The 277830-nt window shown below is 36.7% G+C and overlaps 34 protein-coding genes, 4 long non-coding RNA genes and 1 other non-coding gene across 58 annotated transcripts in view; 14 read left to right on the top strand and 25 right to left on the bottom strand.

Annotated features, from left to right (window-relative positions):
- LOC113733915 (uncharacterized) overlaps nucleotides 1–3815 on the top strand; it is a 5056-nt gene extending 1241 nt beyond the window's left edge. For 2 of the 3 annotated variants that reach the window (XM_027260147.2, XM_027260150.2), the window contains exons 2-6: nucleotides 1044–1255; nucleotides 2292–2574; nucleotides 2662–2747; nucleotides 2849–2940; nucleotides 3070–3815. In XM_027260147.2, the coding sequence (XP_027115948.1) occupies nucleotides 1044–1255; nucleotides 2292–2574; nucleotides 2662–2747; nucleotides 2849–2940; nucleotides 3070–3335 (939 nt within the window). In that variant the 3' untranslated portion in view covers nucleotides 3336–3815. Of the gene's footprint in view, nucleotides 1–1043; nucleotides 1256–2291; nucleotides 2575–2661; nucleotides 2748–2848; nucleotides 2941–3041 lie in introns of all 3 variants that reach the window. The other variant, XM_027260149.2, reaches the window with a different exon arrangement.
- A 1170-nt stretch (nucleotides 3816–4985) lies between these two features.
- On the bottom strand, nucleotides 4986–8592 carry LOC113733913 (protein DEHYDRATION-INDUCED 19 homolog 7). Of its 2 annotated transcripts, none has more exons than XM_027260145.2 (5): nucleotides 8288–8592; nucleotides 7562–7710; nucleotides 6838–6915; nucleotides 6246–6508; nucleotides 4986–5270 (listed from the first exon to the last, which is right to left on the bottom strand). In XM_027260145.2, the coding sequence occupies exons 1-5, from the start codon at nucleotides 8346–8348 to the stop codon at nucleotides 5162–5164; spliced, it is 660 nt and encodes a 219-aa protein (XP_027115946.1). In that variant the 5' UTR covers nucleotides 8349–8592; the 3' UTR covers nucleotides 4986–5161. The 2 variants fall into 2 exon arrangements, with proteins under 2 accessions (XP_027115946.1, XP_027115947.1); XM_027260146.2 differs by having other exon boundaries at nucleotides 7562–7695; nucleotides 8288–8591.
- A 4570-nt stretch (nucleotides 8593–13162) lies between these two features.
- Nucleotides 13163–13236, top strand: TRNAT-AGU (transfer RNA threonine (anticodon AGU)). Its single transcript has one exon. It is a non-coding gene; the product is annotated as a tRNA-Thr (tRNA).
- A 13108-nt stretch (nucleotides 13237–26344) lies between these two features.
- LOC113733912 (two-component response regulator ARR2-like) lies at nucleotides 26345–30134 on the top strand. The gene is made up of 6 exons (XM_027260144.2): nucleotides 26345–26673; nucleotides 27156–27308; nucleotides 27385–27771; nucleotides 28180–28256; nucleotides 28371–29528; nucleotides 29637–30134. The coding sequence occupies exons 1-6, from the start codon at nucleotides 26493–26495 to the stop codon at nucleotides 29706–29708; spliced, it is 2028 nt and encodes a 675-aa protein (XP_027115945.1). The 5' UTR covers nucleotides 26345–26492; the 3' UTR covers nucleotides 29709–30134.
- Nucleotides 30135–31427: 1293 nt separating this feature from the next.
- LOC113733911 (COBRA-like protein 7) lies at nucleotides 31428–34660 on the bottom strand. Its single transcript, XM_027260143.2, has 2 exons — nucleotides 34004–34660; nucleotides 31428–32990 (listed from the first exon to the last, which is right to left on the bottom strand). The coding sequence occupies exons 1-2, from the start codon at nucleotides 34524–34526 to the stop codon at nucleotides 31576–31578; spliced, it is 1938 nt and encodes a 645-aa protein (XP_027115944.1). The 5' UTR covers nucleotides 34527–34660; the 3' UTR covers nucleotides 31428–31575.
- Nucleotides 34661–42319: 7659 nt separating this feature from the next.
- On the top strand, nucleotides 42320–43495 carry LOC113733910 (uncharacterized). Its single transcript, XM_027260142.2, has one exon. It carries the CDS (start codon nucleotides 42532–42534, stop codon nucleotides 43081–43083), a length of 552 nt encoding a protein of 183 aa, XP_027115943.1. The 5' UTR covers nucleotides 42320–42531; the 3' UTR covers nucleotides 43084–43495.
- An 8089-nt stretch (nucleotides 43496–51584) lies between these two features.
- LOC113733909 (GATA transcription factor 16-like) lies at nucleotides 51585–53197 on the bottom strand. Its single transcript, XM_027260141.2, has 3 exons — nucleotides 52670–53197; nucleotides 52325–52468; nucleotides 51585–52152 (listed from the first exon to the last, which is right to left on the bottom strand). The coding sequence occupies exons 1-3, from the start codon at nucleotides 52688–52690 to the stop codon at nucleotides 51814–51816; spliced, it is 504 nt and encodes a 167-aa protein (XP_027115942.1). The 5' UTR covers nucleotides 52691–53197; the 3' UTR covers nucleotides 51585–51813.
- Nucleotides 53198–57306: 4109 nt separating this feature from the next.
- Nucleotides 57307–60062, bottom strand: LOC113733908 (uncharacterized). Its single transcript, XM_027260140.2, has 3 exons — nucleotides 59413–60062; nucleotides 58830–59213; nucleotides 57307–58255 (listed from the first exon to the last, which is right to left on the bottom strand). The coding sequence occupies exons 1-3, from the start codon at nucleotides 59813–59815 to the stop codon at nucleotides 57888–57890; spliced, it is 1155 nt and encodes a 384-aa protein (XP_027115941.1). The 5' UTR covers nucleotides 59816–60062; the 3' UTR covers nucleotides 57307–57887.
- Nucleotides 60063–61223: 1161 nt separating this feature from the next.
- LOC113733906 (importin subunit alpha-1a-like) lies at nucleotides 61224–66460 on the bottom strand. 2 transcript variants are annotated; one of them, XM_072081664.1, is made up of 12 exons: nucleotides 66343–66460; nucleotides 65898–66149; nucleotides 65292–65388; nucleotides 65123–65214; nucleotides 64892–65023; nucleotides 63900–64085; nucleotides 63627–63790; nucleotides 63454–63532; nucleotides 62813–62941; nucleotides 62468–62595; nucleotides 62014–62388; nucleotides 61224–61783 (listed from the first exon to the last, which is right to left on the bottom strand). In XM_072081664.1, the coding sequence occupies exons 2-11, from the start codon at nucleotides 66108–66110 to the stop codon at nucleotides 62016–62018; spliced, it is 1593 nt and encodes a 530-aa protein (XP_071937765.1). In that variant the 5' UTR covers nucleotides 66111–66149; nucleotides 66343–66460; the 3' UTR covers nucleotides 61224–61783; nucleotides 62014–62015. The 2 variants fall into 2 exon arrangements, with proteins under 2 accessions (XP_071937765.1, XP_027115937.1); XM_027260136.2 differs by lacking the exon at nucleotides 66343–66460 and having other exon boundaries at nucleotides 65898–66245.
- Nucleotides 66461–67968: 1508 nt separating this feature from the next.
- On the bottom strand, nucleotides 67969–73461 carry LOC113733907 (importin subunit alpha-2-like). Its single transcript, XM_027260137.2, has 12 exons — nucleotides 73317–73461; nucleotides 72934–73169; nucleotides 72329–72425; nucleotides 72155–72246; nucleotides 71932–72063; nucleotides 70972–71157; nucleotides 70704–70867; nucleotides 70532–70610; nucleotides 69718–69846; nucleotides 69362–69489; nucleotides 68908–69282; nucleotides 67969–68626 (listed from the first exon to the last, which is right to left on the bottom strand). Exons 2-11 carry the CDS (start codon nucleotides 73138–73140, stop codon nucleotides 68910–68912), a joined length of 1587 nt encoding a protein of 528 aa, XP_027115938.1. The 5' UTR covers nucleotides 73141–73169; nucleotides 73317–73461; the 3' UTR covers nucleotides 67969–68626; nucleotides 68908–68909.
- Nucleotides 73462–74137: 676 nt separating this feature from the next.
- Nucleotides 74138–75871, bottom strand: LOC113736088 (uncharacterized). The gene is made up of 3 exons (XM_027263027.2): nucleotides 75666–75871; nucleotides 75263–75495; nucleotides 74138–75004 (listed from the first exon to the last, which is right to left on the bottom strand). Exons 1-3 carry the CDS (start codon nucleotides 75810–75812, stop codon nucleotides 74617–74619), a joined length of 768 nt encoding a protein of 255 aa, XP_027118828.1. The 5' UTR covers nucleotides 75813–75871; the 3' UTR covers nucleotides 74138–74616.
- A 9464-nt stretch (nucleotides 75872–85335) lies between these two features.
- Nucleotides 85336–90852, top strand: LOC113733903 (uncharacterized). 4 transcript variants are annotated; one of them, XM_027260132.2, is made up of 8 exons: nucleotides 85336–85576; nucleotides 86269–86386; nucleotides 86481–86535; nucleotides 86617–86777; nucleotides 86912–86970; nucleotides 87142–88935; nucleotides 89625–89781; nucleotides 89897–90852. In XM_027260132.2, the coding sequence occupies exons 4-8, from the start codon at nucleotides 86657–86659 to the stop codon at nucleotides 90556–90558; spliced, it is 2793 nt and encodes a 930-aa protein (XP_027115933.1). In that variant the 5' UTR covers nucleotides 85336–85576; nucleotides 86269–86386; nucleotides 86481–86535; nucleotides 86617–86656; the 3' UTR covers nucleotides 90559–90852. The 4 variants fall into 4 exon arrangements, with proteins under 4 accessions (XP_027115933.1, XP_027115932.1, XP_027115934.1 ...); XM_027260131.2 differs by having other exon boundaries at nucleotides 86456–86535; XM_027260133.2 differs by lacking the exon at nucleotides 86481–86535.
- A 259-nt stretch (nucleotides 90853–91111) lies between these two features.
- On the bottom strand, nucleotides 91112–94179 carry LOC113733904 (uncharacterized). Of its 2 annotated transcripts, none has more exons than XM_027260134.2 (3): nucleotides 93825–94179; nucleotides 93236–93365; nucleotides 91112–92318 (listed from the first exon to the last, which is right to left on the bottom strand). In XM_027260134.2, the coding sequence occupies exons 1-3, from the start codon at nucleotides 93955–93957 to the stop codon at nucleotides 91412–91414; spliced, it is 1170 nt and encodes a 389-aa protein (XP_027115935.1). In that variant the 5' UTR covers nucleotides 93958–94179; the 3' UTR covers nucleotides 91112–91411. The 2 variants fall into 2 exon arrangements, with proteins under 2 accessions (XP_027115935.1, XP_027115936.1); XM_027260135.2 differs by lacking the exon at nucleotides 93825–94179 and adding an exon at nucleotides 93469–93795.
- Nucleotides 94180–99557: 5378 nt separating this feature from the next.
- Nucleotides 99558–101676, top strand: LOC140037486 (uncharacterized). Of its 2 annotated transcripts, none has more exons than XR_011841365.1 (2): nucleotides 99558–100552; nucleotides 101226–101676. It is a non-coding gene; the product is annotated as an uncharacterized lncRNA (long non-coding RNA). The 2 variants fall into 2 exon arrangements; XR_011841364.1 differs by having other exon boundaries at nucleotides 99558–100974.
- Nucleotides 101677–102761: 1085 nt separating this feature from the next.
- On the bottom strand, nucleotides 102762–108725 carry LOC113733902 (AMSH-like ubiquitin thioesterase 3). Of its 2 annotated transcripts, none has more exons than XM_027260129.2 (14): nucleotides 108351–108725; nucleotides 108028–108092; nucleotides 107848–107923; nucleotides 107553–107750; nucleotides 106970–107058; nucleotides 106393–106498; nucleotides 106269–106315; nucleotides 105742–106063; nucleotides 105455–105544; nucleotides 105307–105369; nucleotides 104762–104836; nucleotides 104291–104353; nucleotides 103598–103650; nucleotides 102762–103177 (listed from the first exon to the last, which is right to left on the bottom strand). In XM_027260129.2, exons 1-14 carry the CDS (start codon nucleotides 108468–108470, stop codon nucleotides 103003–103005), a joined length of 1542 nt encoding a protein of 513 aa, XP_027115930.1. In that variant the 5' UTR covers nucleotides 108471–108725; the 3' UTR covers nucleotides 102762–103002. The 2 variants fall into 2 exon arrangements, with proteins under 2 accessions (XP_027115930.1, XP_027115929.1); XM_027260128.2 differs by having other exon boundaries at nucleotides 106970–107061; nucleotides 108351–108618.
- Nucleotides 108726–109606: 881 nt separating this feature from the next.
- LOC113733900 (protein trichome birefringence-like 4) lies at nucleotides 109607–113835 on the bottom strand. 2 transcript variants are annotated; one of them, XM_027260125.2, is made up of 8 exons: nucleotides 113523–113835; nucleotides 113282–113448; nucleotides 112898–113123; nucleotides 111268–112719; nucleotides 110945–111137; nucleotides 110637–110830; nucleotides 110326–110484; nucleotides 109607–110089 (listed from the first exon to the last, which is right to left on the bottom strand). In XM_027260125.2, exons 4-8 carry the CDS (start codon nucleotides 111786–111788, stop codon nucleotides 109765–109767), a joined length of 1392 nt encoding a protein of 463 aa, XP_027115926.1. In that variant the 5' UTR covers nucleotides 111789–112719; nucleotides 112898–113123; nucleotides 113282–113448; nucleotides 113523–113835; the 3' UTR covers nucleotides 109607–109764. The 2 variants fall into 2 exon arrangements, with proteins under 2 accessions (XP_027115926.1, XP_071937763.1); XM_072081662.1 differs by having other exon boundaries at nucleotides 113286–113448.
- Nucleotides 113836–115093: 1258 nt separating this feature from the next.
- On the bottom strand, nucleotides 115094–118454 carry LOC113733899 (uncharacterized). Of its 2 annotated transcripts, none has more exons than XM_027260123.2 (2): nucleotides 115986–118454; nucleotides 115094–115585 (listed from the first exon to the last, which is right to left on the bottom strand). In XM_027260123.2, the coding sequence occupies exon 1, from the start codon at nucleotides 118255–118257 to the stop codon at nucleotides 116131–116133; it is 2127 nt and encodes a 708-aa protein (XP_027115924.2). In that variant the 5' UTR covers nucleotides 118258–118454; the 3' UTR covers nucleotides 115094–115585; nucleotides 115986–116130. The 2 variants fall into 2 exon arrangements, with proteins under 2 accessions (XP_027115924.2, XP_027115923.2); XM_027260122.2 differs by having other exon boundaries at nucleotides 115094–115582.
- Nucleotides 118455–119906: 1452 nt separating this feature from the next.
- LOC113733896 (uncharacterized) lies at nucleotides 119907–123097 on the bottom strand. Its single transcript, XM_027260119.2, has 6 exons — nucleotides 122932–123097; nucleotides 122403–122486; nucleotides 120871–120933; nucleotides 120705–120752; nucleotides 120420–120485; nucleotides 119907–120248 (listed from the first exon to the last, which is right to left on the bottom strand). Exons 2-6 carry the CDS (start codon nucleotides 122469–122471, stop codon nucleotides 120177–120179), a joined length of 318 nt encoding a protein of 105 aa, XP_027115920.2. The 5' UTR covers nucleotides 122472–122486; nucleotides 122932–123097; the 3' UTR covers nucleotides 119907–120176.
- Nucleotides 123098–124277: 1180 nt separating this feature from the next.
- LOC113733895 (beta-D-xylosidase 1) lies at nucleotides 124278–130377 on the bottom strand. Its single transcript, XM_027260118.2, has 7 exons — nucleotides 129929–130377; nucleotides 127346–127624; nucleotides 126909–127078; nucleotides 126723–126820; nucleotides 126028–126372; nucleotides 125268–125681; nucleotides 124278–125154 (listed from the first exon to the last, which is right to left on the bottom strand). The coding sequence occupies exons 1-7, from the start codon at nucleotides 130334–130336 to the stop codon at nucleotides 124556–124558; spliced, it is 2313 nt and encodes a 770-aa protein (XP_027115919.1). The 5' UTR covers nucleotides 130337–130377; the 3' UTR covers nucleotides 124278–124555.
- A 4555-nt stretch (nucleotides 130378–134932) lies between these two features.
- Nucleotides 134933–136898, top strand: LOC140037485 (uncharacterized). Its single transcript, XR_011841363.1, has 2 exons — nucleotides 134933–135396; nucleotides 135582–136898. It is a non-coding gene; the product is annotated as an uncharacterized lncRNA (long non-coding RNA).
- Nucleotides 135633–140101, bottom strand: LOC113733894 (acetate--CoA ligase CCL3). Of its 2 annotated transcripts, none has more exons than XM_072081660.1 (3): nucleotides 139660–140101; nucleotides 137212–137805; nucleotides 135633–136733 (listed from the first exon to the last, which is right to left on the bottom strand). In XM_072081660.1, exons 1-3 carry the CDS (start codon nucleotides 139876–139878, stop codon nucleotides 135837–135839), a joined length of 1710 nt encoding a protein of 569 aa, XP_071937761.1. In that variant the 5' UTR covers nucleotides 139879–140101; the 3' UTR covers nucleotides 135633–135836. The 2 variants fall into 2 exon arrangements, with proteins under 2 accessions (XP_071937761.1, XP_027115918.1); XM_027260117.2 differs by having other exon boundaries at nucleotides 137212–137802; nucleotides 139660–140096.
- Nucleotides 140102–143275: 3174 nt separating this feature from the next.
- Nucleotides 143276–146225, bottom strand: LOC140037484 (uncharacterized). The gene is made up of 2 exons (XR_011841362.1): nucleotides 145992–146225; nucleotides 143276–144199 (listed from the first exon to the last, which is right to left on the bottom strand). It is a non-coding gene; the product is annotated as an uncharacterized lncRNA (long non-coding RNA).
- Nucleotides 146226–149693: 3468 nt separating this feature from the next.
- On the top strand, nucleotides 149694–158651 carry LOC113733893 (calmodulin-binding transcription activator 5-like). The gene is made up of 13 exons (XM_027260116.2): nucleotides 149694–149974; nucleotides 150625–150750; nucleotides 150881–150996; nucleotides 151347–151435; nucleotides 151598–151643; nucleotides 152690–152822; nucleotides 153247–153366; nucleotides 153449–153504; nucleotides 154542–154967; nucleotides 156115–156809; nucleotides 157127–157673; nucleotides 157997–158305; nucleotides 158397–158651. The coding sequence occupies exons 1-13, from the start codon at nucleotides 149926–149928 to the stop codon at nucleotides 158442–158444; spliced, it is 2760 nt and encodes a 919-aa protein (XP_027115917.1). The 5' UTR covers nucleotides 149694–149925; the 3' UTR covers nucleotides 158445–158651.
- Nucleotides 158652–161178: 2527 nt separating this feature from the next.
- LOC113733892 (large ribosomal subunit protein eL29z) lies at nucleotides 161179–161871 on the top strand. The gene is made up of 3 exons (XM_027260115.2): nucleotides 161179–161293; nucleotides 161412–161521; nucleotides 161646–161871. Exons 2-3 carry the CDS (start codon nucleotides 161420–161422, stop codon nucleotides 161727–161729), a joined length of 186 nt encoding a protein of 61 aa, XP_027115916.1. The 5' UTR covers nucleotides 161179–161293; nucleotides 161412–161419; the 3' UTR covers nucleotides 161730–161871.
- Nucleotides 161872–163232: 1361 nt separating this feature from the next.
- On the bottom strand, nucleotides 163233–171078 carry LOC113733891 (dihydrolipoyl dehydrogenase 2, chloroplastic-like). The gene is made up of 15 exons (XM_027260114.2): nucleotides 170461–171078; nucleotides 169610–169756; nucleotides 169029–169163; nucleotides 168788–168905; nucleotides 168160–168284; nucleotides 167100–167225; nucleotides 166923–167003; nucleotides 166528–166590; nucleotides 166373–166447; nucleotides 166219–166297; nucleotides 166035–166135; nucleotides 164990–165103; nucleotides 164366–164479; nucleotides 164043–164114; nucleotides 163233–163644 (listed from the first exon to the last, which is right to left on the bottom strand). Exons 1-15 carry the CDS (start codon nucleotides 171016–171018, stop codon nucleotides 163597–163599), a joined length of 1956 nt encoding a protein of 651 aa, XP_027115915.2. The 5' UTR covers nucleotides 171019–171078; the 3' UTR covers nucleotides 163233–163596.
- A 1313-nt stretch (nucleotides 171079–172391) lies between these two features.
- LOC113733890 (uncharacterized) lies at nucleotides 172392–188041 on the top strand. 3 transcript variants are annotated; one of them, XM_027260112.2, is made up of 24 exons: nucleotides 172392–172736; nucleotides 175871–175951; nucleotides 176049–176148; nucleotides 176238–176322; nucleotides 176442–176491; nucleotides 178408–178487; nucleotides 178668–178727; nucleotides 179999–180098; nucleotides 180187–180264; nucleotides 180450–180514; nucleotides 180726–180794; nucleotides 180878–180955; nucleotides 181042–181137; nucleotides 182328–182398; nucleotides 182521–182598; nucleotides 182688–182781; nucleotides 183538–183633; nucleotides 185368–185585; nucleotides 185668–185782; nucleotides 185959–186090; nucleotides 186434–186541; nucleotides 186618–186727; nucleotides 186821–186922; nucleotides 187006–188041. In XM_027260112.2, exons 1-24 carry the CDS (start codon nucleotides 172692–172694, stop codon nucleotides 187511–187513), a joined length of 2619 nt encoding a protein of 872 aa, XP_027115913.1. In that variant the 5' UTR covers nucleotides 172392–172691; the 3' UTR covers nucleotides 187514–188041. The 3 variants fall into 3 exon arrangements, 2 of the variants coding, with proteins under 2 accessions (XP_027115913.1, XP_071937760.1); XR_003459174.2 differs by lacking the exons at nucleotides 185668–185782; nucleotides 185959–186090; nucleotides 186434–186541; ... (1 more) ...; nucleotides 186821–186922; nucleotides 187006–188041 and having other exon boundaries at nucleotides 182693–182781; nucleotides 185368–185524; XM_072081659.1 differs by lacking the exons at nucleotides 182688–182781; nucleotides 183538–183633; nucleotides 185368–185585; ... (4 more) ...; nucleotides 186821–186922; nucleotides 187006–188041 and having other exon boundaries at nucleotides 182328–182449.
- A 2547-nt stretch (nucleotides 188042–190588) lies between these two features.
- LOC113734585 (outer envelope pore protein 16-2, chloroplastic-like) lies at nucleotides 190589–194646 on the bottom strand. Of its 3 annotated transcripts, none has more exons than XM_027261185.2 (7): nucleotides 194375–194644; nucleotides 194106–194157; nucleotides 193822–193896; nucleotides 192377–192408; nucleotides 192096–192129; nucleotides 191672–191739; nucleotides 190589–191088 (listed from the first exon to the last, which is right to left on the bottom strand). In XM_027261185.2, exons 1-7 carry the CDS (start codon nucleotides 194642–194644, stop codon nucleotides 190945–190947), a joined length of 675 nt encoding a protein of 224 aa, XP_027116986.2. In that variant the 3' UTR covers nucleotides 190589–190944. The 3 variants fall into 3 exon arrangements, with proteins under 3 accessions (XP_027116986.2, XP_027116987.2, XP_071937759.1); XM_027261186.2 differs by having other exon boundaries at nucleotides 190708–191088; nucleotides 193822–193890; nucleotides 194375–194646; XM_072081658.1 differs by lacking the exon at nucleotides 193822–193896 and having other exon boundaries at nucleotides 190708–191088; nucleotides 194375–194646.
- A 4540-nt stretch (nucleotides 194647–199186) lies between these two features.
- LOC140038013 (uncharacterized) lies at nucleotides 199187–200559 on the top strand. Of its 2 annotated transcripts, none has more exons than XR_011841818.1 (3): nucleotides 199187–199557; nucleotides 199662–199718; nucleotides 200108–200259. XR_011841818.1 is itself a non-coding variant. In XM_072083204.1 (3 exons), the coding sequence occupies exons 1-3, from the start codon at nucleotides 199303–199305 to the stop codon at nucleotides 200422–200424; spliced, it is 420 nt and encodes a 139-aa protein (XP_071939305.1). In that variant the 5' UTR covers nucleotides 199187–199302; the 3' UTR covers nucleotides 200425–200559. The 2 variants fall into 2 exon arrangements, 1 of the variants encoding a protein (XP_071939305.1); XM_072083204.1 differs by lacking the exon at nucleotides 200108–200259 and adding an exon at nucleotides 200317–200559.
- Nucleotides 200560–208149: 7590 nt separating this feature from the next.
- LOC113733888 (uncharacterized) lies at nucleotides 208150–209877 on the top strand. The gene is made up of 2 exons (XM_027260110.2): nucleotides 208150–208284; nucleotides 208750–209877. The coding sequence occupies exon 2, from the start codon at nucleotides 208795–208797 to the stop codon at nucleotides 209605–209607; it is 813 nt and encodes a 270-aa protein (XP_027115911.1). The 5' UTR covers nucleotides 208150–208284; nucleotides 208750–208794; the 3' UTR covers nucleotides 209608–209877.
- A 1380-nt stretch (nucleotides 209878–211257) lies between these two features.
- Nucleotides 211258–213818, top strand: LOC113734541 (DNA-directed RNA polymerases II, IV and V subunit 9B). The gene is made up of 4 exons (XM_027261127.2): nucleotides 211258–211421; nucleotides 211575–211650; nucleotides 212776–212934; nucleotides 213509–213818. The coding sequence occupies exons 1-4, from the start codon at nucleotides 211393–211395 to the stop codon at nucleotides 213587–213589; spliced, it is 345 nt and encodes a 114-aa protein (XP_027116928.1). The 5' UTR covers nucleotides 211258–211392; the 3' UTR covers nucleotides 213590–213818.
- Nucleotides 213819–214226: 408 nt separating this feature from the next.
- On the bottom strand, nucleotides 214227–231276 carry LOC113733887 (uncharacterized). Its single transcript, XM_027260109.2, has 25 exons — nucleotides 230749–231276; nucleotides 230505–230614; nucleotides 228695–229046; nucleotides 227926–228080; nucleotides 227317–227556; nucleotides 226408–226517; nucleotides 226238–226315; nucleotides 226042–226148; nucleotides 224870–224967; nucleotides 224671–224786; nucleotides 223578–223681; nucleotides 223422–223499; nucleotides 223213–223291; nucleotides 222825–222993; nucleotides 222412–222482; nucleotides 220701–220781; nucleotides 220546–220616; nucleotides 220084–220180; nucleotides 218682–218741; nucleotides 218353–218407; nucleotides 217773–218173; nucleotides 215773–217692; nucleotides 215105–215677; nucleotides 214963–215021; nucleotides 214227–214731 (listed from the first exon to the last, which is right to left on the bottom strand). Exons 3-25 carry the CDS (start codon nucleotides 229039–229041, stop codon nucleotides 214542–214544), a joined length of 5259 nt encoding a protein of 1752 aa, XP_027115910.1. The 5' UTR covers nucleotides 229042–229046; nucleotides 230505–230614; nucleotides 230749–231276; the 3' UTR covers nucleotides 214227–214541.
- A 1539-nt stretch (nucleotides 231277–232815) lies between these two features.
- LOC113733886 (probable bifunctional TENA-E protein) lies at nucleotides 232816–235939 on the bottom strand. Of its 2 annotated transcripts, XR_003459173.2 has the most exons (5): nucleotides 235697–235939; nucleotides 234720–234937; nucleotides 233629–233991; nucleotides 233237–233493; nucleotides 232816–233144 (listed from the first exon to the last, which is right to left on the bottom strand). XR_003459173.2 is itself a non-coding variant. In XM_027260108.2 (3 exons), exons 1-3 carry the CDS (start codon nucleotides 235856–235858, stop codon nucleotides 233676–233678), a joined length of 696 nt encoding a protein of 231 aa, XP_027115909.1. In that variant the 5' UTR covers nucleotides 235859–235939; the 3' UTR covers nucleotides 233508–233675. The 2 variants fall into 2 exon arrangements, 1 of the variants encoding a protein (XP_027115909.1); XM_027260108.2 differs by lacking the exons at nucleotides 232816–233144; nucleotides 233237–233493 and having other exon boundaries at nucleotides 233508–233991.
- Nucleotides 235940–237553: 1614 nt separating this feature from the next.
- Nucleotides 237554–239035, bottom strand: LOC113735314 (GRAS family protein RAM1-like). The gene has a single exon (XM_027262333.1). It carries the CDS (start codon nucleotides 239033–239035, stop codon nucleotides 237554–237556), a length of 1482 nt encoding a protein of 493 aa, XP_027118134.1.
- Nucleotides 239036–242000: 2965 nt separating this feature from the next.
- On the bottom strand, nucleotides 242001–243794 carry LOC113735313 (scarecrow-like protein 18). Its single transcript, XM_027262332.1, has one exon. It carries the CDS (start codon nucleotides 243792–243794, stop codon nucleotides 242001–242003), a length of 1794 nt encoding a protein of 597 aa, XP_027118133.1.
- Nucleotides 243795–247345: 3551 nt separating this feature from the next.
- On the bottom strand, nucleotides 247346–249133 carry LOC113735311 (scarecrow-like protein 18). The gene has a single exon (XM_027262331.1). It carries the CDS (start codon nucleotides 249131–249133, stop codon nucleotides 247346–247348), a length of 1788 nt encoding a protein of 595 aa, XP_027118132.1.
- A 3027-nt stretch (nucleotides 249134–252160) lies between these two features.
- On the top strand, nucleotides 252161–255626 carry LOC113733885 (ubiquitin-conjugating enzyme E2 32). The gene is made up of 5 exons (XM_027260106.2): nucleotides 252161–252425; nucleotides 253333–253464; nucleotides 253940–254024; nucleotides 254684–254847; nucleotides 254925–255626. The coding sequence occupies exons 1-5, from the start codon at nucleotides 252315–252317 to the stop codon at nucleotides 255336–255338; spliced, it is 906 nt and encodes a 301-aa protein (XP_027115907.1). The 5' UTR covers nucleotides 252161–252314; the 3' UTR covers nucleotides 255339–255626.
- Nucleotides 255627–256641: 1015 nt separating this feature from the next.
- LOC113733753 (putative pectinesterase/pectinesterase inhibitor 26) lies at nucleotides 256642–258138 on the bottom strand. The gene is made up of 2 exons (XM_027259937.2): nucleotides 257937–258138; nucleotides 256642–257738 (listed from the first exon to the last, which is right to left on the bottom strand). The coding sequence occupies exons 1-2, from the start codon at nucleotides 257947–257949 to the stop codon at nucleotides 256942–256944; spliced, it is 810 nt and encodes a 269-aa protein (XP_027115738.1). The 5' UTR covers nucleotides 257950–258138; the 3' UTR covers nucleotides 256642–256941.
- A 3559-nt stretch (nucleotides 258139–261697) lies between these two features.
- Nucleotides 261698–264136, bottom strand: LOC113733884 (universal stress protein PHOS32). Its single transcript, XM_027260105.2, has 4 exons — nucleotides 263708–264136; nucleotides 262784–262893; nucleotides 262564–262682; nucleotides 261698–262062 (listed from the first exon to the last, which is right to left on the bottom strand). The coding sequence occupies exons 1-4, from the start codon at nucleotides 263883–263885 to the stop codon at nucleotides 261978–261980; spliced, it is 492 nt and encodes a 163-aa protein (XP_027115906.1). The 5' UTR covers nucleotides 263886–264136; the 3' UTR covers nucleotides 261698–261977.
- A 4905-nt stretch (nucleotides 264137–269041) lies between these two features.
- LOC140037483 (uncharacterized) lies at nucleotides 269042–275751 on the bottom strand. The gene is made up of 4 exons (XR_011841361.1): nucleotides 275629–275751; nucleotides 272917–272985; nucleotides 270084–270134; nucleotides 269042–269267 (listed from the first exon to the last, which is right to left on the bottom strand). It is a non-coding gene; the product is annotated as an uncharacterized lncRNA (long non-coding RNA).
- Between the last annotated feature and the right edge of the window lie 2079 nt (nucleotides 275752–277830).

The following is a 277830-nucleotide window of genomic DNA, read 5'->3' as shown; positions in this document are numbered from 1 at the left end:
TATACGGTTTTCTACTTTCTTTTTTTGGCTGTTTGGTTGTTTGAACATGGAAATGTCGTTCAATAGAGGTTATCAAGGAGAGTTGTATTTGTGTATACATCTTTGATACTGTTGGAATATCTTGGTTAAAATGCGGTACATGTCAGCAGCATGTGGACTGTTGAAGAAGAAGCCCCTAGGATTTTGTTTGATGAGAGAGTCATGCAATTTTGGGTTCGGAATGCTTTGTGTAAGATTAGTTGTTATTGGATGTCATCTAGGATAACATTATAAATGCAACAAGTTCTTGTTACTAATTATTGCGCAATGTGCGCCACGTGCCCACGTCAAGTGTTTCAATGAGTCATTTCATATGCCAGCTGAGTTTTTGTTTTAATTTTACTTATTATTGCAACGTGGGGCTGGGCACATCAAGTCTTTCCTTATGTGTGGACATGCAGCTCATGACCACATAGAGTTAAGAGCTTCCATTGTTAGATTGCCAATCACGGCTTCAAACCTAATGAAACTCTGGGCCACAGCAATCTCTTTGTGCTTAAACGGCCTCAAAGCTGACTGCATGGTCCAATTTTAGCATAAGCACTAAGAGTGTCACTGTTAGTTCATAGTGTTTCCTTTTGTGTCTAATTAGTTGGGAGTCTGCTGGGGCTAATGGCATGGTGTGCTCTGTAGAACATTGGTTTGCCATTAGTAATATGATTCATCATACTTTCTTTCTGGCCTCATATTTGGGTACTTAAATTGGGATTCTTTGACTGTATGTGTTATAACTATCAAAGAAAACTGAAACTACCACTCCTTCCCCCTCATTGGTTGGCATTCCTTTTCTATCTCTCATTGTCCATGGTTTATTGAAGCTCATTCCAGACTGTGTTCCTCTGGACTAATTTGTATGCCTCTTCTAGTCTTTTTGTGCAAGATAATAATAATTGCTTTCTTGGAATGAGCAAAACGAACATCAAATTTATTTGTCCATTTATTGCTATTCTTGAATGTGGCCTGTTTGCAACTGTAATTAACCTAATGGCTTTGGAGATTTGCAGACAACCATGAGGGAATGGAGAAACTATGATGACGAGTTCCATCCGTACTTTGTTCTGGGTGATCTGTGGGAATCTTTCAAGGAGTGGAGCGCGTATGGAGCCGGAGTTCCTTTAATCTTGAATGGGAGCGAGACTGTAGTCCAGTATTACGTCCCCTTCTTGTCTGGCATACAACTGTACATAGATCCGTCAAAGCCTGTCATGAGGCAAAGGTACACTTTATGACACATGCCTTCTGTGCTATGTGCTGTAAATTGAATTTGTCTGTTATTTATAAAGATGAAAGGAAGTTGAGTTCAGTTCGATTCTTGAATGATTTTTGTTGACAAGATGCTGGTGTGTTAGTTGTTTGCCCGGAAAACAGACTGCCACTATCTGTACAAGCATTATGATATCCTTTCTTATTGTTTTTGTAATTGTTATCCTTTTGTGTGAGCATATGTGTGTGTGTGGCAGGTTGGTAGAGTTTGAAATTGGTCATTCTCTGCTGAATTCCATGGTTCATTTCTTGCCATTTATGCAACCAAGACACTGTGCGTGTAATTAGGAGGCTCATCTTACAGCCACCTTACATATTCCTGGTTTTGGACCTTGTCAAATCTCTCTGTTCTTTTCTAGCTAGTGTGGTGCATGATTTACTTGTGAGTAAATGTATACTTTCTTTTTTGGCTGAGAATGCTCGTCACTGCATAGGTTGGTTTAAAAGTTCTTTATGTAGCCAAATGCTTTTATATGAAGCCAACTCAAATAGTTCATTAATAAGTTGAAGAATTAGGAGTACACATTACTAGATTCATTCTTTCATCATGTTTCATTTTTTGCCCTTGATCCTTTACTTCGTGGAGCTTTTAGAAAAAGAGTTCTCAACTAGAGGCATTCATAAATATGACCATGATAGTGAAATGAGTGCACTGATTTGAAAGAAAGCCAAGCCTGAGCTGTGAGTACCTGAGATTTTTGGAGATTAGTGAATTTACTAAAATTTATGTTAGAAAAAGTAGTCTTTAATATATCAGGTTTCCAAGTAGTTACCAGGTATTTCACACGAAAGAATTGATGTTGGGTAGTACAATGTAGTTCGAGTTCAGTTGAAAGATGTAGTTGCCAAGGCTATTAGTTAATTGGGCTGTGTATGCCTTTAGTTGCATGAGTTTTTGGTCATGAAATAGGTTAACGCCTTTGCATGTTGAATCCAGTGGACTAATTGTTTTCTTTTCAATTTCTGTTCTGGGGCTAATACTATGACAGGAGGCCAGGTGAGGAAAGTGATGCTGATTCTTCCAGGGAGACCAGTAGTGATAGTAGTGGGGAAATTGGAGCTGATGGAGGAAGCAGTAGTGCTCAACGAACTGAGAGGCAGCAGCACCATACTAGTACACTTGCTCAAGGATTGAGCAGAATCTCACTAGCACATAATCCATTCTCGGGACTGTCTGGTGATGAAGATGAGATCAGGAACCCTTCTGGCCTTCTCGTATTTGAGTATTTTGCTAAGGATCAGCCTTATGGGCGTGAACCTCTGGTTGATAAGGCAAGTTCTCTAATTTAGACGGCAGTGCGTAAAACTGGTGTTTTTTCAAGTTTCATGACAGTTGTGTTTAATTATTGCATGTAACAGGTTTCACACCTTGCATCCCAGTTTCCTGAGCTCAAAACATATAAAAGTTGTGACTTGACTTCTGCAAGTTGGATTTCTGTGGCTTGGTAAGCTCTTGAATTTGAGCAAAGATGCTATAATAATGTGATAGTTCAACATCAGTCCTTGAACTAAGAGGAATTGTGTGTGTTTGTCATCATTCATCAAGGTACCCCATTTATAGGATACCTATGGGTCCGACTTTGCAGAGTCTTGATGCCTGCTTTCTGACGTACCATTCCCTGTCAACACCTTTGAGAAGTAAGTACATTTTCCCATTCCCTCCCCCCCCCCCCCTCTTTTTTCTTTTCTCCTTTACTAGCCATCTCTTTCTTTTCTGTCTTTTCTTGAATGTTTTGTAGATGAACGGGGATTGTCCTATTTTTGCAGTAGCTAAAGACGGAGACTGGCCACATCTTCATGGTTCAGCCATTAGTGGCAAAACAGAGGATGTGGGCATGCCTTTGAGATTGCAACTACCCACTTTTGGACTCGCTTCTTACAAGTTCAGGATTTCGTTTTGGAATCACAATGGAGGTTATGAATCTCAGAAGGCTGACTCTCTTAAGCAAGCTGCTGACAATTGGCTCCGGTGCTTGCAAGTCAATCATCCAGACTATAGGTGGTTTGAATCTCACTATGCATTTTGGTGGTGAAAGGGGAAATGCAAGCAGTCCCTTGCCCTTGTCCCCTTAGGACGATGTGGGCTGGGCGAATTCCAGTTTGCTTCAGCAATTTCCTCTCTTTATGTGCTAGTGTTATGCTGGAGCTCATATCTCAGCAATATATGGTGGCCAAACAAATGTATCCGTTGTATTTGGTGTTCCTTGTAGCCAACTTGCATTATGAAGCTTTTACAGGGTATATGTCAGGACCTGGATGCAATAACCGAGTTCACAGTGGGGTTTAGGATGTGATGCGTTCTAATCCATTTTGCCTGTGTAATTGAAAGAACTCTTGCCAATTAGGTTTTCTGACGATGACGAATAGCTTGTAGGACTTGTATAGACCTAGCTTGTAACATTCGATGGTTCTAATGTTGCCAGTTAGTAGTTACTACCAACTTTAGGAATTGGTGCGTGCTGATTTTCTTGATTACAATGTTAATGAACTGATCCATCGTCGTTCTTCTTGTCGCCTCAATGTTTTGTACGTCACGGGGAATGTGCGAACCTGATGGATTTTTTAATTTTTTGGCATCCATGGTTCGGAAGTGATAGATAAAAGATTGTTGGTGCTTGAATCAAGCCTGGATTTTAAGTTTCCAAGGCTTTTTCCAAAGAAAAGATGATGGTTTTGAAGAACTCAATTGTCTTCTGATCTTCTCCCACGTCCCACCCACCAGTAGCATGTGTTACTACTGTAAGTAAGGCCAAACGATCGAAAAGCTATGTTTTCAGAACCGGACCGGATAGCGACTCGGCCAAGATCAGGGGTCAGGGGTCAATAGGGGTCGAATCGGATGACGTCATAAATAAAAATTATTTAAAAATTAAAATATTATATATATCATATCTAATAATATATTGATATTAATAAAGGTATATTCATATATATTTGATGTTTCAAATATATTTAACAAGAAAATACAAAGAAATTAGAACAATCAAGTAGCAATTTATATTATTTAATAAATATTAACAAGTTTAGAATTAAAATTATGAATTTAATTGAAAAATAACTTCAAATTGTAGGACAATATTTATAAAGTATCAAATATTTGAGGTATACGAAGAAATTTTAACAATTTAGGGGACCAAAACATAATATTATAAAGTTTGAATTTTTTTTTTTAAAATTACTGTTGAACCGAAAAAATCGATTTTTTCCCGGTCAAATCCGAATTTTGACCGGCTTTGACCGAGTTTTAAAATTTCCAGTTTTCTAAGTTGACTCGGACCGGCTACCTGGCCAGTTTCCGGTTCGACCGGTTCGACGGCCGGTCCGGTCCGAATTTGAAAACAGAGTCTAAAAGCTGACAAAAAGGAACCCAACTTGGCCCTTTCAGCCTTGATGCAGGCTTCACTAAACCAGCAATGCAATAATTTGTTAACTTCTTTTTTCTCCTGTTTTTCGAGGGTCAAATGCAAGCAATGTTCCTAGTTTCGCAGAAAAATTATCAGTGCATTCTAATTGGTGACTATTTGGGAGCCGAGGATGAAGGATCTGCTCCTCATCCTCAAAGCTGTTAGCTTGAGGTCCAGGTCTACCTCGTTGCAACCGTGTATTTGGGGCACATCATCTTTTTACACACACCGAAGAAAAAGATCAAAAGGCCCTGTAGAGGACAGACCGCACAGCACATATCAACTAAAAACCACTTCTTCACCGTTTCCTCTATATTATGTACAATACATAATAACCTCTACAACAATGAACCACAGACCCTTTTAACCATTACACAATGTGGCATGTTCTCTTGGCCACACTCTCCACCTAGAACTCCAATTCCTAGCACATAATGAGCACAGCTGCTGCATACTTATAAATCATCATCGACAAAAGTTGATAGAAGAAGGCCCTGAACAAATTCACATTTCCGGCCCCTCTCTTCCTGGTCCTTCTCTGATAGCCGAGATGGCTGTGCACTCCTGCCACCATAAAATTTGATTTTTAGTAACACTATCGTAAAATGCATTAACAAGTATTACGGAATTAAATAAAAAACTTTGCATATGGCAATTCTTCTACTGCCTGGTACTGAAATATGAAACTGGAAAAGCAATACAATCTTGGTTATGATATCAAAGAAACTAGAACTGTTGTGTTACAAACAAGTACCCAAGAAAGCCAAAGCCCAATCAAGTGTCACATTGAAGTACAGAATACATCCATCACCATACAAATAAATTTCAAGATTTTCCAACCTTGGTCCTTCTGCCGCCCCAAGTCCATGATTTCAAGTGTTTTTTCTTAAATCTCAATTCTTTTCACATTCCAATTTCTAACTATGACAAACTGATTGGGCACTGAATGCAGCACTTCACAGTAAAATGACATTACTTGTTTCGTATGTAAGAAGAAATATTTTCTTTCAGACAAGTACCAGGACTTGATCAACATCCACCATTCTGTACCATGTTGAATTGTAGATTGTAACTTCATTGCTTCAATCATAAACATTCAAATAAGTGTCACAATCTTTTTCCACCATTTTTAGAAGAACAAATTACAGGTTGGTTAGATTTTGTAGAAATCAAGTATTGTATATTTGGCGTCAAGATCATTCTCCCTCCAAATTGTAACTATAGTTTGGATGTAATTACGGCACATAGTGAATGATCAGTAATTGACTTCACGCAGAATCATAGAATTCAACTGTAAAAGATTCTAAAAGTAAAACTAAATGAAGAACAATAAAGCCACAAATGATTAGGCTACTGCTGAAGTAACAAAAGAAGGCTCAAGTAATCATCCGATTGACATGACACTTTCATGTTATACTTGAGTACTTGAGTTCTTAATCCATCATTGCCAATCATTTGCTCTCACCATTAGAAAAACATTGAACCGTAAGTCCAAGAAAATGGTAACTAATGATTATGTTTTGATACATGAGCTCATACCTCTCAGACAAGTCCTCAGCAGAGCCATTCCAATGGGTGCGAACTTCACTTGAGGAGTGGGGTTGAACTGTCAGTGGTTCATCAGCTGCTGGTGGATTACATATAAATGAAGATAGCAGTGAATCAGGTTGAGAAGTAGAGGAAGGGATAAAGCTTGAGGAACCGCCAAGGAGGGATTGAAAGTTTCCTTCCCTCAACTCCCTTTTTAAAATTGATAATGGTGTACCAGATCCACCTCTGCGGTATCTCCTCTTGCGTTGCACGTAATGACCAGTCAAGAAGAAGCAAAGGGCCAAGAATCCCAAATACATACCCAATACACTAGTCCTATTCTTCACATTCCTTCTAAACTATCAAGCCTCCCCAACACAGAAATTCATTTGAATATGTCTCTAGACATAGGGTAGACAAAGACACAGAAAGACACATGCAGCACAAATTCACACACACATGTACAGACAAACACACACAGACAGAGTGCGAGTGCGAGCGAGATCAAGAGAGAGAGAGAGAGAGAGAGTGTGTGTGTGTGTGTGTGTGCGCTAAAAGACTGCAAGTAATATTAGATTAAATAGCAGAATGAAAAGGATATTTTTAGAAGATTTCCATGTTGCATGGTAACATGATCGATTAGATCAATCCCCACTCTTTTTGCACAGACAGGGCAAACCTGCATTTGAAATATTATTCCAATATAAGTAGATCAACACACAACTAAGATAAATTAACAGATGCAAGCAACACACAAGACCTTCAATCAAGTGAATTTGCTACTGAATTAGTAAGACACACCACATCCTAGCACTTCTTTTTAAGTATAAATAATGAAAGCAATCAAGCAAGGCCATTACTTCAGTCCACTGCACTGTCACCTAGATCATCATATTATACTCATTTTGAAATATTCAATGACAAAAATTTTGCAAAGCCTCACCACTAATTAACATCATTCAGACATTTGAGATCATGATTTACTTTTCCATGGAAAGATAATTATTTGTTTAAAGGAAGGACTCTTCATGCTCTTAATGCCCCATTTGAATGCTCAATACAACAAGTATCCCCTAAACTGAATGATAACTTCTTAAGCAGCATTGTTATTTACCACCAAAGAAAGGAGAAAAAAAAGTAATAACTTGATACACAAATCGTCAGAGGCCAATTGCGCACTGAACCATGAAATTACAGCTAGTGAACTTACCCTCGGCCAACACCAAAAAACCTTTCATTTTGCAAATTTTATAAAGGTAATACGTCATAACTGAATTAAACTGTAAACCTGGGCCAAAACAATAAAATGAAGAAATAGAACTTACCCCATTCTTGGCTTCAACGGCATGCTCTTCATCAATGTGACAACAGAGGCCAACAATGTCAAAATCCTCAGCGCAGAAAGGGCACAAAAATTCTGGTCGCAACTCCTCTTCCCCACCCTCATAATACTCTTCTCCTACATTGTATACATCTACATAATCATTACAAGTCACAACCATTTCCAGTCCCAACAAAAACATAACAGTAGAAACATGTGCAACAAGCAACTGAAAAAAAAATGAAAACTAAACTTATTTCTCCAATAAACCACCAATAAATAAAGACCCAAGACCCAAGTTATGATTTCCACTGAAATTTAATCCTTTACTTAAAAAAGGAAAAAGACCCAGAATAACAAGCCGGTCTGCATATATCATGATATAAAAAGATTAATGGAAACCCAAGTACCAATTCTCGAATGCCAAAACCGGTCAAGTACACAATAAGAGTATAAAGAGCACAAGAAAAGAAAAAAGAACAATAATTTCAGAACAAAGTAAAAAAGCTTGAAACTTTACTTTCAACTTGCTTCATGTCCGAACCAAAAAACATCATAAGGTCACATTTTCTACTTCTCAACCTTTTAAACATTTTTCCTTACACCCAAAAAAAAAAAAGGATTTACGAATCAATTAACAAAGTCAGCAAGTCTTAATTTCCATGCAATTTCCAGGTAAAAAAGAACACAGGAAATGAGTAGAAAATGGAGTAATTTAATTAAGACAAACCTGATCGTGATTGGAATCGTCGAGAAGAAGGGGCAATTCGAATCCATGAATCAGAGTCCATCCTCTTTTTTCTTCTTTTCTTTCTTTAAGAAAAAAAGGAAAGTTTTTCTTGGAAAAAATAAAAAGTTCTTACGGTTCTGAATCCTTAAACTAGATATTCTCACCAATGTTCCAACCTTCGCACAGAATATATATATATGTCTATACAAATTTGCGCACGCGAATAGATACAAAAGGAGAAGAAGGGAAATGAAGGTTCCAAGAAATGGAGAAGAGAGCAGAGAGAAACACCCCACCAAACTTCTGGGTAGGAAAATTGTCCAAATGTTTATATACGGGTTCGGTGGTAAAACTGGGTTTGGGTTTGGCGACATTTCCTTACGTGCCACTTGCGACATGTTTTTTTTTTCCCTTAATTTCCACTAAATCCAGATCTTCCACGAACTGATGACTCGTACAAGAGTGACTAGCCTTGTAAAATTTGTGGGCATGGGATAAAAAAAAAAAAAAAAAACACGTAGGGATGGTACAACTCTACACTTGTTTTTCTAACACTAGGAGTTAGTTCAAGCAGAACCAGCTTATTTTGTTAATGTTATACTACCGTGTATTGTGTATTTTAGAGTTTGTTTAATAACATACAAAAGTGATGAAACTGAATCTTTTCAGACATTCTGATTTTTGAGTGTTTGATAAATGAAAATTTATTTGTTGAATTTGGTAAGCAGTATTAAACTTGTGCGTATTTTTTTTTTTGCACAAAAATCCTAACTGAATGCTTAATTCTGATAAGAATCAATAGAATTACTTCAACTACTTTATCTTATCTACCAAATCTACCTTTGTTTGTTAATTATGTTCAAAATTCTTATCTAATTAAACAATCTGATATTCTCTATCTAACGGTTTTTAGTTTCAATTTTCTTCCTTTTTAATGACTTTCACATCTTTTTCATACTCCTCGTATAATATATTTCATCTTTTATATTAATTTGATTTAAAAATAAATATTGTCATTTTCATACCTAATAATTTTAAGTTAATTAAATCATAGGTTCTATTTCTTTTTTGAATAAAAAGATATAAGGGTTAAATTGTCAAATTAAACTTATTAAGCATTCAGTTATAAATATTTATCAAATAGTATAACTAAGTTTAGCATTAAAATTCAGACATTCATATATTTATTTTCAGTACTTGAAATTCATCAAATTAATTGTTTCAATATTCAGATTTCAGAATTCAGATTCAGTTTTATCAAACGGAACCTTAATCCAATGAATAGTAATCAACTTGAGACCTCTCTTGAATTTTTCTTTAAAATATAATTTACATCTACCCGTTTAAATTGCTATTTTTAAGAATTTTGTTAAAAAATATACTATAACATTTCGATATATATAAGATAAAAAATGAGTAAAAGCATGTTCGTGAAAAATATAAAAAATTTTCTGCAGACAACTACAATCCAAATTGACCAAATAACTCCAATAATTTGCGCATGCATAGTTCTACGTGACTTGTAACTTTATTGTGCAGTGAAATAGGTGGGTCAGGTTTATGTAGAATTTAATATTTCTTACCTATTAACAAAAATTTTAAAAAAAAAAAGACTAACATATTAGTAATTGTTAACGTTGAAATCCTAGAAATTAAAAGTTTTAGATTTAAACTTTCCTTATTTTCCTTCCATTTTTTAAATCATAATTTCCTCCCTTGCTAAAATAAAGTTGATGTAGGATTGTTTTCCCTGTTGTTGCTCCGACAAGACAAGAGAACAATGGTCATCGTCGGGGGTTTGGTTCCAAAATACGTGTCTGACCATTACTCCTTTGCCTTCGAATTTTCAGTGAGATCAACAGTTCAGTCGATGCAGTTTGATCATCAAACGCTCTGCCTTTAACTACAAATTTGCCATTAGGGTAACACATCACTGCTCAAGTGTCGTACCATTTTGTCAAATGAAACATACTACTTACTATTAAACTCTCACGATAAGTCGATGGCAATTCCCTGGTCCGGTTCGCTAATTATTTCGTCTCCAAATCAGGGTGATCGCGTCAATTCATCTAGAAAAATGCTCATTCATTGACCGTTTTAATGAATTGATACTGACACTCACCGTAGCTATTTGTTTTCCATTTTTTATTTTGTGCCCTCTTAAAAGGAAAGAATTAACTTTGTAAGCCCTTCAATGATCTGACAGTTACGACGATGCTGCTAAAGAGCAAACCAAGGTCGAATATATATCAAATGATAGGGGAGGGTTGGATCGGGTGATAAGGAGAAAGAAATTACAAGTCAGAGGTTTTTGGTTCAAAACCTTTTACTTACAAAAAAAAAAATCAAAATATCAATCATTTGTTATAAAACTAATAAAATAAAATATTGCAATAGGAATTGAAGAAGTATTAGAGAAAGGAAGAATGATATGCTTATATTTCAACAAGATACAAAAGTACTCTCAAATGATGTCAATGTACCTCTATGTATAAGTACTACAAGATCAAAGGTACATAAATCCAATTAAACACCCACTACTACAATAATATGAAGAAACTTATGAAACGGTTTCTCCACTACATGAATAGATTTATAGATTGTAACTTCTATACATAATGTAGCCATAAAATCAAGAATTAATCCTCTTGGGAATACAAATGGACATCCATACTTTTAATTGTTTCGTAACATCATTTTAATAAAGCTTCCCTATTTTTATGTAGAAACGAATTTAATGCTTCTACTTTCCTTCCGCCCTAATAATCTAAGAGGCCACACTTGAGCATTTCTCATCAAAAGCTAAATTGTTTCATTAAGAAAAAGTGTCTAAATTGCAACATTTTGATCCAACGCTCACTGAATACTATGGCATTCTGCCAACATTACTGGCCAAATTCTAATTCTAAAACAAATTTAGCAGAGAGGTTTATATGTACGTAAAAATCTCTATACCAAAAACATATTCACATTATACACTGGCCAAAGATTCATGTACATGGTACATACGTGCGTACTTATTTGACAAAGAATATATACTTATGTAGTTATATATATTTGTTTAAACATTTTTTAAGAGAGAGAATGACGAAAAAATTGTCTGATATGCTGGAATAAGAGGAAGAAAAAGAGCATGAGCTACCAAGAAGGAAGCCAAGAATAGATTGCGTAATGGGCCGAATGTGAAAGGTTGAAGAGACGTTGGAAATGTACGGCGCACGTCACTGCCTCATTTGATTCCCTATCTCCCTTCTTTTGAATGCCTGCCGCTGTAGTTCACAGCTGGTCTGGGGACAGATAGAAAGAAAAACACAGATGCAGACACAACTTAACAGGTTACCGAAACCCCAATTTCAACCCCTCGAGATGTGGACTAGTTTCAATGGAAAGTAAGTAATTCCCTTTCGGTCTTGCTTCGCACATTTGGTCCCCTGGTGGCTAGCTTTTGAATGTTTGTTCTAATTCACTGATTTAGAGATTCTTGTTTGGACTATATTTTCTCGAGAGTTTTTGAATTAAAAAAAAAATGGTGAGAAGTGATTTTGCACTATTCAATTAACCTCCAGTACTCTTTTAGCAAGTGAGTGAATTGGAGTGCAAGAGACTAAATTGAGAGTCGAAATTTTAATTTTCAAAAAAGAATTATTATAATACTCATCTTTTGTGATATGACGTGTGTGACATCAGAAAGTAATTTTTTCCCTTTTTTTTGGGCAAAACGGCAACATTTTATATCATTCATAACCATATGATTTACATAAGTTGGGCAACCGCCCTAAGATCAGATTGAATTGCATCAAGCAGTGGCAAGGGAAAGGAATCGTTCCACCTAACATCATGACAAATTTTAATAGCAAATTTTGCTAGATAAGTTTATTTGAGATCTTATTTAGAATAATTATTGTAGCAACTTTGTGTGAAATAGAAAGATGATTGGAAAAATAAAAAAATGTGCGTTGAAAATTATGTTTATGATGCAAATAAATAATTTTTGTACAAATAATGACTATCAAAACACATATAATTTATTTCTGAATCTCTTAACATGAGTAAAAGAGATATTCTGGTAACTGCTCTTCAAAGCTATAACCAACTATGTAAAAGAAAAAATTACGAAAACAAAAATAATTCCTGAAAAAAAAAAACAATTAAAACAAGCTCTTAATTTATTGTTCATTCATTTTTTTTGGCTATAAGAAAGATTCTAGAAATTACAAGCGGAAAGGGGAAAAAAATTGAGAGTCAAACTAGTGATCACATAATGCCTAATTTCTCTACCAGCTTACTTGGGTCTCAGGGATTCTTCTTATTTAACTTGAATATTCACACAATACAATAAAAGTGAGAGCATCATTATGTGGTGTAAACACATAATGTCACTTTTTAAAATTTCTAATATATCCTTAATGACAAGGATAAATTTGTTTAGGTTTATTAAAAAAAAATTTCCCGTAATTAGTTGAGAACCATTTGAGTCAATGGTAGTTATTTACTGAGATTATCCACTTTTTTCGTATTAACTACCAATTCCGACATAATCTACTCAACTTATGTACTTCCATTATCTTTACATACGATTATCTAAAAGAATTTGACCAATTAAAATATATTATAAAGAGATAATTTTAAATGTATATAATTTTTATTAACTGCACACATTTTAGGGTGTACTTCAACCACTAGTAACATTTACGTCCCTAATTGTCCTCAAATAGGGCAATTAGAAAGATAACAGACAAGATATGCCAATAGCAAAGATTAGGAACAAAATTAGGATGAAACCGAAACTTGAGGGCGCGAAATATGTTTAAAGTGAAACATGAGTGGTTAAAATGAGGTGACAAAATGTGTTTGTTTTTTCGGACAACCAAACAGGCTCTCGTAGCTCAGTTGGTTAGAGCACCCGTTTAGTAAGCGGGAGGTCTTGAGTTCGACTCTCAACGAGAGCAAACTATGTGACTGTGTTCTCGCTTCTTTTTCCTTTTTCCTGAAACCAGACGGCTTGAGTTCGACTCTCAACGAGAGCAAACTATGTGACTGTGTTCTCGCTTCTTTTTCCTTTTTCCTGAAACCAGACGGCCTATGAAGCTTTACTCCACATGCTGTTGCCCTAGTGAGGCAATGGGAATGGTGCCTGGTATCTGCAGGAAGTCTTTCTGTTGATGTGTGTTTGGATGGGAGATTATTTGTTTAAATTTATTTATTTACATTATTATTATAATTTTTAATATATCTTTTTATCTTTCCAATTATCTTTTTATCTCACATATATCATATCACAAAAAATACTACAGTAAAAATATCTCAAATAATTTACAATCCAAACTATTGGAGCACTATTGGTGCGATAATTGAAAAACTACAACAACAGATGGAGGTGGACTGACTTAGATGGAGGTTCAGAAATCTGAAAGAAGTGCCTCAAATTCTTAGAAACTTTCACAAGTTGCATTAAATTATTCTGTGTAATTTTTTTTTATCAGTTTACCCCCTTAAACTATACCTCAACTATCAGTTTAATTCCTAACGTTTAGGGATGGCAATGGGGCGGGTGCCCGCGGGAGGCTCTCGAGGCGGGGGTTGGGGCGGGGGGGGGGAATTTTTTCCGCCTATGAAGCTTTACTCCACATGCTGTTGCCCTAGTGAGGCAATGGGAATGGTGCCTGGTATCTGCAGGAAGTCTTTCTGTTGATGTGTGTTTGGATGGGAAGATTATTTGTTTAAATTTATTTATTTACATTATTATTATAATTTTTAATACATCTTTTTATCTTTCCAATTATCTTTTTATCTCACATATATCATATCACAAAAAATACTACAGTAAAAATATCTCAAATAATTTACAATCCAAACTATTGGAGCACTATTGGTGCGATAATTGAAAAACTACAACAACAGATGGAGGTGGACTGACTTAGATGGAGGTTCAGAAATCTGAAAGAAGTGCCTCAAATTCTTAGAAACTTTCACAAGTTGCATTAAATTATTCTGTGTAATTTTTTTTTTATCAGTTTACCCCCTTAAACTATACCTCAACTATCAGTTTAATTCCTAACGTTTAGGGATGGCAATGGGGCGGGTGCCCGCGGGAGGCTCTCGAGGCGGGGGTTGGGGCGGGGGGGGAATTTTTTCCCCCCGTTTAGAAACGGGGCGGGGGTATACTCCCCCGCCCCGCCACCCGCAAAAAAAAAGTATATATATAAATAAATATATATAATATGTAATTTAATTAGTTATAAACTTATGATAATGATATTATTAGTTAGATGTATTATATAATGTATATTAATGTATGTAATATAATTGATATTATCAATTATATGAATAATTAGACATGTCTACTAATAAAATTTATTAATTAGTTATACTAAATTTACTAATACATTTATACTAAATTTCGAATTACACTTAATAGAATAACACTTTTTTCTTAAAAAAAAGTACAAATACAATAATGAATTAGTGATTGTATTTGTACCAAAAGTGAAAACTTGACTATTTTAGCTGTATTTATTTCATCATGTTGGATTGTATTCAAATAACTTTTGTTTGATTGTTTTTATGAGTTTCAATTGTAAAATTACAATGAATAATAACTTAATGATGTGTTGATATTTTAGTACTTGATTATTTATTAAAATTTAACTATAATAAAATTTTATTAACCGCACGAGGACAATTTTATTAACCCCGCGGGTTTATAAAACTCCGTTTTATAATTCACTTAAAAAGATATGTTTAGATCCAACTTAATTATAAATGGACAAATATACCCATAAATTACCCTGCTAACTAACTAAAGTTTGGTGAAAAATTTTATGACAAAAATACCCTCTCCTTGTGCTTTAAGTATAAAACAAGGATTAGAAAGCTTTTCTCTCCTCTATTTTCTTAAATTGTTTACGAAATTTTTTATTTTGCGCAATACCTTGTCAAGACATTGCAAATATGATGATATCGAAGTGTGGAATTTCATAACCTGTTTGCATGTCATCGAGCAAAAACAATCTTAGAAGGAAAATTTTATAGTTATTCCATTATAAGGTCTATTTTTTCTCAAGTGATATGTTAGTAAAAAAAATTTCCCTAGTGGTCCTTTTCTTTTCATAATTTGCCAAATTATAAGAACATGCGAGTTTTTCCAAATTGAAGCAATTCTCACATATTTGCAAGACAATTTATGGGTATATTTGTCCATTTATAATTAAATTGGATCTGAACAAGTCTTTTTACGTGAATTATAAAATGTCTTCTCATTTGACCGTTAGTCCAAAGACTTAAGTGACTAAAAATTAACGTTAGGGACTAAATTGATAGTTAGGATATAGTTTAAGGGGGTAAACTGATAAAAACCTTTTTTTTTTTTAATGTTAGATTGAGGGCGAAATAGACGGCGAAATATTCTATTGTTTGTTAACTTGAACTTGGATGCTACTACCAATTTTAGTGATACACTCATAGGAACTCCTTTATTATGGTGACTCTTCTAGTTTCCTAAGATGTTTAAAGCTGGGAATAAGTTGCACCTTCAGTTAAATTTTTTTTGTCATATGGGGGTACAACAAGCATTGTTTTAGTTGGGATATGAGAGCAAATTATGAGGAAGCGTAATTATGGTCAGAGATGATTAAACTGATATTTTAAGAAAGCTAATTGAAATTAGATTATCCTTTAATTTTTGTTTTGTTCTGTTTCATACTTATTCTTTTGAGTACTTACCCAATGAACGTACCCCATTCTCTTAAACATAACTACACAAAGGCAACTTCTCACAAAATATAAACAGTGTGATACGTACTAAGTAGTAGTAGCTACCAACCCAAGTTAGACAAAACCAAGATCAACGAAAATTTGTTCCCAAGAAAACTCATCCGCCTTTGCACTGACCAAGTGTATTGTCGTCGAGGAGGTTTTGGTCGAAAGCTGAGGTTTCAAGATTTCGAGGTCTTGGGTTTTAATTTCTATTTTTCTTCTTTTTTTTTTTGCTTTTTAAATCTCGCTCCTCCTTTGTTAAAAAGAAATTTTTTTTTTAAAAAAAAAAAGAAAAAAAAGAAAAAGCCAAGTGTGTCGTACCTGCGGGCTTCAACAAACAAAGCGTGAGGTTACAATATGCGAGGTCCAAATTTGGAGAGTTTTGGACCATAGATGAAAGTGTGTACGAGTCAAGCCTAATGACGGGGCCCAGCCAGAAGCAATGCCAGACTGGGCGTCGGTTCTCGTCTGTCCAAGCAAATTTCAGACTTGAAATGAATCATTTATTTGCATTTCCTTTTCTTTTCGAGGCTTTATGTGTGTGAATGTTCATCCTTGGCATATGATATGACTGTGTAATTCTAAGACGTGCTTCAACTTAAGTCGAAACAGTAAAAACTTTCATAATCTCAAAGCCGTGAAGGCACACAAACCAATCAATTTGAAGGAAAAAATTGCAATGTTGTGCTGGGGACAATAAATGTGTACAAAAATAAATAAATAAAATAAAATAGAGCATCATAAAAATAAATGAGTAAGTATTTCATACATTGTCAGTCAGTTAGTGTAATTTTTTTTTTTTACACTAACATGTTTAAATCATGTCGTATAACATAAATTTAAATTTGAAATTCAAATCATGTACATCTGACATACATTCATTATCATCGTTAGTGTAAAAAGATCACACTAATGTCACCATAAAAAGTTAATCCAAAAGGAATTAAAAAAGAAAGTAGAGGAGAAAGGACATGAATGAGCCGAACGAATGTCAGCGAGTGAGCCATCTCCTAACCCATTTTTCCCATCTACACAGACTAACACCAAGATGAAAAGGTCTCTGTCTTGCCTTCGTAGGATCCGAATTGATTGACAGGGATGCGTCCGATAGCCACACGTACGTGCAGACTGTGGGCCCAATTCTTAAGTTTGAGTAGGGGTCCAATCCAAGTACGCCTTTCCGTGTTTGGGCCACTTTCTCCCCAAACAACTTCGGGTCTTTTCTGGGCTACAGCCTCGTGGGGCCCGTTACAGTCGTAGTAAGACAGCACCACGTGTTCGTTTGATTTCAGCTCCCAAAATTTATAAATAAATAAAGTAAATCGCCCAACACGACACGTCTGACGTCTGTTTGAGAAATGAGAGCCCTTGGGTTGGTTGGTTGGTTGGTTGATGATGTGGATTGTATGGATGCGGGTATTTGTTGGCCGGCCCTCCTTTATTATTTATTTATTTATTTATTTATTTTACAACTCATTTATGAGTAAGCAAATAATTTTTTTTATACATATTTTTTCCGAAACAACAATTGATTGTGTTGCTTTCAAAAAATGTATAATTGCAAGCAAAGGTTCGACCTGACTTTACATTCAGTGTTCTTTCTTGACGCTGAGGAAACAAGGGTTCCTCGTCTAAAGTGATGCCCAAAGCATATTTGCTAATCTTAGAGGTTAATTGAATTTTTTCATTTTTAACTAGACAAAAAGAGCACGTATGAAAACAACCCTCTTGACTGACCGATATCTTCCACCAAAATAATTTCTTACATTTGCTTAGCCGAATTTTGATTCATGAGTTGACGGAGTTCAAGTCCAAATAAATTGATTTGTCGTAACTTCAACTGTAACAGTACGTAATTTCAAATACAGAACAGCACATCTGCGTGGATTAGGATTATCTGCATTTATTGGACAAATGTTACTTCGTTCTTCAACCTTAAATAAATATTCACGTGTGGACAGGCTTGCATATCCTTCAGTCTACATGAGAGAAACTGGTCATCTGATTTGGACCGTTTCATGACAATCCAGGAAATTTCTTTGCTGTTTGCTCTAGTGATTAACTTCAAAATTAGAAGTCCTCGGATCACCTTCAAACGCGTAGTAGATAACAGAAAAACTGAGGGAAAGAATTTGAAAAAAAAAAAAAAAAACTCTTATTTTTTGTAAAATATATTTTTTCTATGTCATTTTTATTTCACGTATATTACGTTAAAAAAGTGTTACGATGAATAATGCAAAAAAAAAAAAAATCTATAAAGTTTTCATCATTGTGCCGATTGACAGCCCCTAGATAGAGTTGGAATTAAGAAGTTTGGTCCATAACGGCCTAATGAGTGGAAACGCAAAAGCAGCAATATAATATATATATATATACTAGACCACTAGTACTAGCAGTAGTAATTATATGTCACTTGCAAACTGCAAATCTCGTTTTCATGCCCAGCTGGAGCCTGGAAGTCAAATGTCTCTCCTCAGTCCTGGCTCCTGTCCTCTCGCACCGGCACCACTCATCCACATTCACTGCAGCAAAGTCGTCTACTTTGACTTCCCGCGAGATAACAAACTATTATTGGCATTTGCTGTGCTATCATGTCACCTGAAATCGTGATCCATCTCAATTAATTTTTCTTTAGCCCAAAACATGGCTTAATTATTTTCTATCATATATAATTCCGTCTGCAATTAACCAAGCTGGCCAGTTTTGGTTTATGATCTTTTTTTTAAAAAAAAAAAAATTTTATCAATTAGTATCACCGACGCTTATTCTTACTTTTGCTCTAACATATTTTGAAGGATGATATCACAGGAAATTAACGGGACTGAACCATCATCGAATCTGAATGTTTTTGTTTATGATCCATTACGTGCAACGATGGGAATCCTGGTTGTTTTGTAGCGTTACGTTACCATCTTTAATTAGGTGCACGAAGACATGGAGGAGTCTGCGTTGAATATTACCAAACAATTTGAGGCCTACTCGAAGGAGTTTTTTTTTTTTTTAGTTAATAATATAATTTTCAAGTATGCAATGTGAGTACCATCTCTAACATGCATCCTCTAACATGAAGCAGGAATCCACTCACCCAAAAAAAAAAAAAAACAAACAAAGACCTCTCTCTCTCTTGCAAATTCAAGAAGTACTTCGGACAATGAATAGTAGTCAAGTCTCAACGAGCATGCTTAAGTTGAGAACGCAAGAACCCTTGACGGAAAAAAGAAAATTATTGTATAAAACCCGGGTTGATTTTTATTTTTAATACACTATCGAATTTGGATGGATATTAATTAAATTTAAATTTGAATTTAAAATATGAATTTTGTATATTTGACGTGCATCTAATCTTGCTAGTGTATATATCGTGTTGCCGTACAAAAGATTAATTTATAAAATATAAATGTCAGTTTTTTTTTTTTTTTTGGGTATTAACACAGGCATGGCATGCATTCAAAAAGTGACGGGTATATTCATCAGCAGCAAACTGAACGCTAAAGCCACGGAGCAGAAGAAAGGGCATTGAAATGAGATAATGGGATGGCACCAGTCCTTCCAGAGCCAGAGGCAAAAGAGCCGCAAGGGAACATTACATTTGTTGAAGAAAAAAGCAGCCTTGTAGACTTTTTTTTTCCCCCTTCAACTTCCGCTGGATGCCACGTGTCGTGATCTCGTGCCCTGAGACCCGCTCCCCATCAACGCTTTGTTTAATTCGCGCGTGAGACAGTGCTCGAACGATCATCCTTGCTAGTTGCATATGATAATATTCGTTTTTCCTTAAAAGCATCTCTCCCTCCACCAAAAGGCTAAAAAGCCTCTTAAAGCAACGACTAAAATACGGGACTAATCAATAATTAATGGATTCATTAAAAGATGAAAGCAAGTATTTAAGTAAGTAAAAAAAAGCCAGCGGTTGTGCTAAAACCAAGATTCTTGTGTACCCTTGCTGATAACGGTTTGTGGTTGGTCAAGTTTATTCATTCGGATGGTTAGAATATTTAGAGCAACTAATTAGTACCCCCAAGAAATGGATTTTTTTTTTTTTTTGGGAAGTGAGTATGGAACCAATTCCGCGATAGAGGTACTTCAACTGGGAAAGCGATGGCGTGCCTTTAGTTTATTATTCATTGGAAGGGAGGAAAGGTTCCTCGGAATATACTTTGGAAGTCCACAACTACTCTCTCTGTCTATCTATTAACTTTTAAAGTTTCAAACAAACCAACCAGCGGGGTCTCTTTAGGTCTTAGCAGCAGCTGCCCTCCTTATATGATTATTTCACATCGGGGTTGGGAGGGGATTTAGGTGGGTTTATAAGTCTCTTGAGAAATCTCAAGAGTTGCCGACTTTTGAGATTTACTCAGGGATTAGATTTGTAAAATCACAAAAGTCTTTCGACAAAAAAAAAAAAAAAAACAAACCAACCAAGAAGAAGAAGAATTACATACAAAAATGTACCATTTGTCTTAGTACAAGATTACATCACCTCGCCATTCTTATCCATTTCACCCATTGATTGTCATTACATCGAAAATACGTTAATTAAAAGACCATTCTAGTTCATATTACTGATACTGCTTAAACTACTTGTCAAAAAAAACTATAGATCAAATCATTTTTTTTTTTGGCTAGCTAGCATGAGAGAAAGACTTACTAGTATTTTTCTTTCCTATTGGTAAATTAATTAAATTGACATTAAATTCACACGCAGTTTCTTGACTCAATAGCAAGATGTGGCACAAGCCCCTCGGGGTTAGATCACCTGGTCTTGGGGTAGCCATTCAGATCCCAAGATCTAGGGTTCGAACCTCTCTTAATGCCTGGGTACTCTTGGGCGCGGGGTACTTCAAGTGCAAGGTGATTAGTCTAGCAAAACTAAGATACACTCTATATTGACAAAAAAATTATAATAATAATAGCAAGACGTGGCACTCCCCAACTACAGTTGACACGTACTGATTGGTGTACACTGCTCATGGCCTTGTTACTACAAGTGGAACATAACATGGATGAATGTTGGCTCATCTGTGAAAATTATTTTATTTCCTGAAAAGGGGTGCTGTAAAATCAGAGCGGATAAAATCTGTATCTATACGTATTGCAGAAAGGGATTTTTAGCAAAGACCCTCTCAATGGTTTCCAAAATTCTCATTCTTTTTTTAGATTGTTGTTTTTATTTTAATATATAAAAAGTAGTGGGTTATAACTAATCCTATCACCAATTAAATTTAAAATTTAAAACATTCCCATTATCTACTTCATAAACCATTTATAGTTTGTTATTTATACTTTAAATCTTTTTTACTTCTTAATTAAAAACAAATGCTCATTCGTATGCTATTTTAATACAATATTACATTTTTATAATTAAGAAATATTTGTCACCGCACTAACCCTATAACCACCCCTACAAATGAGTTTTGCAAATTACAATCACGTTTCAAAAAAATCACAAATGTGCAATTAAATGTAAAGTTGAGGGGATAAAGTGCAGCTGAATGTAAAGTTAAGGGATTTACTATATTTAACTCTAAGAAAAATCACAAGAACGAAACAAGTAGTGGGTAATAGATTTTTGTATTTATTTTAATACATAAAATGTAATGGGTTATAATCAATCATATCACCAGTCAAATTTAAAATTTAAAACTTTCCCATAATCTATTTCATAAATAGTTTATAGTTTGTTATTTGTACTTTAAATTCTTTTTACTCCTTCATTAAAGACACATGCTCGTCACATACTTTTTGAATACAATTTTAATTCGGAAGCATACAACATGATCAAGAAACAACAGAACCAATTAGGACCAGATTTTGACCCAAAAAAAAAAGATAGGCCTAGATGCCACTGGCACGTTGCCATAACTTGCGATGCCAATTAGAGCTATTTAGCGTTTTTTTTTTACAAGTAGTCAGGACACTGTAAAGTTTATTTAGGCAAATTTTGGCTCATCGGTGATTTGAGTATCAAGTTATTGAATAATCTACAAATCCTATAATATCAGTCTGCTATAAAAATTAATATTTTATTAGCATGTGATATTTGCGTACGAAATTTCAGAGATAAATCAAATACTTTTACTTATACTATACCTGTACAGTTGGTGAGTTCCATCAGTAACACTACATCAAACTTTTAATATTGTTTCAAACTCTTATCAACATGTATTTCGAAAAATTGTAAGTTTGAAAATGATACATATACTCGAAAGTTAGTTATGTGGTTGAGGTCAAACAATTTTACAACATCATAAGTAGTGTTGAAAGCAAATTCAAATAAAATATGAATATCCGAATATATAATTATGCATACAATAAACTTACTCTATTTAATTTAATTACTGCACAAATTTTTTAAATTTATAATTATAACCTATATCTTATTTTATTCTTATTAGATTAAATATCTTCGAATACTTGTTTACATTCAGAACATTAATTAATATAGAAAACATGTTCTATGAGCTATGCAAAAACTGTGGACAATTATGTGAAAGTCATTTTTCAAAAACAGTATATATGCATTATAATGACGTGGTCGACACTGTTGTTAGGTAATTAATTTCATGTACCTTTAATTTCAACAAATTTTTCTGTATTATATATAACATTTTATTTGTCAAACAGGTATTATGTTAACATACAAATCAAAGATTCCAGTGGTAACACACGTCTTAATCTACAGGACAGACATGTACGATTAGTATTTGGTTGTGATGCTTCTTATTTCAGAGAATTACAAATAAAGGTAAAATTTCTTGATATATGTTTATTTTTTATAATGCTATTTATAAACTATATAAAAATACACTAATTTTGAATTTCACACGTACTTAATTCTCAGGACAATGGTGATATGTTGTTCAACCAACGAATCAATTCATGCAAAGATCGTGCATTTTCATTTGTAGTACGCATTCCACAAAATTCAACAGAATTAATTAAATCACTAATTTTGGCTTTCATACTAAAAGTTGATTGGTGTGAAGAGTTTTCGCACTTTCATGCAAAATTATCAAATCGAATACATAATATTTGTAAGTATTTCATTTTAACAACATTTAATTACATTCATTTTTATTCATATATCATTCATTTTCTAATATAAATTTCTATTATTTTTTCAGGATCTATCTTCTGAAAAAGATAATTTTTAAATAATATACACATTCTATCATATTTCAAATTATTATTAAATAGATATTATATTTATTTTTATTTTTTTTTAATAATGTCACCACCGTGCTACGCACGGGTATTCACACTAGTTCACCTATTTAGGTACTATCATGCGCTATTATTAAGGGAAAAGGACGAATGTTTAAGAACAAGATGTTGATAGGCCTCCAAGATTGCATCAATCCAGACTTTTGAGGAACGAACAAGTGGCGACAGAGGGGAAGACCAAGTCTATATACAAAAGGGCTAAAGAAAAATGAGGTACCAAAACATGAAAAGAGTCATATGGGAGAGAGAAAGAGAGAGAAAATAGGGAGAAAAAAAAGAAAAGAAAAGAAAAGTAAAGTACTGCTCGTACATGCTACAAACAAAAACAAGGGAAGAAGAGTACCGAAGAATGGCCACCATCAGAAGACATGCTTGAAAAGAAGAGCTGAAGAAAAGAAACAAAAAGATTGTTCAATGATACTAATATCGAGTAACTATTTGGATTCAGAAATTGTAATTGTAATGTACTATTTGGATTCGCTTTTTTGTATAGGGTTTTCACGGGAATCAGCGAGTAGTACTAGTACTTTTCTTTAACCTTTATTAACCAGTAATAATAAAGAATGCCATATTGCAGAAAGCTTTTTCAGAACTCGAGTAAATTCAAGATTCAACTCGAAAGAAATATGCATATATTATGGTCTCCTCTCATCCCCTAGGTCTGACATTTTGCTAAAACACCTTCAGTCAAGAGGCTGTTAGGCGTTTAAAATCACCATTGCTATTTTGTTACTTTCCCTGTCCTGTGCATATATATATACATGTGTGTATTGCGTTTAATAAATTAATATGCTTTACTAGGTAGGAATTTTCTGGCATTTTAAAGATTATTCAGGTTTAGCAGTCATACTTCAGAGGGGGAACCGAATGAAACTCAAGAAAGTTGAAAGAAATTTCCAGTATGGTTCTAGGAGACTTCTAGCATTTGCTTTTGCGAGTCTACAAAATACTTCCCCTCATACTTTATGTAACTTCAATTGCACATGTTGGTTGGTAGCCTATGTAGTCTCTCAGATTTACTGTACTCATTGATTACTGATTTAGTTTTGACCATGCCTTCAATTTTCCTTTTCAATATAAGAAATTCAGTTATCCTCTTTCCATTTCTTATTCTAAATGCGTTGAAACACTTATCTGTCGTAAAATCTTATTATCCTTTGTAAAATTTAAAATATGGCCAGTAGAATATTGATCATACCACTTCACGCTTCAAAATTACAATTCAATCCCTAATTGAATACTTTTCTAGAATTTTTATTAATAAAACATCATAACTTTATTAAAATATGCACTAATGGCAGAAGTTACGTCATCAAATATTCAAAGATATCAACAAAAAAAATAAATCTAAAAAATGGATACAACGGATCTAAATAAGAGATAAAAATTGCATTTTAAAACTCCACAAATATTTTTAAAATTAAGATAAAATAATTGTAACCTCACAAATATCTGTGCATGCTTGTCAGCTCTGCTGACTAATTGTTTCAACTCACGATATTATGGTGAGATTTGCCAAATAGTTTGTTCCTTTTAGTCTTGATCCAGAGAGTATGGTGCTTGAACATTTACAATACAATGACATAGGTGTTAAGAACTATAAATTTGAATTGAAAAACTTACTTTTTGGGCTAACATTTATTTCATTTATTTCACATTTTTCCATATGTTTGCCTTAAAAGGAAATAAAAGACTATATTTTTACATTTGTTAAAACCTTATGAGTTTTTAACCTAAGAATGTTGATTTTTGTAATTTGTGACCTAATCTAAATTTTGAATTTCTGATTTTGAGAACCACGGTTTAAAATGTCTCGCTTAGAAAAAATTACAAGGATATTGTCATCGTCCGTTGATATCCATATTGATGTGGACAATTTGGTAAAGAATAATAATGTTAAATATTAATGTATCCAAAACTCACAAAAGTACTAAACTTTCATAGGGAAAAAAGAATATTGCTTATTTGATAACTAAATGCACTGAAAATAAGGGAAGAATTCAAATTAAAACACTAACTAACGGATGGGTCAATTGGGGAAGGTAAATATTTACCTATCAACATAGATTTACCAAACAAACAAATTATAAATGGCTTTATGATGAAAAGATTTATATGATCCTTGCATTTACGGTGAAAAGATTTCTATGATCCTCCCAAGTTTGCTGATTTTCCAAGATTTGATATGTTATGATCCTTAACAACCACATGTTAAATATAAGCAACAACATATAATTTGAATTTCGGTTATGTTCAAAGTTTGAACTCCGTGTCTCGCAATCTGAGTGCGGGAAAGAGCACGAGGGTTTAAAAAAAAAAAGGAATCTTGATTATTATTTTACCACATAAATCGATGAACCCTTAAAAAGTGGGAATATATGTGCTAGAACATAAATAATCATAGTTTGCAATACAAACTAAACATGTTTCCTAAAATAATTACTAACCCAATTTCACATAAATTAGTGAATAAGTTCCTTAAAAAATTGTAATAACAATATCCCCAAATTTTGCAAGAAAACATATTTTGATTGCATACTTTTTGTTTAGATACACAATTTTTTTCAAATATTATTTTGATTGCATCACAAGACACGTTTTTTAAGTATCTGTTTATTTCACATGCATCACATTATACAAAATATTATGATAATTATTTTGAATAATAATACCATATTCAATTAGTTTACTTAAAGTAACACAATCATCATTCGGTTGGAGGATGTAACACCTATGTACTATACAATGATTTGAGCTGGACGTGGGGTTTGTGAAGCTCATACGTGAGCTGTATCCAAACTCGCACTCAACTCGGGTTGACCCACCCCTCAAATAACAAACCAATACTAAAAAAATTTAAAAATCAAAATAAATTGGAGCACACAATATCCTAATAAATATATAGTATTCAACTCTTATGGCGTAGCCACGATATGTCTCCATTCTCAATCGCACACATATGCACATGCAACTAGCATCCAATATAAATACTCCTCCACATTTTTCCTCCCTCTCTTCCTTTTCTCTCCATTTCTCTCTCCGAGGAAAAAAAAAAATCTTTCCTTTAAAATTCTCACTCTCTCTTGTGTTTTATCACAGATTCTCTTGAACTTGGCTTTCACAAAATTCTGAATCCTCGTAAGCTTGAAATATGTGATTTTTTGTGTGGCTTAAGTGTTTATAATCACTGTATGTGAGGAATATAAGTATTGAAGGTTGGATTAGGAACATGAATCTTGGTGGTGGTCAAACTGCAAAAGCCATGTCTGCTCCCAGCTCTAGTGCTTCATTGAAGTCCGGTGATGTGGTTTCCGACCAGTTTCCGGCGGGTCTGCGGGTTCTGGTTGTTGATGATGATCCCACTTGTCTCAGGATCTTGGAAAAGATGCTCAGAAACTGCCTCTACGAAGGTATAGACCATAAATAAAGCTTGTTAATTTGATTTTGATTGGTTCTAGTTGTCTCAATTTTGGTTGCTTTCTATTCTATTATGTTTATATTTGGAGCCCAAGTCTTTAATTTGGGTAGTCCAGGTTTCAGTGAACTATCATAACACTAGTAAACCTGGTCATTTTTATTGTTTGCTTCCAAATCATACTTCGGTGGGAAAGATTCAACCTTGATGTGAAGCTTTAGTTTGTTTTCACTGAATAGGAATGCAGGGTAGCGTAAAGATTCAATTTTTAGCGTGACTTTTGGTTGTTTTTATGGTACAATATTGGTGGGGTGAATTAGTGTTGGATCTCTTATGGTGTGTGCAAAGTCCTCCATTGTTTTTTTTTAAAAAAAAAAAAATTGAAAATAAAGTTTCTTGATCTATTTATGTTATCTGGTTGGATGTATTGATTTGAAATTGCTTGAAAATTAAATTGAATGTTCTTGGGATTTGCAGTCACCAAGTGTAATAGAGCTGAGATTGCATTGAAGCTGCTAAGGGATAACAGAAATGGGTATGATATAGTAATAAGCGATGTTCACATGCCAGATATGGATGGTTTTAAGCTGCTCGAGCAAGTTGGTCTCGAGATGGACTTGCCTGTTATCAGTAAGTACCCATTTTCATTTGGATTGGATTGATTTCAACTCGATTGAAATTCTGACATCACGTTATGTGATTGCAGTGATGTCAGCGGACGACAGTAAAAATGTTGTGATGAAAGGTGTTACTCATGGTGCATGTGATTATCTGATCAAACCAGTCCGCATCGAGGCATTGAAGAACATATGGCAGCATGTGGTTCGCAAACGGAAGCATGAGTGGAAGGACAAGGATTTTGAACAATCAGGAAGTGCAGAAGAAGGAGAAAGACTAGTGAAACCACTTGAGGATGTTGATTACTCATCATCAGCAACGGAAGGAAACTGGAAAACCTCAAAGAGAAGAAAGGACGAGGAAGATGAACCTGAGGAAAAGGATGATACATCTTCATTGAAAAAACCACGTGTAGTTTGGTCAGTTGAGCTACACCAACAATTCGTAGCTGCTGTTAATCAACTTGGAATTGATAGTATGAACCAACTACCTTTCCTTCCCCCTATTATCTTTGAATTGTACACAAGTTTTATTTCTCAATTATTTTATTCTAGCAAATTCCATCAGTTTATAAGTTTGGTATTTGTATTATTCACCATTGAATTGATGTCGTCCTCCATTGCCGTTTAGAATTGAAAAATTGGATAAATTTTCAAATCTTATTTTGCACATTCATTTGAAATCTCTATAATGTGCTGATAGTGATAGTGATGGTTAGTATCGTTGTCACATATCTGCCTTGTGGTTAGACAGAACTTTTTAATATATTGCTTCCAAATGGTTGGGTAAAAGTTTGATAAGCTATCTAATAGGTTCAAGTTTCACGACTTATCTTTATAATCTTTACTGTGTTTATTCTTTTGATATTGCTGCATGAATGCAGAGGCCGTTCCAAAGAAAATCTTGGAATTGATGAATGTCCCTGGATTAACAAGAGAAAATGTTGCAAGCCACCTTCAAGTATGTTGACCTTTCGTTTCGTGTGCTTTCTACTCCAAAATTCTTTTGAGAATTATCACATGAATTAAATTTTGATCATAACACGTGTTCTTAAATTAATTATCTGATGTGCAGAAATATCGGCTCTATTTAAGAAGGTTGAGTGGTGTATCATCACACCAGAATGGACTCAATAGTTCTTTTATGGGAACTCCTGAAGCAACTTTCGCTTCCATGTCCTCACTTGGTGGGCTTGATCTTCAAGCTCTTGCTGCCACTGGTCATATTCCGGCACAGAGTCTTGCTTCGCTCCAAGCACTTGGTAGGCCTACCACAAAAAATTCCATATCAATGCCTATGGTTGACCAACGGAACCTCTTTAGCTTCGAAACACCAAAATTAAGATTTGGAGATGGGCAGCAGCAATTGAACAATAATAGCAAGCAAATAAATTTACTTCATGGAATCCCGACAAACATGGAGCCGAAACAACTAGCAAGTTTGAACCAATCTGCCCAAACATTTGGTGGCCTTAATATGCAAGTGAATCCCCAGGCAAGCCAAAGTAGCTCTTTACTAGTACAGATGTCTCACCCGATGTCCAGGACACAGATGTTGAATGAAAATAAAGGTAATCATGTTCCTAGGCTTCAATCATCAATAGGTCAACCTATTTTGTCAAATGGCATACATAGTGGAGTCCTATCACGAAATGGTATTGTTGACAATGTTCGTGGAGCAGTTTACAACCCAGTGTCCCAAGCATCATCATTGGTGGATTTTTCCATTAACAAAAGTGCAGAATTGCCCGGTAATAGTTTTGCTCAGGTGAGTAACTCTGGAATTTCCTCTCTAACATCAAAGGGAATCATTCAAGAAGAGGTCAGTTCAGAAGTAAAAGGATCGAGAGGCTTTATTCATAGTTATGATATATTCAATGAATTGCAACAACATAAAGCCCAGGATTGGGGTATGCAAAATGTTGGGTCAACCTTTGATGCCTCCCAACATTCAGCTTTACAAGGAAGCCTAGATGTCTCGCCATCAAGCTTAGTTCAACAAGGCTTCTCTTCTAGCCAGAAAGATAGAAATGTGTCTATTGGGGATGCAATCTTCTCAGGTGGGGAAGGTGCACATTGTAACAATTCAAAATTTGGGCAACAATTCAATTCATTTGTAGCTGACAATACTCTAAGGGTTAAGGCTGAAAGGCTTCCAGATTCTGGTTGCCAAAATAACCTCTTCCCTCAACAGTTTGGCCAGGAGGACCTCATGAGTGCTCTTCTTAAACAAGTGAGTTTGATGTTGCCTTTCCTTTTTGCAGCTTGTTTTTGAAAGTATTAAATATTATACACAAGCCATTGGCTTGATAGCTCACTTATTTTTTATGCTTTGTAACAGCAAGAAGGCATTGGATCAGTGGAAAGTGAATTTGGATTTGATGGTTATCCTTTGGATAAGTTCCCAGTATGATGCCTCATCTCTAGTGTAGATGGCTTAAAGATTGTGGTTAATGGTGTATATAGTTGTTAGAGCTAAGTGATCTCCATTCGGCTAGGAGATTCAGCTCCTAGTTCACTCAAAAGGAAAACATCTTGGTTTTGACTACTTGGTGTGAATAGGTTTTAAGGGGTTGTTTTTGAGGTTAAGCCGGAAGAATGTAGTCAGATGAATCAGCCGGGGTAAGGTGAAGAAATGTGTTGACACTGCTGCGTGATGTGCAAAGGCATGCATGCAAAATTTTGACTGGCTTTAGGTAGGTGATTGTAGCTAGAATTAGGCACTTGCTTTGGTATTTTTCATTTTGGTTGCAAGTCTTTTTGGTTTGGGGATAATTTCCTCGTATTTTTATCAAACTTGAGCCCTTTCATAATTCAAATAAGGAATTTTTTTTTCGCCTTTTCCTTTTGGAATCAATTATTATGTACAGATTTTGTTTGATGCTCTTCCCAATTGTTTTCGTGCTAGATTGTGTTTCTAAGCCTTTATAAGCCAACTCCTTCATCCTATCGAATTGTTTCTTATCACTCAATAATTATTTGATGGAAATGAATCTCTTCATTGGTTTGTGGGATTTTCATGTCGTTCTTAATTGATCATGGTCTTCAAGCCTTAATATCGTCACACTAGATCTAAGTATGTTGTTGGGAATGATGAGCTGAATATTTTAGATAGGAGATTATTTGGAATAATTTTTTTAAAAAAAAAATGCTGTAGTAATATATATATATATATATATATATATATATATATATATATAATATGTGAGATAAAAAAATGATTCGAAAATGTGTTAATGATGCAAGCAAGTCAGTGTGTGTGTATGAATAAGGTAAGGTGCAATCCAAACACACTCAAAAAGAATAATAAGATTGAATAATTAGCTAGTTTCCATATTGTTATTTTGAACTCGAACAAAAGAATACTAATAAGGTTGAATAATTCTACCAAAGGTTGGCATTCCAAACAATTAATGTTTAGTAGAGTGGAACAACCAATTCAGTCAGAAGTTCTCCACATTTGTGGGTATATTCCACAAGTAATTGATGCTAGAACCAAATCATTGGTAGAAATTCTACCTTCCAGCGTACGCTATTGGTATACTATATGTATCTAACGAATAACAAAATTCTTTTGTTTTCTGTTCAGAAATCCAATGGTGCACATTCACTCCGTTTTGCGGTACCAATTTTTGAGTCTTGCATATTTGTTTTTCAATAAACTTGAGCCTGATTTTGCCCCAACCCCAAGACTATAGTATAGTATAGAACTTTCTATGGTTTTCATCTTTCCTTGTATACGCTCACGGAATTGCAACGATGTGGCAAGAAATGGCAAAAACGTATCAGAGCGCAAGCCCAAAATCAATCTGTAGCTGTCCTTTCCTAAGCTAGTCCGTTAAACAGCCAAAAAATGACTCCTGCGGTGAAGTTCACAAGCCAACATTTTGCCTTTTACTTCCCAACCTTTTTCTCATTCAAGCTGCATTGGTAATTCAAGAAGCTAGAGAAAGAAATAATTAAAAAATCACTGTAATGCACTTTCAGGAGATAATGATATAAGCGAATAAACATGAATTGTACAAAACTATAAAGCATGGTATGGAAGCTAGATGTGGTGGCTGCGAGCCCAAGTATGGTTTTCTGCACAACATTCACCATTGAGAATCGACAACCAAATTTGTAGCAGCAATTTGTACGTCTACCGATGGTTGGATGCAGAAGTTCTCTCACCGAAACACTGAACACTGACCAATTGGTATGTCATCAGCTGATTCACCAATAAAAGAATAAACGAATGAGCAGCACAATTCTCAATGAATCACACACCTAATCCATTGTTATTGCTGCATAAACGAGAAAACTGCAAGGGCAAAAATCAGAGAGATGATAATGGATGAGCCCATCCTGTAGGAATTATTGGTTGGAAGTATTCTGGGGAGGGAGCATTCCTCTCCATTGAAGTAAACTTTAGTGGGGAATCCATCACCACCAGCAATGTCAACTCCTGGTATATTCTTTTTTGTGAATGAGATAACTGACTGTTGCTTCCCGGGCACTCTGAAATCCTTCTGCGGGTCAGCTCCATCCGATTCTGCCACCAGATAATTCAAGCCTTCCTTACCCTGCATAACAATAGTGTTGTTGACACCACTTAAGGTACTTCCGTTGAAAGAGTAAACCTTTTCAAAACCAGAAGCAGTTTTGTCCAATTCAACTGCTGCAAACCAGTCAGGAAAAGAGGAATCGTCCCAGTTGAAAATTGTAATACGAGCAGACCATCCACCTCTGTAATCTGTAGCCACGTGCCAATTGATGCTGACACCACAATTATCTGCGCAAGGCAGTGGATTTGGCACTGGAAAATGGTGAAGACCAGCCCAAGCCTTGGCCAGCTGAGTTCGATTTTCAACAGGAATGAGGAGAGCCTGTGATGGCAGGAGGAGAGCTGGAGCCTTGGCACTACATGTACTAGTACTAGTAGAAGGGCAACCACAAGCACATGTTTGGCATGGTATGATAGATTCATTGTAGTAAGCAGAAAATGATACGCAGCATCTTGGGCTTGCTCCCTTCGGTTGTGTGATATTGCAGACTACTTGCCAGCTAGCAACAGCAGCAGTATTTGAGAGCAACCCACTTGGGTCTGGAAATTCACTGGGACTTACCCGTACTGGAGGTCCACACTGGTAATCAGGATTCACTGTGCCAGTGATGTTCCAGTTCTGTGGAGGATTTAGCTGGGAACGATTATTATCCGGTGGCATTTTGAAAACATTAATCTGGAATGACGAAATTGACTTGCTTGGGTCCATAGATGGTGGCAAAATTGTCCCATTCCGGCAACAAAAAGGTATCATCCCCAGATTTGTGTCATTAGTCTTTGCCAGAGGCAGGTCAACTATGGTTGGCCTTCTCTCACAATTCAGGGCGGTGGAAAAGTCAAGGTCTTGATAAAACTGACCCTGTTTGCCAAAGATGCATTCAGAAGTATCAACCACTGCAGGATATGCACCCTTCATTGCAAAGATAAACTCATCTCTCATCCAGTCCCAGCTCAATTTCCAGTTATCAAGACGGCCAAGGGGATTATGGTTGGAGATCGTAACTTGTGCCCAGTAATTAGAGCCATACGTTCTGATTACGTCATACATGATTGTCAGATCACCATTTTGATGAGGAAGAAATTCTTCAGTTGTCACATTGGCCTTAAACTTTGAATCTTGGGTGCAACATACTTGCATTACATTCTTTCCTGAAAAAAATAAAAAGCTCAAGAAATTCCTCAAGACAATGGATGATGTCAGTAATAATGAATGCGTGACAGTTTTTGAAGCCAAGAAACTTGCCAACACAAATCTGCGAGTCAACTGTTTACTCACTCATAAGCCCTTAATCCCAGACATTGCATAATATCAGATGACTAGAGTTAATCTCTCCTTCCCTCTTCCTTCAATTCTAAATACATGACCATGACAAGTGGAGACATGCTGTTTCGCAGATGTACTCGGTGTGGTAATATGTTTTTTTCAAAATCAATGACAAAGTTTGCACGGCTCAACTACAAGCCTCAATTCAGATTATTGGTGGAAGTGTACTTACTACGATTTATGAATCAGAATGCTGAGTGGAATGATAATTTGATATACGTACGGTTTTCGTGGAGTAACTTTCTTCGAGTCCTACTATATGGCTTTGTGTCAATATATGTGGTAAAATAAGACAAACTACGAAAAGGGCATCAGCTAAAATCCCAACAAAGCCGTTCTAGAAACAGGGAAATGAAAATATGAAAGTCCGAACAAAGCTAGCATGTATAAATTTGCGCAGAAGTCCCCAAACCGTATAAAACAAACCACAATTAAATAGCTTATAAGGAAGCAGCCCCAAATACCAATAACAGCCAAAAATCACGGGAAAATTCCTAATAAATAGGATTTCATAATTCCTCATATTATGCTACAAAGACATAAAAATCCTACACAGAACACAAATCTATGATTCTCCCGCCTACCAACACCATCTCTTTTCCAAGGCAAAAGCACATAAAAATCAAATCTTTAATCAATCTTCAGCACTTCCCTCAGCAACCACCCACTAAAACCCAAATCACTCCAAAACAGAGGGAGACAACTAAAACCCAGTAACTTAATTAGATTAATTCCTACTAAAAATGATCATAATTTGTTTTTTTCTTTTAAAAAAAAAAAAAAGAAAGATTAAACCATAAATGTTCAAGGCCAAAAAATATATATATGTATATATTACCTTGCGTGCTGGGTTTCGAGCAAAGCCAACCATCATTGACTAAAGAGATGTTTTGGGGCATAGGGACATCAGGCGACCCAACACCGAACTGGGTCCCGACCAAATCGACCTGAACACCCATCTGAGTCTGATCTCCAGCTGTTTCAATGGCAGTCTTGAGATCCGAATTGGGGTAACCCGCGAAGACGGTCCCATTTCCCACACCAACAGGCAAAGAGCTTCCATCTGCTAACACAGCGTTAGAAGCAGACACCAAGAACTCGTCGTGCTGGAAACCAACAAAAACCCGCCACGACTTGAGTTCCTGAAGGCCATTGTTGAGAACAAGGAGGGTAGACTGGAAGCGGTATGGCTGTCCGGATCTGAGCGCGGGTGGGATTTTCCGAGACGACGTGAAAGTGTAGGAGAGAAAAACTCCGTTGCAGACATCCGCGGCGGGTGAGGGCGCCGTGGGTTGGGCCCGGACCTGAGACAAGATGAACAGAAACAGAAAACAGGTGCTGGTGGTGGTCGTGGCTGCCATGTTCTTCTTTTGCTTTTCTTTTAGAGATGGAAGAAAAAGTTTATGGGAGGGATATATTTGTTTGAAGTTTTGAACTAGTAAAAAGGATGATTGATAGGAACAGCGTTAGAGTTTGAGTTAGTCGAGTTTGAGTCACTGCTAGTACATTGTGCGTGTTTCTTAGCGTGTGGGAGTGTGCGTTTATCTCATCATGGAAATGGTAACGTAGGAAGGAAAAGCGAAGGAAGACGCGGAATGCAAATGGGAAAGGAAATAATAATAATAATAATAAATAATAATATGGGGACAGCCTAGGGGAAGCTGTAAGGTTGTGACTAGAGGTGTCAAAATGGGTGACTTGGGCGGGTTTGAGTTGGGTAAAATGGGTAATGGGTTTAAGTGAGTCAACTCATTTATACCCATTTAATTAGATGGGTATATATAGGTAAGTCAAAAAATGAATTGGGTAACCCAATTACCCATTTATAACTCATTTATTTTAACTTTTTGCAAACTCATTTAAATTCATTTTTGCAAACTAAGTTATCAATTTATACCACTCTTTGTATCCATCATTAGTTTTAAATATTTACTTATAATGTTCAATAAACTTAATTACCAATTTTTTTCATTTATACTCTATGTCACAAAATTACCTATTATTTAATAATTGAATAATACGAATAAAAAATTTTGAATTAAGTATATAAAAATTAATATAAAAACTTAATTCAAAAATTTTGAACCCCTAACATTTTTTTCATATATAAATTTAAAATTTCATTTTATAAAGATAAGAAAATAGGCTAAAATTTATCATAAATTGGTAATGCTAAAAAATGAGCAAGTTAACAAACTAAGAAAAAATAAAATAATAAGATAAAACCAACAAATAATAATAATAATAATAATAATAATAATAATAATAATAATAATGTTAACATCATGACAAAATGAAAATTTTGAAAAAAAAAAGGTAGGGAAAAAGAAGAGACTTGGGGGGAAGAGAATTTTAAATGGGTTAATTGGGTTTGATGGGTTACCCAATAATACCCATTTAATAAATGGGTATTATTGGGTAACCCATTTATACCCATATGCAAAAATTTAAGATACCCATACCCATCTATTCATGGGCGGGTATGGATAAATCTAGTTAAGTGGGTTGATTTGCCACCTCTAGTTGTGACTTGTGAGCCCGTAGTTCAAGGTTTGCAATATTAGCATAATTTGGATATTTTTTGGAATTTTTTAAAACACTTTCGAGTAATTAATTATACAGTACACTCCTGACATCGAAAAGTTGAATTGTGCAAGTTTTACCGAACACTGTACTGCTCTGTATATGTTGATGTTAGTATGCTAAATATACTTTAACTCAGTCTATATAATAGTTTCTATGCTTATGTTACTTCAGGCGATGTGCCATTTTTCTTTACTAATTGCAATTTAATCTAATTTACATTACATCACAAAACTGCCGGAATACAACAACATTTTTCCATTGTTACTGAAGCAGTAGTTGAGTCGAGTTCTATCAATAAGAACTTTCTTACGATGAGGGTGCAATAAATACTTGTTACGACATTTCAATCAATCGTACTCAAACTATCATGCGTCGCATTACACATGTCCTCACTCATGTATTATCACATTTTATTATTAAGTTCCGGGCAAGATTGGTTGAGCATAGTACCCACTTTGATTGAGCATGATTTGATCCTATTAGCAGCAAGTTTGAATTTCTATCTTGATTTTACCTAACTATACTTGGAATTCAACTTAACTCGTAAAATGTACATATGAATCGTAATTTTCTTGAAGACTTTTCCCATCAACCAAAAGTAACAATTAATAAAATATTTGTTAGATGTAGCAGGAGCGTAGCCACATCGCCCGTTTATACGTACCAGAGGACAAAGACGAAATTGTCGTTTAGATTAATGTTGTTTTTTTTTTTTTTTTTTAAGTGATAACGATGTATTAGGCGGCGTGGCGTCTCAAAGTGGGTCACTGGATTCTTTTTTGCCTTCTTGTTCTTAGGAAGATAATTTGTGTAACAAGTATCCATAAGAAACTCTTTAAAATATATTTCAACTGTTATATTTTTAAAAATATATAATTTATTAGAAAAATAAATAAATACAAGATATTATATGTAAGATTAAATAAATAAATATATATATATATATAAATATAAGGAAGAACAATAATTGTTAACGGATGTTCTTCGGAAAACCTTTTTTCTTTTTTCAGTTTTTCTCTTTGAGACCTAATAATAGGAGTAATACTTTTGAAATATATGGAGGAAGGATTTTGGTGGTGCTGGAAGTTGGAAGTATGTGTGAGGGAAGAAATGGTGACCGTTTGTCATGTAAACTTTTCCATTCTTGCGTGGGTTTCTTTTCTACACTTTCTGATTAGCTTTTGTTCCTGGTAGACCGTTGGTCTGTGGGTCTATAGAAAGAGGTTGAAACTTTTGAATTGGGGAAGGAAGTAATGAAATAAATACTATGAGGATTGTCTCCTCTCGAGGCAGAGAAGGAAAGGTGGTTTGTTTGTTTGAATAGAGTTTTGTGATTATATATATATATATATATATATATATATATATATATGAGATAAAATGATAATTAAAAATATAAAAAAATAGGTTAAAATGTGTTTAAGATACAAACGAAATATTATTTAAAAAATTTTGATATCCAAACAAAGCCGCCGTACTGTAGTCTAGTACTTGAGTATTTGTGAATTTGTTCAGAGAAGGGAGATAATTGAGGAAGGAGGTAAGCTTATTAGGCATTAATTTTGTTTGATTTGGTCGGACAAAGGGAATTGGTAGGTCATGAATCAGTCAGTATTCAAAATGGGGGTGGTTAAGAGAAGATTAATGTTTGAAATTGAGGAATTGGAGAACTCTTCTAAATAAATTGTCAGAGTGGAAGATTTTTCTTTGTTTGCACTTTGACTTCCTGCTTTATGTGTTGCGTGATTAACTCTTGACAACGTGCACACTGCTCGTGCATCTCTCTCTAATTTTAAGTTTTTTAAAATTTTGCTGAGAAATAGTTTTAATGGCGAATCAATGAAATAATCCTATCATATCATATAATTATTGTCTTTAAAAGCTAGCGTGTAAAAGCTTCGTTTTTTTTTTATTTTGCGTACGCAACCACCCTTGTGGGGAGACTCACCCATCATAATCAGGTATGCAATTCAGGTCGACCAACAGATTAGTCAGAGTAAAGTCTTGAATACCGTGACAGGCAACCAAAAAAAAAAGCTCCGTTTTATTGTAAGTACAGTGGTGGTGGTGGTGGTGGTGGTGGTCCTTGAATTAATTTGCACATATATCAAAATATTTGCTTCTGATTTTCATGCACACGATTATAATTATAATGAGAGCCAACTCAAATTAAGGTGCTTCTTTTGACGGGATGATGAAAAAAAATTTAAAAAAAAACCCAACATTTAATGTTGACTTTGGATGTTTCAACTGCGTCTAAGCTTCAATACCATCCACGAGTCATCAGCCATCATATGCACTTAAACAAAGAAGATTCCAATTGCAGCTTGCCCATAAATTTGTACAGTAGAAAATACCACTCCAAGTTATTCTTTTTCATCTTTTTTTTTTTTTTTGTTCTTCTTTCCGTTCTATACCATTAAGATTCACAGTGGGAAAAAGAAAAGATTTACAGTGGGAAAAAGAAAATACCTCTGCTGTTTCTCATTCCAAATGCTCCATTCGACACCAAAATACTGGACCAAATGAGCAAGTTGGTGGGCCAAATTTCTGGGCCACTAAGTTCATGTAAGAAAAGTACCGGCAGAAAATTAATAAGAGGTTTTGCTACGGACTTCCTGAATTAATATACAGGTTTCTGTGTTTAACTCAAAAAAATGTCCAAAGGAAGATCATGGGCCTCATTGACTTAAATATGTACAAAGGAGGCACACGGGCCTTAGTTCATTGTCTTCTGGATATCCAAACTTCTAACAGCATAGCCTGGTCCAAATTACGTGTGCGCAAGCAATGAGCTGGCACATAAGACTAAAAGATGAACCAAACTATCCTGTACTCAAACTGAATTCAATTTGGTAAGGAATCATTTGAGCTTGATTCACTAGCTAATTAAACCAAACTAGAACAGCATTTTGTGTTTGATAACTTTTAAACTCGATAAGAAAAAAAAACTCAATCAAACTCGGATCGGTAACTAAACAAGTTAAAGTTAAACAAAATTTCGAATTCGTTAAAATAATTGAACAAAATTGAATATTAGGGTGTTCGATTTGATTAATCTCGTTTACACCTCTACTAGCACATAAAGAGTTGCAGGTTCTCTACCTGGTACAAGGAAAATAGTCCAAAAGCGTAAAAGCGAAATTGACAGTGTAAAAGCGAATTGACAGCGCTGGTTGTGCTTGGATTGCATTTTCCATGATTTTTCATGGAAAAATTACTGTAGCGATTTGATGTATGTGAGGGAAAAAGGTAATAGGGAAATGTGATCACGAAAAATAACGTAATTTTCCGACAGAAAACTGCAATCCAAACAAAAAGGCGAAAAACAAAAGCGTGAAGAAATACAGGAACAAGCATGCTAAATAAAGTGGAAGATAGGAATTACTATTGAACTGAATGGTTAACGAATATGGTACATTTCTTCCGCTTTGGATGTGCAAATTTTGAAGCATCCTCTGCTATTACCAGCTTTTTCAATCCAAAATTTTCCTAGTTAGCATCTATTGGTTTCATTGCAGCGGTTACAAGTGTTTATTAACCAACACTTGGATTTTACATTTGCCAATGATCAACAGTTTCACGTTTTATGTGCCTAATATTTTCTTATTCCAAAATTAAAAAAAAAAAAAATTTGTTACCGCCACCCTTCTTTGTCTCAAAGAGAGCATGATTATGATAGAAAGGCCATCCAACTTGGCATGGAGTGCAATAGGAAAGCTCCTGCGATAGGAGACCCTAGTTACGAAGTTCAATTGTAATTTGTGTCCCGGTCACCATATGTCCTTTTGGATGTGGGACGAGCAAATAGTTCCATTAATATTGTGTCTATAAGACTTCAAATATCAAGTTGGAAATTTTTTCTTTCTTTTCTTTTTTGTGGTTGAATTCAATTGTGAAGAATCGACTGTGTTTATACCTTGTAACGTCAAGTGGAGGACCTCTACGCCTGTCTCTTGTGGTTAGACAAATATGGTATTATGTTATGGTTGAGAGGCATGCATCACTCATTCTCATAAACTGTCACATTTAGGCAACAAATAAGTGTGACATAGATTTTGTACTAGAGTGAAGTCCCTACCTTATATCAATGTCTACGAATAATTGTTTGATCCAAACTCATTTATTGATAAAAGTGTACGCACAAATAGCACTGTGTAGTTTTAGTATCCTATAATACCTCTACAATAATAAAGCACGAGCAAATGCGAGAGTGGTGATTTTGTGTAAACAATTCGTTGTCATCCAGCCGTTATACATCACTTCAATGAAAACACCACTTGCCGTTTGGTTTGGTCCATCGGTACAAGATTATAATGTGGGATGGAGCTAAAATGAAAAATCCCCAATTGGTAAATGGGTGAATTGTGATCCTCAAAAGAAAGAAAGGCCAAAAAAAAAGAAACCCCTTCCTGAGTCCTGACACTTGAGAAATTTGCCATAAGCGGTTGGGAGACAACAATAATATACTCCCTCCCTTTTTTTTATAACTGAGGTTTAAGAAATTTGCTCTAGTGTAGTTTTATCTGTCGTTTTATTATCCCCATACAGTATTAATTATTTTTTCACAATTTTACCCTTTTATCTCTCTTTTCCAATACAGGGTTATTAATTACTCCCTCCGTCCCACTTTGATAGTCCTGTTTCTTTTTTTCACACAGTTTAAAAACAAGTAGTTGGGAGACAATAATAATATAATCTTTTGTGATTTTTCACGGCTATAGGGCTCCAAAAAAGAGAAAGGAAAACAACACGAAATTAAAGAAATAAGGACCGGCAGCTCTAGCCACCCCTAGGAGGAATAGTTTTTTTTTTTCCCGAGTAGCAATGTGGAGAAGATAAAATATTGCAGCGATTCCTAATTAAACAGCCACTGCTGCCGCCCTTCCTTCCAGCCTGGAAAGTGCATTCATTGGCTCATAATAAATCTTTCTTCTGTTTCTGTCGCCTTATTATATACAGTATATAGTGTAGTGCTTATAATTCTTAACAGGGGAAATTTAAGGCCTTGCTTGGATAGCCATTTTTCATCGAAAAATGGTCTTATTTTTCGTGAACACATTTTCCAATCACATTTTTATCTCACATACATCAAATCACTACAGTAATTTTTCAACGAAAAATCCATGAAAAATGCAATCCAAACGCAAACTAAGGCAGGCAAGCAAAATAGCGACCATACCAAACAATTTTTTCTTACTAGAACAAGATTCATGGGGCAGGAATGATAATACTAACTATTAAAACTTTTGAATTCCAAAGCTTAAGAAATCGAACCCCAACACATGAACACAGAACAATAATTATGAATGTCAGATTATTAGTAGAGTATTTCTTAGTCAACTAACCCAAACTAACTTGTATGATCGATCATTCCATATCCCCAAAACTTGTCAATCTCGATGCTGAAGCCAACTTTTGGATCACACCAAAACTTGGAGAGTTTTAACCATCACGCTCCCGTTACAACCAACGTCATTACAACCGCGCGCTTAATCCCATCGGTCCATTTGTGAACTACGCCTTGATAGTCAAGCCTGACAATCATGAACTTCAGCAAATTTCGTAAAGTGCACTCCTCTTTTTCCTTGTGCCATCCAGGCCAACTCTTGTGTCCAAAACAAAAAAAATAAAAAAAAAGCCCTCTTTATTTAGTCCAGGTAAAAATTTCTAAACCCCTTTAGGACTGAACCTTTTCTGCTTGGGGTTCCGATCAGTAGACGTATGGGTGATGAGCTGTTCACGTTGAATGTTGCTCAAGAAATCAAACAAGAAAGCTCTCTTTTTTCTTTTTCCTGACAACGATAACAATTGTATAACGTATTCTATCATAATTTAGAGAAAAAAAAAAACATAAGAAGTTAGATTTATATGTTAGGGGCTACTAGACATGCAGATCTCACTAGATCAAGAGAATATTATGATGATATTATCTTTAAATTTGTTTTATTACAGGTGAAATTTGAACTCTCACATCCCCTGTTAGATGGCCGCCGAGCTAAGCTCAATGGTTATAGTAACACGTTTGTTTGTACAAGGGCATTTGCACGGTATCTGCAATCAAAATAATAGCCCAAAAGTAGTGGCATTAGTTTGACAAATTTGGCCAGCAAGTTTCTTTCTTTCCACAGCGCGTTGCTGTTGAAGTTGTTATTGCAAAGTGCAAAAGTGTAAAAGGTGTCGGTGTCCATCTTTTTAATCCTCCCTCCTTTCAATTATGACGAACTTTAACCATTCTTTAGGACCCCTTTGTTAATGCTTCACAAAAGGATAGAATTGCCCACCACACTGCCTTCACTTCACTCCTGGATCCCTTTTAAGTTTTGGACGCGGGTTGGAGCGATTGTCAGAACGATCGCTCCGAAAGGTGTAACATTATCTGTACAATATGTAATAATTGAATAACAGCGAATAAAATAAAATAATATTTTTGTGAATTTCACACGACGTGAAAATCGAATTACAAGACGTGATCTGAATAGTACAAATTTTTGAGGTTTCATCCAAGCCGTGAACTACCTTAGACAACCGTCCAAGCCCCTCGTCCTTAAGTTTTAACACACCCACACACACACTACACTACTCTGTCCTCCTTGTCCTCCACTCTTCACTTTCTCCACTTGCCACTGTTACTTGAGTACTTTCTCTCCGCTGCCTTCTTTTCTTTTCCATCTCTCACTCTCTTGAATCGTCCTCAAAATTCCATCTGCGGTGCAGCATTCAAACTCTTGATTCATCAGAAGTACTCAATTCTTTCGCCTAGCGAAGAGAATTCAAGAAATGGGGCGTACTCGAGAAATACTACTGAGATCCTCAATTTTCACTCTTTTCATGATAGCATTGACGTCAAAACAAGAATTTTTAGTCAGTGCAAATGCTACCACCACCGCTGCTACATGGGTTGGATCGAAGTATCAAATTGAATGCACAATGTGTTCAGCTTGTGACAACCCATGCAGCACCCCATCACCTCCACCGCCCTCGCCGCCGCCGCCATCATCATCATCTTCCAGCTCAAACTGCCCTCCACCACCTTCTCCTCCCAGCTCAGGCAGCAACTACTACTCTCCACCACCACCATCACCTTCTCAGTCTGGCTACCCATACTCGTCCCCACCTCCTCCCAGCGGCATAATTGGAAGCTACTATCCACCACCTTACAGAACATATCCCTCAGGGCCAACACCACCTCCTCCGAATCCTATTGTACCTTACTTTCCATTTTACTACTACAGCCCTCCGCCACCTTCCAAATCAGCAGCAGCACTGAACTTGAGAATTTCAGTGTCCTTCTTCGTCACCGTTTGCTTTTCTGTTCTCATAGCTGTCTGAGTGAAATAACTTTTTGTCAGATTCACAGATCTACTGGCTTGCAGAGCTGAGAGGAAGAGAGGAGGTTTCTGATCCTGATCAAGAGCTGATGGGTGAAAATTACGAATTCGAGAAATCGATAATTATGTTTTGGTCGTCAGTGGCTATGGAAGACAAAAGTGAGGAACTTCTCTATCAGGTGAAAATGAAATGGAAAGGGACCGTGAATATGAGGAATCAAATTAAAGAAACCTCAACTGCCTCTGATCTCAGCTGCTGTGGAGTAGTCTGTAAATTTCTTGACAGTAGTTTCTCTTCGCCGCATTTGATTTTATTGTTGTAGGATGTAACAAAAAATTTACTCAATTTTGTACTTCTTCTATCGAAACTGTCGATTAATAATTCTATCCTATACTTCCCATTCCTTCCCTAAGCAATTTTCTTTTTCTTGAATTCAGCTGATTGATTAAGTGTTACTCTTGTCTAACTAATTGACAGTTACTTTAGTTTCATAAGTTATATCAATGCATCATTTTGACTGAAAATGATTAACACTAAGAAAAAAAGTAGTCAACTGAAATTATGTGAATTTGCTTTTCAATTAATTTACCAGTACCGCTTAAAGTTTCTTTTTTTCTATATATATATATTAAAAAAAGAAGTAATCCCGGAACATTTTCACGGGCGAAGCATACAGCATCAACCTTTTTAAAAGTTTTTACGACATTTTTTTCCCATAATTACTTTTTATTTCTTAACATTAAGGCCTCACACCTTTTGTTCGCTGGCCGAGTACTTTACAAAATTACTAAGTACATTTGAACTACACGCGCCTTGCTATTTTAATACATATATATATACGTGCACATTTATTGTATCTCTCTTAGAGAGTCGTCAGCCACCCGCTAACCGAGACCCTATTAACAAATATTTACATTTTCTAGACGTTTGGATGTATATCCTCAGTATTTAACCCTATTGATTGTACTTTCTTTTAACCCCCTCACTTTTTTTGTTTGGTGAAAGCATAAGAAAGAAAGAATCATCTTTGGATCAAGAAATCTGTCCGGGTCATTCCCTTCGGCTGCAAGTAAGTGACAAGTTTCTCGGAAAATACAAGGGAAAATGGTGAATCAGTAAAATGTGTTTGTGATATAAGTAAATAATTTTTTTAAGCAAATAATTCCTATGTGAACACACGCATTGTGAGGTTGATGACGCCAGTCCGGATTTTTTTTTCTTTCAAAAATGGTATAATTTCACAATTATAACATTTCATATTCGTCATTTGATGCTGTTACAAAATATTGGAAGAAATACGAATTTCGATTTTAACTTGAGTTGAATTGGTATTCAAATTCGACGATCTGTTGTTGTAGTAGTACCTACAAAGTTAATTAAAATGCATCTTTCGGTCTAAACGGATGATTTATAACATCACCAAATTACGTTGAGTTTTGAAATTCTCATTAATCTAAAATTTCTTCAAATAAAGTTATCTGATTTAAAGGTCTGTCTAACGAAACAGGTGACTATGGGCGTTACTCGTTAAAATATATTTCAGAAGTCATATTTTTGAAAATGTTAGATTAATTAGAAAAAATAGATAAATATAAGGGCGGATGTGTAAGATTAAATAGAGAAAGTATATTAATACAAAGAAAAATAATAATTATGAAATATTAGTATGTGTAGATATATATGTATATATATATATATATATATATATGATAGATTAGATGAATGTTAGGTGTGTTACCGATAAAAAAAATCCCTTGGCTTAACGAGGGGAAAAAGGAAGAAAAGCAAAAGGGGAAGAATCTAGAAATGATTTTATCCTTTTTGACGTAGATGGATTTGATTGGTCCAACCTGGCTCATCAATATGCCTTTTTGTCGGATTTTTAGAAATACGATAACATTGCTGTAATAATTCATTCGTTCAACCCGAGGAGTTGGGGCCAGTGGTAAGCGGCTGGTAATGCGAGCAGGACGACCAAGGTTCGATCCTCGCTGCGCTCCTGCGATAACTCCAGGATCAGGCCTTCACCCTTGAGTAAGAGTCAAACTCTGCGGGCACTCCTCGGGCCGAATCCGGATTAGTCCGAAAGGGATATCGGGTGGTTAGACCCAAAAAAAAATACTGCGAGCGCTCCCCGGGCCGAATCCGGATTAGTCTGAAATAGATACCGGATGGTTAGACCCAAAAAATAATAATAATTCATTCGTTCATAAATCCAAATTGTGAGGCCGGCCAACTTTGTACTGGGTCTCCAGTCCAGGCTCGCTTTAATTACCCACGACTGGGCAGCCCAACATGCAATGATCTGCTGCCCCAAGACTTTCCGATTTGTTCTAGTTTTCCTCCGAACTTTTGCCTATATATGTTTGTATAGTTTCAGATTTTTGTCTTTTTCAAAAAACATATATATATATATATATATATATATATATATATATATATATATAATCTCTCAGAGATGGCCTTGTACATTTTGCATATTTTTACCAAATTCTAATTCGATTAGTTAAAGCATGTGTCGCAGAGTTCAATGAACTTTCTCTTGATGCTGGCAGCTACTTGGATGTAAAACAAACACCGAGAGTTACACGATATATACAGTCAAATTCAAATTTTTTTGCTTTCTCGGTGGCATGTGATCGAAAGGTTGTTGGGAAATACATAGGAAAACAGCAAAATGAGTGAACGGCAACAATCATCATATTTGAGTCTGTATCACGTTTTATGGACGTGTGAGATTGAGAAAACGTATAGCTTCCTTCTGTCCAGTTTTGTACCGTACAGAAAGACTCGTGAATGATAATAGAGGATAGTTTGATCATTTACGAAGATTCAAATGTCTTGCGACCCATTTTATTAGATAATAAAGGACATTAGTCAGGCGGTCATGAGTTGTTTGAATCAAACTCTCCAGTCAAAGTTGATTGAAATATAATTTTAGAAAACACTAGTCGATCAATAATTAAGATGATGGCATTAAATAATTTCAATTAATTAAAATTTATAATTGAATTTTTAAACATCTCTTGTTATATGAAAGATAAATTTTTGTATTGAATTTCTATCAAATTTCTATAGGCTTTGTTATCATCTTTATGATAGGGGTGTGAAATTTAGACCCATTCTCTATTATTTCCTTGTGTGACAGCAAGTTTTGCATATAGGCATATAGTCTGATTAGACCAAAGAAGTATTCCAACAATTTTTTTCATTATAAAGTAAAATTTAAACCCTTTAACCCAGGGATGTATGCGAGCCGAGCTATTCGCAAGTAGTTCGGTTAATGGCTTGGTTTGAACTCGATTTGACCGAGTTCGAACTATTTGATTGGACTTGAACCGAGTTCAAGCTGGGTCTCGAGCTACTCGATTGGTTTTCGAGTCGAGTTTTGAGCCAGTAATTTGAGACTTGAGACTTGTCGAGCCGGGGTGTATTTAAATAATATATATATTATAATTATAAAATGACCGTTATGGGTATAATTTATACTGAATTTACAATATACTCTTCTTTATAATAAAATTTCATAATGGCAAAAAAGTAATAACATAACTGTAAAAAGACCTAAAAAGAAAAAATGTCTAGCAAAAGGGAAGAAAATAAGGTTCAGTAGCTTTTTCGAGTCGAGTCAAAAAGCTTGATTAGACTCGACTTTATCGAATCAAGTTTCGAATTTAAAGGGAGTTTTTCCAGTCGAGTCTCGAGTTACGATTTTTTGGACTTGATCGAGCTCGAGTCTAGATACATAGAGTCGAGTCGAGCTCAAGTATAATGATACTCGAATTATACTCGAGCTCGAGTTCGACTTGGCTCCATTGCATCCCTACTTTAACCTATTGCAACTCAAAGAGTGACTTAATTTTTTTGATGGATACCGAGTTAAAAGTTCGGTGGTTAGGTTTTGCATACACACGTGAAGAAGGTGATATTGTGACGGCAAGTAGGTAAGCAGTGGGCGCGGGAAGGGGAGGGGAGTGGGGAGGAGGTGGGCGTGAGGGTGGGAGGGACCAGAGGGTTTTTGATTGTTTGTAGAGAATAGCTGGAGGGCATGTAATGCTGTCGTGCGGTGGGTCCAAAACTATAGGATAATGGGCAGTCCTAGAAATACAAACTGTACTTGGGGGGTTTGGGGTGTAGTATATTAGTTTCCTGTGAGACCTCAAGAGTTACCGGCTTTTGGGATTCTCACGGAATTCGGGTTAGTATTCTATACCAAAAAGTCGTTGGCTTTGGTTAAAAAGAAATACAAACTGTACTTGTATATATATATATATATATATATATATATAGGACAACATGGCGAACGTGAATGTGCAGCCGTAATGAATGGCACACTAGGAATTCTCAAAATTTTCACGTACAATTTCAAGTTTCGAAGTAATTTTTCATTCTTCCTGCAAGTCCAATGTTCATCAGTATTCAAGAGGAGCTGATATTTATCAAAATTTTTAATTTGACGATCAAATAAAAGAGTGACAAAAGGCACGCACGTCACCCTTTGACCTGAATAGCGTGTATTCTTTTGCGATCACATCACGCAGAAGTGATAAGAGGAAAACGTGCAATGGAAATGCATGCATTTGACGCAGGAGCAGCAGTATCGGAAATGCTTGCTGTCGTATGATAGCGCGCCAGAATTGCTGCTCTAAGAGATAGGCCGGCGGCCACGTCCAATTCGCTTTCGTTTGATTTCTTGTGGAATGGCTGCTTCACACGAGTGATTTGTTCAACTTCGGACGACTGAAAACTCGAAAAGTAGCAAATGGACAATATCCATGGCCCTGTAGTGAAACTGGGCCTAGAGAGTTGAATTTCAATGAAGTCCACAAGTTTGAAGTCCAAACTCAAACACGGCTCCTTTCTGTCTACACCGTTTATTCCACTATTTGGGCCTCTAAAATAATTAATCTGCACCATTCATTGAACAGGGCTGTAACAGTTCGTTTCCCACCCCCCTATTCTAAGACCATTATTCAACTTGTGGACTTACATTAAGAGTACAAAAAAATTTGCATGCCTGCCTCCTACAATAAGGTTTACATTATCACATCATTTCGTATGATGATAAGTTTTTTTTTTTTAAATAATATGAAAAAGGCATCAAGAGTACGAGAAATGATTGCATTTAAAAGCAGGGTGATGCGATAGCCGAGAGCACGATCCGAACTAAGTGGCAGCGAGCTGAGCGAATTGTGGACGAGCGAACTGGTACTAGCAAGGTGGCACAAGCTGACCTGCAAGAGAATGAACAACGGGACTAGTTCTCCGTTGTGACTCCGACGGTCAAGTTAGTTATGTCTATGAATGGATCAAAGGCAATGATTACTGTAGATGGCGTACCTTGTCTTGCCTTGTGGTGCTATATTCATAGGGTTCTGGGTAGTACTCCCTCCCTTTTTTTATAACTGACGTTTAAGGTTTTGCACACCAATTAAGAAAAGTTTTCCATTGCCTAAATCTGTACACTACTTTCCTTTTGCACCCTCATTAATTGTCCAATTACTAGGAGAGAAGCAATAATTACTAGGAGTAGTAATTAAGAACCATGTATTGGAAAAGAGAGATAAAAGGGTAAAATTGTGAAAAAATAATTAATACTGCATGGGGAAAATAAAACGACAGATAAAAATACACTGGAGCAAATTTCTTAAACGTCAGTTATAAAAAAAGGGAGGGAGTAGTTTTCTTATAGAATTATGAGCCCTACTAGAGATGGATTCCTCTTCCTGCTGGTTCCGGTTAGGAATCCTCGGCCTAGTCAGCCCATCCAGCTGGGAGGTGGCAATCTTGTCCGAGTTGGCCCTTGAGAGGGACCGAGCTGGATTGCGCGAATTGCCATTTTACATGTCCGAACTGACATGTGGCTTTGACGGATTGACCCCACTACACAGGGCATCCTGTATTTCAAAAAATAATAAAACAACGACGACAGGGAGGGTAAAATATAGAGGTGTCAAAATGGGTGACTTGGGCGGGTTTGAGTTGGGTAAAATGGGTAATGGGTTTAAGTGAGTCAACTCATTTATACCCATTTAATTAGATGGGTATATATAGGTAAGTCAAAAAATGAATTGGGTAACCCAATTACCCATTTATAACTCATTTATTTTAACTTTTTGCAAACTCATTTAAATTCATTTTTGCAAACTAAGTTATCAATTTATACCACTCTTTGTATCCATCATTAGTTTTAAATATTTACTTATAATGTTCAATAAACTTAATTACCAATTTTTTTCATTTATACTCTATGTCACAAAATTACCTATTATTTAATAATTGAATCATACGAATATAAAAATTTGAATTAAGTACTATAAAAATTAATATAAAAACTTAATCCAAAAATTTTGAACCCCTAACATTTTTTTCATATATAAATTTAAAATTTGATTTTATAAAGATAAGAAAATAGGCTAAAATTTATCATAAATTGGTAATGCTAAAAAATGAGCAAGTTAACAAACTAAGAAAAAATAAAATAATAAGATAAAACCAACAAATAATAATAATAATAATAATAATAATAATAATGTTAACATCATGACAAAATGAAAAATTTGAAAAAAAAAAGGTAGGGGAAAAGAAGAGACTTGGGGGGAAAAGAATTTTAAATGGGTTAATTGAGTTTGATGGGTTACCCAATAATACCCATTTATTAAATGGGTATTATTGGGTAACCCATTTATACCCATATACAAAAATTTAAGATACCCATACCCATCTATTCATGGACGGGTATGGGTAAATCTAGTTAAGTGGGTTGATTTGCCACCTCTAGTAAAATATAGTACTACTCCACTACTAATAAGGTGAATTAATAAGATGTTAGTCGTATTCTTTGGTAAGCGGACATTTTACTTCGGTTCAAATACTAGTTGTCGGGGACGACTATATTCAATATAATAATAAAAGTTCCAAAACTCGTTCGCTCTTCCTCTTGGAATTAGCCAGTTCTAGGATGCCTTGCTCAATTAAGGTATCTATATAGATGACGTACTACTAACATTTTCACCAACGTATAGCTTTAAAATTGGTGGTTGGCATTTGAGAATCGCCACGCAGTGAGTTATGAACATAGGGTGCTAATTGGAGTTTTAATCACGTCCCACCTTTTTTTTTTTTTTTTTTTGTTGTCACTGAAGGGAATTACCGAGTATAGATTACTCAATTTAAGGGGGACGTTCTGTCTTAGAACAAAATTATACAAGTATTATTTCTCAATTAATTCCAAAAAAAATAAAAGGACCTCTGCAACAAGACTCTCTGGCTTGCCAAGTGTGGAAGTTGGTCAAAATTGAAAGGGGTCAAGTCAGTTAGCAACCTAAAACTAGCAACTAAAAGGGTCAAAAGTAACATATCAAACTAATAATTGGAGGCCTTGGTAAAGTATATGATGGCAATCAACTTTCACCCCTTTGTTAAAAACAAAAAAAAAAAAAACACCTTTTTAACCCATTTGACAACTTTTACTTTTCGGAATAAGCCATATGAACGATTTTTAGATTATAGTAGTAGTAGTAGTAGTAGTACAAAATAAAAGTACAAAATTGAGAGCTGTCATGAAAGAATTTTGAGGGGAGCATCATCACTATACGAAGGGTTAATACCACTTTACTCTCCCAAACTTTGGATGAAGGATTATCCACTTCAGTCCCTAAACTTCAAAATAAAACACTTAAGTCCCTAAACTTATAAATATCTCCAACTTAAAAAAAATTGTTAATAAATCTTGAATGCCGTTGGTGATCAAAATGTCCCATTTTATAAGAATTTAGAGATTTAAACGTCATATTTAATAAGTTTAAAAACTTAAGTGAGACATTTATAGATTTAGGGACTTAAGTATCCCATTTTAAAATTTAAAAACTGAGGTGAATAATCGTTCAAAATTTAGGAGAAAAAAATGAAATTAACCCCGCTATGAATCGTCAAATCCTTTCCAAGCCACCCTCGAAAAATTTTGAGTCTGTTGCCTCTATAGAGTAGTAGTATCCAAATAGGCCGCCGCCGCAAACAGCATCCTATTGAAATTACAATAGAGTCGTAGCGAAAATGACGTTGAGGCCTGCACCAACCGTCCGTCAATCATGAGCAAGATTCTTCCTTCTCTCATTAGCTCGACTCGTCAATTACCATCATTTGATTTTACTAATAGTATACGCTGTACTGTACAGGATTTTCACTCCTTGGCCATCATATTCTATTCTACAAACTATTAACCAGTAGTGTACTTGGTTGGCAGCACTCCAAATCTAATCAAAATTATAAAACAAAAAAAAAAAATTCTGCTGCAATGGATCCAAATCAAGAATCAGCAAGGGAACCTCTACTGATACAAGCTCACGTTAGATCCCTTTAGTTAGTTAAATAGGGAACGAAATCTTGGACAAACCTACGATGGTAAGATCGATCGTCTGTTTTTGTCTCTCAGATCAATCAATCCTCCTCTGATTTTTTCACAGAACCAAGAAAAACCGGCAAGCAAGTTTAGCCCAAAGTGAGAGAACTGAACCGGATCAGGATTTTCATCATTACCCCCAAAAAAAAAGAAAAAAGAAAAAATCGACTCTGCCATTCTCGGAGATTACACATCACGACAAGTAGCTCTTTTAGCTCAATCTTGCTCATGCATCCCTCTACTAGAGTAGTAAGTAGTAGTAAAAAGATAACGAAGAAACCGTTACAGCTAAATTTTGAACTAGTAGTGCTACGGGGAAACTCTTGCTCTCAAGCATAAACCGAGCCACATGATAAAGCCATCAACAGAAAGGCTGCTTGCTCAACCTCTCCTAGCTTCCTCCTCTGACCATTTGTACTTGATCTTGGTCTCTGCAAGGGAACAACAACATCTCGGCCGAAAGACAATAGCTTCCTCTTCAACGAAAACCCACTTGAGCTATTACTATCACCACTCCCGCTCGAATAATTATTACTGGTACTACTGCTATTGTTGTTGTTGCTGCTGCTGCTGCTAGTGGACTTCTTTGGTTTCTTTTCCTCTTTGTTTAATCCCAGGAGTGCTCTCCTCTTTTTCCTGCTCCTGATCCCACATGCATTACACAGCGACTGCAATAATAGCAAACACAAATCACCTTCAGATCATCTTCATTTTATTTCTATCTAACTACTAATAGACAAAAAAATCATCATCTAAGCCCCAGATGCCTTAAAGGTTTATTTTTTATTAAAAAAAAGGATAAAAAATTGGCACACATGAGAGAGAGAGAGAGAGAGAGACCTTGGGGCCAGCTGGACCACCTCTCCAGAGGGGAGTTTTGGTAGTGCCACAATCAGTACAGGTCTTGATTTGAGTGCCATCGGATGAGGAGGAGACTCTCTCTGGGGTTGGGGTTTGGCTGTTCATATCTTCAGATTCTGAAACCTGAACGCACCAAAAGGAATTTTTTTTTTTTTTTTGGAAATCAGCTTTTAAATCAAAACCTTGGATCAATCATAAACAAACGCTGATTCTCGACGATCACAGACATCATGATGGTTTATACACAATGAAGTGCGTGAAAGGAGTACAATAAACATCAACAACTCAAGGGAAAGGCAAGCTGATGAGCAGGTGATCACTTACTTTATCACTCAGATCCACCATTTCAAGGGCCTAATCGTAAGATCTGAAACAAGCCCAGATCAAATGCTCAGATCAACTAACTATAAGAGCAAAAATTAGCCACCGTTACGGTCAGATCACAAACCGACCTTGATCGCTCAACTGAAGAAATCCAACCTCAGGAAACAAACTAATTCAACTTAAAAAACACACAAACTTAGTACTACCGCTCCAAAAAGCACAGCAAAACGCGATCAAAAAAAACAAACCTAGTAAAAAAACGAACCAGGACCGGGACCGGGAAAGAAGCAACTCTAGCTTGAAAGAGGCTGAAATGCAAGAACCTATTTAACTATCAACCCCTGACAAAAGCTCATTTAAACTAAGGAAGAGGGAAATTTTTGGGGAGGGAAAAGGGGGGTTTTAAGGAGGGAAGAGGAATTTTCGGCTTAAGCTTGAAAGAAAAAACCAACATGCAAAAGAGCAAAGGAGAGAGGGGGAAGAGAGACAGGGGGAGAGAGAGACCGACAGGGAAGGGCGCTCGTGGGCGATCTAGAAAATTTTAGTGGGGGTTGTTATATGGGACTTTACGAAAACCCTAGGCGCGCGGGAGAGTGAAAAGACGAAAAAGGGGCTGGCTGACGAAGCTTTTCCAAGCAACAGTACACCCGCCAAAACTGAAAAAAAGGGCGCCAGGAATTTGTTTAGAGATTGGATTGGGCTGTTGTGGCAATTTGCAATTTGTGATTTAGTCCGGCCACCCTGGAGAATTCTAGGGTTTATATTGGATTAATCCCAGCCGTCAGAGTCAACCACAGATGTGATCTGATTTTTTTTTTGGAACGATGTGTGATCTGATTTTAGGACTACCATCATATGTGCATGCGGCCTAGCTTGTGAGTAGTAGTATCTACTTCTCAATATGAAATGGCATTGCAGTCAAAAGGGAGCTAGCTAGCTATATAATAAAACATGCCAATAACAAAACATGTTTTAGTAGAAATTGAAAATTTTAGAACTCATTTGAACTTGTTTTCAAGAGTTTCTATTTTAATGTATTTGGGATAAAAAAATTAATTGAAAATATATATTCATAAAAAAATAAAAATTTTCATGCAAATATCAACAATAGTAAAAATGAGGCCAATGATGATGTTTGCAGTAACACTAGTGAGTGTGTTTGGACAGTGGGTTATTTCCCCAAATATATTTGCTTATATCATCATTATAATTTTCAATACAGTTTTTTATCTTTTCAATTACGTTTTTATCTCACATACATCACATCACAAAAAGTGCTACAGTAAAAATATCTCAAATAACCCACTATCCAAACACACTGCTACTACTACTAACTTCTTAAATGTGTACGAGTACCGTTTTAGGTCTATACTATACGTTGGAGAAATTTTATGCTGTACCCCCAAGTATAAATATTAATCACGTGACCTTGGAATTTTCGCAGCTCGACTCTTGAATCATTTCTCTTTCCCCTTTCATTATTATAAGATTTGGAGTTTCCATTCAACCCAACCTAAAAAAAAATGTTGGATGAAATATGTTGTTGGCCATATCATATGTTCAAATGAAATGTTTGTTGGTGTGTTGTGTACGAGGTAGGAGCACTTCTTACTACCTAAATTTTGAATAGTTATGTTTGGCGCGTAAAGCTGAAAGCTAAAAGATGTTTTGAAGGCCAATAGTTAATTCCGATGTGTGGCGGTGGGAGGAGTTCGTGTCAATAAATACACTAGATGTTTGAGGCTTTGTGTTATTGTGTGTGTGCGTCGTGGTGTTAAGTTTTTTTTTTTTTTTTTGGGGAATGAGTGCACGTCAACCATTATACCTTTTTTTTTAAAAAAAAAAAAGATAGAATTTAAGAAATAGAGAGGATAATGGGAAACTTTGAATCGGAAATTTCTAATTATGCCGCCCTCCGTTGCATATGTGTCGGAGGTTATACAAAGGTGGTTATCCTTGCTTAAAAAAAAAAAAAAATTTAGTTCATCCATCTTATTTTGATAAATTTGTTTTTCTCTTTCATATATCTCAACTTATAATCTACTTCCCAACTGAAAAATATTATGATTAACTTTTAATTTATCTAAAATGTCCTTATTTAATGTGGTCCTTATTTGTTATCAGTGAATATAACCTAGTACATTATTCATGAATTGCTCAACACAAAGGAGTTCTTCCCAACAATTTTGTACTACCACAGATTATTTTGGATTGTGTTTTATTTCCCCAATTTTATCTGCTTACATCATCATTACAATTTCCAATACACCTTTTTATCTTCCCAATTACCTTTTTATCTCACACACATCACATCACAAAAAGTGCTACAGTAAAAATATTCCAAATAAAACACAATCCAAACAAACCCATTAATAATATAGATCAGTATTCAATTGCAAATTGTTTTAACTTTCGGTACTCTGCAAATGCAATGATCAGCTTTCCCGCACTAGAGTAGAGTGTACTTCATAACCGTGACTGCAGAGGCCCTGTCCTGGACCTAGACACGTGGAAGCCCAGCAGGGGCAAAGCTGGACTTAGGCCCTAGGCCCCTGACAACCGTCCTGGGGCACATCGCCGCTAGGGCTCCAAGGAGCAATCCCGCTGAGGGCGGGGAGGATCCCCCTTAGTGCGGGATTGGGGCTATGCTAGGAAAGTCTCCAAGCGTACGGAGGTCGGATTCTCTAGTAGGTATAAATGGCAACGCACACCAACTGTACAATGTACGCTCACTATTGGCAAATTGCTCTCGACTGCTTTACTTCCCGTGAACTTCACTCATCGGAAAATTAACTTGACCGTCGGAGTGCTCTCGGGGACCACCTCGGAGCTCCCCGGTTAGTCTCCCAAGAGACTACTTTCTGTTTGTTTTGCAGGGTTGGACTAGTTCTCCTCATCAACACGCCGAGCTCGTCAGGTCAGCTCGGTCCGGAGAAGCTCATCGCTTCTTCATTGACATTTTTACCTTTGAACTTTTGCTTTTGCATTTGGTATATTCATTCATTCAGGGAGGACAGGGAATATGTTACTAAAAGTAGCATATGATGATAGTAGTATTTGCTACTGCCACCATGACTATCTGCTGCTGGTACCACCAAATTCATTAAAGAAAGAAAGATAATTAATGAAGTTCGACCTTGCATTTTGAGATTAATTAATTAACTAACTACTAGAATCTACTCGTTTGCTTCCAATTAGGCTGTGAAGTGATGGAGTCCATAAAAATGCTGTCATGCGGAGGAGTAGTAAGCTCTCGAACGTACGCAAGAGAACGAGATACAATTGGATAGAAATAATCATCGTAAATTTAAAAAAAAAAAAATTTGTTGTGGCGCATGTAAAATTTTTTTGGGGTGGGATGAAATCCGCTACCAATTCAATTCAATTGGTGGGATAGTGACTAAGAGGGATATGAATCAAAATCAAGGTCCTTGATTTTTTTTTTTCAGGTCAAAAAAGGAGAAGATGATGTACAATAGTAGTAGCACTTGGTAAATAGAGAAAACGGCTGCTCCCGTCTTCACATGCATGAGATGATCCGTGAGTGGCATTGGATTAAACAAGTAGCTCACTTTGAACCCACACTCCGTTGATGAGGTTTTGAGCTTGTCTTTGGGTATTATTATTACAGCTCAACTTCAAGATGATGATTACACATTAGAGGGCTCCCTTTGCAAAGTCATGACAAATTTTGCCTGCAAATGAGATGCAAGCCAAATCTTCTTCTAAGCTCCTCCAAATGTTTTGGTTATCTCTGTGATGTAATTCAATACTCATTATTACATTTGTCCTTTCCAGACTAATTTAGAGGATCAAACCCCACAAGCACTGCCTACAGCTAGCGCCATAAAGTGAATGAAGTTCTCCGGTGACTAACCTTATGGATCAATTAACAGCGCCCCCTCCCATTTTCCCAACAATTAGCTACATCCTCCAAAAGTTTTTTTTTTTTTTTTTTGCTGGCATATTTCAATTGTATATTTACGTAACTCGGACTTTTTTTTTTTATTTTTATTTTTCCCCTCTCCTGAACCGTAAATCATGTATAACAATCCTTACAGATTTGCTTCGTTAACACAGTTTTTATATCAAAAAATGACTCGACTTTATAAATTGAGCCGACTTGTAATCTCAAACTGATTGGTTTGTGAGTAACCTAATTTTTAATTAAACAACGCAAATAGGATTACGGGGGGCGTTTGCAACGACACATGAACTAATTATAAACGGGCAAAAAAAAAAAAAGGATCTTCTAAGACAAAGATATTACTAGTAGATTATTATTATTGTTATTAAGAGACAAATATTTGGCAGACAACGAATGAAAAGGATGGCACGTAAGACTCTTTTGTTCCGTAGCGAGAAACTGAGAGCGGCAGACAATGCGAGCGATAGGATCCCCATTTGATTGGACCACTGCCTGCCTCGAAATCACAATTTCACAACTCACCATGCATGCAACCTTTCTGTCTTCTACTTGCTTTATGGAGCAGTATTCATTTTCTAGATATATACCGGAGTATTAGTCCGGTAAATTTTTTTTTTTTAATTATTATTTACTGCCGTTGATCGAGAAGAAATAGTGGTCAAAAGTTGGAAAGAAAATTGAGTCCATCATACATACAGATGTGGCCAGCTTTGAACTAATCTCGAGACAGAGATTAAAGCAAATTTTATTTTATTTAAGGAAGAGATAAGATCTATGGTATGGAGGTTAAACTCCTTGTTTTGGACCAAACACGACCTCGTTCAAATGAAAGAGCAACGTACAAAAGTAGTAGTAAAAGATAAGAAACCATCATATGATGATCTTCTGGGGAAAAAAAAAACACACACACACACACACACAGAAACCATACAGCAGGCAAATGGCAACAACTTGAGAGAAACAGAATGACGCTCAAAGCGTCCCTACCACATTTAATGATTTATCTTCTTATCCTCCAGAAGAAAACCAAACAGAAACAGAACGACACTTGGCTCGGCCTTTCCAGAAGTAAATCCAACCCCGGGGTTATGATCGATCACCGCCAGTCAAGTCAATTTAGAGTGGAAGTGGACGGCCTCCGATTTCACGTTTTCGCTGTTTAAATTGACGCAGTAGCGAACTCACTCCGATCACCGACAACAAGTACTCGTGCAGACTAGCTCATCTTAGTTTCAGTTTTTAAGGGTATCTATCGACTCTCTAATCGAAATGAATAGCGTGCTTAGCAATTCAAGGGTGTTTCGGTGGTTTGTATTTGTGATCGAATTTGGAGAAAATATTTGCAAGAAAACGAAAGAAAGAAGCAATGCAACCCATAATCCATGACACCAGAAGCCATATCCAGTCCTTGAATCTCTTCTTGGGGAGATGACACCGGTCGCTGACCATCAGCGACCTGTAGACTGCTTCAGTTAACGCGAATGCGGTGACCGCGTCAGCTTCATCTGGTAGAATCCCCTGCTCTGTGAGGCAGGCTATGTCGTATGCACCACTAGTTTCAGATATACCCATATATTCGCATATTTTGAGCCTGCTGTTGATCCTGTCCTCAGTGCTGAGCATGTCACCATGTGTGAGTATCAAAATTGGACTTTCGTCTGCACACCAAAAATTATACAACGTTGAATCATACCCAGAACTTCGACATAACACAAAAGTAACTTACTTTATGTTTTCCTATAAAAAGCACAAGCAACTAACTCGTGAATTTTGCACAACAGAGGTAAAGGAAAAAACCAAAAGAATTTACTCATGAATTTCTTTTTTTTCTTGACTGATGAGTGTAAAAAGAATTTTTACACAACGATATGGATATGAATTACCAAGCATATCCAAAAGGGAGACTTGAGCTTGAGAGCCTGTATTCTTAGAACCCCACCTTAGTCTTTTCGCCAAAGAAACACCCCACATCCAAAAAAAAAAAAAAAAAAAAAAAGAGAATGATGACCCACATGTTTTGGAACCTTCTAATCGCCAAGGGACCTGTCCAGTTGAGTTCCATCCAATTCAATCCGACTGGTGTAATTTTTAACATTTGGTGTAAAGACATACAACGTTCGTTCATTCATGATTACACTACTGTAGTGATTTGATGATGATTGGAAAATGATGATTGGTAGAAAACTGCAATCCAAATTTGAGAAGCAAACATAGGAGGTGAAAAAACTCAACTGCATTTCTGAATACAGGGATATTGGAAGAGGGCCCTTATGGCTTCCACAGGCTTCAAATCACCAGACCTGAATGCCTTGTGAATCTCTGCTAAGTTAGCAACAACCATTGCACAGTTGACTCTTCTGTTCATGTACCTCGAACTGGTGTTGAAGGATGATCCGCGTACAGCGGTGGCAGTGCCAAGCATTTCATCTCCAGGTCTGCAACAAGGTTGATTTTGGCGAACACCGAGACTCATCCACGTTGAAACATCTTCTAAACCCGCGTTCATCTGATTGCAATCTAACCCTCTCGTATCAAACACACAAAATCCACTTCGGGCCGATCTCACAACGATATGTTCTTCCAAAAACACTGTTCTACTGCGATGAGAAGACCCACCTGCGTCCCGCCCCGTATGTAAGACGTAGGACACATTAATAAATCAAACCAGTAGTATAATCTATAAAAACATGCATCGTCAAATTAACGTTCCTCGAGTTCCTTCGCATTGAATGCATGGTCCAAAATCAAAGTAACCTCAAACGGTACAGAAATGCTAAATGCTTAACTAAGTTAAAAAGTTTTATCAAATGCTTACCTGACGTTTGAGCAAAAGGGATGAGGCCAGATCGACCCAAAACGCTGTACATCATATTCACAAGAGAGCTTTTGCCAGAACTCGTTAGGCCTGCTAGAAGAATTGTGATGACAGGTGGGATATCCAAATCTTCTTTCTTGATTCCTCCCACCGGCAACCAAAAGTCTCCGGACCCGTAAGTGATGAGCTTGTGGCGAAGATCATCGAGTCCCTCGGGTGCAACAAAAGCCAGCCTCTCCATTTCCCTAAGGAGTTTGAGTCTTGGTGTGAGCTTTGATAGGTCGCAAATTTCAACTCTGAAATGCCCATGTTCGTCGAACTCTTCTGCTGTTCTCCACCAGCAACTCACTGATTTACCCAACTCGCTTTGATCATCATCGCTATAGGAGAATCCACTTTTCATTTTTTCTGTATCAAGTCTCAAACTTGGAATGGAAAAAATTTTGTGCGCCAAGCACTGTTGTTAGATGGTAGTTAATTTTGATGACTTCCACTGTGGATCTTGATAGGTGCCATCATTATTGGCTTTCATTATGACAAATTGTTGGGGGTGGGTGCTGGGGATTTAAATGGATGCATTCTGCAAAGTGTCCAACCTATAACTGACTCACTTTTGTCTCACTGTCAACTGTTTACAAGTTATTTTATTTTATTTTCTTTCTTTTCAGAAACCAAGTTGCCTTTATTAAGCCTCATTTAATTGTAGCAAGATGTGATTAAATTAGCAAATTTGACAATTTGAGTACAATAATGTCCTTTAGCCTTCGGACTATTATGACTAATCGTACCTCTGGGCAGGATCACATAGAAGTTGCTGTACATATTTGGCGCAATTCCGGATGGGCTTTCACTCTTTTGGATCTGTTGCATATCCTGTACGAGACTACATTTCTTCGAAGTTTCGCCATACGCCGCCCTTTCATCGGAAGTAACTTCTACGAAGGTGTTGGGGGGAGGGGGGGTTTCCTGCTTCAAAATGTTTGAGTAACGTCTAGTCTAAAGTCACTCTCCGAAATCGTGGAGACCACAGTTTACCCCAGCATCCGGGGCATTCAATTTTATTCCACATCTTTTGGTGACATTATCCAAGCTGTCTCTCAACTCTCAACTCATTCAAATGCACTTGTTTCCCGATCAGATTACAGTCCCCACTCAAGTAAAGGTCGAAAAGCAGGAAAGACACTAGCATAAATTTTACCATTAAGCACTCTGTGACAATTTCCAATTTTCCATAACCATATTTCTTCTTGGATCAGAGAGCCTCACGAGTTGAATTATGTCCACTTCAAATGTGTTCATCTAATTCTTGCAAGTTATATTGTAAATTCGTACGATTTAAGTGCAAACCTACAACTCACGACGACACTAAAACCGTATAATGTCAAGCCAAATATTATAAAATTAGTTTGAACTGGACATAACCTATAAGGCCCATGTTCCGTTGTTGTTCTCACAGCTAGTAGGCACACAAGGTAAGGAGCAGTCAAGAGCCGCACAACCTCCCAGTTTTCATCCACTCAAGGAACCGGGCCTATGAAGTGCACAGCTCAAATTGGGCTACTGTTACAGCCCGACAAGCTCCATGACCATATCAACCTCTATGCAACGAGAACAACCTCAGTCGACAAAGCCCAGAACCTTAATTAACATTTCTTTCCATTTGAAGTTTCGTGTTTCGAATTACAAGGTTGGTCAGCTCACCGCTTCCCCAAACAAAAATTACCTATTCAATGATACTGAGGATATCGAGCAATGCAAAGCCCTTACAGAAAATGTTCAATCCCTAGGCAGAAGACGCCAGTAGTACAGTCTAGATCAAGAAGGCCAACCGTATCTCTATATCAATAGAAAAAGTTGTATGACAACACCTATAGACAAATGACAAATCAAGTGAACTCTCTTCTTTCTCTTCCCTTGAATACAATACGCAAATAAACAACACGAATCATGTAAATTAATAAATACATATTTTACTCGCAGCTACCGAACAGTATTGACGACTCTGTGCGACTAAGGACTTCAATAATAAGGTATGAAACGACAAAACACAAAACCCCGCGTTCCGAGAACCTCATTTGAAGAGTCTATAATCCCTTCATTTTCCCCCACAAACAATCCGTCACCAGGGGAAATACCAAGCCCAACATACCATCAACCAGTGAGCATGAACTCTTCCTTATTCGCCATCGTATTATAAAAGGACCTGCCTTGGCACCTCCTTATGGCAACCGACACTGAACCATATACGACCACCAGACTCGGTGAAGTGCTCTGACTGTACTGACCCTGACCCTGACCCTGACCCGACCTTGACTTGACGCCAACAAGCACCCTGTCCTCAACCTGAGGACGTATCCACCAACTTATGGCCCTGCAAATATAAGTTGGTTAGCAAGATGGTTGATAAAGAGTTGTGTAGTACTTGCACAACACTGAGAATCATGTTAGACTGATGCTTGAACTGGCAAGGTGCCCATAGTCAATAAAATTGACAAAAATTGTTTTGATTTATCAGCCAGAATTGAAACTTCATGTTTTAGCATATGTCATAAGCTGAAGCGAAGCAGGGAATAGTTGGAACCAGCACATCTACATCTTTACCTTCAGCCAAATTTAAATCCACCAGGTGGAAGTTGCATATCATTCCCTCCAAAGTTGAATCCAGGCTGACCTCCATCACCAGCTGGCAATGTTTCATCCTCCTCCTCCAACCAGTATGTCTCTAGTATTTTAACAGCTTTTTCATAAATTTCATTATTGTCATGGCTCTGCAAGTGCTCAATCTTTTCCAAGCCTTCAGCTTCATCAATCAATTGGGCATAGAAATTAACATCTCCACTATGGCCAAGGCTTTTTTCTACTTCCCCAACCTTCAATATATTCTCAAGACCTTCTAAACACACAGCAATGATTCTTGGATCCGGGCACACAAGGAGATCACACAATGGCTTTATACAGCCTTGAGAAACCAAGTACCTACACAAGACACAAAACATAAAATTCACGTCCACGCATTCTGCACTGAACACGGAAGGCGATGAGAAACAAAACATACTTGATTTGTTCGTGAGTTCCACCAGAGGTAGCATTTGAAATAGCCCAAGCAGCCTCTTTTTTTATGTCAAACTCAGCAGTTTGAAGCAAATTGACCAAAGGGCCAATTAACTGAGCTTCAATCACAGCCTGTCATTACATACAAATACACAGGCTGAGGTAAAGTGAAAAGGAAAACAGCATACAAAGTGTATAAACATCCTAATTGGAACCAAAACACCACACAGTAAATAATTCAAAAGACAATGATAGGTTTTCCTTTTTCCAGAGGGGGACGGGGTGGGGGATCACAGAGTAAATCAGCTGGACATCATACATAAGAAAATTTAAGAAGAAAACACTATACCTGAATCTGCTCCTTATTTCCAGCAGTAATATTGGAAATAGTCCAGCAAGCTTCTTTCTTGATGCTCTTTTTATGATTATGAGTCAATAAGCTCAGCAAACAAGGGAGTGCCCCGTGGTCAATTATACACTGAAACAAAGACTGAATGTCAAAATCTCAAATACATTATAATTCTTGTTTACTTCTCCTTCTTCAACTCTCTCTCTCTATTTTTGGGTGGGGGTGGGAGGAAGCTGAAATAAAGTACTTAACAATCAATCTCAATGAACTTCTTCCTACTGTCAAGATAGCAACTCAAAACAGTAATAATAGGAGATGAGAGACTTTCCATTCTATATACATTCCAAGATTTCATCATGCTGCGGATGATAGCAGTAATAGCCAAAGGGGGGAAAACACAGAACATACTAAATCTTCATCCAACCAGATGTCACAGGATATCGGTACCAGTAAGGGAAGCAAGATGGCAAGTGCTGTACTATGCAAACAACATTTCAATAAAGAACAGACAAGTAAAACACACTTAACTATTAAAGGGCCAAATGACAGGTACTAAGGTTCAGTATGCCTGCACAAAGTTATCATTTTCTTTCAAAAGATAAATAAAACATCAAAATAAAGAGCCCAGCTGAAGATAGTACCTGAGTCTGATAATCATCTCCTGTAACAATATTCCCAACTGTGCGAAGTGCAGGAATAAGCACAGAAGGAGATGGATGCCTGACAAGTAAAATTTGTTTTAACCATGAATTTCAGAAATTAATGAGAAACAACAAAGATAAGTGAGATGTAAATTGTGTAAAAGGACACTCACACAAGTAGCTCCACGAGTCTTGGACAGACACCTGCCTCAATCACAGCTTGAATTTTGTCATTTGTACCATCAGAGAGATAGGAGAGAGCCCAGCATGCATCAGTAAGGACTTCTTCATCATTTGAATGAACAAGACGCTGAAGTGCGGGGAGGGCTGGCCTCACCTGACAATTGAATCTTACAGCATGTTATTATATTCTCGGACTAAAATCAAAACTACTTAACAAGTCTAAAAAGAAGAGAACAAAAGCACAACATAATTACGCAGTGAACCTGCTCAAATGGAGGTTGTGGTTTGCCCCGGCAGAAGTTTGACAATGTCCAGGTAGCATTTCGCAGCATTGAAAGCTTGGCATGCTCATTCAATTGTGCCAGCAAAGGGATTAAAGCCCCATGCCCAAGGACAAGGTCACGACACCTTGGAGAATCACCTGCAACATTTCCCAGTGCCCATACAGCCTACAAATTCATGACAACTCTAGTAAGTCTCCCTACAATGCTAAAACTTTTTTCCTTGCATCCTATTTTGTTGGTAGTAACACAAAAGGACACTAATGAATGATTTATCAACCTCAATTCCTATTGTCTGTTTTTACCTATTAACCATTCCCTCATCAATACAGCATAACTACAAGAACTAAAAACAATTACTTAAGGACCATCAATTGCCTTTTCCCACTCTGACACAAACTAAACAACAATCTTAAGGACCATAAAATTATTCTTTTACCAGCAGCAAATCCTCCAAGTCTAATGTTATGTGCAACCAGCAAAGTCATTCGCCCACAATGAAAATGAATCATAACATGAACAGAATAGGAAAATAAACATCCATGATACAAAAGAAAGGCTGAGCCACCAAAAACAATACCAAATATGTTGAAACACAGATAGAAAGAAGTAGATTTTGTGGAAGTGTACAAGACATTGTCTAAATAGAAACAAGCAACAATTAAGAACCACAACGTAAACTTGAGATAGCAGTGCGCGCACTCTTAGAACTTCTCGAGTCACAAGAGAGGACAATGGACTCCTCCTTTATTCATTCACCTCCCTAATTTTTCTCACTGCTTTTGGAGTTCAATGAATAATCAATTTCCTTCGTTGCTTTATTTAAAATGCCAAACATTTTTCCATGATTCCCTAGAAGCAAATTGCCTCTCAAAATGACAAAATTAAGAGTCTAGGAAACACAACACTTTCCTAACCAAAATTTCTCGCAGCCAAATAATGCCTTAAAAGAACTGGTCAACATTACACATTACCTGCTCACGGACATCATCACTTGGAGAACCCAAAAGCTTGACAAAAATGGGTACAGCCCCGTGATCAATCACCACCTTGGTGTTCTCCGAAGTTCCAGATGCAATGTTCGTAAGTGCCCAAGCAGCCTCAAACTAACAAAATTAATAAATTAATTAAGCAAAACACAGCTCAAATTACAAAATTACAAAGTGAATAAACAGATATCCTGCAAAAAAGCTTCAGCTTCAAACCTGGAGCTGGTGGAAATCCTCCCTCATAAGGAACTCAACAAAGCGAGGAACAACTCCAGATTGTATAACTTCCTCAATGGGAGGGCTTCTTTCTGGAATTAAAATTTCAGAAATAAGATGAGCTACGATAATTAAAAAAATGCACGTTAAATAAGGAACACAATCATACCTATTGAAAGCAATTTACGAAATTGAGTGGTTGCCTCCAACTGCAAATTGTTATCATTCGAATAAACTCCATTCACCATCAAAGGGAGACTCTCCAACTGCAGCAAAATAAGTCAGCTCTAAGGACTGTCGTATAAAAACAATCAGAGCTCAAAAACAGACTATTCCCACTTAACTGCAGCAGGCTTATAAAAGACAGAATCGCACATAAAACAAACAGTGTTCATAAACAAACAGAGAGCATGAGCAAGTAAATACAGGAATCGCAATGTAAAAAACAACGAGAAAACAATCCAGATTATTATTAGTGACGAGCTTGGGACTTCACAGCCAAATCTCAAGTACTAACGCTTCTGCACAAGTAGTTGATCCATATACATGCCAAGATAAGAACAAATGGAAACCAATTTTTTCTTCGTAACTTATGATGCCACTATGAATTGATGATTGAAAAAAAGATGGTGAAAAATCAAAAGCAGAAAAGTTTACATAAATACAAAACACCTATTCACATTCTCGCCAACATCAGATCGCACAATTTCAAATGGATCAATTAATCAAATTACGTCTAAATAATTACTCAGATTACTTGGAAAACAATTAAGACCTTTTTCTCGATGTTATTGGAGGGGACGGGCGCAGGGAAGGGTTGAGACATCTGAAGGCCTTCACGACGCTTCTTAAGAAGATTCTCCTCCCGCTTACTCTTTCGGATCTCCACCATTTGATCCTCCCTCCTCCGCCGTCCTTCTTCAGCATCGACCGCAACCTTGTATCGGTTCCTGCGAACCTCCGTTCTCTCGGTCGGTCTCAACGACATCGTTCCCACTAAGCTGATTTCCTTCACTCTAATCAAAATCTAACAAAACAAATCCGAAATTGATATGATTATATCACTCCAATTAAGGGGAAAAATGAATTGCACAAATTAAAAGAAATATTAGAAAGCGGTGATTGAAATTGTTCAGTGTATGCGCGTATGCGCGTGACAGAGTGTGGGGGAGTGAGAGAGAGAGAGGGAGGGAGGGAGGGAGGGAATTGTAGTAGTCTACCAGGTGAAGAAAGAGAGAAGGGAAGGGTTTTGGATTATGGGAGGACTTATTTGGGCCTGGGTTCTGCAGTCTGGGCTGCACTGGGGCCTCTCTTGTCTTCTAAAGTATTGAATTTGTGATCTTATGTTCGTAATTGAATTTAGCTTTGGTGTCCATTATTTTAAGATTTTACAGAATCTGATCATAGAAATTGATAAAAGAGAATAATTCAGTGTTTACTATTTAAGTGATTATAGGTTTTAGCCTTTTGACCATTAAAAAAATCTATAATTAGAATACAAAAACAACAAAAAGTCACAAAAATTGGTTATCCAAAATTAGAATCTATAGTTAGTTAAAATAATCAATGAGAACAAACCCTTTGTGTTCATAATTTTTTCTTTTTTTGGATAAATAAAACTAGTAAAAGACTAAACATAAACAACATAACAAAACTCTATGGCTTGGAATTCTTGCAGTGGAGATTTGGGCCAATTCAAGAGAGACAATGAAGTTCAAAACTGATGGACAAGGTGAAATTTAATCTTTTTTAATTCAAGATGGGCAAGAACAATTTTTTATTACAATTATTCCTAAACATGTTCGTAACATTTTTCAGTAAATTGTAACTCATTATTTAATGACTTGTACAACCTCATGACAGGGACACAATTATTTTATATTCTCCCTTTCTCATTTTGATAGTGTTATTCTTCCTTTTCATTCGCCCTAATTTATAGTCTATTTTCCAATTAAAGAATATAGTAACTTTTAATTTCTCTAAAATACCCTTATTTAATATACTTTGTTATTAATGAGTATAATATACCTTATTCAATAATTGTTCTCATTTCATGTCTTGAATGGTGCAACTTTTCATTAGTATTGCTGTTGTAATTACTGTAAAGATATAATAATTAGTTATACTCCTGCTAATAATGTAAGTGTATTTAAAAAAAAAAAAGTAGACTAGATTTACTCTTTCAACGAAGTTAATTAATTTTTCTTAAACTGTATGGAAAAAAAATCAAGACAATCAAAATGGGATTGAGAGAATATATGAAATCCACATAAATAATTTCCAAATATTACACTTCTATGATGGAAAAATTGTACAAACAATTAATAAACAATTACAATTTGTTCACTTAAAGTTACACCATTCAAATACAGCCCTTACTGCTCCTTCTGATTCACCTTAGTTTCCTACGTTTAAAAGGTTAGCGGCTGGAATGCTGAATGGTTGACTCTTGAGGTTTTTTTGAGCAGTGGAAAATGAGTGTATGACCAAACCGTGGGCATAAATGATAACGTCTCTCCTGATTTCGTTTCAGTGGAATGCTGCACATTCCATTTCGTTTCAGTCAGCTCAGCACATCCCCGAAAAAAAGATGTGCATGTTCATGGATTCCAAAGATATCTAGTAACGCAACCACTCCTAATATAGTCGGTCCCCAAAAGAAGTTTAAAGCTGTACTTGAGTATAAATCAAGAGACCAAATCTCTCTGTCTATATTCTAAAAATCCAGCCTCAATCCTCTCCAAGTTCTCTTTCGATCTCTTTGGGTCCTCCGTTCCCCTAATATAAAGTAAATAAATGTAAGTCCATCGTATCCCAAAAAAAAAAAAAATGTAAAGCAAAGCCGATTCCGAAAACTTTGAACTTTCAGTGCCTGGGAGGAACAAAACTGTAGTACAATCTAGAAGACCAACCGTGTCTGCAAGAAACTGAAAAGCTGTATGACAACACCTACTTACAATTATCAAAAAAAAAAAAAAAAAAAAAACACCTACTTACAAACAAATGACTAGTAAACATACCATACTAGGATATCAAGTGAATTGTGAACTCTCGTCTCTCTCTTCCCTTGCTTACAATACACCAACAAAACAATCCCGAATCATGATCAATACATACAGAACTCGGTAACTACCCATCAATACTTGACGACTCTGTGGTACCATGTACTCAATTACAAGGCATGAAAAGACAAAATACAAAACCCCGTGTTCTGACAACTCATTTGAAGAGTCCACAAACCCTTCATTTTTCCCCATGCCATTCTCCATCAGGGGAATTAACCAAGCCCAACATACCATCAACCAGTGAGCACGCACCCTTTCTTATTCTCCACCGTAGTACCAAAAGACCTGCCTTGGCACCTCCTTAAGGCAACCGACACTGAACCATACAACAGCCAGACTCTGTGAGGTGCTCTAACTTGAACTGACCCGACCTGACCTTGACTTGACGCCAACAAACACGCTGTCCTCAATCTGAGGTTGTATCCACCAACTAATGACCCTGCAAATTTATGTCCGTTATTAAGAAGGTGCATAAGAAGCCATAGTACTTGCATAACAATTGAAATCTCCAGGATGAGGAAATAAATATATCTCATAGAAGGTTTCAGTTGAGCCTGAATTATCAAGGTTCCCATAGTCGAAGGTGGAAATTGACAAATTTGATTTGATTTAATCAGCCAGAAACAAAACTTCATGTTTAGCATGTCAGAAGCCGCATGCAGAACATGGAAGCTGCATGTGGAACAGGGAACAGTTGGATCTGCACATCTGAATCTTTACCTTCAGCCAAATTTAAATCCACCAGGTGGAAGTTGCATATCATTCCCTCCAAAGTTGAATCCAGGCTGGCCTCCATCACCAGCTGGCAACGTTTCATCCTCCTCCTCCAACCAATACGTCTCTAGTATTTTGACCGCTTTTTCATAAATTTCATTATTGTCATGGCTCTGCAAGTTCTCAATCTTTTCTAAGCCTTCAGCTTCATCAACCAATTGAGCATAGAAATTAACATCTCCACTGTTGCCAAGGCTTTTTTCTACTTCCCCAACCTTCAATATATTCTCAAGACCTTCTAAACAGACAGCGATGATTCTTGGATCTGGGCACACAAGGAGATCACACAATGGCTTTATACAGCCTTGAGAAACCAAGTACCTACACAAGACACAAAACATAAAATTCACGTCCACGCATTCTGCACTGAACACGGAAGGCGATGAGAAACAAAACATACTTGATTTGTTCATGAGTTCCACCAGAGGTAGCATTTGAAATAGCCCAAGCAGCCTCTTTTTTTATGTCAAACTCAGCAGTTTGAAGCAAATTGACCAAAGGGCCAATTAACTGAGCTTCAATCACAGCCTGTCATTACATACAAATACACAGGTTGAGGTAAAGTAAAAAAGGAAACAGCATACAAAGTGTATAAACATCCTAATTGGAACCAAAACACCACAAGAAAAGTAAATGATTCAAGTCACAATCATATGTTTTCCTTCTTCCAGTGGATGGGGTAGGGTGCATTGAGGGGTCAAAGAATAAATGAGGAGGACATCATGCATGACAAAATTTCAGAAGAAAAGACCATACCTGAATCTGTTCCTTATTTCCAGCAGTAATATTGGAAATTGTCCAGCAAGCTTCTTTCTTGATGCTCTTTTTATGATTATGAGTCAATAAGCTTAGCAAACAAGGAAGCGCCCCATGGTCAATTATACACTGGAACAAAGACTAAATGTCAAAACCCCAAATACCTTATAATTGTGGTATCCTTCACTGTCTTCTATTCCATCTCTTTTATGTAATATTTTTATTTTTGGAAGGTGGGAGAAAGCTGAAATGAAGTATTTGACAAATGACCATAATGAATTTGTTCCTACTATCACGAAAGCAACTGAAAACACTAATCATGGAAGGAGAGAAACTTCCATTCTATACAAATTCCAATAGTTCATGCAATAGAGGATAACACAGAGTGTGTTTGGATAGTGATTATTTGGGATAAGTTTTTGAAAAAAATACCGCAGCACTTTATTATGTGATGTATATGAGATAAAAAAGATGGTTGGAAAATGATATGATGATGTAAGCAAGTAAAATTGTGCAAATAACTCGCTACCATCCAAAATCCAAAAGGGATTTTTTTTTGGGGGGGGGGGGGTTTTGGGGGGGGGGGAAGGAAGATGAGAGCATAGTAATGCATTCATGCAACCAGATGTCACAGCAAATCAGTATAAGAGAAGCAAGATGGCAAGTGTATTGTAGACCACATTTCAGCAAAGAAAAGACGAGTAAAACACTTTATGATTAAAGGCATTACTAACAGATATTAAGGTTCAGTATTCCTGCAGAAAGTTTTCAAAAGAAAAATAAAAATACAAATGATCCAAGTTAAAGATCAAACCTGAGTCTGATAGTCATCTCCTGTAACAATATTCCCAACTGTGCGAAGTGCAGGAATAAGCACAGAAGGAGATGGATGCCTGAGCAATCAGATTTATTTTAACCACGCATTTCAGAAATCAGTGAAAAGAACAAAGATAAGCGACATGCAAATTGTTTAAAATGACACTCACACAAGCAGCTCCACAAGTCTTGGACAAACACCTGCCTCAATCACAGCTTGAATTTTGTCATTTGTACCATCAGAGAGATAGGAGAGAGCCCAGCATGCATCAGTTAGAACTTCTTCATCACTTGAATGAACTAGACGCTGAAGTGCTGGGAGGGCTGGCCTCACCTGACAATTGAAGCATCGAGCTATTATACTGTTGGACTAAAATCAAAACCACTTGAAAAAAAATCAAAAAGAGAAGAAAACCACAACACAAATATGCAGCGAACCTGCTCAAATGGAGGTTGTGGTTTGCCCCGACAGAAGTTTGACAATGTCCAAGTAGCATTTCGCAGCATCGAAAGCTTGGCATGCTCATTCAGCTGTGCTAACAAAGGGATTAAAGCTCCGTGGCCAAGGACAAGGTCACGACACCTAGGAGAATCACCAGCAACATTCCCCAATGCCCATACTGCCTACAAATTCATAACAATTCTAGTAAGGCTCCATACAATGATCGAGCATTTTACTTGCGATCTGCTTTGTTGGTAGTAATCAAAAATGAAAGTGATGACCAATTTATCAAACCTCAGTTCCTATTGTTTGTTTTTACCTTCTAATCATTCCCCTATCAGAATGGCATAACTACAAGAATTGAGAACAAAGCACCATCAATTGGCTTTCCTCACTCTGATCCAAACTAAATAACAAATTTAAGGACCACAATAATATTATTTTTCCACAACTTATCGCAGCAGCAAATCCTCTAAATCTTATGCTATGCACAACCACTATGTTATCCACCCACAATTACAAAATAAGCATCCATAATTCCTAAAGAAAAGTTGAGCCACCAAAAAACAGTACCTAGCATGTCCAACACAAAATAGGAAGTAGAAGTAGATTTCTCAGAAGTGTTAAATACATTGGCTGAACAGAATCTAATTTTAAGAAAGGAGTGCAGGCTCTATTAAAACCTTCTAAATTTAAGAGAGAAAAATACATGCTTTTTCTCACCTCCGATATTCACTCACAACCTAACTTTTCTCACCTCTTTTGATATTCTTTAAATCATCAATTTGCTTATTCTTTCCTTGTTTTAACATGCCAACCCTTTGTGTAAGATTCCCTAAAAGCAAATGACCTCTCTAAACATCGGAATTAAGAGTCTAGGAATCATTACACCTTCCCTAGCCAACAACTGGTGCAGCTAAATAATGCCTTGCTTAAAACTGGCTTCAATGTATTACCTGCTCGCGAACATCTTCACTTGGAGATCCCAAAAGCTTGACAAAAATGGGTACAGCCCCGTGATCAATCACCACTTTGGTGTTCTCCGAAGTTCCAGAAGCAATGTTTGTAAGAGCCCAAGCAGCCTCAAACTAAATAATATAGATAAATAAATAACTAAGATAAGAAAAATTCAGCTCCAATCACACAATCACCGTGAAAGAAACAGATACTATGCAAAACCTGGAGTTGTGGGAAATCCTCCCTCACAAGGAACTCAACAAAGCGAGGAACAACTCCAGACTGTATGACTTCCTCAATAGGAGGGCTTCGTTCTGTAATTAAATTTTCAGAAATAAAATGAGCTATGATAATGAACAAACAACAATAAGCATTCAATAAGGAACACAATCATACCTATTGAAAGTAGTTTACGAAATTGTGTGGTTGCCTCCAACTGCAAATTGTTATCATGCGAATAAACTCCATTTACCATGGAAGGGAGGCTCTCCAACTGCAGCACAACAAGTAAACTCTCAACATCACATTGAATAAAAACACTCAAGAGCTTTTAAAAAAAAAAAAAAAAATCCCACTTAACCGAAACAGGCCTATAAAAGACAGAATCACTAACCAAGCTGTGCTCATAAACAAACAGCTAGCAGGATTTACACAATCAATCAATGCAGAAAAAATGAAAAAACAATGCAGGTAATTACAGAAAAACCGAGGAAATGATGACAGGTTAGGGGCTTTACAGCAAACCTCAAAACACTATAACTTCTGCATAAAAAGTTAATTGACATGCTTGCCAAAGTCAGAACAAATATCTTCACAATTTGTGTTGCCACTATTAATTACTGCTTGGAAAAATGGTGAAAATCAAAAGCAGAAAAGTGATCAAAGATACAAGATACCTACTCACAGTCTTGCCATAATCAGATCACACAATTTCAAGTCGATTAATTAATCAAATTACGCGTGCATAATCACTCAGATTAGTTGGGATGAAAAATAAAGACCTTTTTCTCGATGTTATTGGAGGGAACGACGGCAGGGAAAGGCATCTGGAGGCCTTCGCGACGCTTCTTAAGAAGACTCTCCTCACGCTTACTCTTTCGGATCTCCACCATTTGATCCTCCCTCCTCCGCCGTCCTTCTTCCGCATCGACCGCCACCTTGTACCGGTTCCTCCGAACCTCCGTTCTCTCGGTCGGCCTCAACGACATCGTTTCTACTGTGCTTGATTTCCTTTACTCTAATCAAAACCCAACCAAAAAAATTTTCCGAAATTAATATAATACATCACTTCAATTAAGAAAAAGTAAAGGAGATGCAGAAATTGTATGAAAGATTAAAGGGCGGTGATTGAAATAATTCATCGTCTGCGCGTAAAGGTCTGTACCTGACACGCGTGTGAGAGAGAGTGTGGGAGTGTGTGAGAGAGAGACAGAGTGAGAGAATAACAGTCTCACAGAAGAAGAAAGAGAGAGCGGGGAAGGGTTCGGACTATTGGAGGACTCATTTTCCACATTAATCTTGGGCTCTGCATTCTGGGCTGGGCTGTGTTTATTTATTTATTTTTTTGGGGAGGACTGACTTTCCACAATAATCTTATTCTATTTATTTACCTTTTGTAAAGTTGCTCGTATATTTCTTGATTTCTTTAAACATTAAATGGGTGTTTTTTTTTTTTGGACAATCAAACAGAAAATGGCTGTTAATAATGACGTACCAAGTTTGCGAACGAAACTTAAAGAATACAATGGGCCCATTTGGCAAGTAATTTTTGTTTAGGTGTTTGTCTAAAATTTTACTGTATAAGTATTTTAAAAAATTTTTGAAATGCTTAAATTTTTTATTATTTTGAAGTGTATAGTTTAAAATTTTTTAAGATTACTGTAGCTAAAATTTTTAAAAAACTTATAGCAGACAAACTTGGCCAAAAAATCAAGTGCCAAACAGGTTAAATATTGCACGATTAATTTTTCAATTCTCAACAGATTGGTTGACTCAAAAGGCTAGTGGAATTAGCTAATTAATGCAATTGTATTATTATTATTTTCTCTCTCTCACTCTCTCTTTTTTATTTCACACTACTGTCATTTTTCCAATCGGACGACAGAGGCCGGGATATGTATAATGAAAGTGATCACTTAAAAAAATTTTGAATAGTAAATTATTTGAGATAAAATTTGATATGATGTATGTGAGATAAAATGGTGATTGAAAAATGTGTTGATGACGTAGAAATAAGATGGAAATAATGTGGAATCCAAACACACCCTATGATTTAACACAGTCACTCTATTCACCCTTTATTTATCTATAGTTACCGATAAGCTTCGCCGGTGTAATGTTCCTTTTCCTTTCCATGTTCTGTCCAGCCCAGAGAAAACTTAGCTGGTGTTATAATGCTCCTTTTCCATTTCGTGTTCTGTCCAGACTAGAAAACAATGAAAGGAAGAACAATGAAAAGCCCCAATCGGTAGGGGTTTTAAACATTCTAAATTCTAATCTACCTTTTCTTTTGTACAAACATTCAAGAAACTTCTCTCAAGGATAATTACAAGCATACAACAATCGACAAACCGAGTGCCTTTGTTCAAAGATTGTTTGGTACATTGGTTCCTTCAGTGGCCATGTGTTTCATGTACAATTGAAGTTGGAAAGGCAATGATGTGTTTCCGTCGCTCCTTCCATCCCTACATTAGATTGGAGTACTTCTCAAACTCTGTCAAGTAATCCGCCAGAGAATGCTGGTTCCGATCATGTCTCGCGACGGTATTTTCATTTGCAACAGCCCTGATAACGCGTCTAGGTGACCTGGGCGGGGTCGCATAGAGTTCAGAGGCCTCCAAGACCTCGCGCCTCACAATTTCTTCGTCCTCCGCGAGCTTTTGTGCACGCAATGCAGTAATGTAGAGACCAGCAGCAAGGAAGACCGTCACGAGTCCAAAAACTCCCGCGGCTGTGAACAGCCCTTCTCCAATGGTAAGGCAGCTCGGCCTCGGTATTCCCCAGTTTCTCAGGTGCCCCGACTCGACGCTCAGCCCTATTAATAACAGAATCTCCCCAACTGCAAATGATATCCTGCCATGATGGTGGAATAGAGTTCTTGATGTTTTGCTACGTACGTACCTTCTCTAATTTTCTTTCCTCTTCAAAATTAATGGTACAAGGGACGCGTACTGTATTCTACTATCGAACAAATTAATGCATTAATTTGTGACTTTCTTTGTAAAGTGGGGAACATGTCGCCTACCAACGTACGTGTGGCACCATTTTTAATGCTTTGAAATTGAAAATATTGGGAACGGAGGGAGGAGAAAATTGAAGAAACCGTCATACCAGGTTGCTACGAAGAAAGAACCGGCTTGCCATGTAAGAGCCTTGAAGGAATCAGAATCAGGGTCCCAATTAATTAAGGGTAAAGTGGTTGATTTGCTCACTGCAATCAACAAGAATGTATGTTGTACCACCATGGCAATTGCCAGAGCAAAAAATGCACCCGCTGCACATAACAAAGGTAGCTTTCCGCTACCGGAATACACACACAGACCAGCCGGCTTCATCCGTATCACCTGCTTAATTATTGAACAATCTCATTAATGGGTCCCCAAATTAAACAACAAAAAATCCTGTGACATGGACGCGCCAACGAAACTCAAGGGGCTCGTTTGAATTGTTTATATTCTATTTCGTGAGAATGGAGCTGTGAAAAGAATACGTTAAGATAGAAATTGAACAATACCTGAGAGCGAGTTGCTTCGGCTAGGAGGCAGAGAATGAAGCAAAGTAGTCCAAAGAAGACGGACATGACCATAAGAAATGCACCCGTTTTGCTACCCAAGTCTGAGCTTGGAGGACTCGGTGCAAGATCAGCATGTGTCACCGCCATTAATGCTGCGGTGCATGCACTGCAACCAGCAAGGGGGAGGTATTGTCTGCAATTATACAGTGTCTCAAGAATGCAGATGCAACGTATAGAATCAGGGATATATCTTGGTGGTACAGAAGAAAAAGATGCACAGTCGAGAATTGCTTGGAACAAAGGTTGCTTAAAGGGCAGAGATTCCATTTGTTCTTTACTGGGCTTTATGCTCAAGTTTTCACACGCGGGTTCTTGAAGTTGATTTAGCTTTTAATATGCTCGCCTAATCCTGTCTTGAAAAGTTGTTTTTGCTGATATTAGATAAAGGGGATTGCGATGCTTGGAACCGAAAAACACACTACCGACTGCCATTTTGGACATTCCAAAGTTAAACCTTTTTGTAATTCGAAAGGCAATCCTCGACAGTGCCTATCTGATTAATTAATATACCACCATCAAGGTGGACAATTCATTGCATATTTTATTTTGGTCTTCTAGTCTTGCTAGTTACTACTCGCATATACATAGTCATCAAGAAAATACTAGTAATATATTATTGGCATCAAGAATAAAGGAAAACAAATACTAGCAAGCATCTTTGGCTCTTGCCATTACTGCAGCTAATCTCCAGGAACCGGTGGTCTGGCCCTTGTTTTGCCTTCCTGCTTCTCCCCTAGATTCATTGAATATTTACTAGTCAAATATTAGCTTCAAATTATCCTCTCGGGAGTACAACAAGCAGAAGAATTTCTTTTGCATTCGGATACTCCCTTGTTCTAGCTTGGTAAATTTGTAATTGATGATTTTAGAGGGGTTTGCCCTGGATGATTGTTGCAGACGTTTTCATTTTGATTTTCAAATTCTGATTTAGATTCTGAAATTTAAATAATTATTTTGTTGTGTTCTCAATTATTTTTTATAATTTGATTTTAGATTTTAGGCCCAAAAAGATTGGAAATCAAAGCGTCTGTTTTGGTTTTTTTTTTTCTTTTTAATTCTAATTTTCTAAAATTAGTTTTCACATAGCCAAAAGCAATTGAAGTGGAAGGTTTGAACTCGAAACATCTCATTTACACTTTTTTTTCCCTGCCATCCAGCTCATTCCTCGTCCAAGTTTGTTCATTTGATTATGTTTTCCTATCCCAACAGAAAAAAAATTTTTTTTAATTGATACAACAATTGAAAGATCTTGACTCTACCTTTTTAGCATTTTTTTTCCTCCTGGGACTGCATTCCGAGGCCCAGAGAAAGTGGGCTCCTGCCTAAATGGAATTCTGGCTTGCAACAGGCAAAGGAGGGCAATGGTGCGCATGGCTGACTGAGGTTCCGCTGTGGTTGGCAACAGGCTAAGCCCGAATAACACCCGGGCCGATGGGCGAGACGGGGAAGCAAGGCCTCTCAAAATTTTAAAATACCAAAAAGAGCGGGTGGTAAGCAGCTAGTGAGACTTTTTGCTCAACTGGAGAACATCCATTGTTTTTGAAATGTTGATCTATTTTGTCCTCAAATGAGAGTAGAATAAGAAATAGAATGCTCAGCAAATATGCTGCTGGCTTAACACAAAATGAGGAATGCTGGATCCCTCCGTGTTATAATACACGATTGTAAAGTTCAATATGAGTTTTTCCTCAAGAATTATATAGTTTAGCTCTTCATTAATAAAAACCTATCCTGGTGGGGTGGGAGACAAGGGGGTCAGGGTCAACCCTTGTCTCCCACCAAATTGTCTGCCCTTCATGGGTAACTTGGTCGGTCTCAACAAGCCTCTTAGGAGCTGATGTCCAATGCCCGCAAGGGTCCGAGTCCTGTAGTTATCGTGTTCGGAAGAATGTGATCTCTCTTCCCGGATCGGAGTGGGATTAGTCGGACCCGTAAGGATTGACCCGGACACCCACTCCGTAAAAAAAAAAAAAAAAAACCTATCATTAAAAAAAAAAAACAAAAAAAAACAAAAAAAACGAAAAGGTTCAACTTGGCAAGCAAAAGGGAAGATGAAATGTGAAACCAAAACCGGAGGGGCTCGCCAAAAGCAGCTTCAATTCTAGTACACAGTCCTCAATTCTCCGGATGAACATTAATCTAAAGGGTACCTCAAATGGTGCAGAACTACATATCATCTCAAAGGGTCTATTTTTAAAGAAAACCTCCAAAAAAGTGGTAGTGTAGATTTTGGAATTCTTGAGAATATAACTCTCAACCGACCCTAATAATTCGTGGTGATTATCATTCAGAAAATTTTGCAAATTAAAGCATTGATGGATTTTTTGGATGGAGGTGCAACTTCATTGATCAAAGGCTGACCTCAGGAAATTAGTTAAACAAACGCAACAACCCCGAATTTAATTTGGACTCTAATCTTCTTTTTCTTTTCTTTTTTTTCTTCCATAGCATGTTGCATTTCCTGCAAAGCCTCAAGTGACGGGGGACACTGGGGCGATGGTGGACCAGTTTCTTGATTCTGCAATCTTGTGATGTTACGCTACGAGTCTAATCTGTGTTTAGAATGCTTAAAAAGAATATTCGGACTAAACTCCATGTACAAACCCGACTCATCTCCAAGGACGACGAACATATATAGATCATGACGGCGATATTCACCTTTTTAAACTCACATATTCATAATCTAACCCATTGAGATTTTGTACACTCGATCCGCAAGCTAACATGTGCTTTTCTGTATCATCAGTCACAAGCTTTGATTAATTAGTTGTGATAGTCACTCATGTTTGATTGATGACTAATTAATCTCGCTGTGCTCCTTTTAGTTAAACTAGTCGAATTCGACTGGAAGAAACTTTGTCTTTTAATTTTCTTACAGTTTGGTCTCCTATGTACACTATCTTTCTGGAGTCTCTGGAATGTCAACACTAATCTTGTCTTCTCCCATAAATGGTGCCATGTTAGAGGAACTGGAATCTCATCGACTTGCACTGTAACATGCATAATCCATCCATCATGGAGTAATTGGGTTTGGTGCTCATTAGACACTCGTTAACGCACATAAACAATATCAAACTCATCGCGTGAATTCACATATTAATAATTATTATTCTTTCTTGCATTTATATGCCTGCCTCTCTTGTAATTAACTAATACTTTTCTTAAAAAAAAAATTTAAAAGTCGAACTACTTCACGAGCACTCGTCAGATAGATAGACCCTATATATATATATATATATATATATATATTGTTTATGGAACTGTATAAAATTCAAGTACGAGTTAGAATTGCATTGGGCTATATATAATACGGATTTGGAAGCAAATTATTCCAAGCAGAATGGAATAATTTGGAAGACTCCACGTGAAATCAGGCTTCTCGGACATTGGTAAATGGCAAAGGAGGACTGTGATGTGATGTTGAAGATATGAAGAGGATTGCATGTTTCCATTTTTTCACTTGAGAATTGAAAGAACAGGAGATAGGAATTGAAGCACAAAAAACCAACGGCCTAGGTTCGTCAACCATTTTGGTCATGTCTGCTTTTGCCATTCCTCGGATGAGGCCTCTACCACCAGCCTGTGTCTCACTATTGTGTTGTGTCAAGTAGAAGCAAGAAGTGTCAGTGTTGTCTAGACCTGCTGGATCCTCTATCAAATGGACAAGATATAAAGACATATCCTACTAAAAATTCTGAATCCAAACTTAGTGGGACAACTTGGGTGCTCAATGATCAAAGTGGTAAAGCTGTAGGAGTAACTTGGAGATAACATGAAAAAGCCATACAACTCAGAATTATTTGTACTTGAAACTTCAAACACTAAAAAGTTAAGAACAAAGAAAAGAAAACAACGTATCAAGACTTGGATATTCAGCCCATCAGAAAGCAGAATTCTCTTTTCTGCCTTTCCTAAACGACAGTGGCACACATGCCGACCCCATTCACATGTTAGAAGCTCACTTCTCTGAGGAGCTCCATATGCATCCACAGATCCAAAGCCGTGCAAGTTACTTGGGAACAAGTCTGGTGCTGCATTCTTGAGTTCAAGAAAAGATGAAATGATATTCATGAATACATTTGATGATTTAACTCTGTCTAACACTGCAAAGCAGCACAGTTCAGTATTCATATAGACGCAGCAGCATTAATATGAATTCAACACCTGATGACATTTGCTAACTGCAATTTCATTAGCCAAAATCTCCTGCCAGTCACTTGTGCAATCCTAAATTCCTAGAGGCAAACACTACAAAACTGTGTGCTCGTGCATGGCAAGATTAGTAAGAGCTCAATTGCCTTTTCCATGCCGAAAAAAGAAAATTTTGACATCTACACATCCCGCAAGGTGAGCGGTGGTTATCAACGATACGATAGAAAGAAATGCATGGTGTGGAATTGAGGATAATTTCCTAGTCCATTTTCTTAGTAATAATATATCTTGAAGCGCATTCATAGCATATCTGGCGTGTGTTACAACAGTACTTTTTGGAGCGTCCTTAGGCACTTTTGGGTTTATCATAGCTATATATCTAGGTTGAGCTAGAGGAAAACAGACAAAACATCATATTTAGAATTGATTTCGAAAGATTTGGCCATCTCCACCAGATAGATGGGGTTAGTGCAGGTTGGCCCCTGTTATAGCACTTCCATGTATAAAGACAGAACACATGGGGAATCTGCTGATTAATCTAGTACGCCTGTTTCCTACTGGGTAATTAAATTCATGGCCTATACATTTTCTTTTCCTTTTCTCTCTCTGTTCATTGATCAGTATATATTTTTGGCTGGCAAGTGAATGAAAAACACTTCGGTAAACAAGGAAGTCTTATACCTTGAAACAGCGAGAAACAGTAATAAAGGTTAAAGTGAAAGATCCAGTTTTAAACCTATCTGCGATCTAGTTTACAAGTTTTGGCTTTGACATGACCCACTGTTACTAATGTGCAAAATTGTACAAGATGCAACGGCAAAGCAATACTGTACCTCCAAGTATGACTTTATTTTGTGCTTTACCTTTTGTTCAGATTGAGTGTCCGTCTATCAATCCAAAATCAAAAACCATGGTTCCAGATTCCCAAGTAAAGAGCTAGTCTTCTATATATGCTACACACCAAAGAATTATCCTTCATCTTGTGAAGACGATTCTGGAATCTATTATCCATGCAATAGGATACTATGCACAAATGGCTGAGAGCTCAAACCAAAGCAGCTCAGCATCAACCGCAGATCCTACTGAAGCCTTAGATTTGAGTCTCACAGCTTCACCATCAGTAGTGAAGCTATTTGGTTTTCCTGTCACCCAATGGGGCAGAAGCGCCCTTGGGGCACACCAGAATGCAGACAGCAAAAGATTCGAGTGCCAATACTGCCACCGCCAGTTTGCAAATTCGCAAGCTTTAGGTGGGCATCAGAATGCACACAAGAAGGAGAGGCAAAGACTAAAAAGAGTGCAGTTCATTAATGATCAATATCTTCCAAAATTTGGAGACGCTAGTGCTAGTCATGACACTATGATCAATCAACATGCAGCTCGATCGGGACCTTTCTTGTATTCCACAGCACCGCCTTGTGCTACAAGCATCGGTCCATACATCGCCCCACACTTAGGGTCGTCGGCTGCTCATCAGTACAGCTTCGCACACCCACCTCAGGTGCTATCTGGGATACCTATTAGATATCCTTGTGCAACTAATTACGTTGGAAGATCAGAGCAAGCGGAGGTTAACCATCTCCAACGCGCTACTGTAAGATCCTCAAAATCTTCATCAGTGTCTGAGATCAATGATGAAGTGGACGTTGATCTCCATCTATAACTAGCACCAACAGGAGATCGGTAGAATTATCTCTATTCTGTGCTCTTGACGCCGTGGAACTAACCTCTAAATCTCGTGGCAGGATCCAATTGTCAAGGACATTATTTTCATATCTCCTAACGAGAGCTAAATTTTCTTCTCCCTTCTCCTCTTCATATCTAAAAGCTTTGTAAAGAAAGTAGAATTGTCCTTGGTTTTTTCAGCTGGATGGACAAGGATAAGAACAATTAATGAGCTAAATAATGACTTAGCGAGTGTAACATCCTTTTCAACCATTGTAGCTATAGTTACTTTTGGGGTCATTATTTGACAATTCAGATGCCTGTCTTGCTGTGGCAAAAATTCTGAATTTCACTATGGAAACATTCCTTACTTAGCACTTCTGGAATTAATTTCTGGAATTTTCGGAAATTATATAAGATTCACTCCCAAGGAGAATGGATTTTATGAGAAAAACTGTCATAAAATGTGTGGAAAAATTATATCAATCAAAGCATTAACGAATTAATGCATGATGCATCATTAAGAGGACAAGGAATTTTAACTAATCATACATATGCATTGTTTAAGTTTAGATGCACGTTAACAAATCATAATTTGAATTTAAAGTTCAAAATTTGTGTCTAACCCTATTAATGTATCTATCTACCTTACCGACAATATACTCAATTAAAATTTGTATCTACAATCAATAGTGTGCTGGACTAATTTGCTTCCATGATCCTATATCTAGAAGAAGAAGAAATTTCGTCCCATTTCTAAACTTTGAGGACTAAATTCTGAAACAATAGAAAAAAAAGAAAAAAAAAGTGCCTAAGCCCTCTCCCAAATAGGCATTAATGCTGCATTACCATGACATGTCATAAATGATTAAACTGTATATTTTTTTAAGAACTCCATCGATCGACAATAAAATTTGACAAATTAATTTCGATGTTATTTCTAGGAAAAAAATGTTGTTGCTGTAATCTTCATCATAGATAAAAACAATTTTGAGAGAATGCAAAGAAATAAAAGGTTGATGGATAATGAGAAGTTTGAGGTCGTCCACTGTCTCTCAGAGAAAAGCCCGCAGATTATTTTTTTTTACCTTTTTTTGTTGTTTTGGGGGGGGGGGGGGGGGGGGGGGTTGGGGTGGTAATGCCAAAATGATGGCTCGGACAACACACAAAGACCCATGGATTCAGCAGCACCCTGATTTTGCCTGCTTCAATGTTATTGTTTCTATAAAATGAAGCCTAGTCCAAAGGGCAGCACTTTTGCCTCCTATCTTTCTCCCCTACCACAGCCATAACACGACGTGTCCTGAATCAATTCAAGGAGGAGAAATGAAGGAAACAATGGCCTCGTCCCACTGGTCCTTAACCCTTGACCATAGGTTTCAGCCAATCCGGGCTGCCAAGCTTTCAAACCATACCAATGTAGTTGCAAATCCCATGTATCGCATCCCAGATTCTTCTTCTTCTTCTTCTTCTTGTTATGGCGGATCAGATACGACGTCGCGTAACACTAGGCTTACAACATCATCAACCCCCGCCTCTTCCAATGCAAAATCGTCTTGGCAACGTGGGAAAGATTCAGAAGTTAAGAGGAAGCAACGGATTGCGTCCTACAAAGCATACGCTGTTGAAGGGAAGATCAAGGCTTCAGTACGTAAAACTTTTCGTTGGATGAAGAACAAGTATAGCTATTTCGTGCATGGATATTGATCGAATTAATTGTTTGTCAACCCTGTTGGAAGAGGTCTTTTATTTCTTCCCTTTTCCTATGGTCAATATTTGTATCATACATCAATCTCTTGTATATTTTTTGTTTTTATTTTTCTTCTCAATTTGTATTGGTTGATCCTTTGATATCTATTAATTATAAGCGTATGTTGTTATTATGGACTTGTTACTACTACCTGATTCATGTTTCTAATTAGAAGTCTGCCAAAGAGGGTATACTGGTGTATAAATAAGTAATCCCACCTCATCCTTGCCAAAGGTGGTGTTTTGATGTATAAATAAGTAGTCCTCACTTATTTTATCTACAACCAAACCAAATAAATACAATACAAGATTATGACTCAATCCAAGATAAATGTCTGAGAATAGATAATTCCCTCTCATTATTAAATTTTTTTTTTTGGATGAACCAAGTGCACCCTAGTGGTGTAAATGAATGCATAAATTCATGTTTATTACACTATCGAACATGGTTACTTTTCTAAACTTTTGCTAAAAAATTAACATCTGAAAGAAAGAACGAACCCCTTTTAACGAGTGTCCCACGAGCATTTGTTCGCTAAACTAACTCATTTATTATACATACTTTTAGCTCCAAAAACACACCAACAACGAGAATCCTTGTTACATTCTTTTTGGCTTTCACTCCTTGTGGATTCATTCTACTGCAAGTAGACCGTGCAAGCAGTGAAGCTGATGCTGGTCGAGAAATTAAATGCAAAACTAAACATGTTCCCCAAATGATCGATGATAAGGGAAACTTTCTTCGACTCGAGCTAGTAGTTAATGTTCTTGTCTTGCTGCAATTCTCCATCAAAATTGGTAAGATAGAATCGTTCTGTCCATTCTTAAGTTTAGCAAAGTACTTTAAAGCAAAGACGTTATGGCAAACCTATGGCTGCAAGTGTGAGACGAATTACCCCAAAGAAGATCGCCTTCACAAACGCCAAATCCAGTTCCCTTTGACCAAATTCAAGTCACTTGGGTACGTAGTTAAAAGTAAAGTTTAGTTACTTGAGTATTTGGCTAGGAGCTTCTCGTGTCTAGTGCAACATATACTTCAATCCTTCAAACATATTACTTACATTGCATGATTAATTCACCATGAAAGGTTTAAATTCATAGTTTTTTTTTTATCTGGGTTGATTTCAATTTTCTTCATTTCCCCCTAAAGTTAGATCAATTTCCCCATTTTGTGTTCTTCTTTTTTTTTCTTTTTTTTTTTGAAAAGGGTACAATTAGCACAAGCTGTTCAAATTCCCCCTGTAATTGCTTATGCCAGAAACATATGCTATTGTTAAAAGCTTAAATTACTCCTAAGGAAATAAGATTTGATTCCTAAATCTAACAAATTCATATACATGTAATTGTTGTGTGTATGACTAAAAATATGCAATGAAATGAAATACAATAATATACAGAATCAAATATTTTCAAGAGACGTATGCATATAATAAATTCATTAGCTAGCCTCGGAGGCATTGGAGCTCAAATCTAGAAAAATTTAGAACTTCTTTGGAAAGCAATTTTTCAAATCGTGAATGCATTTTCTAATCACCTCGTATATATTAAATTGCTATAATAATTTTTTTTTACAAAAAATTCAAAAAAATGCAATTCAAACGTGACCTTAATTATTTTATCGAACTTATACATGTCAAGCTCAACTCATCAAAGGGGAAAATATGTGGGTTGGGTGACATGGTGCTCTTATTTGGGCCTCCTTTGGACTTCCACTTCTCCCGCAGTGTAAATGTAGAAATAGACGGTTGGCGGTTAGACCAAAAAAGAAAAAGAAAAAAAATTACGCACCTAGCTCATTTACTTTATCTCGGTGCACAAGGAAACCATTTACCCTCTGCTTGACCGCCTCAGGAGTAATCGGACCTCCACCGGCTTCGACGCCAAAATCCAATGCCAATCCAGTTAGTGATATTTATTGGCCCACCTCACCATATTTGTAATTTGAAATCTCTCCCTCTCTAAAAAGTAGACGTTACCTCCTTTTTAACCTTTTCTGCAGTTTAAAAACAATTATCTGTTTAAAAAATCATTATTGTTGTTTCGAAAAAAAAAAACACCTTTTATTGTTTCCTTAAATTCATTTTCTGTCTCCTTCATTTAATGCTTTCGGAGTATGATATGACTACTCGACGACTGAGAAAAACAGCTCTAAAAACCTTCTCCTTCTCATTTCTCTTTCCCCTCCAGCATCACTTTGAATATGTCTTCACATACATGGCTTTGAAGTGCAGAAATCTTTTTTGTGGTTGAAAAGGCTTGAAGATCTGGAATTGTCCTCTGGTCATGTAAGTTTGTTTGGCTTTGGCATGTTTTTTTGACTGAAATCAACATCAGGGTTCTTTTTTTTTTTTTTTGGTGCGGTCTCAGTGCTGATGTCTGATTTATCTTCATGTCTGCGTAGATTACTATTCTTGCTCGAGTCCCGTGATTTGTGTGGTTCAAGTTGTTTCTGGATTGATGCATAGTCGTAGATTGATTTGGTGATGGTGGTTAATTTTTATTTGGTTGTTCAGCAAACGTTAATAGGGAAATGTGGTAGGAAAAACATCGAAACTTTTATACAAGTAGAAGCATGTAGTTTTTTCGTGATAAAGATCGAATTTTTGGCTTAGATATTACTCTTAGTTAAATGGAAGTGTGCTAAGCTGGGCATAATTGAAGTAGCATGTGCTAAGAATGGAAGTGGTGCGAAACCAAGTTGACTTGTTTTGTTTAGTTTGCAGGTTAGGTAAAACTATGTTGGCATTTGAATTTTCTTTTCTTCAGTTTTGTTGTGAATTCCAAAGGTACGCTTATTATAGTACAAATAGTTAGAAAAGACCCGGATGATCTTTCTTTTGGAGACCCGAATTTGGAAAACGAGAAATTCAAAATTACAGCGGATGCATTTTTCTGTTAATCTCCACATAGTGGTATTTCTTTAAATTACAGCTGTTATTGGGTAGAATTGGGGCATGAAACTGACTAGCTTTTGCAGGGAAATGGCTGCATTGAAAAGAAAATCACACAGCCCAGTGGTATCGTCATCGAGCAGTCCTTGTATGACAAGATGATTAAATGACTCGAGTGTCGGCCTTTTAGAGCATATGATTAAGGTATCGCTGCTATTTCCCTTTGTCTTGTGATAACAGGGATTTTCCATGCTAAACGTCACTCAATTGTAGACTGACCATAAACAACCTGGTAAAGCATGTTATCAATTGGTGTCTGGAAGCTTGTTTTGAGGATATAAAATTGTTGCAAGGTAAATTAACTTGAAGTCTAACTTTTGCAGATTGGACTTTTGCCATCAAAATAATGTTTGGCTTAACACTTGTTTCTTTAGTTTGTCATTGGTGAACCGTACTTGATATCTGCAAGTGAAGATGGGGGCTGAAAAACATGGTTCAAAGAGTGGAGGTGGCTATGTTGGTGGGTTGCTACATCTATTTGATTGGAATGCAAAATCACGAAAGAAATTGTTCTCAAGCAAGTCTAGTATACCTGGTAAATTCATTCATATACTTACCAATTCACTACATTGATTTGTGAAATTGATATGCTTTTTGTAGGTTTAGCCATGCTTATCCTTGTTTTCAATGATTTTGAGTAAATGTTTTTGTTTGTTGCTTGTCTCGTAGAGCTATCGAAACAGAAAAAGAGATGTGATGGAAATTTACCAAGGACGCGGTTTCATCTGGTGGGAAACACAAACATTTTATGTATATTTGTTTTCACTTTATGAATGTTGGATTTGTTGCTAGTATCATTCTTTGAGCACATTTTCTCATTGACTACTTCCTTTTTTCCCCTTGGCTGGGAGTATACATTGTCGTTAAACTGTATATGCTTTTTGTCTGGAAATTTTCAGATAGATGAGGATGAATTTGTAACTGGATCAAGTATAAAAGGAAGTAGCGATTATAGTTGTGCTTCATCAGTGACTGATGAGGACATTGGTGGAGTAAGGGCACCTGGAGTTGTTGCAAGGCTTATGGGACTGGATGCCATGCCAACCTCCAATCTAGCGGAGCCCTATGCTACCCCATATTTGTATTCACAGTCTCTTAAGGATTCTAATTATCATTCCAAAAACCTTGGAGGTCACTGTGAATATCAATCAATCCTGTCAGGCAACTTGCAGAACAATATGGTGGCCTCCGTTGGGAATTCTCTGGAGCCAAAGCGTCCAAAGCCTTTGAGCAGGCCCATTGAGAAGTTTCAAACCGAAGTATTGCCACCTAAATCAGCCAAGTCAATTCCAATCACCCATCATAAGCTTTTGTCTCCAATCAAAAGTGCCAATTTTATCCCTTCTGAGAGTGCTGCTCACATAATGGAAGCAGCTGCTAGAATTATTGGACCTGGACCTCAGGCTACCACTACTAATGTAAAAATGCCCGTGGTTGGGTCTTCTTCTGTTCCCTTAAAAGTAAGAGACTTGAAAGAAAAGGTTGAATCTTCTCAAAAACCATCCAAATCCAGTGAGGTGTCTCGACGTCCAATTGAAGCTAATGCTTTTAAACATCTCAAGGGACAATCCCTGAATAAGAGCTGGAATGGATCAGCAGATACAACATCATCAAAGATTTCTTCCAACTCAGAAGAATGTTCATCTACTGCCAAAAGCAAAGGTAAATCCATCTCTCTGGCATTACAGGCAAAGGCCAATGTTCAGAAAAGAGAAGGTTTAAATTCAAACACCAGCAGAATTTTGAGTAGCCAGAAAGAATCTCCTGAAGTCATTTCGAGCGAGTTTTTCAAAAACCGAGTAAGTAGTCAAAAGAGCACACAGAAGAAACCATCCACTCTTGCAGATTCTAATGTCCTTCGACAGAATAATCAGAAACAAAATTGCTCAGTTGAAGGAGGAAAGCAAATGTCTAAGCCATCTACTTCAAATGTGCACGGTGGGAAACCACATAATGGAAATTCTTCGTCTGCACGATACAAAAGTGCAAGCAAAAATGCTTCAAACTCTAAAGTTGTTTCCAGGAGGTTGAATACAGAAGCAATGAATAGTAAAAGAGAAGATTCTTCTCCCACTACCAGAAATATCACTTGCAAGAAGAGGTCTATAGATGGCAATTTTCAGTTTGAGAAAAACCGTACTTTGGATAACGACATCATTGGTAAGAATGGAAAGTTGATTGAATCTAGCACATTGGCGGACAAGCAGAATAGTCTCACAGAAGCTTGCAAAAGAAAAGGAACAGATGTTATTTCTTTTACATTCACAGCTCCAATGACAAGGTCATTTGTTCATGGTCCTGAGGCATTTAGAGAAGTAAGTGAGAAAAATAGTGATGCCCTTTCTGCTGATTGTAGAGGTAAAAGGTCATCGCAAACTTCGGATAACATGCATAAGAAGTTTTCTCTCTTTGGACCTAATATTATAGGAGGTGATGCATTGAGCACTCTTTTGGAGCAAAAGCTAAGGGAATTAACTCATGCAGTTGAGACTTCACGCATCAAGGCAGGGACAGGTTGGACTTCCCCATCCATTTTCCAGGATTCTATGCCTGATCTAGATGCATTATCCTCTTCAACCAGTTTGCTTGATGATAGAAGTCGAGATGGAATCAACAGAGATCATATTGTTGACAAATGTAACTCTGGCTTTTCAACTGATCTTCAGGGATTCATAATGAAACACAAATCCCAGGTATCATTTAAATATGATTTCTATCTATCAACTGTTGAGTCAAACAAGTTCTTCCACTTTCAAAATTCCCATCATTTATATAATTCAGTGAAGTAACTAGAAATTGTTCTCTCTGATATTCTCAATCTGCATTCAGCTTCTACACTTAAACACTAGATAAATTAGAAGGATATCATTTTTTTACTGTCATTCCATACTGGAACTGTAGAGAAGGTTACAATCCTGCGATTACTTTACCATCAAATTGCCTTGGTGCAGCTCTTCTTGTGAATTTTGATGCTTGTAGAGGTAGAGTTTGTGAATCTCAATCATTTTTTTACTCTCTCGTACAAAGAGAGATATCTGTTTATAAAATATGCACTCTGAAATTGGTTAGGTCAATGATGTCCATTCTGTCCTATGGAAAATCTGATGGTAATAAAATATCCCAGGAAACTCATCTTGTGAACTAACAAAAAATGAAGAGTAACCATGAGGAATTCAGATGCACCAATGCGGGGGTTAATGCTAATGGATGTGGTCTTGACTCATCTTGTGGCTTACATGATTATATTGTAATGATGTCAATATCTATGAGGATCTATGACCATAAACTTGGTTTTGAATCACATGCCTTCTGAGCTTAGCATGAGAGCTTGTCAAACTCTCTCTAGAATCTTTTGAAGCATTGATGATTTATATGTTTTCAGGTGACTGATCAAGCTATGGATAACAATAGCAGAAACAACTTTGACGCAAGACAATTCCTCCACCATCGACTTCCAAGTCCTGTATCTGTTCTTGGGCATTCCATTTTCACAGAGAGTTGCAATTCTTCAGATACAGCAGATAGCATCAATACTGGAGGTAAGGGCAGGGCTTTTAAGCTTTCTTTTCATTTCTTCCTTTTGCAGACAAATAGTCTCGCACAATGGAATACTAGATGAAACCTGAATAATTGAGCATTGTGTAATTATTTTAGGTAGCAAAGAAAGTTCATCAGTAAATGCTCAGGAAGTGCTTGGTATTAGTTGTTTTAAGAATCCCCATCTAGTGGATAGTGAAACCGAGTTGTCAGACTCAGCCTCGTCCATGTCCACTGTAAGCATAAGTGAAAAGCAAGCGGTTTCCTTATCAATGACAGAGCTCAATCACTCGGCAAAATGGGAACTGGACTATGTGAAGGAAATGTTGTCCAACATAGAGCTGATGTTCAAGGATTTTGCATTGGGTAGGGCTGGTCAGATAATTAACCCTGGCCTCTTTGATCAGTTGGAAAGTCAACAAACAGTGTTGTGTAAGGACGAACCCAAAATAAGCCGGCAAGTATTATTTGACAGTGTTGCAGAGTGCCTGGACATAAGATTTAAGAGGTATGTTGGTGGCGGATACAAAACATGGGTAAATGGTCTGTCCTTGGTGAGAAGCAAGGGGAAACTTGCAGAGGAAGCATACAAGGAAATTTCAGGGTGGAATGACATGGGGGACTGCATGGTGGATGAACTTGTAGACAAAGATATGAGCAGCAAACATGGAAGATGGCTTGACTTTGAGATTGAAGCATTTGAATTGGGAGTGCAGATTGGGAACCGCATACTTAATCTATTACTAGATGAAGTCATAGCAGACATATTGGTACCCTAATGGCTCAAGCTGAACTTTCCTTCACCTCCTGCATAAGCTTGATTTATTTTCATTTTGCGAAAATCCTATAGAATTGAACAGGAAATTCGTCCTGTTTAGAATTTTGCTTGAGATTTTTAAGAGGTTTTTTTTTGGAATCATAAATAACAAAAGTTGCTCTAGAGAACCCCTCCTTCTGCTTGAAAAGAAAAGTACTGGTTTTTTCTCACTTTTGGATATTTGTTTGCATGCCTTAATCTCCTGTATCTACAAATGATGTCTTGCTTCCTGAATATCATTGATCCCCTTCCATTCTCTCGTGTTTTCTGGTTGTCTAATTGTCCCAAAGTGATCTTACTACTGATGCTGCACCTCTGGAAAATAAACATTTTGTCTCAAGCTTTGACACGAGTGTTTCACATTGACCATATTAAAGTGAATTACCGAACTATGTTTATAAGCATAAAAAACTAGCATTAGGAAATGCATCATGCTGGGACGGTTGCTAATTGTTGTTGCAAGCATCATCTACTCGCAAGCTGTCAAATTATTTGTAAATGCATCAGCTTTCAAATTTGAGGAAGTTAGAATACTCATCTACTCTCGTACTGTTTTTATTTATTTTTGGCAAATGTCTTGATACTGTACATGCTGATGATCAATTGCCTACACATGCTACCTACCACAAAGCGACAATCTGCTAGCTAAAATTGTGAATTTATTCAGGACTACTAATTTTTATGTTAGCCGACTATTACTTTTTAGAGATGGGATTACAGCAGCTGCAGCAAGAAAAGTTGACGATATATGCCTTTCTCCTCCGATGAAGCATTTTGATGTTGAACTACTGCAACAGGTCTTTGTTTTTGTGGGTTTAACTCTCCCATGGCCATAGTACGTCGTCATCTTCTTGATCCCAAAGCCCGAATCCTGGGACAGCATATTCTGCATCCCAGGTATGATTGAAATAAGAATCTAACGGTGGGAAACAGTCGTACAGGCCATCCCCCGTGTCTGAATTTGAGTAGCTGGCGCCGGAGTCGCTGTCCTTGTTAATTGAAGCGCTTTCTGGATACATTATTGATTCATTTTCCGTGTCCCCAGTACGCACTGAAATCTCGCTCAGGTCCATCAATTCGCTCTCCAGAACACTTTCAAGAAGCAAAGTTACATCATCTAGCTCATCATTTGGTCCCGCGACCCCCTTTTCTCCTTCCAGCTTTTCTGGAGAGGGCACCAATAATGCCCTCGCACATCCTTCACCTCCATCACACCTAATATCGTGCATGCTATTAATGCATCCCCCTTCGCTCTCATCGTAATCATAATTATTATTGGCCATTGGCTGCAACTGATGTTTTCCGCTCTCCTCAACCGCACCTACCGCCGCGTCATCAGAAACTTTTTCTGCTGCTGCCGCGGACTCAGGTACCCCATGTGTGGTGGCTTCGACCATACCTACCTGTGCATTTTGCGCTGCTGTTGTGGCCTCTTGAACCCCACTCGTGCTGCTAATCTTTGATGACGATGATGTTTCATTAGTAGCAGTAGTGATAGGAGCTTTTGTGATTGGGTGCATGCTGTACTTTTTGGCAACCGCTCGGCTCACCCGACCGCCTTTTCTCTTAGATTTGCTAGGCATGTTGACCATGTCTAAGGTGGTCACCGAGGAACCATCGCTGGACCTAAAACTGTAGATTTTCCTACTGAGGTGAGAGTTCCAGTAGTTCTTCACTTCGTTATCTGTTCTCCCTGGTAATTTGCTTGCTATCAAGGACCACCTGCGACGCATCGCCCCACCCCATGAAGTAAAAACTAAAACTCTCATCTCATGATGAATTAATAAAATGTAAATTGAAAAAACACTCTAGTACAAGAGCCACGGACAGAAACCGTACGATCGAGTAAATTCGAGTTGCTCATAATTAATTTGCTGCTTCCTGACCAACTTTTAGATGGAAAATAGAGATCAACGACTTCAAGTTCGGGGACTGGGGTCTAGAAAATTTAATGCCCTCATTTCCAAGTGAAGGCAGCCACAATTTTAATTTCTTTGGCCGTAATTTTCTTTTCCACCAAACTCATTAAAGGCAGAAGATACTACAAGGAACACAAATAAACAAGCATTTTTAGTGGTCGGCAATACTTTTGTTTCGCAATCTTCGACGTTTTACTAACTTAATGCTTCTCAAAAGGCCTCCTTCTTAGACGTGGAACTTCGCAGATCAACAGTACCGAGTCACGGATTATGATGACTGTCGAGTGAACAAAGGAGAACGTACTCACTCGTGGCATGCATACATACATACCACTACGCTACATCATCATCATCTTTATTACCATCCACCAAGAATTGGCAGGAGAGGGTACGACAAAGTTACAATTGTATCGAAGTCAAGAAATTTCTCCATTACTGTAGATTCACTTTTCAGCATCTAAAGTACCAAGTACACTTCAATAAAGTTTCCCTTTTTTTTTTTTCTTTTTTTACGCACGATTCAGCAGGTTACTAAGTGCTAACAACTCATTAGGTTGGAACTGATTTTTTTTTCTTCTTTTTGGACCGTTGTTTACGCACAACTACATGTTAATAACGAAATGGTACAAGTCTGTAACTATGTTTAGTGAAGCCAAACTTAGGCCTTGCAGAGAATAAAAAGAAGGGGGGGAAAGAAAAGCGAATAAGAGAGACTCTCACTTATTTCCCACAGATCGATGCAGGTTGATGATTGTCTCTTCCTCTTCTCTGGTGAAGTTTCCTCTCTTCAAGTCTGCTCTCAAGTAATTAATCCATCTAAGTCTGCAACTCTTCCCACACCTCAGTAAACCTACAAAATCCCATGCCAAAATGAAGTCTTGATTTGAAAGCCATGAAGAACAAAGGTGAGCATGAAAACTGAATGCAAGAGAGAAAAAAGAACAATAAAAAACCAGCACTAATGGTTGGCTTTGACATCGATCGGCAATGAAATATTGGAGCATTGATATATAGTTTTTGGTATAGATATATGAACCCTGACCCGTTGTTGGGTTGAAGCCCAAAGATTGAAAGGGCATTTGGATTGATAGCAAAAGGTCTAGCAAAATGGTTGCTAGCATTGTCCGTTGTTGTCTGCTGTTTTGGTTTATGCGGTGCGACTTTAGTTTAGTGTGTCGCGTTTTTTTCCGCAAAGGATGGCGACAAAAATATAGCAATGGCAAGACGTGATTTGATTGCCTGCACGAAGGAGCTAAGAGTTCCAAGAATTCCAACATGCAAAAAAAAAAACATCTATATATATATATACCTGCGTTCTTGGGCAAGGATCTCCAGGACCCTTCCCCATTTTGTTTGATGTAGTTGATCAATTTCTCATCTTCTTCAGCTGCCCACCTTCCTCTCCTCAACCCTACCTTCTCACAGCAAGGTGCTCTTCCCATTATTAATTTCCAAACCCCCTCCCACCCCAAAAAAAAAAAAAGAAAAAAATTGGAAACGACACTGTGTGATCTACTAGCTAGCAAAGAATAATCAATGAAGGACCAATAATATCTACTAGCTCGCTAGACTTGTTCTCTTTCTCCCACCGATCATGAGCACAACTTCAGACCAACGTGACTTTGCAGTTGCTTTTATATACCGGAAAAAAACTCGTCAGAGATGTAAAGAGGTGGGGCTTCCTGATAGAGATGTTTACGGATATCAAATGCGCCACAAGAACCATAGCCCCACCATTTATGCAGCATGTGTTTTATTTTTGCTCTTTTTATATTATTATTTGTCCATTACTGTTAATTTTTTTGTATATATATATATATATATAAGCTCCATTTGAATTAGTTATTTTTTGAAATATTTTACAATAATAATGTATATGAAAACTTTTACTGTAAATATTTTTGGTGATGTTTTTAAAAATATTTTTAAAATATATTTTGAGATATTTTTTAAATTTAAAAATTTTTAATATATTTTTTTAAAAAATTAACACCACCACTGACCCTCCATCCTCCTCCTCCTCCCTTTTCTTTCTCTCCCTCTCTTCCCTATGTCGCTTCCCTTATCCTTCTCTTCTCCCTTCCTCTCCCCTCCTCCAATACATGACCTTGATGGGTGTGGTAAGAAACAGGAGGGGAAGGAGAAGGGAGGAGAGGAGGTGATGCGAGACGCGGAAGCTATTTCGGATCTAGAAAAACACGTTAAAGATTTGATGGCGTTGAACTCGAATTTGGACCACTCAAGAACAGATTTAACGGTAGAAGACGCTACAATCAAGTATGTGTGCTTGATTGATAAGTCAATAATAGCTTAGAATCAACTCTAGGATGTTCAACTTAACTTTCACAAGCTAAGGGAATTTGCCACAAGGAATGGACGAAATTCTGAAAATTTTATTCAATACTCTCAAAAATTGCATGTAACATACGACTTGAGACCATTTATAGCCGTGACTAAGACCTAATAAACTGGAAAAATAACAAGGAAAGTTCGCCCAGCCCGTTGTACGGCTCAGTGAGGATACTTAACTGCGGCTCAGCCCGCCGTTTGGAGCTTGAACACTTGCATCTTCTTCAATTGTAAGCAGCATTTTAGTAGTCGTACAAGTATCTTTCAACTCAATTCCTTCAATGGCCGGTTTTTTTTGGGCTTGAACAGCACGGACTAAGGCTTGGAGGGACTCCTTGAATCTCTTAACTTGTGCTCGTGTCACTGGATCTTGGGACACTTTCACAGGGTCTATTTGAACATTATGGATTTCGTGCTCAAACGCATCAGGAGGTGGAAGAGGGAGTGAGAGGAAAGAGTAGGAATGAGGGAATTGTGGTAATAGATAAAAGAAGAAAATGATATAAATTTTTTTTTTATATTTAGAGTTTTTTTTTTGATATGTTGTATGAATGTGATATTTTGAAGTATTTTTATTTATATATTATTATAATATTATATATGAAAAACTTGTTTTTCCAAAATACATAAAATTCAAACGGACAAAAAATGTTTTGGTTGAATTATGATCATTGTTGTAGATCAAGACATTGCCTATTAACAAGATTTTTTACATTCACGGGACTCAAACGTACAATGTATTCTATATATTTTTATTGAAATGATCAATTTTTATTGATTAAAAGCTAAACTGTACGATTCTTAGACAAAGACTCAACGATGAGCTTTACAAATGTGTACGATCCATTATATTGGCCATTGCTGCTTATTACCTCACCTCCCTTGCATTAAAACTTTTACCCATTGATAGTTTATAATATCCCTGACGCTGCTCCAGATAAAGCAATGAATCTGTCCCGCATTGAACAATCATTGCAACCACAGTGGAATAACTCGATTTGATCTACAAATTAATAATGTGAGGAAAAAAGTTGATAATAATGAATAACAAAGAAAAAGTTGTTAATAATGAATTACCCGACAAGACATTTACTTATCTTTACGTGATTTGGTTGGTTTTCGTCCATTTCCACGTTGCATCTTTAAAGCAGAGGCAGACCTCTTAATGGTTGATTCTTTTTTGTTATAGAGACACTACTCTTGAAGCATTTCAATATTACACTAGTTAATCATTTTTTTGTAGCGTGATTTAAAATAATACAGGAGAGACTCTTAAATTGAGAATCCTGGGTTTCTTGGATGTGAAATTTGGGGGATGGACCTCCAAGTCTCATTCACGTAGCACTATCAGCTCGCAAGCAATAAAGCGTAAATCCGTTTCATTGAAAGTATCATATTTTTCATTTTAAAATGTTCCAAAATATTTGTCATATTAAAAGGGTCAAAGTGCATTTTAGTAGCTCCTTCCAATTAATGACAAAGTCAAAGGGGTTTGAGAGGGGTCATGGTCCACTCTTAAGTTTTGAAAATTTTAATTTATAATATATAAATATATGTGTAAAATAAAGTCGACTCCCCAAATGTTTATAATTTTAATTTATATTATGAGATTTTATACATACGTTTATAGATATATATATATGAATTAGACACTTTTGAATTAATTTTTTCTTCAAAAAAATTATTTTTTTTCATTGTGCTACTTATTTAACTTTCAAAAAATTAAATATATAATTTGATGATCCATAGTAAGTTGACCCAATTTAATACATTATAATAAAAAGACTCAATTCATACTTGTCAGTGGGTTAAAACAAAAATAATTTTGGCCAGTGTACAATTTAACCCAATTTTTTTTTCCAAACGATAATAGCATGTCATTAACTGTCAATATTTTACACTCAGAGCAACTGCTCTGTTAAATCATCCCTTGCGGCATTGACTAGTAGGGGGGAAAGTCACATTTCCATAGTACATCTAAACAACATTTTAAGGCAAATTTTGCTAACTTGTGGCCCGTTACATTTTTTTTTTTGTAACTCGGAACATGCTTCAATTCGAAGCCTTATGACTCAAGCCAGCTCACCAAATCGGAGGAGTGCGCCACCGCCCTACACAGCGACCCCGAGCAAGTCATAGGGGTTCAAGTTCAGGGTAAGATTCAAATTCAAAATCACAAGAGTTCTTAAGAGCTCGCTTAACGCTGGACCACTACCGTGAGGGCATGGCCCACTACATTGCCTGCTCTCCTAATAAACAAAAAAGTACAAGACTTAACAATGCTTCTTCAATCTTCCTATATCCTCGAACACCGTCGCACATGTGTTGTCCTCAATATCTTCCTGTTGCAGCTTCTTTATGATATTTTGGTAATCCGATTGTACTTCAATTTCTTCCCATCATTTCTATAATTTAATCCAATTGATTAGACTTATTTTTACTTTTCCTATATCAACCGTAACTAGAGAACGGATCTTTTTAATATTAAAAATTATCAAGACAAAACTCCGAAACAAGATGGAAGATAATTTATTGAATGATTGTTTAACTATGTACAAAGAAAAGGAAGTTACCGAAAGTTTAGCACTGATTAAAGTTCAATTTACTTGTAAGAAAAGGAGTGGAATTTCATGGTATGTTAACATAACTTTTATCCTTTTAATTGAAAATATTTATATTTATATTACATAGTTATATATTTTTTTGCGGGGAGGAGGGATGGTAAGCAAGAGGTCTCGGGTTCGAGTCCTCCTGCTTACACTAAAATATATATATATATATATATATATATATATATTTGCATATGTGACATAATGGAGCATCTTTTCATAATGTGCAACTTGGGTGGTTTGCGATATTATAAGATATTTAATCAATGGTTATTTTTTGTCTTAATTTTCGTTATGACCATGCTACATATTTATAAAATAGGCATATCTTTATAATTAAAGTTAATATTTAATGTTTTCAGATGTCATATATTTAAATAGATGAAAATTATTTGGAACATAACATATTAAAATAATTTTGTTAGAAAAATTTTGGCTCCTCCCTCAAAGAAAAAAATCTTGGCTCCGTCACCGCTTCCAATGTAGTATTTTCTTTGAATCATATGCACATGACAATTCAAATTCAAATTTTAAAATTGTGAGAGTAAGATTGAAAAGAAAAATACAAACATCATAATCATACCTCTATGTTTTAAAAATTAAAATTTCAAAACATGACAAAATAATTAGAACGGAAGGATTATCTTTTTGTTTGGTTGAAGCACATGTACTCGTCTCGCTGGCTATCCGTTGAGTTGTTAAAACATTCAAGGTCATATTGTATATTGTACAATTAAAAACTACTATATTTGTGCTTCATTTTTTTGACAATACATGACCTTACCTATGCCCACCTCATTAAAATGACAAAAATGCCCTCATGTGCATATATATATATATATATATATATAGATATTTCCACTGAATCGATGAATTATTGACTTGATTTAAGGCATATTTTTCATGTCCTCGCAATATGTGAAGTGGAATCATGATAAAATCAAATGTAACATAACATTTTGTCAAGTTTATTGGATCAGCAGGGAGAAGTCAAAATATTTTGGTAACAAATTGATTGAATTGGACAGTAAGCAAGGTAATTTCAGAAGAAATATGTAATGTTTGGGGCTATTTTGTGATTAACCCTTACAATTAATCTCCAAAAGTAAGGAACAATTTGATGCACCAGGACCAGAGATTGTAAACTCCAACCACGCAGGGTTTAAATTACTAAAAAGTTTTTATTTGCCTGATTCCGATGGTAGAGATAGTTTATGGGCCCACGGATGGTGGATCAATAATTGCATCACACGACGTACAATCCAGATTACACATAGTACAAGTATTTTGTTTTTGGTCTGGAAGGACTGGGTGGAGCGCGAACTATCCAAATCGAAATAAAACATTGCGGTCCACGTTTTTCACGTCTTTTTCTTGCAATCGTGGTCCATTTCTTTGTCTCTCAAAATTCTACATACTACTATTTCCTAACACAAGTTGGACCGTCTCTTAAATTGGATACGGGTTACCGGGTCAAGCTATTGGAAACTTTTTTTTTTTTTTTTGAACAAAATAAACAATATGATGTGACTTCCAACTGAGTTGGGCGATGAGTGAAAGACTTGAACCCAACCACTGAGCCAAAGAAGGGACTAACTTTCTTTTTGGGCCATAGTTCGGAGTTCAAACTCTGAGAAAAATTCGAAAAAGGTGTCAAAACATTATTATTTTAGTTGAGCCAATTCTGTATATATATATATATATATATATATATATATATATATATATATATATATTTTAGATTCATATTTCCTGTAAATTAAGATAGATTAAATGATAAAAAATGTTATCGTTGCGGTGAAAAAAAGAAAGAAAACCAAGATATCTGAATCTTAATGATTAAACAAAGGTCTCATTAGCAATTAGGAGCTTGAGACAATGCAAAAAATTTTGAACTATTAATAAACCATTAGACCTCCTAATAATCTTGGCACGGTCAACATGAAATCATTTGATATTTGAACAAATTTTGGATTAGTGCTATCCTTTTTATTATTATTTTTCTTTTTCTTCAATGAGCATACATAGTGCTGTCTTGTTTATTCAACATGATGGAAAAGTACTTATTCCGCAAGTAAAAAACTTGTTCTGTACTTGCCAGCCAATAAATGCAAAAATAACAAATTGATCCTCAATTAATTGGAATATATTCTAAACCACAACTAATTGGTTAATATCTTCAGTTTATGCGTCAAGGGTTGGGTGTGCGTGTATCGATCGCTGGGTGTTGACCTTGTCAATTGGTTCCATCAAATATCTCAGTAGTGATCGCATTTGCCGTCCTGGGGAGACTCCAAAGTTTTCATTGGAGATAATACTAATCTATTTTCAGATGAGTTCACGCGGAGAAAGGATTTTTACTTGGAGACCATGCGATCCACGACCCGACCCAAGTCATTTTTTTTCATGGCATAGCTTCGACGAATCCAGCTTCCAACCCACCCATTGGATGATCATTTTGGCCTCAAATGGGCAATGTTGTTGTTAAATCCACGACAGGAACCCCATACCATCCAAATCATCCTTCAGGGATAGTCTATTGCTGTTTCGGGGAAGAAAAGGAAAATTTTGACGCTAACGATGCAGCAGCAGGTACGGCAATATCATTCAGAAAACTTGAAACGGCCATTCAATAACAATACAGTCACTGCATGTATGGTTCAATCAGTCGGAGGTTGTGTTTCTAACCCTCAAGTCAAGTCTTTGAGTAATTAGTAGGACTAGACCTGTTTATTTCATCTCTCATCGAAGGTTTTAAGACTCGTACGATTGGATGTCCAGAAAAATTCCCTCAAACTTTCATGTCCTGTCTTGAACGGTCTAGGACTCCAGATCACATGTTTGCTTGCCCGAAAACAGAAAAAAAAAAGAGCAGTAAAACAGAACCACCACACCTCGCGTCTGGACTTTTGTTAAGTGATTGAAAATATCCGATAATAGGGAGCAAATCTACCGTTAGATTCAGGAAATCGTAGCAAATCTACGCGTCCATCTGATAACAAGGGGGCGGCGGGCCACCACCAGTTCAAGGGCGAAGATGCTGCCCTTGGTAGTACAACCATCATATGTAATGTACCAGGTGAGTTTCATTTAATTTGGCTTGGTGGTGGGCTAAATGACGAGGCAACTTTCTTGCATTTTTTTTATTATTATTATTAGTGACTTGAAGATTTCTCTTTTATATATATATATATATATATTATTGTATGTTGTACTAGTAATAGTACTACTAAGTTACAGGACAATGCCACTGCTCATTTGGTCCGGTGGTCATCACTCTCTTTGGTGATGCTGGAGGTCAGGGTTCATCCCCTGCCTCTCACAAACTTGTCACCTTACGTGGTTGGTCTTCTGCTCCCACGGAATAGTTCGAGCGGTTTGCTCTCCCTCCTTAGGGTATGGCAACCTTCCTGACTTATCCAGGGTTCGAGTCCCGTTGTTAACGTGCTCAATGTGGAGTGGGGCCTTCTCTCTCGGATCGCGAGAAATTAGTCGGATTCCGTAAGGATTGACTCGAACACCCCCTGTATCGACAAAAAAAAAAAAAAAAAAAAAGTTACAGGACAATAATAATTGAGGACGTGAAGGTCCTCCTGCCTGCATGTTTTATGTCAAATCTAAATTAAAAAGCCATGGCAGAGGGCCGGAAAAATTTGAAGAGCCAAGAGACGTGTTCCTTTGATTCTGAGTTACGAGGCAATGAAGGACCCTCTAGTCTCTACTAATGAATATGATTTTTTTTTTCTTTTCAGGTTCGAGATATTAACTGGCGGGTGCCATGTGTCAAAGATGTGGCGGAGACATTTGAGACACGTAATCAGAACGTGGCCCGGATCAGGGGCTCACATTTGTGCAATCCTTGCTTCATTTGGTGTATGTTTGTACGCCTGTTGTTGCTGTTGTGATAATTCATTTAGATCCACGAATTGATAAATTCTAAGTTTACACCCAAATCATCGCGCGGTCACGGATAGCATGAGCGGTGACAATTATTGCCATGCGAAGACTCGCCTTTGCTACGACGTCAGCAGGTTCCCAGTCATCTTGGTCGTGGATAGATTGCCCTCCGGAGAATCAGAGTCGCTTTCGCTACGGCTCCCCCGTGGGTTGTCAGAATTTTAGTTTCACCCAAATGAATGCAAACTTTTTTTTTTTTTTTTGATAAGCAAATTAATTGAAACTTGGGAAAACTTGGAAGTTCGATCTTTAAATAGGTTTACATCATCTACGCCAGCCTATTGCTTCACATGTAATGTTGAGTCGGATTCCGCAAAATGTCAAGTTCGACAAGTCATAATCAAGTTAACTGAGTGAGGGTAAACTACTAAAGAAATCCCTCAAACTATTTCAATCGTGAACTTTTGACCCTTTATCGATTTCAAATCTCAAATTGGATCTTCAATTATAAAAAAAGCCTTACATTGCTATCCTTTCATTCATCTCCACTGTTAAACCTTCTTATTTATGGGTCTAATGGGTTGAAAGATTATATATATATATATTTTTTATTATTGTGGAGCCGATTTGAGATTTGAAATAAATTAAAAGCCAACCATTAGAGTTCTTTAAAAACTCCCTATATAATTTACCCAGTGGGTTAAGGCCCAAGTTTGAGTGAGTCGTAATCAAGTGAAAATGGATCAAGGGTCTCAGCTTTGTTTCCTTAGGAACCATTGGAATCTATATATGAAAGTTATTATTTCAATCAAATGTTTTTTCTTTCCCACTTGGCATTGCTAATTGGAGAGAATTAATGGGTCTTGAATCACTTGAATTTCACCCACATTAATTCCTACTTGGATTATATTATATATTTAAAAAATTATCTCTAATTTTAAAATAACTTTCAAAACCATTAATTTTCTAAAGTTAATATAAATGTAGTTACATTACCAGCTTACGACCAACCCCTTGTGCAGACTTTTTTTAATTTTCTCTGCCTTCATCTAAAACTGTTTCAAGTCGACGGCCACACTTCCGAAGCTGGCAGTATTTAGCAATCAGATAGCATTTCTACCTGGTAACTACGGTACCATCAGAGAGAGAGAGATGCTCATAACAAGTGTTGTACGCAATCAAGGAAGAATTTTCAAAACAAAGTTGTCTGTCCCTTTCCGCGGCAGGCATATAGCCTCCTATTTCTACTACAAATGAATCCACACAAGAGAGAGCAAATTTAAGTACAGTATCGGAACACAAACCAGACACCTATCCGACGAAGCAAATACACTTTTTGAGTGCTATGCAAAAAAATTTATCTCATCAAATGCACAAGATAAAAAAAAAAATGCACAAGATAAAAGGTACATGAATTTAACAGGCATGGGTTTGGAAACAAATTTCTTTTGGAACATCGCAACACATCCTCAAACTGAATGATTACCTCTAGCTGATCATTCGATGGTACACAAAACGAACGATTCTCTTTCCCTGTCAAATGCTATTCACAAAGGCATCTTAATTTTAATAAGACTCGCTTCATGTCCGAAACTATTTCTATCAATACAAAATTAGCCGTATAACATCAGCTCACCGAAGATCTACCACATCAAACTTCAAATTAGAATTCATATACACGTGCGAACAGTGCTCATATATGGGGCTTCCATCTTCAGCAGCCTCATGTGGATGAAAACCACGTTGCTGACAGTTGCGTATAACAGCCACACCACCCGGATCGGACAAATGAAAAATGCCATGAGGACTGCAATAAGTAATTGAATGAGACGAAATTAGGCTGACAAGAAACATGTCTATACAGAAATACTAGCAGACATACAGATACTGAAATGAAGGGGTTAAAATTTAAAAGTAACCCACATTAGCCAGCCAATGGAATATCAACTTTCAAGGTGCAATTAGGTCATTGTCAAAAGACTACGCTTGTCATCCCCCATCCTCAATTTATAATGGTACATGTTGGCTGTGCTTACTTTCATGACAGTTGCCACATAATTGATATGGACAATGACCAAAAAATGCCCTCAGAGCAACCTTTTGTTTCCACCAGATGAGTGGTATACCGGTCACTTTATACGTGAAAAATAGAGATTGGTAGTTTCAAAAACTTCAATCAGCCTATGAATGCATTTATGGAAGGACTTAAAGGTGTATATAGCTATACCTGGATGTGTCTGTCGGAGCCATAACAATTGCAATGGCTTCTGGTAGCATCACCTGTTATATGACAAAATGTGACTCAGCAAAGGAAATACAAGAGCATCTACTGCAAGAATAACACCAGAACTACAACAATCAAAAGTTGTTCGTAATAATGTCAAATAGCTGGAATATAATTGTTTACGATTTAGTTAACTGCCAACCTTTGAAAATATATCCTTTAAAGTGATTTCTTTTTTACTATCTTCAAAATAATTAACCTCCGCTACAAACTCCACAATCAAACAAGTTATCCACCACTCCAATTACACCAACCTATACTAATGGTGAAAACATCACTGGCTACAGGACAAAAAAACCAGATTCCAACAAAACATGTCAAGAAAGTGTGGTCGGAGGAAGAACACACCATGTTTGGTGGGATGAAAATATGAGTCGGAAAAATTACCCATGACAACGAAAAGTAGAATAATAAGCATGTATACGTGCAAACATTTTCCGGAAATGTTAAAAATAATGCAGTACCCACCCAGCATGTCTATAAAGCTAATGAACGAAATAAATGATTACAAAAATCAAATCAAAGTAGAAAGTACATGTATCACTATTTGTTCGACATTGCCAACAAAAAGCCAATAAATTTCAATAAAACAATGTGGAGAAAGTATAAATAACAAAATACTATTTCTGTTATTACCTGATATGAGTAATGTGTGTGAAGGTCAACCGATGACATGAAGCAGGTTTGAGATGGATGTGTCTGAAAATCAAGAAAGAATGGTTCAATGGATGAAAGTAAGATTGTAAACAAAATTCATACGAGGACCATTGCCTTTTACTTCCAATCTAAGTTGCTCCAAATAATCTGCTGCTCACACTCTTTAACATGGTTTTAAGGATTGAAACAAATGTTCAAAAAATCCAGTTCAAAATCTTTCTATTCATTAAACTCATCTCACTGAATAAAAATAACATTAAACAACGTCCTCAAATCACAACAGGCCCATTTCAACTGAGGACCAAAGTGTGATGCAGAAGATAAGCAAAATCAATGATGATGGGATCCAAAATTCTTCAAAGTTGTCAAGAACTTCCGATCCTAGTTAATGAGCACAGCACGATAGATCAGCTAACAAATAATGCCCATTAGAGCTATTTCCAGACTTACATGAATCCACCCAAGAGGGAAGAGAGAACACTTGTCTTGAACGTCAAAGATTTCTTCTTCATTCAATGTCTGACACTGAAATGAGAGAAACTTATTCAATAAGATCGATCATCAGTAATAAGTGAACTGATAATCATAGTTTCTGATCATGGGAAACAGAAGTCCTTGACATTTGACCCATCTAAAACATTAGCATAAAATAAAATATGCATACACAGACCCATGCATATGCCCGCTGTTACACTTTGAACCTAAGATGCATTGAGATATCAAGAGAAGATTCAACATTACAAGTTTGTCAGGTTCCCTATCTAGCTTGTAAAGATGTCAGCAGCAACATATGACAGTCACAATTCAAGTTGAAACAAAAAGGACTGACACAGCAACTTTTTTGTACATTTTCTTTTTCAAAATTTTCTTGCATGTTCCTCTTCCTCTATATCTTTTCTTTACCAGGAGAGTGGGCAAAGGGATAGTAGAGACAAAACAGTGCTATAAACAGCCTTAAATGGTTTTTTTTTACAGAAAATGGAGACATCTCTTACTGAATCCGAAGTTGATTCCTGCTTTGGGACGATAAGTGTTGTTATGTGGAACACCCTGTTTTTCTGCAATTAGATACCATGGAGAATACAACATTTACTTTTGGCTCATTGAGACATAATAGTTGACGAGAAAGGAAGAGACAACTACCAAAGTCCCTGCAAGAACTCCACATGTTTCCAAATTTCTTGATGTATTTTTTTGAGCCAATCTCAAGAAATCATCCATCATCTTCACCGGCTGCAACATAATGCAACAAAACAAGCATCCCATTCTTAGTGAACTAAATGTAAGCAACTCAGTAACTAATTAAAGATCAAACAACGCTTTATAGTAACATAACTACCCCAGTAATCTGTAGGGAGGTTTTGTCTGGGGGTTGGGGGGAGGTGGGGGAGGGGAGTTTGTTAATAGAAAATTAAGAGAAAACGACTCACAATATGCAGATGTTGATATGAGTTAGAACTGGCTGTCCCATCTGAAAAGGATTTTGCAGGTCCGGGTCTTGGATCTGCAACCTTTGAAGGAGATATGGGAAGATACTCGGGTTGCACCTGAGCAAGGACAGGAGGTGGAGATGGTTGTCTAACCAATGGAAAAATATCTCTCACTTCGTCATCAAATGGACGAGCGGACTCCTTGTCAAGAGATGACCATCTTCCATCATCTAGAGAGAGAACAGATGCCATAGCAGACTTTTCCACTTCCAGATCACCATCCCTTGATGTGACAATCTCATATTTTCCATCCTGATCCAGGCTAGAACAATGCATAGAAACATTTTGAAATGTTACAGGTTCTGACAGAAGAAAGACATCACACAGAACAATGCCATGATTGATTAAGCAGGAAAGAAAAAGAAAAACCCTCAGGCACAATCATATGATTAATAATTTGTATTCACAGAAATACAGCAGACTTGCAGGGCCAACACGGAACAATCAGGAATATATAGGTTCCTGACCTTGAGACTTCATTTGAAGCTAAATCTGTGTTAATTGGATAGTTGACCTGCATACAACAAAAACCAACTACTTTATTCATGCCCAAAAGTTTTCGCAAATAAGGTACTACATGATGAAGTTTACCTTTATCTCAGTGGTAGATCCTAGCCACTGACCATGAAGACCATTTGGTCCTAAAAAGGAGTGTCTAGACAATGTTTCTTGCTTTGGAAGAGGTAAACTGAGATTTCTGTACGTTTATCAGAGAATCACCCATTGTTAGATATATGTAAATGGACCGTGATTCTTCAATATCAACATGTACAAACATCTTTAATTTGGCTATTGCTGTTATTATGCTGAAAAGCAAACTTGAAGTAAAACAGAAAACGTCAAATGAGAAGGCACAAACTTCAATATGTGAGACATCCAAGACAAAGGCAGGGATCAATAAATCTCTCAGGGCTACTTTATTCGACTATTGTCCTCAAGAAATATTTTGCACATATTCTAAAGTTCAGATAAGCTGCACATCAAAATACAGACCAGAGACAATACTATTACCTGTAGCCAATGACAATAGTTCATCTAGAAAGCAACACATATCAAGACTAACAAGAGGGAGAACATAACTAATATTCAGCTGAATTATAAGAGGGATGAGCCAAAAATGCCCACCTTTAACAGATTCAATTAAACACCTTAAATCATGAATACTCACAGCTTCTGGAAATGCTTATCAATTGGACTCGTTGATGGAACTAGACTGTAGTTATCATTCCTTTTCCATGAAGACTGAGCTGTGCAAGCCTGCTGTAGTTGGGAAAAACATAAATAAAGAAGGTCCATATGGCAGAAATATAAGGACAAAATCCAACAACGAAAAGAATCAATGAAATGAAAGACATTTGTCCAAAAGAAATCTTAACATACGAGAAACATATACAAACATACGTATGAGAAGAAGTATGCATTTCCAACTGACTATAAAAAGTAGAGGGGAAGCCAAAAGGAAAAGAAGAAGAAGAAGTCATTTACTTTAAAAAAAAAAGGAAAAAAAAAAAACCATAGTCCAAGAATGAAATGGAAGAAGAACATATAGCCGCTAGTACAAGGAAAAAGCCTCCTGGTGAATCCTAGAGAATATCATCGAACCACTGAAATGTGGTCTCAGATAGGTGCTACACGAGAGATGTCAAAGTCCAGCCAGAAACAAAAACTTGAGATGGTTTCGGAAAAATAGCACTAAAAACATATGCACAACCATCCTACTGAAAACTAGTGAACAGAATCAGAAGCAGTACCCTTTGATTGTCGTAGCTTAAAGATGCTCTATTGTTTGCAGTTGGCCATTCTTGAAAGGATGCTGATGCAGATGGAGCCCTTTTCTCTCCATCATGTAAAGAAGGTTCATCTTTCACCTCAACTCTTCCTCTATCATGCAACTGCCGTTGTGCTTCCGGTTTTAAGGCCTCCAGCTCATCTAGCACACTTGATAATTTCTACAACAGAACCAGCATCAAACAATATGCCACACCTTTACACACAAAGGCTCACCAGTATGCAGTATCTACAGTAATGCAATAACATCAGACAAACCTTTCTAAAAGACGTTCTTTCTTTAGGATACAAAGCCTGGTAATCGCGATGGAACGGTATAGTCTCAGAAACCAAACTGCCAAACAATCAACAAAAAGTTCGTTGAAGTAATAATTAAAAAAAAATGCATTAGTGTATTACAAAATATTTTCTTGTGGCAGCATTATTCTTTGTCTGTACCTGGAATATCTAAGAAGTATTATATACAAGTCGATAATATTCTTCTCCTCCCGATAAATGTTAGCCTGCCATAAAAGACCCAATATTTTCATAAATCATAAACAGACAATTTTGTACAAAGCAAGTGATCACTTTAAGTTAATCAAAATCGCCCATACAAACTCATAAACCCTGATTAAGAATTGAAATGACCGTAAACAGTAACTAATCAACTACAAATCCTTAAATAACATGATACAATCATAACATAAATGATTTGGGGAAATCATTTTCACGTAAATTGGGGGCAAAAAAATATTTATTGGCAAGGAGAAATGGATGACCTGTTTGAGGAGATTATCGGCAATTCGGTAGTAATTACGGAGAGGAATTCGATTATCGACGTCAACTTTGCGCGCCATGGCGCTGATATTAATCGTCGATTTGTTCGCCGGCCGCCTCATTATCCAACGACGATGGGGAACCACCGGGGAAGGGAAAATGTTCTGCTCCTACTGCAATGCGACGTCGTTCCCCAGTTGGAAATGTTAGGCGAGTTTTCCCGAACGTGGAGCCTGTTGAGAAGTGAACGCAAAGGTTTGACCAAAAACTGGGTCGTTTTTATAGAAGAGGACGACAGTAAAGCTTTTAATGTCGACAGAGTGTCTTCTCCCCTAAGGATACCGCTTATTTTGAAGGACCCGAATTCCGAACTGGACCTTCTAATTGGGGCAGGAGCGAATTGCAGAGTAATATGGACTCTCTCTTTTTTTTTTTTTTTTTTTTCAAAGGGTGGTGGTCGGAAAAATGAACTAATACTGCACGATTGAGTTGTCAACTGATCAAGTCAAAGGTCACGATACATAATTGGATAATAACATTCCACTCCATTAACGATAACTTGATATTTGCATTTTTAAAAAAAAAAAATTAATTGAGATGCTATAATAATTAAGCCAAAAATAACAATTTCAAACTCATTAAGAGGGTTTACTATTTTTTCATAAAATGTAGAAAAATTAATTGTCTCACTAATTTTAGTTTTATACAAAATTTAGACCTCTTTCACAATTCACAATAAATATAAAAGTTTTTCTTCTTTCTTTTTTCCATTTATATTATTTACGCTTTTAAATTAGAATTTCGCTTATCGTCATTCAAATTACGGTGCTACTAGTTACTTAAATTGAAAATATATAACTAATGTTAGGGATATGTTTTCTGTTCTCTGTTAATTAATATCTATGCAAAATATGAGTTACACATACTTTCTTTGCACTAATGTATCATATGTTAAGACATCTAATGTTGTATCAGTAGATAAATTAAAGTAGACATCTAAGGATTGTTCAGTAGCGGAGGCAAATTAAACTGCTGTTTGATTATAAATCTAGGGGAAGCTGAATGACTAATAAAGCCTAACAGATAACAGCTATTTCGAAGGAACATCAGACAACAGTTAAAGTTTTGAGTACCCAGACAGATCCCACGTTCCTTTCTCTGTGATTTACATTCATGCAGATGTAAAGGTTTGCCCGAAGTAAGAAAGTGACAATGGAATTGATAAACGGACTAGTGGAATTCAATACCTGAACTGATATCAAGTGCAAAAACATTTTTACAGGACCTATTCCATCTGGATGTAATGGACAACAACAACAGAATCTACAAATTGGTAGACAGCAGAAAGTGCCAACGGATGTAATGGACAACAACAACAACAACAACAGAATTTTTTTTTTCCTTTTAAACTGAAAACTACGAAAATTTATTGCGGGATGCGAGCAAAGAAACATATAGAAGCTCATTCCAGGAATCTGGAATCCCAGGAAGGCACCAGTGGCTGCAGTCTTGTATCATCCCAGGCCTCCTAATTGCTTCTGGCTGGCTGAATATAGAAGGATGGCCATCCTTTCTGTAGTCTGTCATTTTTGTAATGTTCAGGAGGAATACTGGGGTCTTCATCTCTGATATCACCGATTCGAGGATGGTCATCATCCATGGATGTGGAGAAAGATAGGTGTCGCTTGTTATTGGTACCGTCTCGCCTTCACAGCTTCCTCCTGAATTCCATTGACCACCTCTGCGCAATTTGAACCATTGAACAACAATGCTAAATCAGGCTACGAAAATTTGCACGCCAGCACAGAGAATCTACAATTAATTGAAAAGGCCAAGCCCCGAATCAAATTCTAGAAAACCAGTCTCGATTTGTCGGGCCAACCAAAGACCTGGTTCGGACTCTGAACTTCAGAGTTCATGCTAGAAACACATTACAGTTTTGCACACACAGAAAATAGCTTGGTGGGATAGTATTACTTGAAGTGGGAAGCAGAGTATCCGCGGAAAAAGACCGTTGTTTGACTGCTGTTAATATTGGAATCGACCCAACGAGCCCATGTCTTCAGGGCCTTAGTAAATGCATCTGTTACTCCTAATGTGTTGTAGACGCGGTTGCCTTCCTGGAAATAGTTATTCCTGAACTAACAACATAGACTTGATCAGGAAAATGCTTTCTTTGAAGAACTCAAGTAAATGTGGCAAAACCATGATATGTGCGTCAAAAATGTTTCTCAGGGTTGGAACTTCACTCTTGTCAAGTAGCACAAAAAGATTAAAGCTTTATTTACCCTTTAGATGTCTTGTGGTGAGTCCACCAGTGGCCTGTATTGAAGATAATGATATCAGCGTCATGATACTTGGTCGAGGAAGCCTGAATCATGTCCAATCTCAATGTTTCTCTCCGCATTCCAGCCTTAGTAGTGAGTTTCCATTCTTGAACTAGGAATGGGGATTTAATGAAGTCCACTGACAAATTAAAATCCTACATCAACCGAAGAATAGTACTCCAACATATCAGTCAACAATTAACACCATCGAGAAAGATTTCTGTTGAATCTAATTTCAAAAATCTTATTTCCATTGAGAGAGATTTAACCTGGAACTTGAAGGAATAAAATCCTTCTGTCCTGAATTCGCGGCGACCCGAAACTTCATACACATTGCTGGTATTGCCCAATGATCCTCTTAGAGCACAGACCAATGATTCCCACATGTTTCTGTTCAGCGAGTCCCCTACAAACACCAGTCTCTTTCCACTCAACATTTTCAGCATTTTCAATCCATCCAACCTGAACATAAAGCAGAACAGAAAAAAGAAACCAGAATCTCACAAAATCAAACGAAACCTATATGAAAACGCGAACATTTTGAACTCAGTCCTAAAGAAACAAACGGGGGAAAACGCACAAAAAATAGAACCTTGGAATCTCACAGCCATGGGGTTTCCACCTGAGCCTAAGATAATCTGAATCGGGCCTGCCATTCTTGAAACAATTGAAGGCATCATCAATGAAAGGACAAGATCCTGGTCTATAGAGCGGCTCAGAATCATCCAGAATCCAGTTCCCATCAAAGATATCACAAGAACTGATGATGTTTTCATGAGTTGCCACGGTTTCATGCATTCTTGAAGTTTCATTGCTCTTATTGACAGCAGAAAACGTGACAGCATCAGTGCAAGTTCTTGGAGGCTGTGAAATGAAATGGGGTTCACCGGGAACAATTGAGGATAAAGAAGAGATGTAATTTGAGCCGGGGTGAAGATGAGAAAGGAGATTTTTGGAAGTTACAGCAGGGGATTTGTTGGATAGGGGTGAGAAGAAGATGATGGCAAGAACTAGAGTTAAAAACAGAGTGAAAAGCCCTTTCGTTCTGGATTTTGGCAGTGATTGACCGAAGTTTCTTGAGAAATCGAAGAACAAGTTCTTGAACGAATCCATTGCAGAGTTGAGAAACGAAAAATTTTGACGAAGCAGAGACCAGAGATGGCATTGCGCGCTCTGTTTCTGAGGGTGGGAGTGGCGGTTATACTCGATCGCGTCCAGGAGGGAGTTGTGTTGAGGAGGGAAATGCCGCGTGCTCTTTGTTGTTTAATTTACGATTTTGACCTCATCTTCTACTTGGGTGAAATGGGAAAACAACTACGCATAAAATTGGTAATCCGATGGTTTAACAATCAGTTAATCTGCTCTTACTCTGTTTTTCGTTTTTTTTTTTTTTCCCACTTATCCATCATTGCATTACCTCAAATCAATTAGAGTAATAGATAGAATCTTCGGTTCAACCTTTCTTCCGTGTTAAGAACTAAACGTATTACCAACACCAACTAGATCGAGATTCATTGTCAACTAAAATTGTCAGCTTGTTTTTTCACAAGAGGAAAACATAAGAACAACCAAACACTGATCTTAACTCCTTCAAGTTGTGTACGAAATATAAAATTTCCTTCAAATTTACATATGCTAAGGCTTTTGCTGGACAAACAGTGCAATAGAAATCGAGTTGACCTTTGCTTGACCCACAATATACATTCATATTTCACAGTCCTTATTTTTCCTCATGGAATTATCAGTACAAAAACAGACGAAACATTTGAAATGGTTGGATTGCTTATATAGACGACAACATAATTTTCACGGGCATAATTCGACCACAGCAAGATGGCCAAATATGCAGATCAATTCGCGCCAGACAATCACTACTGTATATGCTCGCCCTTGAAAAAGAAAAAAAAAAAAAAAAAAGCCATGCATCAGAGCATTAAACGACGTGTCATTATGATCAAAACAAGGCCAGAAAGAAAAAGACTGAAATTAGTCCTGTGCCCATTGCTATGTTCCTCCTGGATCCGCTCAGCTACATTAAAGTCACCTGTGGAAAACAGAACTTTCTCATGAATTAGAAGAAAATACTCGAATAGATAAGTTATGTAGCTCGGTTCTCATTTGTCAATGATCAAGGGTCTTGTTTTTCGTTTAGGAGCCAGGATTTCATTCTCACCCTGCGAGAAGACTAAACGAGAAAACGCGTAATCGGACAAGCTATTTACCTCTTTTAGAGCCATAGCTACATCCGGATTTGATTGTCTCTCTCACATCACTTATGGTGGCCTGATTGTAGAACTTGAACTGCAAGAGTACACCTTCGATGCAGTTAAGAACAAGGTGCGTCTCAGAGACACAAGGTCCATTGCAGTACTGGTCTGTGTATTCTGCTGGCACGTTAAGGTCTCCACTCGAGGACAATCTATAAGCTTCACTGCAGCTGCTGTAAATCTGTAGTTTGTTCGACCAGACAATAACGTTAGTCTGCTAAAGAGTTGCATGATCTCAATTCTCAAAGGCTAGGATGTCCTGATACATGATAATCTAAATGCCTCTTGCAGGAAAATGTAAATCTTGATTTTACTACATGAGTTGATGGGCAACTTTACTTGCTTTTCATCGAAACAAAGCAGGGCTTCATTGACAACATGATCCGGATCCTTATCCACGTTTCCTGCTTGGGGGTAACCTTGATTTGCACCTACTTGTCCGGGCAAATATTCATTTGCAAGTACTCCTGCAGCAGCTGTTTCTGAAGGAGTCCCTTGTGATTTGCCTGCAAAGGTTGCAATGAATCATAAGAAGCTGTGAAAAAGCCAAAGAAACATGACAACGGTTTCAAACACAAACCAAATTTTCCAAGAGAAATAAGGATATAAAACGCAGCCAGAGCTAAACGCGAATGCCTCAAGGCAAATGAGAAGGCCATTGCAGAAACCTGTATTTTTTTCAAGTGAAAAGTCACGTTTATGTTAATAATAGCCTAAGCATGCACATGCGGGCTTAATATATAGCTTTATTGGAAATTTTCAACTTGCAAATTTCAAACCAACCGACTGTTTGTTAGAAGTTCAAGAACTGCCTGCATTATATATGGCTTGTGAAAAAAGGAAATGGGGGGAAAATATAAAACCCTCGTTTACAGACGAGCTGGAAATCTGGTTTTTGCTTGTATAAATGTAAAATGGTGGTGTAAAGACTTGCGTAATTGACAATTATAGAGAAATTTGGCTAGCACCAGAAAGCAGTGATCTAGAAGGTTAAAATTTGTGTGGCGGGCTATTAAAATATTCACCTTTTATAGGTGCTACCAAACAAGCTTGACATAGAAGGGTATAACTTTGATGTGCTATAACGTAATGCACCAAATACAATGAGGAAAATGTAAATGTGCTAGGTAATCTGTTCTCCAGATTTGGATAAAGAATGAAGGAAGCTGGCCAGAGATGACTAAAGAAGAGGCAGTTGAACGGCTAAACCACAACCGAGAATTTTAGCCATCAGAAAGCAAACCCTGAAGGCATTACCCATACGTACACTTCAAGTAAAGTAAAATTAAAAAATCTCCCCGTTCCGATACGAAAGAGCAGAACAAAGTCTACAAATGCACTTTTTGCTGCCATTAAATAAGAAAAACTCAGCTGCCACTGAACTGTTGGTCGGATCATATTTTGACCATTAAATTATTTTTTGTCAGCAATTGGCCACTAAACAACATGATCAGTAAACCCGTGACTATTTGGTCGATAATTACTCTTAATCTGTGAAATTAGCAGTTAATCTGTGAAATAGGGTCGTGTAATCGCCGGACAAAATTACCCCCATGCTTTGTCACGCGTACTACTAATTTCATAAATTTAGAGCAATTATCAACCAAATGATCATGAGTTTATTAATTAAGTTGTTTAATGACCAATTATTGACGAAAAATAGTTTGATGGCCAAAACATGATCCGACCAGTAATTTAGTGACCGTTGAAGTTTTTTGCCCAACAAGAAAATTGTTCAAAGGGAAGCAATGCATCAAGTGAAGCTGAAATGAGCAAAAATATGTAATTTGCTCCACGTTTCTATTGCTGTTAAAAATCATAGAAGAACGAGTGCCAAGCTAATAAGAAACCATAATTTCCATTTAACAACCCACAAGGATAATTACCGGATTACAATACCGTTCAACATTGAGAAAAGTAGGAGGTAGCACGTTTGCTGTCTGTGTTAAGTACTTGCATAGAGACTCAGAAATGTCAACAAGCAGCAGATAACAATTGCCGATCAAGATCAAGAAATGAGATTGTGCAAATCTAAAAGCAATTAACAAGGTACAGACAAGCCCAATAATGAGAGTTACCTTAGCTATCATGTCTTCAACAATATCCAAGCAACTAGCATTCAAAAAATGTACTTGAAACACAACAAAAATCTAAAGAAAAAAACATTTTCAGTGTATTTTCACTTTATTCCATTGTATAATAATTTGCATTATACCAAAGAAAAATTGTTACAACGTGGGGACCCCCAGCAAGAGATCCTCGTCCTGTGGGTTACTAATGTAAAAATATAGCCCTGTTTGGGGGTTCATGTACAGCGAGCTAGTTGCAAAACCGGAGTAGCCACAGTTAACTGGAAGAAGAGTATTCCGACATATTTCTTGAAGCCTTCAAGACAATTTGTGCATCATGCCAGGATGTACAGCTCAAGTGTTACAAATGATAATCCTGCCACACTCCCTGGCACAGTCATGGAAAGGATGGAAGCAACTGCCATTTCTTTCTATGGACATTTACTATGTACTTCGCCAAAATCACCTGTCCTTGTTTGATTTGGAGATCATATGAACAAGCTCTCATAAATGAAGCAGGAAATAAGCCACATTCGAGGAATCAACTCTTGTTTCCTAGCTTCCTTTTTCCCTGCTATCAGACCAATAAAAGGATTCATCAGCTATTTGTTCTGTCCAATCCCTTTTCTGCATAAAATAAAATGAAAAGAAACGCACTAAACCACAATGGCTGTCAACTTCGAAGTAGTTTCTCCTTAGATTATCTCAATATTTACAAAATGCATGCTCTCTCTCTCTCTCTCACACACACACAAAACAGTGCCTCGAGGTACAAAATGAACTTGAAACTAATGATAAAATTATCACCACATTATTCAACAAGGTTGTGAGTTCACTCTTTTGGATGTTTTAAGCTAGAAAAGGCCTCCCAAAAACCATAACCCAAGAGCTCATAAATGCAAATAACTTTGTTAAACAACAATAAGATGAAATTCAAAAAATGAAAGGCGAAGGCAGTAACAGAAACAACTCACCCCATTAATGCACTAAACCACATGATTCCTGATTTATTGGAAGCCTGGATCAGAATGTTATCCTCAGGTCATCTCAAGGCATGTTGCATACAGCAGAAGACCTCATGAATCAGTACAATGCGGAGTACACCAGTTTAAAACCATACTAGAAAACACTGATGGGCTTTAATGGCATACCTCTCTCCCTGTAGTCATTATAGATGTTTTGCGCTTCGTGAAATTTAGCTTTCTTAACCAAAATTTGAATAAATGAGTTACATGTATATGCATCAGGGACACATCCATTAGCCTCCATACAGTGAAACAACCTTATTGCTTCATCAAATCTTCCTAACTCACACAAGGTCCTTATAAAAGCTGTGTATGTAAAATTATCAGGACTCAAATCCAATGCTAACATGCTTAAAAGCAGTCTTTGCGCCTTCTCAATCTCATTATTTCTGCAAAAACGTTGAATTAGAGCATTAAATGAGAAAACGTCAGGCCTTATCCCATCAATTTGCATTTGTCTCAACAGATTCACAGCTTTAGAGACATCTCCAGTGACACATAACCAGCGGATTAATATATTGTATGTGTGTGCATTTGGGGTGACTCCCCACTCCACCATTTCCGTTAAACAATCAAAAGCATCCTCAATTTGGTGTGCTCTACAAAGTCCATCAATCACTGAACTAAAAGTGTAGATATCAGGTCTGAATCCATACTCTAAGACCATTACAAGCAGTTCTTGTGCCTTTACTATATTCCCAGCCTTGTAGTGTGCATTAATGAGAGTATTGAAAGTAACAAGATTAGGGCGAATACCTCTGTTATGCATCTTTGAAAAAGCTTCTGAAGCAAGTCCAATCATTTTTGCCTTGCAGAAGCAGTCAATCAGCATATTATATGAATTTACATTCCTCACAAGCCCATCATGGAGCATCTGCTTCAGGTATTGATAACCTTTTTCTTCTCGTCCTGAGCTGAACAATACCTCAATAATAAGCAGATACGTTCTTAACCCCACCTTTGTACCCAGTTCAGTAAATTTATCTAACAACTGGCAAGTCTCCTCAAGATCCAATCCCTTAATCAAACAAGTCATTGTAACATCAAATGTTGAACTATCGACAGCATAACCCCTTTGACAACATTTTCTAAGAAATGCAGCAGCCTCCCTTGGCAAAAAACTATCAGAAAGGCAGCATAGCATCGCATCACAAGCAACTTTAGGCAAATTAAGCTCTCTGTCCACCCATCTTGACAATAACTTAAAGGCTTCAGATGGGGATAAACATCTAAACAATCCATTAACTAAGGACCTATAAGTAGCAGTATTTGGGGTCACATTCTTTTCCTTCATTTTTTCTAGAAAGGCAAATGCCTCATCTACACGTTTAGCAGTACAAAACCCATCAATTAGGATTGTATATGTAAACACATTGGGTGCAAATCCCATTCCCTCCATTTGCTTCAACAAACGAAGTGCCTCATCAACTAAGCCAACCTTACAAACTCCATGAATGAGAATATTATACGTAAACCTATCAGGAAAACATTTATCCACCTGCATTTGCTGAAACTTCAGGTAAGCCAGGTCAAGTGAATTAGCCTTCACTAAAGCGTCAATGACTGCATTGTATAACCTAGTGCTAGGACTGAGACCCAAATATGATATCTGCTCATAAACTTCAGCGCAATACTTCGCTAGCCCTAACCTCCCCCAGCTGCCAATCAGAACACAAAGCAAATCCTCAGTAATTCTAGAACCAGAATTTCTAATATCCTGAACCAGTTCAGCTGACAACAAAACTGGACCTTTCCTATAAAGGGTATTACTCAAAACACCCCGAATCGACTGATTCTTGCCGAATGAAGGGTTAATACTCAAAACCCAGATATAAAATCGCAGAGGGAGTAAAGGGTTTTCTTGATTTTGCAAAATACTAATGATTGACTGGCAGTTCAAATTCACTCTCCGGGCCTTAAACTCTTGTCCCAGCAATATATACCAATCTTTTCTCGACAGAATGTGAGTAAAGTACTGGTGATCAATAGGCTTCGAATGCAATCTGGGATTTTGTTTAGGAACCGCAGCAGAAGTAATTGAAATTGGATTCAAGTTAGGATCTTTGAAATTTTTACCTGTTGGAGAGGCGGCAGGGTTTCGAGCAAACGGAGATGTTAAAGACTTGACCTTTGCGGACTTTTGAACTCTTAGTTTCGTCTGGCAATGTTGTTCCGTCTCAAAAGGTGAAGCCCTGGAAGCCAATGAACAAAACCTTCTCATAGTCTCTCATTCCATCAGTACCTCTAGAGGAAAGCTGCCTTTACGTTTTCCATTTGATGGAATGGAACCCGCCTCACAGGAGTAAGATGTTAATTTTATCTTTTCTACTCTTTTTTTTTTTTTTTTTTAATCTTCCCGTTCAAGAGAAGCCAGTTTATTTAAGGACACTGGACATATTCATAGTAATTTGTGCAAAAATTGTGGAAAGAGCACGTTTGGGTATCTAAAGAGCATATGTGGAGATCATCTAGCAAAATGTACTGGCAATAGTCCAAAATTGTATAAATCTATATGAACTAATATTATATAAAAGTAAAAGGTAGGAGATAGAAAGAAAAGAATTTGAATTAAAAAACCAAAACATTATATACTATGTGAAATAACAAGAAGTTGAATTATTGGTTGCTTAAGTAGCAAAACGATTTTTTGTTGATTAAGTTAAGGAGACTTGTATATATAATAAATTGGACAATTCCAATTTTAGTATGATTATATTTGCTATTTTTACAAACCTTTAATTCGTTCATTATAGTTTGCATATGTTTGATGTGAAGCTGGTGCTAATTATGTTTCCACTTAACCATTAGTTGTGGGAGCTACTGTTCAGAAAGTTGAACTCTCATTCAATCTAGTTGGTTGACAGCAGGAGTGCTATCGAGCCAAACTGCTGGTAAGTAGCTTGCGAGCGGGTCGATCAAAAGCTTGGCTCGAATTTAGTTTGATCGAAATCAAGTTGCTCATTACGTGTGCCGAGTCGAGTTCGAGCATAGAAGTAAATAGTCGAGTACTCAACAAACTTAATCGATTATTTGTATTATTTATATTTTATATATTTTAATTATGAAATGCCTATTATAGGTTCGTTCGTATTTTAATAAATTTACATGAAGTAATGTTCAGTAAAAAAAAAAAGTGGTGGATGGCAAAATGGTAATCAGATAAATCTAAAATGTAAAAAATTAAAAACAAGAAAAGGAAAATTCAAGCCCGAACTTGATAAGGCTTGCAATTTACTCGAGCTCAAACAAGTCGAGTTCGAGTTTGATTTCCATTATGTCAAGTCAAATTTGAGCTCAAATTTATATACTTGATCGAACTCGAGCTCAATCTCGAATAATACTGATAGTGATCGAATTCAAACTCGAGTATAGTGATACTTGAACTCGACTCGACTCGAGTAGCGCCCCTAGTTGCCAGGGTTGGGATAGAAGGGAATGGGGACTGGAGGGAGGGGATAAAGAAAAAAAGGTTTCCACTTCCACTTATGTGGGAAGCTTTAGCCGTAACATGCATACACATGCTTGTGACAATTACATTAATTTTGGCTGTGGTTAAATGCATATAAAGAAATGCATGCTGAACTTGATTGTTTTTTGGTTCTTGCTTCCTTTACGGTTTGATCAAGCTCTACAGGCGTTTCAGTTTCAGTTTTGGTCATTTCAAGTTTTCCCAAGTATTTCATGTATATATTACAGCTGATTGGTGGTTCATGGTATTGTGAGTTGCTTTTTAATTCCTTGCTTTCCATGAGCAAGAGAGTTCCCAAGTCTGGATCTTCAACTATTGTGACGAGCCTAGTTGGATCTTAAAAACCAAAAACAAGAGCCTATTCATCATCAACCTTGCACAAAACTTGAAAGGAAAAAAAATTTACGAACGAAAAACTTATTGAACCACCAATAGTACAAACTACAAGTACGCCAATCGATGCATGGTGGCAGTTATAAAGTGTGAACTACATATAGATGAGATGAGATGACTCTCACTACCCTATTTTTTTTGTTTTGGGGGGGGGGGGGGGGGGGACTCTCACTGCTTTAGCACTCTCTATGGAGATCTACTCCACCAGTGGCAGTAAATAGTTGCAGTAATCGACCAAGGACTTCAGATTTAGCCTGCCTAACCCGCTATGCTATGATTTATGAAGAATCCCTCCCACTTCCAGACGTACAAGTTGGCCTCCTAGGAGGCAATTGCTGATGAGGCGTTCTCTGCAATTTGTCAATTAAAACTTGATTAAATCAAGAACCACCAAAATTCTTCATATGCTAACACTTTTTACATTCAATTTACTTGTTGCTGCGTCATTTTTCTTACACAAAATATGACTTTAACTTTGTAGATGAGATGGCAAATGGGCTCTCAATTAATTTGTCAGTTACCTGTAGCTTTGGCCGCAATGTCTCCACAGCAACTGTTGATTTCTCATGGCATGCGCCTGCACCTTGCTGTTTGTCATTCGTTATCAGAATTCATAACAAAACAATAATGCAAATTGCACCTAAACTTGAGTTGTATTTGCTCAAAAAAGCAAAAAAAAAAAAGGACTATACTGAAACTAACATATTGGACTCGGTCGCTCCTTGGAAGAAAGGGAAAAGGAAGTCCCTCCATTTTTTAAAGCAAATAAAATTTATTTTCTCATGTAGCAAAATCTATCGTACTACCTTGCACAAAGCCCAATCTGCTGAATCAAAGAAGGCTCGCTCGTGATCCTGCATTCACAACAGTAGTATGTATGTGTTTCCTTTTTAATAAAAAAAAATATTTTGTTCTTAGAGAAAGGGAAAAAAAAAAAGAAGAAAGAAGCCAAAGTAGATTTAAATGACTTGCCTTGGATATTAAGGGCTTTTTCTTTGGCACGATTCCCCCATATTTCTTGTCTTGAGATGCCACCTACCCCCAATTGAAAAGTTATAAGTCAGCAGAAGATGTGAACAATAATCATCTAGTCTTGTCTTGGAGAAAAAAGGGATCTTGGAAATTTCTTCCAAGAAAGAAACAAGATTATTCAGCTTGAAACTCAAACAATAATAATGAAACAAGAGTTCAATAGAAGATTATTCCTCCTCCTACTTGACGCTGGCTGGATTAGACTGGTCTGACAAAATCAAGTATGAAGTATTCAGCTTAGGATGAAAAGATGATCCAACAAGCGAAAGCAGAATTGATTTCTGATAAAACCGAATATTCCCAGGAAGGAAAGATGCCAACCGGTGTCAATGAATGACTTATTAAAGCCAGCCGTGGCTGATCCGATGGTCAACCTTTTTGTTCAAGGCCGAACGCTTATTTGTCTTCTTTTGTTAAAGCCTCTTATTAAAGGAGGATGCCGCCAACAACTCATCAATTTCAGTGATTGACTAATAATTTCCAGTTGTTGGCGTGTCCTTCATCCTTACTCAAATTTCATGCCTAACTCGAAGAATTAATTATTCGTTTCCTAAATTCAAATTCAAAGATTCAACACTTCATTCTTTTTATTGGACTGTTTACAATTATCATTGCTGATGCAGGATGAGGAACATACATACATTGGCACCACCCCAAACAACCTATTATCATCTCTATTATTGTTCAAAGTTGGATTCTGGTCTACGAAGAAGAAGAAGAAGAAGATATCTATCAAAAGCATCATGTTGCTTGTTGATGATGTCTCTAATTTATTTATGCTCATGGGTCGGCTGGTGGTTACAAATAGCTTTTTGTGTGGGGGACAGACATGAAAGCTCTGGAAAGTCACAAGGCGATGACTGATATATCGTTCAAAGGGACCAAAGCGAGCTATAATACCTATACATGAGGTTGAGCACCACCACACCACACATCACATAAATTATTTGCCCCACAAATGAAATCCTAGCAAATCTTCTTATGCCCATATATGTATGTATAAAAGAAAAGCGTAATAAAAACACAAACTTATTCACACTTTTTCCTCAATGCATTGCGTTTTTGTCCCGGCTCCATGTAATAACTTTTAGAAATGCATGAGATGGCCATATGATATAAATGCTACAACCGCAGTTAATCCGGTCGAGAATAGATGAAAAAGCTCAAAAAATTTGGTGCAGATATAAGCAAATATCGGTTTTAAATAGCAATAATTAGCAATGGCCCAGATGAATATCCAATGCAGCAAATTCGCTAAAAAAAATTAATGTTTAGAACCAGAACTCTGAACATCCCATAATGTAGATCTATCTACTGAATTTTTTACCTTTTTATTTTGTTCTTGTTTTCTTTATAAAATTTATTTACAAAAAAAAAAAGGTGAGGTTGACGAAGAATGAGAAAGAGGATGAGGACGAATTCAGGTTAAAAAGATAAGGACAAAAGGAGTTTTAGCTAGAGATGAATAATACCTCATGATTTTCGGTGGCAGAGGCAGTACGGTGCTGATGTTGCTCCTCGCTTCTGCCAACGCCTGCCATCTGCTAATCCGGTTCCTGTTACATCACTCATTCCTTGTTCATTAGTGAGTATTTGTTTAGTAGTGGTACTTCCATTTCCTCATCAATCATTAAAAATTCAAAAAAAAAAAAAAAAAAACTAAAAAGAGAAACACACACACACACACAAATAAATGCCAGCTGAACTCACAAACTTGTGTGTGTACTGCGTGTGTGTGTAGTTTTGCTCAGCAAAAGTGGTGGAGGAGGAAGGAGGAAATCAGCAGGGAGGGAAACACCGGCTATACTCTGTTAATGGCTCTATGTGCATTGCATATTTATGGTGCCATGTACAGGTTATAGATTTAGCATTGAGCCATACATATCTATATATATATATATATGTATATAGCACTATATATTAAGATGAATAGTGGAAAAACAGAAGAATCCAGGCGCTATAGTCCAGAAGAAAGAAGGAGAGAATAAGAGGAATGCGTACCTTGAGGTTGAGGGAAACTGGAAACTAGACGAAGCAAGCAAAGGATGAGAGAGAGAGAGAGAAGAAGATGAAAAGGGAAGAGAGAAAAGAGAGAGTGCGGAAGGTAGACGTTAGGGGAAAGGGATGGTTGAGTAGCCCGGTTAGATAAGAATATGTTACTCCCATCAAATAGTTATGTCTATGCATCTTTGGCTATATATGTGTGGCTTCTTGGTTAGTTTTTATGCTTATTTTATATAGACAGGCTCCACCATTGGTAGTCGCTCCCATATATATATATATATTTTTTTAATTTTTTTTTCTTGGGCAGATTACTTGAAACACACTAGTATTTTCTGTTTAACCTATTAGATTGATTATCAAGCATCTGCGATTTTTTTGCAAGCTTTTCAATGCAGTAACAAATTTATGTGCTGAAATTGTTACAGTATTAAAGGAAATGTTCAACAAAATAATACTCCCTGTTTTGGCTTTCTTGTCGGTGAATGAATAGAGATGGGATGATAAGGTTGGATTCTGGGGGCAAATAAACCTAAAAAGAGAGGTAGAGAAAGAGTAGGGGTGGAGTGGTGGAGAAGAGAGAGCAGCTAAAAGGGGCTCTAGTTTAGATTGATTGCATTTCGCTTCTGGTTAATGCTGTTAAGATATCAATGTCAATTGGGACCATTGATTATAAAAGGCACACTGAATAATATCGTCCTAACCATCCTCAACACCGACACCTCCTTTGCATTTGCATTATTCACGTGTTCTTTTGTTAGCTTCTCAAATTCTTTTGCATCTCTTTTGTTTTTGCAAGAATTTGGTTCCATTATACTATTTTTTTTTTTTATTTTACTGCAACGATAACATTTATATAACCTAATCTATCCTGCTCCAGAGGATAGGAGAGTCTAAAGACACTGTGTATAAAGGGTTAGTGGGTATAAACACTTACTAGATCAGAAGGGTGCTCCGATTCCATTATATTATTATTCGTGTGCATGCAATGACATTTGTTAGCACGAGATGGTCAATGACCAGTAGATGGCAGGGGGCTCGCTCATGAGATGCACCCGCTAAGATTAAGATTTTTTTTCATGTTTTTCTCCTGATGGATATTCTTGGAACTGATTATGTCTGACGCAGTACTATATGTTTTTGATTCATAAAAAACTGGGGAACTTAATTCACAAGCCGAATATTTAGTCAAGTGATTTTCAGTCAAAAGATTTGTGAGTTACCAGTCTTGCGACCGAATATGAATGACAGATAGTGGGGACGTTCCTCGGCACTTGGGAGCAGGCTAGGAGATTGCACAAAGCTTATGGCAGCAGTATTTCAACTCTGCAACGAACACCACACCAAACTTTCAATTCTGCAATTATTTCATGTGTAAGAAGTACATCATCGAGTTCTTTCTACACTTGCCAATCTAAGATGCATTACAACCTTTTTCTACACTTGATCTGGTCGTATTCATTCACGACTAACCAAATTTCCTTTCTTTCAATATATATAATCCCTATGAACCATGTCACATTCACAATTGCTGTTGTTTCATAGGGTTGAAATCCAGAATTGTACCAAGGAACACACAACTATTACTTCTAACTTCAAACTCGACCCCAATAATTAACCAGCTTTAAGACTTTATCTCTTCTACAGCAGCTTGGAGTGTTATGGCGTGCTCGAGATCTCCAATTTGAAGACTGTGCACACCCATCGGAATTCTTCGAATTCCAAATCGGTCCACAACACTGAGGTGCTTGCAAGCGTCAAAATGAACGCTAATCCTCTGTTGAGCCCCAGCCAAGACATGGACTTTCTCGAATGCAACCAATTGCTTTGCAGGAGCCCATTTACCGGCTGGAGGTGTTGAAAATACTAAAAGAGAATGACTCCCATCCCTTTCTCCTACATTTTGTACGTCAAAATGCATGCCTAACTTCATAGCATCACAGTTGCTGTGAGAAACTCTGACTGCATCCTTCAACAATGTCACATTTTTAAATGCATAATTGCTTGCTAGAGTCACTGGAACGGTGGTTGGAGCATGGGCTAACGCTACCTTAAAAGCTGTATAACTCAGACCAAAACCAAATGGAAACACAACTGGTCCTTTGTAAAATCTGTAAGTTCGTCCCGGATAGCCTCTTGATGGATCCGGCCTCATACCCATATCTGTCATTGGCACTTTAACTACATAGTCCTGTGGATACCATGTCATGGGAAGCTTTGCTCCTGAAATTCAACAACGCAACTTTCTCGCTCGTATCATTCTGGAGATTCTTCTATAAGAAAATAAAATTCAGAAAATGAACACCGTTTCTTGAATACGTTAAATCTTTATGTACCTGGATTGGTTGTTCCAAAAATTATATCAGCAATGGCAGCACCTCCAGCTTGACCTGGGTAGCCGGCCCACAAGATGGCTGCAATGCGTGGATCATTCTTGGCAAATGTGACATCCACAGGACTGCCACACATCAAGACTAAAATTACAGGTCCTCTTGAAGCTCTTGCCACCCTGGAGACAAGTTCCTGCTGTAGTCCAGGCAAAAGGAGGCTTAATCGATCCTTGGCTTCGGCTTCAATCGATTGATCTATCCCCATCACTAGGACAGTTGCATCTGCCTGCCGGGCAGCAGCCTCAGCTGCACCAAATTGCCGGTTACTGATGCAAGCAACACCATTGCACCCTGCTTGATGAATTGTCCTAGCATATCTTCCTATGCCTTGCAAAGGGCTAATGTAACCACATGGTATCCCTGCACCATGAATCAAATGTTTGTTTTGAGTATATGAATGGTAAAGATCGATCCGGTTTATACTTCACCAGAGTTCATGAAAACAATTATTTTTTGCCTTGGAAATCGTAATTTTTTTTGGACTAAAAACTATATATATCTTGAATATTGTTCTTATTTTGGCGTTTTAAAACAAGCTTCTTTTCTTTTCTTTGTTTTTTTTTTTAAAAAATTTTTTTCTCGCCCAATACTGGCATTTACTCCACATACTGATAATCAGCTGTAGCCATTTTCCCTTAAAAAAAAGAAATGACAACAGAAAGAAAACCGCAGTAGTAGTGTTGGGATTGAGAAAATTTTTACTCACCAGCATAGTTGCCTATCATGGTTTCGGTTGCATCAGAATTGGGCCCAATCACGGCAACAGTGTGGTGAAGGTGTGTAGACAGAGGCAAAGACCTGGCCCTGTTTTGGAGAAGAACAATTCCTTGATGGGCAGCTTCAAGGGCTAGTTGTTTATGGGCGGGTGTGCAGACATCTTTTGGACCCAAGTTCAGGTAAGGCTGTCTAGCTCCATCGAACATGCCCAAGCGCATTTGCACATGTAATGTGTTTGTTAAGGCCCCATCAACAAGAGCCACGGATACTTTGCCGGCACGAATGGCCCTCTCAGTGAAAATTGCAAGAAAGGGCCCACAGTCCAAATCCAATCCTACAATGTTAATCATTCATACCAACCTAATTAGCTACCATCCATATAAATTTGAATTATATTCTCATTTGGATCGACTTTATATTGCACACAATGCCAGCTGTAATGAAGATTTATTGGACTATAAAATACTTTATCTGCATTTTTTGAGGAGTTTTTGTAGAAAAATTACACGTTCTGTAGAATGTAATGCACGTGAGGTGAGATAAAAGAATGATTGAAAATGTAAAAAAAAAAAAAAAATTTTTTTTAATAAGGCCTAAATTTTTTGTTAACTTGTTTCAAAAGTACCAAGTATACATAAAGTAAATGGAATATAAATGCGATAATATATCTCAAATTTAAGTGACCTGCTCTAATGGTAGCTGCAACTGCATCTTCTGGAGTGGGGGTGAAATGTTGTTGATTAAAGAAAGTGTCGACGGAATCACAATCCGAGACAATATAGCTGCATGAGATTATGAGATTGGATTAGTGGCATCTCCATGACCACGAGGAGCATCATCATCAGAAAGTTAATTATTAGAGACAGATACCCATCCAGCCGCCACTGCCCGCGGACGGTTCCACGAAGCAGGCTGGGATCAGCACAGGTGGGCTTTCCATTGACCTGATTGTACGAGCACATTACACTGGCCACCCTGCCCTCCACCACGCAAGCTTTGAAGGGCACGTTGTAAGTGTCCTCCAGGTCTTGTTTGTTTACCTGTACTCGTCAAGAAACCCCTTAAATGCACGATGTACAACTGATTTAGATGGCAATTACTTGTGGCTTATTGGCATTATCAAGCCATTGGGTAAGGCTATGGATTTATAAGAATGAAATTTCCCTGCATAAAAAAGTTGTAGCATTTTTCTAATTTTTTTTTTTTTTTTGTTGGTAATGTTACTATATATTTGTGGTGTGGTGGGCAACTAAAATAAAATTAAAATTTGCAATCATTTAAAGTAATCAATCCACAACAATTCTTACCCTGGCATTGAAATGGAAGCGGTCCACATCATTCCACTGATCCAGGTCATAAGCAGTGTAGTGTTTGCAACAAGCAGCAACCTTCAAGCTATTCCCAACCGGGCTCTGAAGTCCCCTCACGTAACTGGTGGCGTACCTAGAAGCCACAATGGGGTCCTCACCGGGGGTTTCCTGGCCCCTCCCCCATCTCGGATCTCTGAATATGTTCACGTTTGGGCTCCAAAATGATAGACCGGCCGCCCCTCCATTGTACATTGCTCTCGCTTCATCAGAAACCACCTGCAAGCCGCTTATACATCGAATACTTCAAGTGCCCAAATCACATTTATTCGTAGAACACTCTTATGTAATTGAGCCAAAAAAATATATTTTGTCCCCAACTTAAATACATTACATTAAAAATGAAGCATTGATTGAAAAAAAAAAAAAAAAGGTTTAAATTCTGCTAAAACATGGACCATAACGAATTTTGTGGGAGTCATTAATTAGCCAAAAGTGGCCCCTAATTAATCAGTTTACTCAGGAGACAGAGGTAAATGTTAGCATAGCATCATTAGTTGAAGGTTGCGCTGTAAGCTCTCATTATTAAGCATTTCGGATTGCTCTTTTCCAAAGCAAAAAGTCAGTGTCAGTCCAGGCTATCAATTCGTGTACTACTCTCTTTTTGAAACTGTCTTTTGATGCTTGATCTTCTCCTTTTCAACAGGGAAAAGCTTGAGGTTAAAAGATGAAGCTAATCGGACAACTTCTGACTACTGTGTCAAGCAATTATTTGCATAGATGATGAAAAAAAAATGACAGAAAAAAGACGTTTTGACTTGAAATGGCTGGCTGGCTGGCCAGTGAGACTTTTCAATCCAATCACCTTCTACCCTTACTAATAAGTCAAGTCGTCTAATAATTCTTGTAGCTACCTAATCTGTCTGAAGAAATTGGCAGCACAAATTAATCGTCGTGAAATTTGTCATATAATAATTGCGCTGCCAATTGGATACTTAGTTGATCATCACAATTAAGCTGTTAATTTCTTAATCTGTCTGGACAACGACCAGCCTCACATCATAGCATAGGTCCCCTCATGAGATGTGCCATGGACACACCATACAATTAGCTCAACAGAAGCTTGGAAAATCACCATTCGCGGGTAAAAACATGGCAACTTGCGTGATCCTGAGCAACATATCTGGCTCTTTTTTCCAGAGGAAGACATACAGTTTTGTGTGTGTGTGTGTTTTTTTCCCTTTTGTGGATGCTCGAGAGAACATACATGAGTGCACATGTGACCTTTGTTGTAAAGATTACCAGTCATAAAAATTTTTCTCGATTGAATCAGGAACCTTGATGGATTTTTCACGGCATTTGATAGCACTAATAAATTTGATCGAAGTTCGAGTTCTTGGATCAACCCGACAAAAAAGATTCCAGCTTTGTGTGCGCATATTTCTTAGTGTGGCATCAGAAAACTTCAAAGGGTTATGACATATGATCAAGAATATTAACATATTGGTAATGATAGCTCAGTTGCCATCCACTTGCGTGCTTTGTTTGATGTGTTGTTGGCCCTATCTTTTTGTGCACCTTCTGCAATCTTTAGGTGTAGGCCAAAAAGAAGAACTACCGCAACTAATACCACCAATGATTTCGGCAAATATGTCTTCAGGGTTCCTTCCTAACATTAAAGTTTCACCATAGCCAGAGCTACAGCTACCTACCATATGCAGTCCAAATTGAGCTACCAAATCTCATTTCTATACAATTCTTTTGGACTGTTATTGGGCAATTAGTTCCCGAAGTTTTAGGCTCCTTAATTAGTTCTTCACAGATATGAAAGAATGGTCCAAAATGATCTTCTGAACAAGTTGGAGTAAAGCTAGGTAAAAGGAAAATGTTTAGGGGCTCAAAATGACGCTTAATGAAAAGTTATAGGACTATTGCAAGAATTTGCTAAGTATTTGTATTTTCACCTAACTCATATCACATGCAAACATGATAAAACTGCCAAAAGGTCTGTCCTTGATGACAAAGCAGCTAGGACGTCTTGTGACACTGTCACATAGTAGCATCCCAATTCCAATGATCAATCACGAAGAATTCGCCCCCACGACCAAATTTTTAAGACTTAGCTTACCATCTTTGAGATGAATGATAATTTCATGGGAAACAATATATTTGTTAAGGAAAATTAGGTTCTCATGCAAAATCATTCTCTTTTGACGTTTGATGTGTTGGCTGCTTTTTGCTTAAACACACTTTATACCTATTTGAGATTGCCTTTAACAAAATAAAGAATCTCACTGGGTGCATTTTAAAGCCCTCTTTTACTTTGAATAGGATAGAAGTAATGTGTTTTGTGTCGGCCATAAGAAAAAGAAAAATTAAGCAAGCATATTTTTACAGAGTTCGTGTTGTACAGGTGACATGCAGTGCAGTAGTTATAGGTCCAAATCGTATTACGCTATCAGCAGCATCAGGGCTTGCCTAGAGTAATCAAACTATTATGATATACTACGTCATGATCAGACTTAGAAATTTAAAGAAAGTAATTTAAAAACCGGAGATGGAAGACAACGAAAAATGCCATACCCGGCCAATTTGTTCCCACAAGGAAGCATTGAATGAGGCGGCGGTGGTGATAACTTGAGGGAAGCTCGTTGCACCGGGGAATTCACCTCCAAAATGGACTCCGGGTGATCTAGCCACCCCATGAAGCGCCTCCGACCACCATTCGTAGCCCTTGATACCTAACCTCTCCACCGGTGCAGCATTGTTTACTAGCAATCTTATTTTTTCCTGCAATGTCAATCGTCCCAGCAAATCTTTAACCCTATCTCTTATATGAAGAGAAACGCTACAGAAGGGGAAGGTTTTGGACAATGCATTGTTGGGGTCGCATGCGAATGGTGGACGTGATTCTCCTCCCGTATAAGACGATAGGAAAATGAGAAGGAAAATGATGGGAAATGAGAAGCATTTCCGTTGGCTTTGAGCCATGTTACTGTTATTTGGTTTGTTTTTTCGTATGTGAAGGGGATGGACTGAGAGCGAAGTGTATATATAGAGAAAAGTGGAGTTAAAATGGCGGCTATCGTGACGTGGAAATTGGAATAACAAGCTTCGTGATTGGATTTCCACGTCCTTAATTCTTAAATTCATCCATCCCTCCCCCCTCCCTTCCAAGAGAGAGCAAGGAATGGGAAAGAAAGATGCAAAGACTATTGTTTGGTGATGAGTGATGAGTTCGTGGGAGTGAGATAGTAAAACACGCAATTTGCAATTTTGCATGAAATTGGAAATCTATCCTCCTCCATGCAACGCATTTCAGATATATACGTGCACAGTGACTGAAATGCTTTATAACTTTTTTTTTTTTTTTCGAATACGATAGACCTACACCATTATATACTAGGAGAAGGGGGACCTGAAGAGATCCAGGGGTAATCCAAAGGGAACTGAACCACTACCGGACCATGCTGGTGTACCACGCACTCATTTGAATTTTGTTCAACGAGCCCACATATTGTGGCAATTGGTAGGAGCCAAGGTTTGAACCCAATGACATTAGCAATACTTTTTTTTTCCCTTCACGTGGCTCGCAATGACAATTTGCTAATGTCAAAAGTAAATAAGAGATACTTATAAAGTCTAAGTACGGAATATTGATGATAAACCTATATGAATATTAAGGTATTTCAATTAAGATAGTTGGGAAGGGCATCGTTAGTGAATATATAGGATTTTTTTTTGTTGTTGTTGTCTTGGCCATTTACAAAGTTACATAAACAAACGGCTAAGATGTCGACGACGTTTTTGTCTAATGGTTAAAATTAAAATTTAGAGATTTTAAATTCAAATCTTCATTGCTCCCTCTTCGATACTAATTAATGAACTTAGCAGGCAAGAAGTAATTCAGAATTGACCATGACGAAACACCTAAATTGATGGTCATATAAAATTTTCATATGGGATTAATCGCCATCCAAAATTAGGGGAAAAAGGAAAAAAAAAAAAAAAAGAATCAAATAGCCTTCGGCAAATGAAGTTAGGTAGCAAACTTCTTTTTATTCCATATTGATCTGTTTTCCCGTTTGTGCTTCGTGTATTTCATTTTAGTGCTAAAGTTGTTATGAGAGGGTACCACCGACGCAAAGTTTGCAAGTAAGGGAGTAAGTGAGTAACTAACAAACAAAGCTATTAGCAGTAAGTTAATTAAAGCCATTCGCAACGCGGGTGTATAAAGATTCCAAGTTCTCATACGTTTCTGTGATAAGTTTGGGAGGACCACATTTTGCATTCATAATCAGGAAGTAGGGGGCGTCACATCGCCCTGATGTAGATCGATACTGATCGTGCCTTGAGGGATTAATTATCTCAATATAGGATATGATAAGCAAGTAATTAATATAATTATTGGTTGCACCTTGAAAAAGGATACATCTCTATTTGTCTATTTTCTTGATGACAGCTTTAAAAAAAAAAAAAAGGATTGATATGGACAGTTTGATTGGCACAAGAGTGGGACTTAATTACAAGGGCTTTGCCTGGTATGGACTATGCATCAATAGATGATGAGCTAATTGAAGCCTATAATTGCAGACTAATCGCATTTATCACATCTAACCTATTTTGACTGAAAAATCGAGACAAATGAATGATATGCCGTGATACTGTGTCGACATGTAAAGGATGTAGAATGCAAACATTAATTGCGTTTGGTCAAACGTCCCACCTATTCATTCATCTCTTCTTTTAGTTATTCATTGAATTATTAACAAGAATCAGGCTGGAACGAGCATTTGATTTGAGATCTTGAAGAAAGAAATATGCGTATATACACAAAAACCAGAAGAAAGAAATCCGTGGGCGTATAGAAAGAATAGGGATGGAGCCCTCGTGATGATACCTCGCCCCGTGATCGATCAATATTCCTGCTAATGGTAAAAACGTGAGGTTTGTCCTGTCGCAGGCGTAATAAAACATTTATTGACTTTTGTTGGTGTGTGAGAGTGCGTGTGTGTTTGCGTTTGCGTATGCACGCACTTCAATTAATTAAGGGATAATTTCAGAAACCTCCCTTGAATTTAGCTGTCAATGTAGACTAATAGGAATGAAAGAACAAATTAAAATGGCCAGGTTTTGATGCACTGCTCTTGCTGGTTCCCTTCCCTTTAGGAGGGAATTCTTGAAACGAGACCTGAGGGGAAAATGAAAGAAAACGGGGGCTGGAGTTAACTGATCTTGTATACAGTACATAAATGTCTTTGCGCAAGAAACTTCACCTTATTTATTTGGACGTGCTGACTTGCTTGCATTCATTTTCGACCCCAGAAGAAGAAAGTTGCAAAAAGTCTGTCATTCAACTCAATCCATGGCATTCATTTTCCATTAATTTGCACAGAAAATATAGAGGAGCAAATTTCTTTTCCAACTTTTTTTTTCCTAGAAAAAAGGGGGAAAAAAAGAAGAAGAAAAAATTAGACTTTAGACCCAGTGATCCATGCATGAATTCATTCCAACGGCCCCATATAGACAGATCGTCATCGAACTTGGAAGCATAAGTACTGCATAATAATAACCATTTGGAGTATGTTTAAAGCCAAATGCATAACGACCTTCCTTCGCTTTTAGTATAATTAGCCAATGCCAGAGAATAGCGCAATCCGTTCGTTTTTTTTTTTCTGGACCATATATGTCCCATCCTTGATATTACAACCTCGTTCCTCACCAGCTGTGCGATTGTCCACAATGTTGAAACTTGCACTCTGCATTCACCAATTGGATAACCTTTGTGGGTCCTGATACTTTTGAGGTCCTCCTATTTTGCTTTGCTATTTTTTCTTTCGATTCCAACTCTTTTGGTCACTGGGGCACGACAAAGCAACCATGCACATCGGTGCAGGCCCCCACAGCTACGCAAGACGATGAAGAAAATTAATCCTCTGATAGCTTTTTCTATATTGGCTGTGAAAGGAATGTGTTGCTGGTGTTAGGTTATAAAAATAGTATAAGAAATTAAAGCTAATCTTCTTGAGGAGGTGAAAGATGATCATATCTTGACCACTATTTCAATCTATTTTCTTTTTTTTTCCCCTTTATGTTAAAAATTTTTACTGTTGGTCATTGTTAATTCACGGGATTATAACGTAGATGTCCTTGTTGATCAACTAATAACCCGATACGATACCTTTTTCAGTTGTTCGTAAAACCCTTTTTTAAATGCAATGGATAGAATGATAGATAGGTTTAATTGTGATAGCAATTTGGATAAGCACAGAGTTTAGTCTTGACAGATGCATTTAATTAGGGGCTTCGAGAATATATGAATTTTGTAAGATTGCTTAGTCTTCTCAACCTGAAACTTCAAAAAGTGATTAATCTTCTTCTAGTAGCTTTGCTTGCTTTCCCAGTAGCCAGCCAATCCCCCGGTCTTTCTTCCATGGCTACCCGGCGTCTCCCATCTTACGTTTGTAATGTAATGACTTTCTTTGTTGCGGCTTGTGCATGGACATGGAATGTGACCAAGAACACTACTCAATAAGAAACGTATTTGTTGGACTCTCTGTTTTTTTTTTTTTTTTGTGGACCAAGCAGCAGGCCTAACTTGATCCAAAACCATGAGGTCCCACTCGTCCATTCAGTTGAAATAAATCCACAAACTCCGGATGAGAATCTAGAAAACCCAAACCAGGAATAAAAATTCCCCAAAAAAACAAAAAATTTCTTACTATTGCACGCAAGAAATGAAATGATGGAGGAGACATGTAAGGTCTATGCTCTTCCATATATTCTTGGAGTGAATTAATGAAATACTTTTGGTTTGTTTTATATTTATTTACTTGTTTGCGAATGGATGATATATATATATATATATATATATATATATATATATATATTGGATAATTTCATAAACCTCCCTTGAGGTTTCTTACTATTTCACTTAGTAGCTTTGATGTTTTGAAAATTACACTTATCCTCTTGATTTGACACTTTGGTAACCAAACTTTAAAATAGAGTAAAAAGTTTAATGAATACCCTAAAATGCCCTTATCTTACAAAGTTTAATTTGTTCTTCTAAACAAAACGAGTGTCAAGTTTTCATGCTTATAATTGTTATTTTGATAATCAACTATAACAATAAATCTTTTGCAATAATAAAGTATTTTTCATAGTGTTTTATTGGGAATATAAATTCTTTTTAAGATAGAGAGTGCTATTTTGTTTCTTTTAAAGTTTATGGACTATTTTTTTAATGAAAATTTATGGACTAGTTTAGTGGTGGAACTATCATAATTTGGTAGTGATTTTGGACCATTTGTTTTTACTTATTGTTGACTTATCCTTAATTTTGATACTAAAAAAAAGAGCTACCAAAAAAATTGCAGAATATTAAAAGTTATCAAAAAAATATTACTAGTTTAACATAATTTGAATAAATATTAGGGACAACATTGATAGTTTTTCTATACTTCTAATGAAATATAAGAGAAATAAATAAGAAGGAAGATGGTAAAAAAATATATAAAATCCATCCTTTGCATAAACACGTCAACAAGAGAGTTTTATTAAAAATATTAAGGTTAGTATTGTCGTTTTAAATGGACAAGGGAGGTAGGTGTAATTTTTGAAACCTTAGGGGAATCAAGTGAAATTATTAGAAACCTATCCCTATATATATTTTCCCTCCAGGCTGTAACAGTGGAATGGGATGAATGCTGATCCTGATTGATACACTACGAGTGTATTCAACATTCTTATCCTCGGCATGAAAGATGAACATAACAAATGACAGATATATATACATACAGCAGATAGGCGTTGCCAACAAATCTGTGCATCATCATGCTTCTTATCTTCCGCATCCCCCACAGGCCGTGAGTATTTTTTCGTTGATGAATAATGATCTGGTCTTGGCCTGTTTAAGCTGTCCCATCATCAATTGTTTACAGATAGAAACTCGTGTGTGCATACAATGTTCCAACTCCAAGCTGCGTCCAATTCTGTCGTGCCTTATTATTGGGATTTTTTCAGCCCAGCTGAAGATGAATAATTGAATGGTGGGCATCTCGCTTCATCTCAATCATCAGTTTCAAGAACGCTTGTCTCTTGACTCTCGTATGAAAGATTATGGATCACAAACAAACCTCTTCTGAAATAGTGAAGTTGCACCGAGGTGCACATACTTGAGCATACAATGGTAACACTAACTGATAACCTTTTATTCTATTTTCTTTTGTACCAGCGCCACATAACTTTTCACAAGAATACTTGAAATGGTGAGCATGAAGCAAGCTGGCTGAAGTCACACGAACATGAATATGAAACGATTTTAATGTAATGCATCGTGGTTCCCAAGGCTATAACAAAGTAAGGTTCACAGCTTTAGAAAGACGAGAGAGAAGTCGGAGACACTGGTGAGGTAGCATTTTATTTTAAAAGAAAAAGAAAAAGAAAAAGAAAAACAGCATCCGGAAGGCGTTTCATTTAGCCTAATTGCTCATAAGCGACTCTTCTTCACTGGCCCCATCTCCTTTGCCTTGGCCCTCAACAAGTGTTTCTGAATTTTTCCGGTTGCAGTCTTTGGCAATGGTCCAAATACCACAGATTTTGGGACCCAATATGCTGGCATCTTGGAACGACTGAAATTCATTATATCTTCTGCCAAGCGCTGTTGGTCAGATTTCTCAGCTTCCCCCTTTAACGTGACAAACGCACAAGGTGACTCCCCCCATCGTTCATCTGGTCTTGCAACCACTGAAACTTCCAATACTGCAGGATGTTGGTACAGAATATTCTCTACTTCTACACTACTAATATTTTCACCTCCAGATATAATGATATCCTTTGATCTGTCCTTAATTTCAATGTAACCATCTGGATGTTTAACAGCAAGATCACCAGAATGAAAATAACCATTTGCAAAAGCCTCCTGATTGGCTTTGGGGTTCTTCAAATATCCCTTCATCACGACATTACCTCTAAAAACAATTTCTCCCACTGTGGTTCCATCAGCAGGGACAGGCATCATATTATTCGTGTTGACAACATCCAAGCCTTCCAAAGCAACGTATGGCACACCCTGTCTAGCATTTAATCGCGCTTGGTTTTCAGGGGGCAGCAGATCCCATTCAGGTTTCCACACACATATGGTGGAAGGGCCATAGGTTTCAGATAGGCCATAAGTGTGCGTAACACGAAATCCTCTTTGCGACATTGCAGACAGAAGAGAAGGTGGCGGAGCAGCACCAGCAGTCATCACATGCACAACACGAGGGAGAGGAAGGATCGTCTCTTCTTTTGGAGCATTCACAATTGTATTGAGCACCACCGGAGCAGCACAGAAATGGGTTACTCCAAGATTGGCTATGGCTGAATACACTGCCTTTGCCGTTACCTTAGAAGACAAAATCACAAAAGATTTAGTAAAGATGATCAAGCAATTTAAGCCCAGTTAAGCCACAGGGCAAGTTACAGAAGAAATCAGCATATGACTTGTTAGAAAAGGCTGTATAAACAAACTTTTACATGAAATATGAGTTTTTAGTACAAATTGATATTATCTGGTTTTGCAATTGATTCATCATATCTGAAGGCTAAATCATAATCCAGAGCCAGGGACAATCAAATAAAACTAATCTAGTGCAAAACATAAAACCATTACCATGTTCTACAGTGTGCTTAGACTTGTCATTAAAGAATTAACTTCCTAAGATTCATTATCAAGTAAGCCAAAGTATGGGAATGGTGAGTCAAACCAAGAAGAGGGACTGCCAGTAGCAGCACATCATAGGAAATTGTATGCATCCATCCTCTACAAGAAATAACCGATTCACAACCAAAAAAAAAAAAAAATCACTATCGCAGAAAGATACCTGTCTAAGGCATACACTTGTCCCACAAATAGCAGCTAGTGACCAAGCAAAACACCAACCATTACAATGAAACATAGGTAGAGTCCAAAGATAAACCGCCCCTTCTTTCATGCCCCATATAACAGGATTACTGAGAGCCATAAGATATGCACCTCGATGATGGAGCACCACTCCCTTAGGACTCGCTGTTGTGCCAGAAGTATAACCAAGAGCAATGCTTTGCCACTCATCTTGTGGTGGTTTCCATGCGAAGTTTGGATCACCAGTTTCCAGAAATTTCTCATATTCCATTGCTCCTTTTGAAAGAGCATGCTGGAGCGACCTTGAATCACAGGTTTTATCTGCAATAACAATAAGAAGAGGGGGTCTAAAGTTGCCTTTGCTCGTCTCAGCCAAAATTTTTAAAGCTTCCTCAGCCAGGGAGAAATATTCTTGGTCAACCATTATAACAGCAGATGCCGAGTGCCCCAGAAGAAATGCAATAGTCTGTGCATTTAGACGGATATTGACAGCATTCAGAACAGCTCCGGCCATTGGAACCCCAAAATGTGCTTCATACATTGCCGGCACATTTGGTGCAATTACTGCAACCTGCTTTTGAGTATCAGTATACGATAATTAGTGGAAGTGTACCATCAACTCCAAAAACTGAGGTACAAGATCAAGCTCCAATTTGATGAACAACAAATCCATACTTAATTTTTCTATTCCTGAATTAATTCCATATTGATCCCCTGTTTTAATTTCACATAGTTAGAGATTGGTTCTTTTGATCAAGGGGCAAAAAAATTCCTTTATTCTTCATTCATTGTAGTTGGAAGCTTCATAATGCGTGAGCAGCTTCTTCTGTTTCCAGGACTAGCGTTTTGGCACATGAATATGTCCCTGACTCTAGAGTTTGTCAGTAAATTCATTTCCCACGTCTGATTTAATCTGCGTTCTATACTTAGATATATTGTAATTCCAATTCATGGGAACATAGGAGACCAACGAAAAACTTCAAAAATATTTTACTCTATTATGCTTTGCAAGTAGGAAAGATTGTACTAGAGTAGCAAAGGAAAGAAGGAATTTTTCTAATGTATATGTAGCTTTTAGCGCATTTGTCAGATAATTGGTTTAGTAATGCAAAGTCAGATAATTGGTTTAGTAAAGCAAAGTCAGCTCCACATTGCTTCGCATAGCAGATTTTGTACTGCATTCAGCTTTTCCTTTCTTTCTTGATTACACACCTCAATAAACCAACAAATGAAACAAGACAAAACAATTTCTCTCACTTCTTCTCCGTTCTCTCCATTCAAATGGACACTTATCTTCCAAACACAATGAAGAGAACTAAAAAATCAATTCATTGTATATCATATTTCACTCATCTACAGAAATACAGGGCACATGTTCTTAAAACTCTTAATCCACTTTCAATTTCTTATCTCCATGCACTGAAGTTCCATTTGATAGTAATACACAGCAATGAGAAAAGAAAGGAAAACTGACAACATGAAAAAACTGAAGGGTCATTCGTTCTAAATGGTAAAAGCTAAAATTGAAGCGTAATGTTCTAAAAGTAAACATTCAACCTACTGCAATTTTAAAGATGTCTTTAAATCTTAATCATAGAAAATGAGTCAGACAGCGTTATCGTTTTGATAAGATTTTATAGTGAAATAATTAAATGACCTTCTACATTTTGAAAGAGGCAACAAACAACAGAACCCAAATCTTACCAACTCTCAGAAACATATTCTTTATTACAGATGCAAACAAACTTATTTTGAGTATTTTACCGCCTAATATACGTTGTTTAGCACGCTCTACCTCAAATGAACATATTAAAGCCAAACCACCTCCCACTTTTTAAATTCCAAGAATTTGCTTGAATTATACAAATAACGATTGGACCACTTTAAAAAGTGCGCCACATATTTGGACCAGAAATCCCAATTTGATGGAAGTCTAGATTCAATATGAAAATTAGTTTCAAGAAAAAAAAAAATAAAGCAACTCAACAGTATCTTAGAACTTTATTTAAGTTAGACAAATTAATTCAGCTCTGAATAAGCTAAGGTGATTTTAAAAAAATCCTTCTTCAATTGCAATGAAACAGTATCAACAAATTTGATTACACATGCGAACCAGGAAGTAGATTAATTTCAAAACCCCCAAAAGAAATATCAAGGAAACAAATGAAAATTGAATCAGTGTTTAATGACAAAATAATTGGTGAATGTATATGCATAAGTCGACATTCCAACATTGCCTACGATGATCACCAAGCTCAAGCCAGCTAATCATTCCATTATTCTTTCAATTCCCCCCACCCCCCACCAACAATACCACAAAAAAAACAACCAAAAGTTGCATGAAAAATATAAAAAGGAATCAGCAACTGAATAATAACCAAAAGGAAGGAAAACAAACGGAAATGGTGAGGAGGAATAGTGAAATTACAGTGCTACCGAAGGTGACGGAACGCTTAGCGAGAGCGGAGGCTAATCGGCGGCAGCGTTGGTAAGTCTGGAGCCAGTTGTAACGATTGGAGCCGTGGATGATGGATGTACGATCGGGATGAACCAAAGCAGCTCTTTGCAGGAACACCAGTGGAGTCAAAGCTGTATAGTTGGCTGCGTTCTTCGGGAGATCGTCAATATCTTTCTCCTCTCCACCCATGGATGATGGCTTTTGGTTTTTGAGTTGTGTGGTAGTGAACGACGACGTTCAGTGCGGATTATGGTGCGTTGGAGTGGGAGGGATGAGCAGCTGTGAAGTGCGGCCAGGAAGAGAGACGATGAAATGAATTCTGATGATGATGTCCACGGAGCAAGTCGACCAATTTATATGGACGTGCGCTTTAGTCGGTACTATTCTGTTCTAGTAGAAGTGTGGAGGAGTCTCATTTGAATTTGTCAGCAAATTTTTTTGGTGCGATCGACTAGAAGAGTCTAATTTGAATTTGTCTGCATTTTTTTAAATTTTTCGTAGCTGTAGTTTATCACTTCATGATTTATTGGTGCAATCGAATCGAGAAAAGTTTAATTTGAATTTGTTTACGATTTTATTAACTTATTTTAAAAAAAAAAAAATTAGTAACCGTAGTTTATTGATGCAATCAAGTCGAGTTGAGTTAATAAGGTTAAATTCAATTCGAGCACGCTCAAATTCAATCTTATCTTGAACTCAAATTTTTTGGCCTCATTCATACTCAGACCTGATCAAATCAATCTTATTTAATCGAGCTCAATCAAATTTAAATAATATAAATTCATATTTTTATATAATTTTAGACAAGGAACATGATAGACATTTTACATTAAAAATATTAAATATTTATTAAAAAATATACTACGACATGCTGGTACTTTTGGCTAGTAAGCTTGATATGGTGGATGAGTCTAAATATGTAGTATTATTGCATTTATGTGAGTCTAAATGCATGTACCACGTGGATGAGTCTAAAAACATAGCATTAGTATTACAGTATTTAAATGAGTCTAAATACATCTAGTACTAATTATAAAAAAAAAAAAAATTTACATCTAGTACTATGTGAAGTTGACTTTCAATTCTTATCAAGTTATATCTTAGGTGGCGTTTGGTTCGCACATCGGAATCGGATTTGGATTCGGAATCGGATATCTTGGGTTTGGAATGAGATCATTCATTTCAATATATTTGTTTGGTTCAACTACCTGGAATGTGTATCATTACTATAGTTGATGTTTGGTTCGTCGATTCTTTCGGAATGGAATATAATAAATATATTATAAACCACATCGTAAATGATAGTTATTGACTCTTTGTAAATGAGATATAATAAAATTTCACTAATTAAATATATTAGTATAAATGTATTAGTAAATTTAGTCTAACTAATTAATATTTTCTATTAGTAAACATGTATAATTATTAATATAATTGATAATATTAATTATATTACATAAATTAATGTACATTATATAATACATATAACTAATAATATTATTATTATAAGTTTGTAACTAATTAGATTAAATATTATATATAATTAAATATAAATATACAAATGTTATAATATATACAAATATTAATTATACAAATATTTTATATAAATATAATATATATTACATATTAAATATAGTTATTATTATATATTATTATATTTAAAATAATAATAATAATTATAATTATATAACTTATTAATACTACATACATGTATATATTATAATTATATGCACATATAATATACATTTATAAATATACATATATATTATAAATATAATATTATATAATATAAATAAACTTATAATAGATATTATATAAGTATAATTATATTTAACTAACTAATTATAATATAAATTATATAACATAATAATATCATTACTATTAGTTTGTAACTAATTAAATTAAATATTATATATATAATTAATTATAATTATACAAATGTTATAATATAAATATATAATTATAAATATATAATATATAAATATTAATTGTACTAATATTTTATATAAATATAATGCATATTAATATTAGATATAGTAATTATTATATATTATTATATTTAAAATAATAAATATAATTATCATTATATATTTTATTAATATTATATACATGTTTATATTATAATTATATGCACATATAATATGCATTTATAAATATACATAAATATTATAGATATATTATAATATATATTATATAAATATAATTATATTTAACTAAATAATTATAATATATATTTATATAATATACTAATATTATAATTATAATATATTATATATATGTATATGTTATAATATATAATAAATAGAATATATATAAATATTAATTATATCATTGTATAATTATAATATGTAATTGGATTTGTTTCTTGGAATCAAACTTGGGAATCGGACAAAACCCACCAAAATACTTGGGAATGGAGAAACACCAAATTTTTAGAAATCATTCCAAAATTTCAATTCCCATTCCAGTGAACCAAACACCATTTATGGGGTTCATTCCATTCCCCGAATCCGATACCCTCTTACCAAACGCTCCCTTATAATTGATATTGTCATAGCCCAAACGAGGAGCGGACACAGGGGACAGGCAGGAGCAATCATCCCCCCAAAAAGTTTTTAAAATCTTAAAATTCTCCTTATAATTTTGATAATTAAAATTACATTATTTTGGGCTGCCTTAAAAATAATTATATGCAAGTCTTTCCATTATTTTGTCTAATTTCTCTTGATAAATTGTTCTATACTAAACTAGTAATTAGTATCCTTATTAAAATTTACCATTAGTATATATTGTACCATACAATTAGTATTACTTTTAAATAATAATTATGAAAACCTTAGCTTTTCCTTTGACTAAATTTCTTTGACAAACCAACTCTTAGTTGAGGGATAATTAAAATCTTCAGTGAGGTTTCTGACAATTTTTACATAAATGCCCTATAATATTAGAAATTACATTGACCTCTCCTTTCATAATGTAAACATGATCAAATGTCACCATTAGGATCCTTCAAATGACCAAATTGCTCTCAAAAACTTGTGCCAACAAATATTGAAATATGAGAAAAATAAATTGCTTTAAATATATATATAAATATATACATATTGCTATTTGGTACCAAATAATTGGAGGTATATATGTTTAAAGTATCAAGTAGCACTTGTAATAGCATTATTTGAGAAAAACCAAAATAGCTTAAAAAATAAATCAGGGAACCGAAGGCTCAACCATACATGATACTTCATTTGGTGAAGGATTTGTGCAAAATGCTAACTAATATACCACAATCTAGGCTCCATCAAAATCGCTAGAGGTAAAAGATCAAAACTTTTTTTAGTTTATTAAATCTACTTACGAGTTTTCTAAATATTAATTGTTATTTATCACGATAATGCCACCTAATGCTTGTCATGGATATAATTTAAATTTCTTAGAAGATTATGTGACGCCCCCACTTCTCCCTAAGGCGAACCAAAGGGTATCCGCGGGACGCTTGCCCAGCTCTCGCCAGGACTCAAGCAATTTCCGTCCAAGTTTAATACAACACTAGACGTTACGATTAAATACCATAAATACAATCAGTGCGTAAGCTTTCAAGCTTATCAATATTCAACATCTGCCCAATCATTACATCGAAATCTCGAAATACATCAATATTCAAAATATACATCAATCACAAGTCTAGCCCCAAAGTGTAACGGAAACCCTAAAACAAAAGTACGCCAAGAGGGGTTTCTCCAACATTTCTCCAAGTCCAATCATGTTAAGGAAAACAAATCTATAGGGTGAGCAAAACGCTCGTGAGGCAAAGAACACACATGCAAGCACTTTGTTCAAATAGCAATCCCAAATTCATTAAATAAAACAGGATATTTCATTAATCAATCATTCGAGCAGGAAAAGTAAATCAGAAACAATTCAAAGATATAGTAGCTCTCAGGAACTAAGTTCCACTCGCTCTGTCGATGTCATTCGTATACTTTTCCGCATTGACCCTCCTGTCAACCGGGTCGATATTTCCATTTCCGTAGATCACCACTTTCTTTCCTCCGTCCACCGTACACCCCAAGGGCCCACAATGTCCATTATTGGGCGATACTCAACGAGTATGCCAAGTAAGATCTCTTATTAGGTCGAGCTTATATGTATCTCATGGCTCGCCCAAATCCCCGACCAAGCCCATTGCTGGCTCGAGTCTAAGGACGGCCTATGAGTTTGGGCGTCCCCCATTCATTTGAAAGTCGAGGAGTTTCACTCCAACGACATAAGCATTCATGACATAACATTGCATTTCATTCATTCATTCAATACATTTCATTCATTCATTTGAAATTAGAACGAGTGCGATAAAGTACGCACCCGCCCTTATTTTTAAAACTTTCAACAAATACCACAAATAAACAAGTATCAAAATTCACACACTTGACACTCACCGAGCAATTCAATAAGAATTATTTTCTGGGAGTTCAAGTGTCCACGGTGAGATCCTCTTGAAGGTCTCCTTGTGCGCCTGGCAATTAACAGTGGATAATCACACAATTAACCCACTTATCAAGAAGATTATACACTAGTACAATCTAAGAATTATTTCGCAAAAAGGAACCTCAATTACACGTAAATCGAGGTTCAACTTGCCTTTTATTATGTACAATATTATTTGAGTTTTTATCATGAAAATCGTAAGCAAAACGTTTTAAGAATATCAAAAGAATAAAGAGTTCTTGAAAAACTCTATTTCTTTGAAATTGGAAAATTTTTCAGTTTTATGATGAATCCTTGAAAAATCGTAACTCGCTCGATATAAGTCGAGAATTGGAAAACTTTATACCGTTGGAAACCTCTTAGAGAGTACTATAAGTTCCTAGAAGACACTTTTCCATGAATCGAAGTGAAAAGTGGTCAAAAATGAGCTTGAAGACGCAGGGTGGGTTTTCATGGCAGAATTAAGTTGGATTTCGGCCAACTTTGGAAATTTGGCACGATTCACACGTTACAAACCGGCCTCTGAAATTTGCAGCTCAATTAGTGTTGCAAGTGAAGTTTATAACAAAACAAGCGGATCAAGAATCGGAGTTTCGAGTACCGAGATACGGTAGCCCGAAGTTGAGCAAATTCAAGACTGGATGAGAATTTTCCAGATTTGAACCTCTAACTTAAGTAATTCAATTGGGCATCGAAACGAACTTGAATTGGCACTAAATTGGCAGTATTTCAATACTATATGGAAAGTATCTCTCTATCGAATTTCGGGGAAAAATACCTTCGGCAAGGTAGTTAATTAGCCAACCAAAGTTCAAGAAAAATCCTAAGGCAATCTGCCTTTGACTTTCATTTTCCAAATTTCCAATCGTTTAACCAAAAAAGTTATCCAACCATGGTTCATTTGTGAAATAAAGGCCTAAGAAACATCCATAATACCTTTGGTAAGTGTTTAATATCAAGAACATCAACTAACAAGTTCACTCCAAGATTTTGTTCCAAACCAGTCCAAACATTAGGGTTTTCCAAAACAGAGCAGTCCACTTGTTTCAGTCACAACTCAGTCAATATAGCTCGAAATCGAGCATGGCTTACGCCGTTGGAAAATACATTCATAGAGTTAAAATATCACAGAAGAAATCGTTTCCAAATTCGGCACCCATCTGGTTCAAAATCGGGCATCAAGTTGCTGCCTGAACACTTCATTCCAGATGAACAGAGCAACAGGACAGCGAATTTAAAACATTTGGTTCGGCTTGCTCACAAAGAATCAGAATGTACATTATATACCAAATTAAAGCTAGGAATGTCTAGTTTCAAACGCCACCGACGGCACATGATTTCGACATCCGAGGACAGAGTTATAGCCAAAATACTACTGCTGGTCAGAGACACACGCGAATCAGTTTTCCAGATTTGCTGGTTTCTCAAAAAAATTCATTTGCTCAATCAAACCTCAATATTTTCCAATGAAATTTTCCACACCTCTAATACATCATATAGGCATCCAATTCAAGCCATTAGTTCATTAAAACTGGCCTTAAAATGGCCGAACATGGCAGGGGCAAAATCGGAAGTTTTTGCTTCTTACACCCAATGAAGTTTCTACTAATTACCCACCACTAATGCATCATTATAACCACTAAACCAACAATATAATCACCATCACTCATCAAATCAGCAACAACAACCCAAGTGTGGGAATTCAAAGAGCCCACAATCACATTTTTACACCATATACAAGCTAACCAAATGCATGCATGAACTTAACAAGGTAAGATAGCTTCCAAACTTCAAGTTTTCAAGAGTGGATCATCACTTACTTTGGGTTGGTGTTCAATCAGAAATTTCGGCCCTCTATTACCCCAGCAAAATCGTGATTTCCAGCCCTTGTTTGCAGCTCAAAATGATCCTCAAGTGTCAAGCTAGGTGTGGTGCAAGTTTGGTTAAATTTGGAGATGATTTGGGGTGATTTTGAGTGAGATTAGTGAGCAGAAATTTTGAAGCAAATGTGTTAGAGAGAGGAGGGTGTTTGGTCGGCTGTGAGGAGAGAGAAAATGGAGGGAAATCTGACTTCCTTTAGCTTCCAAGAGAAGGTGATATAAGTGGTGGTAATTCACCCAAAAGTCAACTCTCATTAGGGTCCGTTTGGTGCGATTACGGCTTGATTTCCTCGCGCGTTTGGTTCACTAGTGCACTAAACCTCCAAGGCATATATATTCATGTAAATATTATTCACTCTTAATTGTCCCGAAATAAGGGTCTAAAGTCCCTCAATTGAAGTCGCGCGTGAAAACGCGTACCGTCAAATTTAACGTTATAATGCGAAACTTCCGAGAAATTCTTATAACGATTGCACTATTAACTATCACTTGAATATTTATTCATAAGATTACCTATTTTAGGACCATAGTACAAGTCTCCAATATTCCAAGCTTATTGTGCTACTACGCGGATAAAATCTCCAAGTACTATTCACTATTTTTACTAAACGCGCTCTAGGAAATTAATTTTCGAAACGAATCATTTTAAAAATATAACGAAGTTATATTACCATGTATTTAGGTTCAATAGGTCTAGAAAATAATACTCGGAATAAATGAACAAGTAAATAATTAAATAAACTCAAATTAGGATTTTAATAGGAGTTTTACGAGTCTTTACATGAGTCGAGTATTAACTCCGCAAATCTCCAATAAATTTGTATCCATGCGTCTTTTGGAAAACTATCCACGCGTGAGTAATATATGCTCACCTAGAACTTATTCACCTTTGATTCTCGATTAACTTTTCTTAATCTGCTATTGTCCGTTCTTAATTTCCCCAGGATAATCATACTCTCGAATACAATATCACCTTGAAACACTCGTGTTCATTATTTCTCACTTAAACAATCCTTCCGAAAATTGAAGTTGTTAACGGGACATTTCAAAAACATAATGAAGACATTATTCCATACGAATGGATTTAAAATGGTCGTAATAAATTATTTGGGAGAAACAGGTGGTTAAATACTTAATTAAACGGTTAATATTTGATAAAAATAAGAAATTTTTCGGGTCCTCACAGATTATATGTTGTACCTGTAAATGTACCTCTGTGTTACTTGACGATGGACAAATATGATTTTGTTTATAGGACATCTTCGATTAAAGTTGGCATGAAATTTTTTTTTTTTTTTTTTTTGGCACCTGCACTGGCCTTGTATGCTGGCATGAAAGATTCATTGCTCTACCAACAGCTCTTCTTAGGCGTAGCGGTCAATAGTGTAACTTATTGTTAATTAATTATTATCTCAAGAGGATCAAACTGATAGCAATCTTTTACCTTTTTTTTTTATTGGCATTTTCCTCATCAAAAGTGTTAATTGTTTTCATCTAGAGACGAGGAGGGTAAATTTAGAAGAAAATTGTGTGTCAGCACTTTTGTTTCATTTTTGAGATTACTTTTTATGATGGAGGCTGGCTTTGTTATTAAACATGTCGAGCAATGGGAGGTCAGCGTAATTTTTAATATTAGAGGGTATTTATGTGAAATTGTCTAAAACCTCGAAGGAGGATTTTGAAATTATCCCTTTCTCTAATTACTAGTATTATTTTACAATACCAACTAAAGTAACACTATACATATTACATAGGAAATGAAAGACAAACAAAACAAAAAAAGAAAAATTCAACCATCACAGAAACCAAGGAAGTTTCAACTGCGGTTTTGAATGTCTAACCTCCATGGTAAATAGAATAGTATATAATTTAATTTTCATATTTTTATACTTTATTATTATTCTCAAAAAAAATTTAATTCTAATTATAGTCTATTGAAATTTTATTTTATATTTACTACGCTTTATTTGTTATAGAATTTTTTTTTTTTTTGGTTATCATATCTTCGATGATCCGCTATCTAAGCTAAAATTCAATTATTCGAAGAAAAAAAAAACTAAAATTCAATTCCCGTCACCGTCTGGAGCTATAATGGCGGCATAGCAATTTCTGCGAAAATGACGAGAGTATTCCCCTCGAGTCCAAATTATGATGATGCTACATTTGATTGGAGTTGAGGATTCACAACATGAATTGTCGCAGGATATGTTTGACACTCAAACCACACCATAGATTACCATTTACAAATTAGACACCAACCATGTGTACACCAAATCAAAGCCATTGCCTTTTCTTTTCATTGTGCTTTCTATTATTTTCTTTTGAACTAATGAACTGAACATGATCAGTAAGAGGATGAAAGAAATGGCGAAGGCAGAGAAGTCACAAGAACAAAAAGTGTATAAATATATTTTACAAATAAATTTGTTGTGGTATTAAAATTTTAGTTCTGACAATATCATGCCGCGTAACTTGAGTCTTAATACATGATTTATTATATTTCGGAGGGCCAAATTTTTTAACAAGTTTTCTCACAAAGAGAAAAAGCGGAAAAATTTTGGTAGGCTCGAATGGTTAACCATTCAAATATTTTATGTAGCAAAAATGAATTATGTTACTCAAAAGAAAAGCTCTCATTTGGAGATGAGGTTAATAAGCACCAAAGAAAGCCACTTCTGGCCAAGGAGTAAGGGGGCATGTCGGTGCCCGACGAGCGCGCAGCTGGGATGCGATGTTATTTTCGCAACTAATTATCTTAGAATGGAGAAACTCTTTTACCTTCCAATTTCCACTCCCAATTTTCAAGCAAAAGGCCAAACATTTTCCGCCCTCTTCCACGTTATCATTGAGCTTGTTAGACTATTTGTTAATCTCTTTGGTCCTGCATCATCTAAACTCCAAACAATGACATGAATTTGACAGATCCTTTAAAAAAAAAAAAAAATTTCAATTGAATCACGGAATCGATTAGCGAATCCAATTTTCTTAATTTGTGCGACTTTTTGTTTTTTACACAGATTTGCAACTATTAAATCATAGAAAGAAGATAGGAGGACAAACCAAGGATCTTCAAACCATCTGTGTCATCTTTTGTTTTTGTCCCGTCTTCTCCATTTTTGTTTAGTGTTACGTTTTTCATCTCATCTTTTTTGTTTTTATTTAAATATTACGTGTATTTTACTGTTAAAATTTTCACCAATAAAATTTAAGAGTTATTTATTATTGAATTTATTTATAATAAAATTTTAAAATTTATTAATCAATACACGTAATAGTTGAACAAGACGAAAGAGGCGCGACCGAGATGAAATCCGGTTCAGACGATTTCAAGGGTTAATTTTCCCATCTCAATCCCCACATTTCACGTACGAGTGATTTTTTTTTTTTACTGACGGAGTGAGTGTCCGAGTCAAGTCCGTAAAGGCAGCCCGACTAATCCCACTGCGATCTGGCCCAGCGCCCCAACCAGACCTAGCACGTTAAATGCACGTACGAGTGATTGCGACACCATTTTTTTTTTTTTACCCCATTTGTTCTAATACGCCATCGAACTTTTATTTTGGTTCCTCATTTTTTATTCATGGGTTAGGACATCACTTTTGACTTGACTTCTTGTCTTTCCCATCCCAATTAAGCGTTAGTACCAGTGTAATAAAAAAACTAAACATAAACGAGAAGAACACCAACAATCTCTCTCGCTTACTGGTTCGTGGTTTATCCTTCAATTCCGGTCAAAATTCTTCCCCTTTTGTCATCCGGAATATCTAATTCGACCTAGGTTGCTGAATCGATCATTTAAAAAAAGCTGGGTTGGTTTAATTGGAGCATTTAACGAGGAATATATATATATATATAGCTGACGAGTTTTGCAGAAATGGCGGCTATAGCTGGCTCGGAGATACATGGCTTCCGAACCATGAAAGGTACTCAGCAATAGTGCAGTTTTCTGGTTTGTCATGCGTATTTCAGGTTCATTTATATATCATCCACGGAATTTTAGCTGCCTTAAAAGGTAGTAAAATTTTTGTCAAGATAAGGAAATGGGATTGTGATGGTTTTTTATTTTTTTAAAGTGGGTTTTTGTGGTGAATTTTAGTTGACTGAGAAGTAAATTGGTTTCCAGGGCTTCCCCAGCTGGAAATTGAGGTTTAATTAAAGGTCTTAGAGCTGGATATGCCGACATAGATATTTGAAATGAAACTTTGCTGTAATAATAGAATCTATCCCTTCATGGGATGAACAAGTGATGTTCTTACTTCTTGTTTGTGAGGACATCTTTGTGACACTGTAACCTCTGGCTTGAGCAATGGATTCTATCTGGTATATTCAACATTTTATAGGATTTGAAACTTTTCTTGACTCAAAAAAAGGACATTTTTTTTTCACATATTATTCTCAAATACCTGTTGCGAAAAGCTAATACCAGCTTTTGTTTAAGGTTTTCCCATATCTATTCAGCATTTGATATTGACTTTTGTGTATCTCTCATCTTTTGGGTTCCTCACCCCTATTTTGTCATGGTAAAAGCCAGTCCTTTAATGAGAATCATTCGTCCTATTTAATTTATCGACAGACTTAGATATTGGCAACATACTGGAGGAGGCCAAGGGAAGATGGCTTCGGCCAAATGAGATTCATGCTATACTCTGCAACTACAAGCACTTTAATGTACAAGTCAAGCCAGTCAACTTGCCTCCAAGTACGTTTGAGCAGGAATATGATAATATAACCAAAAATAATGTGATTATTCTGTTGATGGATTAAATGCCCAAGGAAAAGATACTCTGACACTGATGCACTCCAAATGTGAATTTGTTGTGATATGATAGGTGGCACAATTGTGTTATTTGATCGGAAGATGCTTAGGAATTTTCGGAAGGATGGTCATAATTGGAAGAAAAAAAAGGATGGGAAAACTGTCAAAGAAGCACATGAACACTTGAAAGTAAGTTTGCCTCTTTCAGGTTTAGATTTTGTTAGAAATCAACTGTTAAACAGACTTACCAATTGTTTGTTGGTAGGGTGCATGTGTTACTGTGTTGAACAGTAAGTTTTTGTTTTTTTAGGTGTTTGGTGTTGGGGGATATGCCGTGGCTGTATGAGGTTCATGTTTTGGGTCATTCATTTTATTTGTCATACGTTGTTTGTAGCAACATTAGCAAATTGAGACATCTAGTGCTATTCGTCTCACTAAATGGATTAGCAAATGTTTACAATTTGAGGACAGCATTTCATATCTCCCAATTGAACCTGAAGTCATGAGATTGGTCTTGAATTTGGTTTATTTTGTGACAGGTTGGTAACGAGGAGAGGATTCATGTATACTATGCACATGGAGAAGATAACCCAACTTTTGTTCGAAGATGCTATTGGCTACTTGACAAGTATGAAATGATTTTAGTTCGTAAGAGCATCAACCTAGTCAACTTTTCGTTAGCATGCTTCTGATCTTAGAATAATGTCTTTCCAGTACATGGCTTTGTCAAATGGCCAAGTGCCCAAATCTTAATGTGGGTCTTGTTAATCAGTATTTATCTATGTATCAGGTCACTGGAACATGTAGTCCTCGTTCATTATCGTGAAACTCAAGAGGTTTGTCTCTTAATCCGGAAAGACACCACATGATATCTAGTATAGTCTCATCTTGGTTGTAGATAGTTATAACAAATACTGGATTCAAAGGTACTAAAAGTACTTTGACAGAAGTTTGCTAATCTATCAGAACTGAACATAAGACATCTTAGCTAGATTCTCAACTGTTTATGGATATGCATATCTTGGTGTATATGGCTATTGAAGGATTGAGATGTTATATTTATTCACATGAAAAGTCGATTTAGCTTCAATCTTTCTCTAGTTATTAATATGTTGTCAGAAGAATTGGACTCTCAGAAAGAAGTCTGAATGATGGACTAATTTTTCTTATATGTGACTGAACAGAAATTCATATTATACTCTTAGTCAATTCTTGGAAGGTGGTCGACTTTCATGGTCTAGTTTTCTAAAATGTAAAAGAGACAGATCTTTGTTTGTCTTCCACTTTTCTGAAAAAAGTGATTTTAAATCCAGATGATGAGTTGGCTGGTTTCCAGCTATGCTTAATTCATTCTAAGTCATCATTGCTCAATCATACTCAATTTTAATTTGGTCTTTCATATTTGATTTTGTAGATAATTTTACAGCTTTGTAATCATTCAAGCGCAATGAACTTAGGTAAAACTTTTCTTCGAAGCAAAGGTGCATAATTTGTCTGGGAGAATGTTGTTGGAAGGAAAACTGCAAATACCTGTATATTGCTGTTTATATTATCTTTTTGGGCTTGTTGCACAGCCAGTGGTGCAATTGGGGTTATAAGTGGACCTTTTACTTATTATTTCCCTTCTTTCTTTGATTACCTTCAAATTAGCTTGATGCTTCTGAGAGGATTCTATTGCATTTTCAGCTACAATTTAAAATTAGCATGCTATTAAGTAACTGTTTTTCTTCAAAGAAAATCTTCAGTTGGTTCAATGATTTTAAGAGATTGGACTTTGATGGCCTAGCTATGCAGCTAATAATCGACATCTCAGTTCACCCACTGACTAACAATTTATGCTGACATGATTAACGACTTTATTTGACTCCTAAAACCGTTGCAGGGTTCTCCATCAACGCCATTGAATTCAAATTCTAGTTCCGCTCTTTCTGATCCATCTCAATCTTTGGTCATATCAGAAGAATCTGATTCAGCAGCAGACCGGGCATATTACTCTAGAGAGAGAGCAGATTTAGGTGATGTTAATGTGACTTTCAATTAGACTCTGATGAGCTACTTGTCCAAATCTCACGTTTAAATAGTTTACAGATGTTATTATAGAAAGTCACTGCATAACCATTCTCATTTTTCATTAGAGAGCAAAATCTGTGATAGGAACCATTAATAAGTTTACTATACACCTTTCTTTTTGTTGGAAGCAATGCCTTTTTGAGAAGATAAATAATTATTGGTAAAGCATCAATTTGGTGCATCCAATGTACAAAATAACCTCCAAGCATCTTTTGCAAATATAATCACTATCATTCTTGGTCAAAAAATCCACTTTTATTTATTTGAGTTGTCTGCTTTCTGCCTGATAATTAGATGGAAGTTTATTTTGACATACTTTTGCTCTCAATTCTCCTGTTTTGAAGATCTTTTCATTTGATGATTTTGTAGATCCTAATTGTAGTGTGAACATAAAAGATCATGAATTGAGGCTTCATGAGATTAACACACTGGAATGGGATGAGCTTCTTGTGCAAGATGACCCCAACAAGCTAATTGGACCTCAAGAAGGTAAAAACTAGTTGCTTGCGTTAGCAAGCGAAGCTTTTAGTGGAGCTATTGATGATTTGACTCTTCCCCATGTTGATGGCAGGAAAATATTCATCCGAGCTATCTTATCAGTACGGCATGAATGGTTATGGAATTACTGTAAGTAGAACTGTTTATCATGTCGAAACAGAAATAATTCCAGATCTATATATAGTCAATTGTGTGTCACAATTTTCATTGTTGCTATATTCTTTTCTTTGTATCATGCAAACAGACTGACTTGCATCCTCATCTTGGCTTCTGGTTTGTTGGCGATATATTTTGGCCTCAAATACTTATCTACAGGACATAACTTTGTCATTTAGCTATCCTACTCCTTGTTTTAGCAATAATATTTCCTCAAGTGTGGATGAAACTTTTTGTGCATCATTGTGCTCTGCTCGCAAATTTCTGCTTGGTGAAAGTATAGATGTTGAGTTTGCCTACTCTTCCGTATTGTTTCTCTTTGGATGGAAGGGCAGGTGTGTCTTGTTTTTCTGTTTTCCTTTTGTTTTATTTTTTCCTTTTTTTTTTGTTTTTTTTGTTTTGTTTGGGGGGGGGGGGGAAGGGGCATGGCAGTTGGAGCGGGGCAGAAGGTGTATTGTCTTTTGGGGATGGGCATTTCTGCATGAAGTTCTCGGTGCACAGCTTCTTCGGCTCCAATGAAAAGTAGTTTGTGGTTCCTCTAATTTGTTGTGTCCTGATTTTCTCCTTCACTACAATAGGTGTTACCCATCAGATAACCCAAAAGGTAATTTAATTTGTATGATTAGTAGTAAAAGCTCAAGGAAAAATTGAAGCACAGCTTCTGGAATAAAATCAGCTAGAAATGGATATGTATTGGATATATATGCATGAATTGAACTACTTTTGAATGAACTTTACAAGGATTTAGGCATTTGGTGTGTTGTCTTAGCTATTCATTTTATTTGTTTTATTAGTATTAAGTAGTTACAGATCTTGACCTTGAAGGGCCAAAATCACTAGGAGGCAACTTGGTATTGTGTCACAGCAGTTTGTTCTATTAGTTTATGGTACAAGTACATATTAAATCTTGTTTGGAGTAGCTGAGTCTTTGCTTGTTTAATGTATGTTCAAATTTGAAACTTGGTCCTTGTAAAGTAAGGATAATCATTAATGACAGCTGGTCTATGCAGAGTGACTCCATCTCAGATAACAAATTGCCCGTAGAGAGTTATTTGGAAAAATTCCCTGGGCAAGTTTCAATGAACAATTCTGGTAACCTTAATGTTCCAGCCAATTTATGCTTTCAAACAATGGGAGCTCCAACTGCAAACTTACTACTGAAGGATTCGGAACAGATGACATTGTTTGCTGGTGATTCCTTAGAACATGCCAGCAAGGATGGTCTGCAAACTCAGGACAGTTTTGGGAAGTGGATTAGTAATGTTATTGCTGATTCTCCTTTGCCGTTGGATGATACAACTCTAGATTCTTCAATGTCAACCAATCAATCTTTTGCCTCTCCACACATGAATATTCCTCAATTTTCTGCTGCGAAGCAGATATTCAACATAACTGAAATTTCTCCTTCCTGGGCTCTTTCGAGTGAAGAAACAAAGGTTTTTTTTTAATCGACCATCAATATGTTTTTCCAGTTGTTTTGTTTCGTGGCATGGATAACTGAATTTAGGAATCTCCCTGCCTTGCTCTCTCTTTGCATGTGTGTGTGCGTGCTATCTTTAACTGGTCAAAACTTTTTCCCTTTTGGTAAATATCAAATTGAATGAAACTGCGTGGTGAGGGCTGATATTAAGGTACTTGTCATGAGAAATTGCTGGAGGTTTGGCCTCAGGCATGCGTACTCATTCCTTAGGAAATGAAAAGTGTCATATCACACAATCTGTTATATTATCTGTTTCAATTCAATATCTTTTCCGATTAGCCAACTTTTAATAGGTTTATGAGCTAATAACAATTATACATTTGATAAAAATCTTCAAATTGAGCTAGATTTTATGGTTCATTTGAGTTTTTACTGTGTTACTGAATCTCACTCTGGTCTTTATCCCTGTAGAACTCTCAATAGCAGCAGTATCAGTACTTGTGCTTTAATCTTTTAAATCTTTGGTTTCCCAATTTTTGTTTTTACAGCTCTTAGGAAGCTTCTGGTTTTCATGTAATTTTTGTTCTTCATTGCTTTTCAAAAGAAATTTTGGTATAAATCAACAGAAAAGGAAGGCCCAAAAAACCTTTTTACCTGACTTGGTAATATTTAGCCATGACTATATTTGCCACAAAAAAGAACTTTATCTTGCCATTATTAGCCCCAGAAACAAGTAAAAGCTTATGTAGCACTGCCCAGTGGAAATTCTGTAGCAAAGAGGAGTAGGATCGTAGGCCAAAGGCGTCAAAACCTTATATACCTTATTTATACTTGCATCTGCTATATCTGGGTTCGTGTTGCTTTGGTTATTAAGAAATTTAAAAACATACTTGCAAGAAAGATTTTTGGGCCAGACTTGATCCTCATTTTTTCCCCTTATTTTTAAAACAAGAATTTGGTTGTTAGATGCATTTAGTTGCATCTGTGATACTAGATATTCAAAGTAGTGTTATTATTTTGGTTATTGATCTTGTGCTACATAATATGGCAGATAAATGTCTTACTTGAAAATTATGTATATTTGGGTGAAATATTTTTCTTGACAAATGAAGAAATATTTGTTATCCTGGTTCAATTTGATATCCCAGACATTTCTGTTGCAGATCTTGGTGGTCGGATATTTTCATGAAGGGCAATCTAACCTGTCAAGGTCTAATTTGTTTTGCATCTGTGGAAATGCTTGTGCTCGTGCAGAACCTGTCCAAAGTGGCGTATTTCGTTGTGTGGTCTCCCCTCAAGCACCAGCTTTTGTAAACCTTTTTTTGAGCTTTGATGGTCATACATCCATAAGCCAAGTTGTGATGTTTGAGTTCCGTGCACCCATTGTTGATAATCCTGCAATCTCAGAGGAGAGGTCTAGTTGGGAAGAATTTGAAGTTCAGATGAGACTTGCTCATTTGCTTTTCTCTACATCTAGGAGCTTTAACATTTTATCAACCAAGGTAACACCAACTGCCTTGAAGGAAGCCAAGAATTTTGCTCGCAAGACCTCACATATAAAAAATCACTGGGAATTTTTGACAAAATCAATAAAGGCCAAGGAAATGTCTTTCCCAGACGCCAAGAACTGCTTGTTTGAACTGACTTTGCAAAACAGGTTATTGGAATGGTTGTTGGAAAGAGTAGCGGAAGGGTGTCAAATCTCTGAACGTGATGAACAAGGCCAAGGTGTAATACATTTGTGTGCTATCCTAGGTTATACTTGGGCTGTCTATCCATTTTCATGGTCTGGCTTATCAATAGATTATCGAGATAAGTTTGGATGGACAGCTCTTCATTGGGCTGCATATTATGGAAGGTATCCTTTTTGCTGCATTCAAAATTTTTCTTGACACTCTTCCCACTAGGAATTTTAACACTATTTCTTTTTAATGTTATCTTTTCCATTCACATGCTCCATTATCACGTGTAAAGGGGTGCCTGCATACTTTCCTGTGGCTTAACAAGAAATGTATATGGATACAATTATGAAAAGTGAGAATATGATTAAGCTGGCTTCTAGGAAACAAGTCTTGTTTACACCTTGCTGATATATATGGCATGAAGGTTGAGGTTATTGAGTTTTATCAGCTACTTCAACTGTGGTCATTGCTCATTCTTAGAGTATATTTTTAGGGAGCCAATGGTTGCAAAGCTTCTAACTGCCGGAGCAAAGGCAAATTTGGTGACAGACCCGACTTCAGAAAATCCTGGTGGATTCACTGCTGCTGATCTTGCATCCAAAAATGGTCATGAGGGTTTGGGGGCATATCTTGCAGAGAAGGCATTGGTTCAACACTTTCAGGATATGACCTTAGCTGGAAATGTCAGTGGTTCACTTCAGACTGCCAAAAGTGATTCAGTAGAACCTGGAAACTTCAGTGAGGATGAGTTGTATCTAAAGGATACTCTAGCAGCCTACCGCACTGCTGCTGATGCTGCTGCACGCATACAGGCTGCATTCAGGGAGCACTCCCTCAAGGTTCAAACTCTAGCAGTTGAGTCTTCTAATCCAGAGATTGAAGCACGTAATATAGTTGCAGCTATGAAGATTCAGCATGCTTTCCGTAACTTCGAGACAAGGAAAAAGATGGCTGCTGCTGCTAGGATTCAACACAGCTTTCGTACTTGGAAGATGCGAAGAGATTTTCTTAACATGCGTCGGCAAGCCATTAGAATTCAAGTAAGGCTTGTTGATCTTCTGTTTGCTTGAAGTCATGTCACTGGAAGAGTTCCAAGGTTTTGACTGCTTAGCTGGCTAGTATTACTAAGCTGTTCACGTGTGCTTGTTTGTCTGGTTACTAACAGACTTCACAATCAAATGATTTGAGATAGATGGGTAGCTTGAAGTTTACCTTACATGAAAACTTGAGCAACTTATCGAGTCTAATGATGTCTTCTGCTGCTTTTTATGTTAACTACGAGCTTTTGACTGCTGTAAGAAATACCCAACTCATGGCGTTTATTGGAAAACTTGCTTATTTATTGATTCGCTTGATTTTACAGGCTGTATTCCGGGGATTTCAAGTTCGGAAGCAATACCGAAAAATTATATGGTCAGTTGGAGTGCTTGAGAAAGCAATTTTGCGCTGGCGCTTGAAGAGGAAAGGCTTTCGTGGGCTTCATGTTAATCCTGATGAAGTTGTCAATAATCAGAAGGAAGAAAATGATGTGGAGGAGGACTTCTTCCGGGCAAGCAGGAAACAAGCTGAGGAGCGTGTTGAGAGATCTGTTGTCCGAGTACAAGCAATGTTCCGCTCTAAGCTTGCCCAAGAAGAGTACAGGCGGATGAAGCTTGCTTACAACAACGCAGCGGTACAGAACCAGTACTCTTTCCTGCTTTCTTTCTTATTTTTATGTTTGGATTTATTAAAGTTTGTCTGTATTTCCTGAAAAAATTGTGCAGCGGGAATATGAGGAGTTCGAAAATCCTGATGGGATGAGAGAAGACTGAATGGCAAGCCTTTTTTTTTTTTTTTTTGGTTTATATCATTAGCACAAGAAGATATGATGGCTTCAGTATTGCATGTGGAGCTTGGGTTGAAGTAGCACCAATATGTACATCTTGTAAATACTTTAGTTTTAAGACGATGCTGGATTGTGACCTGTTTTTTTCACGTTTTATGGAAATGAGGGTCATACTGTCCGTTTGCTTTTTCAAGTATTGGAAGCCGTTGAGACTGCTTGGAAGATTGCTGTTATTAGCTCTTTCCATGCTGATGTTTTGGTCTTACCTGGAAACTAGATTCCAGAGGATGTAGTATTAAGAGAAACTCGAATGCCCTCTTACATTGAACTGATTGAAGTGTGTATGGGTGCTGCTGCTCCTATTTGGTGTAAGTTATGGAGACCATGGGTGCTGATGATATTGGTGAATGTGCAGCTGCGTATGGTGGGCAAAAGGTAGATCAAACCTCAAAAGAGACTACTATTTCTGGTTTCAACTCTGCAGTCTTTCTTCCGTTCCTTTGATAGAAAGATATCAGTTGGAACAGATATTATAGGAGCCTTAGCCACTCCCAGCTCCCTCCGTTGTTGGTTGGCCTGCCAGAGTTTTTATGGAGAGGCACCTATGGGAATCCGGCCATTTTATGCTTTATCTTTCGGAGGACGCAATCATGACGTCACAAGGCTACGAAATGATGGCTTGTTTGGCAGATAAGTTTTTTGCCAAATTTGTTTGTTACAAGTTTTTTTAAAAATTTTAGTTATAATAATCTCAAAAAAATTTTCAAAGTTTTTAAACTATACACTTTAAAATATTTTTAAAAAAGACACTTCAAAATTTTGTTTAAAAATTTATACAGTAAAGTTTTAGATAAATATTCAAAAAATTCACTTGTTAAACAGGACAGATATTTATCTCTTGCTACTTTTATACCTCCCCACAATACTTGATATTAAAAAAAAAATAATAATAATAAATAGAACCAAGAACTAAGTGACCATTGCTGGCAAGAAACCTCTTATTTTAAATTTTTTTTTTTTCAACGGCAAAACTTTGATCTGGCCGCGTCCCAGACATTGACACGCTGCATGTTAAGCTCAGACTGTAGCTATTTTTCACTTCAAACCGGATATTTTATGGACGTGTTCGGTTTTTTTCACTATGAACAACAGCAGTAATGCTGTTGAAACGTCTATTCTTCTGACCCTTATTCAATTGTCATGGCAACCCAAAAAGGATTTTTGTCTGGAGAACAACAACATTTGACACCATGGTTCAAAGTCGCGGTCGCGGTCATGGTCGCGGCCTGGAACGTTTCACATCGGTTTCGGCATATCGGTCGCGGTCTTGGTGAGACGCAAGTTTTAAAGTATTTAATATTCTAAAAATTGTTAATACTATAAAAAAAGTATGCTAAATAAAAATAATAAAAAATAGTAAAAGAAATGGTCGAGTCAATCCGTCACGATGTAACTCGACCGATTTCTCGTCTTGACTCGGGATAACTCGGAGTGTTGCGGTGACGTCTCGACCGATTTTTCGGCGAGTCAAGTATCTCGGCGTCGTTTCGTCACGGTATCGTATCGGTAGGGGTCGAGACGGTAACGACTCGGCCGAGTCATCTCGATCTCGGCCGAGACTTCGAACCATGTTTGACACACGTCTTAGTCTTAGGCGTGCACAAGCGTGTACATGTCCGAACCTGACCATATATTTCACGTCTTTTCCTTTTTGAAGGGTTTTTTTTTTTTTTTTTTAAAGCTTACCCAAAAGGTTCAACTTCAACGGGGTGATCTGATTGGATACACACAGCTATAGAGATATACGAATCTAGTACGCCTCGCGTCAACCCGGAAAGTGGAGCAGTTTCGCCACAATTAGTGGCGATGCTAATATGAACGGACAAAGCTTAACTAAATTGCGTTTTAGGAACCATGATGATGTCTTACGATATTCATCGGCTTATGTAGATCATAAGGCTATCAACATTGGTGGAAGACATACATCACTCAAGTTTTTTGTTTCAAATGTGCTACTTTTGTTTAATAGATAGAAATAAGAATCATGTAAGTAACAAAATTGGCCCTTACGTTCTATCTAAGCATAATACAAGATGGAAAATTACTACTGATTCCTCAAGATCTAAGTTCATTAATTATATAGTTTGATCGAGTTTTAACGTGCAATGATATATAGTTTTTTGCATCAATACAATCAAGTTATTGTCTCGAAAAAATAGATATAGATCATTCGTTTGATATTGGATTTAAGAAAACAATACTCAATTTAACTCATACAATGAACAATATATCAAACAAACTAACGCTATTGACTATACATGGTAGTTGCCCTAACATGAAACTTTGCTTTCTCAAAAAAAGTTCGTTCTCTAAATAATAAGTTTTTATTTTTTTTAACATATTCTATTTTGCATTGTGAGGAGAGTACTAGAGTCCCGTGGATGATGCCTTTTTTTAGTTTTTGGTTGGTCTCATGAATAAGTTGAAGCAAGTAATGAAAAGTTTTAATAACAGATGGGTAATTTTATAGGTTTGATTTTAAAAAAAAAATGAAAAGAAATCGATAATTGGGTTCAGACTTGGCAAGGACATCGGACTGATCTATAATAAAGGGGGCCCAAGTCGAAATGTTGTGTTAATTCCTTCGGGAGTATAGGCCATGGATTTCCCTGAAGCCCAAACTGTAGAAGGCCATTTTTTGTAATTTCGCCCGCGACACGGAGCTAGGGTTTTCCCATCTCAACATAAAACCTCCATCTCTAACCCTCTCCTCTCTTCCCCAAGCTCATCTCCTTCACCCTCTGCAAGTTCTGTCGCCGGCTCAACCCGACCCAGGTATTTTACTCCTTCCCGAGTTAATCTTCCCATCTAAGTTGGGCATCTTGATTTATTCGACTTCCTTGAAATATATTGCTGAAAGAAATCTGTAATTTTTTTGGATGAAAAAACAGAGAAGAAAGAATGGCCAAGTCCAAGAACCACACCGCTCATAACCAGTCCTATAAGGCTCACAAGAACGGCATCAAGAAGCCCAGAAAGCACCGCCACACTTCCACCAAAGGGGTCTGTTCGTTTCTCCTTTCAACACTAATAAATTTTATAATGTTTTGTAATGTTTCCGTGTGGTTGGTACTGGTGTTGTATTTTTGATGTTTAATAATTTGAAATTTGACTTTTTGTGTATCAGATGGATCCCAAGTTTTTGAGAAACCAGAGGTATGCAAGGAAGCATAACAAAAAGGGTGATGAAGCTGCCAGTGGGGACGAGTAGATTTCCAGAAACTAGAATGAGGCCTTGTTTTTAGCTATTTGAAGTTTTTGTTTTTGTTTTATTTTATTTTTGTCAATTTTAAATTGGGACAGGATTATTCTACTGTGTTGAGCTACGATTAATGGAAGAATATTTGGCTCTATTTATGTTGTTGTACGAGCTCAATTAACCCAGCTGCAGTTCTGCTGGATTACTACCTATTTTACCAACAATGATCTTTGATTGAATTTTCAATTTTTTTTGCCTGATTTTAATATCATTTGATGTATGAATGCTGCCGGGACATTATTTTGAGCTGCATGTGCTGGTATGCAAGGAGTGCATTTGTTTGATCTTGTGTATGTGGTTTGTGTAGAAATGATCTGATAGTTTTGTTGAACCAGTTTATTTGACTTAAGTTTATCCTGTGCCTAGGATACTTTGATTCTTGTGTTGCTTGCACAGGAATGTAGAAGCAGAGTCGATTGTCCTCTAGTTGAGTTCCTTGCTTTCTTGAGATCTTGTGATAGTGAAGCGGCAATGCTGTTTATGAGAATACATGGAGTTTCAGTTATGATTTTGGATTAGCTGAATGTGATTATCCAGGCTCGTGATTTTGCAATAGCTTGTCTTGTGTAAAGTGTAAATCTTATGGTAGGTAGTATGGGTTGTTCTGATCTCAGGCTCGTGCTGTATCATTCTGCAAAGTTACAGTCATATGTAAGGCTCTTTAATGGAATGGATATGATTACTGCCGATGCGTTTGAGTTGAGATGGATGGTCTGAATGCATGTTAAAGAGTTGCTCGCTTAAGCCCTAAAACCCTATAATCCCATGCTGCTCTTTTACTAAATTTCTTACTGAGTTTTGATCCTCTAAAGTTAGAAATGGCTGAGAGGGAAGTCATTGGACGAGGTATTGAGGATTTTTGTATCATTGTCAGATTTTGCGCAAATTGTATTGTGTCAGATTGAAATTGATAATAATCTATCTTGGAATGTGGTGTTTTGTTTGTTTACTGCTGAAATTGGATGAGGATTTGATTATTGAAAGGCTGTTTGATTTTCCTGTAAGACCTTTGACCACTGAATGACTTTTCGTTAGGTGCAAACGACATATGCTTTCCAAGCTGTGTGTGCTGGTCTTTGTTAGGTTGCTTGATGCGAGAACAGGACTTGCGTGTGTATTTTGTCAACAGCTGGCGAAGATCTGATGCTGTAATGCTGAATGGTAATATTAGAAATGCTAAGTATTGTTGGCAAGTTCTTTTCATGTTGGGACCAGCAGGCAGGCGCATTGCATATATATGTTACCCCTTACCATTGTGTTAAGGGCAGGAATCTCGATACGTGTAACGTGATGAAGTTGCACGATTTGAGCCCTGATGGTTCAGTTTTTTAAAAGGTTTTTCGGGAATGTTCTGGCAGAGAGTTGAAATAACCTCTTTGCAATTGTTTCAAACCTTAACCATGACCTTATTGCTTCCCATAATCAAAGAGTGGTACGATACGGCGGTACTATTCATTCGGGAACCTGACTTGAAATGAATTGAAAGAAATGATTGAACCTACTTTAGCATACACTAGATATATGGTTCAGAAAACCCTATTTAATCCTGCAAACAATGCTAGAAATGACACAGGTTGCTCTAAACCAAAAGGTCCGTGTAAAGTAGTCACTGAAGAATCTCTCAGAGGCTTACATATGCAAAGCCTTGGGAAAAGAATTTAGCTATCATCCGAGAAGCCGGGTCCAGCTGCCCTTGAGAAAGTAGCAAGCTCTCCCAAATCCCAATCTATTATTCTTCCTATCTCTTAGTAAATTGATCCGTAGTCTATCGGCACAAGAAAGTTTCTTCAGATACATTACGCCAAACAGTGAAGCAGCTTCAGACAGCAATCGGTTCTCTAATTGGTCTTGTTCCACGAGCATTTACCTGGACCAAAAGAAAAGAGATGCTGCAGATTGGACATGTAAAGGACTGCATATTCTGAAAATTTAACCTTGGAACATAATATCTATCCACCAATTTTTTCAATAGGATGAAAATCTATGTCACTGACGAGCTGTTAATGTGAGCAGCCTTCAAGAAAATGGATGCGCTTGAAAAAAGCAATTAAATGTCAACTAAGTGAGTAAATTCTGAGACAAGTTGAATTGTCAATAATTCCTAAATCAGGACAAGCTGTTAAGTATATGCTTCATCAACTTTAGATTACGGAACTTGATTCTGCTTCCAATTGTTGCCGTTCTTGGGGTTTCCTTTGTGAGTTGTGACACTTCATGATGTTCAACTCTGTTTATCTTTAAGCATATCAAGGGTCAGAAGCTAACCTTAGCAGATTTAAAAAGTTCATCAAGTACTTCAGACAGTGTTGGATGCGCATGAACGGCGAACTTTATGTCCTGCCAACACCAAGAAGTAAAAAATCGATTTTATTCAAAATTGAACATTTAATTCTAATTCAGGTAAAAAACACCATGGGCAAAGTACAGCAATTGTTTGTGATTTGCAAGGGGAAACTTGTGCAAAACTTCACAAAAATGAGTTCTCAGAGGAAGGGAACAAAACTATTGGAGCAAGGGTACTGTTAAAGTGGTTCACACTGTTATGGAAGGCAGTGATCCATCAAGCTAGATCACGGAGAATTACTGACCTGAACACGTGTGCCCAGTGCAATGGCATTTGAAGCTTCGTGAATGAGATCTGCAGCATGCATCCCAAAAATATGCACTCCGAGAATCTCACCATTGTCAGGTCTGAATATCAACTGGAAGACAATATAAATTTAAGGCTATAGATCAATCTAACTATACATCCATTTGAAAATTCATGCTTTGAAAACTCTAGTTGTGTATCACTTTGTCCACTAATATAACTGAAAGAATAAGAACTCAACCATGACAATAGATGATTAAAAGTTAAATTGAGCTTAAATTTGTCATGGATCCATAATTATTTCCACCTCGAGTAATAATAAAAGGTTGCCTAGTTTGGTTTCTGAACTCACAAAATTTGAGTTAAAGGATTATGAATGGATAGGATCAAGATGTTGGATCTTTTCATTAGTATATTTAGCAATACAATTACTCAAGAATCACATGCACAATAAAGTAAGCCAATCTTATAGAACTCTAGCTTTAGAACTGCCAGAGTAGAGTCTACTGCAAGGCTGCAATTGGTTCAAAACTGTGCGTGGATGTAAACATCAGTGCTCCTCTAGTCACAAATATCATGCCCTGAAAATCTTTACATGAAAAATAATTAAGAAGAGTATAACCTTAGCGAGTCCCTCCCCTTCGTTTTCAGCAAGGGCCTTGGTATTGGCCTTAAAACTGGTCTTTGCAACACTTATTTCAAACCCTTCTTTTTGAGCTTTCTCTCTCGCTTGTGGCTGCAAAAGGTGCAAGTGAAAAATGAGAGTTCAAAATGTTCATGGAGAAGACATCACTTTACAAGGTTCTTGGTTAGATAGAAAACGACCAGCATACTAGTAAAGCACTCCACAAAGAGTGTTAAATAACGTACTTACAGAATTCAAATGACGACTAAGATATTCCTGAAAGTTAATGAACAAAATGGTACATGCAGACAAGTGCAAGATCAACAACAGTTCAAGCACTAAGATAAAAGAGAAAGAGCGCAGACTATTTTGGCAAATAAATTCATCAACACGTTTTCAATACAAAAACTTATACATGCATAAAGCATAAAATCTTATGCATCTTCACAAGTTTCTTGCCCTCTTTTCTCTATCATTCAAGCAGCAAAACTAACTACAGAGCCAAATCTTCTTCAGAACAATTAGCTGTATGTAATGACTAGATCCCCTGCTCTCTGTGTGACTATTAAGAAATCAAAAGAATGACTACATAAAACTCCAATCATCACGAGAAATAGTGGGATTTTATGAAGAAACCATTAGGAACAGTCTGCTGCTTTTTTCTTTCTTTCTTTTTTTTCCTTCATAATAAAGGATCTTCATACTTCATTGTCAGATAAGGGCATAGGTATAACTTTTCTTCTTTGCTAGCTATCTTCTTTTGTTTCAATCTTTTTTCTTTGGGGCTTAGAGGTAGATGTGCATAGAAGCAATGCGTACTGCATTTTGTGCGAATACAAGATTTATTGCTTCTTTTGGTAAATTTCACAGAATTATATACACCAAACTTTGGTTCATATTACTACTAGCATCAAGGTAGAGAAGGCAAAAGCTTCACTGTAGTAATTGCCAAGCTTTCAATGAATTGGATAGAGGACACAGACAAGTGACTAAAAACCAGCATTATGGCAGAATAAATTCCAGGAAAAAATCAACTTTCTACCTCAGTCAATCCAACCATACTAATTTCAGGATGGGTGAAGCAAGCAGCTGGAATGCTCAAATGGTTGAGCACATGATCCGTTCCAGTGACCTGTTCAACAACTACAAGAAGAAAGACTCTGCAAGTTATCAAAAGGGTGAACAAGGAGAATAGTGTCCAATATTTACAAAGTAACTGTACCTACCAGAAATTCCTTGTGCACTTGCTGCATGAGCTAGCATCATTTTACCATTTGCATCACCAATGCAGTAGACATGAGGAACCTGCAAATGAATGTAATATGTCAGTAGTGGTTGAGAGTAGCCACAGATAAAGAAAAAAATGTATTTGCAACAAACCAGATTTCCATCCTTATCTTTGACTTGCATGCGCTCATCAACAGGGACAAAACCTCTTTGTGTCTCTACATTAATCTGGAAGAAAACAGGTATCATTTTGAAATTATTTCTGCAAAATGTGCAGGCTTTTGAAAGCTTATATCATGAAGACATACATTCTCCAACCCTAGACCGTTAGTGAATGGGGCTCTTCCTGTTGCAATTAGTGCTGCATCGACCTATCATAAGAATTTTAAGTGTCAGATTGTAAAGAATGGCAAGGGAAGATGAGAAGAATATACCTGTGTAAATTGCAGTCTTTATTGGGATTCAAGGAAATCTATAGTTCCTACTGTGATTATTGACTCAACAGGGGAAAACTTAGAGAGTGAAAGAAATGGAAACTCAAGTTCTGCTTGTCTCTGTATTTCTTGTAGCCATTATAAGAAGTATTGGCCACTGTTTTTTCAACTTTTGAATCATCAGTGTTAAGCAGAAGAAGAGACAGGAAAGACTGCCATTGTGGATCAAAAGAAAGAGCTGCCAATAGATTTCACCACATGCAAATTACCTCCAGAGTGTCTTTTGGTTCTTTGGTCTTGGCATCGGTAAGCTCAATTATGACAGGTTTCCCATCCTTTGCTGGAGTTATCTACTGAAAGAATCAGAAGTTACGAATTTCTACTAAATACTCAATACTTCTACATACTTTCTCCATACAATAATTTGACAAGAACAAAGAAATCACCTTGGTTGCAAAAACTCCTGTGTGGTAGTCGATTTTCCGGGGGTTTATCAGCACCCTTTGAGCTAGTTTGCTAATCTCAGGATCAAATCCAGGCATAAGCTGATCCAGAGCTTCAACAAAAGTTACCTAGAGTCTTAACATAAACTAATCAGTTCACATCTGAAAGGAAATTAGTTCTAGCATGCGTATCAACACTAGAAAAGGGAACTACAATGACTAAAGAGAGGGGTACTTCCTTTAGAGAAAACCTTTCTTCTCCATGAAAAGTAAAGGGTAAAAATGGAAAAAGATTTTTTAGACCTGAAGACCTATCCAAACAAAGAAGAGACAGAGACAAGTAGTGGTTTACCTCAATAAGATCAGGCAATTATTTGGCAAATAAAGCAGGTGAACAAACAAAGGCACTTTTTTCTTTCTCCTTCAGAAAGGAGAAAGTACTTACAAACAAGAGAAATAGTCAATTCACTATCTCAGAATTCAAAAAATTAAAGAAAGAATCACAATAAAATTTTATACAAGTTCTGAGCTTTTAAAGTTTTCAGGAGATTGAAATTCACAAAAGATCTCGTCATGTAGTCTGTTAAAACAAGAGATACATGGAAATGCAACAAGCAATGAGCTTTAGAAAGATGTAACGGCAAAACAGTCCTTTTGCTTCGATATATTTGCTTCTAAAACTTCTTCCATTCTTAAAGTGTCTTTTAAGTAAATTTTAGGCATTCGCACTGGTTGAAGAAGTGCCCAGAAATAGGCGAAGGGGAATTTGACCAAGTTCTTAGTTAGAAAATAACAGCAAAGCCAGAAACCAGCAGTTAGTGATATCAACTACGAACAACTTAAAATTTGTAAGTTCCCAGAGCCAGATATTAAGGTCACACTTTCCTGTAACAAGTAATGCAGAGGTGCAAGATTAGGATGCAAAAGCATCTTTATCACTGCCTTTGCTTGAAACAGAAACTACATTTTCAAAAAGTAATAACTGAATAGACTGCTTGTTGTGCAGATGAATTGATGAAATAGAAAAACAAGAGCTGAAAAATAATAAATAACTAGAAACTACCTCACTACCAAGAGCTGTATAAACATCACTGAATTCAAGCCCAATATAGCCACTTCCAACTATAGCAACCCAATCAGGTACGAACTCTAATTTCAGTGCATGATCACTAGTAATTACTGTCTTCCCTGTTGGATCATAAATCAACATGAAGATTTTTGTAAGCATCACCTTATAAAAATTACCAGCATTAAAACTTTCGCACACAAAATTCACTACGTATCGCAAGGTGAAATGTATTCGAGTTCTTGGATTCATATACAAACCCAAGTTTATGACAACCACACCCTCCCCCCCCCCCCCCCAAAAAAAACTCCCCACCCATAAGAAATCAAGCTTTCCACTTTCATGGTCTAGATCAGTTGTATGCTACCTCGTCCAAAGCTCATCAACTGGTGCATCAAGCCATGAACGGGCTGCTGCTAAGTCTCTTACTTAATACATGCGTGCATGGAAGTAAAAGAGTGATGGCTTAGACACCACAACCCCCCTCCCCCAAAAAATTCTCTCACTTTCACACTCTCATCGAGCCATGACTGCATCTTCTCTTTCATACCAAATTTCTTGGGATAAAAAAATTTACTAGAGAATGTTGGGCATAGACGCAGGACAGACAGGTACAGAAGTTTACCATCAACTTCGATGCCTTTAGGGACAAATGGAACAGATCCAGTTGCTATAATAATGTCCCTCGCAGTAACAACATTGTCAGAGAAGCCAACTTTTCCATATTTGACCTTATGAGGACCCTGAATAGTTATAGGAAGCATTTAACTGTTCAATTTTTTGGTTTTCTGTGTGTTTAAGATATCTGGTTCTTGTGCAAAAATCTTTGTCCAGATTGCTTCCACATGATAGCATCTATTACTTACCAGAATTCTGCCCATACCCGTCAAAATGTCAACACCCAATGCCTTCAGAGAATTAGTCAAATTACTTCGAATTTTTGATGCAAGATTGTTAGCACTGCCTGCCACTGCCTGCCTATCATACCCAGCAGCAGAAACCTGCATTGCATCACAGAAAACAGAGTGAATAGATGGCAAATCATAAGCCGGGGAAGTTACAATTTGCAACCAACATAAGTTCAAAATATGACTGGAGCATCTCATGACTAGCTCTCATGTTACAAAGATCAGTGCCACAAATTTTGTCTTTGCTTCCAGTATATTTTACCTGTGAAAGTAAATCCTTGTGCATGATAAGCTAAAGAATTTTGAAATTTGTGGGATACCATGAAGCACACTCCAAGAATGCTGTGCAATGGTAACAAAACAGAAAAGACAAAGGAAAAAATGGTGGCAATAAATGAAGTATGCAGGAATAACATCACAAGTATGTATAGCAGCACTATATCAATGCCCCAGAAATCTATGTAGTTCACATAAATTAAGCTCCAACCGGAATCCAAGACTACAGCTAACCACCAAGTCTGATTTTATCAAGTGATTACCTGCAAACCCAGAGCCTTTAGGTGATGTTGATCTTGGAGTTCTCGCATCCTGCCACTAACTGCAAGAAGAGCTTTTGAAGGAACACAGCCTCTGTTTACACATGTTCCACCCACCATGTCTCCTTCAATGATGGCAGTTTTTAGACCCTGCAAGGGTAAATTCTTATTACTCACGTGGAATTCCAGATTCATTGGAAAGTTGCTTTCCGACATCTATGCACAATGTACATATGTATTATAGAGGTTTATCAGTAATAAATTTATTAATCTACTGCCAGAAGATCAATCAGCAGTCCACATTTTATTTTCTAATAGCTGTACTATTTACCACTGTCAGTTTCATTTCCAAAAAGGAGTTTTACAGGATCAACGGGCCAAAATTACTTAACTGTGACCAAAAAAAAAAAGAGTACAAAACAATCAAAGTACAACGTTGCTTCATCGCGATCACAAGTCGATTACCCACCAAACTTCGATTATTTATCCAAATCGACGGAAACTAACCAATGCAATCTTGATTTTGAGCTCCAAGACTCCAAATGATCAAGTAATATAATACAGCATAAACTGAAAAGCATGAAACTTTTGCACTAAAAGCCAAAGCCAACAGATGAGATCACTTATTTATGGCTTGGTTCCTAAGCTTAAATGTCACCAGAAATACAGCAATAATAAAAAAATTCAACTTTAATGTGCTCAAACTTCAAAGCTTGCGACGTCTGTGCGATCATTCAGTTGAAAGTTTAGCTCAAAACACTATACAACGGAAAAGGAATAAGCAAAAGCTCAAAAACACATAAAATCCGACATTTTAAAACCAAAAAAAAATTCATGGAATTAATGTTTGGAACCTTTTCCACGGCATGCAATGCAGCTCCATGACCACCGACGCCAGCGCCAATAATGATGAGATCGTAATCAAAGGATTTGGGAGGGCTTCCATTATCATCCGAAGATGCAGAAACCTTCGCTGGACTCGCCTGCGCTTTTCTCGGAAAAATTAGCCTCTTTGCTCGAATAAACTGGCCGCGCTTCAGCTGCGAGGGAACTGAAAACCCAGAGATTTCCCGTCGTAGACCGCAGAAACGTAGGTTCGGTGAAGTCAGCGAAGAACACGAGTCGAGTGCTAAGGAATTGGGAGAGTGAGGCATGCAAAGAGAAAGCGAGGGCTGCATTTGGGAATCTGTAGCAAAATTCTGTGGGGTGAAAGCGTGAACCGAGGCGAGTTGAATCAGTGTGTGTGTGTGAGTGTGTGTGCTTCTATGGTGGTGTGAAATGGAATTGGAAGGCTGAAGGAGTGGCATACGTATTACCGCTACTATCAGCGATAACTGATTGAAAGTCGGCGGGATAAAGCAGTTGCTAGTGGGTCTTACGTGTCCATCGGTACCATTGGATCGTGGATCCATGGGCCCGTGATGATTGAGGAGCGCATGAGCAGTATGAATAATGAGACCTCTCCCTCTCCAATTCCTCCGGAAATGTAGCCTCTAATCTAAGGGAGAGGGAGCCTAAGGAGGCTTGTATTAGGATCTAGTAAATATACAAATTTAATTAGATCAAGGGAATGTTACGACACTATCTTTAGATTATTTTTTATTACAAGTGATTGCAGGTGAGATTTAAACCTTCACCTACAGCTCAAGAACGGACTCGGTGGCCATGGTTTAGCCCAGTTGGGATTTCGGTCCATGATATTCGTTAGTAAACTGTGATGATTAAGGATGGTTACCAATTGCAAGAAATGATTAACTTGTGATTAAAATGACCATTCAGTTTGCGTTATCGATTTGACTCTGATAAAATTATAGTGCCAATGGGAAGAAATGGTTTACTTTTTTTTATTATTAAAAAAAAATGAAGATTCAATTTGCAAGTATGGATTTGGCTTTTTCAAGACAACAGCGGATTTGCATAACTTTGGTGGCTGTATTTTATACTACTACTAGTACTGAGCATATTCTCATCTTGAAGGTACGAAATAGATTTCATGCATTTGTTAAAGTCATTAATAAAATAGGTCAATAATGGTCAACCACTAACGTTAGAAGGACACCTACCAAATCCCATGGACACGAATTTACGTGGAAACTAGGGGGTTCACTCATTAGAGAATGCTCTTTCCTTTTTAGATGAATGAGAGATGATGACAATAAGTTTTGTGCAATTCTCAAATAAAATTAAGTAAACTTGAAATGAAATAGGAAATTAGAAGTGAAGGAAATAAATTCTACACTATTATTTACGTTTTTTGATAAGAGAATTGTGCAGATAGTTCATTGACTATTTACCGAGTAGAAAATTTTTTATCCAAATTAGTAATCAAGTCTTTTGTTTTTTCCCCAGTTTTGACTAAATAAAAATTTATTCAAGTTTCAAAAATAATGAATTAACTCGTATTCTGTTGAGAATCTAATAGTCAAGTTCTTTGAAAAAAAAAAAAGAGGAAGGGAGTATAGATAAGATATTTAAGTTCCGAGTTCTTTCACTTACAATTTTCTTTAAGAAAAAAATTCAAAAAAAAAAAATCTAGTTCATAAGAGGAAAACGCGTAAATAAGTCTACAACTTGGCACAGACCAAAGCAAATAACACATTCTCTTTAGCCAAGTCTACAACTTGGCTAAAGAGAATTTCAGCTGCAGTTGTACAATCCATAATTTCTCAAAACTTAGAGGGCTTTATCGACAATTGGCTATAGTTACTAGTTTCTGTCTTCCGATGGCCGAGAGAGCACAGGGGGCTCTCCCACAGAAACGAATAAAAAGAAGAGAGAGAAAGTGAACAAAGCAAAGCCAGAGCTTAAACGTTTTAGAGAGAGAAAGAACCCAAAGAAAAAGTATCGAAGATTCATTTGTTCATGGAAGTGAGGGTTTTCGCCAGTTGATCTTGCTTAAAGCAACCGTTAATCTTATTTTGGTTGAATTTTCAAAATAGCTACTAATCTTTTGACATATTTAGTTCATTATTTTTTGTAATCAAAACCCTAATTTTGGGAGCTACATGCATCGGTTGCTATAGTCGAGTCCAAGCAGCTATTCTTCCAGTGAGTTTTGACTTCGCGAATAGCGAAGAAATTGTCTATGGGTGCCCAGGAGAAATCCCCCAGCGCCAACAATTCGATGCAGGTGACTTCCGTCGAGCATAATTTGTTTTGAAAATGAAAAATTTGGAAAAGAATTTTAGCTTTATCTCTAGACTCAAAAAATTTTTTTTTTTTCGCTGTGGAAAATTAAGCTAAATTTAAGTTTTCTAATTGCTCCTCTATCCGGATTCTACAAGTTAATTGCATGTAATTCGTCGTTTTGCTGTGTTTAGTTCAGCTTAGGAAGGATATGCTTTTGGCGCCCCCCCCCCCCCCCCCCCGGGGGTTTATTCAACTTTAGGATTTAAGCATAAGTGGTTCGTTGCCAATCAGTTCCTTTTGGCATAATTTTTTTAGGAAAAACGAAATTTAAGAAAAAGTGTTTTAGCTTTGGATTGACATGTTTTTCTTGATACTTTTAAATCTTTGTCTCAACTTAGATCTTGTATTTGGGTGACTCCAGACGGGTTAAGTTTTTCAAAACTACATTCCTCATTCTTCGCTTCAGGGGTCTTGTTCAGTGTAGGAAGGATGACTTACTGTGAATTAATTGTGAGATTTTAGTACGAATTGTTCTTTGTATATTAAGAACCTGCTCAGTATAGCATTTGAACATAGTTGCAGTTGGCATATTAATAAAGCTTTATAGTTGATCATTTCATGCAAGGTTTCATCTTTTGTGAAATGTTTTTCGTTCTGGTGTTGGGTGGGATGAAAGAAGTGGGGAGTCAAAAGTTGATGGTGATAGAGACAGCAAGATTGTAACCCTTCATTCTAATACGTTGAACAAAGTACCTAACCACTTTGCGACTAATTTTCCATGATTTTGTTGTTTTTAAATAATGCGTATACGTCTTTTGCAATGCTGAATCATGGTAGAAAGAAAATCCTTTTTTTTTACATGGAATTGTAATTTACTTAAAAACATTTTGTTGTTCGGGGGCTTTTGATGGTAATTACCTTATTCAAGTAAAATGTGTTAATTTGGGGCTAGATATTTCCATAAGGGGGGGGGGGTATATTAAAACTGAAGTCCTATAACTTTTTTGTAGCCAAAAAATGATGCATCTTTCTTGTGATAGTATTTCAATTATAAAGGTTTGTAATCTTTTCCATTACTATTAGTCATAAAGTTCTTTCATTTGCTATTTGAGGAAGTTAAGATCAAGCTTTGTGGAGCTTTTTCAGTTGGCTGGTGTTCTGATTGGGAATACTTAAATGATTGCCAAGCAAATTTAAGTGCAGTTACTGATCATCTGCAATTAGGTATAAGAAGGGCCTTAACCATTTTGATGTTTGCTCTCAATAGGATATGTTGGCACACTATGTATTTGACATAAAGAGTGGGGAGGGGGGGATTGAAGAAGTTAAAAGAGTATGTGCTTATCATACCTACATCTTTAGAAACTGGTGTTGCATCATCATCTTTTTGCTAGTAATCTTTCACTCTTTACCCATTTTGCTCCCATAGGGAACTGATAGGCTGTGGAATCATTTATAGTTTGTCAGATGTATTCTGTTAGTTTCTCATATTCTGTTTTAATTTATTTGTCTTCTTTTACTGTAAAGGCTCTGCTGTTAGACAGTTCACCAAACCAGCACTTGGCTAAACAAATAAGATATTGATTTCAATATGAAGATTAGTGTGCATTTCTAGTTAATAAAAATAAGTTGTATTAATGATAAAACACTAAAGCTATTAAAAGATTAGTATTAGAGACGGTCCAGGTAGACTGATTATTGTAGGTGAGTTCTGGTTTAGAAGTTTTGAAGTACATTTGGAATCCCATCAATATGTTTCAAAGTTGTGATTTGATCATCCTTGTTTTATTCTTTTCCATGTTTACTCTTTTTTTTTTTGTGTGTCCCCCACCCTCCCCCTACCCCGGTGGCGGACTCTCCCAGTGGGGGGAGGTGGGATTTAAGAAACGGGGAGGGGGACAGGGGGATTGGGTTCCTGGGGCCTCAACCTTTGTCATGTTTACGTAAAGGTGAGGCTTTTGCTGTATACATGCCAACATGGTGGTTTTTATGGTGGTTGGGATTTAAGAAGCGGGGAGGGGGATGGGGGGATTGGGTTCCTGGGGCCTCAACCTTTGTCATGTTTACGTAAAGGTGAGGCTTTTGCTGTATACATGCCAACATGGTGGTTGGTAATTCTTTTTATTGTCGTTTGTAAGCGCGAGGACGAGGACTAGAGTTTCATCTGTTGAATAGTTATATATAGGGCCTCTGACTTTTTTATTTTCTCTAAACAGATTTTTGATGTAAAAGAGTTGTTCTTACTCATTCCAACTAGGCAAGACTGTTTGTCCATTATCTTGACTCTTAAAGAATGACTTGTGGTTTCTTTGAAGTTGTGAAGTTATTGGCTTGCAATTATGATTAGCCACTCTATACAAGGAAGGAAGATCAAAACTGATAATATTGCATTTTCTAACAAAAGGGATAATTATTTTTTTATGAAGGTCACATCTGAAGATATTGTATTCTGTGGAAAAAGAAAGAAAAGCTTTATAGTAATTACTGTTCTTTTCAAGCTGAAGTATTTCTTTTGAAATACTCTCTATTTTTGAAAAAAATGAACAGTAGCCCAACTGACTCTGTATCAAGATTTGCCAAAGGCATGCCACCCAAAAAATGCATTTCGCAATCAAATATATTTCCTGGCGCTGTTGCTATCCAAACTATTTCCAGGATTAGATGTATGAATTATTCTACGATACTTAGCTTTGGAATGTCCATTGCTGTGCTTTATACTTTTTTTTTTAACTATCTTTGGATGGCCTTGGAACACTGCAACATACAGACATGTGCTTGCTCATACTCTTGTAAAAGCTGTTCCCCAGTTAACCTTTGTTTACCTTTTTTTTTAAAGTTCCGTTCGCTGGAAATCAAACATCGCCATTACAGCAGATATTGAGCTATTGAATCCCGTCATTTAACATCATCTATTATTCTCTATTATTGCCTTCTTGCCTGTTGTGAGAGCAGTGTCCTGGGAACATTTTGTTGTTAAATTTGTTTGATAGCTTCATGGAATTTTTTAGTCATAGGTTTCTTCATTTTTGCATACCTTCTATCAATAGTCGACTTAGATGATCAAGTACTATTATTTTTGGAAGCCAAAAATATTTTCCCACTTCATCTTGTCTGTGTTGAAATTTTTCATTTCAGCGTGTTAAGGTTTATCGGCTGAATGATGATGGTAAATGGGATGACCAAGGAACCGGGCATGTTACTGTTGATTATTTACAGGTCTGACTAGTTCCTTTATTAAGTGTTATATTTCCCGGGTGGTTCATGTTTAGAAGCTCTACTATTCTGCAATCATGGTTGTTTAATTGTGGAACAGAGATCGGAAGAGTTAGGTTTATTTGTTATTAGTGAAGAAGATGATGAAACATTACTTGTGCACCGGATAAGCTCAGATGACATCTACCGCAAACAAGAAGGTATCTTCTTGTTGAAGTAGCCATTGTCATGTTTTTCGCAAATTCCTTCATTGTTGTCTACCCCAGCTTTTAATCTCTTATATTTTTAGATACAATCATTTCTTGGAGGGATCCTGAGCATGCAACAGAATTGGCCCTTAGCTTTCAAGAAACAACTGGTTGCTCTTACGTTTGGCAAGTTTTGATGCCCATCTCTTTTTTGCTATTTTAGTTAGTTCTTTTTTTCTGCTCTTTGAATTACAGGCCAAAACCATTGAATTACGTCGAGTAATTTTTATTTTTGTTTTGTGCAGGGACAACATTTGTAATGTGCAAAGGAACATGCACTTTAATACCTTGAGCAGTAAGTATTTGTTATCTGTGTAATTCTTGTTCGGGAAACAAGTGTAGTGTGTCTGATTTCCTTGTGGAAACTGCTTATCAATCTAGACATCTGGGAATTAACTTTGGTGGGATGGTTAAGTAGATATAAGGAACTCACCAGCACCAAAAGTTGTTCCATTTTCTTAATGTTGCTTCTTTGTTGATCTTTTATGGAGGTATATCATCTACTAATGCCAAGGCACGTGTGGTTTTAACCAAATTATAAATTGCTAAAATCAAAATTTTTTTGGTCATGTTGAGTGGTATTACAGTAATTTGGTGAATTGCATGTTCTGATTTTCTTTCTGAGTGGCAGCTTGGGGCAGGGTTTGTTTATTTGAATTTTCCTTAACTTCTTAATCAGACTTGGCAGCTTAGAATATTTGGTCTGGGTAGAGCTCTGGAGTACAATAATAATTCGTGTTCTGGTCGTTACAACGTGTAGTATTATAAAGTTGTTAGAACATGTCTTGAGCCATTTGCCAGCTTCACATATTACACTTCTGTTGTTTAGCTGCTAAGGTTGGAATAGCTTAGGGACATATTTCTGATCCTGATATTGTGTTCTCATTTTAGTTTCCCTGAGTTGTTAGGTGATATGGAGGAACCAGGCTTTAAAAGTTTTTTTGGGGCCAGGGGGTTGTGGGGAACATATGGATGATGCTGCTTTTATAGCTCTGATTAAAAGTTTGAGGGATTAGGTCAGGATATCAGACCACAGTGAAGAACCTTGTCTTTTTCTTTATGGTTTAGGTTTGGGGCTGCTGGTCTTAGCTGCTTCCTTTATTTCCATCGCTAATTAGATTTAAGATTTTAATCAAATTATTGATGTTATATCTGGCAGGTTCTTGGTGAATATTTGAACTTAGTGTTTCTGTTGTGACTGTGAGTACAGGGATTTATGGATTCTTGATCTGTTAATATGTTATAGTAATTTCAGTTGGACTTGCTATATAGTGGCTGAGACTTGAGATCACCATTTCTAGAAAACTTTGTTACGCCTACAGAAGTGCTTGTGATTAGAGTGTAATGACAATTAGTTTTAGATAAATTTGCTTGGATATATGCCTTGAGCTTGGGGTACTTCGCTAGTTTAGCCTCGAACAAGTTTCTACAAAGCTTTACAATGCCAGTGTTCATGTTGCTTGGTTTGCATGTAGTGGTAACTCCAAGTTTTGTCCAAAGATACATATGGGCTTAATGGCTTATTCACTCAATTATAAACGGTATGATGTGGAATGTATTACCTAGTTTCTTTGTTATTTTTCCGCCTTTCTTCTTAGATACTTGCTGAAGTTATTCTTATTCTTCTATTCTTTCTGATACTGTGCTAGTGCTGTTTCTCTGCAGCTAAAATTTTGTGAGTGCTAATATAAAGTCTATCATTTGTGTTTAAATTTCTTTCTGAAGATTTAAAGGACTTTCTTAAGTTGGTAGTATTTGATCTCCAATCCTGTATAAAGTAATTGGTGGGGTGAATGTTTGTCGTGCTTATTGCATCATAATGTGCCAAGATGCTCATCTGTCACATATTTCCTATGAGTTTGGCCCTAGCTTTTGGGCTCTGCCAGTGAATATCATTGTTTAATGCTAGCTCCTTAGTGTACCAATATTATGAGGTTTTTTGGTGTCATGTCGACTTGGGTTATTTTGTCCCAGGAGAAGCATATCAGATTACCTTCTTGCTATGCCTTTTCATTTACCCATTCTTTTTTCTGTTTTCTTTTTCAAAGTTATGATTGTCCTTGATGCTCGATTGTTTTCTGTTTTATGTCCAATTTTTTGGCGATGGTTGGGACCTGTTTATGCACTTTAATGAAAATGTTAAACTTGTGCTTTTGAAAAAAAGCTACTTTCCCCTTTCTATGAACTAATTCTTATTCTTGTAATTTCCAGATGAGACATACCATAATGTCAATAGTGAATTGCGGGAGTTGCCTCCAGTTGAGCTGTCTACACTACCTTTAATACTAAAGGTTTTTGCAATTTCTCAGTTTGCTGTGTCTCTTAATATGTTGTTGTGCAGTTACTACGTATCCTTTGTGTCTGCATGTGAACAATGTTTTTCTGTTGCTATTGGTTTCGTCTTCTTTGGTGTATGCTCTTTGCTTTATATGTTGTTAATAACGTTGACTAGTTTGCTTTTCATCTTGCAGATTATAGTTGAAAGTGGGATTGCTGATCAGTTGCGTGTTACAGATCTCATACTACATGATGTAAGCTTTTCTTCTTTTTCCTCCTTTTCTGTCACACTTGTGTTTCTGCCAAATGTGTCTCTACGATAGAAGCTTGACTTACATGCTAATCTAGGTTGTTCAAAGATGTATAGGGAGTTTGCGCAAGTTAAAGTTGTCAATATTTCGAGTTGTTAAGGGCAACCTTGTGCAAGGCACTGTGGCATTCATGCCTGCCTTAACCTGTGCCTGACCTGATGTATGATTGAGATTTGTCAGAAATGCATTTGAGTAATTGCCTTGTTGATTACGTGGGCTTGTATGCTATATAGTTGTTGATAATGTCCTTGGAGTAATATAGATGGTGTGATGTTGATCTGTATTTAAAAGTTTATTAGAACTTTTTATGAGTAATAGTTTTATCTCATTATGATACCGACACTGTTCTGCACAGTTAAGCTTTCTTTTAGAAGTTCTATTCTGCCTCGCAGGGGGAGTGTGTGATATCCTAGTTGTGATCATATTTCTCTTGAACTTTTTTCTGGGGAAGTATGTATTATTTCTTGGCTGGTGTCCTACTCTAATAGTCTTTTGGGGCATTCAAGTGTTCTGGTTTCTCATGCAGAACTGTTGTCCCTGTCATGTTTGCTAAGACAAATGTACTTTTGCCCAGAGAATTGAAATGGCTGACCTTCATTCTGTTGACTTTTATGCTTAAAAATTTCTGGAAATGCATTTTTGGATGTGCAAAATTCTGTGATTATTATCAATCTGGAAAGTTACGACCTATAGAATTCTATGGGGTGCAATACAAAACCTGGATTTCTATAGACTACTTTGTCAGTCAATGGTGCTTTAACAATTAAGTTAAATTGTTTTGTGAACTCATTTTTTTTATCTGATTTCACATAGTACCAGCATTTCAATATTCTAGGTTGAGCAAGTATTCTACTTTTTGCTTGCTATACTATGAACAGTTCACTTTTCTTGTTTTCCCAATCTCCGTACATTGTAAATGTGATGACCCATTCTTTTGTGGCAATTAAATAGTTGTTTTTGTGGCCTTTTTTACTTTCTTATTGGGCTACCTGTTGATTGCTAATTGTGTTTGTCCTTTTTCTCCCCCCTTTTCTTGGTAGCTTTCCCCTGGTTTAGGCTTGTCTGTTTGCAAATGTGTTCTATTTTAACAGTTGTCACATCCTTTGTGCTTCTACGTTACCTTTGTGAATTCATGCTTTCATATTTCTACATCTCTGTCCTTTTCTGATATTGAACTAAGACTTTTTTTCTTTTTGGTTTTTTGTTGAGTGCAGCTAGAATTTATTAGGAAGCTTATGGATCTCTTCAGGATTTGTGAAGATTTGGATAACATTGATGGCCTTCACATGGTTTTCAAAATAGTCCGAGGAATTAGTCAGTAGACTTTTACTTTCCTTTTCCGATCGTATAATTTCTCTCTGCTTGTTTCCATGTGGCTAATTATCGATCATCTGGATTGCAGTTTTGCTGAATAGCACGCAGATCTATGATAGAATTTTTGGTGATGAATACATTATGGATATAATTGGATGCCTTGAATGTGAGTTGCCTGGGCTTTATATTTCTCTTTCCAACTAAAATCAAGTTTCACTTGTATCTATAATTCTATTATGCTGTTTTGTGATATAGTTCTTGGTAGTTATATCTTACTATGTGATCATTATACCCAAGCTATATACGTTGCTGCTGCTGCAGTTAGAATTCTTACAAATTTGCTTTATGCAGATGATCCTGATGTACCTCATGTTCATCATCGGAATTTCCTTAAAGAGAATGTGGTTTTTAAGGAGGTAATGTAGATGACTTTAACAGCTCTTCCAGCCTTCCTTGCCACTTCATAATCAGCTGCTCCTGGATGAGAAGAAAAAGGAAAATAAAAAGGGGGTCAGGGGTGGGGGTTGATTTGAGAGGGGAAGGGAATTTCCCAAGTATAGAATGCTTGACATGTTGTTGCTTTTACATGTATGCTGACTTATGATTTTCTTTTTTCACATATTATAGGCCATACCTATTAAGGATTCAGTGGTTCTTTCAAAGATTCATCAGACGTACAGAGTTGGTTATCTCAAGGTAAGAGTGTTTTAACTCTTAGTCACAAGTTTCAATGCTTGCACTTATTGGGATTGTATGTGATATTTACTTTTCTATCACAGGATGTCATTCTGCCTAGAGTATTAGACGAGGCTACGGTTGCAAGCCTTAATTCCATAATTCATTCAAATAATGCAACTGTAAGAGTGTTGACATAAATCATCTGCCTATTCTGAGTATGACTAATGTGCTTTTGTGCGCATCTAATAATGGTATTATTTTATAGGTTGTCTCGTTGTTAAAGGATGACAACACCTTCATTCAAGAATTATTTGCAAGATTGAAGTCATCTTCAACTTCTGCAGAATCTAAAAAAAATTTGGTGAATATCTCCATTTTTGTTTGAGTCTCTGGTGGCCCTAACTTATTTTACTATATTCAGAAGTATATGTCTTTGTCCTACGTGGTTTGAGTATCATAAGGGGTAATAGCTAAATATTGAGTAACTGCTTAGAGAGGTCTTAATTATTTCTACTGTTAGAACTAAGGGAATAGAATTATCTTAAGTGACCATGCATTTGCAACTATTGCTTTAATTGTTGTGAACAAATATCTTGTTGTGGAAGGTCACATATAGATGGAGTATAATGACTATGATTTTGCATATCTAGTCTAGTCACATGTCTGGGTTGTGTGTAACTTGTATCATGGTCACAGCTGGATATATAAATTCAACAATCCTGGCACTTGCAGTCTGCTACTAAGCAGATTATTTGCATCTTTCTATACTGGCATGGTCATTCTTCCGGAATCCTGCTAATAAACTCACATTTTATTGATAATGTAGCTCATTCTCTTAAAGTCAAATCCCCTCTAGTGACTAATCTCTCTCTCTCTCTCTCTCTCTCTATCTCTCTCTGAGTATCTGCATGTTGTATGTTTGTCATGCTTCTGAGGTCTTGAACTCCCAAAAATTTTGTTTGAGGATGTTATTAAAGATTTTTATGTCTTGAAATTTTGTTTTTGTTGGTGTGTGTCTTTTAGGCACTAGGATTCACTAATTGAATATCTGCAATTACCTATAGTATGTGTGCAGGCCTGTATCTTTATCAGATTTTCTAGACAAAAGCCTTATGGTTTATTATCAAGGTTAACCTCAAAAGCTGATGGTCAACCCAGATTCCCACTATTCTGCGTAATGTGACTGTATTACTACTACTACTATCAGGTCTTACTGGCAATATCTGCCTTACCAGCAATAAAGCTACATGATATTCATGGTTTACCCTGTAGTAGTTTAATTTTAGTAACTGTTTTTTGTAACAAGTCTACTTCATCCGCTTATGGCTTTGTCCCAAAAAGATTCTGTTTTTCATACCTTGCTCTTAGTCTTGGGAAGTCTCTCTTTGGTACTTTCTTGTGCCAATTGGTGCATGTTTGCGTAAAGTTGTTCCTTGTCAGTTTGTCATAAGGTGTTCATTTGATTTCCTTTGTTTTGACATGAGAAGTAGGCTCCATGTTCTGTAATACAAGTTGCTATACTGATGCTGATGTACATTTTTCTTCAAGTAGGTACTCTTCTTGCATGAGTTTTGTTCCCTAAGTAAGAGCTTACAGATGGTGCACCAACTTCGGCTATATCGGTATAAGTTCAAGATCCTAACCTGATATAGGGATAGGGAGCAGGAAAAAGAGTAATGTTTTTCGCATTCTTCTCTGCTTCTGGTATCTGAAATTTTTGCACCTGAAAATATAATGCTTGTAGGGATCTGGTTAATGAAGGCATACTTGAGATCATAGCTGATATCCTGCAGAGTCAAGATAAAAAGCTCATATTAACTGGGTAAGTAACCCTATGCTTTTGTTTTTTGGATGTAATTGTCTTCACCTCCAACCGATGAAATTTCATGATGAATGGCTGTAATGGTGCAGGACAGACATCCTCATTCTTTTCTTAAATCAGGATCCAAACCTTTTGCGCTCTTATGTAACTCGGCAGGAAGGGATCCCTCTTTTTGGGCTTTTGGTGAGTAATTACCTATTTTTCTTTTCCATATCTAATGAGAATGCATCAGTTGAAAATTGGGGCTCCATTTTTATCCATTTTCCATATCTGGTGTCTGTGTTGTGTTTGTTCAAGCTGACAAAAATATGCTATAATATGATGATTTAGCAAGAAATGAGCAAGAATTTTATGTACAAGATTTTCTACCACAAATATCAGATGACTTTATTTTTTACTTGAAATTTGAGTCAAATGTTATATTTGGGAGCATCATCCTTCATATTTCCCTGGCTGTGTACAAAAGTATTACTTGATATTGTTATTTTTCTATTGCTTCTGTTTCCCTTATATAAAGCTAGTTTGCTGCAAATTGTAACTGGAATGATTTATAGAAAGCAGCTGTAGCTGTGCGACTAGGGAGCAATTTGGGTGTTATGCCTACCTCCTAGAATAACACAAATTTCAAACACGTTGGAGGCTGATAAATGGTATTAAAGGATTTAAGATGCAGTGCTAACTCACGACAGTTTTTATGAATTTAAAAAATTGATCTTTTTGGATGTGAAACCAGTGGATTGAAAACATAATTGATGGGTCTTCAGAGAGCGATTATAGTTATGTGTCAAGCAATACATATATCATGCCAATCTCTTAAAATTCGTAGATTTTTTAAAATAGAAAAGGCTGACAGAGGTATAAAAGTGTTTTAACATATTGTGCTAACTTGGGAGCTTTCTACGAAATCAAAATTTGAATTTTGTTTTTGGTTGTTTCTAGGTGAAGGGTATGCTTACAGATTTTGGAGATGACATGCATTGTCAATTTCTTGAAATTCTTCGTAATCTTTTGGATTCGTATACATCAGGATCACAGGTGTGTTTCTTGTACCTTTTGCAATCTATTTTTTGTTCTGGTAAATTGATTCCTCTTTTTTTTTTTAAAGCAGAATTATGTCTTCATTGATACAGTGTTCATTTAAATTATAATCCATCTCTTGGGGAAATATGGTTAGAAACTGACATATTTCATTGGCTTGGTTGACAAAGTTGCTAATGGAATGAAAAACCATGTGATGGATAAAAATTGAAAACCTTTAAACATCATGGAGACCTCTGCTATTTTAAGATGTAATAGATGTTTTCTTTTTTCACCACCCCCCCTTCCCCAAAAAAAAAACCACCCCACCCACATACACACATTTTATAAGGCATATGGATTGCGGTGCTAAACAAATATAGGGCCTGTTTGGAACCTAAGTTTTTTGAGAGTTTGTCTAAAATTTTACTGTAGTGCACTGTAGAAGTTTTTGAAAATTTTTTGTAGAAATTTTAAGGTGAAAAATTTTTTTGTAAAAGTTTTTGTAAGGTGGAAAAACTTTTTTTCCTTTTCTTTTTTTTTTCTTTCTTTTTCTCTTTCTCTTTCCTTTTCTTTTTCTTTCTTTCCTTTTTCTTTTCTTTCCTCCCCTTTGCTTCTTCTTCCCAGTAGCAACGCAGCAACAACACAACGCAGCAACCTGCCAGCAACCCAGCAGCCTGCTCCACCTCCAGCACCTCTGCCAAGGCCTCCTCCAGTCCCTCCTCCCACGCCTCCACCTGCTCCACCTCCGGCAACACCACCAACGCCTCCACCAGCCAATCCTCCTACTCTCCCGCCTGCTCCACCCCCAACTCCACTACCAACCCCACCTCCTGCACCACCACCTGTTCCTCCACCAGCACCTCCTCCACCGCCACCCCCCTCTGCACCTTCGCCCTTTGCCCCGCCACCCCCTCCCCCCGCCACACCCCTTGCAAAAGCTCCTCCTCCCTCTCCCTCTGCCCGCAACCCCCTTCCCCCACCCCTGCAAAAGCTCCCCCGCCACCCCTCCCTCTCCCTCTCCCTCTGCCGTCACCTGAGTTTTGCACATGAGTTTTGCAGCAACAGAAATGATTTTGCTGGCAGGATAAGCAACAACAGCCGAGATTAATTTTTTTTTTTTGCAATTTTCCTTCTCCCCAAGCTGCGGGAGGGGGAAGGTGGCGGGGAAAGGCAGAGGGAAAGAGGGGAGGGGGGAGGGAGAAAGAAAAAAGAGATCTTGGAAACCAACATATCGGTCAAAGGGGGAGGGGAGGGAGAGAAAAAAAATAAAGAGGAAAGCCGGCAAAAGTTGGCCGGAATAGTTACCGGCGCCGGAAGCGGTGGTGGAGGTGGTGGCCGGTTGGGTGGGGGAGGAAAAAGAAGAAAAGTTGAAGGGAAAGTTTTTTTTGTATTATTTTGAAGTGTGTAAGTAAAAAATTTTGATAAGTTTTTTGGGTTTCTTGTAGCAAAAGTTGTTAAAAAACTAGTAGCTAAAAAACTTGGCCAAAAACTTCACTTCCAAACAAGCCCATAGGTGCTGCAATTTGGTTCACGATGATTGTTGTTTCAGATGTCAATGCCTAGAAGATTATATGCTTAGCCAGTTTTTTTTTTTTTTTTTTTTTTTGTTTTAGGTAATTATATATTTCCTTTTCACATACTGTGATTTTTGTGATCACTGCTAAACCGGGGGAAGTAGAAGTGGCCGTGGTTTGATTGTGTTGTCTTTGAATTGTTTATCCTGTTTGAGCATTTTTTATGATGTTGCAGAGAGAGTCTATCATCGACATCTTCTATGAGAAGCACTTGGGTCATTTGATTGATGTCATAACATCCTCATGCCCACCTAATAGCGCTGCTCAAGCTGTCAGTAAATCTGGGAGATCAGATGAAGAAAGTGGAAATCAAATTAGTGTCAAGCCAGAAATATTATTAAACATTTGTGATCTGCTATGCTTTTGCGTTTTGCACCACCCGTATAGAATAAAGTAAATTCTTGTAACCTTTTCCCCATACATAAAATCATCCTATTGAGACTCAGATAGGTGTCGTAACAATGTTATCTTGCAGGTGTAACTTTCTTCTCAATAGTGTGATTGATAAAGTTTTGCTTCTGACACACCGAAGAGAAAAGTACCTCGTAGTAGCTGCTGTTAGATTTATTAGAACTCTTATTTCACGCAATGTAAGTTTGTTTTATCTGCAATAGCAAAATTTAATGCAAAAATAGTTGAATTTTCTATTGGTTGCTAGGGGTTTTACTCCTTAATAAACTCAATTCTGTTTTAGAAATTTTACTGGAACATATAGCAGTTCTGCTGTACTTTCACCGGCTATGTGATACCTTTTGGCATTTTGCAGGACGAAAATCTGTTGTCTCATATTGTGAAGAATAACCTGTTGAAACCAATTGTTGATGCTTTTGTTAGTAATGGCAGTCGTTATAATCTGCTCAATTCTGCCGTTCTGGAACTTTTTGAGTATATCAGAAAGGTACTCATTTTCTTGCTTTTAAGTTTTTTCATGTTCTTCGGTCAGGAAAGGAAAGTTACTGGGATGGAAATGGTGAGTTTGGCTAAGCATGAATTCTCCTGCTGAGTAGAACTGGTCTTTTCTGTGCATGAGTCTAGAGAGGTAGAAAATAGTAATTGTAGGTGGAAACTCTTTTTCAGGTATTCTTACATGGAACATCTAGTTTCTAAACAGGGTAATGGGGACAAATGCTTATCTTATTGTAATGTAGCAGGCCAAATGCTTATCTTATTGTAATGTAGCAGGACAAAAATAGATGTAGCAGGACAAATGCTTATCTTGTTGTAATGTGTGTTCTTTGCAGGAGAACCTGAAGATATTGTTGAAGTACTTAGTTGATTCTTTCTGGGAACAGTTAGCCCAATTTGATAATTTGCCATCAATACGTTCGCTGAAGGTTAAATATGAACAGGTACTACTTGTACCCATCTTGGTTTTTGTATCTTGCCTTTGGGTCACTGTGTTTAGTTTGCAATGGACTATTTCAGGCGCTTGAAAATGCTGGATTGAGAAGTAACACTAATGTGTTAGACCCCAGAAAACGAATTGACGATCGTGCTCTCGAGAAGGAAGAGGAAGATTATTTCAATGACGACAGGTGTGTGCTTTTTGTTGATGCAAAACTTGAAATTTTGGTGAGTGTTCATTGAATTTGGTTAATACATTATCCTTTCTATTTGGTTTTAAATAGTGATGAAGAAGATTCAGCATCAGCATCTATGCCAAGTAGAAAGAGAGCACAATCCCAACCCAATTTGCCTAATGGTTCTGCTACAACCTATCCTTCTACAAGGTATTAACCTCTATTTGATGTCAAGTCTCCTTATTAACATGCCACAGTCTGGATTTTATTTTATTCTTTTCGTCATGTTGAAGGTCTGGTGGGCTAGTTGACTATGATGATGATGAAGATGATGAAGATTACAAACCACCATCAAGAAAACGGGCAGATAATTCTGGTGAAGATGATGAAGTAGAATCATTCCGGTTGAAACGCAAATTGGCTACCAAGGATGAGCCTGAACCTAAAAAGCTGCAGCGATCACATAAAAGCTCAAAGCCAAATGAAGGTGTATTTGCTGCCTTGTGCTCAACCCTAAGTCAGGCTGTATTACCCGGTAAGAAAACAATCAGCAGTGCTCCTGATATTCTCCGAACAGATGGAGGCAAGAATCCAGTTGAAGCAAATCATGAAGAAAAGGGGCATAAAGGCTCTTCTGACCAGGGGAAGAGCTCAGATGTGGACAATCTTGCTGACCAAGAAGAAGTTTCTCCTAGGTGCTTTACAGATGGCTTGTGTGGTTCTCCGGATAACGGACAACATGGAGATGATGGTCCATTGATACCGAAGGCATCACCAGAGATGGCTGTAAATGGATCTTGAAATACATCTTTTTGCTTCCTTTTGTGCTCACTGCCTACATGATTGGTGGAATTGGCGCCAATGGTCTATTGGCTTTGGGCGTGCGACTAACAGACAGGAACCGGCGAAAACCATTCCATCAACACTCAAGAGAGGATATTGTACAGTGCCATTATTTAGGTGTTAAGAAATCATCCTTCCTTTCTAGTGTTTTTTCCTTTACATTTTATTTGACTTATTGGTTCTTTTGTAAACATTTGTTAGCTATAGTTTTCCCTTGTTTTTATTATTTTTGGAAGCACATAATTTTGACTTTTTATGCTTTTTAATTATGTAGCACTTATAGGGCAATAAAATTGCCCTGCACGGGTGTCCCCTGATCTTGCAAGATACGGTAGGTGTAGGTGCACTCGAGAGAGGATGGCTTAAAGCTAATTTTTCAGTTTCACATCCGTGTAATATGTAGTTTGCGGAAGTTCCCCCCTTTTTTTCTTGGGGAGGAAATAGTTTGTATGAACTTGTACATTATAATCTTTACTTGCTGGAAAATTGAAATATTAGCTCCAAAAACATTTGGCTATCTGAATGAATAGATTGGCTCGGACAACAGCCAATCCCGAGGATTTTGGAATCCCACAGATACATGGAAAGGGTAATTTGGATGTTGGGAGCAGCTTAGAGTGATGGATTAGGGCAGTTGTCAGTTAGATGAGTGGGCTAAGTAGAACGGTGCGATAGGCTGCCAGAAATTGAGATGGTGGTGTGGGCAAGTGGCTTGGGGTGGCGGGTAGAGGTTGCCTGAGGGAAGAGATTGGAGCGTTTGATTGAGATTTCCAATTGAGGGTTGTAATTGACGTTTGGGGCTCAGGACAAAACATGCTTTTGTCATTCTTTTCTTTTTTCAGATTTAAGAAATACGATAATGTCAATATCAAATACCATGTGGATTCGCTGCTTACCAGTTATGAAAGGGGGAGGAGGCGTGGTCCAGAATGGTGTTAATACCTTTCCAACACTTTCGAATGATTATAAACTTGTAGGATGAAAGTCATTTGAGTTATTATCACAGCTACGAACAGTTGTCCGTCACCTGCCCTTGATCCGCTGTGCCTCTGTATTAACAATGGTAATAGAATCGGATGTTGTTTATTCAAAAGAGAAATTAAAATGGTAACAGCAGAATAGGCTGCTTTTAAGTTCGATTGCAATAGACAAACAAAAACACAAACTCGAAGGCCTTGTGGCACAACACAGCATCCAGCAGCAGTAGCCAGATGAGAACGAAGGTATTCAACTTCAAATAGCTAGCTATCCAAGAGCAGAAAGAAGCACACAAGAGTCGGAATGGGGATCATTGCAATAAGTAGACAAAATCAGGTGGAGGTAGCATGGGCACTAAATGATCGAAGCTCAGGAAATCAACTACTGTCAAACTTGCTATCATCAAGGCCACGAGGAAGCAGCGGGAGGGAATGACGGTGCGCATTCCCATCCACCAACTGCTAAAACGAAAAGAGATCAAGTCCAAGAAAACCGAGGACAACAACAGAATCCTTGATTAGTGATATTATGCTTTAGGCATACTTCAAGACGAGGAGCGAATTAATCCTCAGTGTGGTTAACTCTTTTGTATAGTAGAATCATGTGAGCCTTTACTCATTAAGCGTACATCTTTTGTCTGTGTCGGAAAAAGAACCCCGGTGGTTGGGTTATGACAACTCTCTTTGAGAACCACAGACCGTGCAGGAGTCGTTTTTTGACCCCTACAATTACAGTAGTGAGAAGCGAGACGAGCATTAGACAACCAGGCTTTTTAGAACAACAGATGCAGATTGAGCGTGGGGGTAAGTAAAATGCGACAGCCAGCCAGATTGGTGGTGAGAGAAGTGGAAATACACGTACTACATTGCAACTTGCGCAGCCCAACACTAGTAATTAAAACCACTTGCTTTGAAAAAGTTCAACATCACTTCATTATCCCACCACTACGGCGGCAGAGTTTCATTAGACCAAATAAAAGACCCAAAAATCATCAAAAGACAATAGACATCATCATCGCTGCCTGAGAAGACTAGCATTATTTACGATGGCCTTCTCCAAATGGCCTGCAGCATCACCATTCCTACGAATGCGGGTAGACCTGGGCACGAAGAAATTAAATTCTTACTCCCATGACCTCAAGAGAATATATTTTTTTAAAAAGAGGAAATGCTATGGAGAAAAAGATCTCACCGTTCCTCCTCTTGTGCTTTCATAATTTCCGCTAGTTCCTTGTCAATAAGAAACCTACTAATGTTCACCGCCACGACCATACAGAACATATACGCCGGTAAAATTCCAATGCGCGAGCCTAAGAGCAAAAGCATACCAAATTATACCAACTGAGCGAAATATATATATATATATATATATTACCACATAATAAGGAAGAAAATTAATAATAATTATTACTCTACTTTGCATTTATACACTTTCCATAATTAATCTTATCTCTTTAAAAATCTAATACCTGAATTATATCTTAACGAGTGCCCACCCTTTAAAGCGATCCTAAATATATTAACGGCTATACAATTAGTCAAACCTTTTTTTTTTAATTTATTTTGCTTAGTTGTGAACTCATGTGAGGTAAGAATAAATCAAGCAAAAAATAGCAAATTTTTACACATTTATTCTAAAAATTATTGCAGTTTAAACATCCAGCTGACTTCAATTCGTAAACCCTTTTGTAAAATTTTTTTATAACGTGAAATCGAAGTTCCGTACGTTGCAATTGGATCATAACACTTGCTTACTTAGAAATCATACCTACTTGACAAGTTTTTCCTTTTTCTTTTCCTTTTTACATTTTGGGAAAAAAGGTACAGCCACGTAACGTATAGTAAACGATCTGGTAGATGAGTTGCACCAATAGATCTCCTATCCCCATGGGTGAAGAGCAGATGCTTTTTTTTTTTTTCCACAATTCGGAGATTCAAAGTTCAAACTACATCGTCCAAGAGTATCAACACATGAATTTGGTTTAAATTTCCCCACAAGAAAAAAGGACTACAACCGGTGGCTTTACTAGTGAATTGATTGTAAGCAAATTCAGCATGAGCCAAGAGAAGATCCCACTCTTGGAGTGGATATTGTTTTTCACCAAGCTTCTCAATCAAAAGGGTTCTCCAAAAGTGACTCAAAATAATGTGAAGTCACGATATGAAGTGATAGACTGGGGGGAACTCCACGAGGCTTCTTAACAATTTGTAAGCACGTAAAAGATGTGCTAATTATGACACTTGTCCAATGCAAAACTAGTACTGCTACAAAACAACTTCATCATACAATATCAAAAGTCAATCCTTGATTCAAGCAGCAGAAAGGACATATGTCTACCCAAATGGCTACTCGTTTAATATACGATCACTGGGTTTCCCAGTCCAATAACTCAGCAAGCAAGCGTTGAACTTTTAGAATATTCCTGTGAGGAGATTTGCCGCAGTTGATATGGCTGCACCAGTTATGGCACACTGCACGATTTGCTCGTGCGAATGACCATCTGACGTTAGTGCCAATGCAGCCCCAGTAACAGCTCCAGCTAATGCGCTGTTTTTCTGCAGTGAGATCATGAGACAAGGCATTACTGCTGGTCATACATTAAATTCAAGCATTTTTGTTGCCTAGTTCTCGAAAACAAAAGTTGATTCAGTTCTGGACAGGCATGAAAAAAAGACTCAGTCGGACGAGATGGACAACACAGCAATTTCAGCATATACGGAAAACGGCTTTAGATTATTAACATATATCAGATTCAGGTATTATGCATCATATATTACAAATCCAAGCATATTTCTTGCCTAGTTCTTTAAAAATAAGATGCAGAATGATTATTGCATAATCTTCTCAATGCAACAAGCATTGAATAGACTCCTCCTGTTACCATCTGATCAGATATTCTCTTCAACATCTTCAGCGACCAAATGTACAGCGCAGCTAATTTAGAGCGAGAATTACGTTAAAACCCGTCAGAGGTAGGTTAACCCGATATTATGCATATAAAAATGTGCTAAGATATTGAACCTTGCTCTATCTTGAAGGATTTTAGCTAGATGTTACAAAAAGCAGTGGAGAAAGTAAAAGTGAGACGAGTATCCCCATAAAGTCATGACCATGCAAATCAAAATGCACCATGATTACCCAATCATGAACTCCACGAGCCTCCTTTAATCCATATGTAAGACCAGAATACATTCCAGCAGCCAATCCTGCAGAGAATTTCAACAAAAGATCATTACCAAGTCCTCAATCCGTATGCTGAGCCCAGAAAAGGTGATTATGCCTTATTTTTTAACCCACACCCACCAGACAATTTTATTTCCCACTTTTTCTACACCTAGAAAAATGCCAAGACTTCCCCTTACTCGAAATCATACGCACACATATTCTAGATAGAATCAAATATATACAAACATATTCCCTAAAGTCATGCGGTTGCTATATGACATGAAGCCAGCATGATATTTCTCCTATAAAATAGTATACAAATTCAATCGTTTTTTTTTTGGGGGGGGGTGGGGGGTGTGGAGAGAGGAGGAAAGATAAAATCTATTGGCACTCTTACCCCATTGTAGAGATTCTTTTCCAGTGCCCTTAACCTACACAGAGGAAGAACCGTAAAGATGAGTATCAATAATGCCTACCAACAATATAATTGTATTGTTTAAGACCTAATAAAGATTCAATCATAATAAAAAGCTAATGGACATCGCTACAAGAACATGAGTGGCTTTTTTGCATTAGCACATGAGGCAAAGTCAAATGTTCTAGGTTAACTTATCACTTGATTCAAAACAAAATAGAATAAGTTTGTCATTTGGAATAGAATAACTATGTGAAACATACCAAAGCTTCCACAGTCTTTGCATTAGTTTCTCCTGCAAGGAATTAGAACAATTTTAATATGTCTGGAGAAGAGTGAAATTTCAAAACGTCAATTCTCCACCAAAATAATAATAATAATAATAATACTAAGATAAAACCAAAAGATACAAGGATACTTCCATTTAATTGGAAAGCTATAATTTCCATTGGCATACATGGCCAAACAAACTTCTAAAAAGTCAATCTACATGATGAATGCATATCAAGGGCATAGTGAAGTAGACAAAGCTCTTTTGCAATAAGAGTTTTACCTGTTTCTCTACGAGGGGGAAGCAATTATATAGTGCATTATAGTAGAAAAGAAAAAGAAAGAAAGAGAACATCTTAAATGCTCCAACCTAAAAATCAAATTTGCTTAAGACTTGCGGGGTTCTCGAGAATATATAGTTCACTTGAAAACCAAATGATGCTTATTCCTGTATCTGATTTCAACTGTCCCATTAATCCCCCACAAACTCATTATCATAAGAAGTTGCAAACTACAATCCTGCTAAAAAAATGTCAAGAAAATTTAAAGCACTGTCCTCTTTCGCTAGTTTCAAACAAAAGGTAGATAATAGAGTCAAATGATCACCCATGAAAGAATGATCAATAATGTTGAAATGCATTGTCTCGTGCTTAGACTGATATATAAGTCCAACAAAAAATTATTATAGGTAATACTCAATTGGCACTCTCCAGCAGATAGTGACGGGTTATTTGAGAATAGAAATAAAAGATCTGCAGTCTTAGATATTTTATCTAATTGTATAGGAGAAGTTATATTCTCTATTCTGACACTAAAAAAACCCATATTCCATGAATGACTTGCAACCACTGGTAAATCTTTTTGAAAAATTTTCATTCCACAAACTGTAAAATCAGATTTGACGGTGTCTCCTGACAAAACACTATATGTCAATACCAAAGATATCATTACTTTTTTGATAAAATAGCGAGAATTACTTAGCATCTATTACAATCACAAACACATAGCAAATCTCACATGTAGCAAATCGAGATTTTGAAAAGTTCAAGCATTATAATTTTACTCTCCTACAAATAGGTCATGGGCAATGACAATATCAAGCTAGAAGTGAAAATTCTTCCATGTATCAGCCTAGAAATTAAGAGTCTACTGGAATTAAGGAAATTCCCCAGTTGGTGTTGCCAGAGCGTTCTGCCGTTTAGATCACCTTCAATAGATACCATGACACCAGAATGGGAGATACTTTGCAGCCAATCTGGCTGTTTAAATGTTGTTACAAAGGTAAATACTGCAGCATTTGATTTATGGTCTGTGGACACCTTAAGATGCTTAATTGGATAAATTCGATTAGCAGCCCCTAGTAATCCATTAGTGTACAAGCAGCATGGAGCATGAGCTAGTAGTACCTGATCTAAGGGGCCATAAACTAAACCTATACCTCTGAGGTCGGGAAATCGATGCCTTTTAGCAGCAGAAATTTCTGGCGGTATACCACTAGTATCCGCACCTGCACCTGACCGTTAGATCACATGAAAATCCAACATGAGGAAAAGAGGAGAAGTACCAAGACATTAAAGAAAGGAAGCAGCCAGAAATCACATCCTTCCAGTTTTTTTTTTTCCACTCGATAATTTTCCCAAAAGGATCGTTTAAAAAAATCAAATTTAAAAAAAAAAAAAGAAGGAAATGGTCTATAAGGATGAAATCTGGAGATCATGTCACCTTCAACAGCTGTTAAATAAGCCTCGCGTGCTACTGCTTGAACTGCACCAATCTGCCATTTTTTTTTTGGATTTTTTGTCAATAAAAAACTAAGTATCTTGTTTATGCATGTCTTTGATTTACAAAATTACACAACAGCATTGAATTCTAGTTTAACAACCACTACACGGAAATCAAAATTTAATCTTTCTTGCTGCTAACTACCACTACCACTACAAAATGTGTTGAAAACTTGTTTCGTAGAAAAAAATTACCGTTATAAGACTTACCCCAGCAGCTTTTACGAAGCTTTCAGCAATACGATTGAGAAGAGGGTGGCCCAAATCAAATAGACCACTCTTATCGAAGTTGCGCAGCTCATCAATGATTGATCGCGTCTCCAAATTACTACTGCTACTCATTGTTTCCTTTCTTTCTCTCTTTCTTCTTGCTCTGGACGGTGGGCGTGATGAAGCTTCGACAACAATTGTGATTTGTGAGAAGAAGAAAAAATAGGAATGTATGTATTTGTAGTTAGTAGTGGTGCAACTGGCAAACATGACAAAGCCATTTTTCTCGTAGTGAGTAGTAGACCAAGCAAGACAAAAGAGGTAAGAGATACACGTGTGAGAATATGGGTATGCACGTGGCTGTTTCGTGAACGAGATGGCGGCCTCCGTGGAGCCAATTTCTGCGTGGGAGTACGAGCTAGAGCGAGTTCCTTGCCAGTTCGTTGGGAGTGTTTGGATACCAAAATTATTTCAAATAATATTTTGCTTGCATCACAAATATATTTTCCAACCTACTTTTTTATATTTTCAATCACCTTTTTATCTCACATATATCATATCACAAAAAGTGCTACAGTAATTATTCCAAATAATATTTCAAATAATACACTATCCAAAAGTTTGGATAGAATATTATTCCAAATAATTATTGTATCACTTTTTATGATGTAATATATGTAAGATAAGAAGGTGATTGAAAATATAAAAAGGTAAATTGAAAAATGCGTTTATGATGCAAGCAAAAATTTTTTTGAAAAAAGTTGCTATCCAAACGTAAAATATTAATTGCATTCTACTTTTTTTTTAATCACCTAAATATCATATGGTCAACTCAAAACATTAATCTTTTTCTTCTTGGTAATCTTATTAATATTGAAAAAAAAAGAGGGAGAGAGAAAGAGCTCAATTCCTTTTTTTAATACAAGCAAGAAAGAATTTAATATTTTTATTATTTCAAAAATATTTTACTTTTCTATTTATTATCCAATTCCAATCCTAATTTCAAGGACATTAAAGTAATAAGATAATATTAGATTCTTCCTTATTTTCTTTCTTTGTAAAATATAATTTTCTATCTCCTTCTGTCCTATCTCGTTTTCTTTTTCAAGTATTAATAAGTGTGAAAAAAGAAATTTGAGAAAATCCTTTTATTTTTATGTTTTTGGAATCTTAGAGTGAAAAAAGGAAGAATAATTATTCCAACTTTTTATTTTTATTTATATATAAAAAGGGTAAATACATTTAAACATTTTTTAACATACTTTTTAGATTAACGATAGGGTAAAGTATCTAGAAGAGAGTAAAGTGATTATATTACTACAATTTAAAGGGATAAAACGATAATAACAATATAGTAATGCTATAAAATAATAGGTATTTTTGTTAAAAATTTATTAACATGCTGAGTTGAACTACCTATGAGGTGAAGTGATTAAAATATAATATTAGGGGATAAAATTGATAGTAGTGATATACTTTAAGGGGTAAAGTGATAATAATCCAGAAAAAAAAATTAGAAGTGCTATCTCTCTCTCTCTCCTTTCAAGTCCCCACCTACTTCTACTCGTACTCTAACTTATTCTAGAGGAGGATCTAACTAGGCCTATAGAGGGATCGACGGGGACTGAACCACTATTGAACTAGACGGATGCATAACACACTCACCTGGATTTAGAGAGCCACAACTGTAGCAATTGATGGGATGTAAGGTTCACTAAAGGGTCCAAACCTTAATGGCTTGATGGTGGCCACCAACCTAAAGTCTGGTAGTTTCTCTCCTTTCAGGTTTGGTGCTTTAAAATCTCTACCGTGAAATGGAACACGCGAGAGCTCGAGGAGTGTCAATCCCTAGAACAGTTGTAATGCGCGAGCTAAGTCATAGGTAGCCACCAGCTACTGGGTGAACAAAATCATGATTTACCTGCTCCTTTCTTTTTCCCCCTTTCACTTAATTGCCTTCCGAAATGCAGCACAAACAAGTACTTTGAGAAATCTTTCGCAAAGAACCCAAAACCAAGATGGGTCTTAAAACCCTGTTTAGGTGGTAGGTGGGGGTTTAAATCTTACTTGTAGCAAAAAAAATCCAAAAATTGTACCATATCACTCCCTTGGTCTAGTAAGGTCTATGTACCTACTAGCTTCCAATACAAAGCCTCTTTAGGCTCCCCCTCCCTAATAGTTTAGGATAGATAAGTTATACAATTGTCCTCTCGATTAAAAAAAAAATCTTTCGTAAATTGGATTCTTTCTCCACCGCCTGATTTGGAGATTGATTAACAGATAGTAGCATGAATAAGTTGACAGAAGGATTAAGGCATTCACAAGTTGAATTTAGTCGAATTCAAATTAGTTCGTGTAATTCTGATTGCATTTTGCTTGAATATTTACCGTTTTTAGTATAATTGTAAATTTAATTGTAGAGTTAACAATTAAATTTAAGTTTAAATCCAATTTTTTAAATAAATAATTTATACCCAAATTGTAAGAAATTATATTAAAAATGGAAAAAATTATACGAATCAGTTTAAATAAGACAAAATTTAACTTATGAGGCCGTTGATCCATGAGAGAAACACTTTGCATTGAGATCCAATTGGGCAATTTCCATCAAATTCTATAAGGCTGCATTTGGACGGAGAGGTTTTGAAATCCTTTCATATCTCTCTAATTGTTTATACTTTAGATTACTTATGAAGTATTTGAATTTGTAAATTATCAATTATTCTAATATTTAAAATATATTTTGTTAATTGGTGAATTTAAAACTCAAATGTTTCTAAGCAATTCAAATAACTAAAGCGATTTGAATGAATTTCAATTTTTTCAATCCAAACAAAACCTAAACGAAGTTAAAACAAAAACCTCAAAATGGGGTACTAGAATCTTTCATTTGTATAGTCTATGCTACATGGTCACGTTTTTGGATCGTGTTACGCGGTGTTTACTCTCGCTAGCCAAACATGCACGTAATGGCACTGGTAGGTCACACTACCAGTCAGCCTACACAACTCACTTGCACACAAGTATTCCGAAACATAGAATATTTAGGCAAAATAAAGGAACACACGCACAAGTTACAGCCAACACGATCAACCTTACATTTCACAACAACGATTACAAGAAATTTCTACAAATACCTAGCGTGCAGAACATCTAAGGGTGATTCTCACTATTTGAGACTCTCTGCCCCTTAGTCTCTACCCTTTAGCGTGGGCAAAAAACGAATTTGCTTTGGCTCCTATCACATTCATTTAGCATGTAAGGTCTGACCACATCTAACCGTACATACGTCCAACAGCATCACTCGATAAAGGCTCTCGGTAAAGGTCAAAAAAAAAAAGAGCATGTCAATTTTGTTATTTCATAATTGAAGATTTACAGTGGCCAGTAGTTTCAATAACTGAACATTTTCCTTCTTTCTTTTTTTTTTTTTTTTTTGCAAAGCCCCCCTTGGGAAATTTCCTTGTACCATTACGTCATTATGGAATGTTAAGAAATAGCACATGAAAATCTTAAAATGGCATTTAGTACCTTTTTTCTTGTTAATTACTGCTTAAGTCCTTGTGTTCTTTAAACAAAGGCTACAATGAGTGCATCGTCAGAAAAGGAAGTTAGACAATGTATATTCAAGATAAAGTAACAATTGCAATTTTAGCTAGACACAAATATTTAAAATGTATAATCCTTGGGCCTCATAGCCAGAATTCTTCCAAATGTTAGGTGTTAATTAACTACCATAAAGAAATTAAGCTGGAATGAGGGCTAAACTACTAAAACATCCTTTTTCTCCTGCAGGGCTAAAATTGATACTTCTTAATCTTTGGGGTGCAAGTGCAACACTTACCAAAATTAAGATGACTTGTTGATGTGATATTTTGTGTGATTTGCGGGATATTTATAAGGGTTAATTTCACATACCTCCCCTGAGGTTTTTAACAATTACAGAAAACTCCCCTTAATTTCTAAAACTTATACCTACCTTTCCTATTTTCACTATTTAAGTAACATTCTAGACCCAAAAGGCTATATTATTTTTCAAAATTTCTATAATGCCCTTGAGTTATAATTCACAACAAAAATGTAAAGGAAAAAAATAATTTATAGTCTCTATTTCATTTATATTTATTTTCTACCACTATTACTTATTTATCAACATCCAAATCACCACTAAATAAACACTTATCTTTGTTCTAATGTTCCTCTTTTACCTAAATATTTCTGATGCATACCATTGTATAAAGTATAAATGCTACATCATATACCCAAAAACTTACCTACAATTTCATAACAATATCATATTTTACTTAATATACTACAATATTCATCAATATCCCTAAATTTCAATCCTATGATTGCCACTTTTTTAATGCAAAATAATCTAAACCATCACTACTAATATCAATATCCAATTTATTCCATTGGCATAAAGTTCAAAATCAATCAAATTGTCTCTATAGGAATAATATCAATAATTGTAAATAAAAAATAGAAATACAATGTAGTTATAGATATATATCAAGAATACTTTTTTCATGATAACCATAACAGTATAACCTATATTTAGTTCCTATTCCACTTTTTATCCTCAATTTTTATTTTTTATCACTGTCACTATTTTCATTTTTATCTAATTTGATAATGAAATTAACATTCAATTTGTCATTTGACAATTTCAATTTGTTAATGCCTATCAAAAATTGGAAACAAAAATGGGCGGAAGGAAACTATTTACTAGTAATGAAAAATCGAGGATTGGGAATAGATTGGCACGCGAATTGAATTTCATTCGTCTCATTTGGACCTTGGCTTCTTGCGGAGAATGCAAAAGACTGAAAGAGAAGCCAAAAGTAATAAGAATAGAACTCTCCTTCTTTTCTCTCGGCTAAACCGATCCTCTGCAAAACCAAAATCCAAAACCCCAGAAAAGAATGTATCACTTTTTAGCCTCGGTGGTAGCAAGATTGGAGCCTTGTTTCGCGAGAAGAGATTGGGTTTTAATATGTAGTACGGGGCTCGCTTCTTTTCTCTGTAAAAAAGCAGATATAGATTTTGAACAATACGAAAACAGGCAAACTAAGGACAAAGCAGATATTGATTCTCACATCAATATGTTGTTCGAGAAGAGATTTGAACCTCGTATCCATCCCACGGAGGAGGAGGTGGTTAAGACCCAAGGTTTAAGAGTAAGTCTCTCCTCCTTCTTGCTTTTTTTTTAACTCAAAAAAAAGCAAAAAAAAAAAGAAAAAACGGAGCTCTTAAACCCTAATGGCTTTGAATATGTTTGCAGGATCTTTTTAAAGATCTTGTGACTAATGCAGAAATATGTGAGGATGGACTTTCTAAGGTAAATAATACCTTTTTCTATCCCCGTAATCGTTTTTTGTGCTGAACGAACATCAAACTACGTAAGGAGTGTAAAGTCCAAGTTGAGCCCTTTTGTTTAGTTGCTAATTTGCTACTAGTACTACTATTTTTTTTTTTAATGTTTTTCTTTAGCTGTTTGTGGATGATTTGATTTTCTTTCGTAGCCTGTTATGTGGGTTTTAGTTTATGACCTGAATGAAGTAGTGAATAGTGATGGCCTCTTTCGGTCCCATTGGGATGTATGATGCCTGATGAATGATTTTCTCGTAATTTTTGTTGAACAGGCGACAATTGGGTAACTCGATGTTTATATGATGTTATTAATTTCTTGTGTGATTGGTGATTATCAGCTTCTAATTGTATTTTTAGATTCTGCCACGCTACGGGGTGAATAAATTCACCCCACATTCTGGTGACGTGTTTGATCCAAACAAACACAAGCTTGCTTTCTTTGTTCCTGATCCAAATAGGGAACCCGGACTAGTAGCAGTAGTGAAGCGGCTATGTAATTGGCCTATTATTATTATTTTTATTTTTATTTTTATTATTAATTCGTGTTGTGCGTTTGCTTCTTCAAGGATGGATACATTTATGGGGATGAGGTTATCAGGCAGGCTGAGGTAGGCGTAACGCGTGGAGTTGCGACGCGGAGGAGCCAACGACCATCTCCCATCCCGTCACAGTGACCAGTTCGGGCCTTTTTTTCTTAGCTACCTCTACTACTGGTCTGCTACTACCATGTCTACCATTTTGTTATATTTTTTGGATTTTATTTAATGGTTTATTCGTATTCTGTGAGAAGAAACAGATCTGCTACTTCATGACTAGCGACTTCAGCAACTCTACTACTATATTTTGGTACTTGTTGGATATTATTTGATGGCTAGTTGGGTTGGTTTGGGTTTCTTTATGAAGAAAAAGAAGCAGCTGTGTTTTCTTCAATTATCAACCTCCGGTATTGTCACAATAACAATTGATGGTTAAGCGAACAATTGATGAATTAGTGAAAGCTGTAGGTGCGAGAGAGGATGGCTTAAAGCTAATTTTTCAATTTCACATCCGTGTGATATGTAGTTTGCCGAAGTTCCCCGTTTTTTTTCTTGGGGACGAAATAGTTTGTATGAACTTGTACACTATAATCTTTACTTGCTGGAAAATTGAAATATTAGGCTGTCTGAATGAATAGATTGGCTCGGACAACAGCCAATCCCGAAGATTTTGGAAAGGGTAATTTGGATGTTGGGAGCAGCTTAGAGTGATGGATTAGGGCAGTTAGCAGTAAGATGAGTCTGCTAAGTAGTAGAACGGTGCGCTAGGCTGCCAGAAATTGAGATGGTGGTGTGGGCAAGTGGCTTGGGGTGGCAGGTAGAGGTGGCCAGCCTGAGGAAAGAGATTGGAGCGTTTGAGTGAGATTTCCAATTGAGGGTTGTAATTGACTTTTCGTCACTTCCATGGCGCTTAGGACAAAACATGCTTTTGTCATTCCTTTTGTTTTTCAGATTTAAGAAATACGATAATGTCAATATCAAATGCCATGTGGATTCACTGCTTACCAGTTATGAAAGGGGGAGGAGGCATGATCCAGAATGGTGTTAATACCTTTGGAATGATTATAAACTTGTACGATGAAAGTCATTTGAGTTATTATCATAGCTACGAACAGTTGTCCGTCACCTGCCCTTGGACCGCTGTGCCTCTGTGTTAACAATGGTAATAGAATTGGATGTTGTTTATTCAAAAGAGAAATTAAAATCAGAAGAATAGGCTGCTTTAAATTCGATTACAATAGACAAACAAAAACACAAACTTGAATGCCTAGTGGCATAACACAGCATCCAGCAGCAGTAGCAGATGAGAATGGAGGTATTCAACTTCAAATAGCTATCCAAGAGCAGAAAGAAACACACGAGTCGGAATGGGGATCATTGCAATAAGTAGACACAATCAGGTGGGGGTAGCGTGGGCACTAAATGATCGAAGCTTAGGAAATCAACTATTGTCAAACCACGGAGGAGGTCTTTAATTTGTACTTACTATCACATATTTAATTTTTGTTAAATACAAAACTTACTTTCTAATACTACTTGGCATGTAGCACAAAAGACAAATTTGGTACAAATTTCTCATTTTACTCCCTAAAATAATATTTTAATCGCCTAGACTGAATATGCAAAGAATCAATAAGTTCAAGGGAGGTCAGTGCAATTTCTCAAACCACGGAGGAGGTGAGTGCAAGTGTCAGAAATCTCATAGGAGGTTTCTGCAATTTTCCCTCATTTCACTCCCTAAAATAATATTTTAATCACCTGGACTGAATATGCAAAGAATCAGTAAGTTCAAGGAAGGTCAGTGCAATTTCTCAAACCACGGAGGAGGTGAGTGCAAGTGTCAGAAATTTCAGAGGAGGTTTCTGCAATTTTCCTTTATTAATATGATAGGTTATGTTAGAGGTGTTAAAATGAGTGATTTGGACGGGTTTGGATTAGTTAAAATAAGCAATGGGTATCAATGAGTCAATCCATTTATATCCATTTAATTAGATAGATATAATTGGATAAATCAAAAAATGAATTGGGTAACCCAATTTTTTATTTATGACCCATTTATATTAACTTTTTGTAAAATCATTTAAATTTATTTTTACAAACTAAGTTATCAATTTATACCATCATTTGCACTCATCATTAGTTTTAAATATTTACTTGTAATGCTCAATAAGCCTAATTATTAATTTTTTTCCCATTCACTCTCTATGTCACAAAATTACATACTATTTAACAATTAAACAATAAAAATATAAAAATTTGAATTAAGTACTATGAAGGTTAACATAAAAACTTAATTCAAAAACTTGGAACCCCTAGCATTTCTTTCGTGTGTAAATTTAAAATTTCATTTTGGAAAGGTAGGAAAAAATGTTAAAACTTGTCATAAATTGATAATACTAAAAAATGAACAAGTTAACAAACTACGAGAAAATAAAATGATAAGATAAAATCAACAAATAATAGTAATAATATGAATAATAATGAAAAAAGTAGATAATATCATGACAAAATGAAGGATAAAAAAATGGATAGGGAAAGAGAGGATATTTGGCGGAAGATAATTCTAAATGTTGAATTTGATGAGTTACCCAATAATACCTATTTTATATCCATATGTAAAAATTTAAGATACCCATATCCATTTATTTATAGGCGAGTATTAAATTTATTTAAATAGGTTTGTTTGTCACCTATAGGTTATGTGTAATTTAGATGTAATGAATTTTTTTACGGTACACTCTTTGACATACGTGAATTTCACTTAATCTATAATTTATATATATATACACACACACATATTAATAATTATTACTCTACCTTGCATTTATACACTTTCCGTAATTAATTTTACTTTTTTAAAAATTTAATACCTGAATTACATCTTAACGAGTGCCTATTGGGCACTCTTTAAACATGCCCTAAATATATTAACGGATATACAATTAGTAATACCTTTTTTTATTTGTTTTGATTAGTTGTGAACTCATGTGAGGTAAGAATAAATCAAGCAAAAAATAGCCAATTTTTACATATTTATTCTAAAAATTATTGCAGTTTAAATATCCAACTGCCTTCAATTCGTAAACCCTTTTGTAAAATTTTTTTATAATGTGAAATCGAAGTTCCATACCTTGCAATTGGATCATAACACTTGCCTACTTACAAATCATATCTACTTGACAAGTTTTTCATTTTTCCTTTTCCTTTTTATATTTTGGGAAAAAAGGTACAGCCACGTAACGTATAGTAAACGATCCGGTAGATGAGTTGCTCCAATAAATCTTCTTGGAAAGATGCCTGATCCTATCCCCATGGGTGAAGAGCAGATGCTTTCTTTCTGCCCAATTTGGAGATTCAAAGTTCAAACTACATCCTCCAAGAGTATCAACACATGAGTTTGGTTTAAATTTCCCCACCAGAAAAAAGGACTACAACCAGTAGTGGCTTTACTAGTGAATTGATTGTAAGCAAATTCAGCATGATTCAAGAGAAGATCCCACTCTTGGGTGGATATCGTTTTTCACCAAGCTTCTCAATCAAAAGGGTTCTCCAAAAGTGACTCAATAATAATGTGAAGTCACGATATGAAGTGATAAGACTTGGGAACTCCACGAGGCTTCTTATAACAATTTATAAACACGCAAAAGATGTGCTCTAATTATGACTGTTGTCCAATGGAAAACAAGTACTACTACAAAACAACTTCATCATACAATATCAAAAGTCATCCTTGATTCAAGCAGCAGAGAGGACGCATCTACCCAAATGGCTACTCGTTTAATATACGATCACTACTACCCAGTCCAATAACTCAGCAAGCAAGCGTTGAACTTAGAATATTCCCGTAAGGAGATTCGCTGCAGTTGATATGGCTGCACCAGTTATGGCACACTGCACGATTTGCTCGTGCGAATGACCATCTGACGTTAGTGCCAATGCAGCCCCAGTAACAGCTGCAGCTAATGCGCTGTTTTTCTGCAGTGAGATCATGAGACAAGTTATAAGTATTTACTAGTAATAAAAAATCGAGGATTTGGAATAGATACTAAGATATATAAGTATTGGTGGTTTAATGTGTACGACAATTTTATTAGTAGCGACAGTACATATTTGGTTGATAATAATAAATAAATGAGTTTAAAAGAAAAATAGATATATGAGTAAGAGAATAGATAGTTAAATAGAAAAACTATGGTTTGAATTATTGGTTAATAATAGATGAGAGAGTTTTAATATTTGATAGAGTTTTTCAATGAGTTGACAATTAATAAAGGGCATTATTGTCTTTTTATCACAACAAAGGAGGTCTCTGTAATTATGTAAACCTCAAGGGAGCCGAATGAAATTGTCGAAAACCTCAGGGGAGGTTTCTGAAATTATCCCTATTTATAAAATGATACATAATGCATGGGTTTGTAGCATGCAGGCTCTATTAATCTGTTAATTGGTATAGTACGCCACCGCCTTTTAGTTTTCATATACCTTCTCCCGTTCCACTACAACAACTCAATCATCCCTCCTCATCCCTTTCCGAGACAACTAGCTCAAGTTGTAAAAAGGGTTCTCTCTGCAGAATCTAAAACAAGCCCCAGAAAAAATTAACCCAAAAATGGTACATCCCATTGCTCAAATCGCTTTTTCAGCCTCCTGTAACTGGTTCCTCTTCCACCTTTCGAACAAGGATGCAATTCTGAAGCATGCTCAGCTCAGATCACTTTTGCTCATCGTTTTTGGGTTTCCTGATCTCTTATTTGATATTGTGCTTATGAATAGAGAAGTTGCCGGTCCTTCCACTCAACCAATCGGTCAGGTAATGTTTTATTTTCTTTATTTCACATTTATAATGGGTCTGGTGTTGTTGCTAGCTGTATTAGTTGGAATTTTAACTTAAGAGGGCCTTAATTTTTTTTTTGGGATACATTGTAGCATAAGTGCCAGGTTTTTCTGAAGTATTCTTGCCAGAGATATTGGGTCTTCGGTTAAGTATATTCTGCTCGAAATTGTTTTCTTCTTATATATGAAATGACGAATAAGAGAGAGAGGGAGATCGGCTTGGGAGGAAAAGAGGAATAGCTATAAGCTAAGAAAGGGCCGGTGCAAGTAAAGAGGGAACTAGGATTTTTGAAAAGAAGAAAAAGGAAAAAGAAATTTGCCGAAAAAAAAAAGAAAAGAGGAAGCCATGGTTGACCGGCAGAACCGGCCGCCCACGGTGAGTCAACCAGTGGCTGAAGCTGTTGGAAAAGTATGAGACAAATGACACATCGCGGTTGCCAGCAACAAAAGTAGTGGCTGCCGCTTTCCTAAGGCGGAGGAGAAGGTGGTAGGTGATGGAAGTGGCCTTTGGTTGTGAGATGAATGAAGAAAAAGAAGGTTTTGACAATGAAAGTTTCTGGAAAATTTTCAATGATTAAGAGCCTAATTGTGGAAATTCGAAACTCATAGTCTAAATTGAATGCCATTTCTTTCGTTTGAAATTACAATCATACGACTATTTGCTAATAAACCATTCAAGGCCAAACTCTTAATGAACGATTTATAGAAATCTTTAAAGTTATTGATTGTTAGCTTGTTTCGGATGGCGGGAAGGTTTTCAAGGCCAAACATTTTTCAGTGACTGGTTGAAGGAAATTCTAATGGTTTCTGTAAAGTTTAAAATGTTTTAGTGTAGTTCTGCTGTAATCTTTAGAAATATTATATAAATTTTCTAGCCAAGATATCTTTGTTTTACTGATGGTGAGTTGAATTTGGAAAATTTATACTTGAATCCCAAGTTAGGTTGTGAGGTCAAAAGCCCTTAAGGGCTTGTGTAAATCCCATGAGGCAATTAAGAAACATTATAAACTCGGGAATAAGGCAAGTAAATATGTTCTTAAGTTTAAATTGGAGATTTCAAATCTAGTGCGAAGTTAAAAAAGTTTGTCAATCTAATAGATGGACTATAGTAAAGCAAGGCCCCGAGGATTACCCCAGAGTAAGTAAGAGCAAGTAAATTAAGGCTATAGAACTGTGATTTGTATCGTATCATTAACTATATGATTGCGATTTTTTCTGTAGATTGGCGTAGCTGAGAGGTGTGACCATTGTTTCAACCTCACCCTTAGGAGGGTTGCTGGTGGCTCGCTTGCGGGGGTAGTGGTGGGAGGCTTACTATTTAGTGAGTGTCTATATTATTGTAGGTTCTCTTGCTGCGCGTGTGATCGCCACAGCTTTTCGAGCCGGGATCGGTATAGGTGTAGCATTTTTAGAGTGTAATAGGGTGTTTCACAAGTGATCTCCTTTATTTATTATATTACATACTTTATTATGATTCTAGCTGTGGCACTTTTTAGCCAAAGTTGACTGGGAATATATTTGTTTTGACAGAAATTTTAGATATGATGGCGTGATGGAAATTAGATAAATTTTAAAAATTATTCTTAGCTTATCCTCTCAACGTTATCTTTCAATAGCAATTAAATATACAATAGCTTTTTGGAAGAGGTATAAGGAGGAGGTTATGACAAATTGAAATATGAATTCGTGAAGGTGATTCTTTTTTAGGTCTAAAGATATGCTGAACTCAATAAAAATCAACAGGGTTAATTTACAATAGCTGCAAATATGGGGGTGCTGTGTAATTTATCCCAAAAAAAAAGGCTAACTCAATATAAAGGGAAAATAATAGTACCATGTGCTAATTCACTAGATGAAACTTTTCAAGTAGCTTTCAGAAACGCCCCTAACGTTACACATAATATCACTCAATACCTCTTAAGTTTTTAAAATCTCACCTATCTTCGTTGAATTGACATTTCTTGAAATATTTTAGCTCTTTTGGAGAAATCCAAAAAAAAAAAATGATACTTTTGTTCCAACACTATCCTTATGTTATCCTATTTATGATAAAAATTTAAAATAAGATTAAAAAGTAAAAATATGAAAATTTAAGCTACAATAAATGCAATAACGAATCATTTTATAGATATACACCAATTATTATCTAATATAATGCATGATATTTAACAAAAAAGGGATATTTCTAAACATATATTTGGTCATTAGATCATTTTTTATTATCTTTTTTAATTTTGACTTGTTTATAAATTTTTTTCTATAAATAGGATTTATATTATAAACTACCCATATGAAGAGATTATTTTAGTTCTCAATACAACTTAGGTCTCATTTGATAATCTAATCCAATATTTTTACTTAATGGATTCAGATTTTAACACGTCTAGATGCGTTTGATAACAAAAAAATTGTACATCTGAATTAATTAAGCAGTACTGAATTTTCTAGGTAAAACTTGTTTCAAAAAATAAGTGATAAATTATTCACTTATCACTGAATGTGATATACACTCAAATGTATTAGATTCAGTACTTAACAATTCAATAGCTTAATGTATTCGGATTTTAGATTTCAGATTTCAATTTTCAATTTTCAATTTTCAGTTTTATCAACCGCACCTTTAAACTATATCATGTATTAAAACATATTTCCTAAAAATATTTCTTAACTTCCTCATAACTATTCACAAAATGTTTCAAAGTATTAATTACTCAAAAAAATCCTTCTAAGTGGTTGATTTTAAATTACCCACGTCCTTTGTTGTTCTATCATGATTTCGATATAAAAGAAATATTGACCATTATTATATAGCAATTTTTTTAATCTATATTTTTGGTTTAATTTTTTTTTATTTTAGCTTTTTGGTTAAGTAGCTATTAAGAGCAAGGGTGATGTTGTCATTCATGACCTTTGATAGGAATATTTAGTCTTATCAAACGAACAAGGGAGGTAAGTAAAATTTAACAAACCTTAAGGGAACTGACTGATATTAGAAGAAATCTTAGGGGAGGTTTCTGAAATTATCCCAAAGACTAATAGAGTATATGTTCGCCCGACCACGACGGCCATCCGACACCGCGGCGTTTCTTCTCCAAACGCCTCTTCCTCTGTGGGGCAAATCGGAAGCACCGGAAAGCAAGCCAGTCTGTATATATACGAGAATTGGTATGAATTTTCAATCACTGATTATTAAGTCTTTTCTCTGTATAAATATAATTAGGGGCTGATTTGTTTTTTTAGGGTTTTATTTGCAGAAAGTTTTATATCTCAGTTTTGGAATAGAATTGTTTTTTTTTTTTGGCATAACTGAGTCAAATCCGCTAGTTTTAGGACACATGCGAATAAATACTACTATCTGAACAATTTGACTACCATCTCCACTTGATCTTCGTATGCTGTGCAGCTGCTTTGACTTTTCTTTGAAGCCCTTCTGATATTAGCTGATTTTGGATTAATTTGTTATCCATATTCTGTCACTTGCTTGCCAGATTCTAATGCTTCGCAACTTTACCTATTTTCGCAATTTTTTACTTTTCCTGGAATTATATGTTTCAAATTTATTTCGGCTAGTTAGAATCATCAGAGGAATTGATCAGTTTTTTCCCCGTCTTTTTGGTTGTCTGGATCCAGTGAGTAGAAGAATTTGTTGGAGTGAGGGTCTGAAAGGATACAAATATGTCATCGGGTAACAAAGAGGAAAGTGGTGCTCAGGATGCCGCTGAAAGAATCAAGGCGGCAGCATTATCAGCCGCAAAGGGTCTTAGCCGAGCTCAAGCTGAGCGTGCAGCTGCTGCGGCTGCACGCAACGTGAATGCCTATGGGCAGAAAGAGGAAGGGCCGAGTAGATGGCAAGAAAGGAAAGAAGCTAAGAGGCAGATGTATTTGATGAGTACCGAGAAACAAGTTAGGCTGGGTGAAAGGAAGGATCTTAAGAGTTCAATGTCTACTCTTGGGGCAGCTTCCCAATGCCAGAAGTGCTTCCAAACTGGGCATTGGACATATGAGTGCAAGAATGAAAGGGTCTATATTTCACGACCTTCTCGCACGCAACAGTTGAAAAATCCCAAGTTGAGGATGAAGGTGTCAATTTCTTATGATTTAGATAACCCTGATACTGAGAAGGAAGGGAAGAGTGATAAACAGGTTAAGAAGACCAAGAGGAAGCACAAGTCTGATACAGAATCTGGTAGCGATAGCGAGGCTTCAGTTTTTGAGTCTGATAGTGGCGGATCATCTGTGACAGGGTCTGATTATTCTTCTGGTGAGAGTGAGACTAGTTACAGTTCATCCACAGATTCAGAGGAAGAGAGGAGGAGGAAGAGGAAGAAGAAAAAGAAGCAGCAGAGGAAGAGAAGGCACCGCAGATATAGTTCAACCTCTGAATCTGGATCTGATTCATTCTCCGACTCTGAATCTGAATCTGAAGAAAGAAGCAGCCGGAAGAAGGGCAGGAGCTCCAGGAGCAGGAGGCATAGCAGGAAGCATTGAGGTGGTCGGGCTGATTGGAGTTTCTTGATTTTAGTGTCTGCTTTTTCGGTTGTCAGTTTGAGAAAGAAGCGTCAATGATATTGGAAGCCCATACAAGTATTGGATGATTACATGTTCTTTTTTTCAGTTGTATGACTCTTATTCTCTGGTTGTAAGAATTTAGCTATCTTGTTATTGAATTCTAGTTTCTTGCTTGGTTGTGCAACAGGGCAATATTGGTGAAGCTAGTGATTGGCTACTAATCCACAGTAAGCTTGTGTTCTGCTGCTATCCTAATATATGCACTTTTTCCATTTTCTCTATAATCTTCTTTATTTTGGTTCTGAAAGCAGATCTTGCGCATAATTTGTCGGCCTTGATTCTGTATTACGTTTATCTAGTATTGTGCCGTGAATCGGGCATGAAACTTCTGCCGATTACTTTGCATTGCTGAATGGAAGCAATTCTATGGCTTTTTTTCTGCTGATTCATATCTCGAGATGGAGCTGCATAGGAGTAAAGTTAAATGTCTTTCCAATCTGCGTGAGTTCATAAATGTGCTTTCATGGAGAGACTAAGTAGAAGCTGCATCTGCAGATGTAACTGATACTCCAGGCTCCACACCAAAGTTCAGTATGTTCTTTGCAGTATATTAAGTCCGTTAGGTTATGGGGGTTCTTGTGGTTAGTTTAGAGGACCATGGTACGGATGGATTACAATCTTTAAATTCCCATTCGCCTGAGGTCGCGAAAAAAAAACAGTGACTCGTACTAGTGGAAGAACTAAAAATTTTGCCTATTGATTCTCAGCCATTTTGCCGTGTTCCACTTGAGAATGAGGGCTATAGTTACTCGAATACGGCAAAGTCATTCAAAGATAAACTTGCAAAGCCAAGCATTTTTTGTGTTTGTTTTTTTCTTTGAAAAAAAGAAGCCTTTTAATGATTTTCTTATAAAAGAAACGAAAATTTCTGGAAAGCAGGAAGAGAAGGGAAAAAAATAATCTAGAAAAAAAGACTTCGTTGAAATCTAGGGTTGGTAATGGGTTAGGTGAACCTCGATACTCACGAATATTCAACTCGATCAATCCGATTAAATAATGGATGTAATACTCAACATTATATATAAGTTGATTAAACGACAAATGTATTACCTTCGATAAAACAAGAAATGTATTGATAAGAAGTTACTGATGAATTATTCGATTGGGTTCCTTCGATAAAACGAGAAATATATTGATAAGGAGTAACTGATAGATTATAGATTATTCGATTAAGTTTGATAAGAAAATCTTATATGTATACATGTCGTGTGTTTTATAGAGAATCCTATATGTACACGTGTATTTTATAAATACTTATTCTCTCTAATTTGTATTTAGTTGACGTACATATTTTGTCTTATAAACTATTCTTTGTCATGTTTTATATACAATTTTTTTAATTCAAAAATAGGGATAGTTATTTGATCTTCTTTTGGGAGATTGTTAAATTTACCTTCATAAAATGTTAAATTTCTCTATGGCTCTACTCAAGTTTAACAATTCAACATTTACTATGATGTGCATTGATTTTACTTTGATAAAGTTAATTCCCATTTTATGAACTATTTAGATTAGTGGGTGGAGGGTACTTGATGAGTAAACCAAACTTAAAGCGACTGCTGGGCGGGCGGTCATATTTAAAGCTCCATAGGCAGCCGAGAGAGGGGATAAAGAGAGAAGAAGGCTCTCCTACTCGAACGCGAAAACCCAAACTTGTTAAGCTTCAATCAATCGACAATTCAACATCCTGCTCCCAAGAAGAAGATGAGTACTATGAAGTTTTGCCGTGAATGGTCAGTCCACATTGATCCGCTCTTACCTATTTTTCTTCCTCTATTTTTATCTGTCAATTAACTGTGTGAATGTGTGTGTTCTACGTTCGTTTGTTTGTCTGGGCGAATATAATTAAATTCTCAATTAAATTGATAAATTTGCTAATAATGTAGCAACAACATTCTGTACCCGAAGGAAGACAAAGATCAGAAGATTCTCCTCTACGCTTGCCGTAACTGTGATCACCAGGTTTCCGTTCCCTCCTATCTCGAAGGGTTCAGGGTTTTTGTTTTTATGCTTAAATTCTTTTTTTGGTAAGTTTTTATGCTTAAATTCAATCAGAACTGTTAGCTGTCTTTGATTGTGTAAAATAAATTCATTCCTTCGTACAGCTTATTTTTTTTATCTTTCCCAACCCTTTTTTTTGTCTTTTTTTTTAATAGTGTTGGTAGCATTTTGTTAAAGCAAGATAGTTATGATTTTGAGTCTAGCAGTCAAGCTAGTTAGGAAAATACGGGCAACAGGAGGTTTCACATCTCCGTGAAAAGTAGTTTCATACTGGTATTTGGGTGCGGTAGAATGGAAAAAAAAAAAACCATTTTTATAGGCAAGCTCCCCTGATTTTTTTGGATTGAGATCATGATTTGAACTTTTCTCTCAGAATAACTCTCTGTTTTCACATTGCTTTTTCCAATGAAGCATGGATGAACAATGTTACCATAACCATATCTTTCATTGCTTCTCCATCCATCTTTGTAAAATAAAGGAGGGTTTTCTTAATGACCCCTTTGCCTTCCAAGGGCTTTCGTTGCTGAATTTGCAGCAATTTAAATTTCAGTTCCTTTATGTAACTTTTTGGGTGGCTCTTATTGGTTAGTATGGGGTCATTGAGGCTGACCTATGTAATGCAGAATCTCTTGTTCTACCTTGCTCCAGTGACCAACTCTATTTGAGTAAAATCACTTTTGACAATCCAAGTATGTTTTGACTAAATTTTTTCTGCCTTAAGTGGCCTTGCTTCACACCGCATATTTTCACTTTTCTAACTGCTTCAAGTAAGTAATTGACCAGAATATTAGCTAGCGTGCAATATTAATTGCAAGTGATGTTAAATGCTGTTGTCTATCTACTGTAGCTGTTATATGTCTCCCCTGGTAAAATAAACATTATTATATGATGAATGAACTCCTGAAATTCTGGGTGAAAAATATTTGTTGATTGGTTTTTCTGCTTTGTCCTTCCACCACCATGTCAGCGGACATGTTAGTTGATCTTGAGAAAGGATAGCTATCATTTCCTTGAGTTGAGTTACCGGATGCTAAATAATAAGTGGGTCATTTTTTACCTCATAAGAATCTTCTTGACTCTGTATAGGAGGCTGCAGATAACAATTGTGTTTACAGAAATGAAATACACCATAGTGTTGGAGAGCGAACCCAAGTCCTGCAGGATGTAGCTGCTGATCCAACCCTTCCACGTACCAAGTCGGTGCACTGTGCTCAGTGTGGTCATGGAGAGGCTGTTTTCTTTCAGGTGACTTTCATAACTTCAGATTCATGCTGCTACACAGCTAACTTTACTAGTTATTGCCGCTCCATATTGCTTGTTCTAAGTCTGTGCTGTGATGCGCTTGAGCTTGGCTGATGTCTTTGTCTCAAGAGTTGCATGGTCTGGGCATTTGCATCTGGCTTGACTTAATAGAAATAGGTGCTTTTCCCTTCTAAAGATTGTTTGTTTTATGTGATGTTGATATCAATTCCTGAGGTTGAAATGCATATTGCCTTTTCTTTAGATTTTGACAGTTATGGCTGCTATAGATTGGTGATATAAGGAATTGTATATATATGTGGAGTCAATATGACTGTAGCTTACTCTCTCGGTTGTTTTGCATTAATTTGGTTTGAGATCTTAAGGAACAAGCCAAACTGTTTCAATTCTTGACCAGAAATTGAAAGCTTCTATAAGGTTGTTGGCTAGAAAATTTATGCTAAAAATCCTGGTGTTTTAATCCTAGTGTAGTCAGAAATAGTAGTATGGGTAGTAGATTTCTCGAACTCTTGATGCTTGAATGATGTTTTAACATTTTCATTGTTCAACAATTTTACAGGCAACTGCTAGAGGGGAAGAGGGTATGACGCTGTTCTTTGTTTGCTGCAACACAAACTGTGGTCACAGGTGGAGAGATTGAAATTCATGTCTAACCAGTGGCATAGTTGCCAAGAATACTGCTGGATTAGCTATAGAACAATTCTAGGAAAAAGACTGACGGTATGAATCAGTGTACTTTTCCAGTTCTCTTTTTAAATTCTGTACTGGAAATCTAGGTTAAGTCTTTCACTTTCTGGATCAGCAACTAGTTTTTATCTTTAGCATGGAGCGGGGTAAAAACATTGATTTATGCATAAGATTTTAGAACACATGATTCGATGGAAATTAGTAACTACCGCCCATAAGTTTTACCCGGGTGGAATTTTGAGCAGGAATCCATATTATATAGGGGGAAAATCGTAAGCGGTCGTGGCTGGATATTCCCATTTGGCCTGTGGTTAATACGGTAATAGGCCACAAAATCTCTTATCAGTTAAGTTCTTGTACTAAGCCTGAATATCAGCGTTTAAAAGGTACTTTTATGAAGCTTAAATAGATCACACTGAACAAGTAGAATAGTCACATACCCTGGACATTTGGTGCCCTAAGTAAAACAGAACGAGAAAGCTCACCGAAAAAAAAGCGTTCCATGCAAATCTAATTGAACCAGAAAGCTCAAAGCAATGAAGTATTGCATGCAAATGTGATTGAACCACGCCAATACAAGATACAAGCAATAGAGAAACGTTAAAAATATTGTACCAATTGATGCCAATTCTCAATGTCAAAAACATACAAAAATGCATTCGTTGGAAGAAGCATTCCAACAACCAGCAAATTATAGATTCCTAAATTAGTTTCCCCTAAACAATCAACCATATAAAGGCAAACCAATTTTCTCTTTAGCTGGAGTTGCCCTATCCTAGCCAACGAAATGAGGGAGAGCAAATCATAAACTGAAAGAGGAATGTATATATACAAGATGACCAGCTTGGCCTAAAAGCCTAATGTCAGATGAATTTTCTACAAAATTGTGTCCCCAAAAACTACAATCAGCACAGTATCCGTGTGAACCAGTCAGACAAACGTCTAACTTTTGCTAAACCATCAGCATTTCTTCCGAAATAGGACTCGGCATTTGACAGCAGTACTTTAACATCATGCTTCATTGCATCTAAACTTCTATAATAGTTGTTCTCTAATCTACTCTGGATCACTTCAAGAGACAACGGAACTGGGAACCTGCAGATCTCCATTAAAATACTTGTCAGTGTGACCTTCAACAAAATAACAATACAATCTACATTGGATTTGCAATCAAGATATCCATTAATGCATCTGCAAAGATGGAGGGCTTGATGGCCTCTTCACTGTTACTCCATGGACCTCACCAGTAACAATACAACTAGTGATAAAAAATGCAAGCAGTTCCAGTTCCATGATCACATGTTAAAATTAATTTCAAAGACGCACCTGTTAATAAAACTGGCTTTTTGAGAAACTTCTCTCAATTTTTGCACCCCATAGTAGTCCTGCAGATCAAACAAACCATCAGAACATTCCATATTCAAACCAAGCCATATGCTCCTATCCAGCAGAGAATTTATATGGTTACCCGATTCTTAATCACAGATCGCTCCAGCTTGGCAAAAGCAGTGAGCAGCTTGTCTCTAATATCTACATCAATATGAGGCTGCTCCCAATGTGTATCAGCATCATACAGCTCCCAAGGACTATGTTGATGTGTTTCCCTGGGATCACTTTTGTACTGAACCACATAACTTTCCCATGGACTGTCTGGAAAGTCAGGAGATTTAGGTTTTACAGCCAAAATCCGGCCTTCCCACCAACTACCATCTTCCTCACCCTCATTTTTCCACCAAACTTGGCATTTATCCCGAGAAGTCCACTTTCTCGAAATGGCAGCATCATATCGACTTCTCTCAACAAGAAAGTCAGGGAAGCTAGTCACTTCAGGCAAAACCAGTCTAAACGATTTACCAACTACACTAGATTCCAGATCTACAAATTTAAGTAATATTTTACAGCAGCTCTCGCCAGAACCACCAATTGTTGAGTACTCGAGCTCTTCAACCTTGCAAAACTCCACAGCTCTGATGTGGCCTTTGAGTGTACTCCAAGGGCCCAAATCCTTTAAATGGCTGTAAGCTATGTACTCTTGGTGCCCCTGAGGAAACAGCAAAGCACATGAGAATGAAGACAGAATATATACCAGGAGTATACCAATCTACAATAATTTACTAAATGAAAACTCAAATTAACCTGTCTCAAATACACAACATCATCCCCTTGCTGGGGAATATACCGGAAGCCCTCCTCATGTGTTGACAATAATAACCATGAACTTCTTGTTGATTGAATTGGTTTCCTTTTATCTGGTGGACTAGCTTCACGATCATAATAACTACTTCTTCTGTTTCTGGTCGGTCTTAATCCCATAACAGGAACCTTTGCACCCATTCCTTGTTCTTCATAAGAGTTATCATCTCGATTCACTGAAGAATTTTCTGCAAAAGGTGGAGTATTTGATGAAGCACCATGGGCTTCCTTAATTTTACTCTTGCTGCCTGAAAAGTTTGAATCACGAGCAGTTGACCTCAATCTGATGGACCTTGCCTTTCTTACCCCTTCAATTTGCAAAAGATTTCCGTCATCTGTGCTAAGATCATCTGCAGCTGATGACCTCAATCTAATGGACCTTGGCCTCCTGACACCTTCAGTCAGTGCTTCATTTTCATCATGTAAATTATGATCTTCTCCAGCTGAAGTACTGGCTCCATTTCCGTTGTCATGTTCTTGATTACTTCTACCCCTCAGAGACTTTGACCTTCGATAAACAGCACTGAAAATCCTATTTTGAGGAGGCAACTGATGCAAGTCCAGCAACACAGAATTGGAAGACCTACCAACCTGATCATGGATTCCATTTTCTGAATTAGGTAGTCTGGTCTCTTCATTGACAAGAGGGCCACAACTTGAGTTCTTCCTAATGTCTGAACTTTCAGACATGCAACAGGAATTGTGCCCAGAACCCTCAAATGATGATTGACCCTCTATCTTTCCAGAGCTTTCATGATCACTAATAAAGATTCTTGACTTAATGCGCAGCTTTGTTGGCATTGTGACAGGTTTCTCTAGCAATTTAAAACTGTCATCTTTCCCATTAGTAAGTTGAATGGAAAGTCCAGTTCTACCATCAATCACCTGCTTAGATGATGATTTTTCAATGTCCTTTGAGTCAATCAAACATGAATTTGAATCGATATTCCTAGCTTCAGAATTATTAAGAATGCTGGCACTAACTTCATCCTTGTTTATTTCAATCATTTCATCAGTCTTACCTCCGCTTTGGAAGGCAGAAGCAGATGAAGCATTTTCTGTCTTGTCGTGTCCATCAAGAAATGGAATAGATCCAGCATGTGCAACTGAAGACATTGATTCACCCACCCTTGAACGTTTAGAAGTGCGAGTCTTTACCCCTCCCCAACCAATATTGCTTTCTTTGCACCCTTCAAGCAAGTCTAAACAATGTTGAATCTTTGCAGGTTGGCCTGTATGGCTTTTATCCATTTCACTGCCATGTCCATCACTAACAGAGTACTTGTGATCGTGTGTAAAACTTTTCCCCTCATCTGCAGGTGTAGGAGCTGTAGATGATGGGCCTGCACAAACACGCTGGCTTTCAGATTCAGGGACACCATATTTTGGAGTTAAAAATTTACTTGCATCACGGTTTGGCAATTTTAACACTAATCTTCTCTTAGCTCCAGCATCTAGATTAAGCTTTGACCGGAGATCACGTTTATCCAAATCCTCAGACTGATCGACAGAAATTTGTTTTCCTTTCAAGTTCTCTCCTCCTTCATTTTGCAAAGATAAATCCGAGTCTTCACTGACAATGCTTGAATCATCAAGTATGGTTTCAATTCCTGATGAATCACCTTCGGTGGTATATTCTTCTTCTAAATCTGTTGATGTTCCTGTAATTCGGGAGAATAAATGAAGAGCATTCCTGGCAGCAGCTCTCTGAGGTCGTAAAGACTTAGATAACGATGACCTTTTCCTTGAGACTTTACGACCAAGTTTTGATTTTCTACTACGACTAATTACAAGGGAACTATCACCATATTCATCCAGATTCTTCCTCTTAACACGCCTTCCAGAAGATGTAGTGACCTCAATCTGGGTAGTTAAAGAAATAAGATGTCATTATCTGTTCCCAAAATATGCTGTCAAGAAATAAGATGAGAAAAGAAACTTACTTCGGCCTTCTGTTTTTTCCTTTTTGACCTTCGAAGGCCATCCTTATGGGAATCCTCAGCCTCACTGTCATCTCCACTACTCTCTAGGTCACCAGAAGAAACAGAAATTAAGCTTCCTTGTTCCCCTCCAGAAGAGATTTCCTCAGTTATATGATACTCTGAATCAGTATCATCACTTTGTATCTCAATTTCTGGTTCCCAATCCCTAACATCCAGAAACTCTGGAAGCGGATCAATCAAAACGTCCAAGTCTGCTATGGGAAGCATTTGGTAATCTTGGTCCAGGCTGATATCAGCTCCAACAGCAAATTTTACAGAAGAAGGGCGCCATTCAATGCCCAAGATTCCATGCCGCCGTTGTTGGTACATGCTCTGATAAGGCTCAGGATACGGAAGCAAGGCTGCAAAAAAGAATGCATCGAAAACCAGCACTAAGATATACTCTTTACTTTCTATCCGATACAAAGAGGAATTTTAATTAGGAAAATCTAAGACAAGCTGCACTTAAAAAACTGATAAGCAACAAACTAAGATGAAGAAAATCATTAAGAGAGAGCTGGGAAGAAAGAAAAGAACAGACCTGAATCACAAAGAAGGTCTTGCATATTCCTTCGGTAAGGTAAAAGCTGAGTTTCCTACACAAAATCACTAGAAGTCATCCTCATCGTCCTTGATAAAATAAAACAAAAAAAAATCCTCTATTATGCAAATCAATTAATAATCATTATAAATATCATAATAAATAAATATCACATTCATGCAATCAATATTACTAAAAACCAATGAAGAGGAATAGCTTTTCTGTCTGTCATCTACCCTCTACAAACTCTGAGAAGTAAATCAAAGGAAGCATGGTAAAAAAAATAAAGTAACAAGGTAACAAATGCAGAAGAAGAAGTAACGAATAACCTGGTCAAGAACATTTCCGTGTGTATCTTGAATAAGTGGTCGATAGTCCCCTAAGAAGAACTGCAAACAGACATAAAGGAGATTACCAATTCATCAAACAGAATAGGCAATGAAATCAAGAATGGCCTTGTACCCTGCTATTAGAGGCTGAGTACACAAGCACGTACGTGCGCGCGCACACACGTGCCTATGCCAAATTAATGTGGGAGTTAGAGTGGGGTGTTTAGATTTTTTTCCCAGAGTTACCCTCACAATAAAATTTAATGACTTTCTTGTGTCTCCAATTATAAATGCTTTCATTAGAATTGTTGGGGCTATTTATGAAACAGCGACATTTTTTTTGGTTTTAGAAGTAGAAGGCAAATTTTCTAATGTAATAAGACTCTGAATTGGAATAAGATTATTGAGCAATGACTTTTAGAAATTAAACATTATTAAACAAGAAAGAAAAATAATTTCTTGAAAAACAATGAAAAGGAAAATTTGCTACAACGAATTCAATTTGTTTTTTCATTGTAGTAGAATAAAAAAAAAACATGGAAGATCAGTTGAACAAGTAGAGGTAATACATCTTGGGGATAAAGAAATGGCAAGAAAAAAAGGAAAAAGAGAAAATAACTAAACAAGTCGGAGGGGAAACAAGGCAGCAGACATCAATAGTATGAAAGTGTAAATCTTATAGGATCACAGATAACTACTTTAGGCTCCTATAAAAAGAAAAGACTTGCTCAATTTTTAAATTGGGAAAAAAAAGAGAAAAAAACAAAAACAAGTTGAACACAAGCATAGAGTCGAAGAAGAACTAAAGACATAGAACAAGTCCAAACTTACAACCAATTCCAGGTTCTTACTCTCCCATTCTCATTCCGTAGAATACGGTAAGACTTTGGTGTCATGTCAATTTGAGATTTCTTATAAGTAGACGCAGGTTTTTTTCTGATCAACCAGGTAGCCATATTTTTAACTAAAAGGGAAGAGAGCATAAGTACTTAGGTGAATGTGAATTCCTTTAATATATTGTGTAGTTTAACTAATAGTAGGACATAGGAAAAGTTTGGGAAATGCTACACAAAAGTTTTTTATTTAATGATTGAAGAAGTTTACTAAGGTAGTAGAATTTCTTTGAAGTATTGTGGGTCTAAGACTTTCGGTAGTTTTTTAACTAACTTAAATTGTTTTCCAAATTTCCTTCATTTTCTTTTGATTATTTCCTTGGCATGCAACACTGAGCGGGCGCCATGACTTCTCTAATCACCATAGCAACTAATAATGTGATAAATGCAGCAATCCAGTGGTGCAGCAAAGACCAGAATAATCACCATGGACCCAAACTTTTGAGTATTCCACCATGCAACGCTTGTATTCCCAAACATGCCACTGAAAAGATGTGATGATTTCATACCTGATCATATTTGGCATCCATTTGGGATTCTCCCTGCCCAGTGCTAAGTATATACAGTTGGCCAACATCATCAGAGAGAATAATTGATGTTCCATCCCTGAAAAAAGTTTCATTTAGACCAATATACTGTATAATTTGTGCCTTTTGCATATGAGCATGGATCTCAGAAGTGATTCAAAGAACTGGATTTTTGGTCTTTTCCATGATAAATTCAACTAAATTAAGACGCATTCTAATTATTCATTCCAATGCATTCAACAGATGAACCACATAACTCCAGAAGCCATAATAGACTCAATGGACTGATCAAACTGCACAGGCATTTTTAAACAACATCCCAACATGCAGAAAAGCTTTTGACTACTTACAACTCTAAAGATAAATGAACAGATACCACCAAACCAAAAAACAATAACCAAAGAAGGGAAAATAGGAACTAAGCTGTAAAATTCATTAACTCACGGAGAAAATTTTCCATCAACCAGCTTAAAGCGTCCAATTTCATAAGTACGAACAGGTGTGCCTTCCCATATCTACATGGAGAGAGAGAGACACAACATGAAAAGCCTAAAAGAGAAACAATTGAGAGATATCAAAACCATCCGGTTTATACTTACATCCCAGACAATCGTTTTCCCATCATATCCCGCACTCATTGCTATTCGAGGGTTAAAAGGATGAACATCTAAAACATAAGTCTGCAAAAATCACGACGACTGTCAGGTGTGGCTCCGTGACAAGACAAGCAACAAATAGCAATGAAGCAAAGCATGAATTGTAGAGATGCCACATAACAGGACAAGGGCATAAGCAGGAAATACAGTGAAAGATTCAGGACAGGGGATTTAGCATATGAAGTTAGATCTTCATAGGACCTTAACAACTCTCCACCAAAGGCACCAATCTCAAATTATTCATGTTTTCACAGTTCGATTATTCATACAAATGTTATAGGTGAACTGAGAGTTGAAATTTTATAAATATACAAGGCACAAGCAAGAACCTGAAAAAGTGGATCAAATAACAGTTATTTTGATGCAGATCAGATTACTTTCATAGCGAAAGACAACGCAATAAAAATGATTGCATATGAAATGAAAACCTCCTGTTAGCATACATATATTTTAAAAACAACATAGTAAGACAATCAAAAATGAAAAGCAAATGCAACATTCCAAAACAAAACAGACTATTTGATCAAGTAGCACATCATATTGGCTTTGTTTGGTTGGCGAACTTATTAAACCTAAACTGAAGAAATAAAAAATTTATCAATTAACCAGCCAACCAATAAAGATCCAGAGGTAATAAAACCTTTTCACCAGCACTACAACACTGACTTGAGCAATTCAGTAAGAAAGAGCCTACGAAGTGTTCAGAATTCAAAAAATGTGAATGAGTAAATAAAGCCTATATATCACAAAGTAATTGTCAAAAAAAAAGTCTTCATCAGTGAAAATTGGAATTCCTCAGATGAGAACCATGTACACATTAAAAATAAAGATAAAAATTAAAAAACAACTGGAGAGGATATATATGTGTAATAGTAATAAATGGGAAACAGTTGCTAAATTTTCAATAGGTATTGGAAGACCCAACGGATTCTTCCAATGCATCATTTTTCAGTCCAATGGAATTCACAGGCATACGAAGAAGTCCTATGAAATAGAGATTTTTGCTTTTGACCATATTTTGATTGTTAATACAATATATAAGGACCACTACCACAAAGAGTATTACACCCTTGATCATGAAATATCGATTGCTTATTGAACCCTGCAAACGGCATGCAAGTAGGATACTCCAAATTCAGCTGTTGAAGAGTTTTATAAAACGTTCTTGGTGGAAAAAAAAAGTGAATGAAAGATCCCACTGAATTGAATTGGCTCCATGAATCTAAGAAATAGTGAGAATTCCTGATCTCTCTCATTATATCTATCAATTCGAAAATCCAGGATTTGATTTGATGTCCTTTCATTGATTCCTGCTAAATTGCATTGATTTATCCTAAAGATTTCATTTCAATTGGAATTTGGTTATTCACCATGTGCGAGCACCCCCGCTAAGCATCCATGGCTGAATGGTTAAAGCGCCCTTTACTCTAGTACACCTTTGATACCAAAGCACACAGATCCACTATTTGTGTAAGAGTTCAAGATGTAAATGGTGTCTTATCATTTATATGCAATATAGTTTCTATCTTAGTTATCATTTAAATATAAGATCTACCACTAAATAGCAGCAAAAACTCTAGAGTTTGCATCTATGTCCAAAAACTACACTAGGCACAAAGCGAGAGAGAGAGAGAGAGAGAGATAAATGGCTTACTGATTCAGTGTGGCCTGTCAAAGAATGTACTAAGCTACCGTCAGCAGCATTCCAGACACATATTCTGCAATCTGCCACAAGGAAAAGAAATCATTCTGCACCAAACAATCTAATAGAACCTAGACGTGGTAGAGAATAATATGATAACAACATTAGGGATCTAAATATTAGAGCCTCCATTATGCACAGGGAAATTGGAGCAGGATGCAGGATTATATTTTCTTGAAAAACAATTTTCAAAAGTAAAGATCAACTGCCAAAGACCTTTGTTGAATAACAACCTCCATTTTGTAAAATTGTGAAGCAAACACACATGGGTCAACTTCATGGGAACCAAGTGCAAAACAATTTAGATGGCAGGAAAGTGCAAAAATATGACTGCAGAAAGACATTGATACCAACGAGCAACATACCCATGATAGCAGCGAGGACAAACCGATTGTCCAAACTCCAGACTATCATATTAACACCACGAGGAGTTGGAAGAACTCTTTGACGAGGACCTCCTCTCGGTGGTTGAGGTGGCATAGGTGGTGGCGGAACTTTAAGATGATATGCCCGTGTCCATCGGCCAATTTTACCCTAAAATTAGAAAATTAGTGGACTGTAAGCCAAAATTCATTAAACCACAATATAAAGGAGTATATAAAGCAACGCTACTTTAGCCCCTCAAATGAAATCTCTTGGCCAAGCTGACAAATTGAGAAAGAATGAAAAGCTTGTCCCTTATTAGCAAATGAGAGGGCTAGGAAAAGGATTGTTTTCCCAAATTACTACAAAAAATAACTTGGACAAACTCACATGTGATCTACGAGATCTTGGAATCCATATGATAGCACTGCCATCGCGAGAGCAGGTGACGATGTTGTCCTGGTTATACCTGAAGGAGAGTAGTTAGATTGGACCTAACGCAAGGAATGCAATTATCTAAACTAACACAATAATTCATCAAGATATTCTAAACAGCAAATAGACTATCTACATCTCTTTGTCAAGACATGAGTACACACCATGCATTTTTGAATTTTGGGATGTTTTCTTCTTTTGAAGTATCAGAGACTGAAAATCTAGATGTCACAGCACAGCCACTGCATGATGAGAAAAAAAGATTATATATGACAAAGATTAAGTCATTGATCACAGTCAATGTATCAGGGAAGACGGACCTAAATTGGACATAGTTTACATCATTCTCATGTCCAGCTAAAACATCCATCTCATGATTAGGTAGTCCTGACTCCTCTGCATTGCCCTTGCAAGCATTCCAAACCTAGAGAAAATCACGTTCACACAAGGAAACTATAAGGTTTGCTGATCTGCAAGAGTTATGCATATATATAGACACAAATACAGCTTACCACTAAATCAACTGTAATAACATCCACAAGTCATCATTCGCAACAAGGCACAACAGAGAGAGTTACAGTAAAGAATGATTGAGCAAAGAATCATGATCTACAGGAGTTTTGGCAGATGATAGGTGTAATTGGGTTCAACCCAAGTCATCCAATTAGTCAATATGACCCATCAACTTTTCCCTACCACTAACAAGACATGCACAACTTCTGAATGCTTTAGAAAGAAAACGAATAAAGCACAAAAATAGCAAATAAACACACTTTTCGTCAAACTGGCTTATGAATAAGGTACTTTCATGTGATTTTGATGATGGTTAAATCACTAATGGGAAACTAGGAATCTGTTTCAATTCCGTTTGGACTTTTTGCATTTTGAATTCAATTAACTCAGTTTCCGGATTATTAAAATCTTGACTTGTGAGTCTTTAAATGGTTCTTGCAACTTTGGATGCTTAAAATGAGTACAGCACAGTAAGCATATTTTCAAGTATAGATTATCAGATTTGAGGAGGGTTGCAAAAATGGATTGGTTTCTATCACAATATGAGACCATACAGAGGTCGTGAGGGATGGCTTCTGGCACTGACAATGGGATTACCTGCTGGTGATGTACAGAGGATGAGGAAGCTACTAAGGCTGTGGAAGTAAGGGGAGGAAGAAGAAGAAATGAACGAAGAAAAAGCAAATTTGATTATTGGAGACAACACCATGAGGAAACTTGTGAAAATTGGGGGGGTGGGCGGGATTGGGAGATAACAGGGTGTAGGAGACTAAAATCCATCCTTAATTAACCAATGAATAATTGGATTTATGCAGGACCAAATCCAATTATTGGTGGGAGAGTTTGGGTCTGTTTAAATGTAAAATCAATTGAATTTGATAGCTATAGATTCAGGTATACCCTTGCAAGAGTGTCTGAGCTTCCAGTAACAAAAACAGTTCCACTAGAGTTGAAAGCACAACAGAAGATCTGATGGCTTTGTTGGGCACTGCTTGATGAAGGACCATTGTTCTTTCCTAAGCATTTAAGACATTGTGTAAGATAATTGATAATACAATATTGACCAACTTCATTTAGTACCAGAGAAGCACAAACTAACCAGGAGCAGGATCTGAAGGTTTTGGCACATATACACGAGTACTTTTGGGGTTTGGGCATCTAGCATCCCAAATACGACACGTTCCATCATCAGAGGACCTATGATACACGTAAAATAAAGATAAATATAGTCAGCATAAATATGATAAAAAAGATATATATGTTCTACACAGACCAAATCCACATAATATGAACTCAACATTGTCCATGTGGGGAAAGGCAATAGATAGGAAGGTTTTAGATTGCAGAGGAGAAAATATAATTATGTTTAATAGCACAGATATAACAAACTCATGTTTGAGCAGTTAACTCCATTCATCTTTCATTTAGTTTTTCTAAAATAATTTTCACTTCCTTAACTGGAGATATTATCCAATAATACGAGGAGACAAGGGCTTTTCGTTTCCCCACCATTACAGCTATCAGACCTCATTGAATAAACAGGTAATCTCAACCCTGCACCACTGTTACATGGATTTTCCCTTAAGATTTAATAAAGTGACTTTTACAGCCACTAAGTTTCCATTCTTTAACTACCACACAATCTCAGCCAAGTTAAACTGAGACTAGCATGTTAAATGGAACTCAAATACAAAGTCTAATGCAAGGCAGTGTAGAGATTCTCTTCCGCTCACTTTTTAATTAACCATTTTAATGAACACCAGTCACCAGATGCCCGGGTTGATTTTCTCGGTATCAAATTCTGTAGACAGATTTCTGATATTTCACCTGCATATATTTAGCCCCTTTGAACCCTTTCTGTATCCAAACAGACAAGATTATACAAAAAAAAATTGGGTATAAAAAGGCATCTGGCCCTATAAAGATATGGAGCACTGTATTAGATGAGAAGCCACCCTCCTGCTTCCAGGACATTTAGAGACCACAATTGGCTTCCTGAGTATTGATTCTGTCAAGGCTATGTTAATGATAGTTCAACATTTAATAGCATCCAACTGGGCGAGGGCTTCCATTCACCCACTTAGAGCAACTACTGAAACCTTTAATTACTCATGTTTCAACTGAACTCAAAGCTTTCCTTTTTCTTTTTTTAGCTATCTTTCTTGATGTATAGCTATCTTTCTTGATGTAAAAAGATTAAGCTTCATTATTCAATTTGGTGCAAAAGCACACCTGAAAAACCAACAAAAAGATGAGAACCAAAAGACTTACGATAAAAGCTGAAAGAAGGCGCCAGGTCTTGGACTAAAGGCAATAGCAGTAACAGCTCCGGTATGACCTCTCAAAACTGATATTGGACAGCCATCATTCAACCTCCACTACCCGACATGAACATGACAACAATGTAAATGACCAATCAACAACAGACATCACAATATCTAAATAGCTGACCCAAATAGAAGCTTACAACACGTATGATGCAATCATTTGACGCAGAAGCTATCACAGTGTTGTTGAAGTTCACAGCGAGGTCAGTGATGTCACCCTGTGTAAATGTGATATGGTACAAAAGTCAAATCTAAGAAATGGAGAATGACATGGAACCAATGTACCTTGAATACTTGTAGTTAAACATACTTCATGTCCTCGGCAGCTGGCCAAGCAATATGCAGTTTCCATTGACCAAATTTTAACAAGTCGATCATCTGAGCCAGTAATGACAAATCTCCCAGACCGGTCAAAAATGGCTGAAAGGAATTCTTAATTCATTCAGATGGAAAACAAGACACAACATTGTTTCTAATAAGCTAGCTATAAACATATAGCAAATACAAAAAGGATGAACAATTTAGGGAAGCAAACACATAGAGATGCACGCTTGAGGATCAAGGGAGGCTGAGAAGCAGTGCAGGTGGCTGACATAACAGGACACGAAAATGCAGTATAGAAAAGCACCATGACAGGTGTTGAAAAGCCAGCGCCAATAAATTCCTTAAAGAGTGTACCTATGTTGCAAGGTCTTGACATCTAGAGAGTCTGAATTCAAAAACCGTAATCTGGCCCTTAGAAATTTAAATGCCAAAGGCTATTATCACGCAATAACTTGCAAAAGTACAATCCAAAGTGCAAACATTGTCAAAGAATACAACCTGCATATACGATCACCTTCTAATTCAGTCTCTTTTAAGGCTAGGAAATTCAAAAAAATAGAAACTACTAAGCTCATTTTAAATAAATCTGGTTTGTCATAACTCCAAATTATCCACAAAGGTACTCTTAATTATCCCAAATGGGCAACTCATAAACAATTATCTTGAGATGTCTCAGCAAGATCATCCTACCTATCGTCATGATGGAAAAGAACCAATTTAAAAATAAAAAAAAAGGAAAAAGAGAGAGAAACATAAATCATCAAAGATAGAGAGCTAGAAAGGGAATGCAAACATCTCAACAATGCACCTCTAGGAACATGGAAATCCTCCAAGACGTATAATTATCATTGCAGCATCCACCTGAAGTTGAAAACTAATGCAAGGAAATACTTACCGCAATAAACAGCATAACGGTGTCCTCTAACTCTTTTAATATTTTGCATCTTCTGCACCATGGTGGATGGTTTTGCAATCGCATAACAAGCTGCACGAATAGAGGGTGCACGGTGGTGTCTGGAAAAACCACCACCAATTTCCCTTAGACTTAGTCCATGAAATTGATCAGCCAACATGTGAGGCCAACGCATGTAACTTGGGGGATGATTTACTTCATCATTTGCCTTATTTTGTTCACCTGTGAGAGAGAGAGAGAGAGAGCGACAGCAAAAGCAATAAATGAGAAAAAATAATAACAAGTGAGATCTTCGCAGGAGCCTATTTTTACAACCTCTTTTAGTTTATCCATCATCATACATTTCTGTAGCATTATAGCTTCTTAAGCAATCTTGTCAGAATTCTATCTTTACTCGATCATCATGACTCATTTTCTCAAGAATGAAATAAAAGCTTTTGCAAATAAAATACTAGTTAAAATTAAAGGTTGCAAGCCTCTCTAAAATCACTCTGGAGATGCTAATGAACACAAATACAACATTGAGCAATACCAATATACAAATAATAAAGGAATAAGTGAATCAAACAATTTCTTATCCAGGTCACATACTGCTCAGAAGTGAAAAGCAACTGGTTCCCAAGAGAGTAGGGACAGCAGCTGCGTTTATAGCATTTCTGTCAACCACCCCATGAGCAGGAGATGCGGCATTGAGGATTAGTTGCTTCAAAAGCTTAACCAAATGGTCCTTTTCAACGTGGGGGTACCTAACAAATTCATGGTCAATATCTGGCATTAAATCTCACACGGAAAGTCAGGAAGCAAAAAAAGAGATACCATTTTTTATGACTTCAAAACAACTATATCATGCCTATAACAATTTATTTCCCTCAATATTTATTCAAAATTCCTTTTGCACTCCAGTCTACAGAGAAATAGAGTGAGGACGGGGTGGGCTGAAGGACTGGGGAGAGTGGGCCTAATGCCATTGGCCACATCCGGATAAGTAAATTTTCTACGCCAAGCTCACACATCTACAATGTGAATCTGAACCCATACCATCCAGAAGAAAGGAATGGATGATATTGGAAACACTTAAAACCTTCATTCCTACAGCATTATATCATTGTACTGCATGGTGTTATTTCAAGCAATATAACAGAAATCAAGATCAATATTCACTCTGTAAGCACAAAACATGTGTTAGGACATAATATGCATATCTCAATCTAGAATTATCATCCATTAGTGCCTCAAAATAAAATTCAGACCCATGGTGAAACTTAATCAACCCAAACATGCAACTTCTACTATTTCTTTTCTTTTACAAAAAAAGTGGATGAACACATTATCATAGGGCAATAGAATATATATAGATCACCTCTCCACCAACTTAATATAACTCAAAGGGAAAGACAATCCATCATCATCTGCATCTCCACTATGCGCTCCATTCCTAGAATACCATGCATGATATCTTCTAGGTAAAAGTTGGTGCTCCAGAAGTTCATTCCAGAGCTGCCCACAAGTCCTCTGACAAGGTCCAGCTGATAGAAAATGCATGATCAAAAAATAGATCTCCCTGAAGTCAACATCTACATCAGCTTCTGTTGTTCGTGTTTGTGAATCTCCAGATTGAGCTTTTACATTTGCTTTGCTGGAAAAACTCAATGACTTCTTAATCACCAAAGGCGCATCACCACCTGGGACGTATTTCTGAAGAGCCATGTATCCTGTTAAGCAACAATCATGCATTAAAATCCAATATGCGGTCAAGATAGGTTAGCCTAGGAGCATCCCATCAAACAAAGTGGACACAAAATAAAACAAAGCCATTATTTCTACAATAAATTTCAAAACAAGAGAGAAAAACTTTGAAACAATTGTTTATCAGAAAACCCTATCACTTCAGAGTGATCAGAAAACCCTCCGCATCCATTTGGTTGACAAAGCTGCACCCGCTCTATGAATGTTACTGATCCCCAAAGCTTTTCTTCTTAAAAAATGATTTCGTGTCTTCTGAAAAACCACATAATACTTCCTTCTCCTTTTCAATCCCAAACAGAATCTCTGGATTGCTAAATTCTAGCCAACAAAATATTTGGTAGGGAAAAAACACAGAGAATGAGTAGCTCCAGTTAGATGCAATTTTGCCATATCTGATGAAATCTGCCTCTGCCAACCTCTCAATCATCTATCAAATCAACAGTTTAAACTCTCAATCCATACATTTCCATGCTTCCCAAATAGCAACCAAAATTCAAAATTCTTCTGCCTACATTACATCAGCCATGCAAGCCAACAAAGCTGAGAGAACAATTAACACACTCTATCTTTCCAATGTTGTGCATGATCAACACACTTGTTTCATTGTGCAAGACCACTTTTCATGGAGCATAAATCCTCCACATAGTGACCAATAACATCTACCCTCTGTTGCATCCTCCATGTCTTCCCAAGCCCTATTTGTCGTGGTTAGTTATTTCGGCATTAGTTCTTGAAAGATTTAAAACTTGAAGCCCATTGATTTGGGAAGCATTTCATGGAAAGTACATCCAAAGGACCTCTGAGTGTGTTTCTGCAAAACTTCACCTATTCTTTGACACTGACCATAAAACATTGCACTCTTTCACTGACAATATCACTCCACAAATAAAGATTCCTAATGTCGGCATTAAAATTTGTTAAACATCATTCAACCATTTCAATACACATTACCGACGTACTACAATTTTCAATCTCAGCAACTGAAGAATGTAAGAGAGAATGTTCAGAAAAATAAAGATCTGAAAGAAACCCCAGAAATTTGCTAATGGAGAATTTATAGGCCTAACTATCAATTTTTACATTCTTGCATTTTTCCCTACTGTGCAGCCATATTAATTTGAGTTCCCAATGCAGTAAGCTTTCTCAAAAAAATTAAGAACAACGAAAAAAGGTCACCCTACAATTTAAACCCTAAATTCATGAACTGACATTCATAACTCTCCACTTCAGACAAAGGCAATACACATTATCAAGGAGCAATTATAATTGAAACAGAATTGAGCAAAAAAAAAAAAAAACCCTCTAACCACATCCTGATATGCTCTGTAGTCGAGCTATGCCCAAATGAAAAACAATTTTTCAGCGGGACGTACAAAATAAGCACAACGCTTCAAAAATAAAGCCAAAAATCAATAAAAACTGACCTTTCTAAAGGCTTTAAGGTTGTTAACTAAAAGGGCAATCGCCAAAAACCCGAAATTTGGCCACGAGGTTCTGCCAAAACCCTGACCGACCATAGGCCATAAGAGTTTCACTGTACCATCAAAATAAACAAAATAAATAAACAAACAGAGCCAAAGAGTTCAACTTTTCAAAAGTTCAAACCGCCACAGAAAACAATCACATACAAATTTCAGAACACTAAAAAATTCCCAATTTAAGATCTACCATTTGCAAGAAAAAAGCTCAAGTAAAAGTCCCAGCGACAATTTGAATTTCCAGAGTCCGAAATTTTGAATTTTAACAGCAATGGAGTTTGTCTGTCAACAAAACGGTAAGGTATTCTGCAAGTTGAGTGAAACTGAGGTAAAACCGAGAAAAGGGATCCACAAAAAAATAGGTCTGAACAATTTCACAAATAACTATGACAAATAAGAATTTTGAGAAAAAATATGGAGTAAAGAGGAGGAAATTATTTCCTTTTTTACAATTTATAATTAATTTTTTAGATATATTTGGAGGGAGCTCTGTGTCTATGTTGTATTGAAGGTCTGTAGTTTGATGACGAAGAGAGTTGTATAGAGACAAGGAGAAGAGAGGAGAGAGAGAGAGAGAGAGAGAGAGTGCGGGGGAGAGCAAGCGGCGTCGTTTTGTATGAATCTATAAAGGCCCACCGAAAAGATGCCTTCTTATTTTTTTAGGAGAGGAAAAATCTTTTACTCTGTAAAGAAACGACCAAAAGGACCAAGGCTATATGATTTTCAAATTCCAGATGACTTTTTCTTCTTATATATAAGACTAAAATTGTACTCCAATTCGATGATTACTGGAGCTAAGTTAAAATTATCTTTTAATTGGAGCTCAGTTTTGATTAGCTTTTAGTATTATTATTTTTTTTAAATGCAATGTTCTATATTTTCTACATAATTTAGTCAATTTAAAAATTTAGCACTGATAATTTTTTTTGAAATTAATTTGATTAATTGAAAAATCAGTCCATGATGTTCCATCACAGTCTGTAAGGGTAAATATTCACTTTGATAGTCCTGTTTTCCTTTTTTGTCTGTCCCAAATTGCAGTCCACTTTCCAATTGAAGAATGTAGTTTTATTTTCATTTTCCTAAAATACCCTTATTCAATACAAGTTGTTGTTGCTATGAACCTACCCCATTTAATGAGAGTTGATTCTTTTTTTACCATCAATTCAAGTTCCCATAAAGTTGTACTCTATTTAATGTGAGGGTATTTTAGAAAAATAGCAATCTAAATTTACTTTTCCAACAAAGTTAACTACTTTTTCTTAAACTGTGTGAAAAAAGAAACAGGACTGTCAAAGTGGGACGGAGGGAGTATTTGGATAAAGGCGGGTGCTTGAGAGGGGAAGAATACCAAGGCCGGTATATTCAAGTTGTACCTTGCATGGACTTCCCATTTTCCATTTTGAGGTCGAAGGAGTACCTCTGTTTTCTTAATATGGTAAATCTCGAACGAATAAAAAGGCAAAAGTCACATCAAATCTGTTGCTGTCTTGGCTATTGTGTACCTTTTGTGGAGATTTTTTTTTTTAATTTGTTTGACTTTTAATGGTCAAATGTTACGTATTTATTACCGAGGATAAATCAAAGATATATATTCATCCTCTGCTGGAACTTTTCTGTTTATTTATTTCCTTTTTTTTTTTTTTTGGCCAGCAGGCATACAAAGACCTTGTTGTGGTAATATAAATTAAATTCTAACGTATTTTAAAGATCGTGTAGATTGAAGTAGGAATTACCTGTTAAGGGGAGCCTTAGCTTTTATAAGTTCGGTTCCTAAAATAAAAAAAATTTAAAAAGCCATAATCTATCTGTCTACAGTCTTTTGTCCTAAAATAGCTGAAAAGAAATAGTAGTAAAGTAAAACATAAGGGGAAGAAAATGGTAGACATGACAAATTAAGTTCACTTAACCGTTGGAACTAAAATGGAAATAGTGTTTGCGTTTGGGTTGTAAATTATTTGAGATAATTTTATGAAAAAGTACTGTAGCACTTTTTTGATATGATGTATGTGAAATAAAAAAGTGATTGAAAAATGTGTTAATAATGCAAGCATATCAGTGCGTGTAAATAAGGTGAAATAATTGGCAATCCAAATCTGTCCAATTGGCATGGTGCTCTTTTCTTTTGTACATCGCTGTTGTTTGACTGCATGGGAGGGCAACAAATTTTGTTTCCTGCAGGCTAAACATGATCAATATCAAGGGGCCATTGCCTTTTGACTTGCATTGAAGAAGTGAAAAATGCCAGATATCAGGGTTGAGCCGATAGAACCACGTTCGAGCGTGTTTTCCAATAGATGCGCATAAAGTACAAGCGATTAACTGGATTTCTTCGAATCCTACTTCAGCAGTACAGAATCCTAATATTGCTCATGATCTCTTCTGGAATCAGCAGGGATCAAGGCAGTGAAAAAAAAAAGGGGGGGGGGGGGGACGGAGAGTTTTCAGATCCATCATGAATAGGTTTTCCAAGAGGCATGTCCCATAGTCAACCACCATGCCATCCCTGCTGCCTTGAATCTTTACTGGGACTTTTATCAGTTATCACCACCTCCCAATTACACAAAGTCGTTTATGGGCTAAACTCTGATGCAACATATGCAAGAAAGAAGCAATCGGGATTAAAGTAATAAAATAAAAAAAAAACTCCAGCAATTTTTAGCATTGGGAGTTCTCACCGTGGAACAAGAGGTTATTATTTCACAACAGAGCAGGTTGACCATATCAAATCTTGCCAAAGTTCTGTGCAGCCGAAGTTGAGCGGTGTAGATATTCTTTCTAAATGCAATGGCTGGTTCGATGTTGGAAGAAAGGAATTAATTTGCATCACTAATCAGAGGCAGAAGCCCTCCTAACTTGGATAACAGTCATCTTTAGATGGATAGCAGCAGAAAATGACAATGCGCAGACTTAGTTCTACAGATACTGGAGGATACTGAAATCAAGATGTGTAGAAAATCAAACTCTGGGCAATTTATTAGACGTTAATGTAGAAAATCAAACTCTAGGCAATTTATTAAACGTTAATACACACAATCCTGCTAGAGTCACTCAAAGGTGCATCACCCACATTGTCTAACATGCCCAGGCACTGGGAGAGATATCAACCCAAAGCATTCAGGTATCCCCTTGGCTCATGTTCCAAAAGGCAACTTCATATTCAAGAACATCTAGCACTGCTGCCTCAGTTCTTTTACGAACATCATCAGATGCCTTCTCTAGATGATGCTCGGCTATGCTTTGGAGCGCATGGCAATATTGACCAAAGCCATCATTCCCCCATCTCTGGCAGGTATCTCTTAATTCTTCTGGAGTATTCGAACCATCTTCCAGGCAGTGTGCAAAGCTGTCTTGATAAACAGTTTCAATAGCCCAAAAAGCTGTAATAGCCACGGTGTATTCAACTTCAGAGCTCATTAGACTTTCCAGAAATCTGTACCCAAAGGTGAAGAGTTACCATCACTTTGAAAGTCTCTGATTCATGACATGATATCTCCTCTCTTAAGGCTGAAGATTTCGGGCTTGAATAACAAAAAGATAAACTAACACTTTCCCATTTTACATAACTGATTAAAAAATGGTGCTCAGCTTGGAAAGCACTATTCTTTCAGCATATGTAAATAAAGTGGGTTGCCAGCCAAACAAGAAACTGCAAGATTACCATGATAAAGGGAAATTTTTACATACAAGAGACAATCATTCTTTGACATTAAAGCAATGGGATTCGTAAACTTTCGTGCAATATGAAGGTAATGAGCTAAACAATGTATATTAGCATATGCAAAAGGCCTATTACTGATGCTCCAGTAGTCCCAGCAAAGTTGTGGTTCTATCCAGAAAAGCTTCAACACAATATGACTAATGACTTGAAATTCTAAGGATTAGCACAACCTGGTAACTTTTGATTGGAAAAAAGATGAATCGTACATAAGTTACAGAAACTAAAACAAACAGCATGCTAAAGAAATTGGGCTCTGAAGACATTCTCATTGCCATTGTAAACCTTAACGCCCTTTTCTATTAACACAAGCAGAAAATTATTTTTTTATTTCCCAAGGACATGACATGAAATTGCTTTTCATGATATGCTGATCAACTCTTAGCAGGAAAAGGTTACTTGTAGACACTTAGTGAAACTTTATCCATAACAAGACAGCGTACCTGCAGTAATCAAGGTTTGCCTTCTGAGGAGCAACATTTGTGAGTGAAACACCCCACTTTGAAGCCTCTTTGTTGAACCAAGCAAATTCATCATTGAGAGAAGCCATACCACTCAAAATGACGTCCATATCAGTGGCATCAAAGGACTCCTTCCAGGCCTTAAGCAAGACAGTCGCAACAAAAGGGACAAATGCTCTAACAAATATGTAGTCTTGCTCCTGCAATGTAGTTCTTGACTATATTACTGCCTTTATGATGTACTGCTATAAACATGGTTTTAGCGTGACTAGATACAAAAGCAAGCAAATTATAACCATATTTTATTGCTTATTCCTTTATTTCTTAATTTCTATATTTCCAGATTAAAGTTGATTATTTCCCATATACAAGCACTGAAATATGAAAAGGCAAATGCAGTGAATGGTACACATACTTGTCGCAGAGAGTCCTAACTGCTATCTAATTCCCTCCTTTCTTTCCAAGTTACTAGCTTTTCTGCAAAATCCCAAATCTCACACTAATACATTTAAATTTTCTCCAACCCACGACAAAAAGACAGTAAATTTAGCATCTTTAAATAGATGGCCGGCCATCATAAAACAAAAACAGAAAGACAGATGGTATTCCATAAAAGATGGGCTTGTGGCAAACCACAAAAACTTCAGTTGTCATGTCTAGTGCCTCTTTTACATTCAAAACAAAACTGAACGATTTCGCTAAAATGGACCAAAGAGAAATAGCAATAATTCTCCAGATAAGACAAAAGAGGGGCTTCGACATAGAATTTAATTTACACATATAGGGAGGATGGAAGAAAATGAATTGGGAGATTTAACATAGCTGAACATATATTGGAAGGCAACAGAAAGCCGATTCATAGAAACCAAGAATGGAATATTTAGAACATAAGGATCAATTGAAGAAACACAAAGGAAACAAATAACGGGAAAAAAAAATTCACGAGTCCATGAGTTTACCAGCCATCTCTTGAATGAAGAGACATCTACAGAGCCATCTCGAATGCTATGGATAAAAGGGTGTCTGGTGGCTCCAACGTAGAGCAAACGGTGCTTTCTCAGCCATGTTTCGATCACAGAAACTTTGCTTTTAGCTTCTTCTGCTTCATCCTTCCTTTCCATTTCTTTCGTCAAGGTTGAAAACAATTTTGCATAGTTCTCCCCTTGGGTTGACCGACCGAATAACTACTAACTAGTAGACTTGGAATGGACCGTTCTTGGAAAAGATGCCTACGACCTCAGATACAAGTGGACTTTTGCACTGCTGCCACGTGTTAAACATGCAAAGCCCAAAAATTGCCTCCGGCGATATCAACTTGTTGAAATTAAAACAAAAAAGGTTTATCTTTTGTGAATTGTGAAAAAATATGATTTGATAATTTTGTCCCTAAAATATAATTTGATGAATTCCGATCAAAAATTAATCAGAGGTTTAGGTGGAGATAAAATTTAATCAATGTGAATTTACAAAGACGTAATATTACATTTTTAAGAGTAAGGAATGAAAAAAATTATTTTATAAAATGTGAAAAATATTTTGAATGATTTTTTAAAAAAAAAAAAATTAGTACTGTTTTTTAAATTTTGCTTGCGCTGTGCTTAGTGATGTGCTTCTAGAATTATTAGGGCCTAGGCTCGGATTAAGAAATTTTCGGTACAAGGCTCCAGACTCTAAAATATTTACGGTTGGAATTTGTATCCTACAATATGTCCTTTTCCCCTGCAACTCTTAGTGTCAGTCCATGATAAAAAAGTGGGATGTTCATAACCATCACCAACCTGAGAAGCCTTTTCTCCACCAAGAGGAAGGAGATAATAAAATTGCCCACCAGGAAGCTCCTCATGATCAAACAAGGGTGAAGAAAGCTGACCTTTTCCATAAATCTTATAGCCGGGAAAATCATGGAGGACTTCTCCAACAAATTTAGGCCCTTTTAACTTCAAAATCTCTCTGAGTCCGTCATGATTCGGATGAAATTGAACCCTTTTGCCGTATCAGTAACCCCCTTTTTTAAGGTTTGAAAAAAAAAAAATTTTTTGGCTGCCAGGCTAACAAGGCCCAGCAACGTTTTAAAAAAAAAAATTAGACTCCTGCTGCCGGGCCCTCTTTTACTGTTGGGCTGTAGCAATAGCGTTATGCATGCCCATTGTCAGAATCATATATGTCCGATTTTTTATTTTTTCATCAATATTCTGAGTAATTAGTCTTGTCGATGTTGCTTGATAACTTTTATTTTTTTTTTAAGTAAAACTTGTGTCAAATCAATTGAAAGTTTTTTGTTAATTTCTTGGGCTATTTCGTATTTCAGCTCTCTTGTTTGTTTTTCATCATTGGTTTAAAAACTAGTTACGTATATAGCCCATTTTCATATAACCAAAGTACAAAACGGCTAGGAATATATCGAGTTTGTTTAGATAAGAGTTTATTTGGATGATTTATTTGAGATAATTACTGTAATAATTTTTTATGATGTGATGTATGTTAGATAAAAAGATAATTGAAATAATAAAAAGATGATTGAAATTTGTGAAATAAATTTTTTTATTTGAAATCAAGCCAATCCAAACAAATTCATCCTCTCCTTTTTCCGTCCTTCTTACCACTAGCTAGGGGGGGAAAAAGAGTCAATTCCATGACACAACATTGAAAAGTGAAAAAATAGTACTGTGAATTGCATGACGCAGTATTGAGAAGTGAAGGAAAAGAAAAACGTACAACACAGAAGTGGTACAATACATCGTACTGGCAATTGTAAAAACTGTTGAGATTATGATGTCAATTCCAACTCCTAATCAAGGAGGCATTATTGATTCTTTTCAGTCGTCCTGCTTGATCTTCCAGGCAGAAACAGACTGAATTGCTGAACCCTTCCACCCCAGGAGCAGACATTTCCCGTCCAATTCCACGGTGCAAGAAGTCAACCGGTCTGAACTTCTGAGGAACAAGATTTCTTGATCTGGCGGAGGCCGGCTCATGCCTGTTTCCACAATGCCAAACTTTCCGAAAAGGGCCCTCCAGAAACTTATCTTTTCATACCTCTGAATCCACTCAATACCCTCAGCTATGACAATGTTTCGGATCATCCCAGGAAAGATAACTTCTTCATTCAGCTTCCTGAACATGACTCTGTGGTACATGCAAGAATTGATGCAATCAAAAATTGCACTAAAAACATGAATTGATTCGTTAAATCGTTTAAGGAAGTCTGGTGAATTTATGCTCGCTTCCATTTCGTTAACTACAATTAGACGGGGGTTGAGGTTTCTAATCAATTTGATAAACTTGTCCAATTGATTAGGCCACGGTAACAGAGTCCAAAGTCGCAACCCCAAGTAAACTGCCAGAGTGTCGTCAGCTTCTAATCCAAACCGACCTTCCTTGAGATCCTCCATCTCTGATACAATAATGCTGAATGAAAACGGTAAACTGATGGTCTCGGCGAAAGAGGATAGCCACTTACCTGTGTCTTCCATCATCTGCTTAGAGGCCCCAACTGCTGTAATCTTGAGATGTTCGAGAGGGCATTCGAATCTGACAGAAAATGCTTGCATGATCAATGTCCAGTGTGAGCCATTATCAATTCCAAAATCTATTAGATGAACCCTTTTTGCCGATGCCACGCAATCCAGAATGGATTGAATTGCAGTGAATTGAGTGTATAGACAAAAAGGGATTTCTTGTTGACATCTCGTCATTTCGGGTCGCAATCTAATCATGGTTTGCTCCACATCAGTTGGCCCCTTTCTTATTCTTTCCATTTCTTCGGATGAAACTAGTCCCCACTCTTTATCAATCTTTTCTTGCAGAGCATCAGCAAAATAGTAAGCAACTCTTTGAATAGGATTACCGCTTTGAGAAACGCTGCTTTCGCACAAGCTGAGCAGCTTTCTTGCATAAACAAACTGTTGCTTGGCCACCTTTTCAGCAGCAGCTAGAAGTCGCAGTGCAAGCTCGAAGTCTTCAGCAGCAGCAGAAGGGAGCCCACATTGAGCACCAAAAGAAGTCGAAGCGTAGGAAACAATATCGGCCTTTTGGGAATTTAACTGAAGGAGTCGAGCTTTTGCCATCTTGATGATGCTGGCAGCTGGGATTGCTTGACCGTGACCAGAACTAGCAGGATTAGGTGGAGGATCAGATTTTTTCTCACTGGAATCTTCCACTCTCAGACGCTTCACCTTTGGAGCATACTGATTCAGAAGTTCTAAAGGATTTAAAGGAATTTGCGGGATTTCCCTCTCTGTATCAGCAACATAAGAGATGGTTTGTGAGTTGCTGACATTCGCTGGACCAGAATCCATGTCTTTCCAGTCTCTTTGCTGAAACACAAAATGGGGGCTTGAGGGAAGCTGCTTAAATAACCACAGAACAAAGCATGTCTTCTTTTTTTATTTTTTTAAGAAATGCAGTCAGCAGTCTTTCGATTCCTCAGCTCAAGCGGAAAATCCAATAAAAGAATTATTTGTAAAAACGTCTTCTTGACAGATGGATCGATCTCCGACACAGCAAGTGCACTGCCTGTTTTCTTGCCTATTGGGATTGTCTTTGCATACCGCACCACGCACCGAAGAAGACTTCGGTCCAGACAAAGGCAATCATCAGCTCGCGGGGCACCAGTGGCGTATTTAAGGTGGGGGCACGGCCTCCACGGTCCCTTAAATTTCTATAATACCTCTAAAATTTTTGATTTAATTTTAAATGTGATTCCAGAGTTTTTTATGAAGAAAATGAAAGAATTATATAGTTCTCTAAGTTGGTTCATGAACTAATATTCTAAAAAAATATGTATGCCACAAAATTTCATTTAAAGTAAGCTAAAAAAAGGTTTTTCATTTCAACTTGTTAATTAAATATTTTTTTTTGCTTAAAAAACTAGGAAAAGAGTAGGTAAAAAATTTTAGTATTACTTTTGCCCCGTTGACTCGGCTACCGTGGAGCACACATGTTCTCAAGATACGACATATAGTTTGGATTATCCCAATGACTTGAGCAATAATCAGAAGAGAATACCGTTCCGAGACAAACTGCAGGACTACTTGTACAGGATTAGTCAACAGGTCATTTTTCTGCATGGAGCAGTCGAAAATCATGAAAAATGTGATTACGCCTGTTGTTTAACATTCCCTTCCTGTGGACCAACTCTTGAAAAGAATATCGATTACAAATTTACAATTACCTTTGGACAGTTCAGAGATTGCAAATCTCTCATGCAACTGATATACTGTATCGATGGTTACTATTTTGACTTGGCATTTGCAGTTGGATGCTTGTATGCTGACGGACCTATTAAACTAGGGGTTCTTGTTGTATTTGATCATTTGGAACTACCTGGTTGGTATCTATAGGTGGAAATTCGTCCCCTAGAGTCGCAGCTCTTTTTTATATCTTTGGTCTTGAACGCATACTTTTTTGCCTTTTTCTAGACGATAAAGCGAGTATCATGAATGAAATATGAAGTACTCTTTGTTTTCACTGGAAAAAAAAAATGTCGCAAGTTTAAACAAATGAAATCAGTAGCTTTTTCCTAGTGAATTTAGTAAATCTAGCAGAATAACATGTTGCAAGTAATCGGCATTAATTTTCATTTTGAGTCTTGTACCATACAGCCATTATCCATCTAACTCTCATATTGTTTTAGTAAACATTGCAATTTTATTCTTCGTGTGAGAAAAATAGGTGGACGGCCATGATGAGTTGTCTTACCATGATGGATTGTTCTACTAATTTTCTACCTGAAAGTAGAAATAAAACAAAAAGAAAGGAAAATGAGTGTACCGGTAATCTTTTCCACCGCCCCAGTGAAAAAGGAAGAAAGAAACAGAGACCGACAAAACCTTCTTCCAATTTTTTCTCCTCCTCTACAAAATAGAAGAACTAAAAATATAGCCTACGATTTGGGTTGTGGAAAGTGTGTGATTTTCACTGTGATTCACACCCGATCAAGAGCACGTGATTCAGCTTGAATGTTGAAGTTGAAAAATCTGCTGCGATCAAAGCTTCGGAGTGAGGTAACCCGAACTTACTCTTGTCTTCAATTTCCAACACTTCGTCTTGCAAATTTGATATCATAAGAACTGGTTCCAGTTCCCACAGCATTAGCAACTATCATCTGTGAAAATAAGCCATAAATTTGAATCCGGCAGAGCTTGTCTAACAATACTCGTCCAGGCAGAAAGAGACATATGGGGTCCCTTTCCAACCCAAGACCAGAAATTTTCCCGTCCATATCCATTATGCAAGAACTAAAGCATGCTGACCTATTAAGCAGGCGGGTGGCTTGACACAATGATGTCCTGCTGAACTCTATTTCCATTATCCCAAACCTTGTAAAAAGGGTCCTCCTGAAAGCAAACTCTTCATCTCAGATGAATCCTCTTAGTACCCTTAGCTATGACAACGTTTCAGATCCGCCCCTCGAGGATGTCTTCTTCACTCATTTTCTATACATAATTTGGTGCTCTATGCTTGCCTTTCCCACAATCCATCAACTCGCTGAGACAGAGTGCTTCACCAAAGCAGTTCAAGAAATCGGTGCATTCAAGTGGGGAACACTTCTGGTTTGACTATTACACTTGCATTTTCTGTTTATAGCAACACCGTTTTGGCTTTCGGTTTCTTTTAGTTGGGCCTTCATTTTCTGGACTATGACTTGAATCGAAGTCATGGGAATTCAAACAAATTTCCTTCTTTTTTTTTGGGGTAACAAACTTGCCAACTTTCCTTCAGCTTAATGTTCAGTAGGCCCTAAGACAGATGAAGTGTATATATCAAACTGCTGGCGCAAAGCCGGCAAGCTGGTCATGATGTCTGTCAAGTATCCATAGCAAGGCAGAAAAGGAACATATATAAAAGACTTTGTTGTTAGAGCTACACAAGCAATGTACAACCCACACACACACATATATAATGGAGGGACAGGCTCAGAAAGGAAAAGATTTATTCACTTGCCAAACTTTTTTCCACACCAAAATAGTGTAACTTATGGTCCATAAAGTCATTCTTACGTCGATATCTAACCAGTTCAAGCATAAAGTGAGTTTCTGCGAGATCAGACACGACCCTAAACAGTGACAGTAAAAAGTAAAATTATACATTTTTAGGTAACTAGTTTGTAGTGACTAGAGACAGCAAGGAATTAACAACTAGGGAAGAAATTATTCTACTAACAAAATAAGCAAATGCACCCCAACAATTGGGCAATGATAACAAAGCACTAAAGATAGACTACACTCTTCATTAGAGTTTTTAGCCTTCTGTAATCGAATCTTATTCAAAAATCCAAGCAGAAAGAGAATTGGTTGGTGTTCCTTTCCACCCAACAATTAGAGCTTTCCCATCCACATCAAGTGTACAAGAATTACCACAAGCAAAGTTCTTAAGAAGCAAATTTGCTTGATACATGGATGACATGCTTAATTCTACTTCAACCATCCCAAACCGTGCAAAAAACTCCCTCCAGACATTGATTTTCACATGTCTTATTGTCCTTTCCTCCCCCTCGGCTGACACAATATTTTTTATTCCCTTACTGAAGTAGATTGATTCCAGGACCATTCTATTTGCTTCGTCATCCTTTAGACAATCTTCAAAGGCATCAAAAAATGCACCATAATAAAAGAGAGCTTCAGTGAAGCGGTTCACAAATACTGGGGCATTGTGATTTGCTTCGACTTCAGTAATAACAAATACACGAGGATTAAGATTTCGGATGACTCCCATCAAAGATTCCAGCCTGTCTGGAGATCCAATCATCATCATAAAAAAGTATTCTGAATAGACTGCAACAGCTTCCTCATCATCAAGCTCAAAGACATTTCCATGAAGGTCTAAAATATCATCTAACATCACTATACTAAAGGAGAGAGGCAAGCTAAAGGATTCGGCAAAGCTTACTAATCGCCTACCTGTTGCCTCTATCGCTTCCCTGCAACTAGTTGCAACAGCAGTTATCTTGAGATGCTCAACAGGACATTCAGATCCAGCTGCAAGAGCTTGTATTAACATGGTGTACTGTGTTCCCAGCCTGACCTGGAGGTCAATGATGTGGACCTTTCTCGCATCTTCAACCTGTTCTATGATGGCTTGAATTCCAGCAAATTGGCTAACATAAGAGAAAGGTACTGCTTTTTGGAATGCTAGGACAGTGGAGTTGATCGTAGCTAAAGCATTTTCAACATACTTTGTGAGCATCCTCCCAGTACCCTGAGATCTAGATCTTCCAGTTTCTCTATCAATTCGCTCATGAAGAGCTCCAGAAAAATAGTGAACTAGACGCTGAACAGGGTTTCCTTTGTCAAAGCTTGGCTTTTTACACTCCTTCAGGAGTTTTCCTGCTCGATGAAATTGCTTCTCACCTACTTTCTCAGCAGCAGCTAGAAGATGCTGGACAAGTTGTACATCTTTAGTGTCTTCCTCAGAGAGGCCAAGAAATGAACTGGCATATGGGTGACTAAGAGTGGAGAGTTCACTCTTTGCTGTGGAATTAGATGTATGAATGAAATTTTCTCCAGCTAAGAGCAAAATTGCAAGAGTTGATAGCTTTTTCTTGCTTATCCCAGTGCTTGCAACGTCAAAGTGGGATATGTTTATCTTTTCACCATTCAGTCTTCGCAGCCTACTTCCATAGTTCTTCAGAATCTCCAGAGAGGTTGCATGTGGCTTCTCCTTGCAGGATTCAACAAACTCTGGATTTCCAGGCTTGGTATTAAATAGTTTTCTTATCTCCTCAGAACATGATTGAAATGGTGGAGAGACTACATCAAAGTACAGATTATCCAAACCTCCAAAGTCCACAAACTGCTGCAGTTGCAGTTCGTGCTGATACTTGGACGAGGAAATTCTTTCCTCAGCTGTATTATCCTTCTGGTTGTCGAAGCTGAGGCCAGAATAAAGTGAAGTGATCTCCTCTGATTCTCCACCGTTTTCACCTCCTAAGGAACGAGTTCGAGTTCGTTTCTTTGCATTTCCTTCTCCAGCAACCTTTGTACCTTTAGAAGGAGCAAAATTATCAGGAAATCCACCAAGATCAAGTTTCTCAAGAGAGAACATCTTGTAGGACATCTCAATGTTCTCAACTTTGAGAGCTTTACTACCAAAAAAATCGGCTTTTAATGATCAAGTAGATAATCCACTAATCTTCTATTTATAGAATTTTAACATTTACATTTCACATAGGGCAAAGTTAATTGTTAAAACCTTCGAGTTACTTCCACAAGGTGACCCTTTATTTTAATTCAGCTGCAATAATGAGATCATCCGGCTCAGTTAATAAGTCAGTCAGATAGAAACAGATAAAAGAAACAAAAAGGGATAAAAGTAGCTTCAGACGACTTAACTAAGCTGAGATAGTGATATGATTACTGGGCCGTAGTCGTTGATATTACGCTCTTGTTTTCTACGGAGCAAACGTCAAAGCTAGTATCTTTGGTTTAGATAATAGTGGTTGACAATGATTAAGCTGAATTAATAGCTTCAAAATTCATTTCTAAGGATGCTAAGGACAGACATCAAATCTTGTCCTCGCTTTGGAAAATAACAGCTGAGAGTGATCTGTTTGTAATTTCTGCAGGTTGGTAATTGCTAAGACCGCAAAGAGTATGCATTCATTCAATTGAAATAGTGAGAAATTTAAGTAGTGTTGCAAAATCTTAGGTTCTAGTTGAGGCAAACAATTGTTCCCTTTTTGGTTCTGCCATTCTTTTCCGTTGTTTGGTATTACTATAAGGTGAAATGTGTTTAAGCCACAAAAAAAGAGTGGTTAGCCTGAAGTTTCAAAGTCGAATCAGAAGGTTTAAGCCAAACGGAAATGCTAAGGTTTCAAAGTCGAATCAGAATCCAAGACTAGTCCATATGACAGCAAGCACTACATGTATTGATCAACAACTAAAGTAGAAGCTTTAGCGATGCGAATTGCTTATTACACTTATTTAGTCTTTCTGGAGCCATTAGCAAATTATCTTAGGGACTATCGTCACATACACAGAAGGTAATCAAATAATCTAATCAACCGTCGATTATGTTAAATTTCACTCCAAAAGAAATGAAAAGCATCCGCAGGAAAATGAACAGAAAATTTTGTTTAAACCTGCTTGGCTTAGACTAGTTGCCCCATTTATATCTGCAACTGGGCTTATCAAGAGATTTGTTGAAAAAACTTGATGCCCAGGTGAAACCATCTGGGCTAACACATTATTTGCCAAGGGTGACAAGAAAATTTGATTCAATGACTGAAGATGCCCACCATTACCAAGGTTCAAAATCTACCTGGAACTTACCAAAGTCCAGACCCTAGTGTTGGATGATGGCCTCTTCTGCCGACAACAGAAATCGACAATCTCTGCGTCTCATCTCTGAACTTTGGAGAATACGTCTCAAACAACTGGGACAACCAAAATCCTATCTTAACATAGCCAGCCTTTCAATCCTCTGTGCTCCGTGGACATTGGCCGTCATCTTGAGCATCTTTTGCCCCGCAAACGGACAATCCGTTGAACAAAATTCCTTCTCAAAAATTGTTCCTTCGGCCATTGGCTTTTTGCTTAAGTCGAAAGAATATTTGAACAAAAGAATGCTACAACCTTAAATCGTATAAAATGTCTTTAAGATTGTTTATATCAATAACACAAGTCTACTCCACGTTAAATCAGAGTGTCACCATTCTACCACACGCTCCGTGTAATTGTAGGAATGAGATGATCGTTTGGAGCAATATGGATAAACATTTTATTTATATCTTTTAGATGGGGGGATGGAATGGATATTTTATATTAGTAAATAAAAAAAAAAAATAAACTACATGTACATACATGTGAGGTGAGGCTCAATTAGATCCTACAAGTTATTTGAGCCCCAAATACATACACATGCTCGGGTTTAAAATCATTCAATGTGAGTTAAAACTCAAGTTTTGACTCGGCCAGTTTATGATTAACTCGACCGCGCGAACTTGATTAATTTATTCAATGACCAGCAAAGGAGAATCTTTCTGGAGATCATATCATCACGATGAAAGTCAGAAAAAAAAAAAGCGCTAGGCTTGGCTAGTTTCACTAGGCATTAAGGAAATTAAGGTTGGAGATTTGTCACAAATCCTAAACTACCTGATTATCAATCCTAATTAAACTGCTCCTTCTGTTACTTTTGCAGTGCTCGTTTATTCCTTACTGATTTCCAGTGCATTGGTTAGAAAGGGTATGCCACTTTACTGTGAGCAATGTTGTCCCCTAAACGGCGGCAAGTTTCTTTTATAAGAAAGACTAACCATTCCAGGCCGCATTTGGTTCATTTCTGATGTTCTGGATGTGTGCTGCTTTTCCAACTGTAGATTCTATTGCCAGACTCTGTATACTTTAAAGTTTTGTCTCAACCTAAAACTAAAAGAAAAGGGAAAATCATTGCCTTAAAAACACTCCGAAGACTGAGGAAAAATCGATTGCAGTCACAAGAAGTCGAAGAAACTGCTTAATTTTATGTCTGAGTTTCTTATTCACAGCAACAAGAAAAAGTACGTCAAAGTTTGACAGGTCGATACCCTTACAAGAGGTTGCAAGAGTTAATTTCTTTTCCGACCTTGCACAGTCAGGAGACAAGCAATACAGAGGCTAAATTGGATTGCAATTCATGGTATGTTCAAATTGGAGCCGACTCAGACTAGTCACACAATTCACACTCCAATCAGCCATATTCTTGGAAAACTTCCAACTCTGACTGGCATTATTATGATCATGGCTGGAATTTCAGTCTTCATATTTGCAACAAAGTAGGTTCTTGTTTTCACCGAGTTCCATGCCCAAATATTTGTACTATTCTTTTGTTGGCCACTACGAGTGGTAGGCGGCTCTAGAATGGCGTTTAGTAAATCAGCCAACTTCCTTACCAAATTACAAACATTTGAAGACAATTTCGAATGCAATTGAGTGAAGCACTTTAGACTTTGGTCATCGGACTGACAGATTGCTTCTAATGACATGCACATCGAACACAGCAGAGTTCTTACTAAACCAAGGATACAAACACAACAATTTGGATAGAATTGCTCTTTCATGCTTATCAAGAGCAGATATCTCGATTCTTTCATGCGTGATCCCTTGTACAGGAACATTCAACCTTAATTTTCCTTGTGGTAGAGTTGAAGTTTGTACAGTTTTAAGTCACCGTTATGCTGGATCTTTTCTGCATAACTAAGAGAAAAGGAGGCATGCATCTACATAGGACACTGAAGATTGGAGAAAAGGGAAAACCTTGATGAATTCCGATCACTATACATTTATACAGGAAGTACATCTAACACAATGAAAATACGGATGAAACCGTTGGAGTAAGCAAGATGTTAAAGAATCTCTTGCATTACCACCATCATTCCTAAATTCCACTCAAATATCAGAGGCCGTAGGATTAGCAACTTCAAGATAAGACTCAAACATGACTGCACGCAAAATCACAAAAACTTTATGCTTGGTTTGCAAAAAAAAACAATCAACTCATCAATCTTAGTATCTATGTCAAGCAACATGAAAAAAAACCTGCATATGCATTTTACAGATTTAGATAGACAGTTAGGAGGACGATGACAGATTCAAAATATCAAAGTCCAGAACTGCATTCTTAGAATATTATCGAAACTTCCAAGCAGAAAGTGAATGAATTGGGGTTCCCTTCCACCCGATGATTAGGCCTTTTCCATCCATAGCAAGCGTGCAGGAACTCCCACAATCAAAATTCTTCAGCAACAAATTCGCTTGGTACATGGAAGACATGCTTAACTCAACCTGCACCATCCCAAAACGAGCAAAAAATGCCTTCCAGACGTTCACTGCCACATGTCGGATTGTCCTTTCCTCTCCTTCAGTTGCTACTATGTTCCTTATTGCCTGACTGAAGTATACTGATTCAACGAACATTCTATTCTTTGAGTCATGCTTCAGACAGTCTTCCAAGGAATCATAGAAAGCACCATAGTAAAATAGAGCTTCAATGAAGCGGGTCACAAAAACTGGAGAATTATGGTTTCCCTCGACTTCGGTAACAATCATCACACGAGGATTAATAGCTTTGACAACATTCATCAACGATTCCAGTATATCTTGCCTGCGAATCATGAACGTCAAGTAGTACTCGACCCAGACAGCAACTGCTTCATCAGCATATATCTCAAACAGGTTCTCATTAAGATCCATGATATCTGCAACCATGACTATGTTAAGTGAGAATTTCAAGTTCCAAGCCCGGGCAAAGCTTGCGAGTCGTCTTCCAGTCTCCTCAATTTTGGCCTTTGATTTGGTTCCTATCGCAGTTACCTTAAGATATTCAAGGGGATTTTGACTCCTAGTCGCTAGAGCTTGCATCAAAATTGTGTACTGCATCCCAGTCCTTATCTCAAGATCGACAATATGAATTTTTGTTGCATCAGCTACATGATCTAATATACCTTGAGCTCCAGCAAATTGGCTAACCTGACTAAAGGGTACTGATTTTTGCATCGCAATAATGTCTGGTGTGATGCCTGACATCGTGTCTAGCATATCGAGGGACTGCATCTTCCCCAATCCTTTGGGAGTAACTGTTCCAGTTTCACGATCAATTCTCTCGTGGAGTGCACCAGAGAAATAGTAGACTAACCTTTCAATAGCATTTCCTTGATTAGAACTCAGCTTATCACATTCAAGGAGGAGCTTACCTGCACGTTCGAACTGTTTCTTGCCCACTAATTCAGCTGAAGCTAGAAGATACTGGACAAGTTGCACACCTTTGATGTCTTCCTCACCCAAGCCAACGAATGAACTTGCATAAGGATGGTTAAGCACAAAGAATTCAGAAGAAGTACCTTCGGAAGAACTTCGGATGAAATTTTGTGCAGCCAACTTTAGAATAGCATCAGTAGATAATTTCTGGCTAGTTATAAAAGTGCACCCCAGGTAACTTGGAAAATCCGTCTTTTCAACATTTAATTTTCTGAACCTTTTCCTGTAGTTCTTCAGAATCTGAAGGGGTCCTGCATATGGCCTTTCTTTCTTGGCATCATTAGGTTCTGAACCCTCGAAAGCCACATCATCGACAAGCTTCTTAATCGCTTCCTCACATGATTGAAATGGTGGGATTTCCATGTCAAAGTAGAGATCATTGAAACAGGCAAAACCTGACAACTGTTTTAACTGCTGCTCCTGATGCAATTTGGAGAAGATAACTCCATCAGCTGTATTGCAATGCACCTGATTCGACCCAGGGGCACCAGGATAAAAGGAACCAATGCCTCTGGATGCTTCCCAGTCATGATCATTATTTGTAATCAGATGATTCCGTTTCTCTTCTTTCGCATGATCTTCAAACTGAAAACCTTTTGTAGAACCATACTTCCCAGAGACCCCAAGAAAATCAAAGTGATCGAAATGGAACATCTCCATTAGGACCTAAGACTTAAGAGATTTTTGCAGATTTTTTTTTAATGCTTAAAATTCTTGCAAACTAATCTTTATGTCCGCTTATTCTAGAGGTGATACAGTACTAGCACGATCAAAGTAACAAGTTTGATCGATGTTGGCGTCAAGTTTGAAGCGCTTTAAATACACAAGCCTTAGATTCTTTCTTGCAGCTGAAATAGATTTCTGGAATAGCAAATAGCAAGATTTTGACTTATTACAACGCGTAGGAAAGGACAAACACAACCGACAATTGAGTACGTTTGATTTTGACGATCCACCTGCTTAATGCCAAAAGCTTCGAGATTAATCATGTCGTCGTTCGGCTGCGGTCGAATCTTTGGATTCCACATTGGACAAACGACGCAAAGAAAAAATAAACACACTTGTGACCAAATAAGGATCCTGGGGACCCATTATTTTCCTAATATATAGTACACCGTCGAATTGAACTGAATTCAACTAAGATTGATGTAAACTACTTGAAAAAAAACAGCTGGAGAAGCTCCAAGGTTGTGCTTAAAAAATTTAATGCGACAATGAAATCAAGACGCATTTTTAGCAGTATATTTTTCAGTCTCCAACCCTCAATAAACAATTGACAAGCATAGAAGAGACCATTGGGCTAGAAAATGAAAGGTACAAATATTATATTAAGTAAATACTTATCGTGAAAGTCGACTCATTTTGATCACTTACGAAGATTATTAAGCGTCCAAAGCATATACTTTATGTTCGAAGAACTATAAATTATATTCATTTTGATCAATTGTGAAGATTAAGCGTCCACTTGTGTCGTAAGAACCTTTCCGGAAACTAATCGAGCCTCTCTGATCATATCGTTTGACCACTCGTGAAGCTTGCAAACCTTTCCAGAAACCTATACATGCTCTTTCAATTTCCACGAGAAGGAGAACAAAAGGAACACCTCATAGTGTTTTATTTAGCTCATGACTTTTTTGACATGACTACAGATTTTTGGATAAATTTTTTATGCAACACGAGTGTATATACGTGCAATGTAATATGGGATATATGCCAGATGTCCTAATTTCAAATATGAATATAATTTTTGTATATGTGGCATATTTCTAGAACTACTAGTGTACAAAAATTCTACAATAACGTTGTATAAAAACTTAATTCAAGATTTTTGGACGTGACTAAAAATTTTGAGCTTGTGAGGCCCCGCTCGCTAGAGGGCCGAATATATATGTGTGTGTATGTGTGTATAATAAAGTCGTATTTTAATACTTATCAATTTATCTTTATCTCTTTTCCATGTGGCTATTTGATAGAGCGAGTATTCCACACTTGCTCTTTCCATACTTGCTCCTAAACCAGTCTTATCCAAGTATTGTAGTTTTAAGTAATTATATGTGGGAGTAAAAAGAATTTTTCATTCCACTGGAGATGTTTTAAAATTAGGAGTTTGTAGTAATTACGTGGTATAGAGAAAATATATAAAACTATTTATGCATAGAAAATTATGCTTTGATATGGTTTAAAATCGTTTTGCTTACATAAATAATATACATGTTTTTAGACAAAATTTTCACGGTGACCCTATTTTTTTTTTTTGTTCTGGATTTAGTTAAATTATTTTTGCCTTTTAGTGATCACAAAACTATCGTGAAGAAGCAAAATAGTTACAAATAAATATTGTCTACATCAAGGGGATTAAACACAAAATTCTTAGCATATGAGTTCAAAGGATCTTAAGCCATAAATGTCATATTATCATGCGGTAGATTGTCAATTGTCATCACTAGATTACAGCAAAATATTGGAGCAACTTCATGATTTAAGCTTTTATTTTTATTTCCTCATTAAACTATTTAATTTTAGTTTTATTGAATATTACATGACTATCCACCTTTTGGTTGAGTAATGATTGATATCAAAGTACAAGGTAAAGATGTAAAAGTTATATTTATGGAAAGAAAAATATAAGATTGACATGTTTTATTTTATGATACCGCTTCCAACCAAAAATAATGGCATGTGCAAATGCATAGGGTTGAATCTAGTTAGTTATAATCCACCCCTACCATAAAGCTTGCACATCAGATTGTTTAACCTAGCCAATGCATAAATGGGGTAAAATTTCTTTCTTTGCCTTTGTCGAGTTACACGATACATTTGTGTTTCGACATAATATTAGTTGAAATAATCACTATAACAATTTGTTTGATATGATATATATGAGCTAAAAAAAAATTTTAAATATAACAATATAGACAGAACATGTGTGATATATGCAAAATAATATATTGGCATTTAAAGAACACAAATTAAGCCTCGTTTGATTTTAGATTTAAGTCGGTTTTTCCAAATGTGCAATCAAAGAAACTTATAGTTTACAATGGATCAAGGTCTCGTAAATTAAATTCTGTCCAATTCAATCGCATAAGTTAAATTCTGTCCAATTCAGAATACATTTATAAGTAGACAAATTCAAATTTACAACCACATTGTATGAGTTCACACTCAAAGTAGCAAGAATAACATAGAATCATTGAATTGGACAAAATTTAACTCATGAGAGCCTGATCCTGTTATCAACAACTACTGAATAGCCCAAATTCATTGGTATTTTTTGTCTAGTAATGTCACAAAATTTAAATCACCTGATAATAAAACTCGATGTAAAGTTTTGAACCGATAATTGGATGATCAACCCGACAAAGGGGTTAAATGAAAACCGTTCAACATATTTATTTACCATTTAACTAGAGAACTCTAGACGCACCACCAATCCCATGAATACCCCGTCAAAATTACTAAGAAATAGGAGTAATCATGAATAAAATAAAAATGCAAAATCCAGTCCACTGAAAGTAAGCCTTCTCCGCTTGACCTCGACTCACCTCACTTATTTTAAAAATAGACCCCCAGAACGGACCAATCATAAAGATATAATTTAATCATCAGTCCAATAACAACTCGCCACGTTGCACCCGGCACCAAATTGACGTGTTAACTTGTCACTGCCGCGTGAGACTTCTCTCCCTCTCCCTCTCCCTCCTCCGAAGGGAAAAAAAAAAAAAAAAACTCCTACTTTGACTTTAAAACTAGCCCTATATCATCTCGTCGAACAAATATCCTTGAGTTGATAATTAGCCGGTGTGATAGGACCTAACTTACGAGCCGAAGAGCAGCAAAAATGGCGGAGGAGAAATACAATCGGAAGAATCCGGCGGTGAAGAGGATTTTGCAGGAGCTTAAAGAGATGCAAGCTAATCCTTCCGATGATTTCATGAGCCTGCCCCTTGAGGTATTTCCTTCTTTGTTTATTAATTTTAAAGCTTTTTGAACTTCATCGGATAAATTTGTCCTTGAAGAGGTTTTTGTATGTACCAGTTCCAGATTACTTATGATTGTTTAATTGAATCCGGATTCGGATTCGGGAGATCTATCCTTCGTAATTTGATAGCATATCTTATGAAGCATGGCTATGGATTTGGCTTTTTTTTTTTTTTTGAGAATTTTTAACTGAGCTCCAAGCTTGCCTTTAATTTTTCCTGGTTTTTGAAATTTTTTTTGTTGGGGCTTTTTTTTGGGCTTATGTAGGTCTTCTTGTGTAATTTTGTACGTTAAGATTGGAGCTGGATTCTGATGAGGAGCTTAAATGTTGGATTTTGATTAGTAGATCGCAATAGATAGGATATGTAGTAGATTCGGTTATTGATCTTGAGATGATTTGAGGTTAAATCGGCATGATGCAGATGTTTGGTGAAATTGTTTTGAGTAGTCAGAACATGGGTTTTGGAGCTGTTAGTTCAAACTTTTAGCTTGTTCAGACATGATCTCTTTGATTGTGGTTATTAAGCTCGTCCCCCGGGGGAGGGGGGGGGGAGGAAAGGTCTCCTGAATTTGCATTTGTGGCCGCAAGCTAGGATCTTTTTAGTTGCTACCATACTCAATACTAAAATGACATATTTTCACTTTTCTAGATTTGATAATTTTGGGGGTGTATCACACGGCTTGAGTATCAAATGTCCACATATTCTTTTCTGGTTATTGCAGTTTTTCTGGTATTTGAGGGCTATGTTGTCTGTGCATTTCTTTGGAAGTATAATGCCATGTGTGAAAATTCCACTGGACTAAATTTACTTGTAAAATGGTGATTGCTATTGATTTTTGAAATATTGCAACCTGATAAGGTCGTATTGTATGATCAGGAGAACATTTTTGAGTGGCAATTTGCTATTAGGGGTCCATGTGATTCAGAGTTTGAGGGAGGAATCTATCATGGACGTATCCAATTGCCTGCTGAATATCCTTTCAAGCCACCTTCATTTATGCTGTTAACAGTAAGGCTGTTATCTTTCACGATTCTCTTTCTTTATGTTAATTGATTGCTCTTATTTCCTCTGTCCATGTGGATTTAAGTATGAGACCGCGCTATGTCTGGATTGAGTTACAGTGGATCCTCATCCTCTTAGTTGATATATGGAAGACTTTAGACTTATGCTCAATGGATTCTAAAGGTGTCATAAATGGTTCTTATTGAAATTCAGCTTTATTTAAACTAAGAGAGGTACCATGGGCCTGTACCCTTGTGTTATCTAGAAAAAATATTAATATATTTCAAATCCATGTCACTCAAAATGTTCGCCCATGTCCAAATTGTCTGCCCGTGTGCAACCATATTGATTTTCAGAAATCCTCTAAGGATCACATACATTTAGCTTAAAGCATGAAGACTATTTTTATTACACTTACCTTGTATATCTTGTTCATTCGATTTGAATATCTCGTAATCTAGGCTATCTCTCTTATTTCCAGCCCAATGGACGTTTTGAAGTCCAAACAAAGATTTGCTTGAGCATTTCGAATCACCACCCTGAGCATTGGCAGCCATCGTGGAGTGGTAAACTTAATTTTCCCAGTTCATTCAAGTTGAAAAAATTTACTGTTATTTGTCATGTCTGCTATAAATGAAACTTCACCATTAATAAAACAATGTGTAGCTTCATATACTTAACACGGTATTGATGGCATTAGTTTTCAACTAATAAGATCTTTCTAATGACTGTTTGCCACCTGAGAGAGATTGGAATATCTATACTTTACAAGAGGGGTGGAAGAGTGTCACTGTTTCTAATGACTGTTCAGACTTGTTTATGAGGGTCTGTCTAGCTGGCAGTCATCTGCCCAATGGACTTAAAGAGATTAGTTCAGGAGAGGGATCTAGTCTGATACACTTTCATTAAGTGCTATAAACAAGGAAATAACATTTCAGTACCATCCTACCACTCTTTATGGGCTTAAGCAGCTATCAGTGAATATGGAAAGGCGAGAAATGGATGCATTAGTTGTTTGCTGTAACAAGTAGCTAGATGCGGTTTTAAGCCATGGAAGCAGATGTGAATTCTGCAAGCTGGCTGTAAACTGATTGTTTGTTGCCATGTCCTGACAGCAATTTACCTTTTTATTCATCACAAGAAGGGAATTTAATTTATATTTGTTTATGCTGATCTTTTGAAATCATGCATGAATTCTGACTCTTCCATATTGATGCTTTGAAAGTCCGGACTGCATTGGTAGCATTAATTGCATTCATGCCAACAAGTCCCAATGGTGCTCTGGGGTCATTGGACTACACGAAGGAGGAAAGGCGTGCTCTTGCACTTAAATCTCGTGAAGCTGCTCCGACATTTGGGACTTCTGAGCGCCAAAAGTTGATTGATGAGGTTCAGATTGTCCTTAGTCCTTTCTAGATATTTCATCTGATATCTAATTTCCAAGCTGAAAGTCAATTTTATTGTAGATCCATGAGTACATGCTAAGCAAAGCTCCTCCAGTTCCTCAAGTTTGCACGGCTCAGGCTTCCAAAGATCAGACTTCTAAAGGAGAGGATGAAGTTGAACAGAATTCTGCTATTGCTGTTGCAGATAATACACAAGAAGTGCTTCAAGATCCAGCTTCAGATGGAAGGGTTATTGAGGAACAACATGAAGCCCCACAAAATGCAAACTCTGTACAGATGTCACAACCACACCCTGCTATGCACTCAAGTCAGCAGCAGCTCTTGCATAGACCAGAAGTGAGAGTCCCTAGACAGGCTGATGATCGTCTGTTCACGTGGGCTGCTGTAGGGCTTACTGTTGCCATTGTAGTTCTACTTTTGAAGAAGTTTATGAAAGCCCATGGACACAGTGCTTTCTTCACAGATGAATCGTAAAGCTGCACGAGTTCGGTTCCAGATGAATCATTCTGTAGCAATGGGCAACGACAGCAAACAGTTTATATCAATATATTATCCATCAAAGCAAAGATTGGTGGATATTGGGAATAACATTAATGCGTAAAATAATGATATTTGAAAGCTTTTTTTTTTTGGCTTGCTATCACTACTTGAGGTCTGTATGGCGGAGGGATCTCTCTACTTATATAAAGCAGAAGATGATGTATAGAAAGAAGTTCACTTTCCCGTGGGATTTTTAGTATTTATGCTCAAAGGAGTTTTGGATGCCTGCGTACAGTTCGCTATTTCTGGTTGTCATCACAAAACTGCTATGTATGTACTTGATAGGTGTAACGTGTATTCTAGTTTCCGTAGCACTGCTTTGCGTGACTTCTAGTTTTAACAACCAAACTGGACTTTTGAAAAACTGTGAAAAAGCCTGAATGAGAAGAATGGAAGAAAAGAAAGAAATATTTGGCAGGATGCAAAGAAAACAAAGAAAAACCTCTTCAATCTTTCTGTTCTGGAGGAGAACAGGAATCCATTCAGAGCATCTAAGATAAAATTGTTCAAATAAAAATTAAACCATATGAAGGAAAGCAAATATCAAAGCAAGTTGTTCCGTCTTAACCAGCTGCAGTGGTAGTGGACCAAAGAGGGAAGGAGGAAGAGGACCAAAGGGGAAAGAAGGTGAGGCAAAGGAGAAGGGGAAGAGAGAGATGGGCAAGCGGCGAAAATTTAAGAGAAACCTTAAACAGCTAGTATATTTAGACGTTCTGACAAAATAGGTGGATTAGAGGAATGGAGAAAGAAAAAAGAGAGTGAGAGAAATGAGAGTGGGCGCTAAATCCATAAGAAAAGAGTCCTGCGAGGATGATGAAATCACGTGAAAATGACTAAATTCTTTGGCATTTTTACTGCTTATGTAGAAAAAACTCTTTAAGATTATTTTGTTTCTGTAATCATTCCTACGATTCCAAGTTCTCACAGAAATAGCACATCCTTGAGAAATTTGCTAAGCTTACAAATTGTCGCATATACTAGAGAAACATAATATCCCTTTTTGTTTTTTTTTTTTTCGTATGAAATACCTTATTTCGACACGGTGGTAGTACCAGCGTTGAGGTAGACATGAGTTGCGACACAAAAACACTGGCCTCCCTTTTTAGGTTCGTGATGGTTTGTCTTGATTATAGGGCTGTCACGAACCCATGCAGATCAAATGTAATTGGTTTGTAATTTTCTTTGGTTGGCAATAATAATGGGGTAGCATCAAGAACATTAGGAAACACTTCCAAAAAAAAAAAAAGTTCAATATGTTCTGTATTATTCCATAATAAAGGGCAAACACTAAAGGAAATCTCTTCTTTTACAATTCATAGTTTCTAGTATACGGCAATCACTGACGAACAGATTATGCACACCCAGGCATAGAGTTCCTTCTCTTTCAAAGTAACACCAAAACAAGAAAATAAGCAGCAGTACTGTGTTTCCCTTACATTTGACGGTCCCGAACAGCGTGAATTAGTTAAAGAATCAAGAAAATGAAAATCCTACGTTTTTTCTAGACAAACAGTACATCAACTGAAATAGTTGAAAGTTACTGGATCATGGAAGCAATTGCAAGGCAATTGCTAGTCATGTTAGTCAACTTGTCTCCAAACACGGACAGTGGACAAGGTATCTTAGCTGCATTTATGGCATCCTGGCAATCTCCTACATCAGTCAGAACAGCACTAAGCATAGTGTTCATGGTGCCAACGTCACGAGCCGGCAGTGCAGTCATTGCCTTCTGGAAATTGTACAGAACATCGTCATAACTATCCCTGCAATCATTGATGATGGCAACTAGTTGATTAGGCATTCCTGGAGTCATGGCTAACTTTTTAACCATGGAGAACGCAGTGCTTGCATAACCATGGCTGGCCTTAATGGCTATTTCAAGAACAGAAAACACATCAGTTTGTCCATTTAGCGAGGGAACAATAGTGGAGAGGCAAAGAGAAGGGTAGTCGGTCGAATCGCATATCTTTTTGATGTCAGAATCAACATAGGCAGATGAAGGCAATGGTGAATCTCCGCCAAAATAGGATGGTACATATGCCTCTGTTGTTTCATCTGATTCTGATGGAGGAAGCGAGTCAGAGTCAGGCAGAGAAAAGGGCTCTGAAGATGGTTCATCTGATTCTGATGGAGGAAGCGAGTCAGAGTCAGGCAGAGAAAAGGGCTCTGAAGATGGTTCATCTGATTCTGATGGGGGAAACGAGTCAGAGTCAGGCAGAGAAAAGGCCTCTGAAGGAGGGAATGAGACATGGCCTAACCCGGGGAGTTCTTGGTCAGGACTTTCTTCCCCTTGACTAGGAAATGTCGCAGGTTCTGGAGATGAGTTTGTGTGTGCTGCAACATGTTGGACGAATTTAGCATGTTCGTAGTTGAATACCAGGATAGAGAATACGGTTATCAACAGCAGTTTCTGATGAATATGAGACTCCATTGTTTCTGGTCAACTAGATTTTGGGAAACAATCATGCAGAAAATGAAAATAAAATAGTTAGGAAGTAGGAAAAATAGGAGGCCAGTTGGGGAACAACTTACGGTTAGTTTCCATCCAACGAAGCAGTTATGACTGGATGAAGAAGAGAAGAAAACTTGCATGTTTCTCAATGTCTTGGGCTTGTTTCCCGGATTTGGCTATGATTTCAATGTAAGCCATTCATATGTTTCTGGGTTCCTACAATGAGGCTGTTCCATCTGTTATCAGTTATCACTCAACGAAGGATAGAAGTCCTAACGTTATTCCTGTTTCTTAATCTCTTGCATATGTGGCATATTTTGCCCAACCAAAAATGCAAACAGCTGTATAATATTTAATAACGGGAAACAACTGATGCCGTAAAAGGGACGTACGTACAGTCGGTGATTGCTTATTCAAAATTAACCACTAACAATTAACTAAGATATTATTAATTTTTAACTTTATCATTTCCTCCCTGATTTGCCAAGAACTCGACTTACCTTTTTTTGGTTCTTTAAGAGAAATGTATGCAAAGGCCACTGGCCATTTGGTCCGGTGGTCATCACCATAATGGTGATGCTGGAGATCAGGGGATCAATCCCTGCCTCTCATAATTTGGCCACAATATGTGGCTGGTCTTAGTTGACCATCCCCTGCCCCTTCACTTAGATTAGGTTAGAGTAGGTTATACAACATCTATCGTTAAAAAAAAAAAAAAAAAAAAAAAGAAAGAAAGAAATGTATGCAGAGAGAGAAGAGAGCACTGAATGAGCAAAAAAATAGTAGTAAATGAAACTTTGCCAGGAGCCCATCTTACTCCATATCTTAACACGGCCCTCTAGTTATGCCTCAGTCTTACATTTCTGTTGCTATATTAGTCTTGATTCTTGAGGTTGAGGGAACCTCGTTGTTTGAATTCTGTCTTTATTTGATTATTATAACCCATTTTCACAAGTCTGCAAAAGTTCGGGCACGTTGGACGGAACTAGGGGAAAAAGAATGAGTAAATATCGCAGGCAAAAGCACTATTTTTCTAATGAGTAATCGTTTGATAAAACTGAAACTTATTGTGTTTGGATTGCATTTTCCATAATTTTTCATGGAAAAATTACTGTAACGATTTGATGTATGTGAGGGAAAAAGGTAATAGAAAAATGTGATCACGGAAAATAACGTAATTTTCCGACAGAAAATTGCAATCCAAACAAGGCCTAATCTGAAATTTGAATTCATTAAATTATTGAATTGTTAAGTATTAAATCTAATATATTTGAGTGTATATCATATTTAATGATAAATAAATAGTTTATCACTTATTTTTTGGAGCAAATTTTACCTAGAAAATTTAATGTCACTTAATTAATTCAAATGTTTAATTTTTTATTATCAAACACGTGTGACCATCTTAATATTTGAATCTATTAAATTTAAGTGTTAAATGGAGTTATCACACGGGGCCTAAATCACCTAGTTAGCCATTATACTTTTGCTTTTGTACGTTTTTAATCCCTCATCTATTTTATGTAATAATCAAGCCCCTGAACAAGTCGGTATGTATGAATTTGACTCTTCTATCCAAAAAGATCGTTTGAGCTCATGACACGAGGGATAATTTTGTCCTTTCATAAAAAACAAACTAGGGAGCGGACAAAAAAAATGAAGAATAAATCGCCCAACCGAGCACCGAACACACCGGCCCAAACGAGCAATCTAAGGTGGGACCCACGAGAAACATCCATCCAGCCAATTGGTGACAGGAGGATGCTCCCATGGACCTTAAACCCAGTGTGAAGACCCCACGATCTTTCGATGTGGGATAGAAGATCTTCCATCCCCCCCGCGCCACGCACACCACTCACATGAGTTGTTTTTTTTGCCGAAGCGAAATAAACACACACACCCAAACAATGAACAGACACGCAGAGGTATCACCGAACACACCGACCCAAACGAGCAATCTAAGGTGGGACCCACGAGAAACATCCATCCAACCAATTGGTGACAGGAGGATGTTCCCATGGACCTTAAACCCAGAGTGAAGACCCCACGATCTTTCGATATGGGATAGAAGACCCAACCGACTCTCAAACTATTGAATTTATATCTTTTTAACCCCTCATCTATTTTATATAATATTTAAACTCGTGAACAAATTAGTGTGTATGAATTTGGCCCTTTCGTCTAGAAAAGCAATTTGAACTCACAAAACTGATGGACAATTTCATCCCTTTACCTCTATCATCCCTCTTTCTATTGACTCTCTCTCGTAGTCACTTCACACACTCACGTGCAAAAACACATACAATTCATGCATACCCGGTTTGGAAGATGAGTTTTTTAGGTATTTGTTTAAAACTTTACTGTAACTTATTGTAGAAGTTTTTAAAAAAAATTTTTAAAGTGTATTTTTTTTTTAAATATTTTGAAGTGTGTAGTTTAAAAACTTTGAAAATTTTTTTGAGATTATTGTAGTTAACGTTTTTAAAAAAATTGTAACAGACAAACTTAGTAAAAAACTTGGCTTCCAATCAAAGACAGGCTTTTAGCACATAAGAAAAAGAAATGAAAAGGCTAAGGGAGAAGCAATAGGAGGGCTTTTTTATGGTCAAGTGGGTTGCATTGAAAATTTTAACATTTGTACGTGAATTTATGATTTCATGATTTTTATTTATGGATTAGTCAGTTGTTTTGAGTCTTACATCTTATAAGTAGTATGTAGTGCAACGAACCTTCTACCGCACTTCTTGTGCTATTTTTTGCCCCATTTTTTATTATATTATTATCTCTCCTTCATAAATATTGTATTTAAGTTCTTTTTTGTTTTCTTAAGATCCGATAACTATTAATTGAGTATAAAAAATTAAAAAAATTAAAAAGCAATATATAATAGAAAATTAAAAAATATAGCAAAAAATTCATAAAAATCATATTTTTTATGCATTTTGATTTTTTGGATTTGCTAAATTTTGTGTATTACTCAATTAATAGTCATTGGATTTTAAGAAAATAAAATAATAAAAATATGATATTTATAAAAGAGAAATAGCAATATAATAAAATGTAAGACAGAGAATGATATAGAAAATGGGACAGAAGATCCGTTGCGAGTATGTTGGTGTATTATTTGATGATTATTATGCTTGATTTGAGGTAGTTTAAGAGAGCCAAATCTAAACCATTTTCACCACTTTTTGAATGCTAGAAACCCCATGGCTGTCGGTCAGCTTATAGAAGAAAAATGAGGAAGAAGAAAAGAGAAAAAAGAAAAGAAAAGGAAAAAGAGAAAAGAAATGAAAATTAATCAAGTTTTAGTAAATCAACTTTTTTTGGACGAAAGGGTCAAATTCATACGCACTGATTTGTTTAGGGGCTTAAATATTACATAAAATAGACGAGGGATTAAAAACGTACAAAATTAATAATTTGAGAACGGTTCGGCGATTTTTTGTCAGCCCCCTGGTTTGCTTTTTGTGAAAGGACAAAATTGTCCCCCTTGTTGAGAGATAAATGGTTTTTCCCAATGGAAGGGCCAAATTCATACACACCAACTTGTTCAGAAGTTTAATTATTACATAAAATACATAAGGGACAAAAAACGTATAAAAGCAATAGTTTGAGGGTTGGTCAGGCAATTTACTCTTTTCTAATTGAATCAGGTATCAATTCAAGTCAATTACCTAGGACAGCTACCCATAGACCTTTTCTCAATGATGCTAACCAAGGAAGGATCACCTTTTGTAGTAAAGGTATCTTTGGGAGGGGGGAAAAATGAAATGACAGATACTGCAATGAAGCTTATATCAAGTTTTATAAATTCTATCAATGCAAAGAAAGCAGGATATGATTTAAATGTCTATCAAAGAGTAAACCAGCACTTCATTGAGAATCCATCGCAACTTTAGAATACAACATAAGTTCCAAAGATTTATTACTACATCATCACCGGCTCAGACAATAACAATACCTCAAAGCTCCATAATTGATTTACATGCTTAGAATCCAGATACAACATCAGATTAAAAAAGCAGGATTATTGGTACAATGTGGATATAGACCACGAAAAGGGCCGGAGTCTACTTAAGTAGTTAACTCCCAGTTCCACAGGAAAATGTGAGGTAAGATCAATCATGTTCAACATTCTTCACAACTGTCACAGGGCAAGAAGCGTTATTTACCACGTAGTTGCTAACGCTGCCCATGATAGCCCTGCAAGAATGGAAGAAACAAAATCCCTCTTGAATCAGTGCTTTACATGGTACTCTATTGGCTGCAAAGTTTCATTTAGTTCCAATAGCCTTAGATTTGATCGAGAAATAGTTACACACAAATGAGATTTGCATCCAAAGAATCCAGCGTATGTACTTTCAAGGAATTTTACTTATAATATAAATACAGCCTCATATGGAAGATGCACACACCAGATAGATTCATAGTGCAACCAGCCAAAGATTTATAGCAAGTTTAAAATAAAAAGTTGTAACAGCTACATATCAATAACATCTCAGATTGAGAAATTTAACCAAAGAGTTAACTTTGATTTTGGAAGGAATCAATCTCTTGAGGGCTATTTACGAGAATATTGACCTTTATATCCATATTCTTTAAAAATAATAATAATAACATAGGGGCTTTTGTCTGACTTCCCAAATTAACACCAGTACGTTTGCAGTTAGATAAAACAAACTATATTTGCACAAATAACCCAACCTCTTGAGCTTGCCAAGGCCTCTGTTCCCAATAACAATGCAGTCCAGGGGTATTTTGTCAATGGATTCACATAGCTTCTCCCGAGCATCTCCCCAGTAAATTTTCAGGAGCACCACAATCTGCATCCAAGTTAAACATTTGTAAGCTTCTACCAATTAAAACAGCCACTTTCTCCATAGCTCAGGAGGTTAAATACTTAAATTCAAACAGACAATTTGACCTCCTTCTCCCTAGCAGCACAAGTAACAATCTCCAATGTTTCTGCGTCAGGGTGAACCCCATACTTCTTCATGACATGGGGGTCAGAGAATTCCACTAAAGGGATCAAGGCTAACAACATGAAAAAAGAAAGGAATCAGTGGCATAAACAATGCATCAGTGGCAGCACAATTATACGTATATAACTAAATGAAGCAGTAGTAGGGCAATAATACGTATGTAACTAAATGAAGCAAGAATGAAGACTTTCTAACTGTGATCAATATCATCTTTCCAATTTACTTTCCAAATTGTACATAAACTACAGCAAATTATATAATGGAGACACAAACAGCTATTAAGGCGTACAAACAATATCTTGAATTTTGCCAACAAAATGATTTCATTTCACAAGAATAAGCATTCTTTTAAATTATAATAGCCTGCGTCTTTCAAAAAACCAAGAAACATTTTTGATATCACAAAAACATAACTTTGAACAATGCCTTAGGTTATTCAATTAATTTATCATCAACTAGCTGACCAATAATCTCAAACCTACTTCAAAATTGAAAAAATAAAAAAAAAATCTAGAAATAATTGGACAAAGAGAATTACATGTGTGAGCCTCCATCAGGAAAAGACCATCACCCCTGTACACCCTTAATTGATAGAAGTTCTCAACCAATAAAGCTATGACAAGTCTGACAACAAGAAAGATAATCGAGGTATTTAAGTTGCCTTTTTTTTCTTTTTTCCAAATTTAGCTGCTCAATCACTTAGGATCATAAATATTTCAATCCTCCAATTCAACATAGATCAAAACTTTTCAGCCCACAAAATCCAAAGGCATAAACAATCGTGCAGCAAGAAAAACAAATAATATCACAACGTGGTACTAGTATAAATACTAAAGATTAGGATTAGCAGAGGAATGTGATCGTACGAGAACCAGTGGTCTCCCAAAGTTGCATCTCTCCTGATTCATAATAGCCTTCAGGCTGTACGTTAACAAGGACTAGATGATCTCCTTTCCGGGCAACGTTATCCACCGCCCATTGAAGTGCTTTCTTGCTGCATGCCGAGAAATCTACAGCCACCCCAACCTTCCTCTCTGCTTCCATGGATTTTTTTTTTTTTCCAAATTAATCACTACTGGGAATTGATTAGTACTGGAACAGATCTGGCTCTTTTCTTTTATTTTTACTCTGTAATCTCAGAGAAATGATCTAAGGGAAAGTAGGAGAGATCAAAGATGAGGCAGTGGTGTAGTGCCGGGGATTGGTTGAAAAGGAGAACCAGAAATATCGATTATGTTTTTGACTCTGCCTGTATAAATAACCAATTGTAAATGGATTGGTTAGTGCAGTTAGTTAATCTGATTTAAGTTGATGTGGGAAATATAGAATTTTTTAATGTGGTTCGGACTTCGGACACCAAAAAAAAAAAAAAAGGTAAGCCCAAAAACTGCCGCGTTGGTCAACTTTGGGCCTGTTTGGCAAATAAGTTTTTGATCAAGTTTATCTTGTACTAATTTTTTAACAACCTTAATTATAGTAATTTCAAAAAAAATTTAAACTACACACTTCAAAATATCTAAAATACACAAAAAAAAAAAAAAAATTTCTCTTTTTTCTTTCTTTTTTTTCCTCCCTACATCAATCCACCACTTTTAATGCCGATCACCTCTTCCGACGCCGGCCACTCTTCCAAGGCGAAAGTTTTTTTTTTCTCTTCTCTCTCTCCCACTCCTCCTTCCTCTCTCTCCTCATCCCCTCCCCTCTCTCCCCCTCCTCCCCTCCTCCTCGATAGCTCTCTCTCCCCCTTCCCTTCCCTGCCAATCTCCTCTTCCCCTTCCCGATTTGGTCATGCAGGAGGGAGGGGGGACGAGAGCTAGCGGGGAGGAGAACGAGAGAAGGGTGGGGAGGAGGAGAAATGGAGGGAGAGGACGACGGAGAGAGAGGAAGTGAGAGGAAAAAGTAAAAAAAGAATCTGCTGGTGTCGGTGAGGGAAGGGAGAGGAGAGGAGGGAGAGAGAGAGAGAGAGAAAAATGCAAAAAATAAAAATAAAATTTTGTTGCTACTGCTACAACTTCCGGTGAGGAGAGGGGGAAGGGAGAAGAAGAAGAAGAGAGAAAAAAAAAAAAGAAACAAAAAGAAAAAAAAAGTTTTCTATCTAAATAATTTTTCCTACAACTTCTAGAGTAAATTTAGAAAAGTTTTAGGTACACATCAAAAAAATTCATTTACCAAACAGATATTTATTTGAAGGCATTTTGAGTTTAATTTATCTCTACAGATATGTCACACGGTCTACATGTGTCTTCTCCACAATCAGGCACACATGCACTGTTGCGTATAGGAGAATCAAGGAAAAATCAAGACCGTTAGTAGAGGTATAGTCCAGTTCAATGAACAAATGGCCACAAATCGGAAGCCATGGAGAATAGCACCAATACCTAGAGATGTTTCTTAAAACTAGTTTTTTAGCTCTGACGCATGCGTCAGGTAGCTGAGACTAGGGCTGCAAACGAGTCGAGTCGAGTCGAGTTTTAAGCTAATCGAGCCGAGCCTCGACTAAATTTTACCAAGCTCGAGCTCGACGAGCCGGCAAATTTCGAGCTCGAGCTCGACTCGAATCAAGTCGAGCCGAGCTCGAGCTCGAGCTCGAAAAAAAATAAAAAAATAATTATTTTATTTTAAAATAAATAAATAAAATAATATTTTTTTCTTAATAAATAATAAAATATTAAAGATATATACGTAATTTTACTATAAAAATAAAAAATAAAAAATATATATAATATACGTAATTTTATTATTAAATAAAAATAAAAATAAAAAATATATATATATATACCCAAGCTCGCGAGCCGGCTCGCGAGCTAACGAGTTTAATATTTTGAGCTCGAGCTCGAGTTTGACTCGAGCCGGCTCGAGCTCGACTCGAGCTCGATTAATAACGAGCTCGACTCGAGCTTGACTCGAGCGGCTCGCGAGCTGCTCGATTCGTTTGCAGCCCTAGCTGAGACTCATTATGTTGCTGCTATGTTTGTGTGTTTTTTTTTTCTTTGTTAGATATACAGCCATGTGTGCGAGTGTGTGTTTTTTCTTAATTGCACAAATAAACATGACTTTGAAATCAGGTTATCTTACATTCTTAATATAGCATTAGTCAGTAAGTAATGCCTAAAATTAGGCATAACTAAAAGGCATGATTATTTAACATTCTTAATATAGCATGAATCAATAAGTAATACCTAAAATTAGGTAGAACTAAAAGGCATATAGCTATATATGTAATGTGTAGCCTTGCTTATTAGTCGCGTTACTTCTCTAAGACAAGCAATTTGACAATTTCCATTTTTTTGACAATTTCTGTTTGCTAGTAATTCACATTTAACAATCTTTTAGAAGAAAGAAATAAAGAAAGACAATTATAAAACGGGTTTGTTATTTTCTTTTGTTTGCTAGACTTGAATGAGCATTCAAACATATTTAAAAATATTTTCCAACCAATGTAAAATTGAATTAATCTTTTTTGTATATTCAATGGCTTTTTTGTTTACATTAATAGGTCTATATTCATGACACATAATTTTTATTCAACTCTAGCCCACCATGACCTCGGTTTATATATACTACCATTTCTCCTAATTAGGATTTCATATTGGATCCTGTTCTTTTTGTTGCAATTCAGATGATTGTTTGATTGATAGATTAAAAGTGTTCAAGAATGGAGGGAGTAACGATACTTTCTTTGGATAGGATATCATCTGTTGAAAATAAGCCTCAGACTCTCAATATTGAACAACTTTAACTTGCAAGGGTGAATATACATATTTTCTTATTTTTCTTTCTTTCTTCCATTTTTTAGGCTGGCTATCTCTTTGTTTTTTTTTTTTTTGGAGATTTTAATGATTTTGGTTTTGATAATTTGTATAGGAGGCAACACTTTATGTGGTGAGTACGAGGAGCATGGTAGAAGCTCTTTGAATTTTCACTAAGATAATGGCTTAGATATATATAATATCTAATAATTTAACGAGCTTAAAATTTTTCTTTTCTACTTTCTAGGTTCGTTGGATTTATAATTCTTACTTATTTGATGATTCTTTCTCTTACTTGGTTGTTGATTTTTTTTTTTTTGGTAATCTGTATCATAAGCTGCAATTTTATAGGTTATTTGTGTTCTTAAATCATGTGCTAAAATAGGTAAGTTTCTCTTTTACTTTTTCTTTTTTAATAAAAGTGGTATTCAAAATCAAAAGATAGTTAGAAACTTTAAATGGTGAATTCCAAATCAACTTGTGTTTAAGGATTGGTTAGAATAAAATGCTAAGAAATAACTGGTGAAACTATTCTACAAATGGGATAATAAACTTGTGTTTAAGGTTAGAAAATATGTATTTATTGAATCATTTTTTCATGCTCAAAAGAAAAAAGTTGGGCCTACTGTAAAAGTTTAAAACTATGATCCATTTCTTAAATTGCATTTTTTTATTGAAGAAAGTTTATCCTTTTGCCAAAAAAAATGTTTACATAGAGATCCTTATATATATATATATTTTTTTTGTGCAGGAAATATTTTTTACATGGAGATTACCTTGCGTACGAAGGTAAGATTTTTGGCCTACAAAGATCAAAGTACAATAATGATATTATCATAACCACATGGAATCGGACTTAAAAGAGTAATCAAAATTTTCAACCGCAGTATTATCTCAATTTGAAGATTGAAGAGAGAATCCGGACCGAGTAGCAGCAGACTAAGGGCCTGTTTGGAAGCTTGGTTTTTTACCAAGTTTGTATAAAACTAGTTTTTTAATAACTTTTGCTACAGGAACCCCAAAAAACTTATCAAAATTTTTAACTTACACACTTAAAATATCCAAAACACAACAAAAAAAAATTCCCTTCCCCTTTTCTTCTTCTTCCTCCCTCACTACCACCTCCATTGCCGGCTCCGTCACCAATTTCCGGTGCTGGTGCCGGTCTTTTTTTTTTTCCCATTTTTTTCCCTCTCCTCCTCTTCCTCCCCTACCATCATCCTCCCTTGTCTTTTTTTTTTCTCCCTTACGTCTGGCTCAGAGGGGGGTGGCACAGAGAGGGGCGCCCAGGGGGGCAGAGGGGGGAGGGGGAAGGGGCAGAGGGGGGCTGCGGGGGAGGAAGATGGGGGAGAGAGAGGCGGCGGGGGGAGGGGGAAGGGGGCAGGGAGGGGGACGACGAGGGAGAGAGGGAAGGCGGGGGGAGGGGCAAAGGGGGGCTGCGGGGGGGAAGGCGGGGGAGAGAGAGGCTGCGGGGGGGGAATGCGGGGGAGAGAGGGAAGGCGGGGGGAGGGGGAAGGGGCAGAGGGGGGCTGCGGGCGGGAAGATGGGGGAGAAAGAGGCGGTGGGGGGAGGGGGAAGGTGGCAGGGAGGGGGACGGCAGGGGAGAGAGGGAAGCCGGGGGGAGGGGCAGAGGGGGGCTGCGGGGGGGAAGGCGGGGGAGAGAGAGGCTGCGGGGGGAAGGGGACGGCGGGGGAGAGAGGGAAGGCGGGGGGAGGGGGAAGGGGCAGAGGGGGACGGCGGGAGGTGGAGTTGCAGCTGGGGGTGGTGGAGGTAACGGGGAAGAAGAAGAAGAAGAAAAAGAGAGGAAAGAAAAGAAAAAGGAAAGAAAGAAAAAGAAAAAAAAAAGGGAAAGAAAAAAAAAAGAAAAAAAAAGTTTTTCACCTTACAAAAACTTTTACAAAATTTTTCACCTAACAAAATCTTCTACAAAATTTTTTCAAAAACTTCTACAGTGCACTACAGTAAAATTTTAGACAAACTCCCAAAAAACTCAGGTTCCAAACAGACCCTAAGTAGCGTCGGAGGTGCAAAAAGGCGAGTCGTGGTGTGGAATACTGGGACGCGTGGAGAAAGACCACATGCATTGGGCGTGGGAAGTGCATGCCTTGATATGGTTCATAAATGCCTTGATACTGTTCAAAACCAGTGCCATCCATTGCCAAAAGACCAAAACAGCCCTCAAAGTCACAACAATCACGGTATAACCGGTCCATTGCGCACTGTTCATAAGCGATTCACGCTTTATATATGTATACTAGGAGGATAACACCGCACGATGTGCGGTGTAATTTTCAATCGTGCTCATAAATGCCCAATTATTCAAATTTAGATATTAAACATGAAAAATTACATAAAAGTGCATCAATATCTTTACAGTTATGTTTTTGTAGTTTTATTAAATAGTGAAAATAAGCTACAGTTTTAACTTTTTGTAGTTTGGAAGTTTTTTTGGCATAAAAGAAACTTTAAAATAATATGCAATCATATCGAGGTACAAAAGGAGAATAAAATCCTTAAACAATCATCTAGCTGCAATTAAAAATGGTAGGGCATAACATCATAATAAAAGATACCCCGTTGTTAGCATCCTATATATTAGTAAAACAATCTACCATCTGATTTGCTTCACTGCTTATATGCTTTGATCAAGACTTGCTGCCAAAATACGATTAGATACCTACAATCAGATATAACCATAGTACATTGTAAATACCAGTATCATATTGGTTTAAAAGATTAAAAATATTAATAGCATCAACTTCCAATTCCGGTTTGTAGCAATAATGATCTATAGTTATCCTTAGTCCTCCTCTCAATCCCAAAAGTTCAGCTAGAAGATTGGAAGTTATTCCTAATCTTTTATTGATCCGATGGTCCAAAATCCATATCAATTCCTTATAACTCCAGCAACTCCAAGAATGCCTTTTGAAACCCTACCAGTGATAAGTTTTCAAAAGTCATCCTTAGGACGAGTCTCTATACAATCATAACCTCATATTTTTCCCTAGTTATGGTTTGCTTGGGTTCTAAAAAGGAGTAATCAGAGGTATTCAAAAGAGGAGAGGATTGAGGTTTGCCAACATAAAAAGATTAGATTTGTTTTGATGATTCAATAAGGACCAGCAAGTGAAAGAAATCACAATGCCCCAACGAACTGGAAAAAAGGTGAAAGGTTTTCTGCTAGGTATGTTTTTTTTCATTCATTCCTCACAGCTTAAATGATGATCAATACCAATCTCCCAAGACAAGCGTCCATGTAATAAAATCAATAAACAGAATAACTTTTCAATTTAACTTGAGAAGAAATCATACAACCGAAGCAAATCTCATGAGGAATAGAAAAAAACACCATTTGGATCCATAACTGAAGCTCATTTCTCAGCACATCTTTATCAATAATGCAATCAAGATAGGCTAAATTAGGTGAGAGACTGTTTATAGAAAATGACAATATGGTTTATAGTATAAATGGTAGAACACAAATAAATATTACCAGCTTTAACTACTTGTTAGAGATATCAACTTCAAGTCTTCATATTCCTTCCTGTAACAACAACCAATAATATACTTAGAAAACTAACACCAAAAGAACAAAAAAAGGGGAAAAAATTGAATGTGTCGAAGCAGTGACTGTATTCTCAAACTCTAGGAAGAAGTATGTGTCATTTATCTCAAAGTAGAGTCAACTCATACTGGAACATCTGGATGTGTCATATTTACTACAGATTATCCATCCTGTTAAAACAAATCAGTGAGTTTTACCAAATCTTCTTCAAAAGTAATATGCCCTTTCATTAAGTTCTTTCCTGTATAAAAATTTCAAGACAAATTGAAGGTCTATAACACATTCACCTCTTTGAACCTATCAATTGGACCACCATCTTCATGTTTTTTTGCAAAATTTCCTGTGTAAGCTTTCTTCAATTAAGTTCATTTTTACAAAGTAAAATAAATTTGTTGTAAGGTTCAGTTTTCCAAAATTTATCTTACTGAGATGTTACAAATCTAAGAGAACACCATCTTTTGCAAATATAGATTTAAGTCAACTAAAACTGAATTTTCTAACAAGAATTTCTAAGCTACTAAACATCGTAGTCTATGATTAAAGAGGCAAAACTACAGTTATGCAGCAAGTTAATTCTTTTTTTGGTGAATGAATAGAACATTTAAGGAAAAATGTCACTTTTCATCTCTAAATTTTGAGTTATGAATACATTTCATCCTCGAATTTTCTGGTATTACGCATTTAGTATCTAAACTATCAATTTTTGACCAATTCATCCTCAAATGGGAAACTAATTAATTTGAATGGAAATTGAGCACCTGATGCGCATGAGCCTGTTGAGTGAAAAATCTTGCACGACTTAAAATCAACAAAATAGAATAGCTATTTTCACTCTCCCAACTCCAATTGCCATTCAAATTGATTAATTTCCATTCATGTAGTTAAGCCAATACCTTAAAATTCAATCACCACAAAAAATTGCACAAGAAACTAATATCTTAAAGACCACTACAAACTAAAAGATGGCAACAACTATGGCATCTTTTTTCCTTCATGATTAATATATCAACCTAATAAAATTCCCCACAAATTAGAGACCAAAACAAAGTAAACATTGAATTTGCTAGATCCATAAAACTAATTACCACTTCCATACACAATATAGTAAGGTCATGAAAATAACACCATTCAAACAAACAAAAATTTACACTAAAATTAACTATCCAAAATATCAACATTTCGATTTCTACCTAATGAAAACAACCTCTAATCATATGTTTTTGCACATGTGAGAAGTGCCATTTTGTTAACACAGTTCCGCAAAATATGTATACTACCGTTCCCAACCAAAAAATGCCCACTTACATTTGACCTAATGTGACCCAATAGCATAAATAGCAGCCAAATTTTTACAAAGACAGATATGACAACTCACAATTAAATCTTAAAGACAAATTTAGTACCTCTATCTTATCATTTTCTAGGCCATTATCAGATTTTATAAGGCTGACAGCCATGAGAAATAAAAACCCAAAAAAGAGACTAAATAAGAAAAAGTTTTGCAAATTCACCAAATTTCACATACAATACATAATTAAAGCTTTCTAAATCTGCAATTGAGTTTCTTAATCTGAGAAGTGACCATGAAAGAAAAGTAAAGCCTGAGTTTAGTCCGATTTACCAGTCCAATATCATCATTCCTGACGATAGAGTGCTTCATTATGCGGTTGCGGATATCAGAGCACTCATAACAGAACGGAATAGAGTAGCTCACATAAAGGCCAATCGCAACTTATGTACTGCACTTGGAATTGATTTTTCTATCTTCCAACCAAATAGTGTTTGCTTATTAGTGTATTTCAGGTAATATCTTGATGTATTATTGTGGGTATTCCCTTTGATGCTGATCAATCGAAAGGAATCTCATTAGAAAAAAGGGATAATAAGTATAGATATGTATATGACCTTGAGAGGTGAATCGTGCACCACTGCAAAAAAAAAGTATAAAAACCATCCCTTGATTGTATATCTCAATTCCTCATTTTGTAACCAGGAAAAATGGATATGTAGAAACCAAAAAAAAGGGTTCCGCTATATACAGTTTATAGACAGCACCAAACCAGTAACTTTGAGTGAGGAATTTCTAGGAGATCACGAGAGAGTGAAGCAGAAAGACAAAAAGAGAAGGTGGAGTTACACAGTACCCATACTACATGGCCAAATCTAGTTAATATTTTCTTTTCTTGACTGTAGCAAACTGAGAAAAATTCTCAAGGGAAAAAATTTTCAGAACATAACATGAACTTTATAAATACCAGATCTCTGAGAAATAGAACAACAGACCTGGAAAAGTAAAAATCAGGGTGAAGGATAAAATTGACTCCAAAATTCCGACTGCTATCAGCCAAGACTCGAAAAAATAATTAGGTAGTACTTCCAAAAAAAATTATTGGCTGATTATAATTAGCCAAGGAAAAAACCACCAAAAAAGGCCAAAATCCTAAACTTCCAATTAGCAAGTACCTATTGTTTATGCTCGATTTCCCACCCTCCCCCCCAAAAAAAAAGATAGAGACAGGCTAATGCATTTCAAGCATTAGCAGTCATGCATTAGAAAAGCAATAAGTTAACCACAGTATGTGACATTAAATGTTGGCAAATTCACCTGCTAAACACTCTAATTCCCATCCTACTTAGTAAAATAGAATAAAACATCACCAGAATGAGAAAAACATCAATTGTGACTGCAAAACTATGTACAAGTAGATGGAAAGTAATAAAAACTTTAAGAATTGTATACAACCATCCATAAACCACTCACAATTTGAAGAAATAGAAGCTCATTTAAGTATCTTGGTCAAATCCACAAGAAATTTTTAGCACCATCAACCTGCAAATTACATACAAACAAGCTCAGATTTGGATGGAGTCAACCATAATTAATGCAAACTAAGTACTACATTTCATCGTGAACTAAACTTAATAGAAAAATAATTACTACTATCACCTTTTTGGACGAAAACGTTATGCATTATTATCATTTTCATATCCAAATAAATACGTTTACCAAACATCCACCTCAATGTAATATAACTCCTTTTCCCTTTACCCAACCCCTATAGCATTATGTAACTCGTTTTTTACATTATCATCAAGTATATTAAAACAGGTCATTAATTGAAGTCATCTCACTTAAGGAATAAACACTTATATTACAGTTCCCTACCCATGTTAAACTTGGCATCAGACCCCATCAATTTACATAAATGATTATTCTAAGCAATTATTTCATGTTACCAGATACAGGGCATGAATGTACAAACGTAACAAAACAAAAAATTGCATTTTTCATGCACAAATGTGAATATGGCATTTTTCCCAAGGACAAATACTCAACCTTACCATAATTTAGTGGAAAACTCATTTTATTCTTGCCTAAAATGTAATAAAAAAAACCTTTGGCAGGTGCTGTAGGTATGTTTTGTAGTATATTGCTGGCATAATAAAGCTCTGATAGCTTAACAAAATTGTAAACCCGCTAATAAGTATTCATTAGCTAAAATAAGTCTCACTTTGAAAATACTCCAGAATATTAATGTTTTTGCATAAATATACCTTGGCTCTGCATTTTCCAGTAATTATTGCAATAGTAAAATGATAAGAAATGTCTTACAAAGATCCTCTCATCTTATTTAAATAAAAAAAGAAAGGCAATCTGTTCCAATACAAATCTAGATTTGCTCACAATGAACGAGAACCAATTTAACCAATTTATCATGGCATCGACATAAAAAAACATATACGATCCAGAATAATCAGTTCAAGAGAATTAACCAACTAATTAAAAACATTGCCTGCAATTCATCAATTTCTTATAATAGAAATAAAAAATTCACCATAATTGCATTCACAAAATAGTCACACCAAAGACAACCTCAAGAAAATATGTGATACTGCATATTAAAGAACAGCATATGGTAGAATTTGTTGATTCACATACCAATTCAAGTTCAATGGCAAATTAGAACATCCAAAATTGTTCAAATTCAAAGCAAATAACAACTTGGGATCCATTTATCTCTAATGGCAGCTTGCTCAACAAAATCCGCTAGCAAGGAGGCAAAGACCTATTCTTTCAATTATATTGCAACGACAAATGCAAGAAAATTCAAAATGATTTAGTAATTTATTCAAGAAGGACACAAAAATGGAAAAGCAAGACCCATAACTCAGTATCACAGTGTGCCAACAACCAACTACAAAATTCTTAAATTGGCATATACTCGTATCTAGAACCGCAGGCACAAGAAAATTTAAATGCACAATTAGATCCTAACTTGAATATGAATATTGACATGACAATGAAAACAACATCAACGTCATAGTAGCTCTATTAGTTTTTTTTTTTTTTAAAGAAGGTAACAATACGATCATTCCTTTCTTAAAATTTCAAATCCATGACCTTAATGAATCCAATCTCCTTAGCATTACTGCAGAAGTATTGTCTGCAGCACATCAGGCCATACTTACAGATAATATCATGGGATTTTTCACACACACGGCTGTCAAAACAAACCAACGTATAACCATAAGCAACAAGTCAAATCATCAAATAGTTCAATCAAAAAAAGCCTCCAGGTATTTAAAAAGGAAAAAACACCAAACCACCAGGAGGAGAAAATATCCACGTGGTCAGGTACAATTCTTAAAATGCCATAGTGAATAATACCGTTATCACTAAAAAATACTACTCACAACAGCTTACTAAACTCCCAAAAATTATCAAGCCATCAACGACACAAGACTTTTTTAGCATGAAAATCACATTGGTCCATCATTAGGATCAATTTAACACCAATTTAACTTGAAAAAAAAGATTATATACCAAATGATTTAGTATACAAGGCAGTACACCATAAACCTACAATTTCTTGAAATCCAATCAAGGACTCCAACATCACTGATACAAACACCAGATTGTACTGGTAGAAAACCACAATAAATGGGACTAAGAATGATCAAATGTACGAAAACTCCTACAAAAATCAGTTTAGTTTCATGGAATTAGATTTCATGGAGGATTTTGAATATTTGAAATCCAGGTTAATCCAAATAAATTGTTTGGTAAAAAATTTAATTGTAGGGAAGAACTTTTGAAATGCAAAACAACTTGAAAAATCCTTCTTAGAAATACTTCCGTGAGGCACTTTCTCCAAAACCACCAGGCAGGCCAGCAATTTTAAAGACTCATTTACCTTCCACATACTCAAAAACTGAACAAGAAATATATAGAAGTGGTGAGCCAAACTACCCACAAAATAAACCCTACATGATAAACATTCAGACAGAAATCCATAAAGGTAAAGCGAGATGCAGAACAAGTGCTTTATTTCAGGAACATTGATTTACTTTTTCTATTTTCTTCCTTAAACTGAGAGGGTTCGAGAGGCATGGGAAACAATGTTAAAGAATACAATTTTTTAAGAAAATAACCTTATAGAATCTACCTTCAAAATGGAAAAACAAAACTTACAAAACAGCATGAAGATGGTGGAGGAAATTTCCAAATTATGTACCTGCAACATCACAACGTCAATTTTTTTTTCCAGAGTAAACTGCAATTTTGTATTGATTTAACTTCATTCCTCAGTGTACCCAACCAACAAAAAACAAAAGCCCAATTTCTTGATAGCGAAAAAAAAAACTTGCTTTTATTTTCAGAAAAATAACGATGCCATCGAAAGGGGAAAATGATCAAGGTTCAGGCTCAGATGTATCATCTTAGGTCAGGCAAAAAGAAAGTGACACCGCCATGGCTGCAACGCCGGTTGCAATGTGATGGATCATCTTCTCTTCCTCCCCATCAGATATGCCATCCGGGTTGCCCAGCCAAGATACGGGTCAGATTTGGCTCAATCCACTGACCCATTTGCTTTGAAAGGTAAAGAATCACCACAGCTTTCAGACAAGCAGGCTTCTCGAGAAGATGGGCAGAATCAATAGTAGTAGTAATGCTGCTATTTATGAAAGGTCTGGTTCAAAAACTTTAAGGGGTTTCTGTGATTAATCATAAGCAGAAACTGCATCTGAAGGGCTATTGGTTTCTGATGGTCGATGATGAAAAAAGAAATCATAGGCTAAAAATCAGAGAGGGGCAACCACCCTTGAATAAATCCCAGTCTCTCTGACAGCCTCATTCTTCAGAGAGCCGAAATCTTAAGGCACCGTTTGGATCGAAGCAAAAGGAAAGGAAAGGACTCCTAGAGTTCCCATCTCCCTCTCAACTTGATCCTCAAGTCGACAGCACTGGCTTTGATCCTCAACTTGATCAACATCACAACATCATAAAAGGGAAAAATTAGACAATTAATCTGGTAAATAATAGAAGGGGAAAAAAAAGGCTAATAAAGATGCTTTGGAAAAAAGAAGTAAGAAGAGTTTTTGAAGCAAAAAAATTCCAGCCAACTTTTTGATTTTGTTGTCATCTATCAGAAAAAAATTGAAGAGAAAAAATGCTTCCGAAATTGAAGAGAGAGAAAAAGTGCAGCTTTCTTTGTGAGGATGAGGGAAAAAACGAGAAAAAAGAAGAGAAAGGAAGTGTTGGAGAGAGGGAGTCGGATGGTAAATGAAATGAGTGGAGAAAAGGAACCCACTACCATCACTGAAAAGTTAGGAGCAGGTAACCTTCTCCCATCCATCACATCTGCATTTGATTGTTTGAAAAAGAAGAGGAAAAAAAACCACACACACACACAGACGGACGAACACACTCCAACCAATAACTATTGGACACATCAGCAAAACAACCATTCTTTTTGAGCCATGGCATTCGCTCTTTTATACATATGTTAATACTAGGAGGTGTTTACCGCGCGATGCGCGGTATAAGTTTAAAGATTGCCCAGAAAATGTGTAGGATTGTTTGTAGGAAGTGGTAAGGAGGGATTTTGTGTGGGGAAAACTTGGTTGTGTTGAGTGCATTTTGATTTGAATAGTAAAAATTGATGTGGAAAGTGGAAAGTATATTTTGTGGATGTTTGCCGTAGTTATATGTGTTGCAGTATTGTGATAGTCACAGATAATCAGTGGGAAAATGAGAATTCATTGTAAAAAGGATTGAAATAAGATAGGTAGCTATTAAATTTCCATTGAAATAGCTTGTTTCTGCCTTGTGTAATAAAGATTATAACACTTGATGAACTTAGTTATTAATTGTTCGGCATCAGAGTAAATGGTTATAACTGAAAATGGGAAGGGAGAGAGGGATAACCGAGGTGATATGGTAAGAAGAAGAGCACGGTGGTGTACATGCTTAGTTAATCTGCAGGCATGAAACGTAGTAGTATAAAGGGGGAATATATTATACAGGAGTATTAGCGGGAGTCTGGGAAAAGGGGAACAAATTTAGTTGTCATCGTGAATGTTTAGCCTGTCGAAGTCGAGGCGGTGAATGTGTAGAAGGTCATCCAAAAAGTAGGAAGTTATAATGTTGAATGCAGCTTCTTGAGACAGCCTGGTCGTAGGAGGAGGAGGTTGGATGCAGGAAATAATGGTTCGTCCGTGCAATTTGGGTGCAATGAGGCTGGCAGTATTATTATTCTGCTTGAAAGTCAAAGAAAAGAAGAACAATGTGAATGGTTAGAATGGAAAAGGCGGGTTAAAAATTTTGAGATCTAATAAAGGGAATGAATATTTACCTGCTGGTATGCATGATAAAGCTCATATGTTGAATATC

This window comes from Coffea arabica, chromosome 3c (genome assembly GCF_036785885.1).
Source record: "Coffea arabica cultivar ET-39 chromosome 3c, Coffea Arabica ET-39 HiFi, whole genome shotgun sequence".
NCBI lineage: Eukaryota > Viridiplantae > Streptophyta > Magnoliopsida > Gentianales > Rubiaceae > Coffea > Coffea arabica.
Note: the sequence above shows the minus strand (reverse complement) of the source record. Positions and strands in the feature narration are given on the sequence as shown.

Coding starts and splice junctions, on each gene's coding strand:
- LOC113733913 (XM_027260145.2), bottom strand. CDS start 8,348: ATGGACTCTGATTCATGGATTCGAATTGCCCCTTCTTCTCGACGATTC. Junction 6,916..7,561: donor CCGTTGAAGCCAAGAATGGG/GTAAGTTCTATT, acceptor TTTCAAATGCAG/GTTTGCCCTGTCTGTGCAAA. Junction 5,271..6,245: donor GCTGAGGACTTGTCTGAGAG/GTATGAGCTCAT, acceptor TTATGGTGGCAG/GAGTGCACAGCCATCTCGGC.
- LOC113733912 (XM_027260144.2), top strand. CDS start 26,493: ATGAATCTTGGTGGTGGTCAAACTGCAAAAGCCATGTCTGCTCCCAGC. Junction 26,674..27,155: donor CAGAAACTGCCTCTACGAAG/GTATAGACCATA, acceptor TGGGATTTGCAG/TCACCAAGTGTAATAGAGCT. Junction 28,257..28,370: donor ATGTTGCAAGCCACCTTCAA/GTATGTTGACCT, acceptor TCTGATGTGCAG/AAATATCGGCTCTATTTAAG.
- LOC113733911 (XM_027260143.2), bottom strand. CDS start 34,526: ATGGCAGCCACGACCACCACCAGCACCTGTTTTCTGTTTCTGTTCATC. Junction 32,991..34,003: donor CTCGAAACCCAGCACGCAAG/GTAATATATACA, acceptor TATTTTTTTCAG/GAAAGAATGTAATGCAAGTA.
- LOC113733910 (XM_027260142.2), top strand. CDS start 42,532: ATGGGGCGTACTCGAGAAATACTACTGAGATCCTCAATTTTCACTCTT.
- LOC113733909 (XM_027260141.2), bottom strand. CDS start 52,690: ATGGTGGATCTGAGTGATAAA. Junction 52,469..52,669: donor TGGTGGATCTGAGTGATAAA/GTAAGTGATCAC, acceptor TGGTGCGTTCAG/GTTTCAGAATCTGAAGATAT. Junction 52,153..52,324: donor GTGGTCCAGCTGGCCCCAAG/GTCTCTCTCTCT, acceptor CTATTATTGCAG/TCGCTGTGTAATGCATGTGG.
- LOC113733908 (XM_027260140.2), bottom strand. CDS start 59,815: ATGAAAAGTGGATTCTCCTATAGCGATGATGATCAAAGCGAGTTGGGT. Junction 59,214..59,412: donor CCCTTTTGCTCAAACGTCAG/GTAAGCATTTGA, acceptor GGCGGGACGCAG/GTGGGTCTTCTCATCGCAGT. Junction 58,256..58,829: donor TCCCTGTATTCAGAAATGCA/GTTGAGTTTTTT, acceptor TTTGGTGTGCAG/ACGAAAGTCCAATTTTGATA.
- LOC113733906 (XM_072081664.1), bottom strand. CDS start 66,110: ATGTCGTTGAGACCGACCGAGAGAACGGAGGTTCGCAGGAACCGATAC. Junction 65,389..65,897: donor CCAATAACATCGAGAAAAAG/GTCTTAATTGTT, acceptor ATTTTGCTGCAG/TTGGAGAGTCTCCCTTTGAT. Junction 63,791..63,899: donor CACAACCTCCATTTGAGCAG/GTTCACTGCGTA, acceptor TTCAATTGTCAG/GTGAGGCCAGCCCTCCCCGC.
- LOC113733907 (XM_027260137.2), bottom strand. CDS start 73,140: ATGTCGTTGAGGCCGACCGAGAGAACGGAGGTTCGGAGGAACCGGTAC. Junction 70,868..70,971: donor CACAACCTCCATTTGAGCAG/GTTCGCTGCATA, acceptor TTCAATTGTCAG/GTGAGGCCAGCCCTCCCAGC. Junction 70,611..70,703: donor AGACTTGTGGAGCTGCTTGT/GTGAGTGTCATT, acceptor CTGATTGCTCAG/GCATCCATCTCCTTCTGTGC.
- LOC113736088 (XM_027263027.2), bottom strand. CDS start 75,812: ATGGCGGTGACACATGCTGATCTTGCACCGAGTCCTCCAAGCTCAGAC. Junction 75,496..75,665: donor CCGAAGCAACTCGCTCTCAG/GTATTGTTCAAT, acceptor ATAATTAAGCAG/GTGATACGGATGAAGCCGGC. Junction 75,005..75,262: donor TCTTTCTTCGTAGCAACCTG/GTATGACGGTTT, acceptor CCATCATGGCAG/GATATCATTTGCAGTTGGGG.
- LOC113733903 (XM_027260133.2), top strand. CDS start 86,657: ATGGGGGCTGAAAAACATGGTTCAAAGAGTGGAGGTGGCTATGTTGGT. Junction 86,778..86,911: donor AAGCAAGTCTAGTATACCTG/GTAAATTCATTC, acceptor CTTGTCTCGTAG/AGCTATCGAAACAGAAAAAG. Junction 88,936..89,624: donor TAATGAAACACAAATCCCAG/GTATCATTTAAA, acceptor ATATGTTTTCAG/GTGACTGATCAAGCTATGGA.
- LOC113733904 (XM_027260134.2), bottom strand. CDS start 93,957: ATGGGAAGAGCACCTTGCTGTGAGAAGGTAGGGTTGAGGAGAGGAAGG. Junction 93,366..93,824: donor ATCCTTGCCCAAGAACGCAG/GTATATATATAT, acceptor GGGATTTTGTAG/GTTTACTGAGGTGTGGGAAG. Junction 92,319..93,235: donor CATCGATCTGTGGGAAATAA/GTGAGAGTCTCT, acceptor GATGCGTCGCAG/GTGGTCCTTGATAGCAAGCA.
- LOC113733902 (XM_027260128.2), bottom strand. CDS start 108,470: ATGAGGCGGCCGGCGAACAAATCGACGATTAATATCAGCGCCATGGCG. Junction 104,837..105,306: donor AGGAATCAACTTCGGATTCA/GTAAGAGATGTC, acceptor CTCTCATTTCAG/TGTCAGACATTGAATGAAGA. Junction 103,651..104,290: donor ACACACATTACTCATATCAG/GTAATAACAGAA, acceptor GTCATATAACAG/GTGATGCTACCAGAAGCCAT.
- LOC113733900 (XM_027260125.2), bottom strand. CDS start 111,788: ATGGATTCGTTCAAGAACTTGTTCTTCGATTTCTCAAGAAACTTCGGT. Junction 110,831..110,944: donor TTTATTCCTTCAAGTTCCAG/GTTAAATCTCTC, acceptor CGGTTGATGTAG/GATTTTAATTTGTCAGTGGA. Junction 110,485..110,636: donor CACCACAAGACATCTAAAGG/GTAAATAAAGCT, acceptor TTGTTAGTTCAG/GAATAACTATTTCCAGGAAG.
- LOC113733899 (XM_027260123.2), bottom strand. CDS start 118,257: ATGAGAAGGTTTTGTTCATTGGCTTCCAGGGCTTCACCTTTTGAGACG.
- LOC113733896 (XM_027260119.2), bottom strand. CDS start 122,471: ATGGCAGGCGTTGGCAGAAGCGAGGAGCAACATCAGCACCGTACTGCC. Junction 120,934..122,402: donor CTGCCACCGAAAATCATGAG/GTATTATTCATC, acceptor AATTGGGGGTAG/GTGGCATCTCAAGACAAGAA. Junction 120,249..120,419: donor CATTGCGGCCAAAGCTACAG/GTAACTGACAAA, acceptor GACAAATTGCAG/AGAACGCCTCATCAGCAATT.
- LOC113733895 (XM_027260118.2), bottom strand. CDS start 130,336: ATGGCTCAAAGCCAACGGAAATGCTTCTCATTTCCCATCATTTTCCTT. Junction 127,625..129,928: donor TGTGGGAACAAATTGGCCGG/GTATGGCATTTT, acceptor AGCGGCTTGCAG/GTGGTTTCTGATGAAGCGAG. Junction 126,373..126,722: donor TGCAGCTACCATTAGAGCAG/GTCACTTAAATT, acceptor TTAACATTGTAG/GATTGGATTTGGACTGTGGG.
- LOC113733894 (XM_072081660.1), bottom strand. CDS start 139,878: ATGGGTGGAGAGGAGAAAGATATTGACGATCTCCCGAAGAACGCAGCC. Junction 137,806..139,659: donor CCGTCACCTTCGGTAGCACT/GTAATTTCACTA, acceptor GATACTCAAAAG/CAGGTTGCAGTAATTGCACC. Junction 136,734..137,211: donor CAAGTGTATGCCTTAGACAG/GTATCTTTCTGC, acceptor TTGTCTTCTAAG/GTAACGGCAAAGGCAGTGTA.
- LOC113733893 (XM_027260116.2), top strand. CDS start 149,926: ATGGCGGCTATAGCTGGCTCGGAGATACATGGCTTCCGAACCATGAAA. Junction 150,751..150,880: donor GCCAGTCAACTTGCCTCCAA/GTACGTTTGAGC, acceptor GTGATATGATAG/GTGGCACAATTGTGTTATTT. Junction 153,367..153,448: donor GCTAATTGGACCTCAAGAAG/GTAAAAACTAGT, acceptor TGTTGATGGCAG/GAAAATATTCATCCGAGCTA.
- LOC113733892 (XM_027260115.2), top strand. CDS start 161,420: ATGGCCAAGTCCAAGAACCACACCGCTCATAACCAGTCCTATAAGGCT. Junction 161,522..161,645: donor GCCACACTTCCACCAAAGGG/GTCTGTTCGTTT, acceptor TTTGTGTATCAG/ATGGATCCCAAGTTTTTGAG.
- LOC113733891 (XM_027260114.2), bottom strand. CDS start 171,018: ATGGATCCACGATCCAATGGTACCGATGGACACGTAAGACCCACTAGC. Junction 167,226..168,159: donor ATACAGCTCTTGGTAGTGAG/GTAGTTTCTAGT, acceptor TTAAGACTCTAG/GTAACTTTTGTTGAAGCTCT. Junction 163,645..164,042: donor AACTTTTTAAATCTGCTAAG/GTTAGCTTCTGA, acceptor CTTTTGGTCCAG/GTAAATGCTCGTGGAACAAG.
- LOC113733890 (XM_027260112.2), top strand. CDS start 172,692: ATGGGTGCCCAGGAGAAATCCCCCAGCGCCAACAATTCGATGCAG. Junction 176,323..176,441: donor ACTGGTTGCTCTTACGTTTG/GCAAGTTTTGAT, acceptor TGTTTTGTGCAG/GGACAACATTTGTAATGTGC. Junction 183,634..185,367: donor CGTATACATCAGGATCACAG/GTGTGTTTCTTG, acceptor ATGATGTTGCAG/AGAGAGTCTATCATCGACAT.
- LOC113734585 (XM_027261185.2), bottom strand. CDS start 194,644: ATGTTTGCCAGTTGCACCACTACTAACTACAAATACATACATTCCTAT. Junction 192,409..193,821: donor TCGATTTCCCGACCTCAGAG/GTATAGGTTTAG, acceptor AATTCCTTGCAG/GAGAAACTAATGCAAAGACT. Junction 191,740..192,095: donor AAAAGAATCTCTACAATGGG/GTAAGAGTGCCA, acceptor AATTCTCTGCAG/GATTGGCTGCTGGAATGTAT.
- LOC140038013 (XM_072083204.1), top strand. CDS start 199,303: ATGTATCACTTTTTAGCCTCGGTGGTAGCAAGATTGGAGCCTTGTTTC. Junction 199,558..199,661: donor TTAAGACCCAAGGTTTAAGA/GTAAGTCTCTCC, acceptor ATATGTTTGCAG/GATCTTTTTAAAGATCTTGT. Junction 199,719..200,316: donor GTGAGGATGGACTTTCTAAG/GTAAATAATACC, acceptor TGCTTCTTCAAG/GATGGATACATTTATGGGGA.
- LOC113733888 (XM_027260110.2), top strand. CDS start 208,795: ATGTCATCGGGTAACAAAGAGGAAAGTGGTGCTCAGGATGCCGCTGAA.
- LOC113734541 (XM_027261127.2), top strand. CDS start 211,393: ATGAGTACTATGAAGTTTTGCCGTGAATG. Junction 211,422..211,574: donor ATGAAGTTTTGCCGTGAATG/GTCAGTCCACAT, acceptor CTAATAATGTAG/CAACAACATTCTGTACCCGA. Junction 211,651..212,775: donor GCCGTAACTGTGATCACCAG/GTTTCCGTTCCC, acceptor GACTCTGTATAG/GAGGCTGCAGATAACAATTG.
- LOC113733887 (XM_027260109.2), bottom strand. CDS start 229,041: ATGGCTCTTCAGAAATACGTCCCAGGTGGTGATGCGCCTTTGGTGATT. Junction 224,787..224,869: donor ACCTTCAGATCCTGCTCCTG/GTTAGTTTGTGC, acceptor TTAAATGCTTAG/GAAAGAACAATGGTCCTTCA. Junction 220,782..222,411: donor TGACAGGCCACACTGAATCA/GTAAGCCATTTA, acceptor TGATTTTTGCAG/ACTTATGTTTTAGATGTTCA.
- LOC113733886 (XM_027260108.2), bottom strand. CDS start 235,858: ATGGAAAGGAAGGATGAAGCAGAAGAAGCTAAAAGCAAAGTTTCTGTG. Junction 234,938..235,696: donor CTTCATTCAAGAGATGGCTG/GTAAACTCATGG, acceptor ACTACATTGCAG/GAGCAAGACTACATATTTGT. Junction 233,992..234,719: donor GCAAACCTTGATTACTGCAG/GTACGCTGTCTT, acceptor CTTTGGGTACAG/ATTTCTGGAAAGTCTAATGA.
- LOC113735314 (XM_027262333.1), bottom strand. CDS start 239,035: ATGGATTCTGGTCCAGCGAATGTCAGCAACTCACAAACCATCTCTTAT.
- LOC113735313 (XM_027262332.1), bottom strand. CDS start 243,794: ATGTCCTACAAGATGTTCTCTCTTGAGAAACTTGATCTTGGTGGATTT.
- LOC113735311 (XM_027262331.1), bottom strand. CDS start 249,133: ATGGAGATGTTCCATTTCGATCACTTTGATTTTCTTGGGGTCTCTGGG.
- LOC113733885 (XM_027260106.2), top strand. CDS start 252,315: ATGGCGGAGGAGAAATACAATCGGAAGAATCCGGCGGTGAAGAGGATT. Junction 253,465..253,939: donor CTTCATTTATGCTGTTAACA/GTAAGGCTGTTA, acceptor TCTTATTTCCAG/CCCAATGGACGTTTTGAAGT. Junction 254,848..254,924: donor GCCAAAAGTTGATTGATGAG/GTTCAGATTGTC, acceptor ATTTTATTGTAG/ATCCATGAGTACATGCTAAG.
- LOC113733884 (XM_027260105.2), bottom strand. CDS start 263,885: ATGGAAGCAGAGAGGAAGGTTGGGGTGGCTGTAGATTTCTCGGCATGC. Junction 262,683..262,783: donor GTGCTGCTAGGGAGAAGGAG/GTCAAATTGTCT, acceptor ACTTGGATGCAG/ATTGTGGTGCTCCTGAAAAT. Junction 262,063..262,563: donor GGCCTTGGCAAGCTCAAGAG/GTTGGGTTATTT, acceptor CCATTCTTGCAG/GGCTATCATGGGCAGCGTTA.